Source organism: Capricornis sumatraensis, chromosome 13, assembly GCF_032405125.1.
Source record: "Capricornis sumatraensis isolate serow.1 chromosome 13, serow.2, whole genome shotgun sequence".
NCBI lineage: Eukaryota > Metazoa > Chordata > Mammalia > Artiodactyla > Bovidae > Capricornis > Capricornis sumatraensis.
Window position 1 is genome coordinate 83,474,240 of NC_091081.1, and position 274,880 is coordinate 83,749,119.

Consider the following 274,880-nt stretch of genomic DNA (forward strand, 5'->3'; position numbering starts at 1 on the left):
TTGAGTTGCTGGCTGTACCCGAAGTGGCCAAGGCCAAGACTGGACCATGCTGAGCAGGGGTCTCGGCTTCTGAGGGAATAAACTGTCATGATCTAAAAGCACCAGCCCCGCAAGGCCACGGCTCGATCTGCATCCGTCTTGGATAATAGATGACAGGAAGGATTTCCAGGGAGATGAGGTCCACAGCCAGTTGCCTGAATTTGGATATGAGTTCCAGCTCTTTGCTCAGGAGATCTCTAGAGGTGAAGAGATTTGTCAAATAAAGATGAGAAAACCATGAATAACATAAGCAGCAGAAAAATAATGCCAACTAACAAAAAGATAAGGTGATATTGGGCAAGAAAAACATGGCTTGAACTTCCATTTCCAAGAAAATGCAGTAGATGGCCTTTTTCTTCCCACTGAGCACAACAAAAACCCGTGGACAATTTATACAAAACAATCACCAGGAGTCGCTGTACCCTGGAGAGGAGGCAGACCTGGAGGGCACCTCTGGGCCCAGAAAGTGACATGGACCCAGACCGGGTGCTGGAGAAGCAACAAGCCAGAAATACCAGTTGTCCCAACCCAGTACCATGTGAAGTTCCAACACAGGCCTGCTCTCTCTAGATTCCTGGGAGTAAGTTGGAGCTTTATCATGACCGAAATAGACATCTCCTATATATAGGAGATCACATTGTCTCCTAAGCAATCCCAGAACTCCGTAAGATGAAGCACCGCTTTAAGAGTTGCAGTCTGTAGTTCTGCGGTGTGATCTTGTCCTCTGAACAAGGATGCTGAGCACCCTGGACGTGGTTCCCCGGCTGAGAACAATTAGCAGGGACCAGCGATTGCCTCATCTCACCACTGTTAAACTTGTGGATCTCTCAACAGGATCCTCAACACACAGCCAGTGGACCTTGGAAGCTGCCACCTTCACGGCCCGACACTTGCTACTGATGGGCAGAGCCATCTTCACCATGCCTGTCCACATGTTCTCTACCTACTAGCCTGGTTCTCGCCTCCAGAACTACCAGAACAAGACTCCACTTCCCTGAGGGGACCCCTCCATCCTACAGTCGAAGTTTGTGCATTGCCGAGAGTGACTCAGGGAGACCGGAGAGGCCTAGCAGGCGTCCAGCAGGGCCAGCTGCGGCTTTGGTCTTGCTACTCCACATCCAGCGTCTTCTCTCACCCCAGGTGCCGATGGTGGAAACCAGGGGAGGACCGTCAGGTGGCAGAGAGTGTGATGGGGAGGAAGGGAGGAAAGAAGGACACTCGGGTCTGCTGAGCGTGTGCTCTGCTCCAGGCAGCCTCTGAGGAGCCGAGTCTTTCCTGTAATAAGGAGATCGTTTCCACAGGGTGGATGTGAGTGTCCCTGATTTACAGAAGAAGACACTGAGGGTCAGAGCAGTTTACAGGCTTCTTAAATGTCAGCCAGTCAATTAAGGATGAATCAGACCCAAGGCAAGGATGTCCCCAAATCTCCTCTGCCTTCTGTCATTTGCTGGAAGTGACATAAAGTGAAGTGAAGTGATAGTCACTCAGTCGTGTCCAGCTCTTTGCAACTCCATGGACTATACAGCCATGGAATTCTCCAGGCCAGAATACTCGAGTGGGTAGCCTTTCCCTTCTCCAGGGGATCTTCCCAAACCAGGGATCAAACCCAGGTCTCCCACATTGCAGGCAGATTCTTTACCAGCTGAGCCACAAGGGAAGCCCACTGACATGAGAATGGGTAAATTCAAAAGTGAGCAAGGTCCTAAAACTCGACTCCACCCCCAGAGACCCAGAGGTGGTCCTGACTGCCTGTTACAAACCCCTGCACCCTGGATTTGACTGTTTGACACAGTCCACTTCAAGAAACCAGATCTTCATGCCATGAGCCAGAGGGCACCAGGTGAGAGGCCAGAAGAACATTGTTTGCTTTGGAGAAAAGATGTTGAAACTCGCTGTGAATTACTTACAGTACGTGACCAGATAAGGAGAAGGAAGGACCTCAGATCACTTACAGCTTGGCCACGTGACACTTTTCCATTGAAGGACTGGCACAGGAGCAAAGCCCACAGCATGGCCACCGTAAAACCCATCCTCTAGGGTGACAGACCGACCTACAGCAAAGCCACACAGGCCCTGAGCAGGAGAGCCACGACGCGGGAGGGAACAGGGCGATGGGGTAACTCCCCGCTCACTGCCTGAGTCTCTTGGGCCCCCACCACTTCCTTTCTGGGGGTGCCTACCCACCCAGGAGTGGGGCATGAGGCTAATGTGATCCCATGCTGAAGGATCACTTAATCCATATAATCGGATGAGTCATTGTATTGAGTCAGAAGTATTTCTCGATCTTTTATCAGGCTCTTTTGAAATGTAAATAAACACTGCCCCCAGATGCTGTCTTCTGACAGCATCCAGGAAGGCCAGGTGCGCCCAGACTGACTTCTGAGCTCTCCCCACCAGAGCACAGGTGGGCACCTGGAGGTGTGAGTCTTACCCAGGGACAAGCCAACATGTAGGCAGTAGACCCCTGGCAGACAGAAATAGGGTGATGTGGCCTCCGGCCAGGGGTACCCCATAGGTAAGTTGGAGCCCACCCGAGACCAGGAAGATTGGAGGCAGGGCGTCTCGGGGTGATGAGGGCTGTGTGTTCGCCAGGCGGGTCACAGGGGTAATGACGGCACCAGGCCAGGCAGGACTGGAAGGGGTGTCCACACTTCCAGACCGTGCCCATCCTTGCCCTCGAACACCCGTGTCTCTGGGTTGGTTCCTAACTTGTAGGCTGGTGACTATGCCTGAGTCAGACAGCTCATGAACAGGACCACTCGGGACCCCCCAGTCCCATGGCCTCTGCCATCAGCCTCACCCACAAGATGTGCTTCCCCCCTCCCTTCCGCCTTCCCCCCTCCCTTCCACCTTCCCCCCTCCCCACCATCCCCTCCCCGTCCTGAACACGCCTCGCCCCTCTTCACTGCCTGGCCGCCCACCTGCAGACATGGGCCACAGCGGTAGGAGACCAACCCTGACCCGGGGGGCTTCCCTGGTGGCTCAGCCAATACAGAATCCACCTGCAATTCAGGAGACCCGGATTCAATCCCTGGGTCTGGAAGATCCCCTGGAGAAGGGAACAGCTACCCATTCCCGTATTCTTGCCTGGAGAATCCCATGGACAGAGGAGCCCTGGCGGGCTACAGTCTATGAGGTTGCAAAGAGTCGGACACGACTGAGTGACTAACACTTTTCCTTTCAGGCCCTCTGGAAAGAAGGACCTGAGAGGACATCGGAACAGCACCGTCTGATTCGTCGGTTCCTCAGAAATGTTTGTCCTGCCTGGGTCCCTTCATGTACAGGTGACCCCACCATGCGTTTGGGCCTTAACAACTGCTGCAAAGATCTTTCTCATCCAGCATCAGGAGTCATCTTCCAGAATCTTCCACATGCTTGGACGTTGTTCTTTCCTTTGGGGTCAGATAGGTTAGGTTAAAACTTTCTTATGCAGAACTTCCCATATTGGAAGAAGGCTTTCTTTGACCTCAGAATATTCTCTTTTCCAGAGTAAACATCCCCAATCCCTGGTGGCAGGTGGTCTATTCTCCTCACTACCGGGAACGGCCCTAGCATGAGCTCTGGTTTCTCTCTTCCCTTAACTTGCAGAGTCCAGGGCCTGGCACACCACTCTGAGTAGGGCCCCTGGGGTGCTGGAGAGCTGGGTGCTGCCTGCTCAAGCAGGGGTGGGCTGACCCCAGCAGGCGGGCAACTCCTCCGCCAACCCTCCTGTCAAGAGAGGGCTGACGGGTCCTCTCCTTGGGCTTCCTGCTTTGAGGAAATCTCTGATTTTGTTTATCTTTATTGGGTCTGTTTCCCCCACAAAATGATGCTCTGTGCTTATTCCCTTCAACTCTAGGAAGGTGGGTTCAGACTGGCCATCAGATCAGGGTGCCTTCTGAGGAGGGGCAGGAACGAGGAGGTGACTGAGGTTTCGGGGGTCCCTCCTGCCTACAGCACCTTCTCTTTCCTCTTAGTTCAGCTTCCAGACCTAGGATCGGGTGGGGGTGGGGGGTGCAGCTCTGGGGGGCTACACACAGCCTGGACCTTGAATGTTAAACTGCAAGACACCTGCCTGACAGCAAACCGCAAGGCAGCCTGGCTGACTTCTCGGGCTTCCTTTAAAGAGCTGCAGGGAAACCTCATTTTTAAAACACCAGACAGTTAATCTCACAGTCTTTCTCAGGGACACCACTTGTTTTCAAAGCTGTACTATTTGTTATGTAAATAGTGCAGAAAATTCGGTTTTGGCCTTTGGCTTCTGTGTCAGGCTGAACCTGAGGCTCAGATAGGCCTGATCAGAGAGTGATCAGGCAGCTCAGCCTTCACGAGGTATTGTTTGCCAAAACACACGCTTTAGTAATGTCCAGATAATATCGAACTTTCGTGGGCACTTAACTAAACCCCCGGAATGAGTCAGCTAAGAATGAACTGCTGTCTTCAAAGAGAGTGTGAGTCTGGTCTGGCCAGGAAGGATACCCTTTAATGTTACCTGGGTGCCCCTGGAGAATAAGAGAGGAATCTTTAAGATTTTCATTTCGATTATTCTCAGCTTTCACTTTTTTTTTTCTTAAGGGTTGGATTAGTGATCAATTTCCTCCTCATCCCACCAAGTTATTATTTCTTCAGACTGTTTATCCAGAGCACTGAGGACAAGGCTGCCTGTTAATTCCCTTCATCTGATTCTTAGGCAGGGATTTCTACACAGATGTGTGTGCCAGGCTCAGAGGGAATAAATCATGCGAATATCAATTAATCCCAAGCCAATTAAAAAAAAAAAGGTATCAGAAATAGAGCTTGTGGTTCACAGCAAAGCTAAAGTTTGCCGCTGAAAGTGTCATGCCCGAGGTTCAAAGAGTTCTGGTTAAAGAGAAAGGGCCAGGACATCTTAACTTTTCTGGGACTTAGGCTCAGGGCCGGGGCGTCTCCTTGCGAGAAAGACCACTGATTTCAGATCAGGGGGCGTAAATTCAGATGAGGCACCGGGACATCCTGCCAGGTCAGAAAGTACAGAGTGCTGGTCAGGCTGAAAGGGCAAAGAGGCCCCCAAAGGTGCTCCCATATTGGCCTAAAACAGGACAATTGGGGCACCAAAAAGAATAATAACTGAAATGGATTGAAATGTGTGTGTCTTAAGAAATCATTACTTTATAATGATTTTTTGAATCTGGGCATTAATCTTCAACAGACACTAAATTTATTAGGTGCAATGGTGATAAGGAGTTTTACATTGGTTCGGTGGGTGAGGAGAGGGGACGTCAGGCTGCCACCACCTAGATGTCCCCATCTATAGCTGCTGCTGCTGCTGCTGCTAAGTCGCTTCAGTCGTGTCTGACTCTGTGCGACCCCATAGATGGCAGCCCACCAGGCTTCCCCGTCCCTGGGATTCTCCAGGCAAGAACACTGGAGTGGGTTGCCATTTCCTTCTCCAATGCATGAAAGTGAAAAGTGAAGGCGAAGTCACTCAGTCATGTCTGACTCTTCCCGATCCCATGGACTACAGCCTACCAGGCTCCTCCATCCATGGGATTTTCCAGGCAAGAGTACTGGAGTGGGGTGCCATTGCCTTCTCCTCCCATCTGTAGGGAGCAGACTAAACCTTTAGGGAGTTCTGGGTGTTCTTTGGAAGGAATGATGCTAAAGCTGAAACTCCAGTACTTTGGCCACCTCATGCGAAGAGTTGACTCATTGGAAAAGACTCTGATGCTGGGAGGAGTTGTGGGCAGGAGGAGAAGGGGGCGACTGAGGATGAGATGGCTGGATGGCATCACTGACTCGATAGATATGAGTCTGAGTGAACTCCGGGAGTTGGTGATGGACAGGGAGGCCTGCTGCTGCTGCTAAGTCACTTCAGTCATGTCCGACTCTGTGTGACCCCATAGATGGCAGCCCACCAGTCTCCTGGACTGTCGTGCTGCAATTCATGGGATTGCAAAGAGTTGGACATGACTGTGCAACTGAACTGAACGGAACTGAACTGAACGTCATAGTTTAAGGACTCAGTGATTTGCTAGTGGTATATCCAAAGTCCTCTGTGCTATGCACAGAGACCCTCATAATGCTTAGTGTGCTATTAATACAGCTGTATCATCACAGTGCATTGTTTTTGTTTAGTCGCTAAGTCTTGTCTGACTCTGTGTGACCCCGTGGACTGTAGGACCCCAGGCTCCTCTGTCCTTCACTATCTCCCAGAGTTTGCTCAAGTTCACGTCCATTGAGTTGGTGATGCTGTCTAACCATCTCATCCTCTTCTGCCCACCTCTGCTTTTGCCTTCAATCTCTCCCAGCATCAGGGTATTTTCCGAGTCACAGCAAAAATACATATAAACTCTCCTGTCTTTCTCTCAGACTTCCACTTTAATACAGGTAGAGCCAAGCTGGGCTGTGTGAGGTATGTGGTTCCTGGGTCAGTTACTAGCTTTTCATCTCTTTGTATTACCACTCTCATTTAATAAAGAGAAAAAGAGTCACGTATATGACCAACAGAATTAATTCCTCTAAAAATTCTTCACCTTCCCAGAAAGACAACTTCATTTGGAAGCTGAAGGAAAGGCCTGTCGACTTCTGGTTGAAACGAGAGATGATGGCAAGTGATCAAGATGCCTTGTTTATAGATGAGATTTCCTTAAGACAGAGTCTCAGAATTTAGGTTTCTCTGATTCAGGAATAAAAATAACAAGCAGGTCATGGTTCTAATAGGACTAGAAGTAAGTTGGTGGACCTACAAGCCAAATTTATATACCCAGGGCAAGCAAGAAAAGAATGCAGTGTGAAGAAAATTGTCTATAACCAAGAATTAAATTTTAAAATTTACATATTTTCTTCATATTAATTTTAGAGGGTGAAATAATTCAGTTTTAGAGGGAAAAAATTCATTTTTTTAAAAGCTAAAATAAGCAATATGGAAATGAACAAAACGATGCAATTGAGGACAAGTGTATGTGTGCGCTCAGTCGCTCAGTCCTGTCCAAATCTTTGCAACCCCCTGGACTGTAGCCTTCCAGGCTCCTCAGTCCATGGGATTTCCCAGGCAAGAATGCTGGAGTGGGTTGCCATTTCCTCCTTCAGGGAATCTTGCCAACCCAGGGATCAAACCCATATCTCCTGCGTCGGCAGGCAGATTCTTTACCAGTGCAACCCCTGGGAAGCCCAGGTGAGGAAAAGCAAAGGCTCTCTATTCAGAGCTTGCTGTAGCAATGGAGTCACTACCACCTGCCTTCTGGCAGAGACTCTAGGGTAGGCAGAGGAGTGCTGGGGGGCTTCTTTGTGGAAAAAGGCATGGCTCCAGGTGTGTCCTGACGGAGGCTGGGGGTGTGGGGAAGCTGGAGGCAGCTGAATGGAAGCAGAGCATCCCTGTGACTGGTTTGGGGTGCATATTTTGTTTTCTATAGAAGTGAAAGTTGCTCAGTCGTGTCCAGTTCTTTGCAACCCCATGGACTATAGTCCATGGAATTCCCCAGGCCAGAATACTGGAGTGGGTAGCTTTTCCCTTCTCCAGGGGATCTTCCCAACCCAGGGATCGAACCCAGGTTTCCCACATTGCAGGTGGACTCTTTCTCAGCTGAGCCACAAGGGAAACCCCTTGTTTTCTATGGTGGATCCTAAATTAGAAGCCAGGGCAAAAATTAGAGATGCTGTCACTTATTAATCAAGTCCTGGCCACTTTGGCTCAATTGTTGTTGTTTAGTCGCTCAGTTATGTCCAACTCTTTGAAACCCCGTGGACTGCAGCACACCAGACTTCCCCGTCCTTCATCATCTGCCAGAGTTTGCTCAAACTCATGTCCAGTGAGTTGATGATGCCATCCAACCATCTCATCTTCTGTCATCCCCTTCTCCTTCTGCCTTCAATCTTTGCCAGCATCAGGGTCTTTTCAAGTGAGTCAACTCTTCACATCAGGTGGCCAAAGTATTAGAGCTCCAGCTTCAGCATCAGTCCTTCTAATGAATATTCAGGGTTGATTTCCTTTAGAATTGACTTGTTCGATCTCTTTGCTGTCCAAGGGACTCTTAAGAGTCTTCCTCAGCTTCACAATTCGAAAATGTGAATTCTTTGGCCCTCAGGCTTCTTTATGGTCCACCTCTCACATCCATACATGACTACTGGAAAAACCATAGCTTTGAATATATGGACCTTTGTTGGCAAAATGATTGCTGAAGGCTATTGTTTGGCTTTCTGGACTGATGGCTGCAGAAGTTCTATCTTTATACTCAACCTGGTCATTACTGTTTGTAAGTTCCATCTCTCATAAGCTAGTGATTTGTTAGAAAAAGCTTGAACTACTCTCTGAAAAGAAACCAAACCAGATATGATTAGAAGCATAGCAATGTGATAGGATGATAAGACATGATATCATGTTTGGGAGTGTAGTCTCAAGAGCAGAGAGAATTTGCCTGTGGGAAACTCTTCTGGAATCTCCCAGACTGGGTCTCTGAGATAGCAGTAACAGTGACATCAGCAATCAGGCTTACCTGGCGGATCAGAGAGCAACAGTTCTGTCAATGTGAGGGGAGATGTCTGGTAGGAATTCTTCTAGAAAGTTCTCTATTTTCCCTTCAAATATACTTCTAGTCCACTCTCTTGACTCTCTCTCAAGTGGAATTCTCATAAAGAAGCTGGGGTTTTTCATTCCTTTATTTCAGCCTCTGCCTATTTTCCGTCTCTCTCTTTCTCTGTGTTGAGGCTTATGTTATATTCCCATATGCACTGGTCCTCTGCTTACTTCCCTGGTGGCTCAGACGGTAATAGCGTCTGCCCGAAATGTGGGAGACCATTTGATCCCTGAATTGGGAAGATCCCCTGGTGAAGGAAATGGCAACCCACTCCAGTACTCTTGCCTGGAAAAGCCCATGGACAGAGAAGCCTGGTAGGCTATGGTCCATGGGGTCGCAAAGAGTCGGACACGACTGAGCAACTTCACTGTCAGTTTTCACTTTTCACTTTTATGCGCTGGAGAAGGAAATGGCAACCCACTCCAGTGTTCTTGCCTGGAGAATCCCAGGGACGGGGGAGTCTGGTGGGCTGCCATCTATGGGGCTGCACAGAGTCGGACACAACTGAAGCGACTTAGCAGTAAGAAATACAAGCAATTCAAGGATTAATTCAAGGACTGTACAGTAATTGAGAAATCTGGAGATGTGTTTACCCTCAGAGACAAAGTGGCCTAGTAATAAGAGTGTTAAAATGTGGATGACTTCAGGAACAGACTCTAGGTCTCAGACTAGATTGCTTGTTTCTTCCCACTTCTTGCAAGGTTCTTCTTGCTTCTGCCACACAAGTTACACAAAGGTGAGGAGGAATCCTTTCCTCTATCAATCTTATTCTTTCTCTTGTATTCTGTATTTATAATAGATACCATCACTCTTTCAATCAAGTTAGAAACGCTGAGGTCATGGGAGATGACTCCTTCCTACTTCACTCATTCAAGCAAGTAATTTTTTTTATAGATGCTAATACATACATTTTTCCTCTATTTTAACCTCTGGTATCAGGGTGTATCTTATAAGCAATGGCATCTAGCAAGCGACAGCAATTTGTCGATAGTGTTTTACTTTAATGGCTAAATTTCTATTTGGTGCTTTTTCAGTCTCCTTGTTTGTTTATTTTTTCCTCAATGTAATTTTGTATTCTTACACCACACATTCAAATACTTCCTTGCCATACTTCAAACTCTAAAAACCTACTCATTTTAAAATATCTTTTAAATGGATATATGTATATATGCATATATGCTGCTGCTGCTGCTGTTGCTATGTCACTTCAGTCGTATCCAACTCTGTGCGACCCCATAGACGGCAGCCCACCGGGCTCCCCTGTCCCTGGGATTCTCCAGGCAAGAACACTGGAGTGGGTTGCCATTTCCTTCTCCAATGCATGAAAGTGAAAAGTGAAAGTGAAGTCGCTCAGCCGTGTAGGACTCTTTGCAACCCCATGGACTGCAGCCTGTATAACTAATTCACTTTGCTATAAACCTAAAATTAACACGACATTGTAAAGCAACTATACTTCAATTAAAAAGAAGGTTAAAAGTAAATAAATAAAATATCTTTTGGATTTCTTTTTTGTGTATGTGTTTCTGGAAGTCAGTTTTCTAACCCTTAGCTTGATTTGAGGAATTCAGTGTTAGCTGCTCATCACCTACAGGGCTTGAATCCATGACTTCTGTGCTTCTTTAGTGTTAGACTGCAGCGCCGAGGGATTTATGGCCCTCTCTTTGCAACTCATGTCGAAACTCAAGAACCACCTCTCTGATTTCGAGTTTCTTCTATGACTCTAGCCTCTAGGGAAATCCTTCTTTTGCTCTCGAGCTTGGCTCTCCGTCCAATGTTTCTCTCCAGCATTTTCCCATGTGAAGAGCATGGCAGACGAGATCTGTGAGTCTGCCATATTGACCAGCATCAACTAATACTTATGATGTGCCTACTGTATACACGACTAGGTGCTGAGGATGAGAAATGAACAAGACTCAGACCTTTACTTCAGGGAACTTAGAGTCCAGAAGGCCAGACAAACAAATGAAACATTTATATTAAAATACAAGAAGTTCAATGCTGCATAGAATTCTATAGAAGCACCAAGTTGGGGGCATCTGACTCTGGCTTTAAGGGGAGGGTGAGGGTCAGCAAAGAAAATGCATGCTCTTCTAAACAAAGACTGTATTGGAAAAGATGGATGTAATAGAGCACTTTCTGGGGAAAAGGTTTTTGGTTTTATTTTATTTTAAAAAGCTACTCATGGACCTAACAATCACAATCACACATGGAAGTCCGTGCCTCGCTAGTTCCCACAGTCTAGGACTTTCACAAGCTTTATTTTTCTTTCAACACCAAAGACATTGTTTGATGAATCATTTATTCAGCAAACATCATCCAAACAGCTACTAAGGCAGTTTCTCAAAAGATTAATTTTACTGCTGGGATATAGATTATACCCCAGAAGACTTGGAATCACTGCCAATTGCCATCATAAATATTTGTTAAGAGGCTGTTTCTAATGATTTAGGTGGCTTCATTCTATTTTTTTAAATTAAAAGGTACTATTAATCCACATATTGCTTGTAATATATGAAAATTATTGCTTATATTGAAGATAACTAATCTGGGGCAATTTGAAAATAAGGGATCTGAAATGGAAAAAAAAAGCGGATGCTTGAGCTGTGTATTGTTGTTTAGTCACTAAGTCATGTCTGATGTCTCTTTGCAACCCCATGGACTGCAGCCCGCCAGGCTCCTCTCCACGGGATTCTCCAGGCAAGAATACTGGAGTGGGTTGCCATGCCCTCCTCTAGGGGTGTTCTTGACCCAGGCATCCAATCCAAGTCTTCTGCAATTGCAGATGGCGAATGGCGGATTCTTTACCACTAAGTCACCAGGGAAGCCTTGAACTGTATATTACCTTGTTGGAAATCTAGTCTGATCTAGCTGAAACCAGGTTTCCCACTTGGCAGCATCCCTGGTCTCTGCTCACTAGATGCCACTAACACAACCCCCGCTCCAAGGCATGACCAAATGACCCAGATGTTGCTAAATGTCCTGGATGAGAACTCGTGGTCCACATCCTTTCTCTCAGAGATGAGGGGTGGAGGCCCAGAGAATGAACCATGTCACCCGACACAGGAAATTAGAGGCCGTTCCTGCAAGAGCATCCCTGGTCTTCTGCCACCTCTTCTCAGGCGCTTTCCCCAGAAACTGCAATACAGCCTCCAGGCTAGTATTAGTTAACTGCTCAGTCTGAATTGCAGCAGAGGCCTGGGCTCAGACCCTCAACATAATGTAGCTTCTATTGACAAACTTGGGCTTGGCAAGCTTGTACTCTTCGAGTTGTCTCCAACATAGTACTTCAGTACCAAGATTTTTGTGAAATTTCAATGATACTCATTGAATTCGCTCTCAGTAACCAAAAAGTTCCTTCCAAGCTCACATTTTCTATTTTTTGAGAAAGTATCGGTTTCTCTCTCCATCTCCTTCACTTGTGAAAAAATCAATGCCTCGAGCCAGGCCCAGGGGATTGTGCCCTTGGTTCTTTTCCACGGTGCCAATTATTGGGTGGCGGAACGCTTGCCAAATGGTGAATAAATCCGTCCACAGCTTTTGTTCATCTGATAACTGGGTGTGATATATGCAAAGTTAAGGCTTACTCCATGAAAACATCTGGTTTTATCTGGGATCTCTCCTTCTGGTCAGTATATTCTAACACCTGGAGCAAAAAACCTGATAACTCACAGTCTGAAACCCTGAGGTCCTGTTGTTGGCCTTTTACTCACCATGCTGACATTTAAGTAAGAGAGACAGTGGAGGGTGGGAGAAACCAGGCTGCAGAGTGCCCTTCCTGGGGGCTGTCCCACCGTGGCCTGGCCCTTCCTGGTTAGTGAGATGCTCCCTTCCTCACAGGTTGCTCGGGGTCACTGGGCATCTAGTAACACAGGCCTGACTTAGATTCTGACCCTGCAGAGCTGTTGTCTTTGAAGTCTAGCAGCCTGCGGTTGGAAAAGACCACCCGAGCCAGCAAATGGCCAGTGACACGCAAGCCCAAATCCAATTTATGTCAGTGTGCCGGTGACGAAATTCATTGCTGGCCATCTGATGGGGCAAATCCTTGCCGACAGCCGGTGCCAGCGGCCACAGCAGGTGCTGCTTCGTGCTCGTTGTTGAAATGCCCGCAGCTCTGAGAGATGGCTCAGGAATGCTGCTGACGCCACCCAAGCGCTCAGCACCCCTACCTGCTTACGCTACCACCCTGCCAGTCAGGACAGGCAGCTGTGTTTCCATATTGGGACCAGATGACGTCATGGTACCAGATGACGAATTTTAACCTGGCTTTGTGCAGAACCTAGAAATATCCAGTCAAACTGGAAACTGGGGGTGGGGAAAAAATCAGGTCAGTTCTGCAGGGTCAGGACGTCTGGAGGCCCCGCAGACCACTGATCTCTTTCCCCTGAATTACTATTAACACTTCTGTGTTGTGAACCCAGCCACACTGTAATTAAGTCCAGGTGGGCAAGGACCCTTTCCTTGTCCCTATTCAAACACAGCACAGCATCGGATGTGGCAGTATATCATAGCCAGAAGAGCACCGGCCAAGGCGGGTCTCAAGATCTGGAGTCCATTCATCCCCTGACAGTTTGATAAGTTCGGGTAAGTAGCTCATGGGCTTCCTCGGTGGCTGAGTGGTGAAGAATCCGCCTGCCAATGCAGGAGACCCGGGTTCCATCCCAGGATCAGAAGATCCCCTGGAGAAGGAAATGGCAACCCACTCCAGAATTCTTGCCTGGGAAATCCCATGGACAGAGGAGTCTGGCGGGCTACAGTCCCTGGGGTCGCAAAGAGTTGGAAAGGACATGGCAACTAAACAACAGCAACAAGTAGCTTGGGAGCTGGGGGAGGGGCAGGCGGACAGCAAAGCTCTCCATCTCTTTCGCACTCTTGACCGGCACAGTTTGCGCCCGTACCTCTTTCCCTTCCACACCTTACAGAGAGCCCCCTCCAGCTCTGCCTACATGGCGATCAGCAGCTCTGTAGGCCCTGACCAAGCTCTCTGCTGCTTAGACAGCTTCTCCCTCGAAGGCTGCTCGCTCGCGCTGACGCTGCCTCTCTTAGCTACTCTTGTCAGGACCGGAGATGGTCCAGCTTATTTTTCCCTAATGCTCTGCTTTTCAGTTTCACCTGGGCAGCAGAAGCCATGAGTGCACTAACATGAAATTATACAAACGCAGATCTCCTCCAAGTATATTCCCTGGAAAGCAATGTTTTTGCCCAAACTGGATCCATTTTAGCTGCAGCTAAGGCCAGACTCTCCCTGTTATTAATCAGAAAAAAGATGCTTGTTTTCAAATTTTTTCTCTGGCAATTTTTTCCCTTAGATTTCTTTATTGTTGCTTAGTCACTAAGTTGTGTCTCACTCTTTGTGATCCCATGGACTGCAGCACGCCAGGGTTCCCGGTCCTTCACTATCTCCCTGAGTTTGCTCTAGCTCATGTCCATTGAGTCAGTGATGCCATCCAACCATCTCATCTCCTGTCCTTTCCTTCTCCTCTTGCCCTCCATCTTTCCCAGCATCAGGGTCTTTTCCAATGAGTTGCATCAGATGGCCAAAGTATTGGAGCTTCAGCATCTGTCTTTCCAATGAATATTCAGGGTTGATTTCCCTTAGGATTGATTGATCTCTTTGCTGTCCAAGGGACTCTCGTGAGTCTTCTCCACAGTTGAAAAGCATCAATTCTTCAGTGCTTAGCCTTCTTTATGGTCCAACTCTCATGTCCGTATATGACTACTGGAAAACCTATAGCTTTGATGATACAGATCTTTGCTGGCAAAGTGATGTCTCTGCTTTTTAATATGCTGTCTAGGTTTGTCATGGCCTTTCTTCCAAGGAGTAAGCATCTTTTAATTTCATGGGGGCATTTAACATCTAAAGTGATTTTGGAGCCCAAGAAAATGAAATCTGTCGCCATTTCCACTGTTTCACAGTGATGGGACTGGATGCCATGATCTTAGTTTTTGAATGTTGAGTTTTAAGCCAACTTTTTCACTCTCCTCTTTCACCTTCATCGAGAGGTTCTTTAGTTCCTCTTCACTTTCTGCCATTAGTGTGGTATCATCTGCATATCTGAGGTTGCTGATATTTCTCCAGACAATCTTGACTCTAGCTTGTGCTTCACCCAGCCTGGCATTTCACATGATGTACTCTACATATGAATTAAATAAGCAGGGTGACAATGTACTGCCTTGATGTACTCCCTTCCTAATTTGGAACCAGACTGTTGTTCCATGTCCAGTTCTAACTGTTGCTTCCTGACCTGCATTCAGTTTTCTCAGGAGGCAGGTCAGGTGGTCTGGTATTCCCATCTCTTTAAGAATTTTCAAGTTTGTTGTGATCCACACTCTCAAAGGCTTTAGTGTAGTCAATGAAGCAGAAGTAAATGTTTTTTTTTTAATTCTCTTGCCTTTCCTATGATCCAGTGTATGTTGGCAATTTGATCTCTAGTTCCTCTGCTTTTTCTAAATCCAACTTGTACATCTGGAAGTTCTAGGTTCACATATTGTTGAAGCCTAGTTTGAAGGACTTTGAGCATTACTTCGCTAGCATGTGAAATGAGCGCAATTGTGCGGTAGTTTGATCATTCTTTGGGATTGGAACAAACATTGACCTTTTCTAGTTTCATGGCTGGAGAAGGCAATGGCACCCCACTCCAGGACTCTTGCCGGGAGAATCCCATGGATGAAGGAGCCTGGTGGGCTGCAGTCCATGGAGTCGCTAAGAGTTGGACACGACTGAGCGACTTCACTTTCACTTTTCACTTTCATGCATTGGAGAAGGAAATGGCAACCCACTCCAGTGTTCTTGCCTGGAGAATCCCAGGAATGGGGGGAGCCTGGTGGGCTGCTGTCTATGGGGTTGCACAGAGTCGGACACGACTGAAGCGACTTAGAAGCAGCAGCAGCAGCAGCAGCAGTTCTGTGGCTCCTGCTGAGTTTTCCAAATTTGCTGGCATATTGAGTGCAGCACTTTCACAACATCATCTTACATACAGTCCATAGGGTTGCAAAGAGTTGGACACGACTAAGCAACTATCACTTTCACTTTTTAGATGATTTACATTTAATGTGATAATTTATATGACTATAGTTATGTAGCATCTTGCTGTTTATCTCATTGGCTTTTTGTTCTATTTTCCCTCTGTTCACCCTTCTTTTCCATTAATTGTTTGTTATTATTCCATCAAGTCCCTTTTATTGACTTATTAGCTAAAAATTTTGTTTTGCTATTTAGTGCGAACTCTGTTATTATCCTTATCTTTGTTCCTCTCTATATATGCCTTTTTTTCCTCAGCTGTTTTTCTGATTTTTTTCTTAGTCAGTGGCTTGTGAAATTTAATGACCAAGTGTGACTGAACTGAACTGAATTTGGTGTGATCCTTTTGAGCTCAGGGTTAGATAAACATTTTGGATATATGGGTTTATGTTGTTGCTGCTATTCAGTTGCTAAGTCATGTCTGTCTCTTTGCAACCGCATGGACGGCAGCACGCCAGGCTTCCCTGTCCTTCACCACCTCCCGGAATTTGCTCAGACTCATGTCCATTGAGTCAGCGATGCTCTCTAACCGTTTCATCCTCTGCCACCCCCATGAGTTTGTATTCTTCACCAAATTTGGAAAATTTTCATTATTTCTTTTTTATAAGAATTTTTAAGTTTATTGCTGGCTGTGCTGAGTCTTCATGGCTGCACGGCTTTTTTCCAGCTGCAGTGAGCAGGGGACACTCTCCAGTAGCGGTGTGTGGGCTTGTCACTGTGGCGGCTTTTCTTGCTGAAGACCACAGGCTCTAGGGCACGTGGGCTCCGGTGCTTGTGGCACAAGAGCTTAGCTGCTCTGCAGCATGTGGGATCTTCCCAGACCAGGGATCGAACCTGTGTCCCCTGCATTGGCAGGTGGATTCTTCACCACTGAGCCACCAGGCGAGCCCCCATTATTTCTTTAAATAGTTTTCCTGATGTATCCCTCTATGTTTTTCTTCAGGGACTCTAAATACAAATATATTAAGTCATTTGAAGTTGTCCAAAAGTTTGCTGATGATTTTGTCATCTTTTTAAGTTCTTGTTTTTTAAATATATTTTATTTTGGATAGTTTTTATTGCTCTGTTTTCAAAGTCACTATCTTTTATTCTGCAATGTCTTACTTGTTGTTAATCACATCCAGTGTATTTTTATCTATAGTTCAGTTCAGTCCAGTCACTCAGCCGTATCCAACTCTTTGTGATCCCTTGGACTGCAGCACTCCAGGCTTCCCAGTCCATCACCAACTCCCGGAGCTTGCTCAATCTCATGTCCATGGAGTTAGTGATGCCATCCAACCATCTCATCCTCTGTCGTCCCCTTCTCCTCCTGCCTTCAGTCTTTCCCAGCATCGGGGTCTTTTCAAACGAGTCAGTTCTTCAGATCAGGTGGCCAAAGTATTGGAGTTTCAGCTTCAGCATCAGTCCTTCCAATGAACACTCAGGACTGATCTCCTTTAGGAGTGATTGGTTGGATCTCCTTGGAGTCCCAGGGACTCTCAAGAGTCTTCTCCAACATCACAGTTCAAAAGCATCAATTCTTTGGTGCTCAGCTTTCTTTATAGAAACTCTCTGTAGTTAAAAATAGATTTTTCTCTACAGTTAAAAATTTTTATCTGAAATTTGTAGTTTTCATCTCTAAATATCTGATTTGGACATCTAGGACACAGTTATACAGTTATGATGCTTCTTGAACGTCTAGAATACAGTTGTACAGTTATAACTGTTTTATGTCCTTATTTGCTAACTCTAACATTTAATCGGTTCTGTGTTGGTTTTGAATGGTTGATTTTTCTCCTTATAATTATTTTGTTGTTTCTTTCTGGCTTGGTGAATTTTACTTTGGTGCTGAATATTTTTCTACTTCTAAATATTCTTGAGCTTTGTTTTGGGATGCAGTTAAATTACTCGGAAAAAGTTTGATTGCTTTGGGTCTTGCTTTTAAGAATTTGGTTGAAACAGAGCTGCGTTTAGTCTCAGGTGAATTATTCCACATTACGAACAAAACATGCCTTTGAGTGCCCTACCCAATGACCCACACATTATGATGTCTTGCTGTGGGGCCAGGCACTTTCCCTGGCCCTGTGCGAGTAGCTCACCCTCTCAGGCAGGTCTTCCCCCAGCCTCACAGGTTCCTCACATGCACCTGCCGCAGTTGATCTTGTTTAGTCTCTAAGTTGTGTTCAGTTCTTTGGGACTCCACGGAGAGCAGCACACCAGGCTCCTCTGTCCATGGGATTTCCCAGGCAAGAGTACTAAAGTAGGTTCCTTCTCCAGGGGATCTTCCCGACCCAGGGGTAGGACCCTCCTCTCCTGCTTGGCAGGCGGATTCTATACCACTGAGCCATCAGGGAAGCCTGTGCCTAGCAGTACTCTGCTGAATTCTTGAGGGAGCCCCTCCATAGATCTAAGGAACTCTCTCTCCTTGCAACTTTCCTCCCTGGTCTTTAATTCTGCAAACTCTAGGCACCCCATTCGCCCACATTCTCAGCTCTATTAATTCAATAGTGCTCTGTTGACTATGGAGGTCCACTGGGTACCACCTGGATTCACAGTCTCCAAACCATGGCCTGGAAACTCTCTCATGGAAGTAAGCTGGGGTCATTACAAAGCTCACTTTGTCTATTCCCAAGCCCTTAGGAGTACTGTTCTCCGTTACCTGATGTCCAGTGCCTTGAAAACAGCTGTTTGATACATTTCATTGAGTTTTTACAATTGTTTTGGGCAGGAGGGTAAGTGTGGTTTCTGTTACTCCATCTTGATCAGAAGCAGAGGTTTCAAATTAACTAGATTTATTTCCTCCTAACAAGCATGTATGCATGTGGCTATGATTTTATTAATATATTGCACACATCTAATAAATATTTGCTGTAAGTAAAATTGATCCTAGTTTTATATTGGAGCTGAATAGATGAATAATAATAGATTTTGTTTGCTAGGTAAACCATACCTGCCAGGTACTAATGAAGTTAGAGAATCCTGCCCTCACTTGTCTTCCTATCACTAACATGCATTCAGGGACTTCTTCTCAATCAACGGGGTCATATCCCTCCCCAGTGAAGCTCTTTGCTCCCATCAAGTATCCACTGGAAATTTGGGGAAGTTCACTCCCTCAAATTCCAGTTTTTGCCTTTCTGAAAATTTTCTGAACAGATTTCTCTTAATGGGGCTGCCACTTTTCCAGCTTTAAAATCGAAATCTGAAGTAAAGCCCTTCTAAGAATATACTTCCGACAATGAGTTTCTTAAGCATGGACATACTTAGATATTTTCCATAGATGTTCAGAAAGTAAGTGGTGGAATTTCCACACGAGGTGCTCTCATGTCTCTGATGGATGGATGGGAGTCTTCAAAGCAGGAATAAGAGCAGGACAACCCACACCAACACAGAAATAGCCTGTTCTCTCTTGGAATGGAGAGCCAAGGTTAAGCCAGTACATTTTAAGAAGCTGGACATTTGTGCCAACAATTCTTTCCCAGCTTATTTTTGGTCTTTTTATTTTAAAGAGTTTTAGCCTTACAAAGGTGTTCAAAATTTACTTTTTTTTTCCTTTTACTTCTTCCACTACTTTTATGCCTTTACTTGCATTATAAGAGGGCATAAAGTTTTAACACGTTATTTTAAGGGGTTATTTCCCCTGCATCATTATTTAATTCCTATGAAATTTATGAGGGATGTGAGATAAGAAGCCAAACATTTTTTCCCAAATGTCGAAAAATTTTGCCAGCGCTATTACTTTAAAAAATACCCATCCCCATTTATTTGTGATTCCATATGTATAAAATATATGGTTTTTATGGGTACTAAGATTTGTTGATGGATTCTTAGTTCTCTTGTGCTTATTTTTCCGTTTGTACTTCTATCATGCTACTCTGAATCATAGACAGGGTCTTCTGCAAATAAGACCCACACTATTCCTGTTCACTGAATGTTCTTTCTGTATTCAATCCATGTTCCAGATAAGCTTTATGCCAACTTTTTCAAGTTCAGAAAAACCATTAAAAATTTCTTTGAGATCAAATGGAACATATCAGTTCTTTGGGAGAAGAACTGCTGTTTTGATAATACCTCAATCTCCTTAATCTTATCCATCAGAACTATTTTCTCTGTCAATTTATACAACTCAATTATGTCACTTGGTAAATATGTAAATATTTAGTAAGATAGACATATATTCCCTGTGTATTTTAAATAAGATTCCCCTCATTGTTTCCTTTTGTTATTATTGCTATTGTGGGTGGGAACACTGGACTTTATAACCGATTTTTGCTGGTTGATAGAAAAGGTATTGATATCTCTGCATTTTCCATTGGTCTCCTTTAAATATATCCTGTAGTTTTCAGTGGGTTTTGCATTTTTTTGAATCAATGGGTCACTTGAAACTCTTAATATTCTCTTGATTATAATTCTATTTAATGAATACCAGGAAGCTCTATGAAATGCTGAGTTGGAGAGGAGAGAATACTAACCCTAGACTTCTAGAATATCCTCACTATGTGATGTCTTTTGTTATAAAATTCTGGAAATCCTTAGAGATGAGTAAATCTTTAGGTATAATCAATCTAATTCTTTCACTTACAGAGAATAAAACAGTGTCTGCTCTGTCGCTGTTGCGATGTTAGATACTGGCAGAGAGGGGAAAGAAACGTTAGTGACCATATTATAAGGAGCAACCATCAGTGTCAGTATTCTGGTAACGCAACACTTTTATTACCTGTAATTTTCCTCATAAAGGCTATCAGCATTGCCCCCTTTTGTGTAAAATGGCACATTTTGTATCAGAACAGAGGCAGAAAAGAAGGTTCCACCTACTCCCCCAGGCTGTTTTTCGAAGCTGGTTTCTAAGCACACAGCAAGCGGTGGGGAGAGCCCTGGTACTGGCCCCATTGCAGGAGGTCTGAATGGACACTACAAACAAACCATGAACCTCCAAGAGGTAACCTGCTGCTCTAGAGCCCATGTGTGTAGGGGACGCAGTGGGTGCCTGGAACTCAGAGCAGCTCCATGGAGATGGACCCTGGTGGGAACGTGTATGCTTAAAGCCACCGAAAAATGCGTTAAAGAACTCTGCAAGCACATCCCATTTATTTGCCTTGGAAGATGGGCCCTTATCCAAATCTCCTGGAGGAGCCAGCCTTGCAAAGCGGCTGAAGCAAACCCTGAGATCAGAGACAGATAACACAGACCTTTCTCATCATTTGCCACCAGCCTGGAATAATCCTGCCCCTCTTCTTGCCATCTTTGCTCTTGTCACGGCTCAAAAGCCCCCTGAGAGCAATTCCTGGGTGGGGAAGAAATGAGCCTGACACCAAGGTCAAGTGCAGCCAAGTTCCCAAGACGGCTGAGGACAACCCATTTATTTTGCAGCATCATCTCCAAAGCTCACATAAAAGGGAATGGGGACCATATCTTCACCTTCACAGAAAACACTCATGAACTTATTCAACAAATGCAGAATGAGTTAGTTGTGTGTCCAAGACTTCAAACGAAGGTTGCAGAAGGTATCAGCTTCAGGGTGAGGGGGGTCGTTCATCATCTAAGTGTGGACAGCAGGTTGGGAGAGACTCACTTCAGTGACAGCCTTTGCTATTTTCGCTCGCAAGCATCAAGCACTGTGCTGGATATGAAGTACGTAGAGTAGTTTGAGAGGAGTATATTATAATGCGTATAGTAGCCTTTGTGTATATCATGAAGTTATAAAAAGGCAAAAAATAATGGGATATAGCAAAACACCAAGAATGGGATATTCCAGAACATCTGGAATCTCTGTTCTTGCCACTCACATGATTTTGAACACTCATAACACATGTAAACCAGGTGCGTGTATGCCACAAGGCCCTGATGGGTTACATATGTGCAATGACCCAGGGAGACTCCCTGGAAGAAGTGGTTGTTGGCATAGCCGAAAGGGGACAGAGACAGTAGGAACCCTGAGACATAGACTCTTACCAGGAGCCCGTCAGTCTCCTTTTTGGGTAGCAGAGTAAGCCCTCAGCCCTCCAAAGTGGAGCTGGTGTCCTGGTAATGGATTTCATACATAGGCATCAAACATACAGATGCCCTGTGAAGTTACACAGATGTGTGGTCTCCTGTGCCATCACTGGCTTCAACAGTAGAACGGGGGAGAAGGGAATACTTTCCCATAAGAAAAATGAAGTCGAAGTGTGATTGTTTGTCACAATCAATATTCAGCCCTTCTACCTACAAGTTTTAATGTTTCAGTAATTTGTCTCATGGATGATCAGAAACCTTGGACTCAAGGGATCAAGGTCAAGGATCAACTCCTCATTTAGGTCTGTTGGAATGGATTATTCTATAGCTACAGTTTGTAACCTCTAATTTTTTTTAATGAATAGGTCAATATTTCATACTAAGAGGGAGGGGTATGCAAAGCGTGATCTTATATTCGCACAGCAATCAAGTATGTATTCAGGGCCTTGCCTTCTGTGTGCTCACCTCTCATTAGACCGTGGATACCCTGAAGGCAAGGCCGGTGTCTTATTTGCAGCTCAGGCCCCAGCGCTGCTCTGGGAAGAGGAGAGTGAGTGAGTGAGTGAAGAGGAGAGGTCTCAGTCAAAGTCTGGATGACTGAGTGAGCGACTGCCCAGCATGAGAAGGACATTGAGGAAATTCACGGCTCCCACCTGGGAGCTGGTGAAGACAGTGCCCTGCTGGCTACTGTAGCTTTGCACACTTGGATCGGCGCTGATGGGCTGGTGGGACAGGGCTCCCTGCCCCTGCTTTCTGGACTGTGCTGGAGCGAGAGAATCACACTTGGCAGGGAGATGGCACTCAGCTCGGGGGCAGAGCTCTGGAGCGAGCCTCTCTCTGAGGGAGACTGAGTCGTGGACTCCACCTGGTGGTGTCTGCAGAGACCTCACCTACCTGATTGAAGCCAGGAGAAGCCAGTGCCCGTGGCTGGCCCCTCAGGTTTGGATCTCATGAGGAGGAAGACTCCCAAAGGGAAACTGGGGGCTGGGTGACTCCCAGGAGCATCTGTGGGCTCCAAAACTCCCAGGGGAGGTAGGCTCTGCTCCCCTGATCCCACCCCAGAGAGCAGCATCCCCAGGGAGACTACTGTCTTACTCCCTGAAACATAGTAATAAAGCATTCTGGGAAAATGCTCTCCACATGCCCCTGAATGGTCCAGCTGTGACTAGCCAGCTGTGGGGTTGGCTCCTGGACCTCTGTTTTCCCAGTGGGTGATCCAAGGGAATGTGCAGAGGGAACTTTCGAGGGAGACATATTACCCCGGTCTCCCACCTCCCAGCTAACCTCCCATCTCTGCTATGCCCACACTGCCTCGTAGCTTCCGTGTACATGGGGCTCTACCACTTAAGGGGCACACTTGTGTGTGAACTGGAACCTAGCTGGCCATCCAGTGAGGACAGATGAGTGCCCTTGTCCATGGGAAGGCAGGCAGTGGGAAGGCAGACAGGTGAGTTCTCCCCGGCAGTGACCAGTGGAGTGGGACCAGCCCAAGGCAGTGTGCGCTGCACCCCCAACAGAGGCTAAACTCTCAGAATCCATCATCCCTGCTGTCTTGTAACCTCAGTGTTTGATTTGAGGACTGATGTATGCATGTAACTTGGGCTTCCCAGGTGGTGCTGGTGATAAAGAACTTGCCTGCCGATGCAGGAGACATGAGACACAAGTTTGATCCCTGGGTCAGGAAGATCCCCTGGAGAAGGAAATGGCAGCCCACTGCAGTATTCTTGCCTGGGAAATCCCATGGACTGAGGAGCCTGGTGGGCTACAGTCCTTGGGGGTGGCAAAGAGTCAGACACGACTTAGTCACTAAATAACAACAATGACAACACGTAACTGGTACAGCTTGCTCCGTCTAGCAGGCCATGCAGGGCCACTTCATGGTTTGGCAGCTTATTTAGAGCGAATAGAAAAAGAAGAGATCTGAAGGTTTATTTGAGGCATTTCTAGAGCAAGCAAAACACTTCCCACATCTCTGTGGGCCTGACCACACAGGAATTGAGAAGCCGCAGCAGCAAATGTGCAAAGGGTGTTCCAAAGAAAACACATACTCTTCTTTTTCTAAAATCAGGCATTGGAGCTGGTGTGTCTTTCCTTTCTTGAGGTCGTGTTGGACTGTCCATTCAATATGGGTATCTGGGACTTTCTTTTATGGGAGAAGACAGTTCCAAATGCACAGACTGAATTAGCTGAAACCAAAAAGCGTAGGGGAAAGAAAATTAAGCTGGGGAGAGGGGGACGAAATGTCTTGACAAGGCCACAGAGAGCCATATAAGATAAACCATAGGGACAACTGTAGACACTTCCTGAGAAGTGGAGCTGTCGTGAGAAGCCAGTTTGATCTCTGATCATTTGACCCCTAGTGGAAGAGGACTGTATATAATGTTTCGTCAACATCCTGTTATCAGAGAGGATTACCCAAACCCACGTCATTTCCCCAAATTGGGTTAACCTAAAATGAAGCAACAGAATTGCTGTTGCTTTGGGAGTTAAGAGAACTCAGGAAACACAATCCTATAAAAATATTTTTTTTAAGAGCAAAAGTCACCAAAAGTCCTTCAACAAGAAGGGCAGAACAAGTCACAGCAGATGTTTGCTACAATTGGGATGACACGGGATGATCAGTCAAGGCTTTTACACTGACATCCACAAACATATACGCATACATATACATACACATACATATGGGTACACACATATACCCACACTCATACAGGCTGGATCATGTCCCTCCCAGTTCCTAACCCTTAGTCCCTCAGAATGTGACTGTGTTTAGAGATGGAGCCTGTAGAGAAGGAATTAAGCTAAAATGAGGCTGTTTGGGTGGTCCCTAATCCAGTGTGAGCAGAGAAGAGGAAATTTGGACAAAGAGGCTCCAGGGATACGCACGTGTGTGCACTGAGGGAAGACCACCGAGGGAGGGCCCACGGAGAAGGTCAGTTCAGTTGCTCAGTCGTGTCTGACTCTCTGCAACCCTATGGACTGTAGCATGCCAGGCCTCCCTGTCCTTCACCAACTCCCAGAGCTTGCTCAAACTCATGTCCATCGAGTCAGTGAGACCATCCAACCATCTTATTCTCTGTCACCCCCTTCTCCTCCTGCCTTCAATCTTTCCCAATATCAGGGTCTTGTCCAATGAGTCAGCTCTTCACATCAGGTGGCCGAAGTATTGGAGCTTCAGCTTCAAGCATCAGTCCTTCCAATGAATATTCAGGACTGATTCCCTTTACGATTGACTGGTTTCATCTCTTTCTAGTCCAAGGAACTCTCAAGAGTCTTCTCCAACAGCACAGTTCCATCAGAGTGAAACTGACCCTACCCATGCCTTGATCTTGGCCTTCTAAATTGGACCCCCAAAAGTGAAGGGACTCATCACTATGGGGGACACGGCTCCCAGTTAACAGAGTTAGAGATTATTTAGATATATGAAAAGTGAATGTGTTAGTCACTCAGTTGTGTCCAACTCTTTGGATAGCACGGACTATAGCCCGCCAGGCTCCTCTATGCATGGAATTCTCCAGGCAAGAGCACTGGAGTGGGTAGCCACTCCCTTCTGCAGGAGATCTTCCCAACCCAGGGATCGAACCCAGGTCTCCAGCTTTGCAGGCATATTCTGTATCAACTGAAGCACCAGCGAAGTCCGTATAGACATACACATATATCTGTCTATGTACTCACACATGCACACACATATACATTTATATACACCTGCGTAGGTGGTGCGGTGGTAAAGAATCCACTTACCAATGCAGAGATGCAAGAGACACTTCCCTGGGTCAGGAAGATCCCCTGGAGGAGGAAATGGCAACCCACTCCAGTATTCTTGCCTGGAAAATTCCATGGAGAGAGGAACCAGGCCATGGGGTTGCAAAGAGTGGAATACAACTGAGTGACTGAACACACACACACACACATTCACACACATGTACACATGCATCTATGCATCACACATCTGAATTATACTTCTCAGATTTACTGAAAACCGTGAATTCGCACCCATACCCCCGCTTCCATTTAACACCACAGGGTTTACTCAAGTTTGAATCGTCCTTATCAGAACCTCCCATCTCTGACAGTGAGCCACCTGGGCTGATCCCAGGGCAGAGTTCCCTTCAGTCTTTGGGGCTCTGAGCCCAAAGCCAGGGCCCCTCGATGGATCCTCCTTTCCACAGGGCCTCCAACACCCCTTGTCGGGCAGCCCCTGTAAGCGACCCCTCCTCACTCCCCCAGGCCCTGTGCCTCCCCTAGGCCTCCTCCTACGCCTCACCATCCACACTCTGCTCGGAACCTGACTTGGCCAGCAAGGCCCCCCCTCATCTTGACCAGCCCCGGCAGCCTGGGTATGGCTGCCTGCCCTGCACACGAAGTTGTTCTGGAAAGGAAGAGAATGGGCGAGGGAAGGGAGGACCACCTCTGCTACCCTCACGCGCAGGACCCCCGGCAAATCACTCCATGTCTCTTCGTGGAGGTAGGCATTCTGCCTTGCGCTGTGCGTGTGTTATATCAGCCCACGGGCCTCTCGCTGGCGTCTGTTTGTTTCAATTTTTAAAAATTTATCTTTATTTATTTATGTTTGATTCTTTTATTTTTTTGTTGAAGAATAATTGCTTTACAGAATTTTGTTGTTTTCTGTCAAAGCTCAACATGAATCAGCCGTAGGTATACATATATCCCCTCCCGTTTGAACCCTCCTCCCATCTCCCGCCCCATTCCACTCCTCTAGGTTGATACAGAGCCCCTGTATGAGTTCTCTGAGCCATACAGCAAATACCTTTATTTATTTTTAATTGGAGTCCCTGTTTGAGTTTCCTGAGCCATAGAGCAAAAACCTTTATTTATTTTTAATTTTAATAATTTAACTTTTAATATAATGTGATGTTGACGTCTGCCGTACAACGTGAATCAGCCATGCGTGTACATCTATCCCCTCCCTTTGGAGCCTCCTCACCTCTCCCCACCCTCCCACCCCTCTGCGCTGTCACCGAGCACCAGGCTGGCCCCCGGGGCTGTACAGCAGCCTCTCACCAGCTTCTGTTTCACACGTGGCCGTGTGTACCTGTCAGTGCCACTCTCTCAACTCGTCCCACTCTCTCTGTCCCCCGATGTGTCACAAGTCTGTTTTCCACGTCTGTGTCTCTATTCCTGCCTTACAAATAGATTAGTCCATACCATTTTTCTAGATTCCATGTATATGCATCTAGATTTCATATATATGTGTTAATATACAGTGTTTTTCTCTTTGTGACTTACTTCACTCCATGTTACAGTTTCTAGGTTCATCCACCTCAGTTCACTGGACTCACATTCATTCCTCTCTATGGCTAAGTGATAGTCCCCTGTACGTTTGTACTGTATCTTCTTTATCCACTCATCTGTGGATGGCCGCGTTCTGGCAGTTGTAAACAGTGCTGCAGTGAACATCAGGGTCCATGTGTCTTTTCAAATTATGGTTTTCTCAGGGTATATGCTCAGTTGCTCAGTTGTGTCCAACTCTTTGCGACCCCATGGACTGTAGCCGGCCAGGCTCTTCTGTCCATGGGATTTTCCAGGCAAGAATGCTAGAGTGGGTTGCCATTTCCTTCTCTGATGTTTTGCTGTCCAAACAAAGCTGCTGTAAACATCCTTGCATATACACTGGGTTTTACTTTTATTTTTATGGGACAGATTCCCAAGGGTGGGATTACTGGGTCAAAGGTAAAGGTTTAATTATATCTGACGTGTTTTTTTTGTATTTCAAAAACAAATTTTATTAAGCAGTTTTACACAATCAGCCGTTCACAGTCTGCAGTTAAAACATTGTGTATATTCAGTTCAGTTCAGTTCAGTTGCTCAGTCTTGTCCAACTCTTTGAGATCCCATGAATCGCAGCACGCCAGGCTTCCCTGTCCATCACCATCTCCTGGAGTTCACTCAGACTCACATCCATCAAGTCAGTGATGCCATGCAGCCATCTTATGCTCTGTCATCCCCTTTGCCTCCTGCCCCCAATCCCTCCCAGTATCAGAGTCTTTTCCAATGAGTCAGCTCTTCGCATGAGTACTGGAGTTTCAGCTTTAGCATCATTCCTTCCAAAGAACACCCAGGACCAATCTCCTTTAGGATGGACTGGTTAGATCTCCTTGCAGTCCAAGGGACTCTCAAGAGTCTTCTCCAACAACACAGTTCAAAAGCATCAATTCTTTGGCACTCAGCTTTCTTCACAGTCCAACTCTCACATCCATACATGACCACTGGAAAAACCATAGCCTGGACTAGACGGACCTTTGTTGGCTAAGTAATGTCTCTGCTTTTGAATATGCTATCTAGGTTGGTCATAACTTTTCTTCCAAGGAGTAAGCATCTTTTAATTTCATGGCTGCAATCACCATCTGCAGTGATTTTGGAGCCCCCAAAAATAAAGTCTGACACTGTTTCCACTGTATCCCCATCTATTTCCCATAAAGTGATGGGACCAGATGCCATGATCTTCCTTTTCTGAATGTTGAGCTTTAAACCAACTTTGTCACTCTCCTCTTTCACTTTCATCAAGAGGCTTTTTAGTTCCTCTTCACTGTCTGTGTGTATTCACTGCTACTCAATTACAAAATCTTCAGACAGCAGTGAAAAACATATCAAATAACTCAAGGAAAAAAACAGTACTGTGGTTCCTTAAAGAATAAAATATTAGGTGATGTCACTTGAGATAGGAAATGAGGGATTTTTAAAAAATACACATTCACTGTACTTCATTTAGGGAGGCTTTTCCCCTTGTTTGCTTATAGCACAAGTTTAAGTGCCCAGAAACTAAAGTAATAATGTACTATGTACCATTTCAGCTTAAAATATTTTGGATTTATCACTTGACACATACTGTTTTTTAAACATTTTAATACATAAAACCATTGAATTTATTAAATTTATTTAAAAATTTTAATTTATTAAATAATCTACTAAATAATTTTGTTTATTAAATTCATTCATTTTAATTATATATAATCATATATTAAGTAATTGAAATTTAATTGTTTAATTGTGGCTGAGAGGCTGAGTGTTAGTTTCTTCATGTGGTATCTGGCATCTCTGGTAGCCCTTGAGCCCCGGCGGGATTCAGCTGAGCCTGCCTGCAGTCGCGTAAGTGGGGAGATGATGTCCTGTTCTCCAGTAGCCGTGCCAGCCAAGAAACTGCCTTTCAATCCTGTGGGTCCCCATCAGGGGTCGAGTGAACCCCCATCCCCTCAGCTGCCAGACTGCCCGCACCCTTCCCTCCTCACCCAGCTCCACGTTCTGCGGACTTGAAAGCTGACTCTCTGCTGGACACTGGGGTGCAGCCTGGCTCTGCTGGCTGCACACGGGGGAGGTTGACCAGAAAGCCAGTCCTTGTCACCCCCTGAGCTGAGGGCTTTAGTGACATGGGACAGGCAGTTCAGACGCAGAGGAGGTCAAGGGGGTTGGTAAGGGCTTCCCAGGGGAGTGACCCTAGTCTCGGAGATCAGGCAGGTGCCAGCCGGGCAGAGGAGAGCCAGGGTGTGTCCCACGAAGGAAACAGGTGACCAGGAGTGTGCCCAGAGTACACCCTCTCCACTGGGGATCCAGGGCCCCCACCTTCTCCTGTAGCTCATCCTGCCGGCCCGGTTCCTCCCAGCTCCCCCAAACGCAGCAGTCTCTTCCCTGCCTGTGCTCTCTCCCCTGCGGAAAAGCCACCTTTTGAAGAGCGGCTTCTGCCTGCAGTGTGAGTGAAGCCTTCCCCAGCTGCCACGGCCACACTTATCGCCTGCCCTCGGAACAACCAGCCAGGTGCCTGGCACCTCGTGTTTGTCAAGTCCCTGAAGCTCTTAGTGCCAGAAACCTATCACACGTCTCAGCATCTGATCTCAGGCTGGGAAGAGGGCTTGGGGTTTCCTGCTGTTCCTACCAGATGGCGGCTCCCTAGGGGTCAGACCACACTGTTCATGGATGGAGCCCAGCTGGTGCGTGCAGAGGAGGAGCGGCTTTGTTCCATTGTTTTTGGACATCCCAAGGGCCTCATCTCCTGGAACTCCTTCCCACCATCCTGGGGCTCTTCAGGGAATGTGAGTGCTCAAGCAAAATCCTCCTCCTAATTTCGGTATTTGCAAAGTCATCCAATAAAGCTTTCCCATCACGTGGGTGGGGTGAGCAATATTGCACCCTCGGGAAGAGGGGAGGAGGCTTCCTTTGTGTTTTCTCTTCCCGTCAAGGCACAAGGTGACTAAATGTTGGCCAGCTGAGTAGCCCCCATGTCTTCTGGGCTCCTAAGGATTTAGCTGGGCTTCCCAGGTGGCTCAGTGCGTAGACTCTGACTGCAATGCAGGAGACCCAGGCACAGGCGAGTTCAATCCCCAGGTTGGGAAGATTCTCTGGAGGAGGGCATGGCAATCCACTCCAGTATTCTTGCCTGGAGAATCCCATGGACAGAGCAGCCTGGTGAGCTACAGTCCATAGGGTTGGACACGACTGAAGTGACTAAGCACTCACACAAGGATTTAACTTAAAAGTTTGACTCAGCAAGCTCTCCAGTGGGGGGTGGAGCACCTGATGCACAGGGCTGGTGGAAACGCACAGAGTCTGGACTTGTGACTGGGGGAAAAAGGGTCACGAGCAACCTCCTGGCTGGGTTCCTAGCTTCCCTGTGCTGTGGGGATGGTAGCTGAGTTCCCAGCATCTGACCAGCTGCTGACCACACCCTTCCAACAGTAGATGAGGACAGATGGGCCCCACTCACCCTGCTGAGACCCACCCACCCTGCTGAGACCCACTCACCCTGCTGAGATCCACCCACCCTGCTGAGACCCACCCACCCTGCTGAGACCCACCCACCCTGCCGAGACCCACTCACCCTGCTGAGACCCACTCACCCTGCTGGGCCCCTCTCACCCTTCTGGGCCCCACTCACTCTGCTGAGACCCACTCACCCTGCTGGGCCCCACTCACTCTGCTGAGACCCACTCACCCTGCTGAGACCCACCCACCCTGCTGAGACCCACTCACCCTGCTGGGCCCCTCTCACCCTTCTGGGCCCCACTCACCCTGCTGGGCCCCACTCACCCTGCTGGGCCCCACCCACCCTGCTGAGACCCTCTCACCCTGCTTCGACCCACTCTCCCTGCTGAGACCAGTTCTCTCGGGCATATTTGAGGGTTCCCCTTTGAAAGAGTTACTAAATTCAGCATTAAAGCTGATATCTATTGGGGAAAAAAAAAGTTTGACAACCACCACAAAAAAAAAAAAATCTCTAAAAGCCATTTTTTAGGGCATCAGTATTTTACAGTCTAAATAAAGTTGCACTTTACCTTAAATTGAACTAACTGATAAAATCCATGTTTGGTGGGAAAGTCAGAATGTATTAAAGAATAAGATGTTTACAGTGAGAATTATGTGCACTGTGGTTTAAAGTAACTGTGCTCAAATGGATTAATGTCATTTCTGAAGTTACTAGTTGGCAAAGTTCTATTCTGTCTATAAGGCAGGCCATTAGCAGCCGTGACATTGGGAGAATGGTGATTTCAAGGTTCCAGCCAAGAATCTGCCTTAGAAATGGCTGGCTCAGAGAGAGTTGATTAATTCTGGGTGCAATGACTTCTAAGAAATTGCTATACTTGGTAGCCAGTCTCTAAGAGTACTCTTATCTGAGTGCTAAGCATCTCCTGGCTAGATTCTGAAGTCAGCAAGAAGGATTAAGTTGGTATTAAAGCCAGTGGAGGTTCTCCCAGGAATGTGTGTGGACAGTGCATTGGCCAATGTCAGCAACCCTGGTAGGAAGAAGCAGGAGGCTGTTCTTCCTGGAACCAGTTCTGTGACCTTGAGCAAGTCCCTTACTTCTCCAAGTCCTGTTGTTTAGTCACTAAGTCATGTCTGACTCTTTGTGACCCTAGGGACACACCAGGCCTCCCATCCTTCCCCATCTCCCGGAGTTTGCTCAAACTCGTGTCCATTGAGTCAGTGATGCCATCCAACCATCTCATCCCCTGTCGTCCCCTTCTCCTCCTGCCAACAATCTTTCCCAGCATCAGGGTCTTTTCCAATGAGTCAGGTCTTTGCATCAGGTGGCCAAAGTATTGGAGCTTCAGCTTTGGCATCAATTCTTCCAGTCAATATTCAGGACTGATTTCCTTTACGATTGACTGGTTTGAACTCCTTGCAATCCAAGGGACTCTCAAGAGTCTTCTCCAGCTCCAGTTGGAAAGTACCAATTCTTTCAAAGCACTCAGCATTCTTTATGGTCCAACTCTCACATCTGTAGCTTTGACTAGATGGACCTTTGAGAGCTCAGTGATGTCTCTGCTTTTTAATATGCTGTCTAGTTTTGTCATAACTTTTCTTCCAAGGAACATTCCAGTCCTAAATGCTCTGATGTATTAACCTTGGGAAGGTAGTTACGAGTATTAAGTAGGAGAGGTTTTTCTGATGAGAAAAATAAAAACACATATTCAACAGTCTAGACTTTCTAACATGCATTTGAATTATTTCTCTGTATTCATGCTATCAGACTGTAATCACTTAGATTACAGTGACTGGAACAGAGTGGAGCGATTCAGGAAAGGTTTGTCAAATAGGCAAGTTCCTGAACTTAGAGGGAAGGGAGGAGCCTGACCTGAAATGGGAGGGGTTTTCCAGGCAGGGATTAGCTCATCTGGCGCCTTGGAGGAGCAGTGAGTGGGAGGAAGAGTGGGCGCTGAGGTTTGGGGGACAAGAGAAAGACAGAAGCTAAGGCCATGGTAAAAATGCTTCTCTTGCTAAAATAGATACACACAGACATTTTGAAAATAAGAACGGTGGACTTGAGCAAGAAATCTGCCAGTCCGTCAGTTCCAGTTGATCGTACATCACAAAACAGGAAAATAAAATTCAGAACTACGAAGACTGGCATAGTGTAGCCAGCAAGATACTCAAAAGCAAAAAAAAAAAAAAAGAACCAGAGAAACAAGAATAAAATAATCTTCTATTAGTCTGACTTGTAAAAGGAAGAGGTGGCTACCAGAAATTGTTGGAATCATCTCAGGATTTAGACATAGAACATAGGTAGCTTTTAAAAAGTTGAATGGCATTTCCACACATCCCTTCCGCATTTTGACACAAATCAGCAAAAGCTGTCATGGACCAGCATCGTGATTTAACTGACTCACTTACAGACAGAGAAGCTGAACTCTAGGACTAATCACAGCATATGTTAATTTCCATGAGTTCTTCAGTTAACAGATCACTTTAGCAAGATCTCTGAAAATAAAAAAGATGTGTGTGTAAGCAGAGATGGTAGGGGATCTGTGGAGAAAGGGAACCAAGTGTGGCTTTCTTGATATAGCTATTTTTGACCCAAGCCATTTTGGGGTCTAAGCATGGCGATAACGCTTGTCCTTGAACAGGTCTCGGTGATTAGTGATCTTCAGGGAAGACAAGAATGTAGAAAAATACAATTGTCATCAAGCAGGAGAAACAACAATAGCGAAGACAATAAATCTGTTGTAAAGTTTCCCAGTTCTGTTCCAATAATGAAGAGTAACCTGAAGTGCTCAGCCACCAGGTCAACTGGAACCCTGTGGATGAAGATGCTGACCTTTTCTGATGCTCGTGACTTCCGTTAACTGAAGCTTTGTCAACGACCTAAGACAATTTATGGATATGCACATACCCTTAGCTTAAAACTTTCCCAATTTTGCTGTTCAGAGAGACACTGCTTTGGGAAAGATCTTGGCGTTCTCCTTCCTTGCTACAGGTAATGAATCCTTCTTTCTGTTCTTTAGCTTGGTTGTGGCTTGGCTTTGATGCTAAAAGCTTGACTTCTGTGCACAAGTGCAGGGCCTAATCAAATCTCAGAGGCAGAGTTTTGGGTAGTTTCAGGTGAAGTAGAAAAGAATAGCCTTATAGGTTTGCCAGGCAATGGGGGACACAGAGGGATCCTGCTCTTTAAAAATGATGTGTCCCAACCCAGGAGGATCTGATGAGGAGCTTTATAGCAATGGTGCAGGGGTGGGATTGCTGAGAAGATTAGTGTGCGTGCAGGGCCTGTGTGTATGTACTTAGTTGCTCTGTATTACAGACTTAGTTGACTCTTTGCAGACTTTCTTGTGTCTGACTCATTGCAACCACTGGGCTGTCACCCACCAGGCTCCTTTGCCCATGGGGATGCTCCAGGTCAGAATACTGGAGAGAGTTGCATGCCCTTCTCCAAGGGATCTTCCCAACCCAGGAATGGAACCCAGGTCTCCCGCATTGCAGGTGGGTTCTTTACCATCTGAGTTACTAGGGAAGCCCATGAATATTGGAGTGGGTAACCCATCCCTTCTCCAGAGGATCTTCCTGACCCAGGAATCAAACCTGGGTCTTCTGTACTGCAGGCATATTCTTTACTAGCTGAGCTACCTCTAATTTGGTCCCAGGTAACTTTGATGAGCTTCTCTGGTTCCTTGAATATTGTCTCAAGTGGTCTTTCTCTTGTATGAAGAATGCTGACATCTTGACGAACTTAAAGACACTGTTATATGTATCCATTGAGGTGGGACTAGGACCCTGCCCCAAGGCTGCACACTCGTTTCCCTTACGAGAAAGAATATGACCAGGACTCGTGGAGTGGGGTCAACAGGGTCAATGATCCTCCAAATATATTTTTAGTTTGTTTGAGATAAACTCACCATCATAACGATGTTCAAGTCTGCAATTCAGCGGCTTTTAGTGCATTCAAAATGTTGTGCAACCATCACCATTGGCCAATTCCGGAATATTGCCCTCATCCTCTAAAGACACCATGTACCTCCCAATTCCCTCATCCTCCCATGCCCTGGAAGCCACTAATTTACTTTCTGCCTCTACAGATGTGCCTGTTCTGAACATTTCATATATTTGGAATCTTACAAAATGTGGCTTTTGTATCTGGCTTCTGTCACTTAGCATAAAGTTTTACAGGTTCATCCATGTCAGGTCACCTATGTGCCAGGGCACTAAGACTTACACCTGTGTTTCTTCTGAGAAATGTATAGCCTAGCTCTCACATGTAGGTCTTTGATTCATTTTGAGTTAATTTTGTATATGATATGAAATAGGGATCCAAAGTTAGGTTATACTTCTGCATGTAACCATTCAGTTGTTCCAGCATCATCTGTTGAAAGGCTATTCTTTTCTCCACTGAATGGTCTTGGGATCCTTGACAAAAATCCATTATCCATAGATGATCACTTCATTGTCCCAGTTGCTATCACCCATGTCTGCACTCCAGACAGCAAGAAGAAGAAAAGAAGAAAGAAAGGCACATCAACTCTCTTTCAAGGAGACTTCCTGAGACTTCCTACCCAATCAGCTAGCATCTCCTTGGACAGAACTGGGTCCACGGCTGTACATTTCTGCAGAGGAGACTGGGGAATGTGGTCATTGCTCCAATTGTTAGAACTCACTGCAAATTCATTCATATACTGCATATATTAGGAGCCATTGATAGATTCATGTAAATTTATAACTTCAATAAGCTTAAAAGAAAGATATTAATTAAGTATAAAACAGGCATGTAATAGAGACAATCAACCTCGCTAAAACAAATTCTTTCAAGACTCTAATGAGTGTTAGTCGCTCAGTTGTGTCTAACTCTTTGCAACCCCATGGACTGTAGCTCGCCAGACTCCTCTGTCCATGGAATTCTCCAGGCAAGAGTACTGAAGTGTGGTGCTGTTCCCTTCTCCAGGGGATCTTCCTGATCCAGGGATTGAACCCAGGTCTCCTGCATTGCAGGCAGATTCTTTACTGTCTGAGCCATCAGGGAAGCAAAGTGTTCAAAACTTTGGGTAGATTAATGAAGAAAAATAGAGTTGATGAAAAGGGGGACAGAATGACAGACGCTGGGGTGGAATTTCTTCCTGCCTTGGAGATGCAGTCTCTCTGCTTCCTGTTAAACTGCCCGTTAAACTCCTAACATCAGCCATACATGTGCCCGCCCCTCTGCCCACAGCCCACTTTGCCTGGGTCTTCATTACCGCATCTGAGCTGTTGCCCTGCCCCGACCTGCCCAGCCCTCCTCCATCCCACCGCCGCTGTGCTCTTCACGTGCTGCTGGCCTGCAAGGTCTTCCACCACGACCCTGTCCCAAGACCTTCTTGCTCTGAAACCGATTACTTCTTTTCACCTCTGTTTTCTCTACATCCATTAAAATACTCTCCATTCTCCAAATTCATCCCGGAGATTTCCAGCCTCCACAATTTTGCTGATGCTTCTCCCTCCAGTTTTCTTCTCAGAGAACCCAAATGTCACCCAGCAAAACCACACTATTTCTATTAAGTCTTCAACTTGAAAATTAGACTTCTTTCACTTGATACTTACAGTAATTTTGTGTCTGTTTTATTTTGATACAATCTCAGACATACAGAAAAGTTGTAAGAATAACAAACAAGTCTGTGTACCATTTCTCAGATTTACCAGTTATTTATACTTTGCCTTATTTTCTCTCCCTCCCCACACACACTCTTTATGAACCATTTGAAAAGAAGTTGGAGACATGCTGCCTCCTGTCCCTTAAATACTTCTGCATGTATTTCCTATGAACAAGGACATTTTCTTATATATAACCCTGGTGCAATTATCAAAGTCAGAACGTTCAACACTGATGCTATACTACTATCTAACCCAAAGTCTTTATTCCAGCATCACCAGTTGTTGCGATGATGTCCTCCATAGCTATTTTTCCAGTCCAGGACCATGCCCTGCCCTTAGTTACTGCATTTCTGGTCTCCTTTACTCTAGATTAGTTCTTGTTTGTCTTCCTTCTAGGGCTGTGACCAAATGTGTCACACAGAACTTAACAATTTCACTTGCATACAATGGTTATTTGTACACATTACTTACTTCCTCTTCCAACCTTTGTGCTCCTTCACGGGGTTACCAATGTGTGACACAACTTTTAAGCTTGCCTGGCACTTACCAAAGTACCTAACACTCAGTAGATTTATTATGAACAGAATGACCGCTGTTTCTGTGCTTGGAGGATTTAATTTGCAGGAAGACTTCCTGGCTCTACAGGATCTCCCACGATTAACGAGGCACTTGGAAATCAAAGATTGGTCCCCAAATAGAGAAGGTGGTAGGCTAAGGCAGAAAAAGAAGATTTTCCTAAAATTCCCATGAAATTAAGGATCTCCCAACTCTGAGTCCTTCTGTGCCATGGATTCCAGCCTCTCTAGTCCTCTTAGGAAGTGTCAACCCACCTCCCTTCTTTTCTAGGTTTAGTTTATGTTCAGTCTTTTCCTTGAACTATATCTTTTCTCTTAACATTAAACACGTTCGATAGTCTCATCTTAAAATAAAGCTCTCTGCCGTTCAGTCTTACTTCTTTCTATCTCTCTATCAATAGCTATAATGACATCCAGTCACCCACTCTGATGGACAGTTTCCAGACCTTGTTTATGTGACCTTTCAGCACTTCCGAACACTCTTGAGCAATTTTTTCTTCTGAAAATGCTGTCTTATTTTGGATTCTCAGACACTACCCTCCTGGGTTTCATCCTTCATTTAACGGTTTCTTTTGAGGCTCTTTCCTCTCCACCCAGACATTACGCATGGGAGTTCCTCAATTTGAGGCTCTTTCTCTTTGCACTTTGCACTTAACACTTTCTTCCTTGTAATCTCATCATTGTCTGTGACTTCAATTAGCGTCTGTAAGTAAACGCCTCAAACTTCTCCAGCCTGACCTTTGACTTAGAGCTCCAGATCACCTTGACTGCCTATTTCACATCTCCAGTAAGATGTCTTGAAGGCACCTCAACACAACATGTCTATATCGGTCAGCTACAGCTGCTAACACAAACTGCCACAGACTGCATGGTTTAAACAAATTTATTTTCTCATAGTTGGACCATAAAGAAGGCTGAATGCCAAAGAATTAATGCTTTTGAACTGTGGTGTTGGAAAAGACTTTTGAGAGTTCCTTGGACTGCAAGGAGATTAAACCAGTCAATCCTAAAGGAAATCAACCTTGAATAGTCACTGGAAGGACTGATGCTGAAGCTGAAACTCCAATACTTTGGCCACCTGATGTGAAGAGCTGACTCATTGGCAAAGACCTTGATGCTGGGAAAGCTTGAAGGCAGGAGGAGAGGGTGAAGCCAAAGGATGAGATGGCTGGATGGCATCACTGATTCAATGGACATGAGTTTATGCTCTGGGAGATGAAGGATAGGGAAGCCTGGTGTGCTGTCCATTGGGTCACAAAGAGTCAGACACAACTGAGCGACTGAACAACAACAAGACATCTGAGATGAGAGTGTTGGCAGGAATGGTTTCTTTGAGACCTCTCTCCTTGGTATGTGGACGGGTGCCTTCTCTGTGTTCTCACTTGGTCCTTCCTCTGTGTATGTCTGTGTCCTAATCTCCTCCTCTTATAAGGACACGAGTTATGCTGGATTAGGGTCCACTTATATGATCTCATTTTAACTTATTTCCCTCTTTAAAGGACCCGTCTCCAAACACAATCACCCTCTGAGGTGCTGGAAGTTGGGGCTTCAACATATGAGTTAGGAGACACAGTCTACCCCACAGTGTCTAACACCAGGTTTATTGTCTTTCCCTACAAATTTCCCATCTCAGTTAATAGCATCACCCTGCACCTAGTTCCACAAACCAGAAGCCCAGGAACCGTCTTTATGCCTTCCTCTCTTTCCTTAAGTCACCTACCAGCACCGGCTAACTGTTTATTGTAGTATCCCTGGGGTCATCTATTTTGTCCATATCCATCTCTAAGACTCTCCAGCTAGAACACCTGTCTCACCAGGACTCTTGAAAAATAACCTCCTAATCGTTTATCCTTCTTCCATAATTGGCCCTCTCCAGTCCATGCAGTAATAGTAGCTGCTGTGATCTTTGCCAAATGAAAACTGGATCTTCTTACTCCCCCAGTTAAAAGCACTGGATGGTTCCCCATTGTCTTTAAGGCAAAAGCCAAAATCCTGAACCGGGCTCCAAAGTCTGGGGTGGTCCCTACAGTCCCGCTGCCTCTACAGTCTCATCCTGAACCATGAAAGCTCCCCTTCTGCTCCAGAGTCCCGACTCACCGACTCCTTCCAGCTCCCACGAGCCTGTGTGTCCCGGTGGGAGACTTATCATTCAACTTCCCTCCCCAGGAAGCACACTGGTCCCACCCCCCCCCACCCCAGCTGCTCATTCTGTCCCTGACCTCTCAGCTCTCAGGGCATTTCCTTCTGAGTTCTTTCCTGTCCTGTCTACTCCGGCAGGATTTCATTATTATACCAGTGAAGAGATGACTTTGCCTTCCTCTCTCTCGTCATTCCGAAGCCTGGCACCTAGTACATTTTAAAACAAGAGAAGGGCGGGACTTCCTGGTGGTTCAGTGGCTAAAATGCCCCTCTCCCAATGCAGGGGGCCCAGGTCTGATACCTGGTCAGGAAATTGGATCCCACATGCTGCAACTAAGAGTTCACGTGCCTCAACTGAAGATCCCGTAAGCCGCAGTGAAGACTAAAGGTTCCCTGTGCTGCAATGAAGACCCAGTGCAGCCAAATAAATACTTTTTTTTTTTAAGAATTTTTTTGAAATTCCAGGTCAGAAAGGAGGTGGACAATGTTTGCACCTGGTAAAGTAGAGGAGATGTGCTGATGGCAAGCTGACCTCCACTGCTCTGGGGATCCGACTGGTTTGCAGATGCTTTAGTCAGTAACGAATCCGCCTGCAATGCAGGAGACACAGGTTCTATCCCTGGGTCGGGAAGATCCCTTGAAGAAGGAAATGGCAACTCACTGTACTATTCCTGCCTGGGGAATCCCATGAAGAGAGGAGCCTGGTGGCTACAGCCCATGGCGTCAGACACGACTGAGCCGCTAAACCACCACCACTCCTGGGGATGGAGCCGTGGTCCTGGGTGTTTCCTCCTCCGTCTCAGCCTCAGGGGTCTGCACCTCACACTCCTCTCCAGCAGCAGAGCCGAATGGAGAGAGAACAAGTGTCCACCCACACAGGAGGCCACACAAAAAGAGGGGAGGCCTTGGGGACCAGGAAAGAATGAAGTGATGTAAAGATCCAAGGGGGCTGGGGAAAGAAGGCGGAAGAGGGAAGGTCCTCGCAGATCCAGAATTAAGACATCTCTTGCTTCACGGGTTGTCTGCAAGCTCAGGGAAAGTGCAGAGAATGGTATGTTGTGTAGAGAAAGTGAAACTGAAGTCGCTCAGTCGTGTCTGACTCTTTGCGACCCGTGGACTGTAGCCCACCAAGCTCCTCCGTCCATGGAATTCTCCAGGCAAGAATACTGGAGTGGGTTGCCATTTCTTTCTCCAGGGCATCTTCCTGACCCAGGAATCGAACCCAGGTCTCTCATATTGCAGACAGACGCTTTAACCTCTGTACCACCAGAGAAGCCATTAAATATAAGAATCCAGTCTCTCAGAAAACCTCCTATAGAGACACAGAACTTCAGATCCAAGTACTAACATCAGAGATTTCAAGGGAGCCAGGTTGAAAGAAGAAGGGGAGGAGGCGGGAGAGGGGGGTGCGAAAGGGGTGGCCTTACAGACGTCTCTGCCACCTACAGATACCCAGGCATTATGGGACTTTTCCCTGGGGCTCCAGAGAGGAGAGGACTGGAACTCGGCCCTACCAGAAATCAGACCAGACCAGAACCAAAATTCGAGTTCTGTGCCAAGAGGAGGTGATCAGTCTCCAATCCTCAGCTCAGGCTGAGGGCCTTTCGACCAGATTCCTGCGTCCAGGACCGGGGGACTAGAAAAACAAGGAAGGATAGGAAGGGTTAAGGAGAGGAAAGAGAGAGGGAAGGGGAGAGTTGTGTAGAGAAAGCAGTCCCAAGTTTCCATAACTGCCTCTGAGCCAACATGACAGGCCTTGTTACACTCCGCAAACATGGCTTGGCCCCAGGCAGCTGCACACACTTTGGCCTTCCTGCAGAGGATGACGGGGATTAAAGAATGCAGCCAATCGGGAGCATGCTTTTATTGCTGATCCCACCACCTTCCTTCTCGTGTTACGGGTCACATACGTCCTCTTGCTGCCCTGCCCACTTAACCACAGATAACTGAACCAGGTATGGATACCCGACTAATGACTCACAGATTCTCTTTTCTGTGAATTCAAAATTAGAACTCGGAGATATCAAACTTTCTTTGATTTCTCGGTTTACTAGGCCTTAGAGATTAGGAGAAGGAAATGGCAACCCACTCCAGTGTTCTTGCCTGGAGAATCCCAGGGACGGGGGTGCCTGGTGGGCTGCCGTCTACGGGGTCGCACAGAGTCGGGCATGACTGAAGAGACTTAGCAGCAGCAGCAGCAGCAGAAATTAGGCAGACACATTTGCTCCGCAGATCAAGAAGCGAACAGTGCAGGTCTGTGAAAAGTGAGAGAAGGTTGGGCAGACATACAATGATTAAGCAGTAACTGCATCTTCGAGGAAGAGAGAGAGAATGAATAGATGCTCTGCTGGCTGATAGCTTACGACGTCCAGTTCCAGGCTTTACAGTGTTCAGTTCTAATCTTGCATTCGGCTCCAGTATTTTACCTGCTCTAGGTCTCCGTCTCCATCTCCATGAGCTGTTCCTCTTTTTTCTGATAAAATCTCCTTTCAGCTCCAGCTAATTTCAGTGAATTTCTGTTTTTATGAACAAAATAATATATTACGTAGACCAGTAATCTCTGAGTTGGTTTCCATTACTTAGCACCAGTAATAATCTGAGGTTTGTAGCCAACAATTTTATGATGTGTTGTTGTTCAGTCACTCAGTTTTGTCCGCCTCTTTGTGACCCCATGGACTGCAGCACGCCAGGCTTCCCTGTCCTTCACCATCTCCCGGAGCTTGCTCAAACTCAAGTCTGTTGAGTCTGTGATGCCATCTTTCAAAGTATCAGGATCTTTTCTAAAGAGTCAGCTCTTTGCATCAGGTGGCCAAAGTGTTGGAGCTTCAGCTTCAGTATTCTTCAGTATCCTTCCAATGAATATTCAGGACCAATTTCCTTTAGGATTGACTGGTTTGCTCTCCTTTCAGTCCAAGGGACTAAGTGTCTTCTCCAACACCACGGTTCAATAGCATCAATTCTTCAGCGTTCAGCCCTCCTTGTGGTCCAGTTCTCACAACCATACATGACTATTGGAAAAAGCATAGCTTTGACTATATGGATCTTTGTTGGCAAAATAATGTCTCTGCTTTTTAATATGCTGTAGAGGTTGGTCATAGCTTTTCTTCCAAGGAGCAAGTGTCTTTTAATTTCATGGCTACAGTCACCATCTGCAGTGATTTTGGAGCCCCAGAAAATAAAGTCTGCCACTGTTTCTCCATCTATTTCCCATGAAGTGATGGGACCAGATGCCGTGATCTTAGTTTTCTGAATGTTGAGCTTTAAGCCAACTTTTTCACTCTCCTCTTTCACTTTCATCAAGAGGCTCTCTATTCCTCTTCACTTTCTGCCATAAGGGTGGTGTCATCTGCATATCTGAGGTTATTGATATTTCTCCCGGCAAACTTGATTCCTGCTTGTGTTTCATCCAGGTGTACAAGATGTACTCTGCATATAACATAAATAAGCAAAGTGACAATATACAGCCTTGACATACTGCTCTCCCAATTTGGAACTAGTCTGTTGTTCCATGTCCGGTTCTAACTGTTGCTTCTTGACCTGCATACAAGTTTCTCAGGCAGGTAAAGTATTTCCATCTCTTGAAGAATTTCCCACAGTTTCTTGTGATCCACACAGTCAAAGGCTTTAGCATAGTCAATGAAGCAGAAGTAGATATTTTTTTGGAATTCTCTTGCTTTTTCTGTGATCCAACAGATGTTGGCAATTTGATCTCTAATTCCTCAGCCTTTTCCAAATAGAAAAAAGGTTTAAATTTAATTAATTTAATTTTAATTCCTTGTAACCCATCAAAACCAGCAAACAAAACAATGAACCCAGGTGGTGTGATTAAGACAGAGCTGTAAGGTTGCTGTCCAGAAAGTCTTCAGGTTCAGTGTTGCTATGGTAAGGATGCCCGAAGCTTTCTACCCCCTGGATGTTTGATCTGATACTAATCTAGATAAGGATTTTGAAAGGACTTTGCAGGTGCAATGAAGTTTAGGAATCACTTGACTTTTAGATAAGATTATCCTGCATTACCATTTGGGCCGAGTACAATCACGTGAGTCCTTTAGAAGCAGCAGCAGAAGGCAGAAGGGGAAGGAAGAGACATTCCAAGCAGAAGCAGGAGTCAAGGTACGATTTCTGGCTTTGAAGATGGAAGGGCCCCGAGCCCAGAAATGTGGGTAGCCTCAGGAAGCTGAGAACGACTCTCAGCTGACAGTCAGTGAGGAGACAGGGATCTCAGTCCTACAACCCCAGGGGACTGAATTTGGCCAACAACCCAGATGAACCCAGACGTGAATTCTCCAGATAAGATCCCAGGCCAGCCAACTCCTTGACATTCACCTATGACACCCTAAGCAGAGAAGTCAATTGAATCACACTGTGCCCAGATTTCTGGCCCACGGACACTGTGACCTAATAGGTGGGTCTTTAGTCATTCTGTTCTTGGTATATATTACTGCAGCAATTGAAAACTAATATGACTATTGTCTGGGGTACATCTGTACCACCTCGGGAATCCAATCCACTCCAAGGCCTGAGGCTACCCTTTCTACCATTTGGTTCATGTCTATTGATTGAATAGGAAACAAAGAGAAAAAGAAAAAGAAAAACAGAACCTTAGGGCAAGCATTCCAGTCTCTCCTTGGGAACTCTTTATGTATGTATAGACTGTATATGCACATTAATGAGGTTTTTAATTTTTTAATTTATTTCTATTATTTTTTTTTGGTCCGGAGAATATTTTTTTTAACTGGAGGTTAATTACAATATTGTGGTGGTTTTTGCCATACATTGAGATGAATCAGCCATGGGCGTACATGTGTCCCCCATCCTGAACCCCCCTCCCACCTCCCTCTCCATCCCATCCCTCAGGGTCATCCCAGTGCACCAGCCCTGAGCACCCTGTCTCATGCATCGAACCTGGACTGGCGATCTGTTTCACTTATGAAATTTTATTTATTTGACTGTGCTGAGCCTGAGTTGCGGCTTGAGGAAACTCTCTTTGTTGTGACATGGGAGAGTTTTCAGTTGTGGCTTGCGGGATCTAGTCTCCTGAGCAGGGAAGGAACACAGGCCCCCTACATTGAAAGCACAGCATCTTCCCACTGGACCACCAGGGAAGTCTTTAATGAGGTTTTTAAAAGTTACAATAAATGATAAAGCAACTGATATCCTTAACTGAAGGTCATCACCTGGGCCTAGGAATCCCCAATTATGGAATTTATAATTAACCCTCTTCCCGTGCAGGTTGGTAATACTGCAAAAACAAATCTTTTTCAGGGTATTTTGGGAATTATATTCCCAGTGAGCAATGAGAAATGCAGGCCCACATGGAACCGGAAAGGCTATCAGGAGAAAACAACCCACTAATCTTCCTGGAGCTGGAAAGGGAGAAAGAGGAAATGATCTCAGGCTTAACATTTTTAAAAACAGGGAGAAGGGCTCTGGGGAGTCGTTTGGGTCCTTGACTTGGGATCCCAGGTGTAGTTGGGAGGCAGGGCACGGAGCTCCCAATCCTTAATAGGGCAAGAGGGCCCAGCAGAGTCCGGAAGGGGTTTCTACTTGTGGAGTTTATGGGGCTGCTGCGGATGGATTGTGAGAGAGTGTTTTAGTGACTCCTAAAGGGGCAGGAGGTCAGTTGGTAATGAATCTGCCTACAATGCAGGAGACCGGGTTCGATTCCCAGGTCAGGAAGATCCCCTGGAGTAGGAAATGGCTACCCACTCCAGTACTGTTGCCTGGAGAATCCCATGGACAGAGGAGCCTGGCAGGCTACAGTCCATGGGTTCGCAAGAGTTGATCACGACTTAGGGAACAAAGCACCACCAAAGGGGCAGGAAGAAGTGCCCAACACCAGGGTTATGGATGGAGCCCGGAGATTTGGAGCCCCAGGAAGACGGGGCAAAGCAAAGGCTAAAGGACCCCCACTTGGAAAAACTCAGAAACTCTGAGCAGAAACCTCGTGGTCCAGAGCACCCAGAGCAACTCAGAGGCCAGGCTCGCCCTCTCTCCACCCTAGAGCCCAGGACCAGCCGTCTGCTCCTAGAGCAGAGTGGGCAGCAGGAGGGTGAATGGAGGCCTCTGCTCACAGGGGTGCCAGTGGAGGTGATGGGGGAACGCCCGCTGAGCCAGAGCAGGCTCGGTTCTGAGGGTGAGGGTGAGCCTCGGGTTGGGGGAAGACTCTGGGATGGGCGAGGCGGCACTGGGGGCCTGACTTAGCAGGTAGGCTACATGGCCTGAGAGCCCTCAGTTTAGCTGGAAATGCCAAATGATGTCATTTGCTTCCAAAGGTTGGTGAGGTCTTCAGTCTGAGCCCTCATGCCAAAAGCAGTGTGTGGGCTCGTTTAAGAGACTCTGCCAAGATGGAAGACAATTTTCATTAAAAAAAAAAGCAACATCAGAAACAGGATATATCTCAAAGGACTTCCCTGGTGGTTCAGTGGTAAAGAATCCTCCTGCCAGGGCAGGAAACGCGGGTTTGATCTGTGATCCCACGTACTCCAGAGCACCTGAGCGCACATGCCGCAACTGCTACGCTTGTGCTTTAGAGCCTGGGAGCTGCCTCTACTGAGCCTGTGGGCCCCAGACCCTGTGCTCTCCTACAAGAGAAGCCGCCACAGCACCGCAGCTGGAAAGTAGCCCCTGCTCACCACAACTAGAGAAAAGCCTCAACAGCAACAAACAACCAGCACAGTCAAAAGGAAACAAAAATTAAAAAAATAATAATAGACCTCAAACGAAACCTGTGTCAAGGTGTTGTGTCAGAGTTTCTTTTAATCAGCCCTTCCTCTGGCCCATGCAAATCCTTCAAGAACCTCCCCCAGGTCCAAAAAAGCAGAATTCCATGAGGCCATTCTCCATGCCCACAGCCTCCTTCCAAGCCTCAACCTCAAAAAATTTTCTAAACACAGAAAATCAAGAACAATGGCTCAGCTGAGCCCTGGTTTGGGCAAGAAAACCTGAGTTTGCCACGAGAAGGTAAAGTTCCCTGGCCTATTTTTAGAGAACAAAGGAGGGGGAAGGATGCTCTCTTCATTTTTATATCAAAACTTGTTTTTCTAGGTACAGTGTAGTGGGTTGAATCATCATCCTATCACCAAAAGATATGTCCTAAGCCCTGGAAGTTGTGAATGTGATTGTATTTGGAAGAAAGGCCTTTACAGATGTAATTTAAGGAAAGAATCTTGAAATGTGATCATCCTGGTTTATCTGGATGGTCCCTAAATCTGATGGATGACAAGTGTCCTTACAAGAGACATGTGGAAGACAGAGACGGAGTGGAGGAGACAGAGAGGTCAGAGTGATGTGGCCACAAGCCAAGGGATGCCCGAGGGTGGAAGACAGAAGACGGAAGACGGAAGGAACAAATTCTCCCCTAGAGCCTCAGGAGAGAGCTCAGCCCTGCCCACAACTGGATTTTGGACTTCTGGGCTCCAGAACCACCAGAGAATAAATTCCTGTTGTTTTGGACCGCTCAATTAGTGGTAATTTGTCACAGTAGCTGGGCTTCCCAGCTGGCACTAGTAGTAAGGAACATGCCTGCCAACGCAGGAGACATATGAGACGCAGGTTCCATCCCTGGGTCAGGAAGATCCCCTGGAGGAGGGCATGGCAGCCCACTCCAGTGTTCTTGCCTAGAGAATCCCATGGACAGAGGAGCCTGGAGGACTACAGTCAGAGGGTTGCAAGAGTCAGACATGACTGAAGCGACTTAGCACACACGCACATCACTATAGCCACAGGAAATGGATACACATGGTTACAGGAACTGGGTCTGCACAGTTTAGCCTATACTCTCCACTCCTTTGCCAACTACCAATTGGCCCTTGCCATCTTTTATGAGGATTAAATCATGTGCTGCTGCACCTGCTGGCTTCCAATACCTTCCTGAAAGGAGTTCAGGGTGGAGAGCAGAAATGAGGCACTCCATGCTCTGGGAAAACTGGCAGGACAGGTCTTCAGATAGATATTTTCGGGAGTCGATTTCATGAGCCTGATCCTTGTATCTCTTTATATCGAGAAAAGCATGAAAATCCTTGATGGTGATGACTGCTCCTTGTGACTCGCAGAAATCTTCTGTAAAAAATATGTGCTTGATTGCACGTAGTCTCCCTTCACCAAAATCACATTTATACCAACCACCCACAGCTCTTACTTCTTTGGAGCTGTCTCTCGGAGCTATTCGAAATGCTGTCTCCCAGGCTATAGTCCTCATTTTGCCTCAAATAAAATTTGACTCACAACTTCCCTGTTGTGCATTTTTTTAAGTCCACATCTTCCTTTTATGTCACTTTCAGTTCTGGTCAGGAGGCAGCTAAGAACTTTCTGATGTTTTACTCGTGACTGTGCCTCAAAAAGAATCAGTACAAAAGTTGAACATTGAAATAACAATAACTGAAGGTATGTGGTGGGGAAGGCAACGGCACCCCACTCCAGTACTCTTGCCTGGGAAATCCCATGGACTGAGGAGCCTCATAGGCTACAGTCCATGGGGTTGCTAAGAGTCGGACACGACTGAGCGACTTCACTTTCATTTTTCACTTTCATGCATTGGAGAAAGAAATGGCAACCCACTCCATTGTTCTTGCCTGGAGAATCCCAGGGACAGAGGAGCCTGGTGGGCTTCCGTCTATGGGGTCACACAGAGTCGGACACGATTGATGTGATTTAGCGGTAGCGGAAGGTATGTGGTATAATGTGAGCATTCTTACTATTTTGAATGCTAACAGCCAACACTAGGAAGACTTGATTAACAATGAACTTTGAGGGGGGGACGCCAGGTTTCCGAGGAATTTAGTACATGACTTAGGAAAGATCCTTTTCAATGTCAGCATCCTGGAGGTCTTATCAACTTTGATAAAGGGAAGTAAAACGCATGGAAAGTGAAGGATGAAGCTTGCCAGGATTCTTATATGGTTGAGTCAGGAGATACTTTCTAAGGTTTTAGAATAAGAAACGAAGGATTAATAGCTTCATTTTTAAAAAGAAGAACTAAAATTTGTTCTATCATCATAAAATATGTAGAGGATTATGGGAAGCTCTTTGGCCACCTGATGCGAAGAGCCGACTCATTGGAAAAGACCCTGATGCTAGGGAAGATTGATGGCAGGAGGAGAAGGGGACGACAGAGGATGAGATGGTTGGATGGCATCACCAACTCAATGGACATGAGTTTGAGCAAACTCTGGAAGATGGTGTAGGACCGGGAAGCCTGGTGTATTGGTGTCCGTGGAGTCACAAGAGCCTGACATGGCTTGGCGACTGAGCAACAACAACAAAGAGGGAAAGGCATGCTTATTTTTGTGGAAGAGTCAGTAGATCCTATCAAGAATTGCTAAACGAGCAGTGGAGGGATTTGCTTGGTGGTCCGGTTTGAGACTCCACACTTTCACTGTCACGGCCCAGGTTCAACCCCTACTCAGACAACCGAGATACCCTAAAGTGCGCAGCACGGCTAACAACTCAAATGGCAATTGAAAAAAAAAAAAGAAAGAAAGGAATGGAAGTAATATCCCTTAAGACTGAAAATGGAAATCATTAAAAAACAGTCAGCTCCGGGAAGTCCTGAGGATGGAAATCATTAAAAATCTACCAGCTCTGGGAAGTGGCCCCAGGGACATGGGAGGTTCATAGGGAGATTGCTGTTTGCCCACATTCCCTCTGTATCTTTTTTTTTCATGTGCATATATTATTTTTAATTTTTGAAAAATTAATTAATTTATTTTAATTAGAGGCTAATTGCTTTACAGTATTGTAGTGGTTTTATCATACATTGACATGAATCAGCCATAGGTGTACAAATGTTCCCCATCCTGAATTCCCCTCCCACCTCCTTCCTCATCCCATCCCTCAGGGTCATCCAACAGGGAAGTGTATTTTGAGGTACAAGTTGGGGCCAGTGACGAGGGACGACAGAGAGGGTAGGACAGCCAGGCGAGTCCCTGTGGCCCTTTCTCCAGCCCAGGGTGTCAGGTGCCTGAGAAAGCACCACTTATCATAAGCTCCAGAGTTCCCGGAAGGTTGCAGTGTCAGACACCCTGGTTTTATGTACTTAGATGCGAGGGTCCTCATTTCATAAAGTCACCTTTGGGAGCACCAGGGTGCCTCTGTGCCATGCCTGGGCTGGAGTCACAAATCCGTGGAGACAGGGAAGAGCAGGGTAATTAAAAGATGGGAGAGAGCAGCTCTGAACTCACCCGAGATGCCTCTTCTCCGGGAACCGCTTTGCTGGTTATGTATCACTGCCCCGATGTCACCTGGAAGGTACCAGGAGCTTTAATATCTGTGGCAAGTAGCAGCGCATGTCATCAGCACTCATGGAAAATTCTGGGTCATCTTGAAGCTGGTGGGGGGGGGGGGAGTGCTTTTACACTTATTTAGCAAAGGGTCAGAGTAAAGGAGTCGGTTCCATGCAGTTTTCTCTTCCTCTCTCCCACCTCCATTTAGAATTCATTTCAAAGGTGGATTTTGGAGATAGTTTTGATTATTTCAGGACTTGGAGGCTGTGCTTATCACAGACAAAAATCAGTGAGCCTTTTCACTAGGTACTGGAGAAGCCTGTGCTCAGATATTCAAGGGGGTAATCCATCATCCAACACTTCTGGGGTGGAAATTCCATATTTTATGTCCTTGACCATATTGGTTCAAGATTCCTGGCAGTGCTGCTTGTAACAGCCTAATCAGGAAGGCTGTTTCCATGACAAGCTTGTGAGCGAGGACCCGGGGGGCGCCAGGGATTTCACTTTGGCTCTGTGCCTCCTCCTCGCCCCCAGTGCGGGCCTGCTGACTCCACATCCCTCGCATCCATCAGGCCCTTCCGTCCCCACCATCCCTCCTTATGGAGCTGCTCCCTTTCTCTCCTGTGAGAAAGGGGAGAGAAAACACCTCCCGAACAGCCACGTTGCCTCTAGCCTCCAATCTTTGAAGCATCTTTCCTCCATTATGCAACCTCGCCTTCAGAGGAATTCTTTTAATTCTGTAGAAGTCTTGCAGCTTTTGAACTGTGACATGTGGCTTCCTTGTCTTGACCTCCATACACTCACCCTCCTCACTCTGCAATGCCCTTTGTTTCTGTCTGACTCTCAGACAGAACTTGTATCTCCAGTGTTTCAGCCTGACACCTCTGACGTGTTTTCATAGTCTCTCCCTAGACAGCAAGCTCCTTGAAGGTGGGGACAGTGTTTTATTAATCTCTGCACTTCTGGGACCTGGTGCCATTGCAGGGACTGAATGAATGAATGCATGCTTAAACGACAGTGAGGCAGACAGGGCTCAATGCTACTTTGTGGAACTGCTTCCTCATTACACTTTTTTGGTTCAGTCCTCCAACTCATAGCAAACCACCAAATCACATCATCCGTGTCCAGGCCACCCCACTCCTCTCATTTACCCACAGGATACTGTCGCAGACTCATACAGTGCTTTGGTGACTTGCCTGTTTCCCAGAATAGGACACCAGGAAATGCCAGTATTTCAAGATGTTCTGGCAGAAAAGGATTTCAAGGTCACAGTTAGTTCTGGACGCAGTGCAAACCATTCTTCTTTGGGGAATATACCATGCAGCTTAAGGACTTTGAGAAGTTTAACAGAAAAACATTTAATTTGGTTGTCAAGGCTTCCCAAGCTTATTTGAACCCTTTCTCTCCTCAAGTGACACTTGGAAGCTTTAGCATGTCTTAAAGTTGGCCTGTGCAGTCTTTCGATTTACCCACAGTGAGGTTATTTTAGTAATGAATGACACTGGAATCCTATTTGGTTTCTAGGCAGTGACTTTTGGGAGACTTCCCTGGTGACCCAGATGGAAAAGAAGCCACCTGCAATGAGGGGGACCTGGGATTTGATCCCTGGGTTGGGAAGATTTCCTGGAGGAGGGCATGGCAACCCACTTCAGTATTGTGGACTGGAGAATCCCGTGGACAAAGGAGCCCACAAACCTGGGCTACAGCATATGAGGTCGCAGTCACACATGACTGAGCAACTAAGCACGTGAAGTGACGTTTGGGGCCATCTTTTGCAGACAAAGTGGCATTTTTGGCCACAAACAAACAAAGTGTAGTTTTTGCAACATCTGTTTTCCAAATAAGCAATCATTCTGAGTTGATGACATGTTTTAGAAATTAATGATTTTCCCTTAATTAAGAAAATCTCTGACTCTCTGAAATATTCCATCTATCTTATGAGATTTTGTGTGTTTTTTTAAGAAATATTTTTGTTCTTCCTAGCCAGAATATAGACGTACAAAAGTTACTATTTTGATTTCTTATTTGAAATGTAAGTGAGTTACAGTTGGGTCTTGCATCCTTTCAGGCTTCACTCCAGGCTCCTTAAGGGAAAAAGCAATACTAATTTCCAACATGATCTGGATGGTGAGCTTCCAACCTGAAGATTTTGTGATTTTCACAGAAACTTTGGGTGTATCTCTACCTACATCTTAGACTAAAGTCCAAACTTCTTGTTTAAAAGTGAAAAGATACTTCATCATGAAAAGAAACCTATCTGCCTAGTTGACTTCTGTACCTGGGCTTGTACAGAGTGAAATGATATTTCTGTCTCTGATAGCACTTTGGCAAGTTTAAGGGACTGCAGTGTAAGTACAGAGCTCCAGCCCGCAGTTCATCCACGTGACATCTGAAACTGTTTCTACTACTCATGTTCAGTAGAGTTGCTTTTCCCGAAAGGATAATAGTAATCTCAAATCCTATTGCAGAGCTGGTATTTACAAGCTCAATTTCACATTTTTTCCAAGCCAAATTCCCTAAATATCTGGATTAATTAGTACTCTGAAAAGGGACTTGCCATCTGAAAACTGAAAAACAGTGCCTAGAAACGATGATCCTCGGGTATTTGCATCATTTCGTGTTCGGGTGAGGATTATGCTAATAGCTTCGGACATCACATCTGCAAAGCATTGTTTGATGTTCCTAATGAAGATTTCACAGTCCTGAGATAGCCAAGTGGAAAGAACTGGTTTGTCTCTCACTGTATCTGGTAAATAAAATGGAATAAGTGTTTCCCAACAACATGCCCTGAGGGTCTTTTAGATTGTGTCTATATAATACCCACAAGGGCAAGAAGGCGTAAGTTACCCCTTGCCCTGCCAAGTTTCCTTTGTAAACTTGTTGTGTTGGCATCACCAGCTCCTGACAAGTACATCAGAAGCACATCAGAAAACGTCAGTGGAGCAATAATTAGCAACTGCGTCATGCGCCTGGGCCCATTTTGATAAGGTGAGCTCATGGCTTTCTTGCTCTTGGATGAGCAGGAAAGAACAGTTTCTGGAAGCCTCAGAGCACCTAAATAATTTTTCCACTTGTATGTGGGGGAAGGTATCTTTAAACCAAAGCATTAAGAGAAAAGAGGCTCAGAAGATATGAATATTTAACATTGATCACCAGATGAGTCACTGAGCTTTCCTAAAATGACTCAGAGAGCCGAAGGATATTGTAGATGACTTAGAAAAATTACACTGAGAAATACACATGAAATACATGGTACAGTCCTGGTTGGCAGTAAGAAGGCTAAGAAGACGATAATAACTTGTATGACACAACTGGAAAAGAGTATCTCCTGCTAAGTGGGGTGTTATTGAGTGCAAAGTGATTTGACACAAGCATCAGTACTTAGGAGTTAAGAGAAACAAGGAGAGTTTGGGAAAGAGGCAGGAGCAGGGATGGAATGCCACTTGGAAGGAATTCTGAAAATAGTTAACACTGATCGGGGCTTCCCTGGTTAAGAACCCGCCTGTCAGTGCAGGAGACATGGGTTTGATTCCTGGCTCAGGAAGGTCCCCTGGAGGAGGAAATGGCAACCCACTCCAGTATTCTTGCCTGGAGAATCCCATGGACAGAGGACCCTGGCCGGCTAGAGTCCGTGGGGTCGGAAAGAATTGGACACGACTTGGTAACTAAACCACCACCACCAACATTGATGGAATTCTTCTTTTCGTCCAATGCTATGCAAGGCAATCAACTTACAGTGTCTCATTTATTTTCCCATACAATCCTGTGGGTTTAATACTGCTCTTTATCCTCATTTTCCTAATGAGGACACTGAGACTCAGCAGGGGTAAGTGATGTGTCTAAGCCACACAGCAAATCAGCGACAGAGGTGGAAATACAGAGCAGCTGGCAGGCCACTTACCACCTTGCTCCAAAGCTCGCTCTGCTGTCATAGAAGACATGGGGATAGATAGGAATCTGAATATAAATGTACACGTAGGTATTAGGTGTGATGGAAGCAGAAGGTAGCTGTATGAGATAGCATGTCAGTGTGAGAAGACAGTTAAGTATGAAGGTAGGAACTGGCATGGATTCGAGGGGGTCGATGAAGATAACTGGAAAGAGGAACGTAACTTGGGAGGGGGTAAGAGACAGGGAGATGGGTCATGGGAGAGCCCAGAGGGTGGGTCGCGGTTAGCATGTACCAGGCAGGCTGGCTGGTCTGGAGCTGAGACTCAGGTGAGGACCGACTGGCCAAATACTGACCACCTTACTTTGCCTCTGTGCTTTGGACACAGAGAAAAATTATTTAGAGACTAATGCTCAGGCATGTCTTCTGATGTGACTGTAGCCCAAGAGCCCTGCGGGAAAGAGCTTGAACCCTGACTGTATTTAGGGGTCAGACACACGCAGACCCGAAGGTGCAGGGCAATGGAATCTTGAGGACTGAGGGTGAAGGCAAGCTGCATCCAGCCCCCTTTCCCCTCCACTCAGCTGACACAGGCCCCTGGGAGGGTGACTTGCTCTTCACCACCATCAGCAAGCCTCCCCATGTGCACAGCACCATTCTCATCAAACAGTTTCCAACAAGATGCTCCTCCAGTGCATGCCCATCACTTCATCCGGTCTCTGCCCAGAGAAACCACAATCCGTTCTGGTTCTGGACCACTGAGAAGACTTGTGAGTGAGATTTTGGGGCCATATCCTCTTTGCTCTGTGGGCTGATTGAGAACTTAGCCATTGAATAAGATGTGGTTCCCCAATGAATGTAAGACCTGCCTGCCCCCCGGCTCCGCCCTGGCCCCCAACCATCATCCTAGAGATTCCTGGAAGGTATAAGGAGAAAGGCTGACAACTGTCCAAATGGCACGTGAGCACCCCTAATAGGCAGTCCTGCACACTCGCAGAAAGGCTCGGGTGGGAGAAGCCTGCGAGGGACAGGGCGCAGCGCGAGTGTGGGGCTGTGGATAGATGCACACGGGGGTCTTGAAGCGGCCGCCTTTGTGAGCACAGGCTGGTGACGTGCAGAGGGCCAGTTCTTATCAACTGTCCCGGCGAGTCTTTAGGTGTGCTATGGAGTGGTCTCAGGTGTGTTACAGAGTGTCTTTAGGTGTGTTACAGAGTGTCTTTAGCTGTATAATGGAGTGTTTATGGTGTGCTATGGGGTGTCCTTGGAGAAGGCAATGGCACCCCACTCCAGTACTCTTGCTTGGAGAATCCCATGGACAGAAGAGCTTGGTAGGCTGCAGTCCATGGGGTCGCTAAGAGTCGGACACGAGTGAGTGACTTCACTTTCACTTTCCACTTTTATGCATTGGAGAAGGAAATGGCAACCCACTCCAGTGTTCTTGCCTGGAGAATCCCAGGGACAGGGGAGGCTGGTGGGCTGCCGTCTATGGGGTCGCATAGAGTCGGACATGACTGAAGCGACTTAGCAGCAGCAGCATGGAGTGTCCTAGGTGTGTTATGGAGTGTCCTAGGTGTGTTATGGCATGTCCTAGGTGCGTTATGGAGTGTCCTAGGTGTGCCATGGAGTGTCCTTAGGTGTGTTATGGCGTGTCTTTAGGTGTGTTACGGAGTGTGCACACAAAACCCCATGGGCCATGGGTATGTCTTAAGCAAAGAAAGCAGGTATTTTGAAGTAAGATCACTAACACCAGTGACCAAAGTATCAGAGAGCAGAAGAAACACAAATCCTACTGTGAAGAAGGTCACAGCTTTCTCATCAGATTTTGGTGAAATAGGATCGATCACTGTATTAGCAAAAACTTCTCTTTTTTTGGCCCATCGAAAGAGAAATGCTTATTTTGAGGCAGATGAATTCCACAGCCCGTGGCTTCAGTTTCACTTGTCCTCAGTACTAAACCCAAGGACACCCTCAAACAGCAGGCACACAATCTCCAGTTTATAATTGGGGGGGGGGGGGTGGGCTGCGGGAGGACTCTTGTAAGTTGGTTTCCTGGATCCCAGGAGTGTGTCCGCATCGACTCTCAGCCCAGCCGTAAAGCTCGCCCAAACCCCCTGAGTTCTGAAGCGGGTTCCAAGAGCCGCCTCCGTGCAACTGCGAGGCTGAGGATGGCGCTGGGCCAGGGGGCGGGGCTGGGCTTGGAGTGCGGGGACTATCTTGCCCTTGAAGGGAGGAGCTCAAGGTCATGGTCTTTGGGGCACGCACTTTCCAGAGCTGGTTGTCATAGCAATCAATACGCCATTACTTTTGTTTCTTAAATAATTTTTTTGGAAACAGTTCAAGACTCACAAGAAGTTGAAAAATAGTACAGATTCTATGTATCCTTCACCCAGTTTCACCAAGTTTCCTTAATAATTATCTCCTACATAATCATGGTATATTTTCCAAACCTGAAAACTGGCATTGGCAAGATACTCTTAACTCAGAGAGCTTATATGAGTTTGACCAGTTATCTCCCACCTCCCAAACAAGCATAATGCTTTAGAATTATTAGATCATTTTATTCTTCCAGTGCTAACAAAGCTAAAAGAAAAAAAAAATCTCAGTTTTTGCAACACAATCTTCCTTCCATTCTTTACTATAAAATACTTAACTGATATTGTTATTTGACTGAAGACTGAGTAGGTTTTATATTTACAGAAATCCCTTTAATTTTGATATCAAAAGGTAAAGATTTTCTTTTAAATTTCTAGGCTATACAATACTTGTAGCCAAAAGAATAATATATGAAATGACAACTTTAAAAATTAATCTGAGTCAGTGTTAATAATAGTGTTTCAGCCTGGCTCCTGGGCCTACTGGTGTTGTAAACTGAGTGAACTCATTTTAGATGAGTTACTTGATCTCCTTGGTTCTTAAATCCTTGACTGCAAAATAAGGGAATTAGACTATATGACTTCTGAAATTTTTTTAGTTAAAAAACCCCTATGGGATCCCTATGTCAAAAGAGAGATTGTCATAGAAAGCATAAGCAACAGACAAAACAAAAACCAAACCCTAGCACAAAAAGGAGACGTCTCTTGCACTCACAGAAAAGTCATGGGAAGAGGACAAAAGAGAATTCAAGGACAGCCTCCCTGTGGAGGACGAGGACTCCTGCCCGAAGATGGTCCGGAAGAGGAGATACGGTCTGAATTTCCCACAAACCACTTAAACTTGTGGGGCGTTTGGACGAGTGATGTTAACCGTTCCAAGTCTCCGTTTTCCAATCTGAAAAGGATGATGGATCCTGTTAGCGTGGTTCTGAGGAGTAAAAGAGATATAGCAGGAAAACACACAGTGCAGTCCTGTTCTGTGAATGTTAACAGAGACCCCGAGTGTCAGGGGTGAGCATGGAGCGGATGTGGAGTTACATGGTGTGACTGGAACGAGGGATCCGCCTGCCTCCCAGGAGCTGAAGTAGGGAGCTTCCGCTTCCGGAGGAGGAGGCGTTACGGGGCTTAGGTGTGGTTGTCATCACCCTAGGCTCTTGAGAACCGAGAAAGGTGGCGGGGTTGCCCCTGTGGACGCATAGAGAGACCCCCGTTCTCAGCAGGGGGATGTGAACGGCTAGAAATGGGGAACGCTAGAGCACTCTATTCTGTTTTTAGGAAAAATAGAGAAGTCTCGCATACTTGTATCTCACTGTAAATTTGGGATTAGAATTTAGACTTTGAATTCCACAGTCTAGGACATCTAAATATGAAAATGGAACACAGAGTTAATATTCTCTCCCCACTTTACTGCTTGTATTCATTTCTTATCTACAAACGCCTTCTCTTCTGCCTGGCCTTTTCTGCTACTATTTATAGCATGTCTAAAATATAGCTTTCCAAACACAGGACTCAAGATAAATGGTAAAATCATCTAGACCACAATTAATGCAATAAAAGAGACAGAAAAATTAATTAATGAGAATGCAAATGTTTCTCTGTGCTCCTGTCTCAGTTCAGTTCAGTCACTTAGTCGTGTCTGACTCTGTGACCCCATGAATCGCAGCACGCCAGGCCTCCCTGTCCATCACTAACTCCCAGAGTTCACTCAGACTCACGTCCATCGAGTCCGTGATGCCATCCAGCCATCTCATCCTCTGTCAGCCCCTTCTCCTCCTGCCCCCAATCCTTCCCAGCATCAGAGTCTTTTCCAATGAGTCAACTCTTCGCATGAGGTGGCCAAAGCACTGGAGCTTCAGCTTTAGCATCATTCCTTCCAAAGAAACCCCAGGACTGATCTCCTTCAGAATGGACTGGCTGGATCTCCTTGCAGTCCAAGGGACTCTCAAGAGTCTTCTCCAACACCACAGTTCAAAAGCATCAATTCTTCGGCACTCAGCTTTCTTCACAGTCCTACTCTCACATCCATACATGGCCACTGGAAAAATCATAGCCTTGACTAGACAGACCTTTGTTGGCAAAGTAATGTCTCTGCTTTTGAATATGCTATCTAGGTTGGTCATAACTTTTCTTCCAAGGAGTAAGCATCTTTTAATTTCATGACTGTAATCACCATCTGCAGTGATTTTGGAGCCCAAAAAATAAAGTCTGACACGGTTTCCACTGTTTCCCCATCTATTTCCCATGAAGTAGTGGGACTAGATGCCATGAGGAGTTTTAGGCCAACTTTTTCACTCTCCTCTTTCACTTTCATCAAGAGGCTTTTTAGTTCCTCTTCACTTTCTGCCATAAGGGTGGTGTCATCTGCATATCTGAAGTTATTGATATTTCTCCCAGCAATCTTGATTCCAGCTTGTGCTTCTTCCAGTCCAGCGTTTCTCATGATGTACTCTGCATATAAGTTAAATAAGCAGGGTGACAATATACAGCCTTGACGTACTCCTTTTCCTATTTGGAACCAGTCTGTTGTTCCATGTCCAGTTCTAACTGTTGCTTCCTGACCTGCATACAGATTTCTCAAGAGGCAGGTTAGGTGGTCTGGTATTCCCATCTCTTTCAGAATTTTCCACAGTTTATTGTGATCCACACAGTCAAAGGCTTTGGCATAGTCAATAAAGCAGAAATAGATGTTTTTTCTGGAACTCTCTTGCTTTTTTGATGATCCAGCAGATGTTGGCAATTTGATCTCTGGTTCCTCTGCCTTTTCTAAAACCAGCTTGACCATCTGGAAGTTCACGGTTCATGTATTGCTAAAGCCTGGTTTGGAGAATTTTGAGCATTACTTTACTAGCATGTGAGATGAGTGCAATTGTGCAGTAGTTTGAGCATTGTTTGGCATTGCCTTCCTTTGGGATTGGAATGAAAACTGACCTTTTCCAGTCCTGTGGCCACTGCTGAGTTTTCCAAATTTGCTGGCCTATCGAGTGCAGCATTTTCACAGCATCATCTTCCAGGATTTGAAATAGCTCCACTGGAATTCCATCACCTCCACTAGCTTTGTTCGTAGTGATGCTTTCTAAGGCCCACTTGACTTCACATTCCAGGATGTCTGGCTCTAGGTGAGTGATCACACCATCGTGATTATCTGGGTCGTGAAGATCTTTTTGGTACAGTTCTTCTGTGTATTCCTGCCACCTCTTCTTAATATCTTCTACTTCTGTTAGGTCCATACGATTTCTGTCCTTTATTGAGCCCATCTTTGCATGAAATGTTCCCTTAGTATCTCTAATTTTCTTGAAGAGATCTCTAGTCTTTCCCATTCTGTTGTTTTCCTCTATTTCTTTGCATTGATCACTGAAGAAGGCTTTCTTATCTCTCCTTGCTATTCTTTGAAACTCTGCTTTCAGATGCTTATATCTTTCCTTTTCTCCTTTGCTTTTCGCCTCTCTTCTTTTCACAGCTATTTGTAAGCCCTCCTCAGACAGACATTTTGCTTTTTTGCATTTCTTTTCCATGGGGATGCTCTTGATCCCTGTCTCCTGTACAATGTCATGAACCTCATTCCATAGTTCATTAGGCACTCTATCTATCAGATCTAGGCCCTTAAATCTATTTCTCACTTCCACTGTATAATAATAAGGGATTTGATTTAGGTCATACCTGAATGGTCTAGTGGTTTTCCCTACTTTTTTCAATTTGAGTCTGAATTTGGCAATAAGGAGTTCATGATCTGAGCCACAGTCAGCTCCTAGTCTTGTTTTTGTTGACTGTATAGAGCTTCTCCATTTTTGGCTGCAAAGAATATAATCAATCTGATTTCAGTGTTGACCATCTGGGGATGTCCATGTGTAGAGTCTTCTCTTGTGTTGTTGGAAAGAGGGTGTTTGCTATGACCAGTGCATTTTCTTGGCAAAACTCTATTAGTCTTTGCCCTGCTTCATTCTGTATTCCCAAATTTGCCTGTTACTCCAGGTGTTTCTTGACTTCCTACTTTTGCATTCCAGTCCCCTATAATGAAAAGGACATCTTTTTTGGGTGTTAGTTCTAAAAGGTCTTGTAGGTCTTCATAGAACCATTCAACTTCAGCTTCTTCAGCATTATTGGTTGGGGCATAGACTTGGATTACTGTGATATTGAGTGGTTTGCCTTGGAAACGAACAGATCATTCTGTCATTTTTGAGATTGCATCCAAGAACTGCATTTCGGACTCTTTTGTTGACCATGATGGCTACTCCATTTCTTCTAAGGGATTCTTGCCCGCAGTAGTAGATATAATGGTCATCTGAGTTAAATTCACCCATTCCAGTCCATTTTAGTTCACTAATTCTTAAAATGTCAATGTTCACTCTTGCCATCTCCTGTTTGACCACTTCCAATTTGCCTTGATTCATGGACCTGACATTCCAGGTTCCTATGCAATATTGCTCTTTACAGCATCGGACCTTGCTTCTATCACCAGTCATATCCACAGCTGGGTATTGTTTTTGCTTTGGCTCCATCCTTTCATTCTTTCTGGAGTTATTTCTCCACTGACCTCCACTAGCATACTGGGCACCTACCAGCCTGGGGAGTCCCTCTCTCAGTATCCTATCATTTTGCCTTTTCATACTGTTCATGGGGTTCTCAAGGCAAGACTACTGAAGTGGTTTGCCATTCCCTTCTCCAGTGGACCACACTCTGTCAGACCTCTCTACCATGCCCGCCCGTCTTGGGTGGCCCCACAGGGCATGGCTTAGTTTCATTGAGTTCGACGAGGCTGTGGTCCTAGTGTGATTAGATTGACTAGTTTTCTGTGATTATGTTTTCAGTGTGTCTGCCCTCTGATGCCCTCTTGCAATACCTACCGTCTTACTTGGGTTTCTCTTACCTTGGACGTGGGGTACCTCTTCACGGCTGCTCCAGCAAAGCGCAGCCACTGCTCCTTACCTTGGACGAGGGGTATCTCCTCACCGCTGCTCCTCCTGACCTTGAAAGTGGAGTAGCTCCTCTCGGCCCTCGTGCACCTGCACAGCCACTGCTCCTTGGACATGGGGTTGCTCCTCCTGGCTGCCGCCCCTGGCCTCGGGTGGGTGGTAGCTCCTCTTGGCTGCTCCTGCACTCTCACAGCCTGGTACTCTTGGCTCCTGTCCAGCAGTCCATATAACATTGCTATTTACATCAACATTTCCTAGTAGGTATTCGTGTTCTCTTTATACTATTCCTTTGAGCTCCATTTTAGAAAGTGTCCATTTTGAATTTTTCAAGGAGCTTCCACCTTTTCATGTTTAAGACATAGTTTTAAAATCTCATGACAATGAATATTCTGTCTCCCAGCATTCTATAACTTGCATTAGAAAACCAATGTGTACCCACTGCAGTATTCTTGCCTGGAGAATTCCATGGACAGAGGAGTCTATAGATAAGTTAAGAGTCTGTCTGTGATTTAATAGTAATAAATAATTTAAGCAGGCCATTAAAAAAAAAAGAAAACCAGTGTACATATATACATATATATGGCTTCCCTGGTAGTCAGTGGTAAAGAACCAGCCTGTCAGTACAAGAGATGTAAGGGACATGAGTTCAATCCCTGGGTCGCGAAGATCCCCTGGAGAAGGGCATGGCAACCCACTCCAATATTCTTGCCTGGAGAATCCCATGGACAGAGGAGGCTGGTGGGCTACAGGCCATGGGTCACACAGAGCTGGACACGACTGAAGCAGCTTAGCATGCACACACATGTATACATTTATATGGCTTCCCGGGTGGCTCAGTGGTAAGGAACCGACCTGCTAATGCAAGAGACGCAAGGGATGGGAGTTCAATCCCTGGGTCAGGAAGATACCTTGGAGAATGAAATGGCAACCCACTCCATTATTCCTGCCTGGGGAAGCCCATGGACAGCAGAGCCTGGTGAGCTATAGTCCATGGGGTTGCAAAAGAGTCAGACGTGACTTAGCAAATAAATGCCAACAACAATACATATATATATATATGTTAAATTGTACTAAATATGACCTGGATTACTGTATTTTATTTTTGTATTTAAAGGAAAAGAGAGCTTGAACTCATTGTATTTTACAACCAGGAAATAGTCTAATTATCTTAATTTCATTGTACTTTTAGAAATAAATTATTTATTGGCCCAACCAGAACTCTTTGACTCCAGTATAGGGAAAGTAGACATCTGTAACTTGAAAAATACAAACAAAAAGTAATTCCAAAAGGAAAGGAACCCACAAATAGAAAACCGCTCAGACACAAAACCAGCGAAGCACTCAGAGCCCCTTTCTGAGACTCTGCTAACACAGAGCTCATGTCTCCAGACCGTCTTTCAAGCCTAGACTCTGGAAATCGTTCATTGCCTATGGTGTTACAGCATCTGTTTGTGCTTGGGGTACAATAAAGAATTCTTCTGGAGATCTACATTATTGTACAAAATATAGGATTGCACAGAATGCACTGTTAAAGCTGGTATGTGAATTGTTGTCCCCTGCCTGCAATCTGATAAATGCAAAAATTGGAAGTAAGCATTTGGAAACTTTTCTATCAATCTGGCATCACCATGACATCCAATGTGTGAATGGTGGACAGGTCTCCTTGAACGGGATGTAGACCAGATATTGTTGAATTCACTTTGAGGGTGTCCGTGTCTTGAGAAGCAGACGATTCATGCCCAGTAAGACCACACGTTGGTCTGCAGTAAATCAGAAACAGGTTGACAAACAAATAAACAGGCCTCCTTTACCATTTATGGGAGGCACTGATATCAAATGCAGTCTTTGAAAGCTGTTTCTTTTACAGAACATGTGAGCATCACTCCATTTCAGTAACTATGTCAATATAATATCATTTTCAGTGAAGGTGTTATTCTCTAGTTTCTAAATTAAATTGTGTGTGTATCTGTTTGCATGTGCACTTAGTCATTCAGTCCTGTCTGAGTCTTTGCAATCCCTCCAGGCTCCTCCATCCATGGGGTTTCTCCAGGCAAGAATACTGGAGTGGGTTGCCATTCTCTTCTCCAGGGGATCTTCCTGACTCAGGGTTTGAACCCAGGTCTCCCGCAGTACAGGTGAATTATTTACCGTCTGAGCCACCAGGGACATTTAAGTTCAATTTAAATTAAATGTCACTCAGATTTTAATTGGTGCCTGCGAATCTCCTGAAACTGCCTTCTCCCAAGTGAGGACGGCATTACTGTGATTTGTGGACAGTGGTACTGGGTTGGAAACAGTGGATGGCTTCTGAGTGCTGTGCCCAGGGGGACCACCACCACCACACAGTTGAAGGGTCCTCCCTGAAAGACAGTTTCATCCAGAATGAGGTCCAATTGCAGAAACTTCTGGGCAATATTTTAGCACTTAATAGTATAGTGGCCAAATCCCCAAAGTAATAGATGTCCTAAGAGTTCTGGAGACCCACAGAGAATATTGTGTCAGCCTGGCACTTCCCCAGCTACACGGATGACAGAAGCTGACCTATCTTTTGCCCTCAAGCTTGTTTTCCCTTTCCTCCACCTCTGTTCCTAGTCAGTCATGATCTGACCTCCTCCCCACCTCAGAGGTACCCTCAACATGGTGCTCTGGATGGCTCCTGCCCAGTGACAGGCGTGGGACAGAAAAACCCCACTTACCATTCCTGGCCTAAACCATGTGTGATGGAAAGGTTTTCAAGAGAGAGAACATGCTTCACCTTGCGCTTGTTAAAATGACACAAAACAAGTGTTGGAAAGAACGGGGCAAAAGACTTGCTTTTGTATCTATTTGGAGAGTAAGTATGAACTCTCCAATCCCTTAGGCTAGATCGGGTTTTTCTACCTTGCCAAAATTCAACTCTGGAATATTTTTAGCTCTATTTAGCCTTTTCTTCATGGCTACCATCTTCTCCAAAGATGACTTTGGAGAAGTCCAAGATCCTAGATAGTTCAAGTACAGAAAGGATCTATTGCCAAAGAATAATAGTATCTGTGATACTGTCTCCCAAACCAGAAGCTTTCCTCTAGGGAAGTCCAAATCATAGTCAACTAGTGAGAGAATGGGCCAGGGAAAGAAATGAGTATTGGTCAGTCTAAATCAACATTAGGCTCCAGTATTCTGCCATATAACAAGGGAAGTGCCCTGTGGTTTTTACTATATTCACACACTAAAGTAACAAATAGCCCTGTGTGTGTGTGTGTGCGCGTGTGTGTATGTGTGTGTGTGTGCACGTGCACACGCGCTTAGTCACTCCGTTGTGTCTGACTCTTTGCAACCCCATGGACTGTAGCCTGCCAGGCTCTTTTGGCCATGGAATTTTACAGGCAAGAATAATGGAGTGGACATTGTATTTAATTGCATTGAGCAATTCAGCTACATGCAACAAATTCTGGTAAATTCTATTCTCATTTTTATTCTATAATCAATATTTCTTATTTTCCTTGTTATGGTTTTTTAGAAACACTCATCACTTAAAAGTGAACATTAAATTTTCAAATACATGGGATATTGTTTAAAGTATCTTTAATATTAATTTATCATTTAGATTCTAATTTAAATGCTTTCTCATCTGCAGTCACCTGCTCTGTTTTTTTCAGTTTTCTGACTTTGTTGAGGCTTTCGATGGCTAAGATCTCTCTTGGTAAATATCACATTACATTTGAAAAGATGTGGGCTATTTTAAAATATCTTTTGATATTGATTTCTAACATAATTCCACAGTGATAAAAGAACAGACTCTGCACGATTTCAATGACTTTAGTCCATGAAATTTTTGCACCTTGTTTGATGTCCCTGGGTATGTTCCAGTGTCTCCTAGTTTATAGCCTATGGGAACTTGAATAGAATTTGTATCCTACTGTTGTGTGAAAATTATATAAATTTTAATTATGTTGAATTGGTTCACAATGCTTTCCAGGTCAACTTTATTCTTATACCTCTCTGTATATTCATTCTATTAATTTTTGAGAGTTTGATATTGAAAGTCCAACTAAAAATTCTTAATTGATCTACCTAAAAAAATAATTGTAATATATAGTGGAACTATATGTAATTTTGTTCGGTATTTTCCAAATCTCCTGTATATGTGTTATCATACTTTCATAATCTAAAAAAATAAAAATTTAAAAAAAGAATATTGGAGTGGGTTGCCATTTCCTATTCCATGGGATTTTCCCCACCCAGGGATCAAACTCATGTCTCTTGCATCTCCTGCATTAGCAGGAGGATTTTTTACCACCATGCCACCTGGGAAGCCCAACAAATAGCAACTCCATTCCAAATAAGGGAAGAATGAGAGTGTTTTAAATATTCATACCCATTTGTTAAAAAACAAAAAGAAACCATGACTTCTCGTTTTTCCCTTGAGGCTGGAGCACGTGCCCCAAGTCACTTGCCAAAGTTTCTGTCAGTGGATTGTTTTCAAAAGTTTTATTTCAAGATTTATTGCAACATTCCTAAGGAAACTAATCTTTTTTTGTGCTCTACAAAAAGCACAAATGTCGTTATGACATATTTTGGTAATTCAATATGTGGTGAATAAATACTAATAATCTGGTATGTCCATTCCTAAACATGATTTTAAAAATGCCAACTATAAAATTTTAGGTAAAAAAACCCCAACAATTACCTTTTCAAAAAGAGTTAAAGTCTGTACATTCAACAAAAGCTGAGAGTTGTGGGCCAATAAATTGCTATTGGTCCTATTCAGCAAGCATTTACTGGTCACTATGTCTGGAACAGGCTTCCCAGGCGGCCCTAGAACCCATCTGCCAATGCAGGAGAATGAAGAGGTGCTGGGTCGATCCCTGGGTTGGGAAGATCCCCTGGAGAAGGACATGGCAACCCACTCCAGTATTCTTGCCTGGAGAATCCCACGGACAGAGGAGCCTGGTGGGCTGCAGTCCAAAGGGTCGAAAAGAGTCCGACACAACCGAAGCCACTTAGCATGCATGCACACATGTCTGGACCAGCTCTGTCCAACAGAACTTCCTGTGTTGCTGGAAATGTTCTTCATCATAGTCCAATATGGCAGTCGCCAATCATGCATGTGTTTATCAAGTACTTGAATTGTGACTCGCTAAGAACAGAGCCTTTCATTTCACTTAATTTTAATTTAAATGCAAATGGCCACATATGGCTAATGGTACCTTATTGGACAGTGAAGATATGAAACAGATATCACTGTTTAAAGATAGAAAGAGAAACATGATTTGGCTTTTCTCTCAAAAATCTACAGAGTAATGGGAGAAATAAAATGCACACATGATTTTAGATCAAAATCCCAATTGAATTTCTATGGAACTTAATAAAGGATAAAATTTATACAGAAGAAAAAGAAAATCCCAAATTGCCGACATGACTCTGAAAAGGAACAAAGTAAGGGAAGAGAAGGGATGAGACTTGTCCTCCCAAATACTAAGAATTGTTACAGAATTATTGTGGTTAATAGTAAAATACTGTCCTGGAAACAGACATGTAAAGTGGTAAAAGAGAACAAAGAGCCCAGAAACCCTTTCATGCATTTTCTTTTTTCTTTTTGGAAGATGCAAAAAGCAGAAGCTATAAAACAAACTGACACATGGTACTACATCAGAATTTAAACTTGTAGTCACCAAGACACTACAGAGAGAGTGAAAGGACAAGCCACAACCCAAGAGGGAGGGGATATACTTATGCATACAGTGGATTCACTCATCGTGCAGCAGAATCCAACACAGAATGGTAGGGCAATTATTTGTTGTTCAGTCGCTAAGTCGTGTCTGACTCTTTGCAACCCCGTGATGGCAGCATGCCAGGCTTCCCTGTCCTTCACTGTCTCCCAGAGCTTGCTCAAACTCATGTCCATTGAGTCGGTGATGCCATCCAACCACCTCATCCTCTGTCATCCCCTTCTCCTCCTGCCCTCAATCTTTCCCAGCATCAGGGTCATTTCCAATGAGTTGGTTCAGCACATCAGGTGGTCAAAGTAATGGAGTTTCAGCTTCAGCATCAGTCCTTCCAATGAATATTCTGGATTGATTTTCTTTAGAATGGACTGGTTTGATCTCGGTGCAGTCTAAAACTCTCAAGAGTTTTCTGCAGCACCACAATTCAAAACCATCCATCCTTCGGCACTCAGCCTTGTTTATGGTCCAAATCTCACATCTATACATAAGTACTGGAAAAAAAAAAAAAGCTTTGTCTACAGGGCCCTTTGTGAGCAAAGTGATGCCTCTGCTTTTTATTTGCTGTCTAGGTTTGTCATAGCTTTTCTTCCAATTATACCAATTTAAACAAAAAAGACAAGCCACAGATTGAAGAGATAGAACATACATAGCTGACAAAGAAGCAAAGTAAACAAATAAACAAGTAATTTTCAAAAACTTCAGTAGGAAAAAAACAAGTAACAAAGAGAACACAGACAGAGGATATGAGGAGTGACTCGCGGAAGACAAACCTAAATGATGAACGTTAAGTGCTAAGTCACTTTCCGTCCTGTGCGACTCTGCAACCCCATGGACTGCATTCACCAGGCTCCTCTGTCCATGGGATTCGATGCAAACATGCTCAGTCTGACCAAATCAGTAGTGTGTAAATCAGAACAATGGCACTGCGTTTCAAACCCATAGTGTCTGCTACTGCACTTGAGGGTAACAAGCACATGTGTTAGTGTGGATGGGGATGATCTCACAGGTTGCTGATGAGACATGAATTGGGGCCACCTACTGAAAGCAATTTGGCGACATCTGGTGAAGCTCAAAATAGGTACATACTATGGTCCTGACGCAACAGTTAGAGCTGGACATGGAACAACGGTCTGGTTCCAAATCGGGAAAGGAGTACGCCTAGGCTGTACCTTGTCGCCCTGCTTATTTAACTTATATGCAGAGTACATCATGCTAAATGCTGAGCTGGATAAAGTACAAGCTGGAATCAAGATTGCCAGGAGAAATATCAATAACCTCAGATACGCAGATGATACCAGCCTTATGGCAGAAATTGAAGAACTAAAAAGCCTCTTGATGAAAGTGAAAGAGGAGAGTGAAAAAGTTGGCTTAAAAATCAACATTCAGAAAACTAAGATCATGGCATCTGGTCCCATCACTTCATGGCATAGATGGGGAAACAATGGAAATAGGGAAAGAATTTATTTTTGGGGGGGCTCCAAAATCACTGCAGATGGTGACTGCAGCCATGAAATTAAAACATGTTTGCTCCTTGGAAGAAAAGCTATAACCAACCTAGACAGAATATTAAAAAGCAGAGACATTACTTTGGTCCATATGGTCAAAGCTATAGTTTTTCCAGTAGTCACGTCTGGATGTGAGAGTTGGATTATAATGAAAGCTGAGTGCCGAAGTATTGATGCTTTTGAACTGTGGTGTTGGAGAAGACTCTTGAGAGTCCCTTGGACTGCAAGGAGATCCAACCAGTCAATCCTACAGGAGATCAGTCCCGAATAATTATTGGAAGGACTGATGTTGAAGCTGAAACTCCAATATTTGGCAACCTGTTGCGAAGAACTGACTCATTAGAAAAGACCCTGATGCTGGCAAAGACTGAAGGCAGGAGGAGAAGGAGACAACAGAGGATGAAATGGTTGGATGGCATCACTGATGCCATGGACATGAGTTTGAGTGAACTCCAGGAGCTGGTGATGGACAGGGAGGCCTGGAGTGCTGCAGTCCATGGGGTTGCAAAGAGTCGGACACGACTGAGTGACTGAACTGAACTGATGGTCCTGACAGTCTATTTGTAGGCATTTACTTTAGATCAGTTCTTGCCAAGGGAACGTGCACTACAGGTTCACTGCCATATCATTTATAATTATGAAAAACTGAAAATGAGCTGAATATCTCTGGAATAAATTGTAGTATAGCCATGCAATTGAATGATACCTAGCAGTAAATGAGCGAGATCCACATTTATCAAGACTTACAGGTCTCAAAAATATAATGTGGAGTGAAAAAGGAAGTGACAGAAAAATACAGAATATGGTACCATTTGTGTAAATTTCAAAGCACCCCAAGTACTATGCAGGTTCCCCCCATTCTCCGAAAGTAGAGCTTTCCGATGAAACCTCTCCTAAGCTGAAATGTGGAAAAGCAAAGAAGCAGTCGCCTTAGGACACACCTTGCTAACAGATGCAGAAAATAAACAGAGATGAAGCACAGATGCTCACGGGCAATTCAAACCTATGCCGCCTTGAAGGTGAGATGATCCAGGTAGCTTCTGGGGTAGGCGCTGCTAGGCAGGGCCACTCTCCCTGCTGGGGTGCACACTGCTTCTTGAACGACTCGCTGCAAAACAAACGCCGAACGATATTTTCAATTTTCATCTTTCATTATAAAAGTGAAAATCCTCTTTGATTTCTTTTGGTTAGGAAAAAAACAGGTGCTGATGTCGTTCTTTCATAAAAGCAAAGTGTCATAAAACAAACTTTTGAAGAGCAAGGGACCCCTGTGTAGTTGTTTGCAGTACTTAGGTATAACAAGGGTTAAAATATGGATGATATGAGTAACATCTTCATAACAGCTGTACCTGGACAAGGAAGGGCCTAAGCCTTTACCAAAGGGGGCCACACTCTGGCCTTCCTCTCCCCTAGGGCCAAGCAGGTGTACCCACCTGAAGCCCATCCCCCTTCCCATCTTCCTGCCCCTCATCTCCCACCCTCCCCATCCCCAACCCACACTGGGACCTGAGATCCCAGGATTCCCTGCTGGTGGTCCTGAGCCCTCTTCTTGGGCCTGCACGACTCTCCCCCAGGCCCACCTTCCAGAGAAAGGGCCTGGGAGCTGCCCTGGGAGAACGCAGGGATGACAAGGACAGGACTTGAAGGCACATGACAAAGACTTCATCTGTGTCTAGGAGTCTTAGTTCTTCATAGCCGCACATCTAAGATATAACAAAAGAAGGCAGAAGGCCAAACAATTGATGCAGTCGAATTGTGGTGCTGGAGAAGAAAGTCCCTTGAACTGCAAGGTGATCAAACTGGTCAGTCTTAAGGGAGATCAACTCTGACTATTCACTGGAAGGACTGATGCTGAAGCTCCATATTTTGGTCATCTGATGTGAACAAATGACTCATTAGAAAAGACTCATTAGTGGCCGAGGTAGTTGCAGAGGACCCAGCAGAGGGGGTGCTGACATTCCGCCCAGGCCTTGCTGGGCCGTAGCTGTGAGGATGGGAGGGCAAAATGCCAGGAAGGAGAAATGTCGTGTGGACAGGCTCGGATTTAGGGAAGTTAAGGAAGGATTTGAGGATTAGCAAGTCGTGTTATGTTTGGCTGTCACATGGGGGGACAGCTTGGTGAGGGATATAGGTTGGGATCTTGAAAGGGAGGGTGAGAAATGAGTGTTCAATTTGGAAACAAGGCAAGCCCTTCAAGGAAGCACCTCCGAGCTGCTCTGTGGGAAGGCAGTGAGGAGGGCGGGCTGGCCCCCAGAAAAGCTGCTGTCTGGACCAAGACAGTGGTGGAGTAGAAGAGAAGAAGCCACACGTGTGTGTGTGTGTGTGTGTGTGTGTGTGTGTGTGCGCGTGTGTGTAAGCCATGGTGTCAGGAAGCATCCATTTATTCCACAAGTGTTTACAGAGTGACTATTATGAACCAAGCAATGATCTAGGGGGTCGCAAGATAGAAATGAACAAAGCAGAACTTTCTGCCCTCTTGAAACCTGCATCCTAGGCAGGGGACACCAGAAAAACAAGTAAAAACGGCAGGACTTCCTTGGTGGTCCAGGGATTAAGAATCTGCCCGCCAACACAGGAGACACAGGTTCAATCCCTGGTCCAGGAAGATTCCACCTGCCCTGGGGCAACTGAGTCCGTATGCAAGGACTGCTGAGCCCACGAGCCGCACCGCCTGAAGCTCTTGCGCCCTAGAGCCAGGCTCCGGAACAAGAGACGCCACTGCAACTAGAGAGCAGCTCCCATCTCTCTCTGCAACTGGAGAAAGCCTGCATGCAGCAAGGAAGACACAGCCAAAAGTAAATAAATAAAGCAAAGGAATGAAAAGATGCATCTGTTAGACGGTGATAAGCACTTTGGAGACAGATGAAGCAGCGAAGGGAGCTGCGGGCTTGTCTGTATACATGCACAAGCGTGTGTAAGGGCGGAGGGGTGGTAAGCAGGGATGAAGGGAAGGCACACTGGAGTAAAGGCCTGGGGAGTGAGGGGTGTTGAGATGATATCTAGGAGTCTAGAACAGGGTTACGGTTACACCAATAGGCAAGCTGGGAGGTGGAGCTGGGTAGGAGGAGGAGAGACTGAGTCTGGGGTCCTGGGGGTGGGGGCAGTCAATAGCAGGACTACACCCTCGAGCGTGAGACACGCACGCACAGAAGTCACTGCTAACTTAGTGAGAGACCTGCTTCAGCAGCTGGGAACAAGGATGCGAGAACGATCAAGACAGCGAGAGCAAGCATTCACTCAGCCCCGACTATGTACCCCTACCTAGCGTTTTATCCTTCCCAGTACCAGGAAGCCTTAGGGCATCCCTGAGCCATGGACTGGATTAACCCTGCAACAAAGAACGATGGGATTGAGAGCTAACTTGTGAAAGGGTACAGTAGGGGTCTGGCACTTTTTTGGCGCTTCATATGTAATAATTGGTTCAACTGTCACAGCAAGCCCAGGAGGGGATGTCTCATTTGGCATGAGAAGTCTGGACTGGCCAAGTAAGGTGACCAAGGTCACAAGCTGGTGAACCAGACAGCCTGGCTCCCGTCCTGGCTCTGGATTAAAAAAAGAAAAAAAAAAAAAAAATGTCAGCCTGCACTCTACCAGCTTCTCCGCCCTCCGAGTAAAGAAACCTAAAGGTAGAAGCTTTTTGGACAGCTGGGGTGGGGGTCTGGGGAGAGAGCTGGAAAATTCTCAAGAAGGGGGAGGCTAGGCCAGGGCAGGCCGGGGGCTGCTAACAGTGCAGTGTGGTCCGCATACGTGAAGGCTGCAGCCTAGAAGGGGCTTTTCACCCGGCCCGGGGAGGCATCGGAGCGAAGACACGGACACAGCAGCTTGGGCGCCTAGCAGAGGCCCGGACCCCAGACCGGACGCAGCTCTGCCAAACTTTGCAAGAAAAAGTCAGGAAGCTAAAAACAGCCATTCAAAGCAGTCAGCAAGCACGCTTTCCAGGCGGTTTCAGGCAGAGAAGAGGCCTTGGCTAAAGCAACGTGTAAGCGTCTGAGATCCCTTCTCACTTGGAACTCTAGGACTCTGCACAAGGCGCTCAGCCGCTGTGGGCTGCCCAGCTGCTCTTTTTGAAAGTTGGACAATATCTGAGATGTCGCCAAAAATCTAACCTCGCGGAGTCCAAGTTCTGCAGTCGGTCCACTGTTCTGGGACCTGGCTGCCCGGCCTCGGGGGCGCGCGGGGCGGCTCTGCACCGAGGTGACGAGGCCCGGGGGGTGGGGGTCTCCCCGGGGCACAGGAGTGGGACCCGGAGCGCGGGCGTCCTCGGTCCCCCCACCAGGTTGCAGCCGGGACCCTCGAGAAACCGAGTTCCAGGAGCCCGGGAGTCGTTAGGTGGCCCTGGAACTTTCTTGTCTGGAAGCCCGACCCAGACCCGCCCGCGGACCGGGCTGCTGGAAGGGACCGAATGGAGCCGCGCGCCAGCCCGGGAAGGCTGTGCGCGTCACTCGCAGTCCTGGGCCGGGTCCCCGGCGCGCGGTGGCGCTCTGCCAGGCCGCGCCACCCGGGCCCCGCCGCGCGCCCACCCCGGCCCCGCGGCGGCGCCCCCCGGGAGAGCGCGGCCCGGACCTCCGCGGACGCCCCCCTACTCTCCACGCCCCCGGGGGCGGGAGGCGGGGGCCCCGGGGCCCGAGGAGCGCCGTCCGCTGGCGCGGCGCCCAGGGGCGTGAGGCGGGGAGCGCGGGGGAGGCGGCCGGGGCGGAGGAGGCGGCCGGCCGGCCGGCGGGTCACTCGGCAGCCCCGGGCGGCGGGCGGCAGACGCGCTCGGGGGAGGCGGGCGGGCGCACCATGCCGTCCTTCGACGAGGCGCTGCAGCGGGCCGGCGAGTTCGGGCGCTTCCAGCGGCGCGCGTTCCTGCTGCTGTGCCTGACGGGCGTCACCTTCGCCTTCCTCTTCGTCGGCGTGGTCTTCCTGGGCAGCCGGCCCGACCACTACTGGTGCCGCGGGCCGAGCGCCGCCGCGCTGGCCGAGCGCTGCGGCTGGAGCCCGGAGGAGGAGTGGAACCGCACGGCGCCCGCGCCCCCCGGCCCCGCGCCCCCCGAGGGCCGCGGCGACGGCCGCTGCCAGCGCTACCTCCTGGAGGCGGCCAACGCCAGCGCCGCCCCCGGCGCGCTCAGCTGCGCCGACCCCCTCGCCGCCTTCCCCAACCGCTCCGCGCCGCTCGTGCAGTGCCGGGACGGCTGGCGGTACGCCCAGGCCCACTCGACCATCGTCAGCGAGGTAAGGGGCCCGGCGGCGGCGGGCGGCGCGCGGATTCCCGCGGAGGCCGGGAGCCCAGCAAGCCGGCCGCCGGGACGGTGCGCGGAGGCTGGGACCAGTCGGTTACCTCCGGGCCCCCGCCAGCTTCATCCTGCACTCGGAAGGGCTGCGTCGCAACTGCCCGCCCCGGGGTTGTGGCTTTTCTTTTCTCCCCTCTCTGCTAGGGAGTTAACGGGGCTTCCCTTGTGGTTCAGCAGGTAAAGAATCCGCCTGCAATGTGGGACACCTGGGTTCGATCCCTGAGTTGGGAAGATCCCCTGGAGAAGGGAAGGGTACCCCCTCCAGTATTCTGGCCTGGAGAATTCCGTGTTAATGGAGAGGTGCTTTGATTGCAGGGGTGAACGAAAACTGCCCTAGAAGCCGAGGGCTAAGATACTTCGCGCACGCCTTCTTGGGGATCCGAGCATCCAATGGGATGCGCGTTATCTCTGAGCTGTGTGTGAGCAAGTAGTCGGAAGGGACGGGTGGACGCGGGTAGAGAGAACCACCGCAGAATCTGGGGCGAGGGACACGGAACTGGTCCTCGCCGGCTGGTGGTCTCCAACCGGCAAAAAAAGAAAGGCGAAATCTAAGTTTGAAGGCAGAGCCACCCACGTGATTATCTGAAATGCAGAAGGGCAAAGGTTGAGGCTATCCTGGAAGCAAGATTTTGGTAAAACTCCTTTGGGGCAAAGGGCAACAACATTTGAGAGAAGTTGGGAAAGCTGAGGTTTTGAATTAAAAAAAAAAATCCCCTCTCCAAAGCATGTGGAGTGAACACCCCACTTACTGTGGGTGGCTGCTGGGAGCCGGGTGGGGGCACTCCTCACGGTTGGGGTAGCTGGAGCGGGCAGTCCCCACGGGCTTTTTGGCTACGTCTGGGTCGCAAAGAGTTGGACATGACTGAGCGACTTCACTTTCACAAGGAAGCAGGGCATGGCAGGTTAGGTGCCCTCTCCCTTGGCGGCAGGACTGTCTTGGTTGGCTCTAACCTCAGGGACCCACTGAGCTCAGGTGGATGGGATGAGCAGTTTTACTGAACTGTGCCCGCAATCCCAGATCAATTGAATTTCCAACAAATGATTGAATGTGCCCAGCTAACTGGGGGGGTGGGAATGTCTTTAATTGATTGTCACAAGGAGTGTTTAAGGACCACCTTGAATAATGGGGGAAAGCACTGGCTTCAGGGTTTGCAGTGCCTCTTCTGCCTGTACACAGTGTTCTTTGATCTGGTGACCACATCTCTCTGGTGCTGGGGTGGTCGATCTTTGAGGTTACGCATGCTCTGTGTGTGAACACACTGTGTAAGGTCCTCTGCTAAGAGCTCTAGAGATCAACCCCCGGTCAGGCCATAGCAGTGTGTGTCTGGGGTACTTTAATTTCTACCTAATTTGTGGGTCACCATCAGGACTTGCTTTATAGACTGGTGGTGTTAGGGATTTCACTGTTGAAATGAATGGGCGTGGGAAAGGGCATTATCACCAGTACTTCCTTCGAGTTGCATCCAAGGTGGCTGCTTCTATTCCATCCAGCATGACTGCTTAAGGCTACTTTCCAAGCAAACCAGCAGATGCCCCTTGGAGAGTAGACACCTGATTTTTGAAGACGTGAATCTCAAATGAAGAATGAAATGAGCCTTAAAAGCAGAAGGCACACACTGCAGGGGGGTTTCCCTGCAGGCATGACCCATGCAGATCAGAGGAGAGACGCTGCGATATCTAACCTCAGATGCCTTATTCTGGACTTCCAGACTTGTTTCAAGCCTTCCAGGGTTATTTCAAAAGAGGGATGTTTATGAAGTCTTATGATGCTCAAAAAGGCGCTGTGGAAGATGAGCGCACCGCACATCAGGACCTGGGACTGCCTCCAGGTGGCTGTGTGGCTTGGGTGGATTGCTTGACCACTCTGGGCTTAGCATTCTCATCTGTAGTATCAGGGTTTGGATTCAGCCCTTTGTAGTCCTACCAGCGCCATCAGTGACGTCACTGGATGGTTATTCTCAGTGTAATCAGCACAATGACAAAAATCTTCAAGGAAAACTAAAATGTTATCCAGAATCCTCTCTTAAGGCCTCTGACAAGTTTCGGAAATATATTAGAGATTATTTTTTCCTGTCTCTCTTTTTTTTTTCTTTTGGTCCAAAACTGTTTGCTTCTTCTAGTTTGTTTTTAATGTTTTGATTCTTGAGAGGAAGCCCTCTGTCTGTTCAGGAGGTTCAGCATCTAGAACAATTCCTTCCCTCTTAGAGTTCTTCACTGCTAATACACAGCTGTCTTTGGTTTTGCATGTGGTCCAATTAGGGTTTATTTTTCATATTCTATCAGAGTGATGAAAGGAACTATAGTTCTATCTCTGACTCACACCATGTACACAGAGTGTTTTCAAGGACTTAAAAATCTATTGTATTAATCACGGAAAGGGAGGGTGAATCGGGAGAGCTCAGAAGGTGGAAGGGGAGCCCAGATTCCATCATGACCCCCTATGGCTGTCATATTTAATCCTTGAACGATTGCAGGAAAGAGAGCATTGTCCCAGCTTTGCAGAAGGGGAGCCTGAGGCAAGAGAATGTGAAGAGACCTACCAGCGTCCCAGACGTTCCACGTATCAAGTTGGGTCTGGATCCAGGGGGTCTTGATTGTGAATTGGTCTCCTTAGGGCCAGGCAGCGCTCAGGGTCCTTGGAACAGGTCCACACAACACGATACCGGATCGCTCACACTTCAGAACCTGCAAGAAATCTTGTTGAACCTCCCTGTTTACTTAGTTACTATCCTGGTCTCCACTGACCAGCGTGTCATTTTGTTTCGTTTCACGGTGTCAGGAACATGATACGATGCAGATGGGGCGGCTGTCTTCCCTGTCGTGGGAAGGGCTATGCTCCCGGCGCGAATGCTGCAGAATGGGCACTTCAACCTCAGCCACCCCTTTTTTCATCTTCCAAAGTGAAACAAGTACCAAGGAGTTAAGTCAGAAGTCAGTGCCAAGTGCAGGGCTGTTTTAGTCCAGCTCTCCGTCCTGTTTATCCTGCTCTAGGCAATGCAGTGGATTTTTCACCTATGTGGAAGGTCCTCAACACAGACTTTTCTAATGTCTGAATCTCAGCCTTATCTGGTTGCCAGACATTGGGCAGAAGAAAGCATGATGTGTTGTGGACAAGTCCAGGCCCTCGCCACCCAAATATTTCAGTTTCTTCCCCAGGGAGTGAGTCTTTGAAACTGATGTTGAGACTTTGAAATACTTGCTTGGTGGAGGATGGAGGGGGGCGCTCCTCTCGCACTAGGAACAAGGCTTCAGAGCACCATTAAAAATAGATTGAATTGCCCTTTCTAGATTATTCTTTCTCCCACACATAAAACATGAAAGTGCATTTGAGGGAAGTGGCTGTCCCACTGAAGAAAGCGGAGCCTGCTTTGACCTTGGGGGCTGCCCTGGTGTTTCTCTGTCTCTGCTCTGCTTCTTGTACATCCATCCCAGGACAGGCGCCCAACCTCAGAGACCAGAGCCATGAGCGTCTGGTCCTTGCTGTCCCACCAGTGTGGAGACACACTGCTGTGAATACTGGAGAGTGGAGGTTAGCCAGGCTCCCCGTTTATTCTGAGCTGAGTTTCTGATTTGCTCTGGGCCCTTGGGAAAGATCTTACTTTTCTCTTGTTTTAATTTTTAACATGACGTGTGCCTTCCCTGTTTTTTTGCTGAATCAACCTCACCAGAGCATCTGTTTTGTTATTACTTCAAAGGATCGACTGTGGCACTGTTCATTTTCTATTTCTCCTCTTTTATTTCTTTTTAGTTTCATTATATTTTTAATATAAATAAAAAGCTATTTTATTGGTATATACTTAATTTACAATGAATTTCTGCTGTACAGCAAAGTGATTCAGTTGTACATGTGAAGTGAAATGAAGTCACTCAGTCATGTCTGACTCTTTGCGACCCCATGGACTGTAGCCTTGTAACCTATCAGGCTCCTCCGTCCATGGGATTTTCCAGGCAAGAGTGCTGGAGTGGATTGCCGTTGCCTTCTCCAGGGGATCTTCCCAACCCAGGGATTGAACCTGGGTCTCCCACATTGCAGGCAGACGCTTTACTATCTGAGCCACCAGGGAAGCACTTATATTCTTTTTCATATTATCACAGGATATTGAATATGGCTACCTATGCTGTAGGTCCTTGTTGTAGAATTTAGACTCTTCATTTCAATTCTTTCAGTGGTTACCCCTGAAATTCTACCAGGTTTACTTAACTGAGTCTAAATTGAATACACAACCTTCTCTTAAACAATCTAGGCTCTTAAACACTTTGATTCAATCACTCCTGTATCACAGGCATTAGTAGCCAATATTCTAGATTTGTTCTTCATTGTTAATTTATGGATTTTGTGCAAATCATGTATGTTTGGTTCACATTTGCCCTTCATCTAATTATCCATGCTGTTTCACTTTCCCTGCTTCTTTTTTTTATGTACCGCTTTAAAACGTTTCTATTTAGTTTGTATCTCTTGATGGTGAATGTTCTCCACTTTTGTTTCTATGGAAGTGTCATTTCACCATTATTCTTGAAAGATAGTTCTGCCAGGTAAATAGTTTTATTTTGCCAGTTATTTTTCCTTAGCCCTTTCAGGCAGAGAAGGCAATGGCACCCGACTCCAATACTCTTGCCTGGAAAATCCCATGGAGAGGAGCCTGGTGGGTTGCTGTCCATGGGGTTGTGAAGAGTCGGACACGACTGAGCGACTTCACTTTCCCTTTTCACTTTCATGCACTGGAGAAGGAAATGGCAGCCCACTCCAGTGTTCTTGCCTGGAGAATCCCAGGGATGGGGGAGCCTGGTGGGCTGCGTCTATGGGGTCACACAGAGTCGGACGCGACTGCAGCGACTCGGCAGCGGCAGCAGCAGCAGCCCTTTCAGGATGTGAGCTCTGCCTCGAGCTCTCAATTTGCTTTTGAAAAGCCTGCCGTTAGTCTAATTGTCCTTTTCTCTTGGGTGGTGTCTAGGTGGGTATTTTTTGTGTTTATCCAATTTAGTGTGCATTGCTTCTAAAAGGTCCCTGGCATATAGTAGGCATTCAGTAAATAGCTGTTGAACGAACCAATTGTATTTTCTTTAGCTTTTCAGACTTATCTTCCACATCACAATGTTTCTATTTAGCACTATCAGATCTGCGATTTAAATGAGTTCATTGAAGTTTTTTAATTTCAGCCCTTATCTTTTTCATTTCTCATTTTTTATCTTTCAAATATCCCTGGTCATGTATTGCTAGTCTCTTACTGTTTGCTCATTTTTGTGTTTCCATTTTTCGGTTTTTTAAATGTTTTACATATGACTAGAATACTGGAGTGGGTACCCATTCCCTTCTCCAGGGGATCTTCCCGACCCAGGGATCAAACCTGGGTCTCCTGCATGGGCAGGCAGATTCTTTACCATCTGAGCCACCAAGGAACCCCAGCTCTATATTTTATATCTGGTAATTACACTCCCCAAAGCCTTTGATGTCCCAAACATCTCACTTGTTGTTTGTTATGTGTTTGGCATTTGTGTGTGTGTTGGTTGAGGTTAATGAGTGAGCAGTCATCCCAGTCTGTGTCTGCAGCTTGGTGTCGGCCGCAGAATGGCCGAGCAGGTCCATGCAGTGATGTGTGTATGAACCCAGAGCCAAAAGAGATGAGAACACAAAACCACATCTCCTGCTTTCTTCTGGCAACTTATTTACTATGTTACCAATGGCAGCTCCATTGAAATTTATTTAGCATTTACTATATGCTGGGCGGGCCTCCCTGGTGGCACAGTGGTAAAGAACCGACCTTGGCAGTGCAGGAGACATAATAGACACAGGTTCAATTCCTGAGTCGGGAAGATCCCCTGGAGGAGAAAAAGGCACCCCACTCCAGTATTCTTGCCTGGAGAATCCCATGGACAGAGGAGCCTGGAGAGCTGCCGTCCATGGAGGTCACAAAAGAGTCAGACATGACTTAGCAACTAAACAACAACATATGCTAAGGGCTGAGCCAGGCTGGTGTATGAAGATGGCTAAGTCTTTCTCCCATGAGCTCAGGGCCTGGCAGAGAGACTTGCCCCGAGATAGCAAAAGGCTGCACATGGTGACAGGTGTGGTGAAGGGATGCCTTCTCCTGATTAACTGGGGCTGAATCAGAGCATACTGAGCACTGACCTTGACTGCAGCCTCGGGGGACAAGGAGGAGCCCGAGAAGAATATAAGAGGAGAAAAATGTTGCCTGTGCAGATGCTCTCATCTTCATCCTTATTTATTCGTAGCCATTCAAATGTCCCCGGAGCAGTGACTGATGGATATTCCTGGGACCCACCCACAGACGTAGACTCAAAAGATAGGAGTGGTGCTCGGGAATCCTCATTGTTCACACACGTGTAAGGCCCGTGCAGGTGGCCCCAAGACCACATGAGGACCGTGACAAGATCCTCGTGGGTGGAACAGCCTATGTGTGGTTGAAGCGAGTGCCAGCTCCCCCAGACACTCTGCAGACCTTGGGGCAGAAGTGTTGGCCCTTTCCTCAACTGGGAGTCCCACGCTTTATCTGATGAAGTGCTGTGGTGTACTTGCAGAAAGCTTGGGGGTCTCCAGAGACGGGCAGCTGACAGTAAAACCCTATAATTGATTGGAACGAGGTGCCCAGAGCTGCACCACACTCCCTGGGAATCTTGGCGCACCATGGGGTGGGGCTTTGGGCACAGGCAGGAGCGCAACCACAGGGGATGTCCAACAGATAAGGCATGGATGTCTGTACTTTTTTATGTATGGGTTAAAGACCCTTGGCATCAGGCAGTTTTCTGTAACATCGTATGGAGAAACCCAAGTGAACTTTTTGGGCACCCTGATATAATGGAAAGAACATCCCTGTCCTTTGGGGTCAGAGAGATCTCAGCCTAAAGCCCAGCTGCTCCATGTTTCCACTTTAAGGACAAGTCGCAGAACCTGCCTGAGCCTCAGCTTCCTCAGCTCTAGAATGGACGTAATTAGGAATTCCCTTGCAGTCCAGTGGTTAGAACCTGGCGCTTTCACTGCCTTAGCCCAGCTTCAGTCCCTGGTTGGGGAATTAATATCCCGTAAGCTGCCCAGTGCCACACACACACACACACACAAGAAATTTCCTTATAGCTCAGATGGTAAGGAATCTGCCTGCAGTGGAAGAGACCTGGGTTCAATCCCTGGATCAGGAAGATCCCCTGGAGAAGGAAATGGCAACCCACTCCAGTATTCTTGCCTGGAGAATTCCATGGACAGAGAAGCCTGGTGGGTTACAGTCTTTTGGGGTCGCAAAGAGTGGGACACGACTAAGCAACTAACACAGATACACACATAATAACACTTTCCTTAGTGATTGCGCCGCCATACGCATGTAGAGTGCCTATCACCATGCCTGGCCCTAAGGGATGCTCAAAAAACTGGATCCTGTTAACATATAGAGTCTTGAGCTGGATGGGGGTGGGGGAGGGAGAGAGGAGATAGACGCTGGTTCAGACTTGACCCTGGAGCTGTAGCTTGCTGGCCTCTGGTCAAGTGCAACACATCACTAATAAACTTACCTTCTATGTTAACAGGCACTGATTTCCACTGAGGCCGAGAGTACTGTGTCCTTTTCCGCTGAGACGCACAGAGAGGCTGTATTTCCCAGCTCCCCTTGCAGCTCGGGGTGGGGGTGGTCCCGTGATGGAGTTCTGGTCAGTGATGTTGAGAGAAACACACACCTGGAGGCAGGAAAATCTTCCTCCTCGCAGTCTCCCCTCTTCCTTCCCTCATCTACGTGCAGAGAATCCCAGGGCCCCCAGAGAGGGCCAGGTCCTTAACAGGATGGGGTGCAGATCTTGAAGCCTGCAGGAAGGGGAGCCCCTATCTTCCTCCCCTTTATTTCCTCTTCGCGAGACTGTGGAATATACACTGTCCTATGTGAAGCCACCGAGATTTGGGGGGTGGTTTGGGCCTCCCCTGACAAATACACATTTTGTTGTGTTTCTTAGAGGCTGCCAGCACCTGGTGCAATGGTAGGGAAGCTGGTTCCTTCGAGACGGTCCCCGCCTTGGTCTGTATACAAGGTCACCATGACCTTGTCCGAGGGCCCTGCAGGCCCCTCCTCTGCAGGCCCCCTCCTCTGCAGGCCCCCTCCTCTGCAGGCCCTCTCCTCTGTAGGCCCCCTCCTCTGCAGGCCCCTCCTCTGCAGGCCCCCTCCTCTGCAGGCCCCCTCCTCTGCAGGCCCCTCCTCTGCAGGCTTCCCTCCTCTGCAGGCCCCCTCCTCTGCAGGCCCCCTCCTCTGCAGGCCCTCTCCTCTGCAGGCCCCCTCCTCTGCAGGCCCCTCCTCTGCAGGCTTCCCTCCTCTGCAGGCCCCTCCTCTGCAGGCTTCCCTCCTCTGCAGGCTTCCCTCCTCTGCAGGCCCCTCCTCTGCAGGCTTCCCTCCTCTGCAGGCCCCTCCTCTGCAGGCTTCCCTCCTGCTGCCCCTGCAGGACATGCCTGGTTGTCCTCCCTGGGCTGTGAGCATGCTGCTTCCTTTCCTCCAAATGCCTTTCCTCTTTCTTTTTGAGGCCGGTCCTTTTTTTTTTTTTTTAATGTAAAGATGCAGCTGTGCTGTGTGTGTTCAATCGTGTCCGACTCTTTGCGACCCCATGGACTGTAGCCCTCCAGTTTCCTCTGTCCATGGGATTCTCCATCAAGAATACTGGAATGGGTTGCTATGCCCTCCTCCAGGGGATCTTCCGAACCCAGGGATTGAACCTGCACCTGGTCCGTCTCCTGCATTGGCAGGCAGATTCTTTACTGTCTGAGCCACCTGGAAGCCCAAAGATGCAGTGAAGAGTTTCCTGTCCCAGAAATATACCTCCTTCCCCCTCCCCTCCTCCCCCTGCCCAACCCTGGGGGTCTGGTCCCCTTCCTCTGCCCAACCACCCTCTCTGTTTGCTGAATCAGACTGCAGCTTTCTTGAGGGTGGAGACTATTTAATAAACACTTGTAACGAAATCACAAATGGCATTTAATAAAATCTTGGTTAAGGTAAGGAGTAAACGAGGACAAATGTGCCCCCTTTTAGAACTTTGGCTCAGCCAGCCCTGAGCTTGACCTTCATAGATTAGAATGAGCTCTTTCCTGCAACAGTCCTGCTTCACTTTTTGCATTAATCCTGTATATTAATTTAGAGAAGAACAGACATTTTAACTGTTTTGACTTTTGAACATGGTATATTTGGTGTCATTTGAATGTGGTGTGTTGCTGCACTTTCTTAGGTGTGATTGAACATCTCTCACGATGTTTTGTACTTTTCAGTAGGAAGCTCTTACACAAATTCCCTGGATTTATTCCTAGGTCCTTGCTTTATTAATAATTAATAATTAATTAAGTACAGTGCTGCTGCTTCGCAGCTTAACCCTCCAGGGCTTGTGTCTCCCTCTCCCTCACGCCCACGGGATCTGGTGAATCACGGGGTGGCTGGGGTCCTGTAGGAAGCCCCCCCCCAGCTTCCTGGAGCAGGGGGACAGCAGCCCCACTGCTGACCCCCATCTGCCAGGGTCTCTGTCATCCTCAGAGTCTTCACTGGGGGATGCAGCAGGAGGAGGACCGCTGGCTCTCGGGGGCCATAATTTTAGGCGCTGACGTCCATTGTGCAGAGTAGGCTTTGCTCAGCTGTCCTGGCGCTTTCAGGCCCGTCTGTGTCATCAGCTGAGCCGGGCACAGGTGCAGAGTGCAGGTCAGCGGGGGGCGCCCGGGGCCGGCTCCCAGCAGTTCAAGGGCCCAGAGCTGAGCCCTCCAAGGCCTTCGAGGGTGGGGTGCGGGAACACTGCCCACCTGTCAGAACAAAATAAAACCCCTTCCACTTTTCCTCTTTTTTTTTTTTTGGTCTTAGACTATAACCAAGAAAGGAAACTTACTTCTCTTCTGTAAGGAAAAAGTCAAGTTTCTTAAGGTTCCTGGTATAGCCCTCTAGAAGGACGATAACATGAGCACAGTAAATGATGGTTGGCGTGACTTTTTATCCGAGTGAGAGTTCGGTAACATGGCTTTTGCAGGATTACTGCGCTCTGACTGTTCTGTGCTTGTAATAAACCAAATCTTAATAATTTTGTGGGTGAATGCTGGTATAATACTAGAGAATAACAATGAGGGATGCAGTTGAGGGACCCATACAAAGGTGAATCAATAAATGATTTTTTTTTCCAAAAAATTTTGCATTTCAATGGTATGACTAGTATAGGCCTCACCAAGTACATCCCTCAAAGTGCACGACTGATTCAGAAGTTATCTTTAAAAACTATGATCAGGAAAATGAAAAATAAAAGTCCTCAGATGAGTGTGGTGGCTCCTGTAGAATATTCTCTACCAGCTTGAATCCTAGTCTCTGATTAAATCAGTGAAGCAGGTGTTGTTGTACAAAGGGTACTGATCCCGGACGTGGGGTCCCTGACGCAGGTTACTGGGAGTAGCCTTCTTTTATGGGTTTTGTTGTTAACTTGTGTTATATTTATTTGTAATAAAACCTGAAAATAAGTGTGACAGACTGTGTTTTCTTATTTCTTAGAAAATGGTTCAGGGACGAAATTTGGAGACTTCAAATAAGGTGAGGAGTGAGAGACGCGACTCTAGCTGGGTGTTTCCGGTTCCTATACAGGAAACAGCAAACCACCCACCTTCTCCTCCTCCAAAGGATGGGGGACATTTTCATCTTGGGTTGGTGTCAGCTACATCGTCTCGGTTGTTCAGTTGCTCAGTCGTGTCCAACTCTTTTGTGACCCCACGGACTGCAGCACGCCAGGCTCCTCTGTCCACGGAACTCTCCAGGCAAGGATACTGGAGTGGGTTGCATTTTAGCAGTTATCAAAATAGAATAGTTTGATTTTTCTTGTAAGACAAGTTAGTAGTATATCGTAGTATAGACTGCGATTTTATTTTTTATGAAGTGAAAATCTTATTTTATGACTGCTTGTGTAACACAGAGACAGATTTGGTTAAATGGCAGTTTTCAGTGAAAAGCCATTAGCTCAGTGGTATCCAGCGTGAGAGACCCAAGTAGTGAAAGTGAAAGTCGCTCAGTCGTATCCGACTCTCTGTGACCCCATGGACTATACAGTCCATGGAATTCTCCAGGCCAGAATACTGGAGTGGGTAGCCTTTCCCTTCTCCAGGGGATATTCCCAACTCAGGGATGGAACCCAGGTCTCCTGCATTGCAGGTGGATTCTTTATCAGCTGAACCACAAGGGAAGCCCAAGAATGCTGGAGTGGGTAGCCTATCCCTTCTCCAGCGGATCTTCCTGGCCCAGGAATCAAATCAGGGTCTCCTGCTTTGCAGGCAGATTCTTTGCCAACTGATCTACCAGGGAAGCCCACGTAAAGACTTAGATGGAGCCAGGGCCTCGGCAGGTCCTGCTGCCCAGGGGGAAGAATGTTGTCCTGATTCTTAGGACAGGGGGACCCATGAAACAGTTTGGTATTGGTGACTCCTGAGCTCTTTGAAAGCTTTTGCAGTTCGTGTTATGAAGATTCTGGAGTTAGAGCCCACCTCCTCGGGAGCCTGAGGGTACCGCTCCCCGCCCCCCTAACCCTGGAGGTACCAGAGCATCCATTGTCTGGATGGTGCTCACGTGAAGTTGGTGGGCCCGCTCCCAGTTGCGATCAAGGCTCCCCACCTTGAGCACAGTGCACGCCCTCTCATCCCTCTCTCTGCTCGAGAGCGTCATGTCTCGGCCGCCTTTCCCAGTGGTGGCATATGCCCCTCGGACGCACAGGGTAGATCTGATGTCACGGGGCTTCTGCCAGCTGGACCCGGCATGTGGCCGACAGCACAAGATGAAAGACAACATGTGTGTCTCTTGCTCCCGGGATGGATGCTGTAAGCTGATGCCTCTCAGACACCAGCAGAAAGGCCAGGCCCCAGAACCTCTTGAGATCAATGGTAGCACATTTATGGGAGTTCCAGGATCATGGAGAAGACGGTGTGTGCTTTTAATATGGCTAGTTCTTTATTGAGAGAAAATGTTTTGGAGACATTTATTGAGAAATGAGTGCCCTTACATTGTCCTCCAGCGAGGATTTCAAAGCAAACCCTCATGGGGAAGTCACGGTGGATAGTTAATTAAATTGTATTAAATATCCAGGGGAGAGGAGAACGCTAAAATGGAAAGTAATCACATTTAATTTGGCATCAATTTTTAAAAAATCAAATAGAGACGTTTTAGAGGTTCTGGAGTGTAAAGGAAATTGTTCAAGAACCATTCCCGCAGAGAACCTTGCTCTTTCTGTGTCTGTCTCAACTACTTGGTAATAATGGTAGTAACACATTCACCTGCGGCGCCTACTGCCCACCAGCCCGTGTTGCCACAGGATGACTGTGATGCCCTGTCCAGCATGTATGTATACAGGGCTCTTCCCCCTGGAGAAGGAAATGGCTACCCACGCCAGTGTTCTTGCCTGGAGAATCCCATGGACAGAGGAGCCTGGCAGGCTATAGCCCATGGGGTTGCAAAGAGTTGAACATGACTGAGCAACTGAACCACCACAAAAAGGGCACTTCCAGAAGAATTTTGATTTTTAAACCAAACCAAGTGCATTACAAAATGAAATAAAACTACCTTTGTATTTATCAGCTGTAGAAAATTAGCTAATGACCATTTATTGTTGCAAAACTGTGAATAAATGACCACATTTTAGACCAGAACTGGTTCAGTGTGGCCTCTCTCTAAGGCAAGCGAGTGGCTAAGGACACAGGCTCGCTAGGTGTGTGAGCATGGGCAGATTTCCTAGTTTGAGACCTTTCCGAGCTTGGGTTCTCACAAAAAAAGGGAATGATTGCATTTTTGGAGTTCTGATGGGAGGTTATGCACGGAACACAGGCATATCCATTGTCTGCCCCTTGCTGGTTACAGATGTTGAGCGTGGGCCTCTCTGTCCACTCAGAGAGGCAGCTTTGGCCTGGGAATGCCCGAGGGAAGACTTTGGTGGGCAGAACAGTGAGATTCCAGCCCCAAGGGATCCACTCCCTGGAGCTGGTATAGCTGGAGCTCAGTTATAAAGACTAAGACACGACCCACAGTAGACTCCTTGGAGCTACACGCGTTGGCAGGATGTCTGAGCCTCCACGGCTTCAGCTCCCTTGGGCCCGTGCGGGTCTGGCTGGGTTATGGTCCCCTGACACCCCCTGGCAGAGCCACAGCTTGCCCACTGTCTCTTCTCCAGCCCCAGCTTGTGTGAGAGATATGGAAAAGAACTACAGTACCATTCTAATGTGAAACTCTCTCCATCGCGTGTTTTCTTCACAAGTACCAGAAATCTTTTAATAAATCTGGACAGAAAACATCTGCCTAAAAAGGCTCCGGGTAGAAGGCCGCCAGTGGGGCTTGTGCTTCTGTTCTGTTGGGTCAAGGAGACAAATTTGCTCCGTATTTGGGACAGTTTGCAGTGGAAGGCAATGGCACCCCACTCCAGTACTCTTGCCTGGAGAATCCCATGGGCGGAGGAGCCCGGTGGGCTGCAGTCCATGGGATCCCGAAGAGTCGGACATGACTGAGCGACTTGACTTTCACTTTTCACTTTCATGCACTGGAGAAGGAAACGGCAACCCACTCCAGTGTTCTTGCCTGGAGAATCCCAGGGACAGGGGAGCCTGGTGGGCTGCTGTCTATAGGGCCGCATAGAGTCGGACACGACTGAAGTGACTTAGCAGCAGCAGCATCCTGTCACAGTTTGCTTGTCGTGTCATGAGAACTCGGCCTCAGAGAAAAGACTGAACGACTCCCCTTGGTCCCTGAAACCTATGAAATGAGAGCAGAGCCATGATGGTGGGTCAAGAATTGTGACTATTGAGGTTCAGACTGGGGTTGAGGTAAATCTGTGCTAAGTTGCTCCATAAATGAAGCAACCCAGTTCTCTTGACACTGAATAGACACTAAAATGTAAAGCATGAATGTGACTTAACACCCAGGAAGGACAAAAAGTCACACTGCCACGTACTACATGGGCTTCCCAGGTGGCCCAGAGGGTAAAGAATCTGCCTGCAATGCGGGAGACTCAGGTTTGATCCCTGGATCAGGAAGATCGCCTGGAGGAGGAAATGGCAACCCACTCCAGTATTCTTGCTGGAGAATCCCATGGACAGAGGAGGCTGGTGGGCTACAGTCCATGGGATCCCAAAGAGCTGGACATGACTGAGCAACTAACAACGTACTATGTATAACCGTAGAGTTATCGACACAACTTTCCTGCTTAGAAACTTTCTTCTAAGAAGAAAATGACCAGATGACATTAAAATACAGTCAGCTCATTTAATCCTTGCACATACCATCAGGCATGGTTTGTTATCCCTGTTTTGTAGAGGGGGGAAGGCAGGTGAAGAGAGATTAAGTAACTCACCCCCAGTCATAAGCTGCAGGATGAGAGCTGGAAAAGATATTTTTGATGTCTGAACCAGCAAGAGTTTTTATTTTCTCTTTTTGGCTGTTCCGGGTCTTAGTTCTCTGAATAGGGATCGAACCCATGTCCCCTGCATTTCAAGGCAGATTCTTAACCACTGGACCACCAGGGAAGCCCCTAAAAGAACTTTATTGATGATCTCTTACCTAAAGTTGCTTTGCTAGTTGCATCCGTGAATGGAAAGACTCTCAGAAAATAAGGGGGCTTTGTTCAGAGAAGACAGTCTGGGGGGGTTGGGGATACAAACCTCAGGCATCACATGCACCCAGCCTGGAAACTGTCTTCCCATAAAAGGACTTTGCTTCACCCAGTGCAGGGTCAGAACACAAAGAGGTGAAATGGATATGGGAAACCTATAATTGCCTTCCTTGATCTGAATCATCAAAAAGGCAATTGCTCCATTTACAGGAACTAAGATTTCATCTGACCTAGCTTTTAATAGCTAGAGTCTGTTAACGTGTCTAGTAACCACATTATATTTTGCATCATCCAGGTTATATTGTTTCATATTAGTGATTTTTTAAAGAAACTATGTGACAAGGTACACTGGGGCTTCCCAGGTGGCACTAGTGGTAAAGAGCCCACCTGCCAATGCAGGAGACCCAAGAGACACGGGTTTGACCCCTGGAGAGGGAAGATCCCCTAGAGGAGGGCTCGGCAACCCACTCTAGTATTCTCTCCTGGAGAATCCCGTGGACAGGGGAGCCTGGCGGGCCATAGAGTCGCAAAGAGTTGGACACGACTGAAGCGACTTAGTACACAAGATACCTGATTCATGAACCATTAATTTTTTATGTGCTATTGAGGACTATTTTGAATACTAAATTTATGTTCAGTAATAAAATCCTAGTAGTTTATGTATGTATTCCAAGCCCTTTAAATATATTACAATTAGCATCAAAATAGCCTTATGAGGGAAGTAGTTATTTTCCAATTTTTCCCAGGAGGGAGCTGAGGCTGGGAACATTTGTGTGCCCTGCCGAAGACAGGACTGTGTGAGAGCTGGTTTTGTCTTGAGGCCAGCCTCACCCCGAACCAGTGTCCTGTCTCTGCCATCCGCCTCCAGCCCAGCGGCTCTCAAAGGGTTGTGAGACTTCAGATGGCTGGGCCCCATCCAGTGTTTTAGAATCAGTAGGTGTGGGGTCAGGCCTGAGAACGAACTTCTCCAGGTTCTGGGACCCTACCCTGAGAACCGCCTGGTCTAGAAGAAGGGTCCCTTTAGCTAATGATTTTTCCACTGGGATGATGGCTGACTGGCCTCCCATTGAAGGGAAAACCTGGCCCTCTTCAGGTCGAGTTCACGGGATGTTGGATTATTCTCGAAACTGCGCTGCTGCTCATTGGCGATGTTTCTCTCGCAGCCAGCCGTGATTCCCCTTCCCGTCTGGCCTGCGCAACTCGAGGGGGGGGTCTTAGGGACACATCATGCTGGTCACAGCACCTTCTATTTAGGAAGCCATCGAGACTCTTGCAAATGAGACACAGTTCAGGTACCTCCATCCCGCGTCAATCTCATGTCCCTGGGGGACGTTCGAATGAGTTGGAAGCTTCCTTCCTCTGCTGGCACCAGGCTCCTCTGCCTGCCAGGCCGCCGCTCCCCGTACCCCACCCGCCAGTCCTCCTGGAAGCCACACCGTGACCTGGGATGCCCACTCCTGCCTTCAGGATGTGGTGTCTGCAGAGCGGCCTGGGTGCAGAGTCCCCCCTTCCAGGAGGTGGGGATCCCTCCTCCCGCTCCTCCAGCTCGCAGACCGGCTCCCTCCCTCTGCAGCCCCCACCCCCGCCCCGCGCCCCCTCTACGGACCCCCCTTCCTGTCCTCTGGATTCGATTCCAGGTCCAGTTCTGCCGCCAGGGCCGTGGGGGACCCGCACTGTACATCTCGGGGTTCCATCCTGCTCGCCCTCAGGCCTCATCTCCTTCTGGCCAGCCAGCCCCTCCGCGTCCCTCACCCCGTTTCTCTGTCCCCCTGGAACTGCCAGCCTGCCCCTCCCCGCCCCTACCCTGGCCGCTCACGCTCGGCCAAGACCCTCGGGTTACATGTCCCGGAAGCGGAAGTCTTCATTCCGTGTGCTGCCACCAGAATAAGGAAGGCATCCACGTCGGCTCCCACCCTTTCTTCCTGATGACGCATCACGACGGAGTCACCGCATCCCTTCCAGAAGAAGGCGTCTCGCTCCGCCTTGTGCAGAGTCCTGCCCCGCTCCCAGGCCATTGCTACCCTCCACTCCCACCCTGTCCCTCCAAGAGCCTGGCTGCCTGCACTTAAATACCCGGCAGGACTCCCCAGGTGGCTCAGTGCTGAAGAATCCGCCTGCCAGTGCCGGAGACGCCAGAAAGGCACGGGTTCGATCCCGGGGTGGGGAAGATCCCCAGGAGGAGGGGATAGCAACCCACTCCAGTATTCTTGCCTAGAGAATCCCATGGACAGAGGAGCCTGGCGGGCTACAGTCCGTGGGGTCACAAAGAGTTGAACATGGCTGAGCACACGCACACACACACACGTGCACAAATACGCTGCAGTGTGTGTGGTCTACACAGCACCCTCCCGGTGCCTGTTAGCTCGCCCAGCTGAGGACTCACATTCCCCCACGTCAGTACACTTCTTCGCAGGGTTGTCGGTCCGATGGCCTCCAGGTTCTCAGCTTTCACCCTCCCCGCCGCCCGTCCCCTCTGTCCCCGCCGCGGCCTCTGGAGACCCCAGGCCGCTGCTCACCCCCACCTCGCTCCTGCTCTCGCTTGGAGCCCAGAGTGCCACCTGTGCTCCCGGGGGGAGCAGGGCTCACCCTCCTTAGAGACCTGCTGCCAGAGTCTCCAGTTCACATTTCACCCTTCTGCTCATTTTGTGCGTCCCAGTCCGTCTCCCGTTTCACTCCGGCTGTTCCGTCCAACGTGTTCAGAAGCCAAGCACATTTAAACGGATGGGCACCGCTGGGCTCCTGCACGCTTCCAGGAACCCTGGATCCCGAATGGAGAAGGTCTGCGGAAGGTCTTCTATTTAGTGAAATGCTGAAGCAACTGAACTGTCAGGTCATTTGTTATCCCCACCGTTGCTCTGATTACCAAGTGCCCACTTGGAAAGCGGATGCTCTCAGGAGATGTTCAGCCTGTAGACTTCATCTTGCCTTGCTTCTTGACTTTGGCAGGCATGACTCCATCCATTCGCCACCCAGCCCTCAAAGCCTGATAGAGTGCATTGATAAACCATCCCTGAATGCCTGTGTTTACTTGTTAAACCTTCCCAATCAGGTCAGAATCCATAAATGCCTCAAAGCATCGTGTGAATAATGCATGCTACTGTTTTCCAGACTATTAAGAAAAAATGTAACCCGTAAGAACACACACACCTTGGAGACAATGTGGGTTCAGTTCTAGACCACCAAAATTAATCAAATATTGCAGTCAAGTCAGAAATACAGGCTTTTTGATTTTGCAGTTGCATATAAAAATTCTGTTTACACTACACTGTAGTTTATTAAGTGTACAATAGCATTATGTCTAAAAAACAGTATACATACATTAATAAATGATGCTGTTGGAAAAATAGTGCCGATAGAGTTGCTTGATACAAGTTTATCACAGACCTTCGATTTGTTAAAAAACACAGTGTCTGCAAAATGCAATATGACAAGGTGTATCTGTAATGGAAAACAGGCCGAAACTTTACTACCTTGTCAGCTCACTATCAGAGCGATTCCCATGATGTGCTGGTGATGTTCATTGGCTGGTTGTTGTTCAGTCACTAAGTCGTGTCCATCTCTTTGTGACCCTATGGACTGCAGCACGCCAGGCTTCCCTGTCCTTCACCATCTCCTGGAGTTTGCTCAAACTCATGTCCATTGAGTTGGTGATGCCATCCAATCATCTCATCCTCTGTAACCCCCTTCTCCTCCTGCCCTTAGTCTTTCCCAGCATCAGGGTCTTTTCCAGTGAGTCATCTCTTCACAACAGGTGGCCAAAGTATCAGAGCTTCAACTTTAGCGTCAGTCCTTCCAGTGAATATTCAGGGTTGATTTCCTTTAGGATTGACTAGTTTGATCTCCTTGCAGTCCAAGACTCTCCAATGCCACAGTTTGAAAGCATCAGTTCTTTGGTGCTCAGCCTTCTTTATGGTCCCACTCTCGCATCTGTACATGACTACTGGAATAACCATAGCTTTGACTATATGGACTTTGTCAGCAAAGCTATGTCTCTGCTTTTTCATTGGTTACTTTTATAGTATTTTCACTAACCTCTTTGAATCCTTAAATGAATGTAGTAAAATAGAATGGCTTTCCCGGTGAGTCCTTTGAAATGCTTTCTTTCTCTTCTTTTTAACATCAGCACTTAGAGATTTACTGGAAATGTCAACAGTGTGTTTTATATTAGAAATACAAATGGATTTCATGTAAAGTTTTAAATGAAAAAAGTAATTTTTTCAAAGAAAAATGTAACAAATACTCACATTCCCACCACCCAAATGAACAAATGTTACCATTTTGTCCTAGTTCCTTTAAATTATCTTTTAAAAAAGAAGGAAGCCATTGTAGGTCAAGTGGAAATTCCACTTACTATTGCTGTGGAAGAAATTACACCAAAGCTTAATGACTTTAAACCAGCACTTTTGTGTTATAAAGATTAAGAAGGGAAAGCTGCAGCTTGTGTGCTAAGTGGCTTTAGTCGTGTCCAACTCTTTGTGACCCTATGGACTATAGCCCTCCAGGCTCCTCTGTCCATGGGATTTCCCCAAAAATACGGGAGTGGGTAGCCATGCCCTTCTCCAGAGGATCTTCCTGACCCAGGGATCAAACCCGGGTCTCCAGCATTGCAGGCAGATTCTTTACTGCTACTGTCACCTGGGAAGCCCACATCTGCAGCTTACCTATAAATAACCCTCAGCATGACTTATTAAAATTGGAGTATAATTGATTTGCAATGATGTGTTAGTTTCAGGTGTACAGCAAAATGATTCAGTTGTATATGTTTCTATTTTTCAATTCTTTTGGTTATAGTTTATTACAAGATATTTAGTATAGCTTTTTGTGCCATACAGTAAATCCTTGCTGTTTATTTTTAAAAACCCTTTTTTCTACTTGCAGATGCCGTGAGTCAGGGAGCCAGAGCAGACACAGCGGGGAATGGTCATCCCTGCTCCACGGCACATGGCCTCCAAGTGGGAGGCTCCACGGCTTCCTAGTCCATTCTTCACAGTTGACCTATATCTGGACATCCATGTGAATGTCCCCTTTTTCCCCTATCTTTCTAAAACCTAATCACAGGAAGCCGTGCAGATGCAGCCTTAGGACAAAGTGTTGTCAGTGTTCTCATTATTATTCATCAAGCTGAGTTAGAATGGAGCCGGCATTAATAAAGTGGCATGTACACTCCATTTAGCTGTACTACACTCTCTAATACTTTCTCATCATTAGTAATAGTGCATGCTAAGTCCCTCAGTCGTGTGTGACTCTTTGCACGCCTATGGACTGTAGCCTGCCAGACTCCTCTGCCCGTGGGATTCTTCAGGCAAGATTGCTAGAGTGAATTGCCATTTCCTCCTCCAGAGTATCTTCCCAACCCAGGGATCAAACCTAATAAGTACTTATAAACTACTTAATATCACAGTGTTTAAACTATATTCACATTTATTCCCTGAGGTGAAACTTCATGAAAATAAAACCTGATAAGAACCTCAAGACTCACCTTCATATTTTGTATGAATCAAATAGAGTACTCAATGATAAAATGCTTTAGAAGCCGTAGAGAGCCATTAAGATACCCATTGCTATTGAGACCCATGGTCCGATTTCTCAGTGAGCTCGTTTTGTATTGCAACCCTGCCCCAAGCTTCATCCTATATCTCTTTGGTGACCCTGCTTTTGCTTCCACCTTGTCTCTGTGTCCAAGTACAACCAGATCTTTAAGGCCCGGCTCTAGCCCTGCCTCGGCCAAAACCCCGGGCTGGCACGTACCCCAGCCCGGACCGCTTCTCTCCCGGCTCTGTGCTTGCATCGCGCTCTGTGCTTCTCTTGTGGGATTTCAACACATTCCACCTTGTATTCTGTTTCACATGCTGCATCACCAGTGCTCAGCTGGAAGCTTCAAGCAAACCGGAGCCCAAGCCCCGCTCCCTTCTCACTTGCAAGACAGCACTCCTGGCACCGGCAGCCTCCTGGACAAAACTTCTCACCGTGCTTGGGCGGCTCTCAGGCTGCCAGAGTCCAGGCTCTGGCCATGCCTTCAGTGTGGCTGTATCTGGCAGGACAGGGGACTGTCCCCCGGTTTGTCCCAAGTCACCCCCAGTCCCCCGGTTCAGCAAGAAGATGCTGGCTTCTGAGAAGGGTGTTGCCTGGGACTCTCCCCATCCTGGGACCATGGGGCTCATCCGTGGGAGGTTGCACTTTCCAGTTTGGAGCAGCTGTGGATCGAGAAGAGACACAAGGAAGAGGAAAGACTTGGCAGAAGCAGGGCCATTCAGGGCTTTTCCGGGATGGGTGCCAGCCTCCGGTTTAAGCGTGAGGTAATTAAAATATATGAAAGGGTGTCTTGTCTCCAGCTTCACTTGAAAACTCTGCAGTGACAGTGACGGGAACATCGATGGCTCCCAGGGGCACCAGAAGAGACAGGCCGAGTGGGTGCACGCTGTTTTCTGAGTGGCTCGCTTTGGAAGCCTGGTACCTACCGCAGTTCCAAGTGGGTAGGTGGAAGGCACCTCGAGAAGCCCGCGTGGTCGCCTTACACTTGGTGGCAGTGTCTCTCTCCGGAAACTGATCAGACCAGACCTGGACCTTTGACATGGCGTGAAGCAGGGATTCCCAAGCAACCAGACCCACGTTAGAGCTGCCAACCAGCACACAGCCCCTTGGAAATGCCCTGTCATTTCAACAGAAGAAGTGCAATCCTAGCAAGGGTCTATTTTCCTGTGATTTGGCCTAGTCTGAGCCAATACAAAGACATAAACTGTCACAGTGACACTCTAGAACCTTCCTTCCTTTGTAAAACAATAAGAAAAGAAAACAAGTGAAGTCGCTCAGTCGTGTCCGACTCTTTGCAACCCCATAGACTGTAGCCTACCAGGCTCCTCCGTCCAGGGGATTTTCCAGGCAAGGGTACTGGAGTGGATTACCATTTCCTTCTCCAGGGGATCTTCCCAACCCAGGGACTGAACCCAGGTCTTCTGCATTGCAGGCATATGCTTTACTGTCTGAAATTGTAAAACCAAGATGCATAGCTCTTGTACTCAACAGCTTGTGCTCCCTGCCCCTCTTCCCACTGCGAAGCAATTAGTTCTAAGAGCAGTATGAAACTGCTAGAGTAATGCTTGAAGAGGAAAAAAAAAGTAATGTTATTCCAGTAGCAGAAAATTTTACTGCAAGCATGAGGCAATTTTCAGTTGGTAAAACGAATGGAAATTGCTCTCTTACTAAAGAGAGATAGCTTAATGAAGTCTTATTGTTGTTCAGTCCCTAAATCATGTCCGACTCTTTGCGACCCCATAGACTGTAGCCCACCAGGCTCCTCTGTTCATGAGATTTCCCGGGCAAGACTATCTGACACTTGGCAGCTCTGGGCATCTTAAAGACTGGAAAATACACGGTTGTATGTGTGTATTTCCCAAAATAGTGTGTGCATACCCACACTAGAAATACTGTTCAGAGTAGTACAGATTGCAAAATTTGTTCTGCGCTTCGGGTCAAATAATTACAAACTCTGCAGTCACAACAGAGTAACACTTGCAAAGCAGTGTTCTCCAGGTGGAGTTTAATGAATAATCCTATTGTTTTCCAACTTGCCTGAAGTGCTCTACCAAAAATCCTGGCCGAGACTCTCCTGACATGAAAGTTTTCTCAAGCCTCTTTTCCTGATTCTAAACAATTGGAAATGTTATGAAAATAATTCTATTGTCAAATCCCACTGATTCTTGATCTCAAATATAAACCACCAGGAGAACAAAAACAAAACAAAACAAAACAAACAAAGCTAGCACAAGACACTGGTGGAGGAAGAAGCCATCTGCAGATGCTGCTGAGAAAGCTTAGTTTTGATGCAAAGATACTTTTTCAAATTTTACTGCAGTATAGTTGATTGATGAAGTTGTGCTTAATTTCTGCTGTACAGCAAAGTGACTCGGTTATCCATATCCCTATTATTTTCCTGTTCTTTGCCATTACGGTTTGCTACAGAATGTTGACTGTAATTCTCTGTGCTGCGCAGTGGGACCTTGCTGTTTATCCGTTCTGAATGTGTGTTTGCATCTGCTAACCCCCAACTCCCAGTCCTTCCCTCCTCCTCTTCCGGCAACCACAAATCTGTTCTCCATATCTGTCTGTTTGTTTCTATGTCACAGATATGTTCATTTGTGTCTGCTTTCATAGATTCCGTATGATATGAGTGATATCATATGGTATTTGTCTCTGTCTCACATACTTCACTTAGTGTGTAAGTGTGCTAATCTTAGTATGGTAATCTAATCCTAGCTAATCTCTAGGCCCACCCATGTTGCTGCACATGGCCTTGTTTTGTTTTTATGGCTACTATTCTATTACACACACACCCCCCCACACCCCACACCTTCTTTAGCCATTTATCTGTTGATGGATATTTAGGTTGTATCCATGTCTTGGCTACTGTAAATAGTGTTACTATGAACATAGGGGTGCAGGTATCTTTTTGAATTAGTTTTCAATTAGATATATCCCAGGAGTGGGGTTGCTGGGTCATATGATAGCTCTATTTTTACTTTTTTGAGGAACCTCCATACTGTTCTCCACAGTGGCTGCACCCATTTATGTTCTTACCAACAACGTAGGAGGGTTCCCTTTGATCCACACCCTCTCCAGCATTTGTTATTTGTAGGCTTTTTAATGATGGCCAGTCTGACCGATGTGAGGTGGTACCTCATTATAGTTTTGATTTGTGTTTTTCAATACTTAGCAATGATGAGCATCTTTTCATGTGCCTATTGGCCATCTGTCTGCTTTCTTTGGAGAAATGTCTATTTAGATCTTGTGCCTATTTTTCGATTGGGTTGTTTGGGGTTTTTTTATTGAATTGTAGGAGCTGTTTGCATATTTTGGAAAGTAATCCCTTATCTGTTGCATCATTTGCAAATATTTTATCCCAGGCTATACATAAGATGTCTTTTCATTTTGCTTATGGTTTCCTTTGATGCGCAAACCTTTTATGTTTGAACAGGCTCCATTTGTTTACTTTTGCTATTATTTCCATTGCCTTGGGAGACTGACCTAGGAAAGCACTGGTATGATTTATGTCAGGGAAAGTTTGCATATATTCTCTTCTAGGAGTTTTATGGTGTCTTATCTTACACTTAAGTCTTTAAGCCATTTCAAGTTTATTTCTGTGTGTGCTGTGAGGATGTGTTATAGCTTCCATGATTTACATGTAGCTGTCCAACTTTCCCAATACCACCTGCTGAAGAGACTGCCTTTCCCCCATTGTATATTCTTTGACACAAAGCTTTTTTGTTTGTTTGAGTCAATTTACCATTTTTATTTTATTTATTTTATTTTTATTTATTTATTTTATTTCACTTTGCAATATTGTATTGGTTTTGCCATACATCAGCAAAATCCGCCATGGGTGTACACGTGTTCCCAGTCCTGAACCCCACCTCCCACCTCCCTCCCCATACCATCTCTCTGGGTCATCCCAGTGCACCAGCCCCAAGCATCCTGTATCCTGCATAGAACCTAGACTGGCGATTCGTTTTTTATATGACATTATACATGTTTCAATGCCATTTTTAAACTTTGTGGCCATTTATTGACTTTTGCTAACAGTAACTTCTGCTTTTCGTCTTGATTTATATAATGTTCTGTTTCTCCTCTAAAGTTTCTCACTGTACGTTGTTTCTTTCCTAACCTAATAGGAATTACTTTGCTGTTATGAGTCACCTGGTGTTTCTGACACTCATTCCGTGTTCACAGGACGGAAAATATCAGAACAGGGAAGCACAGACCTTCCAAACTATCTGTTCAGTGTCCTGGGTTTTGATGTGAGCACAAAACTGAGGTTCTGAAAATTCTAGAATGATGTGCCAAAGTCAAAAAGTGATAGGATTAGAACATGGTTTTTATTTATTTATTTTTTATTGAAGGATAATTGCTTTACAGAGAACATGGCTTTTTAATAGTCACAGCAAAATCAATGATTTTTTAGAAGATTAAAAAAGATAAGCATTAAAGTGGGAAAATACCAAAGGCCAGTTTTTATATTCTGGGGAGGTAGATTTTTATGTGGCACTATTGCTGGTGTTTCTTTAGCTTGGCTGCCTGTGTTATAAGAGTGAGTTCTACTAGAAAGTATGGGCTTTGGCAGGCTTTAAAAGGTGTGTGTGGTACTCCATGTTCTGACCAGAATGAAAATCTTTGGTAATGGTGGTTTCCAAAAGGAGAAACAGTGTTTGAAACACACAACCTGAAATCTCATAAGATGTGATGGGTCTTCTTGATCCTAGAATTCCTCTTCAAGGCATGCCTGATGGACTGTAATATATATCAGGAAGTCCTTGACATCTCAAGATGGCAGATTTTGAAAATGTCTGTGTCAAACCCTCACATGGGAGGTGGGAGCAGGGGAGTCTGTCTTTCTCTGCAAAGGACAGAGAAGGTCATGTGTTTATTTTCCTATAAGGGATGGTTAAACTCATTGTGGGACTTATTATTGTTATTATTTTTAGTAGTTTTCCTCTATCTGTTTCACCCAAACTGCAATCAGATGGCTTATAAATCCTTCCTGTAGGTTCCATAACGTCCTACAGTCCAGAAAACTGCCAAATATCTTTGTCTGTATTTAAGGACAATTTTTAGTAGCAAAATCTCTCCTGGTACCATTTTCAAAATGCCAACTACATAAGATAGAACTACTTTTTGCACCTGTAATAGTCCCCACATCTTGCTTCATGATAGGTTAATTTGATACCTTCCTTTCCTCAAACAGAAGAATCACAAAAAGGCATGTACATGTTTATTATTGGTTTTAAACATTGTCGTGTTTCTAAGGATAAGTTCTGTGTGTTTTGTTTGGCCCTCTGTACTTGCAATGATCAAACAGTGGGCTCATTTTTGGTAGTAATTGTTGTATGTTCAAATACAAATCAACCCCCACGAATAACTGCAGTTACAGTCCCAATAAGAATCAAGGAGTTCTGGACTTCTTGTTTCTGATTTGTATCTCATTGTTTATTACTTGTGCTCACAAATATATCTGACCTATATATGCAGACTATGTCATCTGTTTTTATTTTTCCCATTGTGCAGTCTGGACAGCTTTGTCTCCAAAATGTTGAGTCATTTTAGTATATTTATTATGTCCTTTTAAATGTCTCTACATTTCCTAATTATTACAAAATCAACTCCAAGAAGAACCTCTGATCACTCTAATTAACAATGAGGCTAATATAAACAGATCCTACATTTTATTTTCTTAAAAACTAAGATTGAAAAACTTTGTTGGAAAAAAATGGATTTCTATGGAATGTGCTCAAGTATGTTTATTTTAGGGGTCTGATAATAGTTTTACAAAAGAAACTGCAACTTAGCAGGCTGCTTTACATAATATTTTTCAAAACTTGTTTTATAATAACTGACAAATAAGAAGGCTAACAAAGCAACTGGAATTTTTCTTGAAATTATAATTTAATCTTTCATCCCCAAATGTCTATATTTTGCTTGCTATGACTTGATTATATTTAAAAACTCAGATTTTTCATTTCTTTTTAGAAGAAGGCTTTCAGTGTATTTCTATAATGGTGAAAAACTTAAAACTACCTACTCTCTTATCCATTATAAAGAATAGGTTTAATATTTATGGTCTAATAATAGGTTTAATAGCAAGGAGAGATAAGAAAGCCTTCCTCAGTGATCAATGCAAAGAAATAGAGGAAAACAACAGAATGGGAAAGACTAGAGATCTCTTCAAGAAAATTAGAGATACCAAAGGCACATTTCATGCAAAGATGGGCTCGATAAAGGACAGAAATCGTATGGACCTAACAGAAGCAGAAAATGTTAAGAAGAGGTGGCAAGAAGACACAGAAGAACTGTACAAAAAAGATCTTCGTGACACAGATAATCACAATAGTGTGATCACTCACCTAGAGCCAGACGTCCTGGAATGTGAAATCAAGTGAGCCTTAGAAAGCATCACTACGAACAAAGCTAGTGGACATGATGGAATTCCAGTGGAGCTATTTCAAATCCTGGAAGATGATGCTGTGAAAATGCTGCACTCAACATGCCAGGAAATTTGGAAAACTCAGCAGTGGCCACAGGACTGGAAAAGGTCAGTTTTCATTCCAATCCCAAAGAAAGGCAATGCCAAACAATGCTCAAGCTACCACACAGTTGCACTCATCTCACATGCTAGTAAAGTAATGCTCAAAATTCTCCAAGCCAGCCTTCAGCAATACGTGAACCGTGAACTTCCAGATGTTCACTGGTTTTAGAAAAGGCAGAGGAACCAGAAATTAAATTGCCAACATCTGCTGGATCATGGAAAAAGCAAGAGAGTTCCAGAAAAACATGTATTTCTGCTTTATTGACTATGCCAAAGCCTTTGACTGTGTGGATCACAATAAACTGTGGAAAATTCTGAGAGAGATGGGAATACCAGACCACCCGACCTGCCTCTTGAGAAACCTAAATGCAGGTCAGGAAGCAGCAGTTAGAATTGGACATGGAACAACAGACTGGTTCCAAATAGGAAAAGGGGTATGTCAAGGCTGTATATTGTCACCTTGCTTATTTAACTTCTATGCAGAGTACATCATGAGAAATGCTGGGCTGGAAGAAGCACAAGCTGGAATCAAGATTTCCAGGAGAAATATCAATAACCTCAGATATGCAGATGACACTGCCCTTATGGCAGAAAGTGAAGAGGAACTAAAAAGCCTCTTGATGAAAGTGAAAGAGGAGAGCAGAAAAGTTGGCTTAAAGCTCAACATTCAGAAAATTAAGATCATGGCATCTGGTCCCATCATTTCATGGCAAATAGATGCAGAAACAGTGTCAGACTTTATTTTTGGGGACTCCAAAATCACTGCAGATGGTGACTGCAGCCATGAAATTAAAAGACGCTTACTCCTTGGAAGGAAAGTTATGACCAACCTAGATAGCATATTAAAAAGCAGAGACATTACTTTGCCAACAAAGGTCTGTCTAGTCAAGGCTATGGTTTTCCCAGTGGTCATGTATGGATGTGAAAGTTGGACCATGAGTGCCGAAGAATTGGTGCTTTTGAACTGTGGTGTTGGAGAAGACTCTTGAGAGTCCCTTGGACTGCAAGGAGATCCAACCAGTCCATTCTAAAGGAGATCAGTTCTGAGTGTTCTTTGGAAGGACTGATGCTAAAGCTGAAACTCCAATACTTTGGCCACCTCATGTGAAGAGTTGACTCATTGGAAAAGACTCTGATGTTGGGCGGGATTGAGGGCAGGAGGAGAAGGGGACGGCAGAGGATGAGATGGTTGGATGGCATCACCGACTTGATGGACATGAGTTTGGGTGAACTCAGGGAGTTGGTGATGGACAGGGAGGCCTGGCATGCTGCAATTCATGGGGTCACAAAGAGTCGGACAGGACGGAGCGACTGAACTGAATAGGTTTAATAATTACGATCACATATACAATAGACTGAATGTAGCCGTTTATAGTGATGGTATGGAAAAGAGATTCACAAACTCACAAATCCCATACAGACTGTGTTGGATAGTAGAAAAACAAAAAACAAATAAAACAGTAGATGAATATAACCTTATCTTTTAAAAACACATGTGTGTGTATATATATGCATGAGTAAGTATAGAAAAATATTCATAATTGAGTGGAATTGCAGGTGATTATGGGAGATAGTGAAGGGCAGGGAATCCTGGTGTCCTGAAGTTCATGGGGTGGCAAAGATTCTGACACAACTTAGCAACTGGACAAAACCAATAATAACTGGTTGTTTTTCTAATTTATATTCATTCACCGTGTTGCTAAAATAGAAAATAGTTTTTAAACGTACGGGCAATGATTTTTTTAAAAACAGTCGTTTTATTTTTCAGATTTTTTTTATTTGACAATACAGAATGATAGTGTTGTGGTAAATGAGTTTATCCATCCCAAAACAGGGACCTCTAGTAGGAGAAGTGACAAGTTCACCTTAGAGACAGAGAAAATTATGACTTTTCTAGAAAATTCAGGCTATGTGGTCACAGTTAAGGTATGTGACCTCTGGAGCTCACTGAAATAGATCTTCATGAAGGATCTGGTAGGTACGGTGTCTCCAATCCAGGGGGGTGTTTTATCTAGGTCTTGAAGAAGGAAGGAGTGGGATTTCTATCTGACAGAGAAGAGATGGGAAAATGGTGTTCCAGAGAGAGAAAACAGCTGGAAGTGCACAAAGGTAAAAATAACTCAAATGGGGGCGAACAGGCCAGTGCAGCCAAGAGTGATGGGTGGTAAGGCTGGAAAATGTGTTGAGGCGCTATGGGAAGAGCTTTGAAAGCTGTAATAAAAAGCCTGCACTTTCTTCTCTAAAAAGTGAGCAGTTATTAAAGATTTTAATCAAAGGAAGGATCATCTCATTTCCAAGGCACTCCTCCCTAATACCACATGTAGGACCTGTTATTATTCTAAGATAGATTGTTATTTTAGTGATATCTCGTAAAGACACATGCTGAGCAGACCCATTTTGGGAGGCCTCTGCCTTGAAGCTTGAACATCAAGTATCGGTGTTATGTATGGTTACTATCGGGGCTTCCCAGGTGGCAGAGTGTTAAAAAAAAAAACCCACCTGCCAATGCAGGAGGTGTAGGTTCGATGCCTCGGTCGGGATGATCCGCTGGAGGAGGAAATGGCAACCCACCCCAGTATTCTTGCCTGAAGAATTCCATGGACAGAGGAGCCTAGAGGGCTACAGTCCATGGGATCGCAACGAGTCAAGACATGACTGAGCAGCTGAACACAGGTGAACATGGTTAATATCACAGAACAGGGTATCTGAGAAGTCAACTCATCACCAACACTCAAGGCTGACCTCAGTCTCCAGGACAGACAGTGAAAGTGAAGTCGCTCAGTCGTGTCCGACTCTTGAACAGGGTATCTGAGAAGTCAACTCATCACCAACACTCAAGGCTGACCTCAGTCTCCAGGACAGACAGTGAAAATGAAGTCGCTCAGTCGTGTCCGACTCTTTGTGACCCGTGGACTGTAGCCCACCAGGCTCCTCCGTCCATGGGATTCTCCAGGCAAGAATACTGGAGTGGGTTGCCATTTCCTTCTCCAGGGGATCTTCCCAACCCAGGGATTGAACCCAGGTCTCCCACATTGGAGGCAGACGCTTTAACCTCTGAGCCACCAGGGAAGCTCCTAGTACATACTGGAGTGGGTTGCCATTCCTTTCTCCAGGGGTTCTTCCAGATGCAGGGATCGAACCCACATCTCTTGCATCTCCTGCATTGGCAGATGGGTTCTTTACCTCTATTTCCACCTGAGAATTCCTTGAAGACCGCAGACCTGTTGACACCAGAAGGTTGATGATCATGACTCCAGAAATACCAGCTTATGACCTCACCATCAGTCAATCAGAAGGATGTCCGTGAAGGGAACGGCAACCCACTCCAGTATTCTCCAGGACAGAGAATACTGGCCAAAATACGAGTCAGATATTGTGTGCCACTTTAAATGAACACTGTTGTAGGAAATTTAGATGAGTATAGTATCTCAGACACTAATAGTTAAAAGTTATCCTGTTACCAAACCAAACTTGAAGCAACAATAAAGCCAGTCTATTTGCACAGGGTTGTGGTGAAGGAAAGAATGATGTCTACTGCAGCTCATGTTCAAAAGATCCAAATCTCCTGATGGCTTTCAGAGAAGGGTCTTTAAAGGCAAGGTGAGGAAGGGGGTCACAGTGTGCATGCCCCACTCACGGACCTTCTTCTGATTGACTGATGGAGAGCTCACAAGCTGGTATTTCCAGAGTCGTGAGCATCAGCCTTCTGGTGTCAACAGGTCTGCGGTCTTCAAAGGCTTCCCAGGTGGCACTAGGGGTAAAGAACCCACCTGCCGATGCAGGAGATGCAAGAGCTGCGGGTTCAATCCCTGCATCTGGAAGATCCCCTGGAGAGGGAATGGAAACCCACTCCAGTATTCTTGCCTGGAAAACCCCCTGGGCCGAGGAGCCTGGTGGGCTATAGTCCACCAGAAGAGCTGGACATGACTTAGTGACTAAACAGCAATAACAGAAGGGGAAATTAAATTGAAATGAAGTCATTTCAGTGGGCCCTGATTCAGATGACTGATGACCTTGTCAGATGGAGACCAGTACACAGACACACAGAGGGGAAGGCCATGTAAAGACGTAGTAAGAAGATGCCTGTCTTCAAGCTAAGAGAGGCCTCAGAAGAAACTAACTCTGCTGATACCTTACTCTCAGATGTCTGGCCTCCAAAATGTAAGAGAATATATTTCTGTTGCTTAAAGCCATACTTTGTCATGACAACCCTACAAACAAATACACTGGCCGTTCTTGGTGGTCTTTAGCTCGTCGACGCATCATTCCAGTCTCTCCTTATGTCTTCCCAAGGTGTGGGTGGCCCCTCACTGCAATGTGCATGTCTGGGTCTCTGACTCCTCTTCTTATAAGGACACCAGTCATTACATTAGAGCCCACCCTGAGCCAGTATGACCTCATCTTAACTAATTACACCTGCTTATGGGAAGAGTTGACTCATTGGGAAAGACTCTGATGCTGGGAGGGATTGGGGGCAGGAGGAGAAGGGGATGACAGAGGATGAGATGGTTGGATGGCATCACCGACTCAATGGATGTTGAGTTTGAGTGAACTCTGGGAGTTGGTGATGGACAGGGATGCCTGGCATGCTTTGCAATTCATGGGGCTGCAAAGAGTCAGACATGACTGAGCGACTGAACTGAACTAACTGAACTGAAGACCCTATTTCCAAATAAAGTCATTTTCTGAGGTTCCAGATTGACATCACCTGGGTGAAGGCTGGGGGATGTTAGCCAACCCAGCATAGTATGTGAAAATTAACTACCCTCAGCAGGCGTGTAACTTGTGTACTTATAACTTCTATGGCTACCCAGGGTTTTCAAACTCACCTGCTTGTTAGACTGGATTCTGATTTAATTGGTCTGGAGCAGAGCTTAGGATTGTTTTCACTTATTCCAAGTCATTTTAACAAGCAGTCAGTGTTGAAAACTACATTTTAAAACCACTCATTATGGTATTTATTATCATCATCACGAAATTAAAAGACACTGTTCCTTGGAAGAAAAGCTATGACAAACCTAGACAGCATAATAAAAAGCAGAGTCATCACTTTGCCAAAATGGTCCTTCTAGTCAAAGCTATGGTTTTTCCAGTGGTCATGTATGGATGTAAGAGTTGGACCATAAAGAAAGCTGAGCACTGAAGAATTGATGCTTTTGAACTGTGGTGTTGGAGAAGACTCTTGAGAGTCCCTTGGACTGCAAGGAGATCCAGCCAGTCTATCCTAAAGGAGATCAGTCCTGGGTGTTCATTGGAAGGAATGACGCTGAAGCTGAACCTCCAATACTTTGGCCACCTGATGCAAAGAACTGACTCATTGGAAAAGACTCTGATGCTGGGAAAGACTGAGGGCAGGAAGAGAAGGGGACGACAGAGGATGAAATGGTTTGATGGCATCACTGACTCTATGAACATGAATTTAACCAAACTCCAAAAGGTAGTGAAGGATAGGGAAGCCTGGTGTGCTGCAGTCGATGGGATCACAAAGAGTTGGGCACGACTTAGTAAACTGAACAACAACATCATTGTCGTTAGATCACTAACTATAAGGTAGTCGGGAACATTTATTGGGTATTTACTGTCTCCAGCATTATACTGAGTACTTTAGATATATTATCTGATAGTGACAGCATCAGTCCAGTTCTCACGCTCATTTTATAGACAGGGACCCAGAAAGGTTAAAGACGTTAAGAAGGGTTTTCCTGGTGGCTCGGTGGTGGAGAATCCACCTGCCAATGCAGGAGCCACAGGTTTGATCCTGGATCCAGGAAGATCCCACATGCCACAGAGCAACTAAGCCCACGCACAGCAACTACTGAGCCTGTGCTCTGGACCCCCGGAGCCACAACTCTGACCTCACGCGCAGCCACTTCTGAGGCCTGCGACCCCTAGAGCCGGTGCTCCACAACAAAGACGCCGCTGCAGGGAGAAGCCCGCACGCCTCAGCTCGAGAGCGGCCCCTGGTCCCCACGACTGGAGGAAAGCCATGCAGCAGCAGAGACCCGGCACAGCCAAAAATAAAAATAAATCAATTTATATTTTTAAAAAAGACATTAAGAAAATTGCCAAGGGACACAAAGTTAGGAGGGGTTCGATCAAGACTTCTGGGCTGACTCCAGAGCCGCGCGCGTCTGTTCTTGAGTCTGTACAGATTCAGAGCCAGTCAGCTTTGTCTTGTCCTCAGATAGTCTCAGTTCTTTAGAGAAATCGTAAACATTTTCGGATGAGTAATTGCCTGTCTTCGCTACAAAGAAATAAAACAGGTTGAACGTCTAAGGTTTGGAGGTGAGTCATGGTCTTAATAAATAATGAGGCATGACTATTATCCGAGTAAATTTAGCTTTCTCCTTTCTTCCAGTTTCGCAAGCTCGGACAGAAAGCTGTGCATTTAAAGGCCATCTCTCCATGCTATTTCCAAGTTTGTTTGCTTGACTATATGTGAAAATGAATGTTGCTCAGTCATGTCTGACTCTTTGTGACCCCATGGACTACACAGTCCATGGAATTCTCTAGGCCAGAATACTGGAGTGGGTAGCCTTTCCCTTCTCCAGGGGATCTTCCTGACCCAGGAATCGAACCAGGGTCTCCTGCACTGTAGGCGAATTCTTTACCAGCTGAGTTACTGGGGAAGCTTCTATAAATATGAAAGTGTGACTATTATTGACCTTGGAGAGTGGCTGTAGGACAAGTGACACTCTGTAAACCTTGCATCACACGGCGGTGCCACTTTACACCAGTCGTCGCCTGTTCTAGGCGACTGTTGCAGACTCTTGGGTTTCTTGTCTCTGGGGCTTGCTCTCCTCTCCCTGGAATCTTGTTCTGTCCTGGGGTTAGGGCTTCCACTCTGGGCCTTTCCATTTGCAACCTTCCAGACTCTTCCTCTATCCTTTAGATCTTTCTCCTCCTTTGTTATGAGCGCTCTTGATGCCTCTGGTTTTCTGAGTAAGAAACTCTGTCCCATTGCTCCCTGCCCCACTGGGGACATAGACACAGGTGGTCATTCAGCTTTAAGTCTGAGCCTGCCACCGTCTCTCCTGCAGGCAGATATGGACCTCATTGGCACGTGTGCTTCGGTCCCTGTGCCTAGGTTGCCCATCGCCCTGCTCAAACACCCTTCTTTCCCCTTTGTTTCCCTTCTAGATGCAGCTCATTATTGAAGGCTTTGTTTATGTCCCACTTTCTCCATGAATCTGATTGCTCTGGATTCCCACCAGTCATGTCTTTCACTGAAGCCCTCTTGCATTTAGTCAGGCCCATTCAGTTTAAATCTCAATTACCCTGTGTTTGCTTCCCATAAGCTACCCTGGCTCCTGGTGGCTCAGTGGTAAAGAATCTTCCTGCCAATTCAGGAGATCCAGGTTTGATCCCTGGGTTGGGAAGATCCTCTGGAGAAGGTAATGGCAACCCACTCTAGTATTCTTGCTGGGAAATCCCATGGACAGAGGAGCCTGGTGGGCTACAGTCCATGGGCTCTCAAAAGAGTCAAACATAACTTAGCGACTAAACAACAGCTCTGAGCCATGCAATAAACTCCCCATGGAGGCAGAAATGAAGCCTGAGCTGATATTCTCCTGGCCTCATCTGTGGGATGCCAACACACCACTGGAAGCTTTAAATACTTATGATCAGTTTCCATACCTGCAGTCATCATGATGGCTCACACAGATCAGAAAAGCAGGAAAATTTTGGTATACCCCAATAATACCCAAATAATGCTATCAGAACATTTAAAGAAATTTTCGTTAAAACTAGGATTAAAAATGACATGCTTTCCCCTCGTGGAGATCCAACCCAAATGATTTTCTTTGTGATTGCAGTGTTTTAAAAATATCTATTTGTTTGGCGGCTCCAGGTCTTAGTTGCATCATATGGAATCCTTGGTCTTTGTTGCAGCATGCAGGATCTTTTTAGTTGCCACGTGCAAGCTCTTATTTGCAGCGTGTGGGATCTAGTTCCCCAACCAGGGGTCAAACCCAGGACTTCTACACTGGGAGTGTGGCATCTTAACCACAGGACCACCAGGGAAGTCCCTATGATTACAGTATTTTAAACCATTAATAGGCTCTGTGATGGCAGCTTGTTTATCAGAAATGGAATCCATCCATGGGATCAGTGTGTGATTGGCTGGTGCTAAATGTAGCCAGAGGCACCCCACACCTGGTGGTCAAACCAAGGGTGTACATGATGTTGATAACACTGATGAAGAGTTTGTTGGCTGTTGATTTCTAACTGAGAGCTGATAAGAAATGGCTCGATTTACAACACATCCTGAGAAAATCAAAGCAGAGGCACTCGGAGCTTATTCAATTCCAGCGACTTCTCTTTCTCCCACAACAATACGGAGAATGAATACTGAGTTTCATGGGCGTGGCTGGAGTCAAATACTGTGATGTCCTCTCAACTTAGACTCTCTTGAGTGAGAATTTGTTCAAGAGGACTGAACAGCACATCTAGGGAAAAGTCCAGCTCTCCGTCCTGTTCATCCTGCTCTAGGCAATGCAGTGGATTTTTCACCTACATGGAAGGTCCTCAACACAGACTTTTCTAATGTCTGAATCTCAGCCTTATCTGGTTGCCAGACATTGGGCAGAAGAAAGCATGATGTGCTGCGGACAAGTCCAGGCCCTCGCCGCCCAAATGTTTCAGTTTCTTCCTCAGGGAGTGAGTCTTTGAAACTGATGTTGAGACTTTGAAATACTTGCTTGGTGGAGGATGGAGGGGGGCGCTCCTCTCACACTAGGAATAAGGCAGGGGTCACTCCCTGTGGCTTCAGGAGCAGGCAAGCCCCCTCCTCCTGAACTCCTGCCTTTTGCATCCTTGCATTATTTTCACCTTACTTCCTCCCTTTGACCTTTGTGTATTGAAGACATTCTGTTGCCCTGGTTCTGAGGATAATTTAGACATCAAAACTTGAGCGTGTATCTGACAATGACCTGATTCAGCATTTTATCATTACAACTCAAGTTGACATAATGTCTGTTTGGATTCTAACATCTAGGAAAAGCTAAGAAAACCACTTGGTTGGAAGCCCTTTGAAATGATCTAATTAGGCCAGAGTTGCGCTTTCTGCAAATGAAATGATGAGATCCTTCCAGAATTCCATAAACAGTTGCTTGAATCCTTATCTGATTGGCTTTCTGCTCATGCCAAGGGGAGTAATTTTCCTTGTGTAGAGATGAGTTGAAATTTAAATAAAAGTTATTTTAAAGGAAAATTAACAGGATGGGTACAATGGATTTATGAGCATTTAAAAATAATTTAAAATGTGTACACTTATAAAAAAGGAGATGCTTCACTTGTTCTTGGTAGACTGCCTTAGGACAGACATAAATGTTTGTGTCTTTGATTCAGTTAGTTCTGACAAGAGATGGGTTTTAGGTCTCTCTGGAAACTACAACAAAATTTTAGTACCTTTTTTTCAGGAAAAGGTCCTTAGCCTATAACATTCATTGGCTTCAGTGCCTGCCAACCTCTCTTTAGGCACAAAAACGTCTCAGACCCAGAGCTGTTTGGGCAGCAGACAGCGAACTCATAACTAATTACGATGCACCCGCCCCAGGAGACAGGAGTCTGCTCCCAACTGCGCGAACAAGAGTCAAAACCAAGCCCTTCAGTCTTGTGACTGCAGTGTCTGTTCCCTGCGCTGAAAACCTGTGTGTGTGTGTGTGTGTGTATGTGTGTGTGTACACGTGCACTCTCACGCACATGCATTTCTTTCCAGGTATGTAATTTGTTTAAATTAATTTGCTTTATGTTGTTGAAGGGTTTCCCTTGTAACTCAGTTGTTAAAGAATCTGCCTGCAGTGCAGGAGACCCGGGTTCGATCCCTGGGTGGAAAGATGCCCTGGAGAAGGAAATGGCAACCCACTCCAGTATTCTTGTCTGGAAAATCTCATGTACAGAGAAGCCTGGTGGTCTGCGATCCATGGGGTCGCAAAGAGTTGGCCATGACCGAGCAACTATTACAAATACACACACATGCTTTTGAAAGATAGCAGGCTCCCAGTCATAAAAAAGAAAGAAAGAAAGAAAGAAACCAGGTATATAAAGCAGGAAGGGGTTGAAAAAAAAAAAAGATGTAGATTTTAGCTGTTTTGGAAAAGCCAGAAAAGCAAGGAGGGGACAGCTCCTGTAGACCCTCTGCCCTGCTCCACAGCATCTCAGAGCCTGGGGGTCCTTTCACTTCACCCCCATGGAGCCAGGGAGTGATTAGAAGCGCTGGGCGTGCAGTCACTCAGCTGTGTCTGACTCTTTGCGACCCCATGGGCTGTAGCCCACCAGGCTCCTTTGTCCATGGGAGTCTCCAGGCAAGAATGCTGCAGTGGGTTGCACGCCCTCCTCCAGGGGTCTAGTACTGCTGGTGGTCCTTGCTACAGTCGGAGGCAGTGCTGCCGCCACCGCCTCCCTCCTCCTGCTCATCCTGCACCAGCGCCCCCTACTGGCAGAACCTAACCGGGCCCTGCTGGCCCAGGATTCTGAGAATGGTAGTTTGCACTCCCCCAACAGGGAATGCTGCAGTCCATGGGGTCGGACGCGACTGAGCGACTTCTCTTTCGCTTTTCACTTTCATGCATTGGAGAAGGAAATGGCAACCCATTCCAGTGTTCTTGCCTGGAGAATCCCGGGGACGGGGGAGCCTGGTGGGCTGCCATTGATGGGGTCGCACAGAGTCGGACATGACTAAAGCGACTTAGCAGCAGCAGCAGCAGCAACAGAGGATGAGATGGTCGGATCACCAACTCCATGGACACGAGTCTGAGCAGGTCTGGGAGTTGGTGATGGACGGGGAAGCCTAGCATGCTCCAGTCCTTGGGGTCGCAGAGTCGGACACAACTGAGCGACTGAACTGAGCTGAACATCTGTAATACAGAGCAGAGCAGAGAAGATGCTCCATATGTGATCCAGATGGTATCATAGTGCTTTAGAAATTAAGTTATCATAGCACATTAACCACTTAAACATTTCAATTAATTTTATTGTCATAGGAAATATGGAAAAAAACTTTTTTTTTTGTAGCTCCTCTTATGGGAGAGTTAAAAATGTCATCAATTTTATATTAAAGAATATTTTTTGTGTATTTAAAAAGTATTTAGGGGCATCTTAATTCACACAATTCAAAAGGAGCTAAATATGTTCATTAAAAGGCTTACTCTTGCTGGGCCTCGCTGAGTCATACTGGAGAAACATTCCTATATATACGGCTAATCCAGGAGTCTGAAGCTCAGCTGGAGAAAGCAGCTTCTACTGTCCAGGAGTTTATATTTGACATTGGCTGATATCAGCATATTTTCTGAGTCAGAATGTTTTCTCTGGCAGTTAAATCTGCTGTTTGATTTCTGAGATTTTACATACTTTAATTCTAGTTGCATTCTTTACGTGCTTAATTCCAATGAGAAACTATTTCAGATGAATAATCACCTGCAAGTTTACTTAAAATGAAATTGTTGTGCCTTGAAAAACCAGCACCTATATTAATGATAAATCCCTTTTAAGTTACAACTACTATGCATATATGTGTATTTTCTTACTTCTTTGGGGGCCTCCCTGGTGGCTCAGATGGTAAAGAATCCACCTGCAATGCAGGAGACCCGGGTTCAATCCCTGGGTTGGGAAGATCCCCTGGAAAAGGGAATGGCACTCCACTCCGATATTCTTGCCTGGAGAATTCCAGGGACAGAGGAGCCTGGTGGGTTATAGTCCATGTGGTCGCAAAGAGTCAGACATGAGAATCTTACTTCTTTAGTCTCCATAAATCTTTTCAGTGGCTCTGTGAAGTGGGCCAGCTACTACTGCCCTGAGTCTTCTTTTTCCCAGCTTCTTTTTTTTCCAGCCAAACTTAACCAGTTTAAGTGGTTAAAGTGCTATGATACCTTAGTTTCTAAAGCACTATGATGCCACCTGGACCACATATTGAACATCTTCTATGCATTGTTTGGTATTTCAGATGTTGGAGGGGTACAAGCTACAAATCTCAGCTTCCAGCTTCTTTTTTCCAGCTATATTAGTCAACAGGTCATACATTAGCTGTGGGACCAAGACAAGAATTCAGGTTCTATAAATAAATATCGCAGTTTGCTTATGAATATGTATCTATAAGACTACTCACAATTCTTATCCCAATAACATTAATTTTCATGTCACACTGCAGTCTAGAGCAGTGCTCTTCATGTTGGGGCAAGCATGCCATTTGCCCCAGGTGTGCAGAGATGGTCATGTGGTGGGGGGTCTGGAGTCTTCAAAAGGAATCAGCTTTCCGAGCCTAAGCTCACACATGTCCAAAATGGATGTCTGAGGCTATGTAGTCAATGAGGATAAAGATCTTTTCTTAATGTTCGTCCCCTACCTCTCTCCCGTCTTACTATGATGTACTGACCTGGGGTTTTAAAACCTGTGGGGAACCAGTGGGACAATTTGGAATACTGGTAACTAGGAAAGAAAGCAAATGAGCTGAATGATTTGATTGAACACCTTGTTATAGGCCTGGTGGTTTCCATTTCTTTTCTGACAGCAAGACTGTGGGAGTCTTAAATGGTGTGTTGGTTAACAGCAAAGTTAGAAATGATTTTATTGATGGATTGTTCTGTGAATCTTGGCATTGAAAAAGAAGCAATAAGAACGGGGTAACAATCCTGTAACAAAACTCTCTCCCTTCCCATTAATTTATTTATACAGATAAGTTTTCTTGGCATATACATTTGTAAAAATGAAAAATCAGGAATATAATTGATGTTGAGCCCTACCTCATTCTAGTAATAAACAACCTTCAACCACAGATTACATGAGCTAGCTGGAAAACCCCGAGCTTTCTTAACCTTATTCTAGAAATGGGGATGTGCATTTCCAACAAAATCTTACTCCTGATAGTACTTGTTTTTCAAGATTCATCTTATCTTATGTGTTTATATCATGTTCTAAAAGTAACTAGAATGTAACCCAATCAGAAAAGATTCTAATATTTAGAAACATTGTCTCAGGACAAAAGTTAATTAAATGCCAATTTCTATACATAATACAAGATTTTCCATATAAAATGTTAGGATATATCCATGTGTGAATGAAACTAAGAATTCAAAGAGGGAAAAGATTGGGGTCAAATTTTAGACTCTTGCAGAACTTGTTTTCGCTGGATGATGGTAGGTGTCACATGGCTACAGTACTCTACTGAGTACAGTTGGGAGAATGGTTTTAAAATGTCAGCATTTATAGTGTACTGAAAATTAAATCGATGGCAGATAGTGAAACTGATAAAGAAGACACATATCACTGTAAAAGCACCTATGTGATACACTTAAGAGTTTTTATTTAAGGAGCATGTGAGCAAAAATGTTTAAGGATACAGATCAGGTGTTTTGAGGAGGAGCATTGCCATGGGTCTCTAACGGGTTTTCTTTGTCTTCCCAGTTTGACCTCGTGTGTGTCAATGCTTGGATGCTGGATCTCACACAAGCCATCCTGAACCTGGGCTTCCTGGCCGGGGCGTTCACCTTGGGCTATGCAGCGGACAGGTAGGCGTGGGTAAGACAGCCACTTCACGTCTAGAAGATGATGTATACCTGCGCAGAGGGAGATGTTTCGTGTTAATGCTTTCTACGTTTGGAAAAGAGTCTTCATGCCCCCACTCATGATGCTGAACAGTCTTCCAGTTGAAAACTTTGCAAAAAGAGTTTTCCAAAAACCATGAAAAGAATTTTATCTCTTATTGAACATCCATCAGTATAAGCCAGTTAATGGCAGACACACTTATTCAAGACAGTCATTCTCTGTTCAAAATGTTTCAGACATTATTGTTGGGTATTGTATTCCCGTGTAACTACTCATTTATCTCAATTCTAACTATGAAAATGCTTGTGGTGCTTAGGAGAGAGACAGGAAAGCTCTGGCCCTTGGCCTTATGTGGCTTACTGTCTGACACTTGCTAGCATGTCTGTAGGTAGAATCAGAATTTCTCCTTGGCAGAAAGAAGCCAAAATGGTCACCCCAGCCCAGGAGGGTCTCTTACAGAGCTGCCGACATCAATTAATGAGTGAAGTCCAACAAAACGCCCCAAATCCTGTAGGCAGTTGGTCATTGTTTGAGCAGACCAGGACTTCAAAATGGGTGGAACCTTTGGTTTCTGCTCTTTCCTCTTCTTTTTCTCGAGCTGTCCCCCAGCCCTCCTCAACATGAGATGTCTCCCTAATCCTCTGGGCCTGGTGCTGTTCCCCCTCTCTTATCTGTGTCTTTCCTACTTTCTGCTTCCAGCCTTTTCGATTCATCTTCCCCTCCTTAATCCTCTCCCATCCCCCACGTCACTCTCTCTCCTAGGTGCTGCCATTGAGTTTGCGTTATAGGATTTCAATGTGTATTTCTTTCATTTTGTTGTTTCTCTTTCTAATTTAAACATTAGGTTTTGCTGCTGCGTGTTTCTCTTTTACAGTCAGTAAAGGTATCTTCAAACTACAGTAAATCAGCTACTGGGGGGAGGTGGGCTTTTCCTACTTGCATTCCAGGAGGGGCTGGGCACCTGACCTCAGAGATGACCTGGTGCTCCAGGGAGGAAGACAGAGTCTCGCATATTCCTTTGCCCTGCCCAAGGGCTGACCTTCTTTCAACTCCTTCAATCTCATAGTCTTGAAGGAAAGGACAAGAAACAGTGGAGTAGGTCACCTATCTGTAATGGGCTTCCCAGGTGGCTCAGTGATCCAGAATCTGCCTGCCAATGCAAGAGATGCAGGTTTGATCCCTGTTCAAGATCCCCTGAAGGAGGCAACCCACTCCAGTATTCTTGCTTGGTAAATCCCATGGACAGAGGAGCCTGGTGGGCTATAGTCCATGGAGTTTCAAAGAGTCAGACATGACTTAGTGACTGAGCAAGCAGACATCCAAATTCCTGGCCCATCCTAGGTACCTCTTATATTTATGGAAATATTATTCTATATCCAGGGCATTTCTAATCCAAGGTTTGAAAATGGTGCTTAAATGAAAAGCCAGTGCATACACTAACGGCAGATACCTGGATATTCGAAAGCAGGACTCTAGCTTCCTTTTCCCTGCCTCCCTTTCTGACCTGCAGTGTTCTTGCCTGGGAAATCCCTGGACAGAGGAGCCTGGCAGGCTACCGTCTGCAGGGTCACAAAAGAGTCACACACAACTTAGCAACTAAACAACAACATATCTTTGAGAGGACAGTAGGAAAGGCAGAGAGTGAATTTAAAACCCTAGGTAAACCGAGACCACTTTTATCTCCACTGTGAAGCAAGAAACTGTGTGAATTTGATGGAAATTTCTCCAGAAATTCACCCCAAGTTGCATGACTGGCTTATGGTTGAGCCAAGATGGAAGGCCAGGCCTCTTGGCCGTCATGACCATTTCCGCTTCTTTCTGTGCCTCTCTCTGACTCCACCCACAGAAATGCTAGGAAGCATCCCAGCTGCCACCAGGGAGATCGAATGGGAGAATGCGTTGTGGATGAGGACACGGAGAGATAGAGAAGCTTATCTCTTTTGGAAACTGCAGTCCCAAAGGATGCATTCTGTGCTTTAAATTTCATCATGTCATTTCAGAGGCGTATGTTTTTATTTGCCCTGGTTTTGCTATAAAGCAAAACGTAGCACTTTCCATAATCCTTGACATGGTGATCAGGAACTTCTAGGGGACAAAAGTTCTGCACTTGAAGTTCTTTTAACATCACTTACAATGACAGTCTTCTCATCGTGTCGGAAAAAACGTTTAAGGTAATCTCTTCCTCTCTGATTCTCCAAAAGGTACGGCCGAATAGTCATTTACTTGCTATCCTGTTTCGGTGTTGGCGTCACTGGTGTCGTGGTGGCGTTTGCTCCCAATTTCCCCGTGTTTGTGATCTTCCGCTTCCTACAAGGTGTGTTTGGAAAGGGGACATGGATGACCTGCTACGTGATCGGTAAGACCTGGCTTCGTCTCCTGGTCTGTTTGAGAATCAGGGTTTGGGGGTGAGAAGTGCCACTGCTCAGCCTTCGCCCAGCAAGTCTGGGGACGCTTCAATCCTACCGCAGTGGTTACTGCTGCAACATAGGAGGGTGAGAGACAAGCCGCTGAGTCTTTAGAAATTAAAATTCCCACCATTGTATTTGGTATATATTATGTATATATTTGAAAACCTAATATGAAATGTCACAAAAAGCTGGGGTGAACCACTTTCTGGCACTTTCTGGTCATACTGTTGTCACAGCTTGCTTGCTTTGCTTTCTTTTCTCTTTTTATCATTTATTTTTGGCTGCACTGGGTTTGCATTGCTGCGCACGGGCCCCTCTTGAGTTGCGGCGCACATCTTCTGTTCATGGTGCTTCTCTTGTTGCAGAGCGTGGGCTCCAGGGAGCTTGGGCTTCAGAAGTTGCAGCACGTGGACTCAGTAGTTCCAGCTCGTGGGTTGCAGGGCGCAGCTCAGAAGTTGTGGCGCCTGGACTTAGCTGATCCATGGCACGGGGGATCTTTCCAGATCAGGGATCGAATCAGTGTCCCCTGTATTGGCAGGCAGATTCTTAACCTCTGGACCACAAGGGAAGCCCTTGCTTTGCTTTCTCAGAGATTATTTCAGTAGTTCCTTGAAACATTTTAAAAGCATTTTCCATATATTTCTATGACACAGTGTGAGCTAACATTGCTGTGCTCTCAAACATTATTCCTTTGATTCTATTCCTTCCACACAACTGGAGCACTTTTTACCACCCAGGAGATACGACCTGAACATGAGAGCCCCATTTGTAAACCTTTGCTATCTTCTATACCCAGAAAGATGGGCTTCTGACTGTAAAGGGAAGAAAAACTTCTCTTTGTTCTTTGCTCCTGTTACTGGAGAAGGTCCTGGCTGTTCTCTTTCCAGTCGTGTCTGGGATGGGCACTTTCTCAGAGTCACAGTGGACTTGTGACCAGGGAAACGTGAAGCCTTTTCTTGGATTATCGCTCCAGACCTGTGGGCTTCCACTGTCTTCTGTTACTGCCGGACGATCCCTCCTTGGGGTGCCCACTTTGGGGATCTTTCAGATCTTTTTCGTGGGGCCCTACTGGTCGATGGCTGGCATAGGAGGGGTAACTGCTATGAAGTGTTTTTAAGGAAGCCTCAGTCTTGGTGAGCTTTCCTAGTTGTGCTCTTAGGACAGCAGTAAGGGAGCATACCCCAGGATGATCAGAATGGGATTAGGGGCAGATAGAAACCAATAGATTCCACGTGCAAAGCAGGAGCTGCAGGAGACGCGGGTTCAATCTCTGGACTGGGACGATCCCCTGGAGAAGGACATGGCAACCCACTTCAGTACTCTTGCCTGGGAAATCCCGTGCACTGAGGAGCCTGGTGGGCTACTGTCCATGGGGATGCAAAGAGTCAGACACGACTGCATGACTGAGCATGCTCTGGGTTTAACCAGAGGGCTTGGGAGCACAGTAAACACTGCACAGTATCCTGGTGATACTGACGGATGGATGTAACAGGTGTAATGTCTTTGTTTCTTTCTTTGTTTTAGAACTGATATTGAGCTTCCTTAACCTCTGTGTTTATTTTCCTTCAGTGACTGAAATAGTAGGTTCAAAGCAAAGAAGGATTGTGGGAATAGTGATTCAAATGTTCTTCACCCTTGGAATCATAATTCTTCCTGGAATTGCCTACTTTATCCCCAATTGGCAGGGGATCCAGCTAGCCATCACACTGCCCAACTTTCTGTTCCTCCTTTATTACTGGTAATTTGATTTTGGTCATTATCGAATTTATTCTTACTCAACAGACACTTAGAATGTGTGCTTCTAAACAAACATGGACATGAAGGCAATTACGGAGATGTCTAACATCTCCAGAAATGGGCTTTGAGAATTTCTAGAGAATTTTCAGAGGTTATTTATTGATTGATTTTTGACTAATTCTTATTATTAAATTATAAAATTCTGAAACACATTTAAAGTAGAGTATTAATTATATTTTATTATTTTGTAACATTTTTAGGAAAACTACAAGGCAACAGACTGTACCTGCCAGTATTTCAACATGCAATTTAAATGCAGTGAACAAGATTGTTTCTCTGTACAGTTTACTAAACAAATTAGTGTTACTCAGGAATTCTCAGGGGAATGAGAAAATGTTAAGAGCCTCAGAAAATTAAATTATCAGAAAATTATAGGTGTAGGCATTTGATTCTTGTTAGAGTGAACATATTTTAATTATTCCTCTAATTTAATTTTACTATATGAGCAAATCAGTTTACATAAATTAGGGTCTTAACCTTTTCCTAAATGCTCATTAAATCCCAGTTCTTTTCTTCTATGTAATTGAGGACGTGTATTCTAATATAGCTTTCTTGCAAGAGCAGTGTAATATTGATTTATTTTGTCATGAGCAACGATTCAGTTGTCAAGTAAGCATTTTTTCCCTTCCACTATAAGCTTGCAAAGGTAATCTACATTTCAGAGAGCTAATTCTAAGCTCTCAGAATCTTCTAAATATGTATCTAATTGTAAGATCAATTTTGAATGAAACTCAAGTCATAAACTTTTGAAATTCACAAGCATAACTCAAAAAAGACTTCTTCTCATTAGGGTTGTTCCTGAATCTCCCCGCTGGCTGATTACTCGGAAGAAAGGAGATAAAGCCTTAAAAATTCTGAGGAGCATTGCCAAATGCAATGGGAAATACCTCTCACCAAATTACTCAGAGGTAATTTTACATATTACTGTAACAAGTATTGTTAAAGTGTGTGAATTAATTTCTCATGCACATATTATCAAACATTTGACTAATCATTGATAGTTTGACTTAAAAAATAAAAACCTTGGGAGGAATGATAGAAGAAATTGAGAGTAATCATAGTGTTATAGCTGAAGTGAATTAGTCATTTAGTCCGTATTTTAAGTTATACCGAATTACTAGATCTCATAGTGATTAACCATGCATCCACCTTAATTGCACAAACTATACAGCTTTCCTCAACATTCAATTTTAATCTAAAGTTTTGTTTTTAAATTTAGTCTTGCAAATATTAGCTATGTCAAGCAGAGCTTGGACAAAGATGTAATGTTTCAGCCTTTAGACTACACATGCTAGGCAGTCTGCCCTCCCTCCCATCTTTCTGTCCATCCTTCCATCCTTCCTTCCCTCAGCAGAGATGTTTTGGGTTCCTCTGTATCACTGCACTGAGAGAAAAGTGAGGTGATGTATTAAAAGCTCATTCTTGGAAGATTCTCAATATGCTGTTGATATATATGGATAGATAGATTTGAAGTAATGCCTGAATAATGAGAGAGTCGCATCTAAAAAAAAGGATTTTGCTTTAGTTGCAAAGACTAAGTGGGTGCAGAATAACAGAGGGATTCCTATAAGAGAATATTTAAGAAGAATTTTTAATATTAATATTGCTAACATTGTTTTCTTTTGTAGCATCCAGTTTGTTTAGTTAGAAAAGTTCTGATAAAAGTGGGTTTTGTGGGTTTCATTGTCAGCTCCTTAGCTTTGTAGCTCCCTAGAGCCTGCCTGGTCAGGTATATTTGGATTTCTGCCTTCTTTCACTCTTACGTTAAGTGGCAAGCAGTGGGCTCTGTGTTTGCAAAGGTTTCAGCGGACCAGTTGTCACTGTTGGAAGCAGATTCATGATGAACTGGATTGGTCAAAAAGTTCACCTTACAGACAAACCCCAGTGAACTCGCTGGCCAACCCAATACCTTGAGGTTTGTTGCTTAGCTGCTCAGCCATGTCAGACTCTTTGAGACCTTACAGACTGTATCCCACCAGGCTCCTCTGTCCGTGGGATTTTCCAAGCAATAATACTGGAGTGGTTGCCATTTCCTTCTCCAGGGCATCTTCCTGACCCAGGGATCCACCTGTGTCTCCTGCATGGGCAGGTGGGTTCTCTACCACTGAGCCACCTGAGACACCTTGAGGTTTCCAGATCATAGAATAAATGGTAAAGAGAAAGCATGTCTGTTGACCATGAAGACTAGTCGATCCTTGTTATTGTTTGAGCACATTTCAGCTGTGCTTTTAGGGGGAAAGCCACCCCACTGCCTCTCAGCTTGTAGTGGTCACGCAAGCTGTCGGGCTCCACCGCTGGATCAAATGTACGGCACTTTGTGCTCAGTTTTAGGGGCCAAATGAGCATTTTTGCTATTCATGCAATGAGTACAATGAAGGAATTGCGCATCTCGGCCCAGAGTGTAAGGTCTAAAGCAAGGTTTTAAGAGTATAGAAAAATAGTATGTCCTCATGTCTTATGAAAGGATGCCACATTAACCAGTCACGTCACGTGTTATCATGAGTCTTTTCAAGAGGCCCAGGGATGGTTCACAAGAACAGCTGCTGTTCCACGTCCTATGAGTGTCCAGCCCAATGCTCACTGACTCGCTTTGAGTTCATGAGCAGGATAGCGATCATTTCAGCAGGGAGATGCTTAAAACGCGCTACATGGTTTTGATTGTGAAAGATCATGAACTGTGGGTTTGGTGACTTCCAAGACACTGGAACTCTAGTTTTTGCAGTTAGATGATTTCCATTTAAAAGTCAGATTTGAATTAAACTTCAGTTTCTCTGGGGAATTTACTCCAGCATCCTGGCTACCAATGTAGGCTTAGGATCCTAGTTACTGATCATGTTGGTTGATAAGCCTCTTTGGTCTTTTTAATCTGTAGGTTCACTTTTGTTTTTCTAGAAGGTTTGGGGGTGGAGAATGCTAGGGTTGAGATCTTAGTTTACAGACCAGAGACTGAACCCAAGTCCTCTGCCTTGGAAGGCAGATTCTTAACCGCTGGACCACAAGGGAAGTCCCTTGTTCTTTTCATATTGCTGAATTGGTTGCCTACATTCTCAAAAAGTAATCAATACATTGTGGATTATGGGTTTTTTAAGCCTGCTTATGACCTCCTGGATTTATACATACTGTGTATGTTCGGTCTTTTGTTTTTGTTATTATCCTTATTGATGCTCAAATCGTCCCTGTCTTTGGACAGATAAGGTCCATCCTTCTTGGTTCCTGAGTCTGTCTGCCGCACCTTTAGTAGTTTCTGAACGCTTCCTTGCTTGTTAGCATCATGAGATTTTCCAAGCTTGTCTTGTAAGCTCCAGTCTCATGGTCATAATCACCTGCTTGTCAAAGGGGGCTTCAATTTTTTAAACAAATATCTTCAAACTGATCCTGTCCATCTCCAACCATTAAAAATTTTACAACATAAGCCAGAAGGCAAAGTATTATCTTTAAAAAGAAAAGGAATTTTACATTTCAGTTTTAAATACCTTACTATAGCTGAATTCAGTCAAATTATAGGCCAAACCATCTTTTTTTTTTAACTTTCAGAGATCTTAATGTTTCCACAAAGCGTGATAATATGCAAAATGTCTCTTTCATTACTCAAGAATACTGGATAATAGTGCAGACATTTGATTTGAACTCCAACACCAGCATCAAAGCAGGATCCCATTATATTTTCTGAGTTGGGGAGAATGCTATCAGTTACTCACATTTTGGTGACTCAGATGATTGCTGTCCATGTCAATGTTAGGGTCACCTCGAAACCTTATGTTCACATAATCACTTCACACCTTCAGAAACATTTCATTGCTTTAGCTGGTATCCCCGCTCCATGGGTATAATACCATCAAGGCACCCATGCCCACTTTTCACAGAACCTCTCTTCTTCGGTAAATCCTGACCTTTGGAAGAAGTTATTACCGTGTAAATGACCCTATCCTCCAGTTCAGTTCAGTTCAGTCACTCAGTCGTGTCTGACTCTTTGCGACCCCATGAATCACAGCACGCCAGGCCTCCAAGACCTGTCCAATTCCCACCTCATCCTAGGGGTAGACATTCTAGGTTGCAGTGAGGCTAGAATGAATTAGAAAGAATCATCTGGGATGCAAAGCTAGCAGCTGTACCTTCCTGTCATCGCAAGAGCTTCAGCCACCTCCCAACCCTAGCCTATTCATCATTGACACCTGGTCTATTTGGGGCCTGAGAAGCAGAAGTGGGAGGGGACCAGTTCAGAGCAGAAGCTGTAAAGGCATCATGAGTTTCTGACCTCTCTCTTGCTCTTTCCATCTGCTGCAAGACCAGCACATCCCAAACTGGAGCTCTTCCTTCAGCGTGGGTCCAGAATGAGAAGAGCTACAAGGTGAAACAGCTGACCTAAGGCCGAGATATGGAATGTGGCCAAGAAATCATTGTTTACTCAGTAAAAACTGTTGTCGGCCAAGTGTGTCTCAGTATGCTACAGAGATTTGAGGGTGTTTGTTTCTGCCGTCAAAGCTAACTAATGTAGCTGATCATAAGAGTACTGGTTCAACCGCCAGAGTAGAGTTTGGTGATCCAATATATTTTTGGCTGTCTAAATGACACTGGATTGTAGTAGATTAGATTGCTGTTTGACATAGTAACATCTTCCCCCTCATTTCCGGTGAATGAAAGTACTTCCTGGTTCCACCGATGGTGGTCACAGCAATGTAACCTGCTTTGGTCTCAGATGGGTGGGGTGTACAGCCTGCCCTTCGATTTTGAGGGTTGGTCGTTCAGATTGCTTTGGTCAATAATAGGTGACCAGATGTGATGCAGTAGAGTCAGGAAACGTGCTTGCGTGCTTGGGCTTTGTCTCTGGGCTTCAGCCATCACTGTGAGAAGAACATCCAGGCTCTCCTTCTGAGCATGCAGAAGACTAAGGGACATTTGGCGGAAAGCTGCTCTAGCAAAGTCTCCCCAAACCGGGGTCAGCAATCTCCCAGGCAGCCCACAGATGAGTGAGCTCGATGAATGCTTATCATTTTATATCATGACACTTGTTACACAGCATCATCTATCAATAGTCAATAGACACCCTGATGAAATAGCCATTGTCACCTACTGACCTGGATTATACAATGACATCAGTAGTAACTCTGGCAGCACTTTTGGTTTCATTTTTTTTTTTTAAGGATTTAAAAAAAAATCCTATTCCTAAAGATCCCTCTCTTCCTCCCTCCTCCTCCTCTTGTTTCTTAGTGAGCTATGCTCATGGAAAATAGTAGGTTACAACTCTAGTTAACAAAGAGCTAATACTACAGAACTGAATATGTTGACATTTGTTGGCAATATTGTCATGCTTCTATTGACTCAAAAACCTATAAGGCTTGATTGTAATGTCCTTATCTTTATGCTGTGCCTATATAGTTCATTGCTCATAGCTAATCACAGCTTGTTGAAATGTAAGTATCAGATGTTACATTGATGCTCATCCATGTGGAAACACACTCATGGGCAGTTCCCATGGTGACATGTTTGGGTAACTTTAAGAACTGATACTTGAGCTTTCTGACCCCAAAAGGCCATCATCAGTATAAACAATCCCACTCTAATATATTTCCAAAATGGAATTTATTAAAACCTAATTAAAATGTGTCAGGCTAGTTTTTCAATTACCTTGGTTACGAGAGAGAGTTCCAACACTTAATAGCTGCCATATTGCCTACATTTTAATGAACCATCACAGCAGCATCAATATTGCTGCAGAGAGGGACTTTCCAGCTTTGGGAATGTCTGTTTCTGACATTTCCTTTCGAAAGGGGGTTTTTATAAACATAATTTTGGTTTTTCCAAAAGCGGAACCACACCATGATTCCAGCTGTCATGAAGCCCATGTGAGCTCTTTGATTTCATACAGAATAAATGGTTCCATTCTACCAGCAAAGCCATCATCCTTGACATGACACATTAAAATGATTACTGTAGTCATATATAGTGGAACTATAGGTAACTTTGTTCTGTAACCTTGTTCAGTATTTTCTAAGTCTCCTGTAAATGTGTTATACTTCCATAGTTTAAAAAATAAGAAAGAGAAAAAATTGATTACTGTAATATGATATTACCATGTTAGCATTACTTTAGAATATTCTTGAATGCATAGAAAATGTCAAAACACTTCATATACCAAAGTTAAAATGCACCTTTGATGCTGAGAATTAATTTAACCATGCCCTTACTTAAACATACCTTTGAAAATAGCCTGAGTTCTATAAATGGTGTATATTTTAATGGATTGTTCTAATTCATTCCCATGTCTTTAATGTTTTGAAAATAAGATATTACATAACATGGGGAAAATGTTTGTTGCAATTCTTAAAAAGCAATAAAAGCAGCACTGAAGGAATGTTGAGTCCAGAGTGAGTTCCTTTCCCAAGTTGAGTGATGAATCAGTAAATATCTTCCACTAAAGGAAACTGGACCTACAAATCTTCCAGGTCTGAGGACTCTCATTAATTGGTACAGATCTCTAGGGAGAATGTTCCAGAGCATCACATGGCTTTAATCGAACGAGAAATCCAAGTCACATATCCTCTGATGAATGAGATTTCCACCCTGGAGCGCGCAAGGCAGATTTTCAGCAGTGTTTTGTGTGAGGAATCCTAGGAGACAGGCCTCTCCCTTCCCTGACACTCACCCACCAGAGGCCCTCGTGAAACAACCAGGCTGTATGCTTCTTGCTCTGAAGGCTTGAGAAGTATAATGTACATCAGAACTGGGAGAGAAAAGCACTCAGCATCAGAGTCATATAAATATCAATACATGTGTGTGCTCAGTTGTTCAGTCGTGTCCAACTGTTTGCAACCCTATGGACTGTAGCCCACTAGGCTCCTCTGTCCATGCAATTTCCCAGGCAAGAATACTGGAGTGGGTTGCCATTTCCCTCTCCAGGGGATCTTCTCAAGCCAGGGATCAAGCCCACGTCTCTTGCATCTCCTGCATTAGCAGGCAGATTCTTTACCACTGTGCCACTTGGGAAGATACCCAGACAAAAATACAAATATATATCAATATATATGTGCAGACAGGGACATCAGTCAGTCCCAGTGTCTGAGGACATCTTTCTAACAAGTACTGAGATCTGCAGGAGCCAGGACAACTAATGGACTCAGATGGTGACCAGTAGGGTGCTCAATTGTCCTTGAGTGTCCAGGATCGGGAGATCTATAGGAAACTGAAGTTTCACAGCTAAACTCAGAGACAGTCTCAAGCAAACAGGGTGAGTTGCTCACCCTGTTACTAGGCTGGCCTTCCCAGCTGTGCCCAGAGGTGGATGCCAAAGGTCTTCAGTTTCTGGCTTCACCGTCTCTCCCAGCCCACCATGGACCCTGATGCCTACAAGAAGACACGGGATGCCTGGCCTGTCTAGAGAATGGGACCTAGGATTTCCCGGTGTCAGATGCAAGCTGCGGGGCACCCACCTTCCGCCAGGTGCCTACGGGCTTTCGCTTTCTTCCTCAATCCCTAGTTTCCTTTTATTTATTTTTTTTTCTTTTACCTTATTTTACTTTACAATACTGTATTGGTTTTGCCATACATTAACTTGAATCTAGGTTCCTTTTAAAAAACTAATTTTTCCAGCCTTGATTTGAAGGTCCGACATGAAGTGATATTCCTTCAAAAAAACACCTGCACACACACCTTACTGGTTGACATGCAGAACGCAGTACATATTTCACATATACAACTCAGTCCCCGGTTTCTTCTCTAGTTCTTCATCTGGACTTGAACTGTAGCTTGTTCCACTGAGACCCTGATCCCCGTTTACTTTCTTTTGAAAGTAGGATCGCTGCTTGTGTCTTTACTCATCCATCCATTGTCTGGGAGTCAGACGCCAGCCCTCCTGATCACTGGCCCCCCCTGCCCTTTCTAGAGACGGCAGTGGCTGAGCACCTGTTCTCCAGGTGGGTCCCACACGGGACAGCCGTGCCAGAGACCCAAGTGTCCCCCTCCAGCCACTGGCCTCTCCACCTGGAGGAACGTTCTAGATCCAGACACAGAACCAGAGCACTTCTGTTCACCTGGTCCACTCTCCCTAAAGCTGAAATTTCAGCAAACTCTCCAGGCAAAATGATGCAGATCACAACACTAGACGGAGAGTTCCAGGCTTTACATCACGACAGAGTCACGTCAGCTCCTCATTCATTAGTTATGTAATCTGGGAACCAGGGACCCCTCCCTTTTTCCTTCTCAAAAGCTGATCCTTGCCCTTGGAAACGATAGTCCTTGTCTTCCAGCCCCAGCAGCCCTGTGGTAACACAGAGAAGCATTTGCCTTTTCCTGGCGTAGCCCAGGCCCTGGTGGCATCACAAACAAAATTAATTAAAATACAAAATGAAATGAATAAGCCACACAGGCTTCTTTTATTCTGTTCGTATTGCTTGCTCTTTTTTGTGAGAATTGTGAAAATGCCTAATTCAATTACTTTCATTCTGGGTCTTTCTCTCTCTGATCGAATAGAGAGTGAGTGTGCGTCTGTTCCTGCTCTTTTGAACACTTGCCAGGAGAGTGGTCCTCTAATACTGTCTTTGAAATCTTCACATTCTGTCTGTGTGCGAGAGAGGAAGATGGCAGCTTTTTCAAGTGTTTTGTTCCTGTGCCATTTGGCCCACCCCTATGTTTTTGGCAAAATCAGTCTCTGCAATCCAAATTACTGTGCTTCCCTACTGGGAATAAATGAGAAAATCTTAGCTCTTTGTGAAAGTGTTCCTTGCTGTGGAGGCCGTGATGGGCACAGCTTCCAGAACCCTGCATGCCCACTCCCTGGCAGGAATTTCTGGGTGTTACTCTTCATCCAGAGCTGCTGTTACCATGACAGCTGCTGGTTCTCCAACCCACCAGGAAAACTGCCTTTCTTCAAGAACTAACCCTAAGAAGAGCAGTGCAGGCTGAGTGAAATCATTCAAATTCTCCAGGGCTCGGTTGATTGTGGGTGCACACAGATTGTTGGTGTGCACAGACATGCTTCTTTGATGTAGATAACCATGAGAATATTGTGCTAAATCCTAAGGGAGAAAACACACTGGGATCTATTTGTTTTAATCCCTAGAGGTCCCCTTCAGGTAGGTGGTATAAAAGGTATCAGGTGCTAGGTTTTTAAGGGCTAAATCTTCCCTTCCCTGAATAAAATAAAAAGTAATATCCAGATGGATATTTTTACTTTTTACTTTGGCTACCTGATGGGAAGAGCCAACTCAGTGGAAAAGACCCTGACGCTGGGAAAGACTGAAGGCAAAAGACAGATGGTTGGATGGTATCACTGACTCAAAGAACATGAGTTTGAGCACACTCTGGAAGATAGTGGAGGACAGAGGAGCCTGGCATGCTGCAGTCCTTGGGGTCACAAAGAGTTGGACACAACTTAGCGACTGAACAACAACATCAACAAAAACAGGCAGCTGGATGAAGAACATCCAGATTGTGTTGGCATAGCAATGCTTCTTCATGTGGGTACAGATACAGAAGAGACAAAGCCCATGCAGTCTGGAGATGGCTGTATTTCTTGGTTTAGAACAAATAATATGGATCTCTGCTGTCTTCATTTTTCTTTGAATCTGGTGCTGTTGGAGGGAAGGAAGTATAATTTCATGTACAAAAAGAGGACCTGATTGAGAGCAAGCCTTCCTTCTCCAAATAGTGGATGTATGTTTCTTAAGGTGGCTGAATAAAGGATGCTTTAAAGAGTGAATATGTCCTTATATCCTTCCCAGGAAAAGAACTTAGGGAATGTTGGTGGAAATGGCCTGAACCAAGGACACTTTTATGCTGGAAGAGTATATCTTTGTTACCATCCCTAGGAATATATTTGCTACTTGGAAGAAAAGCAATGACGACTCTAGACAGTGTATTAAAAAGCAGAGTTGTCACTTTGCCAACAAAGGTCTGTCTAGTCAAAGCTATGATTTTTTTCAGTAGTCATGTATGGATGTGACAGTTGGACCATAAAGAAGGCTGAGCGCCAAAGAATTGATGCTTTCGAATTGTGCTGGAAATGACTCTTGACAGTCTCTTGGACAGCAAGGAGATCAAACCAGACAATCCTAAAGGAAATCAACACTCAATATTCACTGGAAGGATGGATGCTGAAGCTGAAGCTCTAATACTTTGGCCACCTGATGCAAAGAACTGACTCCTTAGAAAAGACCCTGATGTTGGGAAAGACTGAAGGCAGGAGGAGAAGGAGATGACAGGGGATGAGATGGTTGGATGGCATCACTGACTCAAGGAACATGAGTTTGAGCAAACTCCAGGAGATGGTGAAGGTCAGGGAAGCCTGGAGTGCTGCAGTTCATGGGGTTGCAAAGAGTTAGACGCAACTTAACAAATGAAAAACAACAACAACAAAGGACTGAACCTGGAGGGTGACTAGAGAGGAGCAGTCTTGCTAACACACCCCTGCCTCCCAGCAGATGTGATCTCAGCCCAGAGCTAATGGAAGAATTCTGTGGCAGTCTGCCCAGTGGGCCACTGATTCTTGGGGACCATCAAGTTACTGCCAAAGCCCCAAAACCCTTTACAACCAAGTCTTGTCTGTAGAAGGAATGTATACATCTTGGATCAGTTCAGTTCAGTTCAGTCACTCAGTTGTGTCCGACTCTTTGCAACCTCATGGACTGCAGCACTCCAGGCTTCTCTGTCCATCACCAACTTCTGGAGCTTGCTTAAACTCATGTCCTTCAAGTCGGTGATGCCATCCAACCATCTCATCCTCTGTCATCCCCTTCTCCTCCTGCCTTCAATCTTTCCCAGCATCAGAGTCTTTTCCAATGAGTCAGCTCTTTGCATCAAGTGGCCAAAGTATTGGAGCTTCAGCTTCAGCATCAGTCTTTCCAATGAATATTGAGTGTTGATTTCCTTTAGGATTGTCTGGTTTGATCTCCTTGCTGTCCAAGGGACTCTCAAGAGTCTTCTCTAACACTGCAAATGGAAAGCATCAATTCTTTGGTGCTCAGCTTTCTTTATGGTCCAACTCTCACATCCATTCATGACTACTGGAAAAACCATAGCTTAGATTAGTTGGACTTTTGTTGGTAAAGTAATGTCTCTGCTTTTTAGTATGCTGTCTAGGTTTGTCATAGCTTTCCTTCTAAGGAGCAAGTATCTTTTAATTTCATGGCTGGAGTTACCATCTGAAGTGATTTTGGAGCCCAAGAAAATAAAGTCTCTCACTGATTCCATTGTTTCCCCATCTATTTGCCGTGAAGTGATGGGACCAGATGCAATGATCTTAGTTTTTTGAATGTTGACTTTTAAGGCAGTTTTTCCTTTTCACTCTTCTCTTTCCCTTTCATCAAGAGGCTCTTTAGCTCCTCTTTGCTTTCCGCCATAAGGGTGATGTCATCAGCTTATCTGAGGTTATTGATATTTCTCCTGGCAATCTTTATTCCAGCTTGTGCTTCATCAGTCCAACATTTCACATGATGTACTCTGTATAAGTTATAAAACATCTACTTCTGCTTCATTGCCTATGCTAAAGCCTTTGACTGTATGAATCACAACAAACTGGAAAATTCTTCAAGAAATGGGAATACCAGACCCCCTTACCTGCCTCCTGAGAAATCTGAATGCAGGTCAGGAAGCAGCAGTTAGAACCAGACATGGAACAACAGACTGGTTCCAAATTGGGAAAGGAGTACGTCAAGACTGTATATTGTAACCCTGCTTATTTAACTTATATGCAGAGTACATCTTGTATAAATATGTACTATTTTCTTGGATGAAAACAAAATCTGTTGTGATGGATACTGACTAACGAATTGAAAAGCATTATTAAATTCATAGTAAATCTGTGTTATGTTGAATTCTCAGTGAACAGAAGTAAAACCACAGTTGCTTCCCTGGTGGCTCAGATGGTAAGTAATCTTCTTGCAATGCAAGAGACACAGGTTTGATTCCTGGGTCAGGAAGATCCCCTCGAGAAGGAAATGGCAACCTATTCCAGTATTCTTGCAGAGAATTCCATGGACAGAGGAGTCTGGCAGGCTATAGTCAATGGGGTCTCAAAGAGTCGGACATGACTGTGCAACTAACGCTTTTTCACTTTCCTATCATTTGGGCAACCATTAAATTCTTTGACGTTAACCAGAAGTTCTCATACTCAATTAGGATGAGTATCACTGATCAGGAAGCAGAAATAGCATTAGTTTCCATCTGTTGAACAATTGTTTCCTGAGCTCTCAGAGTTCAAGTTGTATGCAGTTCTCAGGAAAACCCTCACTCCACAGAAACTTGATAAACAATACCCTTAATTAAAAAAAAAAAAAAACTTCCTAGATTCATTCACTTTTTTTATTCAGACCCACTTTTCTATATCCTGCTCTTTCACTGACATTAAGCACGAGTTCCACTTGTGCCGTTGCAAGGGTTGAGCAACTTGGTTGGTGTATGCTGTTGTACCGTTTCTCAAAGGTGAATCCTTGTTTTCTTTCCTGTTTATGTATCTGAGCCCACACACTACTAACAGTTTAGATCTTGAGACTGAAAAAAGTTTATTGAGATGAATGCTCAATATGATTATTTCTATGCCACCAAATACAATAGAGATTAAGTATTTGCTGTGTGTGTTGATCACTAGTGGAGTGTCCAGGCTTAAATTCTTCCCTTTGAATCCTGGCGTGGACAAATTTCACTAAAGACAATTCAAGTATCCACTCTGTGATTCATAACCGTGAACATGCTGTGTTTATACAGGCTGATCTAAAATTAGTGGGGAACAGACTTTGATGACAACTGAGTGAAACATGGGCTCCAGCTCATGAGGTATTTCTCGCCACAGTTCTGTAAACTGTATGGCACACTTGGTTGTCTAAAAACAACCTGCCTCTAAAGTTCACGTCGATCATTATCTATCGCAGTGAAAATGTCTCCCCTTCCCTCTCTGGCAACCGTAACTTAGGTCTCTGTATCTGCGGATCTGTTTCTGTTTGTAAATAAGTTCATGGGTATCACTTTTTTAAGCTTCTGCATGTAAGTGATGATATATTTGTCTTTCTCTCTCTGACTTATTTCACTCAGTATCACAATCTCTAAGTCCCTCCATGTTGCCACAAATGGCATTTTTTTCCATCTGTTCTATGGCTGAGTAGTATTCCACTGTGTATATGTCCCACATCTGTTTTATCCTTTCATCCGTCGACGGACATTTAGGTTCTCTCCATGATCTTGGCCGTTTGTGAACAGTGCTGCAGTTAAGATGGGGGTGCATGTATCTTTTTAATTATAGTTCTGTCTGGACGTTTGCCCAGGAGTCAGTAACGCCAGCTTGCCTTCTGTGTGTGCCCACTGAGTGTCCCCCACACACATCTGGTACTCTCCTATTTTCTCGCTTTGGCCAGCCTCTGGGGTGTTTTAGGTTGCACGTCTCTGGTTACCGGTGAGGCTCAGCTCACTTCATGCTTTGCTATTTGTGTTTCCCCTCTGTGGAAGGCCTCGCCGTATCCTGGCCCATGTATATTGAGTTTTCTGGGATGTTTAGACTTAATGGATTGGATTGTCCCCTTCAATTTATAGGATCAACTTTTCATTCTCAGTTTTACCCTGTTGTTGGTTTTAGGCATTGCAAGTGTCTTCCCCTCACTGTTTTAGTTACCCATTAACTTTGCCTGGTTTTTTTTTCCCATTGAACAAAAATTCTTGAATCCTTAAATGTTTGACACGATCAGAACAGCATATTTTTGCTTATTGATTGTTTTCTGGGTTTTGTTTAAGAAACCGTCTGCACCCAAAGGCCACAGACATTCTCCTATTAGCTTACGGCTCTAACTGCCACACTCAGACGTGAGTTCATTGGCCCCGTATCCCCACTGCCTCCGTGAAGTAGGGATCCACCTTTATTGGTCTCAACACTGAGTACCAGTTAATAAGCAGATGTGTCATTTACTTTTTGTGTCATATATTTATTTATTAATTTTTGGTTATGCTGGGTCTTAAGCCCGTATAGACGCGGGCTTTCTCTAGTTGCAGTGAGCAGGGGCTACGCTTCATTGAGGAATACAGGGTTGTGACCTTGTCATAAGGTTCTCACTCTTTAATCCAGGCTCTCCTAGCAGCTGCTGCCTGCACCGGTGCAGAAAAGGGGAAGTTCTTGAGGGTCCTTTTTCAGCAAGTAAATGCTTACAAGTCCTTGGCAGATTTGAGGAGCGTGATCAATCATGTAGGCCAATCGCTGTAATCCTATCCCACCCCTGTAATGGGCTGGGGAAGGAGGAAGGGAACCCCAAATATTTGATAAGCAGGACTTCTGAGATGAGTACCACCACAGATCTCTTTTAAAAGAAAAAAAAAAAAAATGAGTGAGAATACAGAATTCAGAGGACTTCCTTGATGGTCCAGAGGATAAGATGTCATGCTCCCAATGCAGGGACCCAGGGTTCCATCCCAGGTCAGGAAGCTAGGTCCCACACGCTGCAACCAAAGGTTCAAATGCTGCAATAAAGATCAAAGATCTTGCATGCCTCTACTAAGACCTGGCACAGCCAAATAAGTAAATAAAAAGAAATTTTAAAAATTTTTTTAATTTTAAAAAAGGATACAGAATTCAGTTTGAGAAACACTAACTTAGGAAGATAAGTGCATTTGAATTCAAATGATTACTATAAAGTAGATTTTATATATAGTGTCTTTATAAATGGCAGAAAAATTTGGTCAAAGTATAAACACAATTTCAAAAGTTCTGATGGAAAAATGCAATAGGAACTGTGATGACCCATTTCCCAGTCAAAGAAATCCCAGCTTTTTGGCATTCTGAGAGCAGAAAGTACACGGTATCCAGGGGACTGACCCTCTAGGAGCACACGCTACATAGAGGGTGAGCAGGGACAGCCCAGTCCATCCTAAAGGAAATCATCCCTGAAGATTCATTAGAAGGACTGATGTTGACGCTGAAACTCCAATCCTTTGGCTACTTGACGCAAAGAGTCGACTCACCGGAAAAGACCCTGAAGCTGGGAAAGATTGAAGGCGGGAGGAGAAGGGGACGACAGAGGATGAGATGGTTGGATGGCATCACCGACTGCATGGACATGAGTCTGAGCAAGCTCTGGGAGTTGGTGATGGACAGGGAGGCCTGGCATGCTGCAGTCCATGGGGTTGCAGAGAGTCGGACACGACCAAGCAACTGAACTGAACTGAAGGGCAGCCAGGCCTCTCCTCAGGCATGGTCAGATCAGTGCAAGGATTCAGACAAAATGCCCTGAGAAGATGCCTGTGGACCTGGAGGATGGGGAACACTGGAGAGGGCGCCAGGACCACTGCTGCTGAGAGGCTGGTGAGAGCTGGACGGAGGAAAGGTGGAGAGGGGCCCAGCCCCGAGAGGAAGACCCGCAGGGACACAGGAGGCAGGTGAGCCCACCCGAGGCACTCTGAGAACACTGTCCTTGACTTCCCCCCTCACCATGGCTGAGAGCACTGGTGTGACGGAGCTGATGATGCCCTGGCTGTCATTAGCCTACATGGGAAAGGCCACCAACCCAGAGACCGATGGGGAGTGCCCTATGCCAATGGTCCCCAAACCCTGGACCATGAACCGGCTGCACAGCAAGAGGTGAGTAGAGGGTGAGTGAGTGAAGCTTCATCTATATTTACCACCAGAGCTCAGGAAACAAGCTCAGGGCTGCCACTGATCCCGCATTATGGTCAGCTGTTTAATCATTTCATTATATATCACAGCGTAGTAATAATAGATTGATCACATGGATCACAGCCTCGTCTAACTCAATGAAATGATGAGCCATGCTGTGCAGAGCCACCCAAGGCAGACAGGTCATGGTGGAGAGTTCTGACAAAACATGGTCCACTGCAGAAGGGAGTCGCAAACCACTTCAGGATTCTCGCCTTGCTGTGACCAGTATGAAAAGGCAAAAAGATATGGCACTGAAGGATGGACTCCCCCAGTCGGTAGGTGCCCAATATGCTACTGGAGATGAGTGGAGAAATAACTCCAGAAAGAATGAAGGGTGCCCAGGTGTGGCTGTGACTGGTGATGGAAGTGAAGCCTGATGCTGTAAAGAGCAATATTGCATAGGAACCTGGAATGTTAGGCCCATGAATCAAAGCAAATTGGAAGTGGTCAAACAGGACATGGCAAGAGTGAACGTCGACATTCTAGGAATCAGCGAACTAAAATGGACTGGAATGGGTGAATTTAACTCAGATGACCATTATATCTACTAACTGTGGGCAGGAATCCCTCAGAAAAAATGAAGTAGCCATCATGGTCAACAAAAGAGTCTGAAATGCACTACTTGGATGCAATCTCAAAATCAACAGAATGATCTCTGTTCATTTCCAAGGCAAACCACTCAATATCACAGTAATCCAAGTCTATGCTCCATCCACTAATGCTGAAGAAGATGAAGTTGAATGGTTTTATGATGACCTACAAGATCTTCTAGAATTAACACCAAAAAAAAAAAAGAAAGAAAGAAAGAAAGATGTCCTTTTCATCATAGGGGACTGGAATGCAAAAGTAGGAAGTCAAGAGATACCTGGAGTAACAGGCAAATTTGGCCTTGAAGTATAAAATGAAGCAGGGCAAAGGCTAACAGAGTTTTGCCAAGAGAATGCACTGGTCATAGCAAACTTGCTCTTCCAGCAACACAAGAGATGACTCTATGCATGGACATCACCAGGCAGTCCACTGGAATCAGGTTGATTGTATTCTTTGCAGGCAAAGATGGAGAAGCTCTATACAGTCAGCAAAAACAAGACCGGGAGCTGACTGTGGCTCAGGTCATGAACTCCTTATTGCCAAATTCAGACTTAAATTGAAGAAAGTAGGGAAAACTACTAGACCATTCAGGTATGACCTAAACCAAATCCCTTATGATTATACAGTGAAAGTGAAAAATAGATTCAGGGGATTAGATCTGATAGACAGAGTTCCTGAAGAACTATGGGTGGAGGTTCTTAACATGAGGTAAAAATGGGTGGCAAGAATACACTGAAGAACTATACAAAAAAGATCTTAATGACCCAGATAACCACAATGGTGTGATCACTCACCTAGAGCCACACATCCTGGAATGCTAAGTCAAGTGGGCCTTAGGAAACATCACTACAAACAAAGCTAGTGGAGGTGATGGAATTCCAGTTGAGCTATTTCAAATTCTAAAAGATGATGCTCTGAAAGTGCTGCACTCAATATGCCAGCAACTTTGGAAAACCCAGCAGTAGCCACAGAACTGGAAAAAGTCAGTTTTCATTCCAATCCCAAAGAAAGACAATGCCAAAGAATGTCCAAACTACTGCACAATTGCACTCATCTCACATACTAGTAAAATGATGCTCAGAATTCTCCAAGCCAGGCTTCAACAGTATGTAAACCAAGAACTTCCAGATGTTCAAGCTGGATTTAGAAAAGACAGAGGAATCAGAGATCAAATTTCCAACATCCTTTGGATCATAGAAAAAGCAGGGAGAATTCCAGAAAAACATCTACTTTTGCTTCCTTGACTACACCAAAGCCTTTGACTGTGTGGATCACAATAAACTGTGGAAAATTCTTCAAGAGATGGGAATACCAGACCACCTGACCTGCTTCCTGAAAAATCTGTATGCAGGTCAAGAAGCAGCAGTTAAAACCAGACATGGAACAATGGGCTGGTTTCAAATTGAAAAAGGAGTACGTCAAGGCTGTATATCGTCACCCTGCTTATTTAACTTGTATGCAGAGTACATCATGAGAAATGCTGGTATGGATGAAGCACAAGCTGGAATCAAGATTGCCAGGAGAAATAGCAATAACCTCAGATATGCTGAAGACACCATCCTTATTGCAGAAAGCAAAGAGGAACTAAAGAGCCTCTTGATGAAAGTGAAAGAGAAGAGTGAAAAAGCTGGCTTAAAATTCAACATTCAGAAAACAAAGATCATGGCATCTGGTCCCATCACTTCATGGAAAATTGATGGGGAAACAATGGAAACAGTGAGAGACTTTATTTTCTTGGGCTCCAAAATCACTGCAGATGGTGATTGCAGCCATGAAATTAAAAGACATTGCTCCTTGAAAGAAAAGCTATGACCAACCTAGACGGCACATTACTTTGCCAACAAAGATCTGTCTAGTCAAAGCTATGGTTTTTCCAGTAGTCATGTGTAGATGTGAGAGTTGGATCATAAAGAAAGCTGAGCACCAAAGAATTAATGCTTTTGAACTGTGGTGTTGGAGAGGACTCTTGAGAGTCCCTTGGACTAGAAGGAGATGAAACCAGTCAATCTTAAAGGATATTAGTCCCGAATATTCATTCAAAGGACTGATGCTGAAGCTGAAACTCCAGTACTTTGGCCAACTGATGTGAAGAACTGATTCATTGGAAAAGATCCTGATGCTGGGAAAGATTGAAGGCAGGAGGAGAAGGGGATGACAGAGGATGAGATGGTTGGATGGCATCACCGACTGAATAGACATGAGTTTGAGCAAGCTCTGGGAGCTGATGATGGACAGGGAATCCTGGCGTGCTGCAATCCATGAGGTTGCAAAGAGTCGGACACAACTGAGTTACTGAACTGAACTGAATAACAATAGAAATAAAGTGCACCATAAATGTAATGTGCTTGAATCATCCTGATGCACCCGTCCTGATCTGGGGAAAAATTGTTTTCCATTAAACAAGCCCCTGGTGAGGAAAATGTTGGGGACTGCTACCCTATGGTTTAGTTCATGGCAGAAAGATACCTGCTAGGAATCCTACTGGGCAAAGTTGCAATCTTGCTGGGATCCTGCAAACACCTGAAGCCCTGGAAAAGCTAGAGCTGGGTGTATGTGAGAGCTAAAGGAGCCTAGGGGAAAATATCCCTCAGCTGCTGCTACTGCTAAGTCACTTCAGTCGTGTCCGACTCTGTGGGACCCCAGAGATGGCAGCCCACCAGGCTCCCCCGTCCCTGGGACTCTCCAGGCAAGAACACTGAAGTGGGTTGCCATTTCCTTCTCCATCCCTCAGCTAGTGGGGGAAAAGGCCATCATGTGAATTTATAGTCTGTTGTTACATGTTCTTTTTAAAATAGTTTCTGAAGCATTCAGAAACCTGAAAAGAAATGATGATAAGAATGTGAATGGGTGAAGTATGTGGTTTGGCTTTTATTTGTGACATAACAGGTGATTTGTTTTATTTCACTGTAGCTTCTCTTCTTTGGAATAATCATTGGCTAACTAGTGACTTATAGATACTCAATTTGCCAATTTAGAACTAAAAATTTGTGTATCTAGACCTGCTTCTATGGTTTAAGACACTGGACATTCTTTTTTTTAATATATAATTCTTTGGAGGGGTTATTGAGATAAAACTGACATAATGTTAGTTTTAGGTATAATAATGAGTATACCTAAACATAATAATTCAATATTTGTGTGTATTGCAAGTTGATCACCACAATAAGTCTAGTTAACATCTATCAACATGCGTATGTTGTAATTTTTTTCTTGTGATGAGAGCTTCTAAGATTTGTTTATGTAACCACTTTCAAATATGCAGTTAAGTATAATTAACTATAGTCATCAGGCTGTATATCATAACTGCTTGATTTTGGGGGGGGGACTTTCTTTATCATTTGATGTTTAGAAGTTTTCTTTTTCAGCAACAATCAGTGACATTTATCGGTGCCATTGGGAAGATCAATGATGTGTTTAATCCCATTCACTCACATCAGATTCTGGTGTGGCCCCAAGTTCTGAGTCTTTGTGATCATTGTTGTTTAGTCACTAAGCTGTGCCTAACTCTTTGCCATGCACCAGGCTCCCCGGTCCTTCACTATTTCCCGGAGTTCGCTCAAATTTATGTCCATTGAGTCAGTGATGGACAGATGGTCTCATCTTCTGCCGCCCCCCTCTCTCCTTTTGCTTTCGATCTTTCCCGGCATCAGGGTCTTTTCCAAAGAGTCAGCTCTTTGCATCAAGTGGCCAAAGTAATGGAGCTTAAGGTTAGAGTCTTAAAATATATTTTTATTTGTTTATTTGGGCTGGGCTGGGTCTTCATTGCTGGGAGGGCTTTTCTCCAGTTGCGGCAAGTGGAGGCTCCTCTCTGTTGCCGTGCCCGGGCTTCTGGTTGGTGTGACTTCTCTTGTTGCAGAGCATGGGCTCTAGCATGCTCCGGCTTCATAGCTGCGGTGTGTGGGCTCAGTAGTTGCAGCTCCCAGGCTCTGCGGCTCAGGCTCAATAGTTGTAGCTCATGGGCTTCGTTGCTCTGTGGCACGTGGGACCTTCTCAGATCAGGGACTGAACCTGTGTCTCCTGCGTCGGCAGGCAGGTTCTGTACCACTGAGCCACCAGGAAAACCCAAAGTAAGAGTTTTAGAACTGAGAATGCAAGCTCTTTTTTCTCCCCTCTATCATTTACTTAATTTTTTTAAAAAAATTTTATTTGTTTCACTTGACAACATTGTATTGGTTTTGCCATAAATTGACACGAATCCGCCATGGGTGTACATGTGTTCCCCAAAACCTTCCCTCCCTTCGAACCCTCACAGATTTGTTTTTAAGAAATGAAGAAGTGTTCCACCATGTGACCTGCAGCTGCCACGCATCAACCTTTGCTGATATTAAGGCTGCACTTTGGATCCCAGGGAACCTTTAGAAAGATGCACTTTTTGCTGTTCCAGGCAGCAAGCCCAGTCATGGGGGGATAGAGTGGAGGGGTAGAACTCTCTTAGGCCAGATGGAAATGCTCAGAATAATATCTCTGCTACAGAGAGCATCCTCACCAAAGAACTGGCTGAGCCTGAGGTCAGGGGCCACCAGCCGTGTACGGCCATGGAGCCCTGAAGTGTGGCTGGTCTGAACAGGGACATGATGTCAGAGTGAGCTGCACAGTGGATTACAAAGATTTAGTCTGACATAAAGCACATGAACAGAGAAGGCAATGGCACCCCACTCGAGTACTCTTGCCTGGAAAATCCCATGGATGGAGGAGCCTGGAAGGCTACAGACCATGGGGTCGCTGAGGGTTGGACACGACTGAACGACTTCACTTTCACTTTTCACTTTCATGCATTGGAGAAGGAAATGGCAACCCACTCCAGTGTTCTTGCCTGGAGAATCCCAGGGGCAGGGGAGCCTGGTGGGCTGCCATCTATGGGGTCACACAGAGTCGAACATGACTGAAGCAACTTAGCAGCAAAGCACATGGAGAGCTGACTCATTTGAAAAGACCCTGATGCTGGGAAAGACTGAGGGCAGGAGGAGAAGAGGATGACAAAGGATGAGATGGTTGGATGGCATCACCAACTCGATGGACATGAGTCTGTGTAAACTCCGAAAGTTGGTGATGGACAGGGAGGCCTGGCGTGCTGCAGTCCATGGGGTGGCAGAGTTGGACACGACTGAGTGACTGAACTGAACTGAAAGCACATGAACAATTTCCTCAGTAATTTCACGTTGATCGCCTGTTGAAATGATTGTACAGGGGATAGACTGGATTAAATGCAATATATTCTTAAGATTAATTTTGCCTGTTTCTTCTTACATTTTTGATGCTAATATTAGAAAATTTAAAGTGACATGGGTGACACTATGTTTTTACTAGACAAAGCTGGTCTAGGTGCTTGGAATTTGTTTTTAACTACTTTGTGTGCATGCTGCTGCTGCTACTGCTGCTAAGTCACTTCAGTCGTGTCCGACTCTGTGCGACCCCATAGACGGCAGCCCACCAGGCTCCCCCGTCCCTGGGATTCTCAAGGCAAGAACACTGGAGTGGGTTGCCATTTCCTTCTCCAATGCATGAAAGTGAAAAGTGAAAGTGAAGTCGTTCAGTCGTGTCCGACTCCTAGCGACCCCATGGACTGCAGCCTACCAGGCTCCTCCATCCATGGGATTTTCCAGGCAAGAGTACTGGAGTGGGCTAAATTGCGCTAAATTGCTTCAGTTGTGGCTGACTCTTTGTGACTTCATGGACTGTGGCCTGCCAGGCTCATCTGTCTATGGGATTCTCCAGGCAAGAGTACTGGAGTGGGATGCCCTGCCCTTCTCCAGGGGATCTTCCCAACGGGGGTCATACCCACATCTCTTATGTCTCCTTCATTGGCAGGCAGGCTCTCTAACACTGAGCCGTCAGGAAATCCCATTAACTACTTTCAATTCAGTTCAGTTCAGTCGCTCAGTCGTGTCCAATTCTTTGTGACCCCGTGGACTGCAGCATGCCAGGCTAAATATGGATCTTGCTCATTTGCTGCTATGTATGATTCTATTGAATGGCTATACTACAATTTATTCAGAGACATTCAGCTCATTTTTTATTTTTCATATTATAAATGATAGAGCAGTGAACCTATAGTGCCCGATCCCTTGGCAAGAACTGATCTAAAGTAAATGCCTACAACCAGACTGTCAGGACCATCAGTTCAGTTCAGTCACTCAGTCGTGTCCGACTCTTTGCCACCCCATGGACTGCAGCACACCAGGCCTCCTTGTCCATCACAACTCCCGGAGCTTACTCAAACTCATGTCCATCACATCAGAGATACCATCCAACCATCTCATCCTCTGTCATCCCCTTCTCCTCCTGCCCTCAATCTTTCCCAGCATCAGGGTCTTTTCAAATGAATCAGCTCTTCGCATCACGTGGCCAAAGTATTGGAGTTTCAGCTTCAACATCAGTCCTTCTGATGAACATCCAGGACTGATCTCCTTTAGGATGGAGTGGTTGGATCTCCTTGCAGTCCAAGGGACTCTCAAGAGTCTTCTCCAACACCACAGTTCAAAATCATCAATTCTTCGGTGCTCAGCTTTCTTTATAGTCCAACTCTCACATCCATACATGACTACTGGAAAATTAACTACTTTAATACACATCAAATAAGCATCAAATATTCCTGATCAATTTAATTATGAACTTTGCTTTATCATATGAATTGTCATGGTGAATATCTTCTCTATGACCTTTTTTTTAAGGGAAGTTTTTTAAGCTTTGTGTTTATTTATTGAGGCTGTTCTGAGTCCTCGTTGCTGCACAGGCTTTCTCTGGATGCGGTGTGGGGACTCCACTGTGCTGGCCTCCGTTGTTGCAGAGAACAGGCTCCAGGCACGCAGGCTGCAGTAGCTGCGGCTCATGGGCGCAGTAGCTGCCGTTCCTGGGCTCTACAGTGCAGGCTCAGTAGTCATGCCGCTTGGGGCTACTTGCTCACGGCACATGGGATCTTCCCACACCAGGGACTGAAACCATGTCTCCTGCATTGGCAGGCAGACTCCACCCCTGAGCCACCAGGGAAGCCCTCTCCTCTCATGTAAAAGTATACTGAGGTTTTATAAAATTCCCAGAGTGCTGTGGGCAATTCGGCAAATTCTCTTTTACGCATGCCAGGCAACCTTGCTGCCACCTAGCAGCTGGCCAGGGTTCAGTGATGTTAAACACCTATTCCTGGACCTGCTGGCTGTAGCCTCCACCTGACTGAAGGGGACGACTGTGAGGAGGTGGGCCGGGGGACACAGCACACTCTGCACCCCCTCCCGGCCTCACCCAAGCCCCTCAGCTCCTGGGGCTTCTCTGAAAGACCTATAGGGTGATCAGCTTAGAGGGTGACTTCCAAATCAGTGAACCCCAAATCCTCAAGTGCTATTTTGCTCACACAGACTTCTTACAAAACATTTCTAGAGAACAGAGCCTGTGGGGAATTTGTGATGACGCAAAGTTGGCATTAGATTCAAGAAGTGATAAATTCCCCTGCTCATCAGTGGCTTCACTTTTCCTTGCGACATATGACAACTGTTAAAAAGTCCACCCACTGAGATCCACCAGGTGAAATTGCAAGGCTGGAAATGCAACCACTCGACACTGTCCCCTCCCCTGCCTGCGCCAGACCCTGCTGCTCAGCTGGGTTCTTCCCCCTCAACCTGGGGGGCTCACATTCCTTCCCGGCCAGTAGGAATAATACTAGGAGGCAGTAGGTGAGGCAGGACTTCAGGGACCACCTGGGCGTCTCACATGAGTCTCCTGAGAGGCTGTTAAAATGCAGATTCTGGGGCTTCCCTGGAGACTCAGTGGTAAAGAATCCACCTGCCAATGAAGGAGACAGTTCAGTCTCTGATCTGGGAAGGTCCTGCCTGCCGTGGGGTACCTAAACCTGAGCACCCCAACTACTGAGCCTGTGCTCTGGAGCCCAGGAGCTGCAGCTAATGAAGCCTGCATGGCCCAGAGCCCATCCTCTGCAGCAAGAGAGGCCACCACGATGAGAAGCTCACGCACCCAGCTACCGAGGAGCACCCACTCACCACAGCTAGAGAAGAGCCTCTGCGGCAGTCAAGACCCAGCACAGCCTACAATGAACAATCACAAATCTCCTCTTTAAAGAGAAAATGCAGACTCTGACTTCTTCATCCAAGGGGAGGTGAAGTCGCTCAGTCATGTCCAACTCTGTGCGACCCCATGGATTATAGCCTACCAGCTTCCTCTATCCATGGGATTTTCCAGGCAAGAGTACCGGAGTGGGTTGCCATTTCCTTCTCCAGGAGATCTTCTCTACTCAGGGACTGAACATGGATCTCCCGCATTGTAAGCAGAGGCTTTACCATCTGAGCCACTAGGGAAGTCCAAGGTAGAGCATCTTTAACAAGTTCCCTGGCCAAAACGCTGTGGCTTCACGGACCACACTTTGAGTAGGAAGGTTCTCCAAGCATCTGTTGCTCTGTGTACATTCTTGAAAACTTACCCTGCCTTAAGGCCTCAGAGATCACCAATGCCAGATGAACTTTAAATATGCCTGGTAAACATAAGAAAATCTAATAATAAAAGAAATCTATTCCTTTTTTGCAGAAGGCACAATGACAGTTGTCTTTACAAAAAGAGTACCTTTAAAAAGAATCTCCCTAACTTGTGCATTGTAGTAGAAACTACAGTTTACTAAAGGAAAATATTTTTTTAATGCCAACTGAATTATCATCTGGAAGCAGAGTATCTCCAAAAAGTTATAAAAATAATATTAATACAGAGTAGATTGTCTCCATTTTTGAGCACTCACTGGTACCAGGTGTGTATATTGCTGACCTTAGACAAAATAAACAGCAATTATTATTTAGTAAAGATGAGTTTATTTGGGAATAGCAGAGGCATTACAAATCGCGACATATGAGCTAAGGAGAACCATAGTCCAGTCTGAGGATACAAAGGGAAGTTTAGCTATTATTAGGTTCTGGGAAGAAATTGGGAGAGTTGTTTTGAACAAAAGTTCATTGGAGGAGAATGAAAGTTTGGGGTTATTTAAATAATGTGCTGGTAAAAAAAAATGTTCTAAAATAAAACATCTCTAGCCTGATCCTGGCTGTTTATCTCTTAAATTTTTTTTTGTTGAAGTATAGTTGATTTACACTGTCACACTAGTTTCAGATGGACAGAAAAGTGACTCAGTTTTGCATATACATACATCTATTTTTCAGACTCTTCTCCCTCAAATATTATTAAAATATATTGAGTTTAGTTCCCGGTGCTATACTGAGATCATTGTTGCTTATTTTATATATAATAATGTGTATATGTTATTTCTAAACTCCTAATTTATCCCTCCCACCCTTTCCCCTTTGGTAACTGTAAGTTTGTTTCTTGCCCAGAAACCAATCCCTTGTCAGGAGAACTCTGAACACCATATTTATAATAGATTGTTATTTATAGTGTCTTTCTCTTCCTTGGCAATTTAAATTAAAATGTCAACTTCAAGAAATGTTTCAGAAGGGCACCAGAATGAATTATAAATAGAACCTGATTAATCAAAAAAAGATGAATAAAGTATGCTTTTAACACAGGGTACATTGTTGTTGATGTAAAGCAAAAGTCTTGGCAGAATTAAAAGACAGTTGAGAACCAAATAGAACAAATAGCCATCAGTTTAGTAAATGAATATCAGGAAACCAACCTGTCCAGTTTACCTGTGAGCAGCCCCTTTTTCAACGAGTGGCATTACTAGGCAACAAGGATCCAAACAGACAGATGTTTCCAAGAGCATTTCCCATCTTCCTTTGCTCCAAATGAGAGCAGGCAGACACCGCTTAGATGGATAAATGTATGAAAAACACTAAAGCCAAGTTAGATACTCAACATAACATACTGTATGGTTCCACTTACATGAAATTCTAGAAAGGCAAACTAATGACAGAAAGCAGATGAGGGTTTACCAGGGGCTGAACATCAGGGGGAGAGAACTGATTGCAAAGAGACAGGAGGAAACTTTTGGGGGTGGTAGAAATATCCCACATCATGATGGCAGTGGTGATTATGTGACTTGACGCATTTGTCAAAATTTCATGAAATGTAGCTTAAAGTTGCTAAATCCTACTGGATGTAAATTATATTTCAATACAACAAAATTTAAAGTCCATCTATCTATAATAATCTAATATAGCATTTCTATTCTTTTACATCTAAGACTATGAAAACACTTTGGAGATAGAAAATAAACATGATTTCATTTCAAAATACAAAGCTAGAAGTTGTTGTAAAAGGGTAGACGCTGAACCAGTCACTGCACACGGGTTGCCAAGACTTTCCTGGATGAATTCCATCCAAGATATGGCTTTTAGTCTCCCGAGGTCTTTGGACACCCAGAAAGTGGGTCATCTTTCAGAATATCTGCGTCACTGTGGACAGTGTGTTAGTAAATCAAAGACCAGCTGGATTTGTTCTCAAATTGGCAAAATACTTGCTTGGAAGCACTATTAATCCTTTCATTTACTGAATGGGGAAAATTGGTCTTGATTACCTTTAGTTATTATCAGCGCTGCATATTCTTTTGGTGTAGGATATATATTAGGCGTTAAACATGTGCTTTGGAAAAGCAGAGATCATGTGACTGCTTGATTCTAAATATGAAAAGTGTGAAATTAAGACTAATACTAAATATTCTTACAGAGTAAATTGGAGTAGTGAAGCAATTATTTTCACTCTTTAATCCAAAGTTATTTTGCCTAAAATATTCTGTTATTACGCAAAAGTATTGTTCTGGACTAAATTTTTGAGATAAATTCTGCTTTTGGCAACAAATAACAGAAAACCAATCTAAATGGGCTTCAGACAGTAAGCACAGTTCCACGCTCCTGGATCTGGAATTCTAGACTTAAAACAGCATCCAAGTTTGTTTAAACATGCGGATCACAATAAACTGTGGAAAATTCTTAAAGAGATGGGAATACCAGACCACCTGACCTGCCTCCTGAGAAATCTGTATGCAGGTCAAGAACCAACAGTTAGAACTGGACATGGAACAACAGTCTAGTTCCAAATCAGGAAAGGAGTAAATCAAGGCTGTATATTGTAACCCTGCTTATTTAACTTACATGCAGGGTACATCATGTGAAATTCCGGGCTGGATGAAGCAGAAGCTGGAATCAAGATTGCTGAGAGAAATATCAATAACCTCAGATATGCAAATGACACCAACCCTTATGGCAGAAATTGAAGAAGTAAAGAGCTTCTTGATGAAAGTGAAAGAGGAGAGTGAAAAAATTGGCTTAAAGCTCAACATTCAGAAAACAAAGATCATGGCATCTGGTCCCATCACTTCATGGCAAATAGATGGGGAAATAGTGGTTGACTTTATTTTGGGGGGCTCCCAAATCACTGCAGATGGTGACTGCAGCCATGAAATTAAAAGAAACTTACTCCTTGGAAGGAAAGTTATGACCAACCTAGACAGCATATTAAAAAGCAGAGACATTACTTTGCCAACAAAGTTCTGTCTGTCTAGTCAAGGCTATGGTTTTTCCAGTGGTCATGTATGGATGTGAGAGTTGGACTATAAAGAAAGTTGAGCACCGAAGAATTGGTGCTTTTGAACTGTGGTGTTGGAGAAGACTCTTGAGAGTCCTTTGGACTGCAAGGAGATGCAACCAGTCCATTCTAAAGGAGATCAGTCCCGGGTGTTCATCAGAAGGACTGATGTTGAAGCTGAAACTCCAATACTTTGGCCACCTGATGTTCATTGGAACTGACTCATTGGAAAAGACCCTGATGCTGGGAAAGATTGAAGGTAGGAGGAGAAGGGGACGACAGAGGATGAGCTGGCTGGATGGCATCACCGACTCAATGGATGAGTTTGAGTAAACTCCGGGAGTTGGTGATGGACAAGGAGGCCTGGCATGCTGTGGTCCATGGAGTTGCAAAAAGTCAGACATGACTGAGCGACTGAACTGAACTGACTGAACTGAATAAATCGTTGTGAATACTGCTGTCAAAAAGGAAACTTGTCCCCCTCTGTACTCTGGGTGATCGTGGTGCCCATGTGCAGATGGGCAATGCTGTCAGGAACTTCCTGGAGAGAAGAGAACAGTCTGACATAAACACGACCCCAAGTCTGAGTTGTGGAAAAAATCCTAAGTGCAACGAAAAGAACTGCTGGAATAAGTCATCCATCCAAGGAGGAAAGCTGCCCTCATATAAAGAGTGGTTTTAATCTGTAATTTAAAGATCCTCAAAATCTAAATCATTTTCATCAAGGCCACCTTTTCCATAAAATTGTGTTTTAACTAAGGATTAGATTTTTGGTCATAATGTCCTTCTCTAAAATTATATAGAAGATACCGTAAACCACAGAGAAGCTTTCTAGAATAAAAAGGTTTAGTATGTTCAGTAGAGCAGTGAGACGATGAAGAACAGAAGCTGTCATCAACTGCCTGGACTTCACATCCTAGCTTAGCCACCCTTCTTCTATTGAATCCTTGTGTGCTAAGCCTTGTTTTACTTATTTATACAATAAACCCTGAAGAGTACTAACTTTAGAGAGTCTTGATGAGAATTAAATGCAATATTTCATGCTTCATTTCAATTCATCAATTCATTAGCCCAGAATCTAAGAAATATTACATACTTCGTAGGTGTTTTAGCCATTTTAATATGGGCAATATATAGAAACTAATTGTGAAAAATATTTTGATAACCAACCGTGTAAAAATATACAGTTTTCCCCTGGTATCTGTGGAATATTGGTTCAAAGAGCCTCTGCAGATACCAAAATCCTCAGATGCTCAAGACCCTTGTACAGAATGGGTCTCAGCTGATGCTCTGTATCCCCAAGTTCTGCATCCATGGGTTCAATCAATCACAGGCCCCACTATTGGTTGAATCCACAGAGGCAGAACCTGTGGATATGAAGAGCCAACTGTATTGTTGGGACATACTAAATTCTTTTGCTTCTGGTATTCCTGATTTGTTTTTGGAACACCAGAAGTGAGGGTAGGGGGTCTTAGAATTTCGAAGATTAGCTCAGGGAACATTTTAATAAGGATTGCATTAGTTATAGTACAGGTCAACTTGCTGCTGTAACAGAGATCTCCAAAAATACAGTGACAAAAAAGAGAAAAGTGTCTTTTTCTATTACATGCCCATGCAGAGGTGAGTAGCCCAGCCCTGAAGGTAGCTCTGCCCCATGGTCACCCAGGACCCAGGTTCCATTATCTCATTTCTCCATTATCACCTGCAATAGGTTGTATAATCGAAGCCATTTCACCAGTGTCTTCTTCCTCCATCCCACAGGAAGGGGGAACCTGTGAATGAAGAGCAAACCATTTCCTTTTAAAGGATGGGACCCAGAACTTGTACACACGGCTTCTACTCCCACATCGTTGCTGAGATCTTGGTCACTGGACCACCCACAACTGAAAGAGAGGCTAGAAAATACGACTTTAACTAGGCAGCCAGGAGCCTAACTAAAATTCTGTGGGTTCTATTATCCAAATGAGGGTGGAAAGAATGCATGGTTGAATCAATTAGCAGTCTTCCATTAGTGTTGCTATGGAAACTACTATTGTTTCGTTGATCCTAGGATACTGTTAATTTGGAGACATATCATCATTTTATGTACCGTTCAGTAGAAAAGGCATGCTATTGAAGCTGTGGCTCATTACTTTCTTATCAGCTGAGTTACAGGACACACCCTAATTTCGAGATTTTGAAGTGTGAAAACTTCGTACCTTGTTATAGAAGAAATACAAGCTTTCCTGGTGGCTCAGTGGTGAAGAATCTGCCTGCAGTGATGGAGAGGCAGGTTTGATTACTGGGCTGGGAAGATCCCTTAGAGAAGGAAATGGCAACCCACTCCAATATTCTTGCCTGGGAAATTCCATGGACAGAGGAGCCTACTGGACGGGGTCCACGGGGTCACAAAAGAGTCGAACACGACTTGGTGACTAAACAACAATGATAGAAGAAATACAGTGTCAGAAAGACTTAGGAAAATAAAACGATCTAAAGACATTCATTTTGCAGTCTTCTTTTCGTGTGTGTGACTTTCCTCAGAGCAAGCATAGGCAACAGATGTCAAGATTTGGTTGATCCATTGAGTGTAATGTTTAGAACAGGTGATTGACAAGGTACTATCCATGAGAATTTAAGTCAAATTCCAACACAGAGGCTTGGGGAAAATTTGCCAAGCTTTCCACTCAGTCTGGAACAGATCTGGAGTTGGGTAAACAGACAATGAGGGTCCTGTTTTCACTAACCAGGGTTCTCACTTAGCAGAAGGACAAAGACCAAGGGCTATACTCAGCACAGAGTTATGGCCAAGGCACTGGACTTCCTGTTTCAACATTCAGTCATCACCCAAATATTGGTTGGACACCAGCCACTTTGCTTGGTGCTACAATACAGTCTCTGCCCCTCTGAGAACTCCAGAGCTCATGCAGGGAGAAGAATACGTAGACCTGTAAAGGCATGCAATTGTGTAGAGCCTGGCACAGTATTTCATAGACGTCTAGCAAGTGGAGGCGCAGAGTGGAGATCATCAGTTCTACCCGAGGCTAGGGAAGACCTGCAGAACTAGGGAGGGTGAGAGTTCCTCAGGCAGAGTAACACTGTGCAAGTGCACGGAAGTGTGACACAGCGGTCGCTGCAGCTCTCTTCAGCACCCAGGATGAGAAGCAGAGGGGACTTTGCTGGCATTCCAGTGGTTAAGGCTTCATGCTTCCACTGCAGGCGGTGTGGGTTCAATCCCTGGTCAAGGTACTTAAGATCCAACATGCCGCTTCATGCAGCCAAAAAAGGAAGAAGAATTTTAAAAGCTCAGTAATCAAGATAAATACTATTCTAGTACAATATTTAAATACACAAAACTTAATGCAAAAAAAAAAATTGTAAAAAAAAGACCAGAAGCAGTGGGTATGTTCAGCTGTTTCCTTTTTAGTACTTTACTCATAGGAGGCAAAGAGCAATGTTTGTTTAATTGAATTAGAGACAGACCAACTTCTTGAATGGCCAAATAAGGATGAGCTGAATTTTCCTGTTATCAAAAAGATGCTGGAAAGAAACAAAAGGACACCGTTGATGCCAGCCTTGCTCTAGAGCTTACCATGACTTTAGCTTATTGGTTAGCATAAGATTTGAGGAGTTACTAGATAAAGGAGCTTGTTTAGAGCCTGCCTTCACCATCTTTATGCTTGTTTTCTCCAATTTAACAATGCACAAATGTAGTTTACTTTAGAACACACCTTTTATCTTTGTTTATTCCAAGCATGTAGTACTGCTGATTCTCAGCACAGCAAGCACACCTTTGAGAATCTGACCTAGGACAAAGGCTAGAGAACCAAACTTTTTGCACTCAGGTGCTAAGATGTCATAATGAAAGACCCTGATTGGTTCAGTGAGATCGTTCGGTAACTTTGAATCTGGTCAATGACGAATCTATAATATGCAGATGTCTCTTGCTGTGTATTCCTACTGACAATCTGCTTCTCTTGTCTAGATCACTGTTACGGATGAGGAAGTTAGTAACCCATCCTTTGTAGACCTGGTGAGAACTCCCCAAATGAGGAAGTGCACACTTATACTTATGTTTGCTTGGTAAGTTTGATTTGTGATGGATTCAAAAGCTTGTGTCAAATTCACAACGCCGCCCTCCCTCCAGACCAAGTGGAAGTTCTCTCTCACTTGTTCTCTGTTGTCTTTTGATGTTACTCCAGGTTCACAAGTGCTGTGGTTTATCAAGGACTCGTCATGCGCCTGGGAATTATAGGAGGCAACCTCTATATCGACTTTTTCATCTCGGGAGTTGTGGAGCTGCCAGGAGCCCTCTTGATCTTACTAACTATTGAGCGTTTCGGTCGGCGCCTACCCTTTGCAGCAAGCAATGTCGTGGCAGGGGTGGCGTGCCTTGTCACTGCGTTCTTACCAGAAGGTAACTGTCCCTCAAGTCTGCTTGGCAGTCAAGATCTTGAAAAAAAATCTTAAAATAATCAAGAACGGGGGACTTCTCATCTTCAGCAAATGTCCCCTAGCATCAACATCATAGTGCCAGGCTCACTCTTGTGATGTCTCTCCGTTTCTGCCAAATCAGCATAACAACTGTGAGTGCAGAAGATTGATGCTATAGATTTTTCCATTTTCCCCAGTTTTAGGGTCATTTGTGGATGAAATAGATGTGTAAAACCTAGATTGTTGTCATAGTTTACTTTTTAAAAAAATTTTAATTGAAATTTATTTTATGTACAATATTGCATAGGTTACAGATGTACAGTATGATGATTCATGATATATAAAGGTTGTATTCCATTTATAGTTATTATAAAGTACTGGCTATATTCTCCATATGGTACAATAGATTCTTGTAGCTTACTGTATACCTAATAGTGTGTACCTCTTAGTCCCTTACCCTGACATTACCCCCCCTTTCCCTCTCCTCAGTGGTAACCACTAGTTTGTTCTCTGTATCTGTGAGTTTGCTTTTTTTGGTTGTTATATTCACTAGTTTGTTGTAATTTTTTAGATTCCACATATAGGTGATATCTTATAGTATGTGTCTTTCTATGTCTGACTTATTTCACTTAGCATAATGCCCTCCAAGTCTATCCATGTTGCTGCAAATGGCAAATTACACTCTTTTTATGGCTGAGTAGTATTCCATATATATATATATATATATATATATATATATATAAAGGATATATATATTTATTTATATATATATCCTTTATATATATAAAAAGTTATGAGGCTTCCCTCATAACTCAGTTGGTAAAGAATGTGCCTGCAATGTAGGAGACCACATCTTCTTTATCCATTCATTCTGCTGATGGCCACTTAGGGTGCTTCTTAGTTGTTGCAGAAATGCTGCTGTAACACTGGGGTTTTCCAGTTAGTGGCTTTGGTTTTTTTCTCATATATGTACCCAGGAATGGAATTAATGTAGTTTGCTTTTGGTCACCTTTATCTGACTTAAGTTTGTGATATCATTGACCCTGTTTCACATTTCTTCCGTATCACTGCTGCTGCTGCTAAGTCACTTCAGTTGTGTCCGACTTTGTGCAACCCCATAAACGGCAGCCCATCAGGCTCCCCGGTCCCTGGGATTCTCCAGGCAAGAACAGTGGAGTGGGTTGCCATTTCCCTCTCCAATGCATGAAAGTGAAAAGTGAAAATGAAGTCACTCAGTCGTGTCCGACTCTTAGCGACCCCATGGACTGCAGCCAACCAGGCTCCTCCATCCATGGGATTGTCCAGGCAAGAGTACTGGAGTGGGGTGCCATTGCCTTCTCCGTCTGTATCACTAATTCCCTGCAAAACACGAAGGTTACAAAGGGAAGAAAAACACATTTCTTGACTTGGAGAGGTTGACAACCTAGTGAAGAATATGGACAAAGTAGAGCACGGTTCTCAGAAGTATGAACCACCTGTGCTGGTTTAGGAACCCAACATTCTTCGTTATCACAGAAATATCCTGGAACCTTCTTTGTTATCGCAGGACTATCCTGGAAAGGAGGCTGAGAGATCATCCCTGTCCAGCAGTGATAGCCTCACAGTCAGGCCAAGAGCTTGGGTATGGTCTTGTGAGCTTCGGGTGGTGGAGAAGTGCCTCCAAGTGACTGCAGCGGTTGGGACAATGGCAATGGGGAGGGAGAGATGCTGCGAGCAGGGATCAAGGTGGTGGCATTCGGGCCTGCATGGGAGATGGTGATTTCAGGGACATTTCAGAGTTAAACTGGGGAGGGGAGGGCTTGGTGACTGCTGTGCGATACAGGGGTTGTGGGTAACTCCACGTGCATGGCTAACCCACCGCCAATTATCCCTGTCCCGGAACACAGTGGGGCCTGGACGGTGGAAGCCTTTCAAACTCCCAGGGAATGTGTGTTTTAGATCAAGTTCATTATTTCCACATTCCAGGAGGTGTGGGGGGTGGGAGGGTTGCTGGGACAGCTGGAGCCTCTTGTAGTACTTTATGTCAGCACAAGAGAAGCATTTTTTTTTCAGTTTGAAGAATTTTTTTTTTTCTTTTCCATAAGGTTTATTACAAGATAGCGGGTACAGTTCCCTGTGTGGTACAATAGGGCCTTTTTCTCTATAGAATAGTTTGTATCTGCTAACCCCAAACTCCCAATCCATCCCTTCCCTACGCCCTCCCGCTTGTTAACTATAAGCGTGTTCTCTAGAGTCTGTTTCTGTTTTGTAGATAAGTTCGTTTCCTGGTTTAGATTCCACATATTGTTGTTGTTCAGTCGCTACATATGGGTAACACGCACCACATCTTTATCCATTCATTCTGCTGATGGCCGCATAGGGTGCTTCTTAGTTATTGTAGAAATGCTGCTGTAACACTGGGGTATCTGTATCTTTTCCAGTCAGTGGCCTTGCTTTGTTTCTCATATATATACCCAGAAATGGAATTAATGTAGCTTGCTTTTGATCACCTTTATCTGACTTAATTTTGTGATATCATTGACGCTGTTTCACATTTCCTTCATATCACTAATTCCCTGCAAAACATGAAGGTTACAAAGGGGAGAAAAATACATTTCTTGACTTGGAGAGGTTGACAACCTGGTGAAGAGTATGGACAAAGTAAAGCATGATTCTCAGAAGTATGAACAACCTGTGCTGATTCATGGACTGCAGCACGCCAGGCTCCTCTGTCCCCCACTATTTCCCAAAGTTTGCTCAAACTCACGTCCATTGAGTCGATGGTGCAACCCAACCATCTCATCCTCTGTCACCCCTTTCTCCCTTTGCCTTCAATCTTTCCCAGCATCAGGGACTTTTCCAATGAGTTGGCTCTTTGCAGGGTCAAAATAGTCAGACATTTATAGATAAGTTCATTAATAATATGCTTATGAAATCCTAAAACATCAAATAACCCTATTTAAATACCATTACAGGAATGCCCATCTTCAGAATGAGAAAGGGGAGAAATCCTGTCATATTGGAATGGTTGATGATAAACAGAACTGTTTGCATTTATCTCATTTTTCTTGAGCACATGAGTTTCCTAGAGCTGTTGTATCAAAATACCATAAACTGCGTGGCTTGCAACACAGATTTGTTCTTTCATATCCTGGAGGCTGGAGTCTGAACTCCAGGTGTAGGCAGGGCCTCGCTTTCCCTGAAGGCTCTCAATGAGGATACTTGCCTGTCCCTTCTGGGCTTCTGGTGGTTGCCAGCCATCCCTGGCATTCCTGGACAGCATTCCCATCTCTGTCTCCATCTTCATATGACCTTCTCTGCATCTCTGGGCCTTAACTTAACCATGACATCTGCAAAGACCCTATTTTGAAATAAGGCCATACTCTGAGGTTCTGGTGAACCTGAACTTTGGGGAACATTGTTCAACCTACCACACTGAGCTAACGCATTATAAGAGTTGGGGAAGGGGATTCCCTGGTGGTCCAGCAGTTGGGACTCAGTGCTTTCACTGCCAGAGCCCAGGTTTGATCCCCTGGTCAGGGAACTAAGATTCTGCAAGCCTCCCTGTGTGGCTAAAAAAAAAAAAAAAGACTTGCAGAAGATATATGCACATCTACTTAGTGTCTATTAATTGCTGCCACTAAACTAGGAGTACCAGACCACCTGACCTGCCTCTTGAGAAACCTGTATGCAGGTCAGGAAGCAACAGTTAGAACTGGACATGGAACAACAGACTGGTTCTAAATAGGAAAAGGAGTACATCAAGGCTGTATATTGTCACCCGGCTTATTTAACTTCTATGCAGAGTACATCATGAGAAAACGCTGGGCTGGAAGAAACACAAGCTGGAATCAAGATTGCCGGAAGAAATATCAATACCCTCAGATATGAAGATGACACCACCCTTATGGCAGAAAGCGAAGAAGAACTAAAGAGCCTCTTAATGAAAGTGAAAGAGGAAAGTTAAAAAGTTGGCTTAAAACTACTCAACGTTCAGAAAACGAAGATCATGGCATCTGGTCCCATCACTTCATGGCAAATAGATGGGGAAACAGTGGCAGACTTTATTTTCTGGGGCTCCAAAATCACTGCAGATGGTAACTGCAGCCATGAAATTAAAAGACGCTTACTCCTTGGAAGGAAACTTATGACTAACCTAGATAGCATATTGAAAAGCAGAGACATTACTTTGCCAACAAAGGTCCATCTAGTCAAGGCTATGGTTTTTCCTGTGGTCATGTATGGATGTGAGAGTTGGACTGTGAAGAAGGCTGAGCGCTGAAGAATTGATGCTTTTGAACTGTGGTGTTGGAGAAGACTCTTGAGAGTCCCTTGGACTGCAAGGAGATCCAACCAGTCCATTCTAAAGGAGATTAGTCCTGGGTGTTCTTGGGAGGAATGATGCTAAAGGTGAAACTCCAGTACTTTGGCCACCTCATGCGAAGAATTGACTCATTGGAAAAGAGTCTGATGCTGGGAGGGATTGGGGGCAGGAGGAGAAGAGGACAACAGAGGATGAGATGGCTGGATGGCATCACTGACTCAATGGACGTGAGTTTGAGTGAACTCTGGGAGTTAGTGATGGACAGGGAGGCCTGGCGTGCTGCGATTCATGGGGTCGCAAAGAGTCGGATACGACTGAGCTACTGAACTGAACTGAACTAGGAGTAAAGATAGAGCTATAAACAAGGTAGACATAATTTCTTTTTTTTTGAACTTTTTATTTCATATTGGGGTATAGCCGATTAACAACATTGTGATAGTTTCAGGTGAACAGCAGAGGGGCTCAGCCATACATACACATGTGTCCATTCTCCCCCAAACCCTCCTCCCGTCCAGGCTGCCACGTGACACTGAGCAGAGTTCCATGTGCTGTACAGTGGGTCTTTGTTGGTTATCCATTTTAAATACGGCAATGTGTACGTGACCATCCCAACCTCCCTAGCTATCCCTTCACCCGGGCAACCATAAGTTCGTTTCAATTTCTATCTTTGGGCGTTATGCGCGATTTAGGAGAAGACGACAAACGAGGACCACTGGATGCTTCACTGATCTTTCCATTTTACTTTGGCACTGTATAGTTTTAGGTTTAATTTTTAAATGTAGTTTCCTAAGACAAGGTCATCTGTTCTCATCCTATATGGAATAGGAATCAAATATTAATTACATATTCGTTGCATATGAAATCAGGAAAGTAAAGAAAAAAAAATGACTTAAGCGTGGCCCATCTTTTCATGATAGAACTCTCCCCCAGAAGATTTTCTCTGGCCCCAGACAGACTGGGATGGTTTTAATGTGTGTTGCCTCTAGCACGATCCCAGGACGCACTGAAGATCAAACGTCCAAACCCATATTGAAGTCACTAAGTGGGTGGGAACCAAGCTGTCTTACAGAGAACACGTTCGTATATTGGAAAACAGAAGACAAAGAATAGCCTTTTCTGTTTGGTCTGGTCGGTTTTATTTTGTAGACCGAGTTTCCCAAGTCTTAAGAGTTGTTCTTAGCAGCAATGGAAACGACTTGCTCCTATTATGGACGCATTTTATTTGTGTGTTCTGCAGATACGGCTGCTTTCATAGTCTCCCGCTCGTCGTAACTGACTGCCAAGAGTAAGTTCAAATTCGTAGCGCTGTGTGTGAATACCAAATGTTAGCAGGGGTTGCTTGCCTGAGCTGAGAGTCCTCACTTCCACTTAAGGGAACTTTTGGACTTGGTTCCTTGGGCTGTTGAATTAACATTAGAAAGACTTTTCCTCTCAGCCATTCTTGACGTCATCACCAGGATGACTGCCCCTGAGAAGAATACTGAGCAGCCTTTTAGGGGAATCAGCTCTAAAATTATCTCAGAGAAAACTGTTTAACCAGCGTTCCCCCCACGAAGCCTGACTGGAGAATGAAATTCTGGAAAACAATTTCAGAACAATCGTTCGGGCTGTATCCTCATCTAAGACCCCCTATCTCTGACCCAAATTTTTGAATTCTAATTAAAGCCTGAAAAATAAAAGAGCTTTTTATTTTAAAAAAATTATTTTCTGTGGGGTATAGCCGATTAATAATGTTGTGATCGTTTCAGGTGGACAGCAAAGGGACTCAGCCGTAATTATACAAGTATCCTTCCTCCCCCAGACCTCCCTCCCATCCAGGCTGCCACATAACACTGAGCAGAGTTCCATGTGCGGTACAATAGGTCTTTGCTGGTTATCCGTTTTAAATATAGCAGTGTGAGCATGACCTTCCCAAAGTCCCTAACTATTCCTTCCCCTTGGCAACCGAAAGTTCGTTTTCTAAGTCTTTGAGCCTCTTTCTGTTTTGTAAGGAAGTTCATCTGTATTATTTCTCATTAGATCCCACATCTAAGGAATGTCCATGATATTTCTCCTCCTTCTCTCTGTCTTACTTCGCTCAGTATACACTCTCTAAGTCCATCCATGTTGTTACAGATGGCATTGTTTCATTCTTTTTAATGGCTGAGTAATATTCCACGTGTGTGTGTGTGGTGTGTGTGTGTGTGTGTGTGTGTGTGTGTGTGTATACCACATCTTCTTTATCCATTCCCCTGTTGATGGACATGAAGGTTGCTTTCATGTCTTAGCTATTATAAACTGCTGCAATGAACACTGGGGTACTTGTATCTCTTGGGGCCGTGGTTTTCTCCAAACGTATGCCCAAGAGTGGGATTGTAGGGTCATATGGTAGTTCTAGTTTTAGCTTTTTTTAGGAGTCTCCAAACTGTTCTGCATAGCGGCTGTACCAATTTATATTCCCATCAACAGTGCAGGAGCGTTCCCTTCTCTCCACACCCTCTCCAACTTTTGTTGTTTGTGGGTTTTTTTTTTTTTTGATGATAGCCATTCTGACCGGTGTGAGGTGACATCTCATTGAACTTTTGATTGGCGTTTCTCTAATAACTAGTGATGTTGAATATCTTTTCATGTGCCTATTGGCCATCTGTATTTCCTCCTTGGAGAAATGTCTATTCAGGTCTTCTGCCCATTTTTTGAGTGGATTGTTTGTTTTGATGCTACCAGGCATCATAAGCTGTTTGTAAACTTTGGAGACTAATTCCTTATCAGTCACATCATTTGCAAATATTTTCTCCCAACTGTGGGCTGTCTTTTCATTTTGTTTATTGTTTCCTTTGCTCTGCAAAAGCTTTTGAGCTTAAGTAGGACCCATTTGTTTATTTTTGCTTTTATTTCCATTATTCTGGGAGCTGGATTGAAAAAGATGTTGTTGTGATTTCTATCAGAGAGTGTTCTGCCTGCATTTAAAAGAGCTTTTTAAGACCCATACTCATCTGCCATTTTTAATTTGAATTTATTCAAGATGGCTATAAACCCGGCTGTTTGGGTAAGTCTTTTTGAAATGAAAAAGCTGTCTTGGACTTTTCTCTTTAAGTAAAAAGTATTAATGAGTATGTTGCAGATGGGGCATTCAGGGGAGAGATAAAGTTGTGTTTGTTTAAAACCCTACATCCTTTCTTCAAAAACTGAGGAATTATTCTCAGTAATATCTAGCAGTTTGACCAAATCCCCTTCAGAGGGACCCTCTTTCTCTGTGTCCTCGGGAGTTCATGGGAGGTAGTTTCAGCTTCAGTCTTCAATCTTAAATTTTCTTGTTTCTTGCCACTGCTATCAAAAGATATCTATTGTCACTCCAGGGGGAACTTAGACTATTACTGGTTTGGTCAGAAGTTTTTATGTGCACTCTTAATATTCACACATCCCTTACACCTCCTATAAATTGTTTGCATTTTACCCTTTTGTTGAAACAGTGTGACGCTTCTCGAACTTCTCTTTTGTCACACATTTCAACAGAATCTCTGTCCAGTGCAGTTAGATACTGGCCTTTACTGCTTAGAAAGAGTTTAGATTCTTAAGAAAACCTGAAAGCATTTTCTTAACCTTTTACTGAATTGACTAGTTGTTGACCTGTCTTCACTGAGCTAAGCACATACATCTCTCATGCTGAGTGTGTGTGTGTGTGTTTTAATTTGGTTTCTTGGTTTTTGTTTTTTTTCCCCGTGAATGATCAGTTATAAGATTAAATTGTCATTGAAGTTGTCAGTGGGACTCACTCGTAGAGCAATCTTGATTCAGTAGAAAAAGCTGTAGCTTCAGAACCTAACGTGGGTAATCAAGTTATTTCCATGGGAGCTGGAGGCATTCTCCTCTGCAGCCACAGTGCAGCAAGAGGTCGCCTGGTCGGGCTGGGACCCAGGGAATCTGGGCACCAGCTGCCACTTTCCGTTCCCCAGCACCTGGCACTGCCCCACCTGCTCACTGGAGGAAGGGGTGGAATGCATTTCCTGGTCCCCTTCCCTGGCCTTAATGGAGCAGTAAAGCTAAATACAACATGTGTTTACAACTATGCCAGAGCAGTTGGCGGCCCAGCGCATCAGTGCATCTCTGCTGCTGCTCCCTCCTGACGTGACAGTAACGTGGGCGCTGCGGGTGTCCTCAGCTAGAGCAACGTCCAGGACACCAGGACGTCCTGGCCAGCGAGCAACCAGCATGTGACAAGGTGGAGCCTCCCAGTCATGACCTGCACTCTGGAGCCCTCTTTTTCTCTCTCGCCCTCCTTGGCAGTTGTTTGGTTTAATGAGTTTTAGCTTTCTTTAGTAGTTGGGTGTTCTCTGAATATCCATTACTTTGCCGACCAAGGTCCATCTAGTCAAAGCTATGGTTTTTCCAGTAGTCGTGTTTGGATGTAAGAGTTGGACCATAAAGAAGGCTAAGCACCAAAGAATTGATGCTTTTGAACTGTGATGTTGGAGAAGACTCTTGAGCATCCCTTGGACTGCAAGAAGATCCAACCAGTCCATCCTAAAGGAAATCAGTCCTGAATATTCATTGGAAGGACTGATGCTAAAGCTGAAACTCCAATACTTTGGCCACCTAATGCAAAGAGCTGACTCATTGGAAAAGACCCTGATGCTGGGAAAGATTGAAGGCAGGAGGAGAAGGGGACAACAGAGGATGAGATGGTTGGATGGCATCACTGACTCAATGGACATGAGTTTGAGTAAGCTCCGGGAGTTGGTGATGGACATGGAGGCCTGGCGTGCTGCAGTCCAGGGGGTCACAAAGAGTCGGACATGACTGAGCAACTGAACTGAACTCAACTGATTCTCTGAAGAGAACACACATAAATCTACAGAGCTCCAGCGTCTTCTCTCATCCTCCTCATTCGTGCCTACTTTTCTACTAAAAAATTATATATTCAGGAAAGTGCAATAATTCTAGAAGGCAGGAGGACCATTTAATGCTGAGTGAGGATAAACAAGTATGAGTATAAATGTTACAGAAAGCTGTGTGGTAGGTCCGGCTGCTCACAGCTCAAAAGCCAATAAACAGCCATTTTGGCAGAAAGGAAGGTGAAGTCGCTCAGTCGTGTCCGACTCTTTGCGACCCCGTGGACTGTAACCTACTAGGCTTCTCCATCCATGGGACTCTCCAGGCAAGAATACTGGAGTGGATTGCCATTTCCTTCTCCAGGGGATCTTCTTGACCCAGGGATTGAACCCGGGTCTCCCGCAATGGAGGCAGACGCTTTAACCTCTGAGCCACCAGGGAAGTGGAAACTTTGCTTTATTTCAGATGCCGGCAACTGGAGGGGAGGGTGGCTGATGTCTCTGCAAAGGCCAACGCCCACCCACCACCACCACCACGACCAGCTGCGGGGGTGAGAGCTTTACTAGACAGAGTGTGGGAGGAGGGCTACATGCAGAAATGGCACAGTCAGCTGTGACAGTCATCTTCAAACTGGTCATCGGTGGTCTGACCAGCATCATCTTGGTTGCTTTAGGCACAGTTAATCTTCATTTCCAGGGTCCATTTGTCCCCAGTTCTCTGAGGCCTGTTCGACTATGGCAGCTCCTGTCCTGGGTGCAGTCTGATCATCATGGAGTTAATTTCTCTGCCTGGTGTTCTAGTATCTGTAAGACAGCTTACAGGATATGGCTCAGAATAGTATCTATAGCCCGTGAGAAAGAAGTAAAGGTCACTGACTGTGCTTAACGATTACATTATTATTATTTAATCTCCTTAAACTGGTTTCCTTTGTTTTCCGCAATTCTCACTTCTCTGATTAAACTTATTCTTTGACCAAAGTTTTCCACAGGCAAAAGGCAGGCAGAGGCCATGGTTCGTGGCGGGGGCAAGGACCATGGGGTCCTAATCCATTTCATAAAGAGGGAAGGTTTCCTTTTCAAAGATGAAAGTCAGGCGCATGCTGAACACCCTTGACTTTGGAGAGCAGGCAAGCTCCTGTTCATGTGGTCATATGCGCTCAAGCCACATCTACTAAGAAAGGGTGGCATCAAATCAAAACTACAACGAGGCACCAACTCACACCAGTCAGAAAGGTCATCGTTAGAAAGTCTACAGATAGCAAGTTCTGGAAAGGCTGTGGAGAAAAGGGAACCCTCCTACACTATTGTGGGAATGTACCTGGTATAACCACTAAGAAGAGAACAGTATGGTGGTTCTTCAAAAAGCTAAAAATAGAGTTGCCGTATGACCCAGCAATCCTACTCCTGAGCGGATGTCTGAACAAAACTATAATTCAAAACATACATGCCCCTCTGTGTTCATAGCAGCACTATTCACAATAGCCAAGACATGGAAACAGCTTAAATGTCCATCAGCAGATGAACGAATAAAGAAGATGTACATACATACATTGTTGTACATACATACATTGTTGTACACATATACAATGGAATGGGATTCAGCCATAAAAAAGAATGAAATAGTGCCATTTGTAGCAACGTGGATGGACCTAGAGATGATCATTCTAAGCAAAGTAAGTCCGACAGAAGGAGAAATATCGTATGACATTACTCACAGGAGGAATCTAAAATATGACACAAATGAGCTTATCTATGAAACAAGAACAGACTCACAGGCACAGAGAACAGGCTTGTGGTTGCCAAGGGAGGGGGGCACAGGAGAGGGATGGAGAGAGAGCTTGGGGTTAGCAGATGCCAACGATGATATAGAGAATGACTAAACGACAAAGCATAGCCCAGGGAACTAGATTCAATATCTTGTGATAAGTCATAATGGAAAAGAATATGAAAAAGAATGTATGTGCATCACTGAATCACTCTGCTCTCCATCAGAAACTAACACAACACTGTATACAACTATAGAAAGAAACACTGGGCTGAAAGAAGCACAAGCTGGAGTCAAGATTGCCAGGAGAAATATCAATAACCTCAGATATGCAGATGACACCACCCTTATGGCAGAAAGTGAAGAGGAACTAAAAAGCCTCTTGATGAAAGTGAAAGAGGAGAGTGAAAAAGTTGGCTTAAAGCTCAACATTCAGAAAACTAAGGTCAAGGCATCTGGTCCCATCACTTCATGGCAAATAAATGGGGAACTGTGGAAACAGCGTCAGACTTTATTTTGGGGGCTCCAAAATCACTGCACATGGTGACTGCAGCCATGAAATTAAAAGTCACTTACTCCTTGGAAGGAAAATTATGACCAACCTAGGTAGCATATTCAAAAGCAGAGACATTACTTTGCCAATAAAGGTCCGTCTAGTCAGACTATGGTTTTTCCGGTAGTCATATATGGATGTGAGTATTGGACTGTGAAGAAAGCTGAGCATTGAAGAATTGATGCTTTTGAACTGTGGTGTTGGAGAAGACTCCTAAGAGTCCCTTGGACTGCAAGAAGATGCAACCAGTCCATCCTAAAGGAAATCAGTCCTGGGTGTTCATTGGAAGGACTGATGCTGAAGCTGAAACTCCAATACTCTGGCCACATCATGCGAAGAGTTGACTCATTGGAAAAGACTTTGATGCTGGGAGGGATTGGGGGCAGGAGGAGAAGGGGATGGCAGAGGATGAGATGGCTGGGTCGCATCACCGACTCGATGGACATGAGCTTGAGTGAACTCTGGGAGTTGGTGATGGGCAGGGAGGCCTGGCATGCTGTGATTCATGGGGTCGCAAAGAGCCAGACATGACTGAGCAACTGAACTGAACTGATAGAAAGAAAGAAAGAAAGTGAAGTCGCTCAGTCATGTCTGATTCTTTGCAACCCCATGGACTGTAGCCTACCAGCGTCCTTAAAAAGGATGTCATCAACTGCCCAACTCTTAACAAATTTAAAGTACTGACTTTTTAGGGCAGACATGGTACTCTTTCTTCTCTTAATGCCCCAAAGAAAGAAAACATTTAATACCAAACATCTGGCATTTCCCACTCATTACCATGGAGGAAGAAGGAAAGGGCCCAGGAGATGTGGGCTCCATCCCTGGGTCGGGAAGATCCCCTGAAGGAGGACATGGCAACCCCACTCCAACATTCTTGTCTGGAGAATCCCACTGACAGAGGAGCCTGCTGGGCTATATATGGGGTCGCAAAGAGTCGGACACAACTAAGCACGCACACACCTCATTTGCACTTAATTAGGCTGGGAGAACACTAAGCAAATGCCTTTTGTTGTTTTGTACAATTGTACTGAAAGTAAAGTCGATCCCTAACTCTTCCTCCCAAACTTTGTGTGTTTGCAGGAATACCCTGGTTGAGGACCACTGTTGCTACCCTGGGAAGACTAGGCATAACCATGGCCTTTGAAATTGTCTATTTGGTAAATTCAGAATTGTACCCAACAACGTTACGGTAATTCCAACATCCGTACCATGGTTTCTCCTAAGTAATTCTGCAGCTGCGTGTTTTAAGTTGACCTCCTGCAATTCAGGAGACACAGGAGACACGGGTTCGATCCCTGGGTCGGGAAGATCCCCTGGAGAAGGAAACAGCAACCCACTCCAGTGTTCCTGCCTGGAGAATCCCATGGACAGAGGAGCCTGGCGGGCTACAGTCCATGGGGTTGCAAAGAGTCAGACACGACTGAAGCAACCGAGCACACACGCACACACGCATTAGACTTGAAATCAGAAAATCTGGTGAGTGTGCCTGCGGTATGAGTTAGATTTCACATCATCATCTCCACTCTGTGTAAAGGCTCCAGCCTCTGCTCTGACCACACTCCACAGACAGTTCCCGAAGGACGAAATCAACCAATGTGCACAGCAAGTACAAACTGGCCTCCTTTCTGGGGGGGGAATATTCATGAGCACACCTAACTGTCAGTCTAGGTGCCACGAGGGCACATGAGTGCCACAGAGTGGCCTGGGTAGTAAGCCGCTAATGGATGATTAATTTCCACCAATACCGTAGACTCCACCCCCTGCCTCCAATACCCCGCTGTGACTCTGGGTCACAGAGTGACAGGTCTGAACTGGAGCAGCTTGGAAATGAATTGCGTAGGAAATGATTTGCATAGAGTATGAGGGAGGAGACGTTTCCAATGTCAAACACTAGAGAAATGGGAAATATTGTTACCATTCCTGTTACTTAGAAATCTGAAAATATTATTCATCCTGAAGTTATTTAAATATTTTTATTTCAAACAACTTTTTTATTCTGCAGAAACTTTGGGGTTTCACTGTGTTCCGGTTTATGTGATTTTGGGGGGATTATAGCCCCGTTTCTGCTCTTCCGGTTAGCTGCCATTTGGCTGGAACTACCTCTCATCATCTTTGGTAAATATTCGCTGCATGCACTGTTCTTAAATGCTTTCATTTGCATCCTTTGTGTTAACAGAACCTACAACGACGACCAGGTTTGATAGTCATGATATTCATTTGCTCTTCCAATAGCTCTTACAGGTTTGGAGGAGCCACAGTGAAATGCGGGCCCTAAATCATTTAAATTTGTTTTACATTATAGAGTTGCAATAAAAAGTGTTCAACTTAAGAACTTTCCCAGGTCTCATACCCCCCTCCCCTCTCCTTATCAGCAAGAGAGGATGCTGGCTGGCTCCTGGCTCACCTCCTTTCCTCCACCTCCACTTGCTTGCTCCTGGTAAAGAAGGCTGGTCACACACTGCTCAGCAGTTTTAAACTCCAATGAAAATATTGCATCCATGAGGAAATAAACCCAGGAATGCAGTAGTCCTTCAGCTGGGCTGAGACCACAAAGTCAGCGTCTCACCGATGATTCAATAAATGGTCATTTCAGACTGTTTCATGGGATCTGATAAACAAGCTCAGCATTGATTCTGGGCCAGCATGAAAAAGCAAAGAGAAGGCATTGTTCAGCCAAGACAGAGCCGTCTAAGAGCCCAGTCCCTCAAGATGGGGGACTGGCTGCGAGGCGGGCTGGCTGAGCTGGGCGCTGGTACTGTGGGGCAGGCCCTTGCTTTGCAGAGGGAGCTGCCTTTCCAAACCGCCACTCACAAGAGCGGGTGATAAAGAAGGGTGCCTTTGGACTTCCCTTGGAGTAGGAAGTGGCAACCCACTCCAGTACTCTTGCCTGGAAAATTCCATGAACAGGGGAGCCTGGCAGGATCGCAGAGTCGGACACGACTGAGCGACTTTCCCTTTTGGCCTTCCTTGGTGGTCCAGTGGCTAAGACTGTTCTCCCAATTCAGGGGGTCAATCCCTGGTCAGGGAACTAGACCCCACATGCCACAACTAAGACCCCTGGCATGGCCAGTAAATAAATAAACAAATATGAAAAGAAAGAAGGGTGCATGAGAGCACATCACAGGATCGCTAACCCATCCCATGGGGTCAAGAGGAGAGAGAGGCAGGGAGCAATGAGGCCTCTGTTGAGATGGGAAGGTGAGGAGAGGTTATTCACGTGAAAGGTGCAGGCTGGTGCTCCAGGCAATGGAAAGACCTACAGTAAGAGGAAGTTGGGGCCTCCCAGGTAACTCAGATGGTGAAGAACTGGCCTGCAATGCAGGAGTCCCAGGTTCAATCCCTGAGTTGGGAAGATCCCCCAGAGGAGGAAATGGCGACCTTTTCCACAGAGTGCCCTGTGTGAGGCAAGGCCTGAAGAGAGACAAGGCTGGGGAGACCAGCTGGGGCCCGACCACCGGACGTGCAAAGGGTCTGCTCTGTATCCAAACAGCAGTGGGAAGCCGTGTGGAGTTTTAAGCTGGGGTTGGCAGGGTCAGGTCTGCCTTTTAGAAACTCCGCTCTGATGGCAGATATGCTAAGAACTTAGAGGGGACGGAGCTAGTAGGGAGACAATTAAAAGAATGTTGCTGTAATCAGGTCAGGACTGGGTCTGAGGTGATGGCGCGAAGGTGTTGAGGAGTGGATTGGTCTGAAGAAATACACTGGAGGTTGAACTGGCCAAGAGGGGCTGATTGACCGGGTGAGGGACCAGAGTGAGCAGGGAGAGGGGCCGCGACGCTGCTGGCTGGGGGAGCCATGGGAGGGTTTAGCACATTAGAGAAGCCTGTCTGTGGGAGGACGTGCAGGGATTCTATCCGGGCTGCTTGTAGGACGAGGTGCCTCTAAGAAATCCTGGCTGAAATGGTGAGGAGGCAGTAGGTTTGACAAGCTGAGTCAGGAGTAAAGTGGCCTCGAGATGAAGGTTTAGAAGCCACCTGGATGAAGATAGCCCCTGAAACCATGGGAGTGACTGAAACCCCCCCACACAGCAAACAGGGCAGAGAGGAAAGAACAGGCCCAAGACGGAGCCCTGAGGAGCCACAGGCGTCCAGCGTCAGCAGAGTGAGAGGCGCCAGGCAGGGGTCGCGAGGGACGCGAGGGAAGCACTGGGGAGACCAGGAGCTCGAGGGGCGGGGATGTCAGGGGGGTGGCGGGTGAGGCCACCAGCTGCCAGAGCTGCCGTGAGGCTGGGCAGCAGGGGCCAGAAGCAGGGCCGCTGGGCCTGGTGGTGGCGGCCCCTGGTCATCTGGCGGGAACCAGGCCAGCGAAACACTGAGGAAAAGAGCCCAGACTCGAGCAGATGGGAGTGGGACGTGACTCTGGCCCACCAAGGTCAGCTGGCAAGTTTTCAAGAATCTTGGAGCCACCCTGGTGGCTCAGATAGTAAAGAATCTGCCTGCAATGCAGGAGACCCAGGTTCAGTCCCTGAGTCGGAGAGATCCCATGGAGAAGGAAATGGCAACCCACTCCAGTGTTCTTGCCTGGAGAATCCCATGGATGGAAGAGCTTGGCGGGCTACAGTCCATGGGGTCACCAGAGTGACTGAATGACTGAATGTGACTGAATGACTAACAGTTATCATTAAAAATTGAGTATACGAGATGAGACACAGAGGTAATAAATACATCTGCTCAGTTCCTGATTCATTGAGCTCTGCTGTGTCTGACCCATCTCCCCAGAGCCTCACCCGCAAGGCTGCGTTGCCGGTATGAATGACGCACATCCACAACGGGTGTATTTACACCATGGAAATAAGGCAAACGCTGAAAATCAGGGCTTTGTTTTCTGGAGAACCAGTTGTTAGGTATTTACCGGCAGAGCACTAGAATATGAAGATATGTCCCTGATAGCTCAGTTGGTTAAGGACCTGCCTGCAATGCAGGGGACCCCAGTTCGATTCCTGGGTTGGGAAGATCCGCTGGGGAAGGGATGGGCTACCCACTCCAGTATTCTTGGGCTTTCCTTGTGGCTCAGCTGGTAAAGAATCCTCCTGCAATGTGGGAGACCTGGGTTCGATCCCTGGGTTGGGACAATGCCCTGGAGAAGAGAAAGGCTACCCACTCAGTATTCTGGCCTGGAGAATTCCACGGGCTGGATAGTCCATGGGGTCGCAAAGAATTGGACACGACTGAGCGACTTTCACAGAAAGCAAGAAAGGATGGTGCTTCAAGGATTTCGGTTCTAAGACAGAAAGGAGTATGGTAGTTAGAAGATCCTGTGAGGTTGCAAGAAGGCTCTGTAGAGAGAAGAGATTTGAATACCTTTCAAGGCGTCACCAGTAGGGTAAAGCTGCTGGAGAGAGAGGATGAACCCCTACAGTGAGGAGCCCAAAAGACTCCAAGAGCTGCTCTTGGGCAGACGTGGGGACCAGCCTTGCCGGGTCACGCTATGGGAGGAGGGCAGGGACGGGGGCAGCCAAAGGATGCTGAGGGACTCCTCTGGAGTGGCCTCTGTTTCCCGCCTGAAGTAGGAGGCGGGCGCTTCTCAGAGTGTTCAGCACTTAGTAGGTCCCGGGTAAATAATTGTGAGATGAGTGAGTATATGGATGGACGTCAAGAGTGCAGGGGCAGTGGGGCTAGCAAGGGTCTGAGGACGCTGAGGAACTGTGAGATTGTGATAGAGGATCGCTGGGGAGCCGGGCAGGGTGACCTCTCTGGAGCACTGCTGCAGGGGGCGGGGGAGTTAGGGTGGTGAGCACAGCGCCTTCCAGAGGGCGCAGGGGGCGACGCGGGCGGCTGCGCCATCTGGGGACCGTAACGCCATTTCCCTGTCCCACAGGTACCCTGGCATCCGTCTGCGGTGCCCTTGTGATGCTCCTGCCTGAAACCAAGGGCATCGCCTTGCCAGAAACAGTGGATGACGTAGAAAAGCTCAGCAGGTACGATACGAAATTCAGCACACCCTAACTGAAAGCAGCATTTCAAGCCCACTGGGAGAGGACGGGGCTGAGAACACTGAATGTGGGAGAGGGGATACAATATTAAATCCCTGTCTTGCATCTTAAGCAAAAAATTCAAAGCAGATTTAAAAGGTTAACATAAAACAAATCTGGAAATGAACATGTTTTATTTTTTAAATGTGGTTATGAAGAGAGAAGTATTTCCAAATAAGGTGTGAAAACTCGGAATCTAAAGGAAAAGGACTGATGACTGGACGAAACAGAAATAATTCAAATGTGCATCTGTGGGCGGCCAATGGTGACAACGATAATACATCCATAAAATTGACTGCTACACAGATACTTAAATAGCAGAAATATTAGATATATGAAAGACATGGAGGATATATATTTCAAGATTATAGACATTTCAAGGTGGATTACAAAGTGAACAGTTGCTGAACAATGTGTTATAGTATTTATTAAAAAATAAAACCATGAGCTATCCCTCTCTATAGCTAGCTAGATGGGAAAATAAACGATAGTCAGGTGATGATAGACAGATAGATGATAGCAGAAAGAAAACAGGAGAAGGAGAAAGAGATTGAGTTTGGGGGGAGGGTGTCTAAATAGTGTGCAGAGAAAGTTAATATCCAACCAACGTTTAAACATAAAATGTATTTTATATTAAAAAAATCACATTACATATTCTAATTTTCTCTGAAATTTTTCATAATAAAAATAAGAGAGATTATGAAAAATAGAAATGTATAGGGAAAGACCTAAAATGATCCAATATTCCCTCTGGGGTAGAAATGTGTTGGGAAAAAGGGGTGCAGAAGACAGAACACTTATTTTATACCCCATAGACTTCTGCATCATTCAGTTTTTAAAATTATGACAACATGGTCTTATATCATTTGTGAATTTTATTTTATTTGAATTTTTTTTTTTATTTTTTGGCATGTGGGATCTTAGTTCCTTGACCAGGGATTGAACCCACGCCCCTAGCATTGGAAGCTCAGAGTCCTAACCACTGGGCCACCAGGGAAGTCCTTATTTGTGAATTTAAACAAATAATTTAACAGCTAATTTGAAAAATAAAAAATCAGTCTTCTTCTAAACAATAACCTGGAAATTAAGGATATAGATCTCTAAATTTTATCAGATATGTTTATGAGAAGATGGAGATGTTCGTAACCTCATGGCAGTTCTCTTCATCACTTGGCAGATTGGGTAGAGATTAGAAACTGACAACTTTTAGGATCCTGTGTAAGTGATCAATGGTTTCACATATGTCATTTCATACTCAAAGTGGTGGTGTGCAATAGAAGTTCTTGTCCTCACTTTTTTATGCTCAGAAAGACTTAACAAGGTCTATGTGCTAGAACTGGGGTTGGCCTTGCCTAGTGAACAGGTGTGACTGTTGTTTGCTGCTTATCTCTGCTGTGTGGGGTCTTTGCTGCTGCGTGGGCTCTTCTCTAGCTGTGGCGCATGGGGGCTGCTCTCTAGCTGCGGTGTGCTGGCTTCCCCTTGCAGGGGCTTCTCTTGTTGCAGAGCACAGTCTGTAGGACTCGGGCATCAGTAGTTACGGTGCGTGGATGGGCTCGGATGCTCTGAGGCACATGGGATCTTTCCAGACCAGGGCTCAAACCCATGTCTTTTGCCCTGGCAAGTGGATTCTTTACCACTGAGCCACCAGGGAAGCCCTGGGGTAGTTTCATTATCTTAGGCTCTATCCTACTTGATTATGAGTAGCTTCATAACAAGAATCTCCCGGTAGGCTTGGAGATTTCTCTCTTCATATCCTCTTTAACGAGGTACCATCGCCCTCTCAGGAGAAGGCAATGGCAACCCACTCCAGTACTCTTGCCTGGAGAATTTTATGGACAGAGGAGCCTGGTGGGCTGCAGTCCATGGGGTCTCAAACTGAGCGACTTCACTTTCATGCATTGGAGAAGGAAATGGCAACCCACTCCAGTGTTCTTGCCTGGAGAATCCCAGGGACAGGGGAGCCTGGTGGGCTGCCGTCTATGGGGTCGCACAGAGTCGGACACAACTGATGTGACTTAGCAGCAGCAGCAGCATCGCCCCCTCTGGAGACAGGCAACCATTGCTAAGTGTCTTACAAGTATTTCAACCAGACTTTAAAACATATACATTGATTTCATTGTCCTATTTCCTGATGCTATTTTGAAGAATCACATTGACGAATCATCTCAGAACTTTCCTAAGAAAACCTTAGCAGTGTACTGAAATCAACACACCAGCTGACTTCTAACAGGACCAGCCAATCAGAGGACAGGTAGACATTTGTCCCATGAAGTAACTCAATCAGATGCTTATGCTTGTTTGTAAGTAAACTGATAGCTAATGGCTTAGCCTCAACCAAAGCTCTACCTAGGTTTTACCCTAAAATAATGCTACTTGGGGCTTCCATGGTGACTCAGATGGTAAAGAATCTGCCTGCAATGCGGGAGACCCAGATTCGATCCCTAGGTCAGGAAGATCCCCTGGAGAAGGGAATGGCTACTCACTCCAGTATTCTTGCCTGGAGAATTCTATGGACAAGAGGAGGCTGGTGGGCTACAGTCTATGGGTCACAAAGAGTTGGACATGACTGAGCAAGTAACAGTGCTACTAATGCAACTTGAAGGTTGAGGTGAGGTGGGAGATTTTCTTTAAGATCCTGCCAGTTTATAAACCAAAATTAAGAAATGTATAAACGGCATTATTAATAAAACTGGCCTTTTGAGAATTACACCATGGGAAGGTCTTGCTCTATCCGGAAAGGATAAGCGTTCTGCTGGCTGCGGCATCACAGACAATTACCTGGTCTGTGTCAGGGTGCTGGGGCCAGATCAGTGTGGCGCTTACCCGGTCCTCTCCCTCCACTTACACCCATGCTAGAAGCCGGAAGGAGAGGAGAATATTGAAGGCTAGGTGAAGCAGGTGAAATGGTGAGAAAGGGAACAGGATCATCTTCGAACAAGACATCCAGACTTTAAGGGTAACTTCTCAGGCCCTAAAGGGTCTCTTCAGGGCCGGGCCACCCAGGAGGGCGTCCCAGCCAGGATCACGGGGTTGAATGTAAGGAGTTCAGCGCTGACTGTTGGACGCACAAGCCTGTGACGTGCCGTTGGGAGTTTTAAGACGTCCGCGTCTCAGTGCTGCGGAGTCCTTTTCTGCACACCCGCCATCCTCGTGGTGGAGGCCCTCTGTGCCAACACTCCAACCAGAGGGACTGCATTCTTCCTTTTGACTCGACTCCACTTACTGCCACTCATTTCCACAGTGAGAGTGGCATACCCGTTCTTGATCCCCAAACCAGTCAGAGGTCAGATTTTCAAACGAATCAGGAATAGCGTGGAGGGAGAGGGGGGTCATTTGAGGTGGCACTAGTGATCAAGAACCCTCCTGCCAGTGCAGGAGACATAAAGAGACTCAAGTTTGATCCCTGGGTTGGGAAGATCCCCTGGAGTAGGAAACGACAACCCACTGCAGTATTCTTGCCTGGGAAATCCATGGACAGAAGAGTCTGGTGGGCTACAGTCAATGGGGCTGCAAAGAGTCAGACATGACTGAACGCATGCGCGCGCGCGCACACACACACACACTTCTGTCAATTCAATCATGTTAAAAATAGAATTAAACAATTTGAAGAGGTGGAGCTTTGGAGATGAGAAGGCCATCTGGATGGTGTGCAGGGAAAATTAATATTCAACTGATATATAAACAGGAAGAATTAGCCCAACAAAAATTCAACTTACATGAATTTCTGATTTTTTACTGTGTTTGTGTTTCATAATAAAAATTGGGTAAGTTGATTACGCCTAGTCCCTACCCTTGAAAAAACACCTAATCCAAGTCTGATCTACAGTTCTATAAGTTAAGCACACTGATTGCATTATGTAGTTACTTGTGGGGGGGGGAAGAAAACTACTTAGCCCCAGTTACTGAAACTTGTTATCATTTTCCCCTCTAAAACAGCACTTCATCATTTTTTAATTTCTCCTTTCTTTTGTTCACTTCAGCAGCTCATTTCCAAACCATCTGTTGCAGGGTAGAAAGTCATAAAGAATTTATATATGCTTATTAACTCCTGCCTAGGGTCTGAGAGCAGGTAAAAAATGAGGTTGGAAATAGTTCATTGTTCCTTTCAAGGCAGGTTTTTATGAGCAGTTATGCTTGAGTGTATTCGATCAAAACCAACTATGATATTGAATAGTAATAAAGACTTCCTCATCACTAGTTGTATAATCTTTCATTGAGTTCTCCTTTCTCCTTTGTTTTGTTAGTCCACATTCCTGTAGGTGTGGCAGGAAAAAGAAACCCCAGGTTTCAAGCTCTCACCTTTGAGGCTCCTGCCAAAGATGCAAGGAAGGAGCTATTCAGGCTGGTCCCCGCCAAGGAACTGATGTGCCTTGCAGAGACGTGTGTATCCATCTCAGCGCTGCAGCTTCAAGTGTTTTTAATACTTTATAAAGACAGTCAAACTATCCAGAGTATTTTTATATAATGTTGGATGAATCAGGACATATTGTGCTATCAAAGTTTCTGGGAACATGTAACATGTGGCTGGGAGAGCCAAGAGCCCATTGCGTGCACAGCTTCTCCTGAGGTCCTTTTCTCACGTTGGGGCAAAGTCTCTGACCCACTGAGTTACAGAGAGACAAGAAAAGCCCCACTTCGTTCTCATGACGGCTCCATCAAGAAGGCAGGGTGTGCAAACCAAGGATCTGGGCAAAGTGTACAGAAACGGGCTCATCAAATATGATGCAGAAACTCAGGCTCTGAACTAAATGTTCTGAAGATTCCAGTGTGGAGGAAGATTTGGGAAGCCTGTTAAAGAAGCTGAATCAAGGACCTCGGGTCATATGACTCTGAGCCTTTCTCTCTTAGCACCTGGAGCTCCATAAGCTCCTGGAGCATCTGGGTTTGCAGCCATGTTCAGATCTCGTTCCAGAAGAACAAATCTGTGCAAGCTGAGGATTCGGCTGTATGGTTTATAAAATCAGATTTGGTCCTGAGAGATGAGTCAGGATAATCTTGGTTCTCCTTTAGTAGACACTGAGAGCCACCTATTCAGTTTTTTACTGATGAAACCCATGGATTGTGATTTCATGGGTCTTACAATTTTAATCATAAAGGGATACTTGTCTTATATATAAGTTTGGTTCTATGATGGTGCCCACAGTCAAGAGTGAAAACTATGGGCAGATTTCATTCATCTTGACAATTTGAACCTGTCTTGGGGAGAAGCTTACATTTCAGTGTAAAAGAAAGGTCAGTTCTAGCCATGTTTAGAAGAATTAGCGGAAGTCTTACAGATGATTTTAGAAGTACTAAAAAGCAACTTGATCTTTCTTTTTTGTTTCTGAGACATTCAATACGTGGAGTTTAAACACAAAAAATGCTGTCTTTATGATGTTCTGCTTTATGTGTTCTATTTGTTATATTTTCAGATTCAGTATGTATCTCATGCAAAAATTGTTTAATGAGTTATTTTGGGTGGGCCGGTAAAAGTGGAGCCAAAGGGTAATTTTGCCAGTGAGGAAGAAAATTTTCTATATGAACATGTGACAACATGTGCGGTGTATGTGCTGATTGTAAAATAAGCTTTTAAACCTTAAAGCACATCAGCATTGAACGTGAGTGTTCTGTTTCTCAGTGAAATAAACACCATTCTCTAAGAACATGATGCTACCTACATTCACCCTTTGTTCATACACACTGGTGTTTTTGCTTCCTTTCCATCTCTTTGCTACGAGATGACTGTTGTTCCTTGTATTATCACCTTGGAATTGTATTTTGAGTTGACATTTGAATTCCGATAACAATAAAAAGTATACATAAATGGTCAAGAACAATCAGGTCTCATCTGTTCTCTTCTTTCTGAACATGCGTCGCTGTAAAACACGCTTCCCGTGTGACAGAGTATACCATGTATCCAGGCAGCCAATTACTGATGGAAATTAGGTGGTCCACCTTCAATATGTGTTTGCTGCTCCTTTCCAGGCTCTTGGCACCATTCCTAGACCCATGTGTGGCCCAAAACAACATTCAGACTCTTCGCTGGTCTGGAGTTATGACATTTCCATTGCCTGGTTTCCAACTCTCTGCCCAGGGTCTTCTGTGCCAGGCTTGAGCCAAGCTGTCAGTAACAGATTTTATTCCCAAGGTAGAATTTGTTCTCATGATTCCCCACATTGCAGCTTTGAACACATTCATCCCAGTGCCAAAAATAAAGACATTAAAGATATATGTCAAGGCATCCTTCATTGTCAGGGTGAATATACGGGTGACTTACTAGGATTTCTCTATTGATCTTACAGGCTTCTTGGTACTCTGTTCCTTATGAGGAAGAACAGAACCTTTCAGGTCTGTAAGAGCTATATTATTTACAATTGGTAGGATGGATGAAGAACATGAAAAGAAAGAAGATCAGAGTTAAATCAAACGAAGTACCAAGTTTATTTTCAACAAATGTCATAGCTGTATTGCCTTGTTATTATAGAATCCAGCAGTCCACAGTCATGGACTGTGTTCCAATAACATGGAACATATTATTCACAACATCACAAAAAAAAAAAATGTTGAGGTTTGGCAGAAGATGGCAGCTAAGGACAGTGTCTTTCTTGGTTGGATTACTGTCAATTATTTCTGAGTATGCTAAATTCCCTACCCACGTTCCAGCCTCTAGAACCGTTGGTGCGTCACTGTCTCCCATCTAATTAATACCTTCTCATAGTTTCTTCAATCCAAGGAACATAGGTAGAAACACGAACATACACGCCAGGCTTATTGGGGCGTGCACAGCCAAGACCCCAAGAAGTGACTCCTTGCAGAATGTATTTGTCCTTCTCAAAGCAGACCAGAGGCCCGCCGCTGTCACCCTGTACAGAGGGAAGGAAAGCGGTAAGAGGACTAAGCATCCCTCCTTTCATTATGGGATATCATCCTTCCATTACCTAAAGGTACGTTTCCCCAGTATTTGAACATTCCTTTCCTTACTAACCAGAGGCTTCCTTGGTGGCTCAGAGGATAAAGCATCTGCCTGCAATGCGGGAGACCTGGGTTCGATCCCTGGGTCGGGAAGATTCCCTGGAGAAGGAAATGGCAACCCACTCCAGTACCCTTGCCTGGAGAATCCCACGGATGGAGGAGCCTGGTAGGCTACAGTCCACGAGGTCACAAAGAGTCAGACACAACTGAGTGACTTCACTTCACTTTCCTTACTAACAGGCTTCTCCTGTGGCTCAGCTGGTAAAGAATCTGCCTGCAATGCGGCAGACCTGGGTTCAATCCCTGGGTTGGGAAGATCCCTTGGAGAAGGGCAAGGCTCCCCACTCCAGTATTCTGGCCTGGAGACTTCATGGACTATGTAGTCCACAGGGTAGCAAAGAGTCGGACACGACTGAGCGACTTTCACCTTCCTTACTAACATATTATTTGAACATCTGCTGTGCTTCACTACTTAGCAAAGTATATTCAACAGAACCATGCCATTTAGTGTTTCTGGGGGGCGGGAAATCCTTTATGAGAACTGTACTCACCCCTTCAAATTTGGGGGCGTTTCTTTTAGGGAGGGTAACCCCAAGAACAATTGTAAAGTGGGTGCAGAGGGCCTTTGTCTTATACCGACCTCCCTTCCCTCCTGCAAAGGTCCTACCCGGCAGCATCCTCCCAGAAGGGTGGGGGCCATGACCACGATGTGGCTACGCCCTTACAACCAGCCTGGAACTCAATGGCCGAGAAATCACCCTTGATGATCTGAGTCAATCATCAGAGACATGCGTTAAAGGTTCCTGGGCAAGGTTTAGACGGTGGCCTCCGACTGACAAATCCTGCTCGAATTTGCTGCTTTGGGGCTGAAACATCCAAGGGGCTGAGGGAGGCCGTTGCAAGACAAGCGCTGATCTCTCTCATCTTTTCTTACCTGGCAGCTGTCGGTTCCTCCAGCCAGATCGCCGGCACACAGCTCTGTGGACTTGACCCTCCCGCTGAGATACTCGTAGCGATTACACACCTTGTTCTCAATCACGGGCAGCCGCGCTTCCTTCAGGCGGCCCTCACCGGAAGTGCCTGCGTTGAGAAAGATGAAAGAAAGCGTTACTGGATCCGAACCCTGTCCACACGGGAACTTCCAGAACAGTAGAGCAAGAACGATAGGTCTCTGGTTTATACATGAGGTTGCATAAGACAAGGAGTCAGTTCCCAGAACTACTGGAATTCTTTTTTTTTTTTTGACCCTTGAAAGTATAAATATTACATAAGGTTTCTTGTTCCGACGACCTAGTTAATCTGGGCTTCTTTGTAGGATTTTTGAGGTTCGTTTATGTGGGTATCTTCTGCTCCTTTTCCCAAATTACAGAAAAATTTATTTTTAATATATGCCAGACTGAGAAATACTGGTGCCACCATATGCATTTTATATATTCTCTTCCAGGATTTTCATGTTTCTTGTACCTTACATCATATTGCACATTTTTTTCACACAACATTACATAGTAAGGACTTGAATCATCTTTAGAGTGAGTATTTTATAATTCATCTTTATAATTAACATTTGAGTGGGGAGTGACTACCTAATGGACTTGGGATTTCCTTTTGGGCTGAAACAAGATATCTGTCCCTTGGACTCCAAGGAGATCCAACCAGTCCATCCTAAAGGAAATCAACCCTGCATATTCATTGGAAGGACTGATGCTGAAGCTTAAGTGCCAATCCTTTGGCCACCTGATGTGAAGAACTGATTCATTTGAAAAGACCCTGATGCTGGGAAAGATTGATGGCAGGAGGAGAATGGGACGGCAGAGGATGAGATGGTTGCATGGTATCACTGACTTGATGGACATGAGTTTGAGTGAACTCTGGGAGTTGGTGATGGACAGGGAGGCCTGGCGTGCTGCGATTCATGGGGTCGCAAAGAGTCAGACACGACTGAGCAACTGACTGACTGAACTGAACTGAACTGAAGATTTCTGTAAATAGCAGTGATGGTTGTTCAACAGTGTGAATATATTAAATGCCTCTGAATTGTACTCGTCAAAATAGTTTAAAAAGTAAAATTTACTTTCCTTTTCCAATTAGGGACGCTTCCATGCGCTTGTCTTCCCCACTGTATTTCCTTTTTGTGCGCAAGAAAAACCACTGTTTTACTTTGGCAGGTGGAAATAGAACCCTTGCACAATCACAAGAAGAAATGATGTTTCTCCAGATGGACACACCCAGGTCTGTCTCAGTGTTTTCACAAAGAAACCAGTTTTCCGACTTTGCAAGCCCAGCTTCCACGAGTTTTACAAGGTCTTTGCTTTGCCAGCATGAAACAGCCAAGAAATAAGGTACTATCTCTCCAAAGACTTTGAACAAACTTGGAAAATTGTCTTGCGTTCAGAAAACTCACACTGGAGTTGACAGGAGCTCGTGAGAGGACCACGGTTTGACAAAGAGGGGAGAGTCCCAGTGCTGGTTACAGCAGAGGAGGAAGCTCCTGACCCACAGGATGTATTGTTTGAATTGAGTAGATCTGTGGATGGTGAAGCCTTCTCAAAAAATGTTTGCTGAAAATTAGTTTGAAAGTGTCCTGCTCTGACATCTGCTTTCTGAGCAAGACAGACATCGTGACGCGAGGGACAAATTCTCTAATTGACCAGAAATGTGCAGAGGTGCTGCCATCCTGTGGCCACAATAGAGATGGCATGGCTGAGAGCCTGAGGCTGTGAGACTAAGGGTGACCTAGAGGGCTCAGCTGCACATGCGTTAGGAGATGTCTCCTGATGACGGTGACCGTGAGGACGACGGGGAGGGTTGGGGGTTGACCGTGATGCTGATGGTGAAGGTGGTGTCCATGGCGACGGCAGCGATAACGACAGTGATAATGTGAGATGGTGATGGTGGTTGTGGTTGGGCAAGAAGCTCAGGAGCTGCTAAAATCCCATCTGCAAAGCACTGAGCTCTTCATATATGTTATCTTTATCTGCACAATGACCTTATACAGATGAGAAAACTGAGGCTAACATGTAGAACATCATTTGAAAACACGGATTTTACGGATGAGGGTTTAGATGCCAAATGGTACCAAGAGGTAAGGTGACTGGTCCCTTCTCCCTAGCCAGTGGCAGAGGCAGAATTACGTTCCAGGGCTCCTGACTTCCGCTCTGATGTCCTCCACCAGCACTTCCAAAAAATGAGGCAGAGACCTAAGACATCCTCTTAATGTTCCTGGGGCCAATTCTGAAGGATACAACAATAATTTGTTTTATAGTATAATGCAGGACAAACTGCAAAGGGAAGCCGGGATCCCCAAATTATAGTTCGAGTGCTGATCCAGGATTTTGCAGGAACATCCCCTCTTGCCCTTCACCCCGTCCACCAAGGCCAAAAGCCTTCCTAGAACTGGGACCTTTCTGCCCCCAGCTGTCAGTCTGCCTGCCCCCAACAGCCTCTCCACACAGACAGAGACTGTGTGGGTATTTGGCGAGACGGGCTGAACTATCATTTTGTTGTTGACTCACTATGTTTAAGAACTCCATGTGGTTAAGCTCACGTAAATAATCTAACACCCTTAATCTGCAGCTGTGTCAAAACCCTACTTAGCTGAGGAGAAGGTATTAGCTTCGGATTTATGGGCTGAGAGTCTCAAGGAAACACTAACCCTTCCCTTGTCCGTGTCCACGGTTGGCCAATTATGGAGACCAGGCAGGTGCCCAGACAGTCAGGAAGGGAGTGGACCTCATTCACCGGTAAAAATTGGCACACATGCCCATTTTCTCACGTAGGCTGCAGGTCAGAAGCAGTTCAACATGTGAGTCATGAAATTTATCTTACCTTGGGTTTCTCCCCAGCCAGTGATGTAACATACTGTCTTGTCTGCGACCACGTAATTCGGGGATGGCAGACAAGCTGGGATTACCTCATCCGTGATGATGGCAGGGCTGAAAGGGAAACATCGAAAGTTGCATTTGACTGCTGGGCTGGGAGGCTTCTGCCATTCACTGGATGAAAATGTAGAAGTGTTGGTTGTTCAGTCATGTCTGACTCTTCACAACCCCATGGACTGTAGCCCGCCAGGCTCCTCTGTCCATGGGATGCTCCAGGCAAGAATACTGGAGTGGGTTGCCATTTCCTTCTCCAGGGGATCTTCCTGATGCAGGTATCGAATCCAGGTCTGCACTGCAGGCAGATTCTTTACCATCTGAGCCACCTGGGAAGTCACTGGTTGGTTACCCACAATAGGATGCCACCTGCCTCAGCCCCAGAGCCCTCCCAGCTGGTATTTCCTTGCTTCACTGACCAGCTGAAAACAACTGTCCACCCTCACATTTGCCTATAGTATCTTACGAGTTAAACAAATGGAACGTTTTATTTAAAAGGCACCAGTTGTGGACAAGAAACCAGAGGTGGGAGCAGAGATGACAAGGACTTTTCTTGTCTATTCTGGCACTATGGGAACTTTATATCATGCACACTTTTACAGCAAGTTAATAGGGCTTCAATCAGTAGGTGCACTGCCGGGGGCCAGCGTGAGGAACTCCGCCCATGGCAAAGGTCATGAGGAAGGAGGCTTGGCATATGCAAAGGCGTGATCAAGCCTCAGGAAACCCCCTGTTCCCGAGCATCTACCCCAAAACCAGAGTCTGTTTTATGCTCTCACCTACACCTCTGACTTTACGGGGGGCTCTCCCCCCATAACCATTTCTCTCGGAGGAGTAAACGTGCAGCTCCAAGGCAATAAAAATTCCTGGGCGTGACAAGAGTGTTTCAGCTTCAGACTGCTCTGAAGGTTATCTAGCCCTCCTGTATAGGTTCGTCCCACCACATGTGATTGTTTACAGCCTCCCAACCTGAGAGGCACGCGATGTTTTAGACTTACTAAAGGCAAATTCTTTGGGGGCGTTAGAAATTATTACTATAATGGGTTGGTTAGGAATTATAATGGTGAAGGGTTTTTCATTTGTTGTGCCAATCATTGCTGCCAATTCCCTGCCCTGGGTGTGACAAGGGTGTCTTAGGTCAAACCTCTCTGCTGACAGACTAGCTTGTGTGACAGGATTATCCATACTCCTGCCACTAAGCACATGACTGTTTACTACCTGTCAACCATAAACAGCACAGAGAGTTTTGGAGTATTTTGAAAGTCTTAATTAGCATAGGGCTTTTCTCATTGTTGAGTCAATGATTGCCTCCATATCCTTAGGCACCTGGGAATATATTAATCAATGTATTTGGTATATAGAAAAGGAAATATAGTAGTTTTTAAGGTTAGCAATACTAGACTTTTTGAGTTAATGAATTTTCTCTTTTGTAATAGATCACTGTACTTTGTTATAAATCACTATGTCCTTGCTATGTAAGAATGTAACTTTATCACTATCTTAAGACTAAATAGATCTTAAGGGGAGCATTGGTGAAAGGATTTTCATTTGTTGGGCTGATGTTTGCTGCTAAATCTCCATGTTCCCTGCCCTTATAATGAATATAACTAGCATATAGGAGAAATAAGTATTAACCTTTAAGCATATAGGAGAAATAAGTATTAACCTTTAAGATTAATCATGTTAACCTTGGGTTAAATAAATTCCTTTCTTGATTGTAACTCACTACACCCTCATCCTATAGGAATGCAACTTTATTTGGAGGGTGGTGCCTGGTTTAAGAAAAAACACCCTTGGAAAAAATGTTTTTGGTTATCAGAAAGAAAGGATCATAAAATGTCAGCAGGTCTCATGGCCAGAAGATGATGTAATATCCCCAAGACCTTTTTTTTATACATTTATGTGAAGCACCTGATTTTGATAAAGATCAGGACTGCTGACCCCCGCGTGACTCTGTATTCATCCCCATGTGTAACAAAAGGTATATAAGCAAACCCAAAAATAAAAAAATCAGATCAGTTTCCAGAAAGACTGATTCCCCCATGTCATTTCTTTCTTGCTCCCCGTTTTTCTGGCTGAATTCCCATCTGGAGCATGGGTGCTATTCCACGTAAACCAAGTTATTCAGCCTCTTTCTCTCCACTAATTTTCCTACTACACTATCCGTTTCTAATCTCTCTATATATCTGTAATTAAATGTGTATTTTTCCAAGGATGCCGATGCCGTCCCCACCTTCGAATCACCCTGTATCCACTGGGGCTGGACCCTGGCAGTGCACCATCCAGCTGAAATACAGGGCTTTAAAAATAGCAAGTGCCTTGTGTCACCAGGAGCAAGCTGTCCCATTTCTGGGGTCCTCAGTTTCCTCACCCATAAATGTCACAACATCATGGCTATAAGAATCCGATACAATGCAAGACACCAAATGAAAGAGGATTGGAAGTAATCACCTTGCATAAACAAAGTAGTATTTTTTTTTAATAAACTTTTGCATGCCTTAGAATTCCAGAGACTCAAGCATCAGAACTTTGATTCTGTAGACTTGATTCTATCTTAGCAGGGCCTCCCAGGCGGCTCAGTGGTAAAGAATTGGCTGCCACTGCAGGAGACGCAGGTTCAACCCCTGGGTGGGGAAGACCCCCTGGAAGGGGAAATGGCTACCCACTCCAGCGTTCTTGCCTGGGAAAACCCATGGACAGAGGAGCCTGGCGGGCTACAGTCCACGGGGTCTCAAAGAGTCGGACACGACTGAGCGGCTGAACCACCACCATCCTCTTGGGGTCACCAGAAGAGCCCCCGCCTCTCACAAGGAGCGGTCCACGCTCACGTGTAGACTGCTCTCATGGAATGCTGAAGACTGAGCCTCCTGGGGTGTGGGGGCGGCCTGAGGGTGGGTCCCCAGAAGCACAAGCATAGTCTATCAGAGAACACGTCCAGAACCCGACGTTTACTAGATCACTTGTTTGAGGAGCAGAGCCTCCTGACGGCCCAGGGGACGGTGAAGAAAGAAGAAGCTGGCTAAGCTGAGAAGGCCCTGTCTTCCCTTTCTAGGAGGGGGTCACTCCTCAGTGGACTGACCCAGGAAAGGCATGACGTGTTTCTGCCCAGACCCAGAGAGCCCCCTCAGACCCTTGACCGCTGGCCGCACACTGGCCTGGCCGTCCTCCTCACGGTCACTACTGCCCCGTCCCTGGGACCCATCAGCCCACCATTTTGGCTGTCCATCTTGTGACTGTTCTCGAAATAGCTGTCTCTTTATTTAGCTCACTCTCTTGAGACCTGTTTCCAAATACCGCTAACTTTTAAGTGACAGAAAAAAAAAAAGGGGGGGGGGATCATTTTGTCAGACTTAATAAAAACACCCCTTCAACAGGAAACGCAAAACCGGAGGCAGGAAGACGAATGTGCTCTTGTGAATTGTGAGTGTGTATGCGCACTGCCTTTCTTGTTAAAAGTGCTTTGACAAACATAATCACATTTGATGCCCCCGAGCATATTATTATGTTGCAAAGAGAATGTCAACCTGGAATAACTGAATAATTCTCTGACTATGAATGTATACTAGCTGACTGGGGAACTTATTGAAAGTGAAGGTGTTCAGTCGTGTCCGACTCTTTGCGACCCCGTGGACTGTAGCCCACCAGGCTCCTCCGTCCATGGGATTTTCCAGGCAAGGGTACTGGAGTAGGGTGCCATTTCCTTCTCCAGGGGATCTTCGCAACCCAGGTCTCCCGCATTGCAGGCAGAGGCTTTACCGTCTGAGCCAGCAGGGAAGCCCCAGGGGAACTTATTAAGTGAGAGAATTGTAGGGATAACCTGTGCCTCATGTTTCAACACACTCTCTTTCCACGTGACGAAACTGAGTCCTGAGGCCTCCGTCATGACCCCATGGGAAGAACACCCCTCAGCTGTCACCTGCATTCTCCCCTCCGCCCACCTCCATCCTCACCCAGCCCCTGTAGCAGGTGAGCAGGGCTGAGCCCAGGTTTCCTCACTTGAAGGTCAATGCTCTTCCCAAAGCCTGATGCCTTTGGGGTCCTAGCTGGTGCCAGCCCCACATAACTGTCACGGCTCGTAAATCCAGCCACGAGCAAAAGTTCTCAGGGCTTACAAGGTGAACGTCGTGGGCAAACCGGTACCTGCTCAGCTTGAGTAAGGCAATGTCCGCCCGAGAGGGCTCCAGGAACAGCCTGGACACTGGTATTTCCTGGACACTCGCTTCCCGGGCAATCTCGTAGTGTGCACCCAGGATAACCATGTAGAATGACGGCCCTAAAAGGCTAGAGAAGACATTCGCATTAGCAGCAAAATAGGGGCCAGCCCTGCGCTGGATGTCCTTTGGAGCCATAAACACCACGTCTCCTCCCCGCTCAGCCACCTACAATCGGAGGCCTCTGAATGGCAAGACACAACTTCATGGTCTTCCTGAACCTGGCGGTTAAGGAAGGTTGTCAGACCACAGAGGAAGAATGAAACCAACACTGAGGTTGGCACAGGGCAGACCCCAGGTCAGGGAGCCTGGCGAGACCAACACCCCTTGTGGCGAAAGGCTCTGTCTTGCTGTCAGTCCTCCTCGACCTGCCAGATTGGGTCTGCCTTCTTCGTTTCTCTCCAGAAACACCCCCTCCTCTCCCACCCAGCGGCCCTGGCAATTCTGCCTTCACATCCACCGCTGCCCCCACCCCCGTCCCCAGCGTCACAGCCATGGAAGGAAGGAGGAAAGGGAAGGCAACAAGGGAGGAGAGAGGGGCGGGAGAAGATGAAGAGAAGGAGGCAGGGGGTCTTGAAGACAAGGAAGTCTTCGCGTCTGGGGTCCCCTAACACATACCTGTCCAGGCAGTGGGCAGCAGTCAGCACCCACTCTGGGGATATTAGAGTTCCTCCGCAGAAATGCTCCCTCGATCTGGAAGGAAAAAGTGCCAGGGTTTTAGTTAAATCTGATGATTTAATTCTACAGAAGCCCAAAAGTGGTGCTCACTCTGCTTCGAGGTCATTAATGTTCCCAAAGGATGAGGTGGCGGCAAGGACGGCAGGAGTTTTGAGCTTCCTGCAGTGAGTGGGTCCTCCGGAGGTCACCCCACCACCCAGGGTGCCGGGTGGGGTGAGGCTGGGGGCTCAGGCCAGGCCTGTCCACAGGGGAGCAAAGCAGCGTGGCACCAACAGGAGGCCCTTTGGCCCTGGACTGCAGCCCACTGAGGCCTCTTCTGTGTCTTTTGGAGATCTGTGTAAGGCCTGACCAGTCATTCTTCAGGGTGCCAAATGGGATCCTGAGTGGCCCGTGATTCCAGGGCATCTGCTCATGCTATTTGAGAAAGTTCACTTTGGGGTGGGGGAAACGTCTTCTAAATCATTCACGTTGTAGAACTGCTGGGGTGCGACATTGCTCATAGAACTTACATGAGCCGCTCTGAAGACCTTCATAATGGAAAAGACACAGATGCAAGTGAATGGGAGCCAGCAAGGCAACTATCAATCAGGAAACAAACCCCAGCGCGGCTTGGGAAAGAGGGACTAGGAAATAAGGGAAAGCAGCATCGCAGGATCAGGTATCGCAAGCAGTTACCACGTGATAAGGCAAAGAAAAGAACAGCCAACGCAGCCACAGGGGGAAACCGACCGGAACAGCATCTCACCAGCGAACGGAAGAAAGACCATAGAGCGCCGCGTTTGGACGCATGCGCACTGGTGCAGCCTTGCGACGAGGAAGCATCAACAGGCGGATCAGCCTGTTTTCCGTGTGTGCTTTGAATGGGACACCCAGGAAAAGGGACTGACCAAAGGCGAACACCAGTCAAAGATCACCAGAACCGTCTGGGTCCTGGAGGATGGGGATGATCACGCCTCAGTTATGGCTGCCCTCCACTGAAGAAGGGGTGTTTTTGATATGGGTGAGCATCTTTTGATTAAAATCAGTAGTTCACAAAACTGTTGAAGGAAGGAAGGGAAAAAGACTCTGCATCTGTGATTTAATATTATAGATAATTTTACCTGTACCCTCCCCCACGAGGTGTCTCATTTCTAAAAATATCCCTTTCTCTTCATTTTACAAAGCCACAGTGGGTATCTATATAAACCCTCAGAGCATCTTTCATACGTTTCCAGCAGTATTGGAACTTAGTGTAAATTGCTACATTTAACAATTCTGATGACAGCTACCCAGATCAAAAAAAACACAAAGATTCTAATTTCAAATCATTTTCAGATTAAATAACATAGAAAAGAACATTTGAAAAAAGAAGCAGACTCACAGATACAGAGAAGGAACTTTTGGTTACCAGTGGGGAGAAGGGATGAGAGAGAGGGGAGGGGCCGTACAGGGGTAGAGCATTAAGAGGTAGAAATTATTAGTTATTATTAGTTAGAAAGCCACAAGGATATATTGTACAACATAGGGGCCATAGCCAATATTTGATTACATTATATTTTATAACGATAAATGGAGTATAACCGGATACTGGCGGTATGTGGATTTAGTTGAATGCAGAAAGGTTTTCTGTTTGTTTAATTTTCATTGGAGTATAGTTCCTTTGCAGTGTTGTGCTAGTTTCTGCTATGCAGCAAAGTGAATCAGTTACACATACACGTATGTATATACATATACAATCTATCAATACATATACAGATAGCCCCTCCTGTTTGGATTGCCTTGCCATTTAGGTTACCACAGAGCACAGAGTAGAGAGTTTCCTGAGCTGAACCATAGTTCTCATTAGTTATCTGCTTTATACACAGTAGTGTATATATGTCATGTATATGTACATATATACATATACATGTACATATGTATATATGTCAACCCCAAGGTTTTGCAGAGCTTACCCAGAAGGATGGAATAAATCATTTCTGGAAATGGTGTTACCTTCTTCGAAGGCTGACTTGCCAGGGCCAGGAGTGTGGTATGGCCACACACCCACCTACAACCCTTGCAGGGCATTTCTTCGGCTCCACCTTGGGCTTTCCACAGTCGAATGAGGACTCTGTGGCACAACGTGGGAAGATTTGCATATGAAGACGTGAAAGAGAGCAACTCGTGATGAAATCATGACTTGTCGATGCACTGAACTTTTCACATCCCCAAACTCAAACTAAATAGGAAACTCATAAACATCTCTTGGAATATTTTTTTTCTAAGTTCCAAGAAGTGGTAGTGGACAACACAGAACCATCTCCTTTCTAGAAAATATAAGTGCTTTTCTATTTTACTGTTTTCTTAAGGAAGTGATTAAATAAATTGGGAAGAGCTAGGCATTAGAATGAGAGTTTTGTGGAGAAAAGCTTGACTGACACAAGTTGTTATTCTGACTTGAGGTGATATATCTAGAGACTGTATCGTTACTCCCATCATAACCACCACCATCATCAGAACTATGTAAAGTTTGCTGAAAACCATAATTGTCATCCCCATTGGAAGGCAATAAGGGCATTTTTAAATTATGAATCTGTGTGTGTGCATGTATGTGTGGGTGTGTGTGCATGTGTTTAGCAAGGATAACTATGCTAAACTAATGGCGATGGACAGGGAGGCTTGGTGTGCTACGATTCATGGGGTTGCAAAGAGTCAGACACGACTGAGCGACTGAACTGAACTGAACTGAATGCTTTCTCTCGGCCAGTTTCAGGACCACTCTTCCAGGAAGCTTCCCCAGGACCACTCTTCCAGGAAGCTTCCCAAGACTAACCCAGCGCCTCAGGGATGACTTCCATTCACGAGCCTCTCTATTCATCTCCCACCTGCTTTCTGTCTCCACCTGGCCTGCAGGGTTGCTGGAGATTGAGGTAGTGCTCCATTTCTGGTTAGTATCACTCGCTAATGTCTAAAGCAGGTCAGGGGGTACATAGGTATTCATAAAATGCTTCTCCACTGTCTGGAGACCTTTAGGATCTTCAAAAATAGAAGCGTAAGTCATAGTTAATAATAAATATTATAAGGAGAAAAGTTTTAGTCTTAATCAACCAAGAGATTTTTATCCTCTGGTGAAGCTGGAACCTTAATTTTCCTAATCCCTTTCCAACTGTCTTGGCCTATTCTGAGAATCTATATATAGAAGTTTTTTTTTTTAAAGATGCAATATAATCAAATCCTACTCTTTAATACTGACCTTAATTTCTCCTACTGTGCTTTACACAGAATGGACTTACAGAAATGGACTAAGGAAAGAACAAGCACAGATATTATGGCACCCTGGGCTCACTATTCAAAATAAAACTTAAGTTCTATTTATTTTAAATTACAATACTTATTATTTGTACTGTTTGTGTTGGTGGAACCGAAATGAGTTGTTAACGAACAAAAATTTACAATTTAAAATAAATGAATATAAATAAATAAAATTATATTTTAAATGGACATCTTTCAATTTTTGAGGTTGATATTAAAGAGAAAACCCACACAAGCCCTTGCTAAAATTGAGAAGCAGAATACTGGGCTGAATAGAATGTAGTTCTGATTTCAAATTGTTTTCCTTATGCTCTTCTATGCAGTTTGCACGGTGCCATTTGTATTAATAACACAGAATATTTACAAAAGTTTTCAAGTGAGTTGCTTAAAGAAGTTTATATGTAGCCTAAAAAGTTAAATCAATGGTACTTTTTCATTTAAAGATGTTTTCCATGTGAGTTACAATGTAAAGTTTGGAAATTTTAACTAAAGTTTGGAAATCTCCCAGGGAATGAGCAATAAAAATCCTTTTTTAAAAAAAGAAAAAAATATGAAAATAACCTTTTTTAAAAGTCATAGCTCAAAGAGATTTCACATTCTGAAAAATCAAATAAAATTAGCAAAAAAAAAAAAAAACATACAAATACACACAAAAAGTCCCCTTAACTTGGGAGAGCCACCCTTTTAAGCATTGACCTGTCATACTGGAGGAGCTGTCATTTGAGATTTCATTCATTTATTTACTCATTGAGCAAATATGTGTCCAAATATATACATGCAGTGCCAGGCATTGCTCTAAGCACCAGGAAAAAGGAAATATTAATAGGTGAGGTTTGTAATCTTTACATTCTGATGGGTGGGTGTGTAGGAAGATGTTACACTGGAGGGTTCAACAGAGGCCCCAGAGATGCTCCAGGGGGCGTAAGATGAACCTCCAGGTGCAGACCTCTGGAAATGGCCTCCTGGAATTTCCCGGGTGGTCCCCATCTAAGACTCCACGCTCCCAATGCAGGAGCCCAGATTCGATCCCTGGTCAGGGAACTAGGTCCTATATGCCTGCCACTAAGACCTGATGCAGACAAACAAATAAATATAAAAAAGAAAGAAAGAAATGGCCTCTTCTACAATCGATGCTTTTGATCTATGGTGTTGGAAAAGACTCTTTAGAGTCCCTTGGACTGCAAGGAGATCAAACCAGTCAATCCGAAAGGAAATCAACCCTGCATATTCATTGGAAGGACTGATGCTGAAGCTGAAGTTCCAATACTTTGGTCACCTGATGTGAAAAACTGACTCATTAGAAAAGACACTCATGCTGGGAAAGATAGAAGGCAGGATGAGATGGGGATGACAGAGGATGAGATGGTTGGATGGCATCACCGACTCGACGGGCGTGTTTGAGTAAGCTCCGAGAGTAGGTGATGGACAGGGAAGCTTGGTGTGCTGCAGTCCATAGGGTCGCAAGGAGTCGGACATGATTGAGCTGAACTGAACTGAACAATTCTGGTACCCTCACCCAAGTCAAGGATGGAAAATAACCAGGTTCTTAGAGGTGGATGAAAGAGGAAAGGATGGAGAAAGGACTGTCCCAGTGTGCGGTCCCCAACTTCATCATGATGTGGCCATGTGATCAGAGCACATGGTCTGTTTGCTGACACCCATTTCCTGCAGAAGGATCCCCAAGCCTCCTGACACTCGAGAAGCCTGTAGCGTGTGCTGGTGGCCGAGGGCTGCCCCTGGGATATTACTGTAGGTCCCTTTCTGTGGGCATCAGAGGTGCATGACTCCCTGGCACAGCTGTAGAGCCAGGGCAGGAATGGCATGATAGGCAACTGAGCCAGATGGGCACCCTGTCCAAGTCAGCGAGCCCGTGCCCCAAGAGGCAGAGGGGGTTCCAGAAAGCTGAAGGGTGGGAGGGAGGAGCAGAAAGGGAGGCACGAACCCCACTGGGGACCCTCAGGTAGGGGGTCCGCCGAGGCAGAGTCTGGAGAACTGAGAAAATACACAGTGGGGAAGCAGTCCGCTGCATGCTGCCTCAGCCCAGGGAGCGCGGTGACTGTGGCCAAGGAGAATCTTTTCTTCGCCCTGGCCTCGCCCTCCTTTCCCTGCTCTAGGCACGAGCGGCCCCGAAGCAAAGCCTGAGGGTGGCTCCGTGCTCTCAACCCCTTGCCCAAGCTGCCTCCCAGACCACCTCTGGACATGGACTTCAGTGACCTTGCAGCCACACCTTCTCCCCTCCAGCCTGTCCCCCCACGTGGCAGGCACAAACACAAGCCATCAAGCTGTGCAAAGAAGTCCAGGCTGATTATCAAGAATCAGGACAGAATCCCTCTGCAAAGACGGAGGGTCAGCGGAGAGTAAAACGGGGTCCGAATCAGAGCCGTTTGAGGTGTTCTCCAGACCTATCCCTGGACTTGTAGCCCAGACTTTTCAGAACAAAGGTCAACTTCCCTTTCTGTGATCCAAGCTTCTCACTCCCCAGAAAAGTCTGAGAAACAACAAAAGAACTCGAGCAAGCTTTCTCTACGCTGTCTGGCGTATGCACAGCTAATGCGTAGTCATCTTAGGATGAGGAATGTTGGGCCTTAGTAAGGAGCCATGTTCATTCAATTCTTAGGATGACAGTATGCTGCTGCTAAGTCACTTCAGTCGTGTCTGACTCTGTGCGACCCCACAGATGGCAGCCCACCAGGCTCCCCCATCCCTGGGATTCTCCAGGCAAGAATACTGGAGTGGGTTGCCATTTCCTTCTCCAGTGCCTGAAAGTGAAAAGTGAAAGTGAAGTCGCTCAGTCGTGTCTGACTCTTAGCAACCCCATGGACTGCAGCCTACCAGGCTTCTCCATCCATGGGATTCTCCAGGCAAGAGTACTGGAGTGGGGTGCCATCACCTTCTCCGAGGATGACAGTATAAAAGTTTACAATTAGACACTATATGTTTAGCTATTTCCTGCTGTCTCTGTTTTCTTTCTTACTTCTCAGCTGCTGAAGGAGAGAGTTTCCCACTTGGGTGACTCTGATTTTGTTTTTCAGGCAGCGGAGAGCTCAGTGGAACCCCCTGGAGGCTAAAGAGATCACCTCTGAACTTGCTCTTGGGGAGGATTTTTTATGTATTTTATTTAAAGTATTGGAGGAAGGGAGTGCCTAAAAATGGGGACCACGAGTAGGACTGATTCAAGAGGCCCAGGATGAAAAGAGGGCTCTGGGAGAGAGGGGACCCTCTCCTGCCCAGAAGTGCTCGGCCCAAACTCGTGTCTTGCAGATCGGAGACCAGGTGATACCACATTTATATAAAAGCCATTTCCTTCCAAAAGAGACAGCAGCTTACCACACTGAGGGATGTCACAGTAGTCAAAAAGTTTCCTTGGGTTCGTGGTGTAGCACCAGGGCCCGTTGACATCACCGTCAGGATTACGGCAGTACTGGAAAAAGAGGCAAGTGTCTGGGGGAGGGCGCATGCCGGGGCAGGGGATGGCAGAGAAGGTGATAGAAGGCACAGACATCGATTTCACTTCTGTCCTTAGAAGACGAAAGGTCATGTTTCTTTGGCAGAGAAGTGGGCAGCGTCAATTTCAGGGTGCTTACGAAGCCTCTGACTCACAGAATGCCATCGGTCACGTCTCCTTGTTCAAAAGGAGCTTGGAGAAGGGGTGTGGACCCTGAGGGCTCTTGGGGTGGAGATTATATAAAGGGGCCTCCCCTGCAGCTTGTGTCTGTGGGGCCCAGAGGCACCCAGCAAGAGGGGACTGTGGACGTGGGACAGACCCTCATTCAGGCCAGTCTTCTGCCCGATGACTTGTTCACTGTTGCTTAAAGTGAAAGTGAAGTCGCTCAGTCATGTCCGACTCTTTGCGACCCCATGGACTGTAGCCTACCAGGCTCTTCCGTCTGTGGGATTCTCCAGGCAAGAGTACTGGAGTGGGTTGCCATTTCCTTCTCCAGGAGATCTTCCCAACCCAGGGATCGAACCCAGGTCTCCCACATTGCAGGCAGATGCTTTACCATCTGAGCCACCAGGGGGAACTTCTTATTCCCCTGGCCCAGGCACCCTCCGTGGGTCAGCCATGGCAAGACCGCCCCCCAAAGGAAACCCTTCAGAGACTGTGTGAGTGTAGGGGAAATCCTAACACAGTCCTGATGGCCCATCCAATTTTTCTTCTAGGAACATCCCACTACAGTGTCACGAAGGTCATCTTTGATTACAAGGACCTAGAGAACAAACACCGGAAACAAAAGCAGGCAGGAAGTGTCGCAAACAAAAGAGATAAGAAGCTAGGGGGTTGGCCGGCCGTGCTAACTGTACCCCCCACACTGAGGCTGTGGGATCACAGGTTCGGGCCCCTGAACCCTCTGGCAAACCCTCCCCACCCCACACCAACGCTCAGTCAGGCAGCCTCTCTGGGGCAGAGGTTCGATTCGGTTTGCGAAGGCTGATCAAAAAAAGGCAACACAGAGTCCGAATAAAGTGGCTTACATTTTTCTCCAGCCCTGCCCGTGGGTTTGTCTCTGGAGTGAAGATTCTGTGTCGGTGGGGCTCCTGGGCCGCCCACTCCTGGCAGGGGACGCCGGCCACCGTGGTGGCCTTCTTGCCGCGGTAGCCTTTGCCCATCCCGAGCATGCAGTCTGGAGGGAAGAGGCAACGGTGTCACCTGTCCCACACTGACCCAACGACAAGGAGCAAACAGCAGCGCTCGGCATCTCTCAGGACAGGCTGTGGTCACGTCCTTTGGAACACAGGAGCCCTGGAGGCTTCAGTGAGCCCTGCCAACTTTTTTAACAAGTTGCCAGAGATGCTCTTGTCTCAGAAGGAATCACAAGTCCAGGTGTTAGAATGGGAACTTTGGCTGGGACACTAAGATACTCAGTTTTATAACAGACTGAGAGGGAACATAGACGCCACTACAAAATGTGAGATGATACTTGAACAACTCACTCTCGACGAAGAGTGCAGGTGGAAAAGGATTTTATAAAAGTATATTATTTTGGCCAGAGCTCTGCCACCTTCTGGAATGAAAGAGGTAATAAAGAGGTAGCTAGAGGTCCTTTCCCCAAACTCCTCCCTCACCTCGTACCTTGGGGATGAGGCTTGAGCCCTTGTTAAGTGTTACACATGGGGACCCAGTGCACAATGCTCTGATGGGCACTTGGAAAATCCAGACAGCAAAAGCTGGACCAGCTGGCCCCTTGGCCAAGGAGCAGGGCTGTGCTGGTGTGTGCCAGGACCAGGCTGTGTGAGTTACCGACAACCACACGTGGGGCGTCATGTGGGAGGACCACCTGAGTCCATGCGAGGTCTCATTAGGAGGGATCCCCAGCTGAGGCATGGCGCCCAAAGTCTCACCAAGAAAGAGGGGGCAGAGATGAGCTGGTCCTATACATACAGCAGGTATACAGGGGGACAGTAAGAAGCAGCCAGTAAGGTTCTCCAGCATCTCAGAGGAGTCAAGACCACCTCCGGAAGGAGAGGGGGTCTCATCTTGAAACCAAGCCCTCATTTTAATTGTTTCTGTCCGATCTTGGATTACCCAAAAGCGGTCAGATAAGCCATGAGACCACTGAGCTTTCATGCCAGGGCAGGGAAAGAGCCTGTCCCCTCTGTGACCTCACCCTGTTGGAGGGCCGAGCACTCCTGCCGCCTGACAGCCACAGGACCAGAGGCTCAGCATGTGGGGCAACACGCAGGCAAAAGGCCGGGGAGGTGGAGAAGAGCCTGGTTATCCTTTGCCTCCCACCCCGGCTGACATGCTTATCCTCAAGCCCCCAGACCCTTGGAGCTGCATGTCCGCTTCTCTCCAAGCCTTTGTTGGAGGTGATCATCGACAGTCCTCCTAGCCCTCCTAACTCTGTACATCCAAAACCAAATCAGTCCTTTCTACCCCTCCATGCAAAAGGCAGAGATTTGCTTTTCTAGAATGTCCCATCTCGGCCACCATCATCAACATCTCAATCCACCCAGGCTCAAAACTGTGTCCATCCCTCACAGCCAATTACTTTTTTTTTTCTTTACAAATAAGCCATTTTTTTATTGAAATGTAATTGATTTTACAATGTTGTATTAGTTTCTGGTGTACAGCAAAGTGATTCATATACAAATATGATTTTAAATATAGTTCTCTGATATGATACATGCTATACAGTAGGACCTCCTTGTTCATTTACTTAAATATATCTACAAATATATATATTTGTTTTTTTTGAGAGTTTTTAAAATTTATTTATTTTAAATTGGAGGCCAATTACTTTACAATATTGTATTGGTTTTGCCACACATCAACATGAATCCGCCACTTTTTTTAATTGAAGGATAATTATTTTACAATGTTGTGTTGATTTCTGCCATGTAACAATGTGAATCAATCATAATTTTATATATATATATATATATATATATATATATGCTCCCTTATGTGCCTTCCTCCCTGCTCCCTTGGAGAAGGAAATGGCAACCCACTCCAGTATTCTTGCCTGGAGAATCCCATGGACATAGGAGCCTGGTGGGCTACATGGGGTCGCGAAGAGTTGGACATGACTGAGCAAGTAAAAGAACAAACAATAACCCCCCTCCCATCCCATCTCTCTGGGTCATCACAGAACACCCGGGTGGGCTCCCTGTATTATATGCACATATTATATTGTAAGCATCTTCCCACTAGTTATCTATTTTACACGTAATAGTGTATATATGTCAACGCTACTTGCTCAACTCGTCCTACGCTCTCCTTCCCCCGCCAGGTCCACAAGCTCATTCCTTTAGTTTTCAACTCCTAAAGACACGCCCACCCCCTTCAGGCCAGCAAGAGCAGCTCTGGCTTCCCCAGATGATACCCTGAAGCAGCCTTCCCCATCGCACTCAGCCAGCACTCCAGTCCCCCCTCAGCAATGAAGCCTCTGCCTCCAAAAGACTCTCCACCGCTTATCATCTCTCTACCCGAGTACACAGATGTCTGGCCACAGACTTCTTACCTGCTTCAGGAGGATTCTCTACGCTTGGGGCTTGGGGAGCCGCAGGAGCATTTGCCACCTGCCCTGACGTTTCTGAACATTTCTTCAGGTTGCAGAACTCCCATCTCACTCTCGGATCGGTGGTATAACACCAGGGGCTCTTATCGGCATCTGGATTTCTGCAGTAGTTCATTGTCAAGCCGCTGTAAATTCCACAGCAATAGAGCTCATGAGAGGTGAGCGAATCTTTAGGGGCACCCCAGCACACTCTGAATTTTGTTACAACGAAGTGGCTGAAATATTTCCATTAAGATACCAGAGTGAAAGTGAAAGTCGCTCAGTCATGTCCGACTCTTTGTGACCCCAGGGACTACACAGTCCACGGAATTCTCCAGGCCAGAATACTGGAGTGGGCAGCCATTCCCTTCTCCAGGGGATCTTTCCAACCCAAGGATCAAACCCAGGTCTCCTGCACTGCAGGCAGATTCTTTACCAGCTGAGCCACAAGGGAAGTCCAAGTTACCAAAGGTGCCAATTATTATTATAATGTCACAGGCACAGATGGTCCTCAATTTCTAAAGAACTGGGTGAGTTTTTTAAAGTAGGTTATAATTTTTATTTAAAAATAATCAAAAGTAATACATGCTGCACATAAAAACAGATCATATATATATACATGTATAAGAGAAAGTATCAGAATGTTTTCCTTTCCCTGGGAGTGTTAAATAAATTCCCCAGGGATAACCAATATAGATTTTGAAGTACCTATTTTACATGTTTTGTGTACAAACAAATCTATCTATACCTCTGGCTTTCTCTTCTGTGTGAGTAGGGCTATGGAAGTTGGAACGAAAACATATTTATCCAAGGCAGAAAAGACATACAAGAGGATGATATTCCCAGATCAACCCCCTTAGTCTGTTTGCTCATAGTGTATTGTGTGTGTGTGTGTGTGTGTGTGTGTGTGTGTGTGTGTTCAGTTGTAGTCCCACTCTTTGGAGCCCTATGGACTTCAGCCCACCAGGCTCCTCTGTCCATGGAACTTTCTAGGCAAAAATACTGGAGTGGGGTGCCATTTCCTACTCCAGGGATCTTCCTGACCCAGTGATCGAACTCCAGTCTCTTGCGATAGCAGGCGGATTCTTTCCCACTAGAGCCGCCTGGAAAGCCCTACTGTATTTTACAAGGAAACAAAAGCTCATGGCAGTAATATTACTGTAAATAGCATAGGCAGACCAAGTGAGTTGGGGGTTTGGAAGGCTTGTGGCAGCCTCCTGGAAAACCAGCTGGATGAGGTTTCTAGAGGATGCATTCTGGGGCACGCAGGAAGAAGCCCTGGGCTCGTCTACCTGCAGCCGCTCGGGGATGGAGGGAAGAGCGATGTGACTAAAGGAGAGTGGGGCCAAAGGGAGGAAGGGGGACGTCTGGGTAGACCAGGGCTTCTGCAGGAGCTGAGTCAGAAGCAACAGGCTAAGGACATAGCAGAGGAGGGGCCTGGGGCTCACTGGGAAGCTTGGACCCCTGGGACCTCCCAAGGACTCTGCCAAAGCCTCTCAGAAGTCTCAGCCTTGGACTCCCATTTGGAACTCAGACCCACACTCTGTGACTCATGAGGTCACTTGGAACTTCCAGTGTTCTATGGGAATCCAACAGTGTATCAGTGGAGACTAGAGACAAGTGACCATCTCAGACCCAGGTCCACAATTTGAGGAAGCCTATCAGCAGGTTTCCAAGTAACTGGGTGTGTTAGAAAGGCTTATCACAGGAAACAGGCTCCTGCTCTCTTTTTTCTGTAAAGGTACTTTGATGGACGAGTTTTGATGAACACACAACCTGCATAACCCACACTCCTGCTGTGACGGAGAACATGCCATCACCCCCCAGAAACCTCCCTTGGGTCACTGCTCAGTCTTGGCTGCCCTCCCCTTGGAGGAAAATACTATTGAGTTCTACTCCAGAACTTCATATGAATGGACTCATGCAAGGGTATACCCTTCTCTCAGTGTTTTTGAGATTTCGCCCCTGCAATTTGAGGGTATCGGTAGCTTGTTCCTATTTATTTCTGAATAGTATTCCATGGTATGAGCATCTTACCAGTTATTCATGTTCTTATTGGTGACCACTGAAGTGGCTACCAGTTTGGGGTTATTCTAGGGATAAAGCTGATAAGAACTTTCTGGTAGATCTTTTTGTAGATGTAAGAGACATGGATTTGATCCCTGGGTTGAGAAGATCCCCTGAAGAAGGAAAGGCAACCCACTCTAGTATTCTTGCCTGGGAATCCCATGAATGGAAGAACTGTACAGGCTACAGTCCATGGGGTCCCAAAGAGTGGGACGTGACTCGGCACACACACACGGAAACACACCAGGTATGACAGGTGTCCCTGCTCCATCCTCAGAACCACTTCTTACTCTTTATCTTTTTAGTAACAGTCATTGCCATTGGGTATTTGGTAGTATCTCACTGTGGTTATAGCGGCTTCCCTGGTGGTTCAGTGGTAAAAGAAGGTGCCTGCAATGCAGAGACACAGGTTCCATCCCTGGTTCGGGAAGATCCCCTGGAAGAGGGCATGGCAACCCACTCCACCATTCTTGCTGGGAAAATCCCATGGACAGAGGAGCCAGCTGGCTACAGTCCACGGGGTCACAAAGAGTCGGACACGACTGAGCTACCGAGCAGCAGCGGCTCTGTGACTATAACTCTTGCTTCTGTGATGGCTAAAGTGGTGACCATTTTTTCAGGTTCTTCTTGCCCATTTGCATATCTTTCCCTGCGGAACATCTTTTAAATGAAGTCTTTCGTCCGTTTTTAGTAGCTTGTCTTCTTCCTGGAGTCATTTGTTACTGTCCTCTCTAGACCCTCGCGTTTTCTTCTGGCAGGCAGTTAATTTACTTGGAGATCATTTTGATCCTTTTAGGATTACTTTTAATCTTTGCGCAAATGTTTTTAGAATAGCTTTTATCCAAGGAATACACTAACCCTACTGATACGTGGACAGAGGAGCCTGGTGGGCTACAGTCCTTGGGATCGCAAAGAGTTGGACACAACTTAGCGACTCAACAACAACAACTGATAAACTGGGACTTTTCTGGATTCCTTACTGAATGGTCAAGGTGTCCCTTGAGGTTTCTCCTCTCTGACTTGTAAGAATCTCCACTCTGCAAACACAGAATCGCCTAGTGCCCTGGGAGTTCTGTAATCTTCATTTATCTCATGGTTCCCTGTTCTTTGTTCACTGCAGAATCTCTCCGTGCAATGTGTATAGCTTTGCATTCAGCCAAAGACTTCAGGAGAACTCCATATGTATTTCCAAAGTGCCTTCTCTGCACAGGTCCTTTCTCAAGATTGGTGGTTTAGCCACTAAGTCGTATCCAACTCTTGCAGCCCCGTGGACTGTAGCCCACCAGGTTCCTCTATCCATGGGGTTTTCCAGGCAAGAATACCAGAGTGGGTTGCCATTTCCTTCTCCAGAAGATCTTCCCGACCCAGGGATTGAACCCAGGTCTCCTGCATTGCAGGCAGATTCTTTACCGACTGAGCTATAAGGGAAGCGCTTCTCAAGATCACCCAGCCTACCCAATCCAAGCCGCCTCACTAGGCCCCAGCTCTAGCCCCTGTCTCCTCAGATCAGCAAGAGTGTGTGGTCTGCCCTGGTTCTGTTTCCTTGCACTGCAGTCCAAGGAGATACTTTCTTCCCAAAGTATCTCCAGGAAGAAAACCAGGGTCATTGTAAGTTCAATCTAATTTATTTTCCTTTCTGAAAAGTCACAGTCCTATGCTGGCTGTTGTCCATCATGTGAAATTTTCCCATATTTTTACAGCCATGTGTCACAGAAAAACTGGTCTGATCAGTCCCAGTCTTGTCCACTATTTTGCCCTCTGACTTGTCCACTGATGTCCATTCTGTGTATCAGCATCTGTGTACTTTCTGACTCTAATCTGCCTTCCTGCTTTTGCTCTTAATGCTCTGGTAATTCACATTCTTTGAGACCACTAGCGCTCAGGACCCAATATGTCTATACAGGTCGGGTGATACATAGATCAGCCAGTGGTGATAAATATCTAAATTTATTACCCAATGGCAAACACAAACCACTTCAGGAGTTGGAGGACGAAATGATAAAATTCCACGGCTGAAAGACGACATTGATCTGTAAGCAAGAGCTATGAAATGATCCTATTTCTAAGCCTTCGATCATCTATGCTTCTGAGCTTTCTACTAGTAGGACCTCAGCCCCTCTGTCTATCCCACCCTGCTTCTGAAACACTGCTCAGGAAAGAGAGCCAGCCTCCAGCTTCTCTTCTTTCAGAAATTTTACACAAAACCAAGTTGCCTGAGACATTTTGTCTCATTCTCTCGAGCCAAAGGAAATTTGGTCCTAAGACATTAGTTTCTAGCTGCTGCTGCTGCTAAGTTGCATCAGTCATATCTGACTCTGTCCAACCCCATAGACGGCAGCCCACCAGGCTCCTCTGTCCCAGGGATTCTCCAGGCAAGAGTACTGGAGTAGTTTGCCATTTCCTTCTCCAATGCATGCATGCATGCTAAGTCGCTTCAGTCGTGTCCGACTCTGCAACCCCATGGATAGCATTCCACCAGGCTCCCCTGTCCATGGGATTCTCCAGGCAAGAATACTGGAGTTGCCATTTCCTTCTTAGTTTCGAGCATAACCCTTTAAACGGAAACTGAAGCTGGCGGTTCTCCTCTACCGGTTGAAAATCAAAGACATACGCGTTTGGGTAGCTTTCTGGGGTCTTCTGATGCCGGTGTGGTATCATTGATGACCACGACTGGCATTTCCTTCCTGTGACAGTAGTGGACGACGTCCCTCGATAACTCTGCCCGTTACCATGGTAGCAGTCCTGGGCCACAGGAGTCTGTTCAGGTGGTACTGAAATCAAAAGAGAAGAAATCAGTCAATAATGACTGGAACAGAGAAATGTGTGAAATAACTTATTACACAAACAATATCCTCTCTGGGAATTAACACCGTCCTCTTTTTACATATTGGGAGGCAGATGGACATGCAAAGAAAACAGTAGATCCAGAACATTCTAAGACTTTAATGACCTAACTTTTGGGTAAATAGTTAATTTAAAACTTGGAGGAAAAAATAGCAGGGCAGACTGCTTGTAATTGGACCTTATGCTCATGTGCAAGCTCTCTTTTATGGATCGCCCCCGGATATTCATGAAAACTGGGCAGGTCTTCAGAAAGACACTCATTCATTTGGTAGAGGCTGCACGTGGTGACTGGGTGCCAGTGAGGAAGACATGGAAACCTTCTGCATTTTCCCCAGACTCTTTGTTTATACAAAGCCAAAGCCTTCAGCTGCTGGGGGAAATTGTCCTCCATCCAGGACTCAGGCAAAGATCCGTTGCTTCTCAGGGAAGGGCCCTGGAATAGGGGCAGAAAATTCTACTGTGCCAGGATACTTCACCAACACAAAGCAGAAGTCTCCTATTCTTCCACCCAGGACTCAACACAGATACAACTTAGAGTTCAGTTCCATGAGAAGAAGAGGCAAGAATATTGAGAAATATTGCCAGGTGCTCAGCTGGGAAAGAATCCACCTGCAATGCGGGAGACCTGGGTTTGATCCCTGGGTTGGGAACATCCCCTGGAGGAGGCTATGGCAACCCACTCCAGTATTCTTGCCTGGAGAATCCCGTGGACAGAGGAGCCTGGTGGACTGCAGTCCAGGGGGTTGCAAAGAGTTGGACACGACTGAGCAACTAAGCACAGCACAGCACCAGGTGCCCAGAGTCTAAGGTTGAGAGGATACCAAGAAGATAGAGAATGCCTGCCCCCAGCAAAAGCTCAGCACTGAGTAACAAGAAACAGTAGTCTATCAAGAGGGTCAGGTTCAAAGTGTGGCGTGCCCCCCACCTCTGTGGTGCAGGCATTCCTGATTGCTAAAAGTTGAGAAGGGATTAAGATACTGAGAAAGCTCTTCAGCACCCCAGACCCAACTCTAGATACAAGCTGACTGCACCTCGCCACTGAGGGGATTTGAAACCTACGGTTCACATAGGGAAAAGCAGCATCAACAAAACCTAAATTCCTTTTATCTGCTCATTATATTAATTCAGTGACCCACATAGCATATTGATGAAGTCTGCCCATTTCAAAGTGTAAATAATATTTGCTTCAATAGCTATTATTTCTCTGCAAGTAAATCCAAGCGTTGATTAAAAATTACAAGACACACACACACACACACACACACACACAAATGGGGGAAAAGCCACTGTTGAGTGATAAATAATCAGCAGAGCCAGACTCAGAGCCACCCAGAGATGTGGGATTATCAGATTGAGATTATAAGGTTCAGTTCAGTTCAGTTCAGTTCAGTTCAGTCACTCAGTCATGTCTGACTCTTTGCGACCCTATGAACCACAGCACGCCGGGCCTCCCTGTCCATCACCAACTCCTGGAGTTTACTCAAACTCATGTCCATTGAGTCAGTGATGCCATCAACCATCTCATCCTCTGTCATCCCCTTCTCCTCCTGCCCTCAATCTTTCCAAGCATCAGAGTCTGTTCAAATGAGTCAGATCTTCACATCAGGTGGCCAAAGTATTGGAGTTTCAGCTTCAACATCAATCCTTCCAGTGAATATTCAGGACTGGTCTCCTTTAGGATGGACTGGTTGGATCTCCTGGCAGTCCAAGTGACTCTCAAGAGTCTTCTCCAGCAACACAGTTCAAAAGCATAAATTCTTCAGTGCTCAACTTTCTTTATAGTCCAACTCTCACATTCATACATGACTACTGGAAAAACCGTAGCCTTGACTAGACAGACCTTTGTTGACAAAGTAATGTCTCTGCTTTTTAATGAGCTGTCTAGGTTGGTCATAACTTTCCTTCCAAGGAGTAAGCATCTTTTAATTTCATGCCTATCAGAGCCACCCAGAGATATGGGATTATCAGATTGAGATTATAAAGTAATTGTGATTAATATGTTGACAGATTTTGTAGTAAGTATCATACTGGTCAACAATGTGCATGGATAGATGAAGAATGTCAGCAAAGATGAAAACTATTTAAAAAAAAGAATAAAATGATCAAATGTAAACACTAGAAAGAAAAGCCATATTATCAGAGATGAAAAATTCCTTTGATGGGCTGATTAACAGACTGAACAGAACTGAGTAAATAATCAATGAACTTGAAAACAGATTGGTAAATATTATCTGAACTGACACACAAAGGGGGAAAAGAAGAGTGGGGGAAGAAATAGAACGAGCATACGGGAGATATGAGACAACAAGAAATGATCTAATGTCCGGGTGATTGAAGTCCCAGAAAGGAAAACAGAGAGAGAGAGCAGGGGAAAAGAAATATTTGAGCAGTGATGGCTGAGGATTTTACAAAAGTAATGAAAATCAATGATCCACAAACACAAGAAGCTCAGCGAGCTTCAAGTAGGATAAGCACCGTAAACATACCAGCAAACAAATAGACTCACTTAGATACACTGTAATCTACTGCTGGAAACTGAAAATGAGAGAAAGTCTTAAAGGTAACTGGAGAAAAAAGAAATATTAAATACAGAGAAACACAGATTTCCATCAGAAACTATTCAAAACAGAAGGCAATGGAGGAACATCTTTAAAGTGGTAAAGGGGAAAAATTGTCCACCCAGAATTCTATACCCAACAAAAATTGTTTTTTAAAACTGAAGGCAGTATAAAGAAACTCTTCCTGACATTCAAATGCTAAAAGACTTCATCATCAACAGACTTGTACTATAAAAGATGGAAAAGGTCAAGTTTTTTACAGGAAGAACATGCCATCACATGGGAATTGGAGAGCAGACACGAAGAAATGAAGCATAGAAGAAATGGTAGAAATAAATAAATAAAAATAAATATAAGACTTCCTTTTCTTTCTAATTGTTTTAAAACATGACTGATTCTTTGGGGCAAAAATAGTATCAATTTATTGTGAGTTTCCAAAATAGATGTAAACTCAGAACAATAGTATGATATTTTGGGACAGAGTAAATATTGCAATGTTGTAAGTTTCTTACATTATACATCAAGTAAAATAACATTATTTGTAGGTAAAATGTAAGTTAAAGGTATGTATTGTAAACATTAAATAGATAGTAAAATGAGGTAATAAAAGGCAATACAAAATACTCAATTAAATCAGAGAAAGATAAAAGGAACAAAATTCAAATAAGACAAGTAGAAATAACTAAATTGATGGTAGATTTAAATCCAACCATGTTAACAATGATGACATTAAATGCAAATGGTCTAAACATCTCAAAAGACTGAGAAAAAAAGACATCATCCAGACTCTAGTAAAAATAGAGCTGCAATGGCTCTATTCATATCAGCAAAAGTAGCCTTTAGGACAAGGACTATTTCTAGAGACATGGAGAGATAGTACATAATGATAAAGGGGTCATTTCTTTGCAAAGACAAGGATCCAAAGTGTGTCTGTGCCTGATAAGGAGTTCCAGAATAGATGAAGCAAACACAAAACTGAAAAGAGACAGATGGATGTGCACCTGACATCACCGATCATCTCTCAGGAACCAATGGAAAAGGAGATAGAAAATTAACAAGGATTCAGGAAAGCCAAACAGGACTAACCAGCTCGACTCATCGGCGTTTGTAGAGCACTACACAACAACAACAGAAGCCAGATTCTTCTCAAGAGCACGTAAAACATTCACCAAGATGACTTTATTCTGAACCGTAACATGAGCCTCAACAAATCTAAAGTGAATGTAAAAAACACAGCTAATGGGAAGCTGCTATATAGCACAGGCTGCTCAATGCAGTACTCTGTGACAACCTGGAGGAGTCGGGGAGGAGGTTCAAGACGGAGGGGACACAGGTATACTCACGGTTGATTCACGTTGTTGTACGGCAGAAGCCAACACAGTATCGTAAAGCAATTATCCTCCGATTAAAAATAAATTTTTAAAAATAGAATAAATGAAATCATAAGGCACATCCTCTGACCACAACACAATGAAACCATTTCCAAAGCTACCGCGATGCTTCTGGAATACAAAAATTCAGAACAATGGCGCCCTCAGTAAGCCCTCGTGGCCCTTCTTACCTGAGGCATCCATACGTTCCGTGGATAATGGAGAGGACTCGCAGGACGGGATCGTGCAGTGTTCCCACCTCACTTCGCTGTTGGTTGTATAGCACCATGGGCCTGTCTCCCCATCAGGGTTCCGACAGTAGTTTTCCTCCAAGTTTCTGAAAAAGAAGGGACTGTGAGTTTGGCTTTCCAAAAGGCTAAAGAAATAACCAAGTGCACACATACTTCTTAATGGTGATACTGGCGGTGTGTCCAGCTAATTCTCTAGAACTATACCAACTGAATAATGGGTGGAAACTTAAGCTGAGTGGGAGTCCATAGAATTATGGCAGGATGCTTCTCTTGGGTGAATGATTGAAATGTATTCCTTGACTGTGTATCAGATCTTTCGCTATGCGTCAGGCACTGTGCTATATGCTGGAAACACAAGGGGTGTTTCCTACACTGTTCTTGCCTCCTAAAGCATATATCATAGCCCTCAAATTTGTGTTCTCAAACCTTACTGTACATTTCATGCAAAACCTTGCTGGAACCCACTCCGAGGTCACTGATTTAGTAGATGGACAAGAGGGTCTCCCAGAATTTGCATTTCTAACAAATTTCCTGATAATGTTGATGCTGCAGGCCTGGGAAACCACACTTTGAGGACCAGTTTTCTAGGAAAACCAGCACTAAATGTCACTTCCCTTGCAGGTGACTTGACTAGTTTTCATTCCCAAAAGCTTTAAGCCGAGGTTCCTACTGTTACTAAAACCAAGGCACATCGGTGGGATCTTGCAGTCCATTCCGTGACAAGGATGGAAAGTTTCATTCCTTTCCTTGACGAGGAAATGAAACCAGAGGGACTCACTTGCAGGGAAAGTTTTCTGGGGTCCTGTTGTGTCTGTGGGGCGTCTGCTCGCTCCAACGCTGACACGTGTGTCCGGATACGGTGACGGCCACTGTCCCTCCGTAGTTTTCGCCGCTTCCCTTCAGACACTGATACTTTGGCCCAGAAGATGGCGGGGGTGTGGCTTAAATGGGGAAGATACATTACAGTGAGTGCTTCCACGTAAAGAAGGCACAGATGGAAGAAGCTGCAGGAGGTGAAGGCAGAGAGTGTCAGTCTGTGTTCTTTTCCTCTCATCCTTCCAGAATCCTGCATTTGAATATTGTTTATCATTCTTCAGAAGAAGCCAATGTGGTAGAATCAATGTTTACGAGACCCTCTTATGAAAACGGAGAAGGCAATGGCACCCCACTCCAGTACTCTTGCCTGGAAAATCCCATGGACGGAGGAGCCTGGTGGGCTGCAGTCCATCGGGTCGCAAAGAGTCAGACATGACTGAGCGACTTCACTTTCACTTTTCACTTTCATGCATTAGAGAAGAAAAAGGCACCCCACTCCAGTGTTCTTGCCTGGAGAATCCCAGAGACGGGGGAGCCTGGTGCGCTGCCGTCTATGGGGTCGCACAGAGTCGGACATGACTGAAGTGACTTAGCAGCAGCAGCAGCTTATGAAAAACCCCTCCAGGGACAAGACCCTTGGAGGAAATGCTTCTTTCTGTATTCTCTGTTTTCTACAGTCTCAGTTTAACACACATGGTGAGACTCAACCTGTTGTATCCTACCCCAAATCTGCACAAGTGCCAATGACCCAGCTTCCTTTCTGAAGAATAAATTATTCATTAAGTACAGATAACTGACTGACTCCGAGTATTCCACAAACAACAGAGAGAGTCCATGGGAAGAAAGAAAGTAGTGTCTCCAAGGAAAAGGGTATGTGGTGAGAAATCAAGAAATTCTTAAGACACACTATCATACGTAAAACAGATAAACAAAGATTTACTGTATAGCACATGGAAGTATATTCCATATCATGTAATAAACTATAATGGAGAAGAATCAGGGGGGAAGAGAATACAGATGTATGGATACATGTGTATAACCGAATCACTTTGCTGTACACCTGAAACTAAAACAATATTGGAAATCAACTGCACGTCAATTTAAAGAAGGAAAGCCTCAAGGGGAAAAGAAGACTGAAAGAGAAACTGACGCTCATAAGGGGAGTACTGAGCCCCTTTAGTCACTTTAGCTTGACCGTCTGAGTGAAGAGTAGGAAGCCAGGACCCAGGACCCACTGAGTCCTGTTAACGGTCTCAACCGTCCTGTTCAGTGCCTCACTTCAAATGCTTATAGATGGAAAATATGATAAAACTGCTTTTTCCAAGTCGTTCCCGCTAGGCCTGCCATTTCATCTTCTTCCCCAGACCTCTCTTCTCCTGCCGCTGCCTCCCAAGTTGGCCACACGGAAAAACTACGTCCTGAGACAGCACTTCGCTTACAATCAGAAAGAACTCGGTAAAGCGTCTGTGGGCAATGCAGGAGAGCCGGGTTCAATCCCTGGTTTGGGAAGATCCCCTGGAGAAGCAAACAGCAGCCCACTCCAGTACACTTGCCTGGAAAATCCCATGGATGGAGGAGCCTGGTAGGCTATCAACCAGAGTCAGACACGACTGAGTACCTTCACTTCACTGGTTGATAATGAAATCCAGGTACCAGAAGGTGTGGGTCTGATTTGCCTTTAGCACTAGAGAATGGGAGGGTACCGGAGATCACTCCCAAAAGCCTACATTCATCTGTACTCAAAAGAGACAAAAGAGGACCCCCTCCAAAAAAAAAAACATAAAAAATAGATGCTCTGATCAATTACATATAGTAACCAATAAACTGCTTTAAAAGAGTAATCACATCCCGTAGGACTTGTGGGGCACTTTCCGGGCACAGCGCTCTTGATTCCGAGAGAATAAGTGAAGGTCCCTGAGGACTGGGTCGGAACCATACTTACTACATCTCGGGATGTCACAGAATTCCCAGCGCTTTTTGGGGTCGGTGGTGAAACACCACGGGCGGGGCTCCCCATCAGGATTACGGCAGTAGTTCATCTTCAGATTCTTGCTTGGAAATCTGAAGGTGCAAGAAGGACTTTAACAGCACTGAACATTTACCTTCACAGATGAAAATCATTTCAAATGAGCAAATACTGAGCACCTGCTGTGTGCTAGGCACAGTCAGGCACCCAAGGAGGTGAGCAGATAACGGGTATCCTCAATGCGATGACCATCTCATAAGAAAGATCAGCTGAGGGTTCCAAGGATTGATTTTCTAACAGTCTACATGTGCCACAATCATGGAATAGGATCAACTTTATCATTTGGGCCATCTGGAAAACTTATGTCAGCCAACTTCAATGAGTCATCTGCAATTAATAGCAATGTTTAAAACACAAAGTACTCACTGGCTAGAGATAGTTATTTAGTAAACAGTACAGCCTAGAAGTTGGTGTCTTCATAGGTTAAAGGAATGGTCCTTCTATTCTACCCAGTTCCGATCCTGCTAAGCTTTAAACTTGTAGAAACGGGGACAGATAAGCTATGTCCCTGCGTGCAGGCCAAGGAGCCCCCTCACAGCGGGAACCGAGTGACAGAGGCTGTGAGATGAACACCACGCCTCGTGTCCCTCTGGGCTCATTTCACGCCCCTTCCTGAGACTGTAAATGCTTTGTCAGGATGGGCAGAGCAACCTGCAGTGGCTTAGGCAATCTTCTTCTTCCAGTATCTGGGAAGTAAATTTAACCAATTATGAGGCTGGAGGCCTTCACTGTGTTTCTTCTTTGGAGCACAGCAGGGACGGGGGAGCCTGGTGGGCTGCCGTCTATGGGGTTGCACAGAGTCAGACATGACTGAAGCGACTTTGCAGCAGCAGTAGCAGCAGCAGGGAAAAGAAAAATGACAGCAGCGGTGATTTAAGACAGCTATTTGAAGCAGGAGGTACAGACACGCAGGGGAGCTGTTTTCCACACCGGAATCTGTGACAGTCTCTTTTCCTGTAAGTTTTTACAAGCCCCATTATAATCCTATAGTCATCAAAAAATGAAGAGAATGACCAGAAGCAGCAATAGAGAGGGAGGTGTTTTAAGTACAATTAATATGAAATAGGAGATGCAGAAATTTGTCCCCACCATTCACCATTACTTTCTAGATGAGGGACTCTTTTTTCTACTATAGATTCATGACCCCCTTTGAGTAGCTAGTGAAAGTTAGGGATCCTCTGTCCCATAAAAATACACTGATATACACACACATAAAATACTGAGGGATTCACAAAGCCCTAAAGCCCACCCGCAGATCACAGAGTAGGAAGCCCTGAATCTCATCAGCATGAAGAAAAAGAAAGGAATACAAAGAGGAGGGCAATACTTGGAAAACACACAGGTGGATGTGTATATTGTATGTGTCTAGATGCATATATCTATATTTCTTACATTTAACCTACAAATGAGCCAGGAATCTGGTTACAGTGCAAATCCAGACTCAGTGTGGATGCGACCCTGCATTTCTAACAAACGCTTTGGTGACAGCGCTCTTCCATGGACCACATTTTGACTAGTAAGAATGGATACTTCTAAGGGAGGGGATATATGAATACCTATGGCTGATTCATGTTGAGGTTTGACAGAAAACAGCAAAATTCTGCAAAGCAATTATCCTTCAATAAAAATAAATTTAAAAAAAGAATGTATACTTCTTTAGCATTCATGTAGGAAAATGCAAACTTTGACATTCAGAAACATTGGGGGTGTTCACTTTTTGAGGAATGCTAAAATACCTGAATAATATTAAATTACCCATAGCATTGCAGAGGCTTAAACATCCAATTTCACTGCCAGGGAGACTTACTTGGAAGGAATGTATCCGTGGGCATGTGGGCTCTGAGAGTCCCAAGACTGGCAGTCACGTCCAGACATGGTCTTGGCAATCTTGCCCTCATAGTTTTCTCCACTGCAATGCATACATTCATCTGGGGAGAATGGAAAGAAAGGAAGAAAGAAACTGAAATGAATGACGCAAAAAAAGGGTAAAGACTAGACCATTACTAGAAATGTCTCAAATACCTTTGCCTCTTGTTCACTGGTAATTTTCCACCAATTACCTAGCAACAAAATTGGCAATAAAGGCTTACTTTTCTAAAACAATCTAAAACGTCATTCTCTTTTTCAAATGGTAGAATTAGCAGATGTGGTCAATACCTTCTCGACCATTACAGTTATGACCAAATCCAGGAACTCCATAATACTTTGTCTTCATGGTTGGCTACATGTGTCGGTCCTTGGTGGTTGCGGGGAGAGATTGCATATAATCTCAGGAATCTGTAAATTCTCTACTAGAATTTTTTAATATTTGAGGTCTCTCTTCCAAAAAATTCCTATGGAATTATTCTGATTGAATGGATGCTTGCTCAGTCACGTCTTACTCTTTGTGACCTCGTAAACTGCAGCCTGCCAGGCTCCTCTGTCCATGGCATTTTCCAGGCGAGAATACTGAAGTGAGTTGCCATTTCCTCCTCCAGGGGATCTCCCCAACCCAGGGATGGAACCCGCATCTCCTGTGTCTCCTGCATTGGCAGGCAGATTCTTTCCCATTGAGCCACCGGGAAGCTCTCTCTGATTGTCTGGATAACTGCTGAAGAAGCCGGCAGCCTCTCAGGATTTTAGTGCCCGGGTTTTTGCTGATGTTCGTGACCTCGACAGAGGAACAATATTCACCTAAAGGAACAATGCTTCTCTTTTTGTTATTATTGAGAAGCATGCTGGTTGCTTTTCTTCCTTGCATCCGTGTAAAATGGAAACATTGCAATGCTTAATATAATGTGGTACAGCAGGAGAATATATGACTTGAACTTTTATGGGGCAATAAGGAAAACAGAAGCAGACCTGATATAAAGAGGATGCTCTCATGTCAGTAAAGGGCCAGATGACCTCATAACACAGTGCACAAATAAATAAAGAATGCCAATGGCTGGCTAGAGGAAGCGATGGGAAACTGAGCCAGTATGGGCCCAACCACGTGGTTATGCAAACCCCACCTTCATTCACCGCCCTATTGCATCAATAAATGTAGCAGGAAATATGAAGTAAACAACATTTTCCCACAGGATATTTTACATTCTTCTGACATTGACTTTTGAAGTGTGCTCTTAAATTGATTGTTCCATTAAAACAATAGATGGCTGACTTAAAAACTGGTTCATGGCTTGGTTTCAACAATATGACAAAGTCTACCCTGTTAACTTAATGTTATGTATTTGAATTGTATTGATTTTGTGGTTTTATGTTAGCAGTTGAATTGCAAATATGTTTCTGGCTTAAAGTGCCTCAGAGCTTTAGGCATAAGACGTGTGCAGCTAGAGTTTACATCTAGTTTTATATTTGTCCCTGTTGAACTACATGTTAATAAAGATAATTTAGATTTATAATGGAAATTGCACAAAATTTTGGTCTTTTCCCAGAGGTCATGTATTACTTGATGATGTCAAACACAGTACTAATTGATTATTAATATCCCCATAGATAATTTACAGCAAATTACTCCACACATAACAGGCAGAACAGGAAAAGTTTTTCTAGAGCCATCCCTGACCTTCACATTCGGGAATGTCACAGTAGTCGAATCTCTTGTCCGGATCTGTGGTATAACACCAGGGCCCATTCTCATCATTGTCTGGATTCCGGCAATAGTTCTCCTCCAGTCCTGCTAGAGGAAATTTTTCAGGCGTAAATCTGCAGAGGGTGGAAAAGAGTCACTTGACTATATTTTAAAAATCAACATGTTATCAGCAGGGCAGGATAAGACCCCCCTCTCTTTCCCAACTGTGGTTTGAGATTGTGTCATCCAACTATATTTTGGCTGTGTCCAATAGCATTTGTATCCAGTTTTCAGTGTCTCTATTGATAGCCTGTTCAGTAGAGTAGCTAATATCACTGTTATTACTGTCTGAACAGCCAAGTCTTAGAAGTAGAGTCAAAGTGTCTTACGCACAGTAGAAATTTAAAGCCCTCAAAGCCTGCCAAATTCAAGAGACATGCCAGACTGCTGCTTTTGTCAGTTGCCCTTCTCTCTGTAAAAATAATAGAAGTTAATACCATTTTATCTATGTGAACTCTGCATGAGGCATTATGCTAAAGTCTCTTATACATTCTCTAAAGTAGTCCATAAAAGTCCCTATCAGGAAGGTGTTATTATACTCCCACTTCCCAGATCAGAAAACTGAGGCACAGCCATGTGAAACAGATCAAATCTCACCTCAGCTTGAGCAGTTAATAAATAGCATCTCAAGAGTTTAAAGTCAGACCTGTCTGATGCCAAACTCTGCATCCTCTCTTAGGTATGTCTAGAGTTAACGGGAGAGTGGGAGGGTGGAGTGAAGCTCGTTTTCAGAGATGAGCTGCTGTGTTGCAATAAGAAATTGGATTAAAAACCTAAGACTTCAAATCTAAAATGGCAGATTTTGTTTCTGGTTCTTCTGTGTACCTGTTTTTGGTAGATTTGGTGTTCTAGGGACTTCAGGTTCCTCACCGGTTGGGGTGTAGACAACCAAGATTCTCTCCCAGACCCTTGCCCTTCTATGACTTGGCCATCTGGTGTATCTTTTTAATCTCAATAAGCCCTAATGTGCCAGGAATACACAACTTCATCTTGTTGTTGTTGCTTAGTCTCTCAGTTGTGTGACCCCATGGACTGTGGCCCACCAGGTTCTTCTGTTCATCGGATTTTTCAGACAAGAATAACGGAGCGGGTTGCCATTTCTTTCTCCAGGGGATCTTCTTGACCCTGGGATCGAACCCATGACTCCTGCTTAGGCGGGCGGATACTTTACCACTGAGCCACCAGGGAAGCCCAACTCACAAGGGTGGCTAAAGACAATTTGGGAGTGGGGAGGATCATAGACACTAAATTCCCACTTGATAAGCATTGTTAATGAGAATTCAATACCACCTAATATGGTTTTTCCAGTGGTCATGTATGGATGTGAGAGTTGGACTGTGAAGAAAGCTGAGCGCCGAAGAATTGATGCTTTTGAACTGTGGTGCTGGAGAAGACTCTTGAGAGTCCCTTGGACTGCAAGGAGATCCAACCAGTCCATCCGAAAGAAGACCAGTCCTGGGTGTTCACTGGAAGGACTGATGCTGAGGATGAAACTCCAATTCTTTGTCCACCTCATGCAAAGAGTTGACTCATTGGAAAAGACCCTGATACTGGGAGGGATTGAGGGCAGGAGAAGGAGATGACAGAGGGTGAGATGGCTGGATGACATCACCGACTCGATGCACATGAGTTTGGGTGGACTCAGGGAGTTGGTGATGGACAGGGAGGCCTGGCGTGCTGCGATTCATGAGGTTGCAAAGAGTCGGACACGACTGAGTGACTGAACTGAACTGAATACCATATTGGGCAAAGTATAAAAAATGACATTAAAATAACTAACAGGCAAGTTGCAAGATAATCTGTTTTTTGCAATGTTGGTGTGAACACATTTGATTTAGACTGATTCAATTGTAAACATCATCATCTCTTTCTTTTTTCAGTCTCAGCCTAAAATTCATGTTCTAGAATTTATTGTTCTTTTTTGTTGTTGTTTTAAATCTTCCAAAAAAAAAAAAAAAACCATATACACAAGAATGAATGGAAAGCAGCCATTTTCTGCTTTTATGCCATCAATTATTGAACAGCTCTGCACCAGCATCAATAAGATTCTCCCCATACCTGCTGGTCATATGTTCTGATTTGAGTCAGAAGTAATGGGATCATTCTGAGTATGAGAGGTGAACACGCAGACAAAAGAGAAAGCCTTACTTGGGTACGTGTGGAGAAGTGGCACTCCATTTTTGACAGGTGACACCGCTTTTCGTTTTGGCTGTGGTCCCTCTGTAGGCCTTCCCATTTCCGATCTTGCACTCCGAAATGTAGACTGCAAGGAAGCCCAGAGAGTGGTCAAACCCTTCCACAACAACGACAAAACATCACGAGGAAGCCCTGCACTGCTCGGTCACGTTGTGAGAAAGGACACTGTCATCCACTGTCTAAAAACACAGTCTGCGTGAGAGTTATTTCAGGCTTCCCTGGTGGCTCAGTGGTAAAGAATCTGCCTCCCAATGCAGGAGATGTGGGTTCAATCCCTGGGTTGAGAAGATCCCCAGAGAAAGAAATGGCAGCCCTCTCCGCTATTCTTTACTGGACAGTTCCTATGAACAGAGGAGCCTGGTGGGCTACAGTCCATGGGGTCGCAAAAGCGTCGGACACGACTTAGCAACTAAACAACAACAGTAAAGAATTATAGTTCGGTGTGGGGCACTGATTCCTTTGTCCAGAGCTCCTGCCCTCCCGTGTGCTGGGCAGATGCTGCGTGCTGAAGATGCTGCATGCTGGAGATGCTGCGTGCTGGAGATGCTGTGTGCTGGAGTAGGGCCGCACAGGTCCTGCCTGAGAGGAGCTTACATCCCAGTGGAGTCTGGGGCTCCAAGGTAATCAAGGACACAGACTATGAAAGAGACAACCTCATGGCAACATGTGTAACAGAGAAAATAAATAACATCGTGAGGGAGTGGATGGGAAGGGGTGAGGGCTTCTTCGTGGAATGGGCAGACCTGCAGAGGCTGAAAGAGATGCAAGCCATTTCTAGGCTCACGGTGGTATTTTAAGTGTGAAAGAAGTACCAAAGAGGGTAATACAGTTGTGGTCTACTCCCAAAGTTTACGGAAGATGCTCTCAACCAGCCTCCATTTTAACAACTTGCTGGTTACCCAGTGGGCCCCATCCTGCCTTTAAAACACACTGCCAAGGGCGGCCCTGCAGCCCACATGTGGCAGGATGGGCATCTGTGGCTGGCAGGCCACTTTCAGGAGTGCTGACCCACTCTGTTCCCACCAGTTGGATTATATGTTTACCAAGAGTCAATTGTTTTTATTTCCAAAACTTTTTATACAGCTCTATTTGATTACGGATGATCTAAACTGAGAAATGAAAGGAAGAGGGGAAGGAGCTTTTTTTATAAACTAAGATAAATAGTTTCAAGTAGTTGAAAGAGTAGAGTAGTTCTTTAAATTGGTATCAAGGGGCTTTCCTGGTGGCCCAGTGGTGAAGACTCTGTGCTCCCACCACCAGGGAACACAGGGTCCTTCCCTGGTCCAGGAGCTAAGATCCCCCATGCCACAGGGTGCGGCCAAAACAAACTGTTACCAAAACCACTGAGAGCCGCCCATCCGTGTTGTTGACATGACTTTGAGAGAAGGGGAATCATGAAAATATAAAGGAATTTTACAGTCAGATTGTTAACAGGTGTCTCTATACTTGCTCAAGTTCAAAGAGAAGGACAGATTATGGTAGATAATTCATGAGTGTGGTTTATACAAGAAATGCTCTAAATAACTCCCGTTGTGGCTCCAGATTCAAAGAAAAAATGCCTCTGCTTTACGTCCAAAGGTACCAGCATAAGCTTGTGTTTTCAAAGAAAATATAAGCTATTTACAGTATATTTGTATCATCTTTTATGATTTCCCACTCAGTGTTTTTTAGTAGAGGATATTTCTTTTACAATGTTGTGTTGGTTTCTACCATCAACAATGTGAATCAGCCATAAATATGTTCATATATATATATATATGTGTGTGTGCGTATATATATATATATATATATATATATATATATATATATATATATACATATCTCCTCCCTTTTGAGTCTCCCTCCCAGCCCCCCAGCCCACCCCTCTGGGTCATCACAGAGCACTGAGCTGAGCTCTCTGTGTAATACAGCAGCTTCCCACGAGCAATCTATCTTACACACGATAGTGACTTAGTTGTGAAACAAATAGTGGGAAGCTGCTATATTACACTGGAAGCTCAGTTCAGTGATCTTGGGCTTCCCAGGTGGCATTAGTAGTGAAGAACCCGCCTGAAAATGCAGGAGATGGAGAGATGCAGGTTTAATCCCTGAGTTGAGAAGATCCCCTGGAATAGGAAATGGCAACCCATTCCAATATTCTTGCCTGAAAATTCCATGGACAGAGGAGCCTGGTGGGCTACAGGCCATAGGATAGCAAAGAGTCAGACACGACTGAGGCAGCTTAGCACACAGTGTTATACATGTCAATGCTTTAAATTAATCGATCAATTTTCTGGGTAGAATACTTCTAACACACCTATAGTAACTAGTGCTTTAAACTCAACACTCTGTATAAAGATTGCAGATATATCTTCAGTTCAGTTCAGTTCAGTTCAGTCGCTCAGTCATTTTCGACTCTTTGCGACCCCATGAATCGCAGCACGCCAGGCCTCCCTGTCCATTACCATCTCCCGGAGTTCACTCAGACCCACGTCCATAGAGTTCGTAATGCCAACCAGCCATCTCATCCTGGGTCGTCCCCTTCTCCTCCTGCCCCCAATCCCTCCCAGCATCACAGTCTTTTCCAATGAGTCAACTCTTTGCATGAGGTGGCCAAAGTACTGGAGCTTCAGCTTTAGCATCATTCCTTCCAAAGAAATCCCAGGGTTGATCTCCTTCAGAATGGACTGGTTGGATCTCCTTGCAGTCCAAGGGATGCTCAAGAGTCTTCTCCAACACCACAGTTCAAAAGCATCGAGATATATAATGCCAGTCTATATGCTACACTTATCAAAAAGGTAAACAAGGTATTCCAGAGGCCAGGGGTCGGGGAGGGGATTCCCAAGCTGCAACTTGGGCAACGAGGAGCCGGAAGAACAGAGGAGGGTCAGGATGAGCAAGCCTGTGCTCCGCCTGCCGCAGGAGGCACAGACATCAGCCCCACACGCGAGGTCGGCTGAGTAACACAGCGCCCGGTAGCGACTGGTGTGTATTTGGACTTTCTTCTAAGGGCACTGAGGGTTCGAAGCAGGGCGGTGCTGGACCAGCCGCTGCTGTGATGAGGGCGGCTTTAGACCCAAATGGCAGCAGTGGCCCTGATGGCCAGTGGAGATGAAACTTATCTGACACCGACTGTTCCCAGAAACACGCTGGCAGGTAATTTTGCAGGGGGTCAACATTCCACAGTAAAGACACAAGCACCCAAAAGCAACTGACTTTTGACTCTTTCCCTCTCTTTTGTTTGTATGTACCCGCCACAGTTTGTATAACCTTTGGCTCCTTTCCGTCACCCTGAAAACAGGCAACTCTTCAACTAGCCAAACGAAGCCTAGAGGTCACCCCCTTGATCCTTTTGGTTAACCATTTACAGAGGACATGTTTAAATGGTAGCATTTGCACACAGAATCCCACCAGCATTTTTTAAATGTCTGACAGACTGGGTAAGCCCATGTATCTCTTCCTTTACTCACTAACTGCAAGACCTAAAAACGTCCACAGATAAACTTCAGATTTAATCTGCACTTTAGACTCAAGAGCTAGAGCTCAACAGTGGACCCAACGTGAGGTTAACAGGTGCACAGCTACTTAAAGCTAAAATGAACCACCACGTAGATATAATCCCAACCTAAAAAACACCTCTCAAAATCTTAGAGTTTGGTGGGGAAACTCGAGAGAACGTTGCAAGCTATTGTCAAGAATACGTGAAATAGGATGTTTCTTGTTGCCTTCATCACTTGTGATGCAGAATACCTGGAGAGTAAAACTGCTAGCAAAATAGTCCTGACACCCCACCAACAACAGAGAATAGGAAGACGCTGTAAAAGCACCATAAGTCACTTGAATCTTCGTACAGACTTAGTGAACTTGTGCACGCCCAAGAAGACACACAGTTTCTGAAGGAATCTAGGCCATTCGTGATCCTAAACAGCCAAGGATCCAGAGTTTTTAAGGAACTCTCGAAAAATGAGCTGCAACTTCTGCACATTTTCAAAGTTCTGCACCATTTCAGAGACTACGGGAAATATGGGCCATGACTGAAAGAAAAGTAGAACCTTTACGAGTAAAACTAAGGATACTGTCTCTATGCAAGTGTTACTGCAGATTGAAAACACCTCGGTTTTGCCATTGCTCCAGGCTTCAGACCACAGATCGTGGTCCCTGAAGAAAAGAAAAAAAAAAAAACAAGCTCATAAGGAACTTGTGGACTCCTTTCTTCTTAAAAATAAGAAGAAAATTTTATTTATATCTTTAAATAAGATATTATTTAAATATCTTAATATTTAAATCTTAATATATTAAAATAATCAATTAAAATATCTTAATATTTTAATATCTTTAAATAAGATATTATTTAGTATCTTATTTTCAGGTTCATAGAGGCGGAAGTGATTTTGTAAATCCAATTCCTGTGTTTTGAAATCAAGGGAAATGAAACCCAAAAGGTGAAATATTATATTCAGGTTGGCCTTGTGGGTTAGTGGCCAAATCTTCTGACTCCAAGTTCCTTTTCAGTGCACCATAGCTCCTGCATTTGCTGGTCTGATAAATAACAGGTAGTAACAGGGCTGGTGGGGAGGGAAGGGAGAGAGGGAGGAAAAGAAGAAAGAGGAAGAAGAAGGAGGAAGAAAGCATTGTGCATACTTCTCTTCTCATATAGAGTGACATCCCTCATCCTAAAGACTGGGGCGGTCTTGCTGTTCTCGCCCATTATGACACATTGTTGCTCTTTACTGTGATACTGGAACGCCCTGCAGAAGAGAAACAGAAAACACCATTCTAGGCCTTGATCTAAAGGAATTTAAACACCACTCTTATTTCCTTTGTGTAAAGCAATATTTAAGGAAGAAACTCTAAAGACGGCTTTCCATGAATCGAGGAGCTCAGAACTCACTTTCAATTCAACCTGGTACCATAATGAAAGGATACAGCAACATGGTAGATATTCTTTTTTTCTCTTCTACCTTCACCTTCTTCCCCTCCCCATTTTCTGTTTTAACTGCTTTATTCTTTCTTCGCCCATTTTTCTTAATGAAGCGCCAGAATATCTGCTTTGTGTGGGAAAGAAGCAACTGAGCTCCTTTGAACCCATCCCCGAGACGGTCCACGTGGACGCCTCTAACTTCCCCCTTGACGATGCCTCTGATTCTACCCCCTTCCCTCACGCCCCCCAGCCCTGCACTAGTCCTGTGTGGATACTGAGCCCGCCATCAAAGCCGTCCAAGGCTTCCTTACCAGCCCCATCTCCTACATGAACCTTTGCATCAGCTGACCCGGTCCCTCTCACAGGTGCCCAGCCAGGCTGCCCTCTGCCTAGAATCCTTCCCACTTGGTCGCTATTTACCAAGATTTCACCCCTCAAAGCCCAGCTCAGTTCCCCCCAACTCCACCCCAGGCCTTCCCTGGTTGTCTCAACTCTTAGGATTGTTCTTTCTTCTAAATCTTAACAGAGCACATACGGATTTTATCAATATCTCAAATTGGCTGTATTTTTTTTAACATTTTATCCACTTTCTGTGACTATACCATAAGTACAAAAGGGCAAGCACTGTTTTTGGGTCTACACAAAAATTTATCATATATACTGATTTTATATATCACATATAAAATCTATCTCACACACACACACACACATATATATACCAGATCACTGTATCTATGCTTCATGGCCCCTTAAGGTCTAGGACACTTCCAGTCACATGATCCTCAATAAATATTTACCAACAATGATGTTAAAAAGCTGCAACTTGTAACTATAGCTGCTGATGTCAAGTGTTAAATCATTTCCTTTTGGGAGCATTTTTCTAAAAGGGGCACTAATGAACTTTCACAAGAAACTATATGGTTTCAGATACAGGGAGCAAATACAGATTCCAAACTCCAACCTAATGAAATTCCTCTTAAATCCTATTTTCACTGATAAATCCCTGAGCAAATTTCTTGTGATCAATGTAATGTGTCTCAATCAACAGGAGTTCTGCGTAGGTGCAGTTACCAGGAACATACTTGCAAACGAAGTCTGTCTCCTCCTCACACTTGGCTGCGCAATCCTCTACGCTCCTTCCTGCCAGCTTCTTCCGACTCAAAGTGAGCAGGGAAGCCCCCTGGGTATTTACATAGTCATCCAGGAGGTCTCCGAGACCTACAAAAGTAAAATTAAAATGGAGCAATTGATTAATGCATCAACACCGCTGATAATTAATTATCATGAATTTCTAAATTATTTGCTTTGCACCAACCAAGTAAAATTTGCTGCTCTATTGGAAGCAACTGGGTGGCTGTGAATACAAATGACTAGCTAGGAAAACAATTCCATGAATACGTGGCACTGTGTTAAAAGATTAACTGGATTGCTAGGTTAATAGATTAGAACTATCTAACAATTTCCACATTAATGGGTATGAAACCTTAAGTAAGAAGAAATTTTATCTGTTTGCTAGTAGTTGCATGTCGATGGAGCACTAGGAGACCACCCTGGGGCAATGTTGATGCTGATTTGTCCATCCCTGGGTCTAAATAGAACTGCAGTTCAGTTCAGTCTCTCAGTCGTGTTTGACTCTTTGCAACCCTATGGACTGCAGCACGCCAGGCTTCCCTGTCCATCACCAACTCCCAGAGTTTACTCAAAGTCATGTCCATTGAGTTGGTGATGCCATCCAACCATCTCACCCTGTCACCCCCTTTTCCTCCTGCCTTCAAGCTTTCCCAGCATCAGGGTCTTTTCCAATGAGTCAGTTCTTCGCAACAGGTGGCCAAAATATTGGAGCTTCAGCTTCAACATCAGTCCTTCCAATGAATATTCAGGACTGATTTCCTTTAGGATGGACTGCTTGGATCTCCTTACAGTCCAAGGGACTCTCAGGAGTCTTCTTCAACATCACAATTCAAAAGCATCAATTCCTTGGCACTCAGCTTTCTTTATGGTCCAACTCTCACATCCATACATGACGACTGGAAAAATCATAGCTTTGACTAGACGGACCTTTGTTGGCAAAGTAATGTCTCTGTTTTTTAATATGCTGTCTAGGTTGGTCATAACTTTTTAAATAAAACCTAGAGGCCATTACTTGATTTCCCACAGTACAAACTTCGGTTGCGACAGTGTTGCTTAAACTAATGTGACAGGCATTCTCTGAATTGTTCCACCACCAGATACAAAAACTTTGTTGAGCTGATGATGTTGAGAAGAAACGAGACCTGGACTAAATCTGGACCGTAATACACGGTCGTTTTTATACTGGGCTTAGTAACCAGTATGCAATACAATACAATATTCAGTGACCCCTCACTGTTTATTAAAAAAGAAAGCATTTTGGGCTCAATGATCTGGCATTTCTGAGGAAACTGCACGAGAGTCTGGTACGAACAATGGTCTCAGTTTTCTTCTGAGATAGAATCTGAGTCACAAAGTCTGTCTGAAGCTCACTCTGCCCTTGGCTACTGCAGAGGGTGGCCAAGGGGTGCCCAGCCGTGGTTCCACCACAGGGCTGCAAAGAGAGCTCGGTGATCCGGGGCCAACACGGCCACTGAGACAGCTGCGGCTCTATTCCACCCATCGAGGTGCTCCCCTTCATCCTTCGGAATGGAACATCAGCCATGCTCATAAGCATGCGGGGCTAAAAAGAGGTTAATACACTGGAGACAGCAGTTTCCTAAAGTTTGCCTAATGGGATTAGGCAACCTGGCAACCTTGACCACTTTAGGGGGCGGAGTGGAGACCAAAGCCCAAGTGAGTGCGTTGAAGAGTGACCAGGACAGATGCTGGGAAGGTCTTGGGAGGACAGGTCTTTTCAGAAGCCTGGCTGTGAAAGGAGCATCTCCTAGAGGCCATATGAGGTCTCAGGAATGTTTTAATACTTTTATTTTTAATATTTTTATTTAAAATATCGTTGGTTTACAATGCTGTGTTCGTTTCAGGTGTACAGAAAAATGCTTCAGTTATACATGCATATTCTTTTTTAGATTCTTTTCCATGATAGGTTATTGCAAGCTATAGAGTATTGTTCCCTGAGCCACAGCAGTAGGTCCCCATTTATCTCTTTTATATATAATATCCAACATAGGGCTTCCCTTGTGGCTCAGAAAATATCCAACATAGGGCTTCCCTTGTGGCTCAGCTGGTAAAGAATCCACCTGCAATGTGGGAGACCTGGGTTAGTATTCGGGCCTGGAAAATTCCATGGTGTTATATCCCAACATATAACATATATTTTATATATGCTAATCCCTGACTCCTAATTTATACCTCCACCTCCTTTCTGCTTTGGTAACCAGAAGTTTGTTTTCTGTGTCCGTGAGTCTATATCTGTTTTGCAAATCACTTCATCTGCATCATTTTTTGTAGATTATGCATATAGGAGATATCATATGATATCTGTCTTTCCCTGTCTGACTTACTTCAGTTAGTACAATCATCTCTAGGTCCTCTGGGAAATTTTTTAAGATGACATATTCAGGAGCGTGTTTGGATACTGATGAAAATGATCCAGTAGGAAGGACCATCAAGGGCCAGATGCTCTTTCTCAGAAGGGCCATCCCTGACCACCTTGGACACATGCCTTGCTCAGGGGTGATGCGCTGACCCAGACTGAGACAAAGACATTCCCAGAGCCGACACTCTCCCTGCCTCTGCTTTTCCTTCCTCAACCTAAGATTCTCCAAACTGGAAGGATGGATCCTTCCACCCTTGAATAGGAGTTGACTGATGTAGCTTAATACACCAAAAATCATCCAATACATGTATCAAGATTATAGAGAAATGCATGTTTAGACCTACGCTCAGGTCTTCATCCTGCATTTTTCTCTGCATCGGAACTCTCCTTTACAGAAACAGGTGTGCTTTGGTAATTTCTATAGATCAGGGTGTAACTTTTTTTTTCCTTTCTTTTTTTAAAATTAGTCTATTTTAATTGGAAGATAATTACAATGCTGTGGTGGGTTTTGCCATACATCAGCATGACTCGGCCACAGGTACACGTGTCCTCCCCCATCCTGAGCCCCCGTCCCCAACCCTCCCCACCCTATCCCTCTGGCTTGTCCCAGAGCACCAGATTTGAGTGCCCCGCTTCATGTATCAAACTTGCTCTGGTCATCTATTTTACATACAGAAATATACATGTTTCAATGCTATTCTCTCAAATCATCCCACCCTTATAGGAAAGGGGGGAAAAAATCTCCTTTTACAGCTGTTCTCAGTGAGAGGCAGATAAGCAGTTTGCATTTCACAAACAGCCAAGTCTTTTCTTTCAAGCACACAAGCATGGGGGCACATACATATACTACTGTGATTTTTTAAAAACCCACATTATTGATAAACTATACTTGTTTTAGTCACAATATACATCTACATTCAGTCTAGGATATAAAAATAATTTTCTTACTGAAAAGATTTCTCTAATATTTCTTAGTCAATAAATAAACTCTATTACAACCCACTGTCAAATGAGCCCTAGAATTAAAGAAAGAAAATATGGGGATTTGCAACTTTTCAACCTACAAATAAAAAATGTATTCCTTTTAGGGATATTTCTTTGTCATATCAGCTCCTAAGGTAGGTCTCAGCAGGTATATGCTATGAAACATAATAACATAATTAAAGGGAAATTAATTAAAGGATAATAAAAACGGAAAGTTTCTTGTTTTGATTTCATTTATGCTGGCCTGCTCTACTTTCAAAGAACTCTTCAAAAGATCTAATTTCAGTCTTTATAGGATATATTTTATAGAGCTCTTGCATTTGCTTTTTTTACATATATTTATTTTTCATTGAAGGATAATTGCTTTACAATATTGTATTGGTTTCTGCCATATATCAACAAGAATCATCCCTTATGTTTATTTTTAAAGTTTCAGTTTAGTTCAGTCACTCAGCGATGTCCAACTCTTTGTGACCCCACGGACAACAGCACGCCAGGCTTCCCTGTCCATCACCGACTCCTAGAGCTTGCTCAAACTCATGTCCACAGAGTCGGTGATGCCATCCATCTTAAAGACTGGGGTTAATAAAAATGCTCTAAAAGTACCGTGATAGTTGCACGACTCTAAATGCTGAGACCCATTAGATCCCATGCTTCAAATGTGTTAATAATATAGTATGTGAATTATATCTCAATAAAACTGTCCAAAAAAAAAAGAGCCTCAAAGACATGCTTAGAATATTTTAAAGAAGATTTTAAACAAAGTTGAAAAAGTGAGACCCATCGAATTCCTTCTCAGAAAACCCTGACTGAAGTCCTGGTTTCTTCACTTTCCTGGCTTTGGGAGTTTGGTCAATAGGCAAATAATGTGATTTTCCTAACTACAGCTTTCCTCATCTATAAAACGGGGATAAGTCTACTACAATACCCGTTGTATCAGCTAAATAAGCTGTTGATGCTAAAGGACACACATGGGTATGGATGGATAAAAAAGTACCACTCTGCCCCGGGCACTCAATAGAGATTTGTTGAATTACTGTATGTACATCTCCTGACTAAGCAATGCTTGTGGTTTCTCCAGCATAAGAAGCAAGCTGAGATGTAGGGAATAAGTCGACGCAACCACACTGGTCAAAGACTGTGGTCAGAGAGATTTCGTTGTTCACATTTGAAAGTCAAGAGAATATGAAACCTTAGCAAAAATGGTCTAGCTTAACCAAACTGAGAACCAGGCAGAGAGACCAACAGCTTTGGGAGTTGTTAGCACTCTGGGCTGTTTTTTTCAACTAGAATAACTATCACTTGGGCTCCGTCTTTTATATTGAAAGCGTCATTCATTATTTTCTCTGTCCACTTGTCTCCAGTATTCACATAAGGGAAACGACCCTTATTTCTTGAAGAATTCCACCATCGTAGATGTTGAACTGGGAATCTGATGAACCAAAAGCTAAATTCGGCAAGTTGCCCATAAAACTATGATGGCTTTATTTTTAACATATTGCTAGGAAAAAAAAAATATTGATTCAAATGAAAAGCAAAATCTATAAGTCTTACCTGATTTCAGAAACAAGAGAAGTAGGAACACCACCTCCTTATGTTCCATTTTGGGACTGGCCAGCAGCGTCCCAAAAACAGTGTGTCCCAGTCCCAAGATGTTATTGACTTACAGGAGAGGAAACACACCCACAGACGAGATAATCACACAGAGTTAATCATTCTCCCAGAGGTCCACTGCCTCTGTGCTCTGAGGGTGCAAACATTACCTGGACGGGAGGATCTTACAAAATGTTGACAGCGGAGTCTACAATAGATGCTGGGAAGTGGTGGAGACTGCCCACCCCCACCCCGGCTGCCCCGGGCTGCTCTGCCTTCCTGCGCAACGCACCCCCCAGCCCATCTTTTCCACTTACTCTTCTCTCCTTCCCTCTTCCTTCTTTCGCTTTATTTTGGGTAAAACAAAAAATACAACAATAGCTACCATGTGCTGAGAACTTTCCTGTGCCAGACCTCCTGCACAGTTTCATTCAAATTTCAAAGCAGCAGTGCTGGGGTTTCCCTGGTGGCTCACTGGTTGGGAGTCCACCTGTTCCTGAGTCCAAGCTCACTCTGCCAGCTGCATGACAGGCCAGTGAATCTGAGAGATGAGGGGCTGAGGCAAGGAAAGACTTTAATCGGGGGGCCTGGCTGACTGAGAAGATGGCAAGCTAGCGCCTCAAAATAGCCGTCTTGTCAGGGCCTGGTTGCCAGATCCATAAAAGATGGATCCATAAATGATGGGTCACCTCCAGAGAGGTGAGGAAGCAAAGCAGAAAGTCTATTCAGCCCTTGCAAATGTCCCCTAGGATGTCCAGCCTCAAGCAGGAAAATGTGTTCGTTTTACTTCCTTTGATTCAGTTCAGTCACTCAGTCGTGTCTGACTCTTTGTGACCCCATGGACTGCAGCACACCAGGCTTCCCTGTCCATCACCAGCTCCTGCAGCTTGCTCAAACTCATGCCCATTAAGTCGGTGATGCCATCCAGCCATCTCATCCTCTCATCCCTTTCCTCTGTCTCTCAATTCCTTACAGTCCTTTGCAGGTGGGTGGCTCAGGTTATCTCCCTGAGGCAGGCCATTATGTCTGGTTAAAATAACAAAAAAGGGTTAAAGGCACGGAAGCAGATCCAATGTAAATTTGAAATTAACCCTTCCTGGTTACACAGCTGCCAATGCAGGAGATGGGGGTTTGATCCCTGTCCGGGAAGATCCCACATGCCCGTGGGACTAAGAGCAACTGAGCCCGTGTGCCACTGCTGAGCCTGTGCTCCAGAGCCTGGGAGTGGCAACTCCTGAAGCCACGTGCCCTGAAGCCAGTGCTGCACACGAGAAGCCACGGCAATGACGCCCATGCGCTGCCCCTGGGGAGCAGACCCCGCTACCTGCAACTAGAGAGAAACCTGCACAGCAGCAGAGACCCGGCACAGCCAACAATAAACAAAAAATCATAATACAAACACAAGCAATATTACTATCATCCCCACTTAAGGCGACAGGCTGAGCAAGTTTAACTTTCCAAGGTCACTTGGCTCACAAGGGATGAAGCCAACGCCATTGAAAGGCATAAATGTCCACTTCCTGCTTTTTTTCTGCTACGGATGGTGGTGGTATGCTTTTTGCCCCGTTTCAACTCTTGTTAGCTGCAAGAATATATTTGGTTCTACAACCGTTATTACCTGAACAAGGTTGCCCTCCGTGTCCTTCTGACTACAGATTCTTCATCACCTTCACAGTACAGCAGCTCCATAAGAACACGGGAAAACATGAAGCGGAGTGTGGCTACTGGCCTCATTCCCTGCAGTGGAAAAGAAGAGGAAAGAGGCATGAGCTGCTTAGGTGTAGATGGTGTGGCTGGAGGGAGGCTCCCCTTACGGCTCGGCCCCACGGGGCTCAGCTTCACAGGCACAGGGCAGGCACAAAGAGAAGGACTCCCCTAGATTGTGCGTAGAAATCCCACTCCGACTCTCTGGAAGGAATGCTGGACCATGCTTTTGCCCAAGACCATAAAGACAATTAACTCTCTATCAGTCATTTTCTATTTGAAAGAATGGCAGAAGCTGAGGGAAGAGATAAAGAAAAAGATCATCTCCGTACAGTGTAGCAGGTCAAATAAATTCTGAGATGTCTATTATCGTGGAGTTCCATTCATTAAGTATGTACTGACCACACAGTAGGAGTTAGATTCTTCTGTACTAAGTCACTTCAGTTGTGTCTGACTCTTTGAGACCCTGTGGACCCTTCAGGCTCCTCTGTCCATGCGATTCTCCAGGCAAGAATACCGGAGAGGGCTGCCATGCCCTCCTCTGGGGGATCTTCCTGACCCGGGGATTGAACCCATGTCTCTTGTGTCTCCTGCAATGGCAGGCAGGTTCTTTACCACTAGCGCCACCTGGGAAGACCTAGGTTCTTATAGGATTGTGTAAAAGGTCTATATCTCTCTACAAATCACAGTCTCTACCCTCCCCAGTCTACACCCAAAGGAACTCCAGGAAACTTTTGTACCCAAGATGTGTGAAGGCCACTGCTACACTTGTGTGTTTGTGGGGGTGGAGGGGGGCACTAAGGATACCAAATAAGAGACAGGCTCTGCCCAGCATGGGGCCCGCAAGCAAGATCCACTCAGGTTCTCATAGGAAGAGAAGAATTAGCTACTTCCTCCCCTTCCGGCACTAAAGTGACGAATTCCTCGAAAGTACCTTGAACACAAGGAAAGAGCAAGTTCACAAGGGGAGTGGGCTAGAAGCCCCTTTGTTTTCACCCACATCCACCTGCTTGGGGCGGAAGTTGTGGCCAGGTGACATCTGCCCAGGGGAGATGGCACAGACCTCACGCTGCTGGCTTGATGTGGGCACCTGTCTCCTTTCTCCACAGACTCCCCAGCTTCTTCCAGCCCTGGCTCAGCCCCTCTCAGCCCAGGCTCCGCCGTCTGGGAACTGTCGTTGTAAGGCAGCTCATTTCTTTTTAAAATTGTTTAAAAATATATTAATTTACAATGTTATGTTAATTCTTACTCTACGGTGTCATTTCTTTATCATGAACATCTCTGCATTCCCCTCCCCGAAGACCATGTCATTTTAAAACAAAACAGCAGAAAATTAATTCATCTCTGAAGGGATTCCCTGGTGGCTCAGATGGTAAAGAATCTGCCGGCAATGGGGGAGACCCACGTTCAATCCCTGGGTTAGGAAGACCTCCTGGAGAAGGAACTGGCAGTCCACTCCAGTAATCTTGCCTGGAAAATCCATGGATGGAGGATACTCGGAGGCTACAGCCCACGGGCTCACAAAGAGTCAGATACAACTGAGCAACTTCACTGTCTTTCACTTTCATTAAGGGCCCCAAGTATGCCTTCATCATCACAAGAGTTCATCAGTTCAGTTCAGTCGCTCAGTCGTGTCCGACTCTTTGCGACCCCATGGACTGTAGCACGCCAGGCCTCCCTGTCCATCACCAACTCCTGGAGTTCACTCAAACTCATGTCCATTGAGTCGGTGATGCCATCCAACCATCTCATCCTCTGTTGTCCCCTTCTCCTCCTGCCCCCAATCTTTCCCAGCATCAGGGTCTTTTTAAATGAGTCAGTTCTTCGCATCAGGTGGCCAAAGGATTGGAGTTTCAGCTTCAACATCAGTCCTTCCAATGAACACTCAGGACTGAACTCCCTTAGGATGGACTGGTTGGATCTCCTTGCAGTCCAAGGGACTCTCAAGAGTCTTCTCCAACACCAGTTCAAAAGCATCAGTTCTTCAACGCTCAACTTTCTTTATAGTCCAACTCTCACATCCATACACGACTACTGGAAAAACCATAGCCTTGACCAGATGGACCTTTGTTGACAAAGTAATATCTCTGCTCTTTAATATGCTATTTAGGTTGGTCATAACTTTTCTTCCATGGAGCAAGTGTCTTTTAATTTCATGGCTGTAGTCACCATCTGCAGTGATTTTAGAGCCCCCAAAATGAAATCTGTCTCTGTTTCCATTGTTTCCCCATCTATTTGCCATGAAGTGATCGGACCAGATGCCATGATCTTAGTTTTCTGAATGTTGAGTAGTTTTAAGCCAACTTTTTCACTTTCCTCTTTCACTTTCGTCAAGAGGCTCTTTAGTTCTTCTTCGCTTTCTGCCATAAGGGTGGTGTCATCTGCATATCTGAGGTTATTGATATTTCTCCCAGCAATCTTAATTCCAGCTTATGCTTCTTCCAGCCCAGCGTTTCTCATGATGTACTCTGCATAGAAGTTAAATAAGCAGGGTGACAATATATAGCCTTGATGTACTCCTTTTCCTATTTGGAACCAGTCTGTTGTTTCTTGTCCAGTTCTAACTGTTGCTTCCTGACCTGCATACAGATTTCTCAGGAGGCAGGTCCGATGATCTGGTATTCCCATCTCTTTCAGAATTTTCCACAGTTTATTGTGATGCACACAGTCAAAGGCTTTGGCATAGTCAATAAAGCAGAAATAGATGTTTTTCTGGAACTCTCTTGCTTTTTCCATGATCCAGCGGATGTTGGCAATTTGATCTCTGGTTCCTTTGCCTTTTCTAAATTCAGCTTGAACATCTGGAAGTTCACAGTTCATATACCATTGAAGCCTTTCTTGGAGAATTTTGAGCATTACGTTGCTAGCATGTACGATGAGTGCAATTGTGCGGTAGTTTGAGCATTCTTTAGCATTGCCTTTCTTAGGGATTGGAATGAAAACTGACCTTTTCCAGTCCTGTGGCCACTGCTGAGTTTTCCAAATTTGCTGGCATATTGAGTGCAGCACTTTCACAGCATCATCTTCCAGGATTTGAAATAGCTCAACTGGAATTCCATCACATCCACTAGCTTTGTTTGTAGTGATGCTTCCTAAGGTCCACTTGACTTTGCATTCCAGGATGTCTGGCTCTAGGTGAGTGATCACACCATTGTGATTATCTGGGTCATGAAGATCTTTTTTGTACAGTTCTTCTGTGTATTCTTGCCACCTCTTCTTAATATCTTCTGCTTCTGTTAGGTCCATACCATTTCTGTCCTTTATTGAGCCCATCTTTGCATGAAATGTTCCCTTGGTATCTCTAATTTTCTTGAAGAGATCTCTAGTCTTTCCCATTCTGTTGTTTTCCTCTATTTCTATTGCATTAAGAGCCTGTTAATGAAAGTGAAAGAGGAAAGTAAAAAATTGGCTTAAAACTACTCAACATTCAGAAAACTAAGATCATGCTAAGATCTAAGTTTTCCTCTCCTTGCTATTCTTTGAAACTGTGCATTCAAATGGGTATATCTGTCCTTTTCTCCTTTGCCTTTTGCTTCTCTTCTATTCACAGCTATTTGTAAGGCTTCCTCAGACAACCATTTTGCCTTTTTGCATTTCTTTTTCTTGGAGATGATCTTACAAGGGTTCATAGCAAGTTTATTTTTGCATCTGAGGCCAATTTGCAGAATGCTTTCACAATGTGAGTTTATTAGGCTATATCACCTAGGAGGCATGTTCTCATTCATCTGAAGGTGGGGGTCCTTTCTTTATTCAACCTTTTCCTCCTGTTGGCTGGCTTTTGTTCATTGGTCTCTGGGACCATGAAATGAGATGCTTATCAGCCTTGAGCCCTGGTGAAGAGATAGCAGGGCTGCTCAGCAAGCATGGGAGTTAAAATGTAACCTGCCCAGGAGCACTTTCTAAGCAAGACCTGAGTGACAAATTCAGTGGTCAGCAAGGTGGTATTTCTTAATTGATTGTCCTTATGGAAACCAACATGTTTATCTGTTTTGTTTTTTTTTAAGTGTCTTCACTGGACATCTGCTCACTAGACTTGTTATGTGCTTGCGAAAAATATCAACAGAGAAGATAGTAACTCCCAGATAATTAACCAACCCACTCTGAGTCAGCAGGGGAGGCACCCAAAGATCAAAGCAAGCAGAGAAAAAACAGGTCATCCTCTCCATCTCTAAAACTCTAAGATAATTATGACAAAAGTCCCTTTTCACAGTATTTGAAGAGACAAGACATGCCGAAAACATTAAAATCTTTTAAGAAAAAAAAAATGAGTGTGCATAAAAGCTGGTGAAATCTGAGCAACTTCTGTGGACTATCAATACCAGGTAATTCCTGGTATTGATAATAAACTAGAGTTAAGAAGATGTTACCTCTGGGGGAGACTGGGTGGCTGGTGATGGTTATGCTGGATCTCTCAGTAATATTTTTGTAACTTCTTGTGCGTTTATAATTATTTCAAACCAAAAGATAAAAATGCTTATGTCTATATTTTATATATTTAAATATATGTATATATTTTGGTATACTTAGAGATACATCTATGTGTTTAGATACATGTGTTTGTATTTGGTATATGTGTATACATTTGGACATATGTACATTATTTGGATATGTGTGTATGTATTTGGACATATATGTATATATTTGGCTATCATATGCTTAGTCACTCAGTCATGTTCAACTCTTTGCAACTGCATAGAAAGTAGCCCCCAGGCTCCCCTGTCCATGGGATTTTTCAGACAAGAAGTACTGGAGAGGATTGCTACCTCCTTCTCCAGGGGATCTTCCCACCCAGGAATTGAACCTGTGTCTCCATGCCTTCTGCATTGCAGGCAGATTCTTTACCCTCTGAGCCATCTGGGAAATCTCTCATATTTGGATATGTGTGTACATATTTGGACATGTGTGTACATATTTGGACATGTGTGTACATATTTGGTTATGTGTTATGTATTTGGACATATCTGGACATATTTGGGTATGTGTGTATATATTTGGACGTGTGTACATATTTGGACATGTGTGTACGTATTTGGATATGTGTTATGTATTGGGGCATATCTGGACATATTTGGGTATGTGTGTATACATTTGGACATGTGTGTATGTATCTGTATATATATGTACATATTTGAACTTGTCAGTACATATTTGGATATATACTTAAGAGGACCGAGGATGATGTAGATGCTTCCATAATATTAGAGAACTCCCAGAGTACAGAACCTTGCCCAGGGGAGAATCCCAACTTACACAACTTCTAAACTGGGGCGCCTAACCCCACCTTTGACTGATTTCTGTGGGCTCACAAGAAGGGTGAGTGAGATGACAGGCCCTCCCCCTGCCTCCACGCGCCCTGCCTCCAGCCCAGACATTATTCAAGCCTCATTGATCCCTCTGGCTCAACAGCCGCCCCCTCCCACACACACGTCTCCCTGCAATCCAGAGTCGTCGGCCCTCAGGCCGGCTCGGGCTTCCCGGGGCTCAGGGAGACCATCATCTCTGCATGCAGGTGAACCATCCGCCAACAGAGGCCCCAGCAGCTCGCCTGGACCCCAGAAACCAGCCCCCTCCCCATCTGCGCATCCCCGCCAGGCCCACCCTGCGGTGGAGGCGCCCCGAAAGGTTCCCGAGGGACGCGTGGAGCTGGGAGGCGGGGGGTAGGAACTGGGGGGGCAGAGTTTCGAAGAAAGTGAGCCCTGATCTGGGCCGCGGCCTTCAGTCCTCGCCGCTGCAGGGTCTGCAGGGCGGCCGGCGCGTTGCGAAGCGCCCGGAACACGGGAAAACCCTCCCGGCCCCCCGCGATTCCCCACCTGACCGGGAGGGGGCGGTGCGCGTCCGCGGCTCGGACTGCGAGGCGGGCCCGCAGCGGGAAGGACGCTCGGCGGGAGGAGCGAGACCCCGGTTCCCGGGGAAGCGACCCCGACTCTCGAGGATGAGCAGAAGGGGTGAGAAACAGGAGAGGCCTGTTCTGAGCAGAGAAAATGAACGGACAAAGTCTCAGAGGCAAGGGTCCCATCCAAGAGATGCAAAGTCCTTCAGGCTGGAAATCAGAAATGATGGAGACGAGCCGGAACCGCATCTACACCCCAGCAAGAACGACAGGGACCCTTGAAGGGTCTTAAAATGGAGGAGTGGCCTCATCCTCCTGCCTCACGTGTGGTGAGCAGAGAAGGAAGGAAACTGAAAGTGAGAGTCGTTCAGTGGTGTCTGACTCTTTGCCACCCCATAGACTTTACAGTCCATGGAATTCTCCAGGCCAGAATACTGAAGTGGGTAGCCCTTCCTTTCTCCAGGGGATCGTCCCAACCCAGGGATCGAACCAGGTCTCCTGCCTTGCAGGCTAATTCTTTACCATCTGAGCCACAAGGGAGCCCAAGAATACTGGAGTGGGTAGCCTATCCATTCTCCAGCGGATCTTCCCGACCCAGGAGTCTCCAGCATTGCAGGCGGATTCTTTACCAGCTCAGTCTCAAGGGAAGCCCGGAAAGGAAGAAGGTGACAGACCAGCAAAGTCAGAAAGCAGACACTGGTGAAACAGAAAGGGCATGGGATCAGGGAGGTGGCTAGAGAGTAGCATGGACAAGGTTTTGTGACTGATCGGATCTGGGGGCTGAAATCAAGGCTGGTGCCAGGGTGTCTATCTTGGTAGAGAGGGATGTCTTCATTGAGAAGGAACCCAGCAAAGAATGAGATGAGCTTGCTTGGAAACACGTTACCTCTGGGAGCTTATGAAAGTCCCCCATTGCAGTCGCCCAGAAGGCAATTGGATATTTGGGTCTAGGGCAAGCTTTGGCAAACCGTAGGCCATGGGGCAGCCTCCTGGTTTTCTAAATAAAATTTTACGGGCGCACAGCCCAGCCTGTTCATTTACTACCGGCCACTGGCTGCAAGTGCATGACAATGAGTAGATGTGACTGAAGCTGTATGTTGGCCACAGGCCCATAAAATATTTACTACCTGGCTTTTTGCAGGAAATGCTTGCCCAGGGAAGTGGTGTGGGCTAGAGATACAGAATCGAGTATGTAACACTGAAACAAGGCAAGTGGATTAGGTCACCCCAGGAGAAGAAAAGAGGACCTGGGATGGAACAAGGTATTTTCCACATCTTTATCCATTCAGCTGTTGATAGACTTCTGGGTTGCTTCCATATCCCAGCTATTGTAAACAGTGCTGCTATGAACATAGAGATGCAAGTATCTTTTTGAATTAGAGTTTTATCCCAGTATACGCGCAATAGTGGGATTGCTGGGTCATATAGCAATTTTATTCCTATTTTTTTAAGGAAACCCTTCTTTAAAATTTATTTTTAAGGAAAAAAATAGGAATAAAATACTCTTCTCCATTGTGGCTGGAGAATTTACATTTCCTCAACAGTGTAGTAGGGTTCCCTTTTCTCCACACCCTCTCCAGGATTTATTGTTTGTAGAATTTTTTGAGAAAGGCTATTTTGACCCATGTAAGGTGGTTCCTCTTTGTAGTTTTGACCTGTATTTCTCTAATAATTAGTGATATTGAGCGTCTTTTCATATGCCTATTGGCCATCTGTATGTCTTCTTTGGAGAAAATGTCTATTTAGGTCTTCTGCCCATTTTTTGATTGGGTCGTTTTTTTTTTTTGTTTCTCTTTGTTGCTGTTGTTGGTATTGAATTGTATGAGCTGCTTGTATGTTTTGGAAATTGCAAGTATTTTCTCCCAATCTGTAGGTTATCTTTTCATTTTGTTTATGGTTTACTTTGCTGTGCAAAAGCTGTTAAGTTTAATTAGGTCCTATTTGCTTACTTTGGCTTTTGCTTCCTTTGCCTTGGGAGGCTGACCTAAGAAAACATTGCTGTGACCTATGTCAGAGAAAGTTTGCCCTGTGTTCTCTTCTAGGAGTTTTACGGTGTCAGGTCTTATGTTTAAGTCATTAAGCCATTTTGAGTTTATTTTCGTGTATGGTGCGAGGGAGCGCTCAAGGGAAGTCTTTTGAGGGGATGAACAGTCAGCTGGAGAACACTAATGGTGGGGTGCTGAGAAACCAAGGAGAGTGAGACTCTGTTGACGGTGGGAGTGGTCAGCAGTGACAGATGCTTCTGAGAATTCAAGTGAGATGTACTTGTGTGTCCCAGCAGGTGAGAACATATGGGTCACAACACCTTATGCAGCCAAATCTCAATGGCCAAGGCTCCAAACAAAATCCGCTCTGCCCACCACTCTCACTAAATATATACAAACCCCAAGTGGCACACTGATAATCTGCCTGCCAATCCAGGAGGTGCAGAGGACATAGGTTCAATCCCTGGGTCAGGAAGATCCCCTGGAGGAGGAAATGGCAACCCACTCCAGTATTCTTGCCTGAAAAATTCCACAGACAGAGGAGCCTGGTGGGCTACAGTCCATGGGGTTGCAAAGAGTTGGACATGACTGGGTGACTGAACACAGCACACAGGAAAATAGCGTATTTTATTTAAAAAATTCCTGAGCCACCTCTGTAATACTTTGGCCCCAACATGTTTGTTCTTTGACTGAATCTCCATTTAACAATGGTTTTGTAACATCACATTTTATGAGAGAATAGAAAAGTCATTCATTCTTTCTCAAGCATTTTTAGATTTAAAACTTTCAAGTTCATAACTTATTATTGGTAATGAAAGACAGCTTTTAAGGATTGTTGTAAAATTTAGGGAGGCCACTATCAAATTACTTTTATGTATGAGCTGTAAGATTTGGAATACTTCCCAGGACTTTCTTCTAGCTTGATGCCTTTCAAATCCATGTATTGTATCACATTAGCGAGAGAAAAAGAAGTCTGCTAGGTTGAGACTCGGTGGACTCTTTACCATCTGAAACCATCTGGGAAGCCTCCTAGTTCAATGAGTGGGATGGGTATATTGATTTTGGGTTCAAGTCTCATAAAGAAGTTGTTTGTTTGGTGTCTGGAGAGTTTAGGCAGAAGATGGGAGACAAGTATATAGACTTTGCCTGGAAATGGGTGAATTATGTCCTGACTAAGTGTGAGAGTGGTAATAGGACAAGGCTCATGTAATGATCAGGCAGGATGGCTCCCTCCTGAGGCCCATGGGGTTGGTGACATTTCATTCTTATGTTTCACGTGGGATTTCTGAAAAGATGACACAAAACACACTGTGAACTCTTCGGTGATCCGTTTTTTCTTTCTTTCTTTCTTTTTTAAAATGAACTTATTTGCATGGGCTTCCCTGGGGACTCGATAGTAAAGAATCCACCTGCTAAGCAGGAAATGAGGGTTTGATCCCTGGGTCCAGAAGACTCCCTGAAGAAGGAAATGGCTTCTTCAACCCACTCCAATATTCTTGCCTGGGAAATCTCATGGACCGAGGAGGTTATCAAGCTACTGTCCATGGGGTCGCAAAAGAGTCGAAGATGACTTAGCAACTAAATGACAATTGATAGTTTGGAAAGGCTCCATGGGCAAGGGACAGCTACCCTATATGTCCCTGCAAGCCCCCTGCGGGGTTCTGTACCCCGGTTCCTTCCAGAGTCCTCCCCTTTCGCCCGTGGAGTGAGGGATTGCTGCAAACATCATTCAGCTTTATTTGACCTGCTATACAAAACCAAGTCCCACCATCTGAATAACTATGGGAGCTAAAGGGTTATTGCATTTGGATCCTCAAGACACCTTTCCACCTGCCCAGGCCAGATTGTTAGCAGTAATCCCCTGAGAAGTCCTGCGGGCCCTTCTGTGGAAATTACTGCACATCAGACATTGCAGGAGACCCGCTCTGTCTGAAACCAAGGGCTGCCGTCAGTCACGCCTTCCTTGGGAAGGAAGCACCGGGTTCAGACATGGGCGGGCAGTTCACTAGGAACTGATCCGCTGATGGGCAAGTGAGTGGACACATGAAATAAGAGACAGACGTTATTGCCTTCGGAGCAATTTTTTACTTCCAACTACCATTTACTGTGGACTTGTCCGCTCTCTTCTGAGCACAAACACCACGATGAATGAAGTACAGTAAATCGTGCTGTGATTAGCAGCTTTTCCTTTATTATTATTATTACCATCTTACAGGTCAGGACATTGAAACTCACCTGCCCAAAGTTATGCCAACAGAAAGAATCCCAAGTGTCTGGGTCCCAAGTGACTGCTTTTAACGACTGCCTTGCAGACTTCTTCTGGAAGAAGCAACAGCAGTGGCGGCGACAATGGTATTAGCTACCCTGGATTGAGCAATGCTTGCATGGGAGGCCCTGTGCATGCTCAGTTGCTCAGTGTGTCCAATTCTTTGCAACCCCATACACTACAGCCCACCAGGCTCCTCTGTCCATGGGATTTCCCAGGCAAGGATACTGGAGTGGGTTGCCATTTCCTTCTCAGGGGATCTTCCTGGCCCAGGGTTTGAACCAGCATCTCCTGCATTGGCAGGCAGATTCTTTACCACTGACCCTCTGGGGGGCCCCCTAGCACTGTACATGGATTATTTCATTTACTCCTCCTCCTGACCCTAAGAGGAATGTGTTATCATTCACATTTTATTGACACAGAAGGAGAGGTTCCGTTAACTGACCCAGGGTCACACAACTGGTGAGGCTGGATTGGGGTATCAAATGCCAGGGCCAAGCCCTTCAGCCCTCCAGCCCTCCAGTTTCCTATCATTGCCATAGTCATTCACTCCAATGCTCAAAACGAGCATTTATTGAGCACCTACTGCTTCTGTGGAACTGTGATCACCCTGGAAGTCCCAGCACTGAGGCCAAGCCAAGTGCTGGTAGAAAGAGCAGAAATGTGTTGCCTGGACCGGGCGCGGTGGGAGGTGGGGGCGCCAGGGTGCTGCTTATCTCTGCGGTGCTGCCCAGAGGCCATCTGCCTGGGTTTGCACATTTCAGTTTCTTGTACTGAGCTTGCTGCTTAATTGTGCAGAGTTCTGTTCGCTCTGGTTTTAGAATGCACGTCGCCAAGCAGAGGGAAAACTCCAGGACACGCACTGCACATTGCGTTTCCCTTGAGTGTCCCCAAACCAGCAGAGGGTGCGTTGGTGCTCCAGTAAATGAAACTCAATGAAAGCTTCTCTTTCTGGTCTCTCTTCATTATTGATCTGTAAAGGCCTTTAAAGGGGTCAGCTTTTGTTGCAGTCAACACTAGGCAGGCAAGGACTCAGGCCATCGAAGGCTTTCTCCTTCTCAAAGCTCCTTTTCGAGCCCGGTTCTGCAGAGTCTTGCTTATTTGGAGAGCCGGGCAAGCCATAGGAGATAAAACAGATTATGTTACATGCTTAAATGTGGAACGTTGGCTTCCTGCAAGAGCTTGGAGTTTCCAGAAACACCGAAACTGCCTCCCCTTGGGCGATCCAAGCGCCTCGGGGGCAATAGCTCTGACGCAGTTCAGACTTCACTCCAAGCCACAGAAGCGCAAACAACCTTTCTTCTCAGCCGGGCCTTTGAAGCTCTCCACTCAGCCGGAAAACACTTCGGAGCCAAACAGAAGCGAACACCGACCGACAGCGGCCGGCAGGGGACGGCAGACCCCGGCCTTTTCAGCCGCGGGGGCTGCAGCCCGCGCCCCCAGGTGGGGGTCCCCAGGACCACCAAACCTGTCGCAGGTTTTCTGCTCAGTGGCTCCACCAGCCCAGCTCATTCCCTTCTCAGGCTGCAGGCTCGGGCTGCAAGGGAGAGGATTCCAAGGCTGGGATGGGAGCTGGTGCGGGCGCCTGGCCAATAGCTGTGGACGATTTATGCTTCTGATAGGAAAACTGGAGATGCTGGCCAAGTCGGCAGCTGCCTGCATTCCGGCAAAGTCACGGGGCGGCGGTGGCGGCGGCCTCGCGGCCAGCGCCCGCGCGGCGGGAGCCGGGACCCGCCAGGGGGAAGGATGCGCGGAGCCAAGGTAGGGGACCCCTCCGCCTCCAAGCTGGGCTCGGGTCTGCCGGCGCGGGGTCTGCCCTCCGGGGGTGGAGGTGGGGAGCTGGTCAGGTCCCTCGGCCCAGCAGCTGGCTCAGCGTCGGAACACAACCGGGTAGCTGGGTTGACAGTCTGTGTGAACGTGGAGGAATGGAATTTTCAGTGAGTGGGTTTTTCCCTTTCCAGGAGCACTGATGCTTGGCCCTGGTGCTCCAGACCCTGAAGTCCAGTTTCGAAACTGGCCAGAGTAGGCGATGTTTCGGAGGAGGGCAGCCGCCAATGTCTCCCTGTTTTTACATCCTTTTGCTGAGGGTGTGTGAAGAGACTGTGACGGGCTGGATGGGAAGAGATGGACAAAGAGCTCCAATACCTGTATTTCCGAGCAGAGACATTTCACAGCCAGGAAAAACCAATATAATCAGTTCTGCCTTAACATGCCTACTGTGGGCATGTCATTTGCCTGCTACAAATTTACCTTGTTTTATGCTAAACCTGTGTTCCTAGAAAGACATATTGCTGTCCCTCAATCGTGTCCAAGTCTTTGTGACTCTATGGACTGCAGCATGCCAGGCTTCCCTGTCCTTCACTGTCTTCCAGAGTTTGCTCAAACTAACATCTGTTGAGTCAATGATGCCATCCAACCATCTCATCCTCTGCTGCCCCCTTCTCCTCCTGCCCTTAATCTTTCCCAGCATCAGCATGTTTTCCTGATGAGTGAGTTGGCTATTTGCATCAGGTGGCCAAAGTATTGGAGCTTCAGCTTTAGCAATGAATTCCTTCCAATGAATATTCAGAGTTGGTTTCCTTTAGGATGGATTGGTTGCTCTCCTTGCTGTCTAAGGGACTCTTGAGAGTCTTCTCTAGCACCACATTTTGAAAGCATCAATTCTTCGGCGCCTACCCTTCTGTATGGTCCAATTCTCACATCCAACATACATGACTACTGGAAAAACCATAGCTTTGACTAGACGGACCTTTGTCAGCAAACCAATATCTTTGCTTTTTAATATGCTGTCTAGGTTTGCCATAGCTTTGCCACAACTTCCAAGGAGCAAGCAGCTTTTAATTTCACGACTGCGGTCACCATCTGCGGTGATTTTGGAGCCCAAGAAAATAAAATCTGCCACAGTTTCTATTTTTTCCCCATCTATTTTGAAAGCCACGAAAAACATTTTTGTTCTTAACTCTGATTTAAATGGCAAGAAGTAGCTTACCATAGGGCATATTGATTGCAGGTTAAAAGGGCATTTATATGCCCTTAGCTATGAGTATTCACATGCTCTATATGCTTCATGTTATGTAGAACTACAGGTGAGATAATCCCCTGGAGAAGGAAATGGTAACCCATGCCAGTATTCTTGCCTGGAGAATTCCATGGACAGAGGAGTGTGGTGGACTACAGTCCATGGTGTTGCAAAGAGTTGGGCATGACTTGAGTGAATAAGCCTTTTACTTTCACTTTCAAATTGATATAAGTACAGTAAAATTAATACTCTAAAACTAGCTAATGTGCTTATTAATCAGAAAAAATCCAATTTCTAAAAATTCTATCCCATTTAGTAATTTGACCCATATGATATATATGTGTGTGTATGTGTGTGTGTATGAATAGCTTTATAAGAAAAAGTTGTATTACACATTGTACTGAGTTTATTTTTTCTGCCCATCACTAAGACGTCTTTTAATTTAAAAAAAAATGGATTAAATAGATCTGTGAAGTAAGCAACGAGAACAAAAACATTGTGTGCTTTTGTGGTTACATAAACAAAAGACTGAAAGTAACAATTTATACTGCTGGTCAAGCATTAAGTTGTCCTTACCAGAGATTGTCAATTTAAGTGCTGATAAATGGAGAAGACTGGAGCTGAATTCCCAGAAGGTCAGACCTTGGAGATTTCTCTTTTGAATAGATTACTGGTAGTTTTTGTTCCTCTTTCTTACAAAAGTAGAAACAAGTGTGTTGTTTAGTCACTAAGTCATCCCCAACTCTTCTGCGACCCTATGGACTGTAGACCGCCAGGCTCCTCTATCCATGGGATTTCCCAGGCAAGGATACTGGCGTGGGTTGCCATTTCCCTGTCAAGGGAATCTTCCTGACCCAGGGGTCAAACTCGTTTCTCCTTCATTAATAGGTAGATTCTTTACCACGGAGCCACCGGGGAAGCCCAGAAACAAGTATACAAAACTGGATTTAGAAAAGTGGGCATTTACTCAGTCGCAGCGCCCTACTCCTAAAGGTGATCAACAAGTGATTTCAATGACAACCACTTATGCTGGGCTGGTCAGCACTCCCTCCCTGCTCTAGATGACAGTCCTCCAGATTTCTACAGCCAGTGCCCCTGTTCCCAGATCCAGCATCTCCTGGTGCTTCAGGACTTCCCAAGTCCCTCAGCAACCCAAGAAAATGGGACATCTTAGAGAAGACCCTACCGTGTATGGTCCAGGGAAGGAAGATAAAGCCCCGGTTCATTATTACGAATCCCTTAATCAAGAGGCCCTGTTTCTATTAATTCTGCAAATGGTTGTTAAAAGCCTGTTCATTTTACACTAGTAGCTCAGCTGTCCTGTGTGCAAGCTGCCCTGAATCTAGCTCTCCACGTCCTCCACTGTGTCACCGAGTACATAGGTAGTTCATCACGGTACGTTATTCGAGAAATGTGAGCTATGTAGAAAAGAACGGACTGAGCCGATGCTGAAGCGATTCACCAACTTTCCTTATTTTTTAAATAGGTTAGTTTTTAAAGATACATTATTTCTTTATCTTTGGCTGTGCTGGGTCTTGACTGCTGTGCACGGGCTTTCTCTAGTCACCGCCCGCGGGGGCTCCTCTTCTTTGTGGCGGGCTCTGGAGCTTAGCAGCTTCAGTAGTTGTGGCGCCCGGGCTTGGCTGGTCCACGGCATGTAGGATCTTCCCCGACCGTGGATTGAACATGTGTCCCCTGCATTGCAAGGCAGCTTTATAACCACTGGACCACCAGGAAAGCCCCTGGTTGCTTTATAATCGGCTCTTGAAGTTGAGAAAGGACATCCGCCTAAGATACGGTCAGTTTGCTGGGTCGGTATTGACCCTGACTTTTGTTTCGCTTCGTGCTAGTTTGGTTTTGGAATCTGATATCTCTCTAATTATTTGTCATGTTGTATTAATTAGCATCACGTTGTCCCCAGCCATTTAAAAGAGGCTTTGTGAGGAGGCAAGTCAGAGGCCACCCCATCTTTACTAAGTCTTTTTTCCCCAGTCATCATTTATTTCCTCATCTTCCAGCTCTGCTTCAGATACACCTCTTCTCTACAGAAAGACTTTTTTTTTAAATGAAGTGTCTACAGAAAGACATTTTCATTCGAATTAGAAGGGGTAACAAATTATAAGAGCTTGTCTTTCCTTTTCCTGTTTCTTTAGAAAGTCTCCCATTTGCCTTCTTTGAAGCCGTTCCTGAGTGCTTGCTTTGTTCTGCTCCCCTAACACGCTCGCATGCCTGTTCTGTCTTTCTTCTGTCTTCACACCTTGCGCTGTTGCCCACGGGGATTGCTTACTGAGATACCATTTTGTGCTGTTTTTATCTTCACTAGACCACTCTTCCATGTGACTTTTTGATGGTAATATTGTCAAGATTTTCTCCCAATGTGTGCTCACTCCTGTTTCTTTGTAGATTTTTGTTTTAATGCCTCTATTTCGACACATTTTCCCCCTGTGTTATTAAAGGGAAGGTTCTGCTCATAAATAAAAATGGCTTTTTAAAATATATTTGACAATGAGTTGGCCTTCCCCCATTTTGGTAAGAGAATTGAAGACATAATTCTCTTTGTTGCATAAAAAACTGTCACTGGGGAACTGCTTCTGTTCTCCTGATTAGAGAGATTTGAGGCATTACTGCCATGAACATGCTTTGCCTGTTTGGGTCAATATAACTATCAGTATGTTTTGAATATCAGAACTTTCTGTGACCTTAAGTATGCGTATGAGCAATTATTAAAATTATATGTACTATCAGATGTCTCAGAAATACATTTCCCAAAGCAAAGGAAGAATTTTATTTGGCTGGTCTATATTCAAATCAAATCCCTTATGATTATACAGTGGAAGTAAAAATAGATTTAAGGGACTAGATCTGATAGATAGAGTGCCTGATGAACTATGGACAGAGGTTCATGACATTGCACAGAAGACAGGGATCAAGATCACCTCCATGGAAAAGAAATGCAAAAAAGTAAATGGCTGTCTGTGGAGGCCTTACAAATAGCTGTGAAAAGAAGAGAAGCAAAAGGCAAAGGAGAAAAGGAAAGATATAAGCATCTGAATGCAGAGTTCCAAAGAATAGCAAGGAGAGATAAGAAAGCCTTCCTCAGTGATCAGTGCAAAGAAATAGAGGAAAACAATAGAATAGGAAAGACTAGAGATCTCGTCAAGAAAATTAGAGATACCAAGGGAACATTTCATGCAAAGATGGGTACAATGAAGGACAGAAATGGTATGGACCTAACAGAAGCAGAAGATATTAAGAAGAGGTGGCAAGAATACACGGAAGAACTGTTCAAAAAAGATCTTCACGACCAAGATAATCATGATGGTGTGATCACTCACCTAGAGCCAGACATCCTGAAATGTGAAGTCAAGTGGGCCTTAAAAAGCATCACTATGAACAAAGTAGTGGAGGTGATGGAATTCCAGTTGAGCTATTTCAAATCGTGGAAGATGATGCTGTGAAAGTGTTGCACTCAATATGCCAGCACGTTTGGAAAACTCAGCAGTGGCACAGGACTGGAAAAGATCAGTTTTCATTCCAATCCCAAAGAAAGGCGATGCCAAACAATGCTCAAACTACCACACAATTGCACTCATCTTACACGCTAGTAAAGTAATGCTGAAAATTCTCCAAGCCAGGTTTCAGCAATACATGAACTGTGAACTTCTAGATGTTCAAGCTGGTTTTAGAAAAGGCAGAGGAACCAGAGATCAAATTGCCAACATCCGTTGGATCATGGAAAAAGCAAGAGAGTTCCAGAAAATCATCTATTTCTGCTTTATTGACTATGCCAAAGCCTTTGACTGTGTGGATCACAATAAACTGTGGAAAATTCTGAAAGAGATGGGAATACCAGATCATCTGACCTGCCTCCTGAGAAATCTGTTTGCAGGTCAGGAAGCAACAGTTAGAACTGGACAACAGACTGGTTCCAAATAGGAAAAGGGGTATGTCAAGGCTGTATATTGTCACCCTGCTTATTTAACTTATATGCAGAGTACATCATGAGAAACACTGGGCTGGAAGAAGCACAAGCTGGAATTAAGATTGCTGGGAGAAATATCAATAACTTCAGATATGCAGATAACACCACCCTTATGGCAGAAAGTGAAGAGGAACTAAAAAGCCTCTTGATGAAAGTGAAAGAGGAGAGTGAAAAAGTTGGCTTAAAGGTCATCAATCAGAAAACAGAGATCATGGCATCTGATCCCATCACTTCATGGGAAATAGATGGGGAAACAGTGGAAACAGAGTCAGACTTTATTTTGGGGGGGCTCCAAAATCACTGCAGATGGTGACTGCAGCCATGAAATTAAAAGACGCTTACTCTTTGGAAGGAAAGTTATGACCAACCTAGATAGCATATTGAAAAGCAGAGACATTACTTTGCCAACAAAGGTCCTTCTGGTCAAGGCTATGGTTTTTCCAGTGGTCATGTATGGATGTGAGAGTTGGACTGTGAAGAAAGCTGAGCGCTGAAGAATTGATGCTTTTGAACTGTGGTGTTGGAGAAGACTCTTGAGAGTCACTTGGACTGCAAGGAGATCCAACCAGTCCATTCTAAAGGAGATCAGCCCTGGGATTTCTTTAGAAGGACTGATGCTAAAGCTGAAACTCCAGTACTTTGGCCACCTCATGCGAAGAGTTGACTCATTGGAAAAGACTGTGATGCTGGGAGGGATTGGGGGCAGGAGGAGAAGAGGACGACAGAGGATGAGATGGCTGGATGGCATCACCAACTCGATGGATCTGAGTCTGAGTGAACTCCGGGAGTTGGTGATGGACAGGGAGGCCTGGCGTGCTGCGATTCATGGGGTCACAAAGAGTGAGACATGACTGAGTGACTGAACTGAACTGAAGTAGTCTATATTCAAACCATGTCTTACTTTGTAGAACCTACAAAGTAGGTGAAAGATTTCTTATACCTTGGTCAACATACTGATCAGTATCTATGAGGAAGGCACCAAAGTGTGTCAGTATTTCTAATACACAAATGTTATTGACCACATGGACTATAGCCTGCCAGGCTCCTCTGTCCATGGGGATTCTCCAGGCAAGAATACTGGACTGGGTTTCCATGCCCTCCTCCGCAGGATCTTCCAACTCAGGGATCAAATCCAGGTCTCCTGCATTGTAGGCAAATTGTTTACCGTCTGAGCCACCAGAAAAGCCCATAGATCGAGTAATAGGAAATTATAATTTTCGTTCATGTCTTAATGAACCCACTTCTTTTTTGTTTCGTTTTAATTTTTATTGTAGGATAAGTGATTTACAATGTGGTGTTAGATCCTGCTGTACAGCAGTCAATCAGTTATACATACATCCCCTCTTTTTCAGATTCATTTCCCATAGAGGTCATTACAGAGTATTGGGTAGAAACCGACTGGCTTCCATCACCAATTTTTTTTTTTCTAGTCAGTAAGAGAGAGGGTTCAACGTCACGTGTTGAAACTACCTCAAAGTTTCATTTACCTTCTTACTTGTTAGGAATCCAGGCCTGTTAAAATTTCATATTATTCCCAGTCTTTGACCTTAATGGGTTGAATAGTTATTGCCTAATAGTTTGAGGATAAATAAGTGCAGTTTATTTATGTTTTCCAGATTGTGAAAGTGAAGAGTTAAATCTAAGAGACACATTTACAGTTGCTTCTGGTGATGAAATTCTAGACATTATTTCAGGACGAAGGTTGATTCACAGATACAGGACTAAGTGAACTGGGGAGGCACTTTATGGGTCATCATGGTCTATTCTTTCTGTGAGGCAAGTAGACTTTCCAGTCAAATGGTAATGATACCTACAGTAGTGTATCCACAACCCCTCCATCTTTTGCTCTTTAGTTATTTGTGTATTTTGTTTGTAAGAAATATGCTAACAAGATCACGTGAAATACTTATTTTTGTAATTTAATGATATAGGCCAAAGTAACTGACAAGTAAGTTCATGATAGTTAAAATTACACTGGAAATGCCTCTTCACTCACTCACCTCATACTATTAGGACAACACAAGTGTTTACCTTGGTGCTTACCTCCTTTCCTTAAAACAAAAGGACCATCCCACCACAAAGAAAGACTCTAGGTAGGTAGGAAGAAAATAGCAAGGGAAAATCCAGAAATCAGAGTTAGATCCAAAGCACAAGACAATCAGTAAGTGCAAGAAATTACATATTATGGTTTCACAAAATATTTTTAAATGCTTTTATTCTAGACATAGAAGGTCAGATTCATTTTGATTACATTTTGCATACTTTCTGAAGTTTCAGATTTATGAAACAAAATGATGATTTACTATGTGTATAAGTTCTGGAAAGCATTTCAACACACATTAAGATTTTAGGTTTCGTGGAAGAACTTTACCAAAGGCCTTTTTTTTTTTAATTAAAAAAAAATTTTTTTGAGCCTAAGTTACCATTTTTTGCCCATGCAGTACAGCACACAGGCAAGTAGACACAAACACAGAAACACACAGCCCTAGTGTTACAGGCAGAAAGCTTTTTTACCAAACACCTATTTTTAGATGACTTCTGCATCAAACTATACCATTTCATTTTTTTTTAAGAGCAAGATTTCATTTTAAAATGTTTCTAAATGAATGTTCAAGCCTTTGAGGGAATAATCCAGCTGTTTTGCTGAGCCCCCTCCCTTTTATTTTTTTCAAGGTTGCACATGTACAAAGAGTAGTTTCACTCTGTTACATAAAGGATGCACTTTGGGAAAACTGGAGTTACTTCTAATTAGCAAGTTCTTCACCACCCAGGCAACAATTTATCACAATTTGACAAGATACACTTTTTACATTTGAGGTTAGGAAGGAATGTAGAAATAGCTCTGGGAAGAAAGGAAAGGCTTGCATGGAAGTATATAACCTGTTGTGATCTGATATTTTACTCCACACCCGTATTATAAATAAACACAACTGGGAAAGAAAATCCTCCCAACACTCTCTGTGCTAAAACTAAAGCCAGTGTGCTATATTAAGAGAAGTGGGATATATGTTTGCATTTGTAAGGATGGGCTGGTGGTTTTCATGACAAAATGCTTCCTTTCCTTTCCCTACCCTCAAAAAAAAAGAAAAAGAAAAGGAAAGAAAGACTCCACAAACTTTGTCGCAGTAGTTTGTAATTTGAAGTTCAGAGTTAGGATTATAAGCAATTAGAGAAGTACAGTCCGTTTTCATTTATAGGTGGCGCCAGTGGTTAAAGAACCTGCCTGCCAGTGCAGGAGATGCAAGAGACATGGTATTTGATCCCTGGGTTGGGAAGATCCCCCGGAGGAGGAAATGGCCACCCACTCCAGTATTCCTGAATGGAAAGTTCCATGGACAAGAGGAGCCTGTCCGGCTACAGGCCATGGAGTTGCAGAGAGTCAGGCACAACTGAGCTTGCCTGCAGGCAGGTAGATTATCCATAGGTGGTAATTGTTGATAAAATCTGGCTCACCTCTTTTTTCTATCCCAACACTCCTGAGGCTTCTCTCCATCCAAACACCTCCTTAAATCTCCCATCTGTGTTTGCAAAATAGTAACTAATTTTGAAGATAGGCCAATCTTTCAGGAGAAAGGAGCATAGGTATTTGAAGGTAAATGCGTGCCATTGTGGTAATCTGCTATTTTGAATGGTGACCTCACCAGGCCATGCCATCCACAGAACCCTGCCCAGGTGCTGGTCTCCTCCCAGTATGTTTACCCCAGACTATTCTAGAAACAAACTAATCCTCTGACTCAGGATTACTGCTGTGGTATTTTGTAACACTTAAAATAAGTCACCAGAAGATGTAATGATTTTATATTTCTTTAGGAACCAAACCGTGTGGACCATTGTATTTTGAAAATGCAGGGATGTTTAGATATTAGTGTTATCTGTCAAAACCCAAACCAGTAATTTTCAGGAAAGTGAAAGTGAAAGTGAAGTCGCTCAGTCATGTCCGACTCTTTGTGACCCCGTGGACTATAGCCCACCGGGCTCCTCTCTCCATGGGATTCTCCAAGCAAGAGTACTGGAGTGAGTTGCCATTTCCTTCTCCAGGGGATCTTCCTGACCCAGGAATCAAACCCAGGTCTTCCGAATTCTAGGCAGACGCTTTAACCTCTGAGCCACTAGGGATTTTAATTTTTTTTTTTTTCAGGAAGCTCAGCTCAATTATTCTTTTTGGGGAGTCCACTTTGGTGGGAAAGCAGAACCTCGTTATTTTATTTCCACATATAATAATCCACTTTCAACTGCTGGGTTGAGAATTACCCAATGTAAGTTCTGCAATGACTGCTCTTCCATTAAACAAGCATGCATTGACGTCTTGTTATGGATTAGGACTGTGCAAGGTGCTAAGCTTGCAAAGATGAGTGAAGCAATCCTTGTCACCTGCTGGGAAAGGGAACAGAGCCATAGGCAAATGCTTATAATTTAACATGGAGTATGTATGTAACTTTTAGGAGGTGCCCGAGGTCCCATGGATCTTCCCAGGTGGCCCTAGTGATAACCTACCTGCCAATGCAGGAGAGATAAGAGACACGGGTCGGGAAGATCCCTGGAGGAGGGCATGGCAACCCACTCCAGTGTTCTTGCCTGGAGAATCCCACGGACAGAGGAGCCTGGCGGGATACAGTCTATAGGGTCTCACGCAGTCAGACACGACTAAAGCCACATAGCTTGGGAGGGCGCACACTCAGGGCACCATGTGCACTTGGAGAGACTTCGGTCACTCAAGGGGTGTGTGGAGGAGCGCTGGGGAAGGTTTCCTATGAGAGAATGCCTGAAGGGCGTCACAGGAGAGGCGCCTCAGCAAGGGGAAGGCCGTGTGGCGGGGTGACAGGCACAGAGGCACCTGCAGGACATCAAGGTGCCTTAGGGAGCCTGCTGCACTCCCGGGAAGCAGGAGCTGGCCGGGGCATGTACAGTGGGGGAGAGGCAGAGGCAAGGGCTGTCCAGTTGGTCAGTTGTGTCTGACTCTTCGTGACCCCGGGGACTGTGACTCACTCCCCTGGTGGCTCAGATGGTAAAGCGTCTGACTGCAATGCAGGAGACCCAGGTCGATCCCTGGGTCAGGAAGATCCTCTGGAAAAGAAAATGGCAACCCACTCCAGTATTCTTGCCAGCAAAATCCCATGGACAGAGGAGTCTGGTAGGCTATAGTCCATGGGGTCACAAAGAGTCAGACACGACTGAGCGACTTCACTTTCACTTTTTCATGGACTGCAGAGGCAAGGGAAGACATTGGAAATGCAGGCTGGGCCAACTCATGGAGGCTTTGGGGTCCTGTTGGTGAACTTGATCTTTACCCTTAGCCCATGGGGTCTTCCCTTATGGCTCAGCTGGGAAAGAATCCACCTGCAATGTGGGAGACCTGGGTTTGATCCCTGGGTTGGGAATATCCCCTGGAGAAGGGAAACGCTACCCACTCTAGTATTCTGGCCTGGAGAATTCCATGGACTGTATAGTCCATGGGGTCGCAAAGAGTCGGACACGACAAATTGACTTTCAATTTCACTTAGCCCATGGGGAGCCACAGACTTTCACAGGTTTTCAGCAGAGGACTCACATGGTCAGAGTTGCTTTTTAGGCAGGTCAATCGGCAGAGGAAGAGAACTGAAGAAGGCAAGGCTGAATCCAGGCAGAAGTGCTGTGAGACTCCACCAGGAGTTGGGGTGAGCTGGACAGGAGGGTGCTAGGAATGGGGAGGGGAGGCAGCCTCGAGGATCATAAGCATCAGAGGGCTGGAAAGGGATGTGTGATCGGGTATGAGAGGTGAAGGAGCCGGAGAGGTCAAGGGTGATGGGCCGTGTCCTAGCTCAGCAGACAGGAAGGATGGAGACACAGCAGACAGAGGAAAGCAGTGTCTGCTTGGAGTAAGGTTTTTCCTTCGCCTGCTGCCCTTACACACACACACACACACACACACACACACACATGCTGCTCTCTCTTTCCCTCTCTCACACGTACACATTTCTGTTATGTATGTTTCAGGAACACAGCATGAGAGTTTGACATCTGTCTTCACTGATGACCCCCGAAGTCTGGGTACCTCCCATCACAATTGTTGACCCCACGCATGCTATCCAGATTGTTTTCCCGAATTTTTGTTGAAGTATAGCTGGTTTACAATATTGTGTTCTTTTGTTTGCACACACTGTTTCAGTTACCCTGTCTTGCTCCCGTTGTGCCCCGTGCTCACCTTACAGGAACACTGTTGGACCTCGATTTAACTGCATGTTTAATTGTCTGTCTTCCTCACTCAACCGTAAGCTCCTTGGAACGAGGACTATGTTTGCCTTCCTCATTATTCATTCTCATGTCAGCAGTTTGCCTGGCACAGAATAGGCAGCAATAAATATGTATAAAGGGGACGAGTGTAGTTTTCAGATTATAATTAACAGCCATACATTTTTGGCTAGTTTTCTATGTGGATTTTTGTTGTTGGTGGTGGTTTGCTATGTTTTGAATGACAGCCCTGCTGAAGTTGCTGGATGAAGAATTGGAGATGTCACACCAGTGAACCTGGCTTCTAGTCCCAGTCCTGACCTTGGTCAGATTTGTGTCATTAGACAAGGCGTTTACTCCCTTCCTGGGTATCATTTCTCCCTGGGTAAACTTAGGAACAGGGACAGGTCTGATTGCTGGTGTCCTGCCTGACTCTGATGTTTTACAAAAAAGGGAGACATCTTATAGGACAAACCAGAAGGAAAAAAATAGTATAACAATACATTAAATACTTTATTAGGAAAGTCGCTCAGTCATGTCTGACTCTTTGCGACCCCATGGACTGTAGCCTACCAGGCTCCTCCGTCCATGGGACTTTCCAGGCAAGGGTACTAGAGTGGGTTGCCATTTCCTTCTCCAGGGGATCTTCCCGATCCAGGGATCGAACCCAGGTCTCCCATATTGCAGGCTGACAGTTTACCGTCTGAGCCATTAAGCAGGAGAAAAAAGAAACCCTCAGGAAGACAGAAAGCCCAGACTCTTAAGTATACTTGCCATTAAGCCTTTCAATGTTGTCCAGCCTTTTTGATAGTATAGCTAGTCCTTCAGTCATGTCTGACTCTTGCAACCCCATGGACTGTAGCCCACCAGGCTCCTCTGTCCATGGGATTTTCCCAGGTGAGAAGACTGGAGTGGGTCGCCATTCTCCAGGGGATCTTCCCGACGGTATAGGTTTACGAAATTAAAGAGAAATCAGCTCAAGTGATACCTGCTGCCTGGGGCTGCGTGGTGTCGCCACTGTCCTCAGGCCTGACGGTTCCGAGGGTTGACTGTCAGGATAAGAAACAGGTTAAGTGAGACAATGTCCTTATCCTCGGCGGGCTCAGTATGTGCCTGACTTTCCCCACAGCAGCTCCCTGGGTGCTCAGACTCTTTTGCCACCAATGTCTCTCCGTCCCCAAGAAGCCCTGCATTGATTCTGCTTCTAAATGAGTTTCCCTTCTTGCAAAGCATCATTATCCCCCATAGAAAAGAATGTGAGCTCAGAGGCTTCTTTGTCCAAAACAAAACTTTGAAGGCAAATTCCTTGAACTTTTGAGACATTCAGCTGACAGTAGCTCCATTCCTCGTGGCTGCATGTATTTAACTCTGTCAGGAACCTTTGACATGTTTTCCGCAGCTCTGTTCACTGCGACTTCCTGGGGACCTTTCACTGTTGGAAATTTAACTTGAAAGGGAAAGATGTACTGCTCTTGCTGATGCTGGGAAAGATGGAAGACTGGAGAAGAGGGCGACCGAGGATAAGATGGCTGGATGGCATCACTGACTCAATGGACATGAGCTTGAGCAAACTCCGGGAGACAGCGAAGGACAGGGAAGCCTGGCAGGCTGCAGTCCGTGGGGTTGCAAAGAGTCAGACACGACTCAGCGACTGAACAGCAAAACTTTTGTTTGGTTTTTAAGCGAGGATGGGGCTTTCCTGGTGGCTCAGATGGTAAAGCATCTGCCTGCAATGTGGGAGACCCGAGTTCGATCCCCGGGTCGGGAAGATCCCCTGGAGAAGGAAATGGCAACCCACTCCAGTACTCTTGCCTGGAAAATTCCATGAACTGAGGAGCCTGGTAGGCTACAGTCCATGGGGTCGTGAAGAGCTGGACATGACTGAGCAACTTCACTTTCACTTTCAAGCAATGATGAGAAACTCATTTGTTTTACATTGATTTGTAATAACCCTTTTTTTTTTTTTAAGGTAAGGGTTCTTTTTACCACTTGAAACCTTTTAATTTATTTATTTATTTTTATTTCCCCCCTCCCCTGCTTGAAACCTTTTTAAAATGTATGCAAGGAATATTGGACTGCTCCTTTTATACGCCAGGCACTGTTTCAGGAAATACAGTGTCTCTGACCTCATGGAGCGTACTCCAGTGGATGAAAGAAGCCCGTAAACAGACGGCAAGTAAATATGCAGTATGACAGGGAGAGATTTTTGCTGCCCAGAAACTCGAAGCGGGGTAAGAGGCATAGGGTGTTGCTATTAGATATCAGGAAGTCGGGTAAAACCTCACTGAGAAGGCTGCATTTGGGCAGACTGGAGCAAGCCTCGAAGATACAGGGGAGTGTTGCAATGAGGGAACAGAGAGGACCGAGCCCCTGGGGCAGGACTGTGTGTGGCTGTTGGAGGCCTGACAAGGAGGCTGGAGTGGCTGGAGTGTGCTGAGCAGGCGGGAGAGTGTGGGAGGCATGGTCGGAGAGCGTGGGCAGGGCCCAGACCCTGGCCGGCGGTCCAGGCCATCGTGAGACTTGGATCTCCTTCCAAGCGAGATAGGAAGAGCTGAGGGTTTTGAGGAGAGGAGTGATCTTGTTGTGTGGAGTTGGAAGGACCCAAGGGGAGCCCAGCAGAGATGATCTTGCTTCGAGGTGCTGGTGCCAGAGTGGTAGCAGTGGAGGCGGTGAGAAGTAGTTCAGTGATGGATATTATCCTGCAGGCAGAACTGGGAGATTTTGCTTAAAGCTTGGAAGTGGGGGTTGAGGAAAACAGCAGTGTTAACAGTGAATGTCAATCTTTTGGCTCAAAAGACTGGAAGAATAGAGTTGCTGTTTCCCCCCGAAAGGAGAGATTACAGGTAGAGCAAGCTTTCACTGGTTTCGTTGTGTCTAATTTTTCTTTAAGGATGCCGTTGAAATCAAGGCTTCCGTTTTGGGCATGTGAAGTTTGTCAAAGAGCCAAGTGAAGATGCTCTTATGGACATGTTGACAGGCGTGAGTCTGATAGGCACCCAGGTGTGGAGACATGTATTCGGATACTATATCAGTGCAGAGATGCTGTTTAAACCCATGCAAGTGGATGGAATCATCTGGAAAGTGGGTGTAAACAAAGAAGCATCTGAGGGCAAACCTGTAGCACTCCAACATTTGCCAGCTAGGGGATGCCAAGGAGCCAGGAAAGGAGGCTGGGAAGGTGTGACCCACGGGGAGAGGAAAGAGATTCGGTCCAGGAAGCTGGGGAGTAAAGTAGAGGGCGAGATCCCCTCTGTCAGGTGATGCCACGTGTATACACACATGTATGTATATACACACACACACATATATGCAAAATGTGGCTTCCCAGGCAGCATGCAGCAGACAGGAAACACCAGTTCCATCCCTGGATCGAGAAGATTCCCTGGAGGAGGGCATGGCAACCCACTCCAGTATTCTTGTCTGGAAAATCCCACGAACAAAGGAGCCCGGTGGGCTACAGTCCACGGGGTTGCAAAGAGATGGATACAACTGAGCACACCACACACACACACTAAATATACCTCTGTACAGGATATGACTTCTTAACTTGACATTACTTCATGAAGCATTTTCTACGTCATTAAATATAATTTCCATGCATGGATTTTAATGACCCCATAGTATTTCATGTCATGGATGTCCTGTAATTTACTATTCTTGACTGATAGATGTTTGTATCAATTTTTCAGTTTCATAAATAATGTTTATATACACATCATGGTGTACATTTTTTGTGTCTTCAATATAAATTCCTAGAACTGGAATTACAAGATCAAAAGTGAATGTTGTGTTACTGAGTATGTGTTACGAATGTCCATCCAGAAAGACTTTATCAACGTTTGCTTTTACCAGCTTTGTAAAAGAGGAGTGCTTATTTTGCTGTGGCTTCCCCAACATTGTAAAGCAGTTGTTTTGGGTTTTTTTTTTTTTAATTTTCTGACCAGAGAGTAAAAATGGCTTATCAAAGATGTTTGCAACTGTTTTTTGTGAGCTTTTTATGGCTTTGTGTATCTTTTGTACCTATCTCTTGTCGACGTGCCTTAGAGGTGGCAAAGAATATACCTGCCAGTGCTGGAGATGCAAGAGACATGGGTTCAATCCCTGGGTCAGGAAGAGCCCTTGGAGTTAGGCAGTAGCAACCCACTCCAATATTCTTGCCTGGGAAATTCCATGGACAGAAGAACCTGGCAGGCCACAGTCTGTGGGTCCCAAAGAGTCAGACATGACCGAGTGAGCGAGCACTTGTCAATGTTTCTGTTAGAAACATACATTTTTCTTAGATACTTGGTGAAGCCGCTCATGAAGTACGGATATTGATATTTTGTCATGATGGGGTTAATATTTTTCCCAGCTGTTTCTGCTTTGGTTTTATAATGGCATTATATGATTTATAAATTTTAACGTTAAACTGAGAAAATTCTTTGCTATCTGAAAGCAACATATGTATGTAATTTGTAACTCAAGATTTCTAAGTTTTAAAGTCGTTTATTTTTAGGTACTGTTAAAGGTAAGGCCCTAATCTTTCTTCCCCTTGAAGTAACTGAATCTACTCACCCAGGTAAGAATTTCTATTATATGTTCCAAATGCAGCCTCTCACTGAACACCTGTAGAACAAGGCAACATAATTAGTAAACAACCTGTTAAACAGTGTAGGCTTCATTTGGTCTTACAACCTGCTTCCATGTGATTTCTGTATCAGTGAGAACATGTGCTGTAATAAACAGCCCACATCGCATCTCTGCCTTGTCCGGAAGGGATACCTGTCATTTCCGTCTGAAAATGCTACTGGCAATATAGAGGGTTTCCCTGGTGGCTCAGATGGTAAAGGGTCTGCCTTCAATGCAGGAGACCTGGGTTCGATTCCTGGGTCGGGAAGATCCCCTGGAGAAGGGAATGGCAACCCACTCCAGTACTCCTGCCTGGACAACCCCATGGACAGAGGAGCCTGGCGGGCTACAGTCCATAGGGTCGATAAGAGTGACTGAGCGACTAACACTTTCACTGGGCAATGCAAAGTTGACTTCGGTGGCCTTATTTGTGTTCAGAATCCACTTTGAATGCTAAGTCGGAAGAGCTGATCGTGCCTGTGGTGGCCAGTCATGCATGTGATAGCCAGTTCATGTGTGTACGTGGCTAGTTGCTCAGTTGTGTCCGGCTGTTGGCGACCCCATGGGCTGTAGCCCATCAGGCTTCTCTGTTCACGGGATTTTCCAGGCAAGAATGCTAGAGTGAGTTGTCATTTCTTCCTCCAGGGGATCTTTTCAACCGAGGGATTGAACCCACGTCTCCTGCACTGGCAGGCTGAATCTTTACCACTGAGCCTCCTGGGAGGCCAATAGCCAATCATACATGTATATTAAATCTTTGTCTGCACCCAGAGATGCTGTGTTCTTCTAACAGTCCAGATTCAAACTTTTATTGGGACACATAGGTATATTAAAGCTTGAGCTTAAACATGCCCTTTAACTTATGTGATCGTTTCCAAATACCCATTCAGCCACCACCATCTCCCTCCATTATCATGACTGAATACTAGGAGTCTGTTTTTCTGGAGTGAGAATAACACAGAGTCAGATTCACGTCAAACTGCCACTCATTAAATGCACGATAAACACATCTTAATAACCTGACGATTCCATGTGCTAGCCTAAAGGTATTTTCAGACATTATTTCCAAAACACGTTCTTGTTCCAAGTAATGTGAGTAGGCCTCACAATTAACTAATTTCCAGCCAAGTCTGAAATATCAAAGGTTAGTGCCCAGAGATGGTAGCGTGTAAGAGAATGGGAGCTCTTGTTTTCACGTTCAGCTGTGTTGATTTTACAACTTCAGGACTGGAAAATGGCCAGAAGACTGTATTAACCTTCTTTTCAGTCTTTCCTAAGAATTGGCTCATGTCTAGGATGCCAACTAGTAAGTAAGAATTCATGCTTAATTCTGTTGAGCCCAGAGGACGCCTCCTGTGATCTGTAGAGTTAACCACGATGGCTAGAGGTTAGGGATTGAGAGAGAAAAAGTCACGTTTTTAACCCCAGTGTAGGGTATTTGTTTCACCCGGCATCACAGTCAAGCCACCAGGAGCGCTTGTGAAGCCCAGAGGAGAAAGAAGTTTCCGTGCACATCCACTCAGTTTGGGGCTTAGCCTGTGGTTGCTTGGTCCTTACTGGAGCTTAATTTTTAGCCCCTTCTTTTGGCTGCAGTTTTAGTTCCTATTAATATTTAGCTCCTATAATATTTCCTTGGCCTCCAGACTTATAGTTAGAATCTTCATGACTGTAGCTTTGTTCCCCATTTCCCATTTCTGACCCTTCTATCCTCAGGCCCCGGCCTCTGTTCCTTGGTCAGGCTCCGCAGAGCTGTGCAGCTCGGGCTTAAAAGGCTTGCTCCTGTCACTCAGACACATTGCCGAGAAAATCCAGATACAATATTTTTGATATGATTTGATTGAACCTGGCTTGCATACTTCAAGAAAAGCATAGTTTCAAGTAAAACAAAACAAAACTGAAATTTACTCAGAAGCTGATAAGCTAGTAACCTTTTCATTCAAATACAAGATATGTGCAAATAATAACAGAATTTTATAATGACAGTGGCCCCTGCATAGAATTTTTTTTGTTTTCTATAGCAAACAGCCCAGATTTCAAATAGACTAGAAGCTGGAAAAACACAGACGTTACAAACCTATAAATTTTTTCAAAGTAACATAATCCCCTCCAACCTCTTCCCTGCCCTGCCCCCGCCAAAAAGTTGTCTCTTACACTTATTTCTCCCTTGCAGTGTTAAATCTGGTAAGAGGTGTTCATCTTGCCATGCAGCCTGATTTCAGGACACCCCTGCTGCCATGCTCTGAGCCCCCTGCCTGGTGACTTGTATCTGACCTCCTTTAGCACCAAAGCATCTCCTAAAACATCTTCTAAGTCATTCCATGTATCTGTTGCTGAGTCACTTCAATAATGTCTGACTCTGCTCGACCCCATGGACTGTAGCCCACCAGGCTCCTCTGTCCATGATCGGAGTCCCTAGGCAAGAATACTAAAGTGTGTTGCTGTGCCCTCCTCCAGGGGATCTTCCCGACCCAGGGATTGAACCCGCATCTCTTACGTCTCCTGCATTGGCAGGCAGGTTCTTTACGACTAGCGTCACCTGGGAAGCCCATGTATCTGTCACCAGGACCAATTTTCCTGGAGTTGTTTGAATTAGGGTGTGCCCCCAAATGGAGTGCCTCGCAGATGTGGCAGAAGACACACAGTGGATGTAATAAGGTGTTGTTAGCCACCCAGTGTCTGACTCCTGCCTTTTGAGTCTCTGTGTGGCTTCCCAGGTGGCACTAGTGGTAAAGAACCCGCCTGCCAACACAGGGGACAGAAGAGACGTGCGTTCCATCCCTGGCACGGGAAGACCCCCTGGAGGAGGAAATGGCAGCCCACTCCAGTGTTCTTGCCTGGGAAATCCCAGGGACAGGGGAGCCTGGCAGGCTACAGTCCGTGGAGTCGCACAAGTCAGACACGACTGAAGTGACTTAGCACGCACGCACGTGGTTTCTCACTACAGAAGCTGAAAATGGCAGACACTGGCCCCATGACCGTGTCCTCTACTGCACTCATCAATTGCAACCACACCAGCCTGAGGTCCAGGGGGCAAGGTGGTAGAGAAGCTTCACGGAGCAGCATTGTGTTGGGGGAGTCAGGGGGCAGCTCAGGGACTGGTGGAAGGGGCTGGCAAGCCATGGGGTCTGCTGCCTAGTGGTGGAGCTCTGTCCGCAGCAGCCTGGGCCAACCTGTTCTGCAGCACACTTTCTTCCCTGAGGCCCCGAGCCTGGTTCTCCAGGCCTCCTGGCAGTATGACTGGAGGGGGTCGCACAGAGTCGGACACGACTAAAGTGACTTAGCAGTAGCAGTATAGAGTTCTTTATGCAAAATTGTTTATTGGAAGACAAATGATTGCACTGCACAGGATCCTAAGAGTTTAGTTCAATTCATCTGCGTAGAAGGAACCCAGCCTGATTAGGCCTCATATCAAGAAACAGAACCTAGATCGTCCCTGGCCATCCAGCGGTTAAGGCACTGCAGGGCGTGCAGGTTCGACCCCTGCTTGGGGAGCAGGAGTCCCGCGTGCCTTGTGGCCAAAAAACCAAAACACAGAACAGAAGCAATACTGTAACAAACTCAATAAAGACTTTAAAACCGATCCACAGCAAATACATCTCAAAAAAGAATAAAAAGAAAGAAAACCTGGTGGAAACCCCACCCACACCTTCACACCCCACCTCAGAGAACTGGCTGGGAGGGACGAGCTAAGGGAGGGCAGGAGAAGGCAATGCCAGGGGAAGTCGTGTGTCAACTCGCAGACCTGCCTTCCGCGGCAGGGTCCAGGTGCAGGTCTCTTGTGTCCTGATGATACTAAATTGATTAGAGATGGCTTCTGTTCCTTGCAGCCCAAATGGCCTAAAGAGCAACTACTGTTACTTAGGCGAACAGAAAGCTTGTAACCGTCCCATGAAAACCATGACTTATTCATGCCAAAGTCTCATGGGATGAATGCCTTCAAAATCATTGGCGTTGGAGGGATACCTAAGGACACTTTAGCATGAAAACTGCCACGTCATTTAAAACAGGAATCGCCAACTTCCGGGTGGCGGACTGGTACCTCCTGATAGACCAGAGGTGGCATTAGATTAGAAATAAAGTGCATTGGATCATAAAGAAGGCTGAGCACCGAAGAATTGATGCTTTCAAACTGTGGTGCTGGAGCAGACTCTTGAGAGTCCCTTGGACTGCAAGGAGACCCAACCAGTCCTAAAGGATTTCCTAAAGGAAATCAGTCCTGAATATTCATTGGAAGGACTGATGTTGAAGCTGAAACTCCAATGCTCTGGCCACCCGATGCAAAGAGCTGACTCATTGGAAAAGACCCTGATGCTGGGAAAGATGAAGGTGGGAGAAGAAGGGGACGACAGAGGATGAGATGGTTGGATAGCATCACTGGCTCAATGGACATGAGTTTGAGAGAGAACTCTGAGTGATAATGAAGGGCAGGGAAGCCTGGCATGCTGCAGTTCATGGGGTCTCAAAGAGTCAGACATGACTTAGTAAATGAAGAGCAAGAACAAAGTGCAAAGTAAATACACTGTGCTTGAATTATCCTGAAGCCACCGTTCCCTCCCACCCACCCTCACCCCCCACTGGTTTCTGGAAAAATGTCTTCCATGAAACCAGTTCCTGGTGCCAAAAAGGTTTGGGACTAGTGATGTAAAGTTTAGGCTTAAGACTGGGGTATTTATAGAATTAGATGTAATCTCCGAACAACGGAGAATAGGGCAATGGCATGCCAGCAACACCTCATCGATTCGTGAGTCATGAGCTTTAGTAAATCATTCCTCTGAGTGCCTGCTTGTGTGGCCACAGGAGGAGAACATTAAGAACCTGGGCTGAAAGATGCTGCCTTCAGAAAAGTGTAATGATTTTAAGTGGCACCAAGCCTCACACACTCATTTCCTAGCAAAGCCTGTGTCGAGTCAGGCCCGATGTTAGGGAGAAAGTGAAAACAGAGGCACCAAACAAAACCAGAGTATCTTATGCTGGTATGTTTGCTAATAGCCCGTATGTGTCCAAGTTGATGAAACGCATTTATAAGCCCCTGCCAGATATTAAAGAAAGCAGCTGTGAGTTCTCATCCTGTGAACCCTACAAGCCACCGAAGCAATTTAGCTGATGGCGCTGAGTATCCGCTTATGCTGAGGCAGTATGGGCTGTCTCCTCTCATGGGCATTTTGCCCTTTGGATACACTTAAAGACTAAGGAGGGTGTCCAGGGCATTTTAGGAGAGCTGGGTGGGTGGCTGTCAGCGGTGACCCATGCATGCATCCATTCACAGTTTCAAGTGCTTTGAACTGTATTTTCTTATTTTACTCATTTAGCCTTAGCTAGATGTGTTTATTTGCAAATATTTGCTTAGTGCTTGCCGTGCAAAATTCAGTAGAGAATTTATAATTTAGTGACATTGTCTTCACTTAGAATTTCTTCCTGGAGAAGGCAATGGCACCCTACTCCAGTCCTCTTGCCTGGAAAATCCCGTGGATGGAGGAGCCTGGTAGGCTGCAGTCCATGGGGTCGCCAAGAGTCAGACATGACTGAGCGACTTCACTTTCACTTTCCACTTTCATGCATTGGAGAAGGAAATGGCAACCCACTCCAGTGTTCTTGCTTGGAGAATCCCAGGGACGGGGGAGCCTGGTGGGCCGCTGTCTGTGGGGTCGCACAGAGTCGGACACGACTCAAGTGACTTAGCAGCAGCAGCAGAATTTCTTCCATGACAAACTTCAAAAGGTCAGAGATTTTGTCTGTTCCAGTTTGTGAATCCCAGGCCTTGGGGCTGGGGAGAGAGACAGTGACTGTGGCTCAGGAAAGGAGCTCAGAATATAGCTTTCGTGTGAATCGCTTTGTGATGTGTTGATCTCCAAAAGGGACTGGATCCCTTAAAAATTACGGTTGGACATGCTTGAGGTAGAACAGAGAGCAGTTGGGAAGTGAATGGACTTAGAGCCTGAGGTCATATGCTGGTTCTGAGATTTATTAGCTGGACCTGCATTCGGACACCTCACCTTTGAGCCTGGATCCTCACCTATATAATGGGAGCGACTTAACTGCTGCACAGGTGTCTTTTGAGCATCGGAAGATGAAGTGTATACGCGGTTCACCGCACAGGGTGCCGTAGTCATCGCTGTAGGCACCAGGAGAGTTACACGGTCGAGAATGAAGGTTTTAGAACCAGACCTGGGTTGTGGTCTCAGTGGGAGCATTGTTTTACCCGCGACACATCTAAATTTCATGGCCCCCTGCCTGGCACAACGTGAGTGATAAATTATCATTATTATCAACAATAAGAGGTAGTTATCCGTCTGGTTGTGTTAATATTAAATTAACTCCTCTAAAAGGACACATAAAACAGAGAGATTCAAATCCATTTAGGAGGGAGAGAAATAAATTTTAGAGGCACTCTGGATGAGAAAATCTCTATAATTGAGCACCAGATTTGGCTCTGGGTTTCCTGGCAACCAGGACAATAAATACAAAGAACATAACGGTTTGTGTAATTATTATTATCAGTTATAATTAGTCAGCTTGAGCCACTGGGTCCAGCATGCTTGCTACACGCGGCTCTTCCTGAGTCTCTGAAATGTCGCTCGTCTGCGCTGAGATGCACTGTGAGAGGAAGATGCCCTGGGTTTTGGAGACTTAGTGTGGAAAAGTAAAATATCTCATTGAAAAAGTTTTGTATTGCCTGCATATCGAAATTATGCTGTTTTGGTTATTGGAATTAAATAAAATAGACTGTTAAAATTAAGTCTACCTGTTTCTTTTTGTTTTCTCAGTGTAGCTATTAGAAAATTTAAAATTCCACGGGACCTGTCTGGCGGTCCAGTGCTTAAAACTGCATACTCTCATTGCAGGGGTAACGCCTGGTGCGGGAAATAAGATCCCACATGCCACAGGGTCCAGCCCCCACCTCCAAAAAATGTTCCATACGTGGCTCATGATTATATCCCTACCGGAGGATACGACTCTTTAAAACTCTCATTATGCTAAATGGAATTTATAGCACTTATATTTTATATCCAAAATATTAAAATAATTATATAATGTAATTATATTATTATGATATAACACCAAATACAAGAAATAAAAATGTAATAAGGTGTTATAAACATACAATTACACACACTGTAATTATTAATAAAATATTAATAGATATATAAATAATATGTTATATATTCATATATTATCATATATTTTATATTATTTATAAAATAGGCTTTTGATGTGCAAATAGGTAATATCTTCTTTTGTGTGTTTGTTGTATTATTTTTTAACTTTTATTAAAATTAAAAAACATTTTTTTGGCCATGTGGCATGTGGGATCTTAGTTCCCTGACCGGGGATCGAGCCTGCACCCCCTGCCAAATAGGTAATATCTTCACTTACAGTTTTAAAAAGAGTTTGACAAGTATCTTAATGAAGGAGAGAGATAACAATTATATCAATGGTAGCTTCCTGAATGTTTGCTTACATGCTGGGCACAGTCCTAATTTCTTTCCAGATATCAATCACTTAAAAATTCATAAGTGGTAGGATTATTCTTGTGTTACACCAGGAACCCTTAGAAACTGGTATAAACTATAAAGACATCCGTCTTCTCATTTTTCCTTCCTCTTTGGTGTCGCTCACAGCTGCAGACAGGCACTGGGCAACAAATGGTATTCAACAAATTGGTGTGTAAATAAACAGCTAAATGCCTCTTCTCTCCTGTATCATGTGTGAGCTCTAGTTCTTTTAAATCTCAGTAACAACAGGACATTTAACACTCTGTAAAACTTGGGAATAAACTGTCACCCGAAATCATGTTGTGGCTTGAAGTCTGCAGGAAGACCTTGGCACCAGAAATGAGGTGAGTCTGTTGGGAGACTCCCGGACTCAACTGTGTTCTGATCAGCGCCTGGAGATAAACTGAGTTACAGTAACTAAAGAATTAGCTTTTCCCTGCAGGCAGGTAAAAAGCATCTCTAAATTTTCTGAAATACTTGTATATTTTAGAGAAACTTACTCAGCTTGTTTGGAATCTGAGTCAGTTAAAAAAACAAACAAGTAGTTCAAAGAATATATGGTTTTTACAACAGGCAAAGGTGTTAAAAAAAAAAAAAAGTCAATGGATCTGATTTCTTATCTCCAGCCCTGTATACCCCACTGAGACCAGCAGAAGTAAACTGGAATTTAGGATTTACAATATAACTGTAGTCAAAACCAGAAAATGTGCCCAGTTCTGCATGAGAATTGCAAGAAGGCTCAGGAAAAAAATGTCTTTATGGTTTCACAACCTGCTGAGGCAGGAAACAAAACATTCGGAAGAGTTTCAGAGGTGATGACAGGTTTGGAAAATAGGTCTAACAAACAAAGAATAGCGTAGGTGGTGTTATTTTTTTCCGAGGAATAGAGAGGAGGCTGGCAGTGACCGAGAATCCAGGGGCAGCATTGCACAGGCACCGGTTCACGGCAGGATCCCAGATGCCTCATTGTGGGCACGGGTGCGGATTTCAATTCAAAGCTGGCGTCTCTTCACAAGCAGATCTGCTAGCCGATGGCCTGGCCAACGGGGAAAGGAAAGAATCGATCTGCAAGTCCCTCAGCAGGCCGATCTCTTGGCTACCTGTGATAGTTTGGGGTGTCCTGGACTTGCTGATTGTGACGGAACGTAGTTGCTGTCCCTAGAAAAAGTGATCTGCCCAGATATTTAAATACAGCTCAGATGGTAAAGAACCACCTGCAATGAGGGAGACTCAGGTTCGATCCCTGGCTCAGAAAGATCCTCTGGAGAAGGAAATGACAACCCACTGCAGTGTTCTTGCCTGGAGAATCATATAGACAGAGGAGCCTGGTGGGCGACAGTTCATGTAGTCGCAAAGAAACACGATTTAGCAACCAAGACAACAAAACCAGATATTTAGACAATAGCTTTCTCAAATCAGACACTCCATTCATTGCTTTGTCATTCTCAAAAGAGCCCAGTCATTGAGAATATGAGATATAGAAGTTCAGAGATTGGGTTTTGGCTGCATAAGAAAACCTCTCACATTAACTCCTAACGCTTTTCCTTCAGACCATGAGACTAATTTGCAGGACTCTGTTTTGAATGTCAAGCTTTCTGAATTGTGGTGTTTATATTCTAATTCAAAACTCCTTGCACTTAACAAGTATAAAGCACCTGTGGTGATGAGGTGGTGTTTCAAATGTCCACGTGGCCACTTTTCAGCAGCTGATGGTGGTTCAGAAATGCATGGCGTGGGGTCACAAGGTCTTCAGGGCCACCTACACCATAAAGCAAATAAGAACCTGAATGCTTCTGATCACAGAGACAAGTTTCTGCAGCTTAAAAACTTCCACTGTTGTTGTTCAGTCCCTAAGTTGTGTCTGACTCTTTGCTACTGTATGGTCTGCAGCACACCAATCCTTTATTACCTCCCCAAGTTTGCTCAAATTTATGTCGACGATGCCATGTAACTATCATCCTCTGTCACCCTCTCCTCCTTTTGCCTTCAGTCTTTCCTGGCATCAGGGTCTTTTCCAATAAGTTGGCTTTTTGCATCAGGTGGCCAAAGTATTGGAGCTTCAGCTTTAACATTTACTAGTAGCATTTACCGGAGAAGGCAATGGCACCCCACTCCAGTCCTCTTGCCTGGAAAATCCCATGGGCAGAGGAGCCTAGTAGGTTGCAGTCCATGGGATCTTGAAGAGTCGGACACGACTGAGCGACTTGACTTTCACTTTTCACTTTCATGCATTGGAGAAGGAAATGGCAACCCACTCCAGTGTTCTTGCCTGGAGAATCCCAGGGATGGGGGAGCCTGGTGGGCTGCCATCTATGGGGTCGCATAGAGTCAGACACGACTGATGCGACTTAGCAGCAGCAGCAGCAGCAGTAACATTTACCACTGCTTTACTAGTAGGTAGGAAAAAAATCTCCATAATTGATTTATTTCAACAAACTAAAATATCTTATTCCACTACCCATATCTCAGTGAAGCCACTACTGCTCAAAATTTTTAAATGATAAGGAATTGAAGCATTTGCCACTCAGACATTGGTGGTGTTTAACAGCTGCTTACGTGAAAGACTGGTAGAATCTGAAATCCATTTCCAGCAGGTATAATGAGCTACTACTAACACCTCATGTCCATGACTCACTTTAACTCATAAATGTAGACATGGCTCTCTGGTGCTTTAAATTGAGATAAAAGTTGATTAAAAAAAAAAAAAACACACGTGTTGAGTTAAGGAAAGAATGTTGTCAACATCAGAGCATAGAACAAATAATGAGCAAAGATAAGCCTTAGAGGACTTCGTGGTGGCTCAGTGGTGCAGAATCCAACTGCCAGTGCAGGAGATGCAGGTTTCATCCCCGTCAGGGAAGATCCCACGTGCCGAGGAGCAGCTAAGCCCTTGTGCCACAACTCCTGAGCCCGTTCTCTGGAGCCCGGCAGCCACAACTACCAAAGCCTGTGCTCTTCCACAAGGGAAGCCACCGAAGCGAGAAGCCCACCCCCCTAGAGAACAGCCCACGCAGCAACAAAGGACACAACATAGCCAAAAATAAAACAGATTACTTAAATTTAAAAGATAACATCTCTAAAACGGTAAGCATTAGAGACCTGACCTTGTCATAATTATATTCACTGGAAAGTTTCATGGAGAATCACAAAGATTTCAAATCCCCCTCACGTCTCCTTCCTGCATCGCTCCCCAGGATAGTCTGGGTGCCCCGAGATGAGTCATCGGGATGCTTTTTTTGTTTATTTATAGGAAATTAGTTCAGCACACATGCAAGGCTGGTTATGATTGGTTTTGATGTGAAAACAGATAATCTACTGATCTTGGTCTTTGGAACCTCCAGCTCATAACTGATGACAATTACTGGCTTTTATGACTTCCTGGTCGTCGTCCTCTCTGAGACGCGGGGAGTGGCACCTTGTGAAGTCTGAGCACTGTTGCTTTATCCCTTGGCTGTTTAGCGAGCTTCTTCCATGTGCTCGTTCCTGAGGAGAACACAGAAGAGACATAGATCTCTGTCCCCCCCCCCCCCCCCCAAGAGATTGCCATCCAGCTCGGGGACAGACGCAGCCCTCACAGGGCAAGCAATCATCAAGTGAAGGCTTGGGCTCCCCAAAGTGGCCAGGGGGGCTGAGAATGCTAGGCCCAGGCAGGGAGAGACCTGGAGAGGCTGAGGACTTTGTCACAGAGGAGGTGATGGGCTGGATCCAGAAGGATCGGCAGAGAGCAGGGCAGACACGGCCTGACATGGTTACTTCAGTGTTATCTAATCTCCCAACCAGATCCCACACGCCCGGGTGAAGTTGACCTTTTCCTCCGTGGCCAGCCCAGAGCCTGCACACAGTTGGTGAATGAGCAGCTCCCCTGGAATGAGGGTGTCCTTCAAGTGCTGAAAAATAAGGGGAGGGAGGGCTTAATTTGCAATTATTGAAACTGTTAATGTTGATAATGAAGCATCTTTTAAGATCTCTTGTTTTTCTCCTCATTTCAATGCCTATGATCACGAAAGAGCAGAGGTCTCGCACGCTTGGGTTAGATTACTTGTTTTTCGCTCTACTATTGACAGTGTTCTTTCTTAAACTCAACACGCGTGAGTTTTAAAAAACAACCTTTATCTCAACCTAAAATGCCTAACAGCCACTTCTAAGAAAGGGAGGCTGATTTGCAAGAGAAACTGGCTGAGGAAGAATCTTTCTTTTTTAAATGCTGATAATTTGGTGCGTGCTCAGTGGCTCAGTTATGTCCGACTTTGCGACCCCATGGACTGTAGCCCGCCAGGCTCCTGTGTCCATGAGATTCTCCAGGCAAGAATACTGGAGTGGGTTGCCGTTTCCTCCTCCTGGGGATTTTCCCCATCCAGGGATTGAACTCGAGTCTCCCAAGTCCCCCAGCATCGGCAGGAGGATTCTTTACCACGGCGACACCTGGGAAGCCCTAATAATCAGGAGATGAGATCATTGAATTTGGAAATCTGAGAGCTGTGGGCAGTGGACTACGGACCCCAGATGTAAGGAAGCCCCCCAGGCTGGGGTTGCGCTGGGCACACGGTGTCCATTCAAGCAAGGAATGTGTGGGGACAGACGAGAGCGAGGACCTGCCTGTGTCCAGAGGGAGGACAAGGGCTGTGCCCATGTGCAGGCGTGATGGCTGCTTTTCCACGTTCAAAGAGGAAAGGGGAGCACACCCAGAACCCAGATGAAGTGAGCAGGGTGCCCTCCCACACACCTGCCCTCCTGTGGCCGAGGTTCGCGGCCCCTCTGCACACGCCCCTGATGGCCTCACCCTAGCGGAAGGGGAGGGCCGGCCGCCCGCAGGCGCAGAAGTTTGGCTTCTGGGGCGTCCCAGCCACCTGCAGGGCTTCCGCTTTCACACTGCCCCCCAGCGCCCAGCGAGACGGGGCCTGGGGCGGCTCTCACGGCCCAGGGATCCGGGATGGATGAGCCACACCAGGCTGCCAGCTGAGAGGGAGCATTCCAGTCCCTGGGTCTCAGTCCTCCGTGGGTTTACACACGGACCAGAGCTAAAACTCTCGGAACCTGGCCCAAGCACCTCGGGCTCAGGCCAAGGTGCCGCTGCTGGGGAACCATGGCCACTCCGACGCGCATTTCAATTCGCCCTCTTGTTGTGACAGCGGGTATTATAGAAAGAATAAAAATTGGAGACTCTAAGCTGATACGTGTGTGTGTGCTCAGTTGCTGCAGTTCTGTCTGACTCTTTGTGACCTGCCAGGCTCTTCTGTCTGTGGGAGTCTCCGGGCAAGAATACTGGAGTGCGTTGCCATGCCCTCCTCCAGGGGATCTTCCCAATCCAGGGATCGAACCTGTGTCTCTTAACGTCTCCTGCATCGCAGGCGGGTTCTTTGCCACTACTGCCACTTGGGGAGCCCGTGTTAACAATAAGTGAGTGAAGTCGCTCAGTTGTGTCCGACTCTTTGTGACCTGATGGACTGTAACCTATCAGGCTCCTCTGTCTGTGGGATTTTCCAGGCAATAGCACTGGAGTGGATTGCCATTTCCTTCTCCAGCGAATCTTCCCGACCCAGGGATCGAACCCAGGTCTCCCGCATTGTAGACAGATGCTTTACCGTCTGAGCCACCAGGGAAGTTAACAATAAGCACATACAAAATATAAAGTGTAATACATCAAAAAGTGAAACATTCCAAAATCAATTAAAAAAAAAAATCACAGTAAGAAAAAAAAAAAACGCTCTAAACTGAGACAAATAACTTAGCCATCTAGGAGCCTCTGTGGTTTGCACACAAAGAGAATGACATTTGAAAAGCCTCTCTTCCTGATCCCCGAGGTCGTCCCACCCTCGTCACCACACCACAGTGAGTTCCGTCTGTCCATCTGTCCCCACGAACTGCGTGTGTCTTTCTTCTCCTCTCTCCCGCAGCAACCCCTCTGCTACGACATCCCACTAGTCTCTCAAGTGAGAGTTGCTCAGGCGTGTCTGACTCTTTGTAACCCCACGGACTATACAGCCCATGGGATTCTCCAGGCCAGAATACTGGAATGGGTAGCCTTTCCCTTCTCCAGGGGATCTTTCCAACCCAGGGATTGAAACCAGGTCTTTCACGTTGCAGGCAGATTCTTTACCAGCTGAGCCACCAGGGAAGCCCAAGAATACTGGAGTGGGTAGCCTATCTCTTCTCCAGGAGATCTTCCAAACCCGGGAATCGAACCGGGGTCTCCTGCATTGCAGGCGGATTCTTCACCAACCGAGCTATGAGGGTCTCTCAAGGCCCTGCCTAAATGCCACCTTCTGCCTGAGTTGTCTCTCATCAGCCTCCTTCCAGAAGGGCCCACATGTGTCGCTTTATGACAGTCATGTTTTGGACACTTTGACGATTCTAGCTCTGGGATCAGTTGGTCAATAATGACGTTTTCAACTTCCTCTGCTGTACCAGGTGCAGAATTGGAGCAAAGATACAAAGAGAGCCAAAGATCTAATGTGACAACTGGCTCTGGGTCTCACACCGATATATATGATTCCTAATAAAAATGTTACATAATATTTACATAATAGGTGTATATCACATTTATATGTAAATGTTAATTCTATGATGTATAATAGATATACAGTATATTTTATAAGATTTATAATATACTTCCAGTACTTATATTTATTAACAAATATAACCCAGGAATTTGTCTGAAACATGCTTGAGTCCTAACCCAGGGGTTCTGATTCACTGATTTCTGGGTGGGCCCTAGTGATCTGCATTTCCATATAGAGCTTGCAATGCCTGTGGTCTGAGGATCCTGTCTGGAGGAATACAAACCTAGGCGGGGCTGAGCTACTGTGACTTCCCTCCTTCCTCCCGTTCCCCTCTTATTTAGCTCTCTCTCAGCACTGGACACCCTGTATGATGGTTAATTTTATGTATTAACTTGGCTGGGCTGCAAATAAAGAGCCTTTTATTTGCTACCACCTGACCTGCCTCTTGAGAAACCTACATGCAGGTCAGGAAGCAACAGTTAGAACTGGACATGGAACAACGGACTGGTTCCAAATAGGAAAAGGAGTCTGTCAAGGCTGTATATTTTCACCCTGCTTATTTAACTTATATGCAGAGTACATCATGAGAAACGCTGGGCTGGAAGAAGCACAAGCTGGAATCAAGATTGCCAGGAGAAATATCAATAACTTCAGATATGCAGATGACACCACCCTTATGGCAGAAAGTGAAGAGGAACTAAAAAGCCTCTTGATGAGAGTAAAAGAGGAGAGTGAAAAAGTTGGTTTCAAGCTCAACATTCAGAAAACGAAGATCATGGCATCTGGTCCCATCACTTCATGAGAAATAGATGGGGAAACAGTGTCAGACTTTTTTTGGGGGGGCTCCAATATCACTGCAGATGGTGACTGCAGCCATGAAATTAAAAGACGCTTATTCCTTGGAAGAGAAGTTATGACCAACCTAGATAGCATATTCAAAAGCAGAGACATTACTTTGCCAACAAAGGTCCGTCTAGTCAAGGCTATGGTTTCTCCAGTGGTCATGTATGGATGCTACAGTTGGACTGTGAAGAAAGCTGAGTGCCAAAGAATTGATGCTTTTGAACTGTGGTGTTGGAGAAGACTCTTGAGAGTCCCTTGGACTGCAAGGAGATCCAACCAGTCCATTCTGAAGGAGAGCAGTCCTGGGTGTTCTTTGGAAGGACTGATGCTAACGCTGAAACTCTAATACTTTGGCCACCTCATGCGAACAGTTGACTCATTGAAAAGACTCTGATACTGGGAGGGATTGGGGACAGGAGGAAAAGGGGACAACAGGGGATGAGATGGCTGGATGGCATCACTGATTTAATGGACCTGAGTTTGAGTGAACTCCGGGAGTTGGTGATGGACAGGGAGGCCTGGCATGCTGCGATTCATGGGTTGCAAATAGTTGGACACGACTGAGTGACTAAACTGAACTGAACTGAACTGAAGTATATAAACACAGACAGCCCAAAGAGCCATTAGGATTCTCTACTGTCAGTATTAGAATCCAGGTTATTTCTTTTCTGTCTAATACTTTTCATCCCTTCTAGCCTCACATGATGTTAACATGTTAACATCTGCTTTTATGCCTCATGTGCGTGTGTGTGCCAAGTCACTTCAGTGGTATCTGACTCTCTGCATTCTTATGAACTGTAGCCCGCCAGGCTCCTCTATCCATGGAATTCTCCAGGCAAGAATACTGGAGTGAGTTGCCATGCCCTCCTCCAGGGGATCTTATCAATGGAGGGATTGAACCCATGTCTTCTGCAGCTCCTGCATTGCAGGCGGATTCTTCACCACTGAACCACTAGGGAAGTCCTTATGACTCATTGTGAATGTCTATTTTATATAGTTTTTGTTTTCCCTTACTTGTATCCACTTTGGTCATCTCTCTTTAGAACATCTTTTAGAAAATCTGCCTTTTGATGCTTTTTAGGGTCTACTTATACCACAGTGATTATTACCTTATAGCTTCCTAGGTGGCTCAGTGGTGAAGAATCCTCCTGCCAATGCAGGATATGTGGGTTCAATCACTGATCCAGGAAAGATCCCCTGGAGGAGGAAATGGCAACCCACTCCAGTATTCTTGCCTGAGAAATCCCCTGGACAGAGGAGCCTGGCGGGTTACAGACCATGGGTCGCAAAAGAGTCAGATGGATCTTAGCACCTGAACAACAACAATAAGCAATTGTTACCTTAGGGTTATTTCTCCAGTTAGATCCATCCATGAGTTTATTTTTTCAAGACATTTTACTGAACATGTGTTATGTATAGGATCTTATCCTAGGTGCTAAAGATAGTGATAGCAAAAAATATTGCCTGCTCTTGAGAAGGTCACAGGGTAAGAAATATGCCCGTCATCAACCAGATAAGAGGTGTAGATAGTGCTAAACTAAGAGTTTGCTGAGCACCGAAGAACGGATGCTATTGACTGTGGTGCTGAAGAAGACTCTTTAGAGTCCCGTGGACTGCAAGGAGATCCAACCAGCCAATGATAAAGGAAATCAGACCTGAATATTCATTGGAAGGACTGATGCTGAAGCTGAAACTCCAGTACTCTGGCCACCTGATGTGAAAAGCCGACTCATTGGAAAAGACCCTGATGCTGGGAAAGACTGAGGGCAAGAGGAGAAGGGGACGACAGAGGATGAGATGGTTGGATGGCATCACCGACTCAATGGACATGGGTTTGAGTGGACTCTGGGAGTTGGTGATGGACAGGGAGGCCTGGTGTGCTGCAGTTCATGGGGTCCCAAAGAGTCAGACACGACTGAGCGACTGAACTGAACTGAACTGAAGAGTTTGCCTGAGATGTTGTAGGGGCCTTAGGGGGAGCACCTCACTGTCAGGGTTGGGCAGGCATATGAAGTCTTCCCAGAGGAGCTGGGAGCCCCCGAAACCGCATGTGGAAGGAGGGGTGACACTGTCACGTGGGAAAGAGGGGCAGAAGCCCCCGGCGGAGGGCGCGGGGGCCCGGCGTTGGCTCCTCACTGGTTCTCCGTGCCTGGCTCTGGGCTGTGTGCAGTCTACGGTTTTTGGTTTGAAGGGACCTGAAACTGATTTAGAAACTGCAGTTTCACAGTTCTCTAAAAGTCCCACCTGGATGACTGAAAGAGAAGCGAAAGGATGAGGATCACGCAAGTTCTGTGGCCCTTTTGGTGGGAAAATGACTGAAATTCTTGGCCAGCAAGAAAAAGCAAGCTGTCTCAGACATTTCATTTTTCAAAGTTCCCCCTGCCACGCCCCCCATTCCTCGCATGGACAGGATCCTGAAGAAGGGGGTGGAGAAGTCAGAGACGGGGTGTGGGCTCCGCTGACGTTCGCTGCTTGTGTCTCTAGAGGAGGCTCTTCACTGCGGGTTTCCACTAACACGTCTCCCACCTCCAGAGTCCAGCTTGTTCTAGGTTGGCGCCCTCTTCCTCTTCCTTTATGAGTTTCACTCATAACAATCCAACCATTGAAAAGAAGAGCGAGAGTAATTTTTTATCCTTTGTTTAATGATTCAGAGCCTGGGGGTGGGAATGGGGGACTCTCTTTATATCCTGTTGTTTGCACAAAGAAGCATCTCTGAAATAAGGGATGATTTGGATCCTGGTGGAGAAATAAGAAAAACAGTCAAATTACCTCTCAGAAACCAAACAAACAAAGAAACAAACCGAGGGAGATTTTATCTAACTTGTCAATATTCAAAAGAGAAAGACCAAAGGTAAATGTTACAAGGACTTCTTAAAAGGAGTGGCAACTAATTATCTTTCGTGCGCGTTCAATTTTTTCGTGCTTTACTGTGGCGGTTCTGTCCGACTCTTGCGACCCCATGGACTGCAGCACGCCAGGCTTCCCTGTCCATCATCAATCTCCCTGAGTTTTCTCTGACTCACGTCCATGGCGTTGGTGATGCCATCCAACCATCTCACCCTCTGTCTCCCCCTTCTCCTCCTGCCTTCAACCCTTCCCAGCATCAGGGTCTTTTGCAACGAGTCAGCTCTTCACATCAGGTGGCCAAAGCACTGGAGCTTCAGCTTCAGCATTTACTAGTGCTTTATTAGTGCTTTACTCGGAGAAGGCGATGGCACCCCACTCCAGGACTCTTGCCTGGAAAATCCCATGGACGGAGGAGCCTGGTGGGCTTCAGTCCACGGGGTCCCGAAGAGTCGGACACAACTGAACGACTTCCCTTTCACTTCTCGGAGAAGGAAATGGCAACCCACTCCAATATTCTTGCCTGGAGAATCCCAGGGATGGGGGAGCCTGGTGGGCTGCCATATATGGGGCTGCACAGAGTCGGACACGTCTGAAGCGACTTAGCAGTAGCAGCAGTGCTTTACTAGTCAGTAGCAACAGAGGTCAGAGTATCTTTTGGGGAAAAAAAAATCCACATATGAAGGGCATAGTTTAGTTTTTCCTTGCTAGGCGTGAGGTTCTTTTCACCCTGTCACTGAGTCAGCCTTTCTCCCTGTGTGCCAGAGTGAATCTACCCCTCTGGTCATGAGAAGATCAGGAGGCTTGTACTCTTGTCTTCCTGCCTCTGGCAGAGCTACCAACGAGCCACTGGAGACGTGAGGGCGGGGTAGTGAAGAATTCAGGTGGAAAGCTCACGGAAACCATAGGGACAGGAGAAGCTTACTCCAAGTAAAATGTGGTCCCATGCTCATAATAATCAAAAAACAATAGTCTGAGAGGTTTTGCTGCTGTTGTTTTTGAAAGAAAGATGTAACCCTGTTTACAGCATTTGTTGTTGTTGTTCAGTTGCTCAGTTGTGTCTGATTCTTTGCCACCCATGGGCTGCAGCATGACAGGCCTCCCTGTCCTTCACCATCTTCCAGAGTTTGTGCAAACTCATGTCCATTGAATTGGTGATGCCATCCAACCATCTCATCCTCTGTCCTCCCCTTCTCCTCCTGCCTTCCATCTTTCCCAGCATCAGGATCTTTTTGAATGAGTCAGTTCTTTGCATCAGGCGGTCAAACTATTGGAGCTTCAGCTTTAGCATCAGTCCTTCCAATGAATATTCAGGGTTGATTTCCTTTAGGATTGACTGGTTTGATCTCCTTGCAGTCCAAGGGACTCTCGAGTCTTCTCCAGCAGTATAATTGAAAAGCAACTGTTCTTCGGCGCTCAGCCTTCTTGATGGTCTAACTTCCACATCTGTACATTTACAGTATAGATAATAAAAAACATTATTTTTTATTATCTTGCCACAAAACCATAAAATTTACTTTCTGCTAATACGTCAGCCTTGATAAGATGCTGCTGTTGCTAAGTTGCTTCAGTCGTGTCTGACTCTGTATGACCCCATAGATGGCAGCCCACCAGGCTCCCCCGCCCCTGGGATTCTCCAGGCAAGAACACTGGAGTGGGTTGCCACTTCCTTCTCCAATGTATGAAAGTGAAAAGGGAAAGGCAAGTCGCTCAGTCGTGTCCGACTCTTAGTGACTCTATGGACTGTAGCCCACAAGGCTCCTCCATCCAAGGGATTTTCCAGGCAAGAGTCCTGGAGTGGGGTACCATTGTCTTCTCTGGATAAGATGCTAAGGCATTATAATAATGCTCTTAACACTGATACATACTAGATACTCAGACAGATAGATACCTATCCCTATGTTGGTGGGGACGACAGAGGATGAAATGGTTGGATGGCATCACTGACTTGATGGACGTGAGTTTGGGCAACCTCTGGGAGTTGGTGATGGACAGAGAAGCCTGGTGTGCTGCAGTCCATGGGATCCCAAAGAGTGGGACAAGACTGAGTGACTGAACTGAATTGATGTCGGTTCAGACTTCATCATAGTGGTAGCATGTGTCAGAGTGGGGCCTGAAACTAGTGGTGAGTGAAGTTCACAGTTCTGTTAACCTATATTGGACCTTTGGTAGAGCTTTAATAGGGGCTTTTGCAGCTCACTTTAAAGTAAAGAAACTTAATAAGGGTTCTGTGAATTTAGTCTTGAGGACAGAGACACAATTCTCTGAAGATTTTATTGTCGTTGTTTTTAAGAACATGGTTAAAGGCATGAGCTCAACTATGTGCTAAACAATTTAGAAACAAAAAGCTAATGATGATCAAAGTTCATTAATGTTAAAGAAAGCCTACTTCCTGAAGGCAACAATATTTCCTGAGTCTCTCCAATGTTTGGGGCACCAAAGAAAGCCTTGGTGCCCTCCCTCCAGGACTGTTCCAGTGGGGGTCAGGGGTCAGTGGTGGATGACAGAAGGGGTCTGTCCTGAAGGAGTGGACACCCCAGCAGGAAAGGAGGGCTGAGGGCTGTGAGGGTCTGGGTATGGACAGAAAATCATGCACTTTAATTGAACATGTAGATCACACAAGTGAAGCCTTAACCTAATCAGCTAAATGTAAATTTGTTCGGTTCCTGCTAAAATAGTACCCTCAGGCTCCAGCGGCAAAGAAAAAAAAAGAGAAAAAGACATCAATAGAGAAAAGGAGAGGGTCTGTTTGACTATATAAGATGTAAAACTTTTGTCTTCCAAGAAAGATTCTGGCTTGGGAGACTGTAAAGGAAAATTAGGAAAACTAGAGTTACAGAATGCTGGGCAATACTTTTCCAAGCTTCCTTCTACACACTGGCCTTGAATTAGTGTGAAAATACTAGCTTTTATGAAGATAAAGTCAGTTTACTCCCTTGGAACACATATTTTTAAATCATCATTTGGATGGATGCTGATTCTCAGCCTGTAGGAAGGCCCTCGTCTCATTCCTGCCCTAGGGCGAGCATGTCACCAGGGCAGAGGTGGCCTCCTAAGAAGAAATGCTGGAAGGGGACGACTGGAAAGGGCTGGGCAGGTGAAAGGGTGATGGAACGGGATCTCTGTTTGCACAATCTGAGTAGAAGGACCACGTCTCGAGCATTTGAAGAACTCAAAAGGGTCCAGCAAGGACTTTATTGTGACAGCAATGAGATGTCAATAAAATGACTCTGATAAGAGTGATAGGGCTTCCCTGGTGGCTCAGATGGCAAAGAACTTGTCTGCAAATGCAAGAGACTCGGGTTCGACCCCTGGTTGGGAAGATCTGCTGGAGAAGGAAATGGCAACCTGCCTCTGTATCCTTGCCTAGGAAATCCCACGGACAGAGGAGCCTGGCGGGCCACAGTTCATGGGGTTGCAGAGTCGGATGCGACTTAGTGATTAAACAATGACAAAGAGTGATGTGCTTAGATTGAGATTCAGAGAGGTTTTGGTGGCTGCAGTGTGAGAACAGATGGGTTGGGGAGTGAGCACGCCGACACTGGGAGGGCTGTCGTGGTTATCTAGGGGAGATGCCGCTGTGGTCTGAGCTAGTGAGGCTGGAGAGAAGTGAATGGATTCCAGAGGGAGGAGGGGAGGGTGTGATGGGACCGGACCCATGAGTCAGGGGCTGTGTGGGTGGTGGTTCAGCTGCTGACCAGGAGAAGGGTGCTGCAGATCATCAAGCTAGAGAGCCCAGGCAAGGAGCGGGGGTGAGGCTGCGGTGGGGAAGGAGATGAACTCAGATTCTGAAATCTGGAACCCTGAACGGCAGAAATGAAGTGACACAGGATGGGAAGAGAACACAAGGAACACCAAGGGCTGATCAGTTCAGTCGTGTCCGACTCTTTGCGACCCCATGGACTGCAGCACACCAGGCCTCCCTGTCCATCACCAACTCCCAGAGTTTACTCAAACTCATGTCCATCGAGTTGGTGATGCCATCCAACCATCTCATCCTCTGTCGTCCCCTTCTCCTCCCGCCTTCAATCTTTCCCAGCATCAGGGTCTTTTCAAATGAGTCAGCGCTTTGCATCAAGTATTGGAGTTTCAGCTTCAGCATCAGTCCTGACAATGAACACCCAGGACTGATTTCCCTTAGTCATGTCCAACTCTTTGTGACCCCATGGACTGCAGCACGTCAGGCCTCCCTGTCCATCACCAACTCCCGGAGTTCACTCAAACTCCGGTCCATGGAGTCGGTGATGCCATCCAACCATCTTAAGGGCTGATACAGGATACAAAATGAACTTGAAGAAAAAATACACAGCACTTAAACTGAACACGCAGTACATTTGTTCACTTTGATTCCTACATACCTCCCATGATAAGTGTAAATTTGTTTGATGTCTGCTAAAAGAGTACCCTCAAGTGGAAACTATATCAAATATTATAGATTTACAAGCTGGGAGACCCGAGGACAGGCCTCAGGCTGACTGTCTTCAGGAATTATTTGTGAACCATGACTGATGCAAAATATTAAAATACCTTTTAAAAAATATTTATTGTTTGGCTGCACCAAATAAGCAGTTGTAGCCTCCAGCACGCAGGATCTTTAGTTGCAGCATGTGGGCTCTGTTTCTCTGACCAGGGATCAAACCTGAATCCCGTGCACCGGGAGCATAGAGTCTTAACCACTGGACCAACAGGGAAGCCCCTCAAAATATTAAAATACTTCAAAGGTTCATTAGTGAGAGTGCAGTGATTCGGTCATATCACTATTTCCAAAGAAAATCTGAAATTCAGTAAGAAGGTATCACAGAGCCCACGTGCTGCAACTGAAGATTCTGCGTGCTGCAGGCTACAGCTGTTTATTTGGTGCAGCCAAACAGTAAATATTTTTTAAAAGATATTTTAATATTTTGCATCAGTCATGGTTCACAAATAATTCCTGGACAGTCAGCCCGAGGCCTGTCCTCGGGTCTCCCAGCTTGTAATACCAAGTCATTGTATTCAGACCCATCTGTGTAAAACAACATCGCCCCCTTCAAGCTCCTCCCAGTTTACTTTTCTCCATGCCAGTTATCACTGATATGCTAAGTATTTACTTATTGTTTTTTTTTTTTTCTGTCTCTTGTTCCCATCCCCTTACTCAACTAGGAAGTGAACTCTACCAGGAAGACTTTGTTTTGCTTACCACTATACCCCCAGCATCTAGCTTAGTTCCTGGCACACATGCATTTAATAAGTACTTATTGAATGAATGGTGTTGAATAAATACAATGAATTTCAATTTGGAAATTCAGCACTATCAGGTCATAGAAAAATAGACTATCTTAATAGAGAACATTAATAATTTTAAAATTAAAATTATTAAAAAGCAGAGACATCACTTTGCCGACATAAGTCCGTATAGTCAAAGCTATGGTTTTTCCAAAGCTATGGTCCAACTCTCGAGTGCCAAAGAACTGATGCTTTTGAACTGTGGTTTAGAGAAGACTCTTGAGAATCCCTTGGACTGAGAGATCAAACCAGTCAGTCCTAAAGGAAATCAACCCAGAATATTCATTGTAAGGCCTGAGGCTGAAGCTGAAGCTCCAATACTTTGGCCACCAGATGCAAAGAGCCAGCACACTGGAAAAGACCCTGACGCTGGGAAAGACTGAGGGCAGGAGGAGAAAGGGACGACAGAGGATGAGATGGTTGGATGGCATCACCAACTCAATGGACATGGGTTTGAGCAAACTCTGAGAGATGGTGAAGGACAGAGAAGCCTGGTGTGCTGCAGCCCTTGGAGTCACAAAGTCAGACACGACTTAGTGACTGAACAACGACAAAACAGAGGATATAGACTGAAAAAGTTCAACTACAGAGAAATTTCTGTGAAGTACTGTACACAATAGCTAATTTCACATATACATGTGAAATTCACGAATATGTATATACAATATAATGAACTTTTGAATGTGATACAGCTAACTGGCCTTTAATTATATCTAAAATTTTTCATCTTGGCCACTCTTCTCACCAACATTTAATCAGTAAGTGTATCTTACATAGTCAAGCTCCTCCGAATGAGCTTCTGAACACCAGCGCATTTGAATGAATAGACATGTACTTAATTTTCAATGATGCTTTTTTAAGTCTGAACTTCACCTTTAGGGACATTTATTTTGTCAAGCCTTGCAACTTAAAACCATGAACCCTGACATGCTCTGTGAGTAAAAGATGCGGTGGAATTTCAACAGTTGACTTTGACTCTGAAATAATCTTTGGAACATCTCTTTCTCCCTCGGTGTAGGAGCACTGCAACTCGAGTGTCTGCAAGACCCATACTCCCGTCTTGTGATCCTGCGGTCAGGAGGTTAGATAAGCATTCTTTCCCGCCCTGTAGAGAGCGGGGCGACATGAAGGTTCTGCGTTTCCAGAGTCTTACTTGTGCTGAAGACGGCGCTTTCAAAAGCATAGCGCTCCCCTAGACCGCTCCCAGGACCCCCAAAGCACGGGCGCCCGCCCATGAATGACCA

General features: G+C 45.3%; 2 protein-coding genes across 4 annotated transcripts; one reads left to right on the forward strand and one right to left on the reverse strand.

Moving 5' to 3' along the window:
* The first annotated feature begins 72,001 nt into the window (after nucleotides 1-72,001).
* Nucleotides 72,002-170,730, forward strand: SLC22A3 (solute carrier family 22 member 3). Its single transcript, XM_068985334.1, has 11 exons — nucleotides 72,002-72,433; nucleotides 112,544-112,647; nucleotides 114,886-115,040; nucleotides 116,662-116,830; nucleotides 117,680-117,797; nucleotides 148,539-148,636; nucleotides 148,756-148,970; nucleotides 161,497-161,605; nucleotides 162,419-162,531; nucleotides 166,234-166,333; nucleotides 170,632-170,730. Exons 1-11 carry the CDS (start codon nucleotides 72,002-72,004, stop codon nucleotides 170,690-170,692), a joined length of 1,674 nt encoding a protein of 557 aa, XP_068841435.1. The 3' UTR covers nucleotides 170,693-170,730.
* Nucleotides 170,731-172,775: 2,045 nt separating this feature from the next.
* PLG (plasminogen) lies at nucleotides 172,776-221,162 on the reverse strand. Of its 3 annotated transcripts, XM_068985558.1 has the most exons (20): nucleotides 221,055-221,162; nucleotides 216,091-216,226; nucleotides 214,729-214,835; nucleotides 210,061-210,175; nucleotides 207,847-207,986; nucleotides 206,107-206,227; nucleotides 204,216-204,334; nucleotides 202,236-202,398; nucleotides 201,398-201,543; nucleotides 197,046-197,205; nucleotides 192,332-192,513; nucleotides 189,843-189,991; nucleotides 188,697-188,790; nucleotides 186,611-186,615; nucleotides 184,071-184,186; nucleotides 182,040-182,114; nucleotides 181,351-181,491; nucleotides 177,164-177,270; nucleotides 174,273-174,418; nucleotides 172,781-173,229 (listed from the first exon to the last, which is right to left on the reverse strand). In XM_068985558.1, exons 1-20 carry the CDS (start codon nucleotides 221,101-221,103, stop codon nucleotides 173,068-173,070), a joined length of 2,433 nt encoding a protein of 810 aa, XP_068841659.1. In that variant the 5' UTR covers nucleotides 221,104-221,162; the 3' UTR covers nucleotides 172,781-173,067. The 3 variants fall into 3 exon arrangements, with proteins under 3 accessions (XP_068841660.1, XP_068841659.1, XP_068841658.1); XM_068985557.1 differs by lacking the exon at nucleotides 186,611-186,615 and having other exon boundaries at nucleotides 172,783-173,229; nucleotides 184,071-184,188; XM_068985559.1 differs by lacking the exons at nucleotides 174,273-174,418; nucleotides 177,164-177,270; nucleotides 186,611-186,615 and having other exon boundaries at nucleotides 172,776-173,229; nucleotides 184,071-184,188.
* Between the last annotated feature and the right edge of the window lie 53,718 nt (nucleotides 221,163-274,880).

What these genes read in the sequence shown, in the direction of transcription:
- PLG (XM_068985558.1), bottom strand. Translation starts at nt 221,103, where the DNA reads ATGGAACATAAGGAGGTGGTGTTCCTACTTCTCTTGTTTCTGAAATCA. An exon ending in ACTTCTCCACACGTACCCAA is followed by an intron (nt 207,987 to 210,060) that starts GTAAGGCTTTCT and finishes CACCCTCTGCAG; the next exon opens with ATTTACGCCTGAAAAATTTC. An exon ending in CAAGTCAGCCTTCGAAGAAG is followed by an intron (nt 182,115 to 184,070) that starts GTAACACCATTT and finishes TTTTCCTTCCAG; the next exon opens with ATCGAGGGAGCATTTCTGCG.
- SLC22A3 (XM_068985334.1), top strand. Translation starts at nt 72,002, where the DNA reads ATGCCGTCCTTCGACGAGGCGCTGCAGCGGGCCGGCGAGTTCGGGCGC. An exon ending in CTTATACTTATGTTTGCTTG is followed by an intron (nt 148,637 to 148,755) that starts GTAAGTTTGATT and finishes ATGTTACTCCAG; the next exon opens with GTTCACAAGTGCTGTGGTTT. An exon ending in GACGTAGAAAAGCTCAGCAG is followed by an intron (nt 166,334 to 170,631) that starts GTACGATACGAA and finishes TTGTTTTGTTAG; the next exon opens with TCCACATTCCTGTAGGTGTG.